Source organism: Tympanuchus pallidicinctus, unplaced genomic scaffold (assembly GCF_026119805.1).
Source record: "Tympanuchus pallidicinctus isolate F22 unplaced genomic scaffold, pur_lepc_1.0 scaffold8, whole genome shotgun sequence".
Classification (NCBI taxonomy): Eukaryota; Metazoa; Chordata; class Aves; order Galliformes; family Phasianidae; genus Tympanuchus; species Tympanuchus pallidicinctus.
Genome location: NW_026294802.1, coordinates 9,217,596 through 9,505,953, shown reverse-complemented (window position 1 = coordinate 9,505,953; position 288,358 = coordinate 9,217,596). Strand labels below are relative to the sequence as shown.

Below are 288,358 nucleotides of genomic sequence, written 5' to 3'. Positions count from 1 at the left end.
GGCCTGTCTGCATCATGCGGCATTGTTGTCATATTTTACTATTTACTATTACCACTGTAATCTACGGAATTCACATTTTGTAACAATAGAATAAAAGCAGAAGAAATTACATGATTTTAAAGAAGATCTGGGGGACTTGTTTTTCAGCTGTAGCCTCCAAGCTGTTGAGTGATTCTTTTATGACCTGTAACTATGGAAGCTGCTCAATCAAGTAGTATCATCTTGTTCCAAAATGACAAGCACATTTTGCAGTGGTAGTACATCTTTTCCTGGGCGTGTATGTAGATGTCTCCATGGAAAGAAAATATAATATACCCACCTGTCTGCAACCAGCACCGGTGCTTCTGCATCCCTGTCTGACACAGGGCAGCCTGTGCTCTCAGCTCAGCCTTCATAAACTCAGTTATGTTTCTGTTTTATAGAAGTACTGTAATTAGAAGATGCTGCATTTCCTGTGTTAACATATTCCCCTGCAGAGCTTGACATTAGAGTGAATGTAAATGGTTTCATGAAGTGCAAGATTAGGGCTGTTTAAATAATTGTTGTAATTGAAAATATGTGTATTATTATGTCTCAAGATGTTTTAGATTAGATTAATGAAGTTCACATCTGGAGGAGCAGACATTAACCCTTTATGTGATCCTGATCCCTTAACTAGGTAACAGAAATCTGAGGCTCAGATTTCCAGTTTAGCTCTCATAAGCCAAATTTTCTTAGCTAAGAAAAATATTTTTACTTACTCCATGATAGTTTTGCTATTATCATGTGTGGTCAAATGCAAATACAGCAAAAACTGTCAACTAGTTTGATATTTGAAAATCTGGCCAAATAGCTTCTGTTAAGACCTATAGACTATACAAGACATAACAGAGACTCATCTTGCCCTGAATTTAGTTAGCAAGCAGAATAAAAAGCATTTGAAGGGTAAAATGTCAATTTCTGAGACATACATGGTTGGACTTTCCCACACAGGCAGTGTGGAAATAGAATGTTCCTATTCCTTAAGACTTCTCTCACAAGTTCTTCTCTATTTTAGTCCCATGATCATGTTTTACCTATCTGCGGCATATAAAACTTAAAACGAGGCATAGAAGAAATGGATTCCCTCCAGAGAAACTGACTAATTGTTCAATACATTTTATAAACAAGGGTTAACTTCTAGCTCCTATTTTTGCAATTGTCTGGTAGGCATTATAAATAAGTTTCTGTAAATGGCACAAAAAAATGTTCTTTCCCATAGAGATACAGCTCTGGACAAGGGGTCCTACTGAGGACAGCTTTTTTCAGAAATAGCTGTGATCATCCCTGTTTGTACCAAATTGTGTACTCAGGACTTCCAAAATAACCCATGGAAATGCTTTCTGCAACTGCCAATCAGTTCGGAGAAAAAAATAAAAAGAAGCATAGTTGTTTTTTCTTTTTAGATCAAAGAAATGATCTACTAGTTCAGATATTTCATGTACATATGAACTAGTGATTAAAGAAAGGTGATTCTGGGACAGATTTTTCACTTCTGGTGAAATTCATGCTTTTCTCATTGCTCTGTAGAAAATTTTACTTTTGTCCACATTCCTAAAGCTTCAGTACTTTAACCTAAACTCACTTTCTCCCTCATCGGAGGAAAGAGTTGACTTAAGTCACTCACAGAGTCCAAAACACATTAGCATGTGCCTTGCAGCCGTGTTTTTAAAAACTCTGAACTTTTTTTTTTTTTTTTTTGACATGCAATTTGTGAGCGTACAGATGAGTGATAAACACTGACTTGCTTGCTCTGTGAGCAGTGCTAAGACACACAAGGAAAGGTAAACTACCAGACCTGACCACTTCCATTCTTGTCACTGACTTCTTTAAAACTTGAGCCCTGCCACTCCAGAAGTGCTGAGCCATCACTCAAGACCAGTGTATTTCCTCCTGGGACACATGAAGTATAGAAATTAGCCAAGATCAAAGTTGGAGCAATTCCTATTCCTCCTTTGTTCATTTTTGGAACGTAAACTCTGTCTACCAGTTACATTTAATATGTATGCGAACTGATGGTGACCTTGGTATGACACGTCCCTATAGACATAGCCTCTTTCATACTACTGAGTCACCTAGTTTCAAAGAGAATGCTTACTTCTCTATGTTTTCCATCCTTAAGGGTGTTCCACACTGAGCAGTATGCAGATATATGCATACACAAGCACCGCCTGGGACATTACAGTTTATAAAAATGCCTTGCAATGAGAATTTGGAGGAAGGAAAGCCTACCGTTCCTGTCAGTATTCAATAGTAAAGATTGAGCCACACCTCAGCTGAACATTTTCTAAAGGCTGAAATGGTTTATATAATTTTCCCTTCTTTGTTCATGATCCTGTTCCGTTTTTCCGTTTTGAGACAGAAACACTTCAAAGATCTTCTTCCAGCAGGCTTCCAATCTGACTAGATAACGTGCTAAGAAATACGATGGACGGTTGATTTTCTCATCCACACTCTGCTTCAATTTGTCGATATACATGGTTCTTGTCAAGTGTAAAGTCAACTTGCTCAGATAGCTGGAAATAAGACTGAATTTGCAAAACTCCTTTTCAAAAATTGATTAGTAATTGCAAATCTTCAGGGTGAGATATCTTGAAAGAGTTTGTTTCACATAAAGTGTTGAAAACCTCCTTCAAGAAAATAAAAGCCTTGAAATGTTCCCTTTCGCATTCAGGCACAGAGGTCTTCACACACTCTTATGACCTCTGAAAATCTCAATCCAAGTCACCTTTAGGCAACAGTTCAGACTGAGGTCAATAAACACAAGGAACTGAGAGCTGATGATCAGTGTGAAATAAGGATGACCTCCTCATGCCTGCCTAGCAGGCGGTTGGCTGTCTCTCAGAAAACACATCCCACATTTCAAACAGCTGCTTCCAGTAGAAAAGCCAAGAAGTTAATTGTTGTAGGGACTGTTTTTCTCCTCAGCATTGAGCTTTTCACAGAGGGTAGTTGAGAACTAAGTCAGTGGGAATCCTCATCTTACTGTCAACCTAGTTACTGCTAATGTGGCTGGGAAGGTACAGAGCAAGCTTCACTCACATACAAGTAACTAAGGATGTTTTAAGTTAGTGTTCATTGTCTGTCAACTTCCTTATCCTTTTTGGTATCACCCACTGAATCTCAAACAAAATATTTCCTCTGAATTTCCTTATCTGGTTCTTTTTCTTCTGTGGGAAAAGTGCATACTTTTGCTTTGTCCTAACTTTCACAAAGCCAAAGAAGAGGAGTCCTAAGCAGATTTAGAGATGTCATCAATCTGAGAAGACAGGTACTGACCTTCAGAGGCCATGGCATCTGGAGAGTGAATCCTGAGAGGTTTAAGGGCTCCTTGCTGTTGTCCTTGTATCACTCCCTGAGATGGTAGGACATGTTTCACAAAGGCCAATGCCCTGCTGAGCTACATGGGAGTCAGCTTTTGCCTCTTTAAGAGGCACTATCTTTCAGTCCCTGATGAGTTCTTGCAGTTCTATGTAACCCCTGCTTCAGGGATGATAACCACAAGTTAGAATAGCACCATTTAAAGGTTGCTGACCCCATCTCTTGCCCTGAAGGCAGCATCAGTTATACAGCCATTCATAGATTAATAGACTTAAGTGCACAGCAGCACTATCGTTGCTGTACAGCAGTGTGCTCACAGTTGATTTTATTTATGTATGTATGTATTGGGGGAAAGGATTAGTTTAAACCTACAAAAGTAGTACCTTCGAGGTGCATTGCTCCAGGTTGGCTCTGGGACTATGGGTGACCCCCTCTATGCAGAGATGCAAGGGTAAATTCTGTGTTGCTAGAGTGTATCCATATCCTGAGATTTCTGACTTGTTCATATGCATCAGTAGGAAACTGTGATGGCTCTGAGAAAGGTTGCTATTGCTTGCAGCGGAAAAAGGCTTTCTTCCCAAGCAGCTTGGAGACACTTTGGTCTTAACTCTGGACATAGACTAAAGTGTTCTGGTTTTGCTTCAGCCTGGATATGAAGAGTCTGTGTCTGATACCATGAAGACATCTCAAAATTAGTGTCTTGGAGCATTAAATATCAGAATAAGAGATGTCCTTCATTATGACAGTACAATTTTTTTATAAGTGTTCAGCAATAGCACAGTGGAATTTTAGCCTTGATTACAGCTTCCAGGCACTTCCATAATAGCAGTGGTGATTATGTTAACAATAATAACAATAATAATAATAATACAATGTACTGGATGAGTCTGCTCCGTGCTCCTTCAATTCTCCTTTCCTCAAGTCTGACAAAAAGGAACCTCAGACTGAATGGATCTTTAAATGTGACCACAGTGAAATAATACCAGACCTCCTTTGGTTGATTGATTTGTACAGTCTGCATCTAATAATTAATAATGGTAGAAGAAACATAATGAGATTATACTGTAATCTTTTTCATGAGGTAACTGAAGTCCTTCTGAAAGCTGGATCCACACGTAGCTCTGTCCTCACCTTCCCTGCTCACATTTATTTTTATTGAAAACAATGTCACAAAAAGGAACCATGGATTTTCTGAAGGGACTCTCATCAAGATACATGTTTCGAATGAAAAAAAGTTTATAAAATGGTTGTTTTATGAACAGTTTTTGACTGGATGAAGATCCAATTGAAAACTATAGAGAAATCTTCATAACCTATTCCCATATGGAAACTAGATGAAGACAAAGCTTTTGCTTCAAAACCTGCTTAGATTTTCAGATTTCATTATTGCTGTGGATTTCTCAAAGATTAACTTTTCTCTTTCAAACTGCATTAATAGCATTAGGCCTCAATTAATTAGATTCAAAATTTGGAAACAAAGAAAGTATTTTGTCTGTATAATGACTGAGAAGCCATGTAGTGAGATCTTTTCTTACCAGCCTTTTTAATGATTATTTCAGTCCAGATTTTTTTTTAAAGGAACCGCTGAAATCTAGGCTTTGAATTTTGTAAATGAGCCTGCTGCCCAACGCACTTCTCAGCAAGATAAGGGCAGAATGGCATTTGCAGAAATGCTTAGCTATCTCTCTAACAATCCTGCTTGGTTGTGGGCCCCTTGGTAACAGCTTGGCAAATCTGCAAAAGGAATGCGACTATATAGTTTGTGTGTGGATTGTTGAGTCATTATAGCCTCCAAATTGCACAGCAGATCATTAATCATAGGCCAAGATAGGCAATCACTGCAGAAACCTGATGAAAAGGCTCCAGAATAATGCCTGCTAAATCATGTTTAACATGCAGACCTTGCCTGTGCAGATATAGAAAGGGGGAGGTAAGGAAAAAAATCATTCCCCTTTTAGGAAAGAAAACTTCTACTTATCTTTGATTTGCATTCAGCCCTCCCTCAATAGTCCTTAAGCCTGTTATTTAATTCATTTTGGTGCCAGGTCCCATCACAAAGCAAAAACCCTAACCAGGACCTATGCAGTCTATGACCTCCAAACCCCCTGTCTTTTCTTGTCAGTTCTATGTCATTTGTGCAGTTGAACTCCACCAATTTGAAATGCTGACCTCTTCCATAGACAACCTTATTCTCCTTGAGTGAAAGAAAGGGCCAAGGCCTACAGACCACTCAAGCGAGAGATGGCAAGAAAAGAGAAAAGTGGTTGACTCGTAAATCAATTTCCACAGCCCACCCAAAACCCACATGGACAATAACAATGGTATTTTTTAAAAGTTGTGTTGTTGTGGTTTTCTTAATTGAGCTCATTCTCCTTAAAGAAAGTTTTGAGCTAAATAAAATTATTTGACCAGGATGAAAAATTAGACCAGATCCTACTCACAACCCACTTCAAATCAGGGTATACTTTTATCAGACCTCCGTTCCCACTTGTCATCCCAGCAGAAAAGGAGAACAGCTTCACCAATAGATCTTTGTCCACACTGGGAGAGGTGATAATAGCTAAAGAAAGAGAAATATCAAAAATCTCATATTTCACATCCTATGGGTCTCATTCTTCCCTTGTTACTTACTCAGGAAGACTTCCTGCTCCTCAGGTAGTCTCACTGGATTTAATGGTTGTGTCTTTACTGCTCTTAAAGAGCAGCTGTAGAAATAGGCTTGAATACATCATGACTATATACCCCCAACCCTACTAGTAGCTTTGAATTTTTCAGCTGTGGATCTGTCCATGATGTTTCTACTGGACTATTGCATCTCTGGATTTAGGACTAGTACATCCTTAAATGACATGACCATCATTTTCTACATTCCCAACAGGAAACAGCACTCCTCCCAAACCGAGCTTATGTCTCCATCCTTCTCTCCAAGGACCACAGTCCTTCAGAACACAGAAAGACATAGCTCTATTAGTATCTATTAGTGGTGGCAAGTCAAACCCTTGCACTGAATATAACAGATGAATCTTTCAAAATTTCCTATTGGCCAGGCTTATTTTATGTGCATCCACAGCTTAATGCTGCATACAACACGTCCATGGAAGAAGAAAATCTTTTGGAGGCTACTGAATTCAATAGCACTGCCTTTGGCTGTCATGGTCCTGAAGGACTGCCTGGAAGGTAGTATCACAATTTCCTCTTTCTCTTCTTTTTCCCCTCAGCCTTTGACATTGGCTCCTTCTGGACTGTTCATACCTTTTCCCCAGTTCTCTTTCTCAAAAGAAAATCATACTACAATGTGATCTAAAACTCCTTGTTACCTTACAAAGAACATAAAGTGCTATGTGTGGTTAAGGAGCTAGGAAAATTACTCCATCAGAAGAGAAGTCACTACAATGGCAGATTAACTCCTTCAGTGAACCTGGCCTATTGCACTGAATTTGCTTTAAATTACAAACGCTGATGGGATGCAGTTAAGGGGAGTTTTTCCTCATCCAGGAAAACAGATGCTTTGAAGGAATTATCCTGCAGAGTCTGCTCCACTGATGTGCCCCCATCAGTCTGCGCCTGTGTGCCCTGTGGCTTACCAGCTCCAAATCCTCAGGCAGAAGGAAGATTTGGAGCTGTTTATACCACTTGACCCTCCATACAGATGACTTTCCATCATCTGGGGCCAGCTGATGCTAAGAAGTAAATTAGATTCAGGGGCATGCCGTCTCACTTCTCAATGGTGTTTCAGCATGAGAGCCAGAGTCCATAGAGCAGGGCTCATCACACGCTGCTATGGCAGCTGGAGCTAAGGGGAGTGTCAAGCTCATTACCTTTAATTATACGCCCACCAATGGAGCTAGGTGTGCTGGAGATAGATTTATTGGTGGCCAGCACTTTTGTCTGGGAGTGAAGATCTATGTTAATCTTCAGACAAGACTCGATATTATGCAAAAGGAAGAATTCAACAGGAAACAGATGCATGTGGATAAAAATAATCAGTGCTTTCACAACTTGCACCTCTAAGTGCAGCAGCATCTGGAGCAGCTGAAAGAACAGTTCTTCCCAATCTCTTTTCTACAGTAAACCAAAGCCTATAGCAAGCAGTTTGTGTGTGTCACTCCATGTCAGTGAAATCTTTGTGAGTTACTAAAATACTCTGTAGTAATTTTGTTGGCTTTCTTAATCTTGCTTATCCCAATAAATTAGAGCTGATTTTATTCTAGATTGTATGAAATAATGCACCAAAACCTGTATTTGGCTATATTTACTAGTATTCCAACAAATACTCCCAAAAACTCATCTTTGCTATACTATTTGATTTGGAGTGTGGTGCAGCATTTTTCAACAGCCAGTGTGGTCTACTCGAAAAAAAAAGGATCACGCCTTCAAGGGAGGTGAAATGCAATAACGTAGGAGAGAACTTGCTCCATCAGGCTTCCTGGATAGATAATGTGCATCTTGAATCTGTCCATTAATAGGTAGGTCTTTTGGTAAAACAATCTCAAATGCATGATGACCAAATCAGAAGAAGGGGGTCTGTAGACTGTTTCCTGTTGACTGCTGTTCAAGTGAATACTGGACAGGTAAACTGGCAAAGTCAAGAATAACCCATTTGCCATTGAAAATGGGAACTTTGTTGCGTAGGATCCTGGAGAACATGAAGCTGCTTCTGAACTTCTGAGCTCATCAGTATTTATTAGTTATGGCTACCAACTTGGTGATGGTATCCAGTGTGCTGGAGGATAAGGGAGAGTTTGCAGAGCAGAGAGAGGGAAGGACCTAACAGAATGCATTGACACTGTAAAACTTGTCTTTCCTGTGTCCATTGATTCACATTTTACACATTGCTATTAGAAGTAGGTGGAAACTTTATATTGGCACATCACTGAGGGAGCCAATTTCAACTTCCTGTTTTCTTCAGCAAAGCGATTGCAAGGATAGGTGTGAATTGTCTCAATTGCAGCAGCAGGCAGCTAGAAGGCATGTATTTAATGGTGATGTTAATAAGGCAAATGCTCCCTCCGGGTCGTGTCTCACAGAAGTGGCTGTGCAGTCATGCAGGCCTTACTTCTTTTCATGCTGTGGTGGCATCTGGCACAGCTAGATCCTTGTTTGGGTTATTTAATTGCTTCTTTGCCTGCCTTATGCAAACTACATTTGTAGCTGGATCTGATATGGGCTTCTGGGCACTCGGACCCACTACTGTAGTACATTCAATAAATGCCCTGCTCCATCCTGTAGGCAGTATTTCACACAGTCACCCGGTGACTTTATTCAGTTCACTGGTCTCCAGTGTTATTGTCACCCTGCAGAATTTACCAATACAATTTCACCAAACAAAATTAGTCATTGCAATGTAGGTGTATGGAAGCTGTCCCAATTTGGAAGGATTCATTAAAATTCTCAGAATAGTCTCCTTGTCAGGACTCTTGCCTTCTGTCTGGGAAGTATTTCAACAAGTCTGTCCTACTGTTGTGTTAATTAAACATTGTTCTATTTATAAATGCTCTATTGGTCAGTAGCAGCTCCACACACAGAGAGTGAGAAGGAGCAGTGGTAACTAAAAGGGATGTGCCAAGAAAGACAGAATTTGGCTGAGCAGAGAGCCAAGGGACAAGTTCATCTGAGTAGAATGCCCCTTGTGGACCTGTCATTGTCCTCATCACCTGCCACTTCAGCCACGGTGGACTTCTGACAAGGAATTTGGAGGGGGGGAGGAGGGAAGGAGGTTCACTTGCTGCTTCTGTCCTTCTGTCTTGCAGCTATTTTATGTCTGTCTGTTCATACATCATAATCCCTTTGTGGCAATTACCATGCGGTGTTGTTAATGGCGAAAACATATCTTAGGAAGGGAACCAGTTAGGTGGAGGGATAAAGCCACGGGTGGGTTTTAAAGATGGGCAAGTGCAGCCTCCAGCCCTGTTCCGGGCTGTCAAACCTGGTTTTGGACGTGTCTGCCTACTGATGCCAATTCACTGTGCTCCTGATTTACTCCTCAGTATCCCTGCTCCGTGCTGGTGCCCATCCAGCAATGAGTGGCATGGCTGATAGGTGGGGAGCCTCCCTCTCTTTTCTGATTACTGTGACTTTCTATTCCTGCTTCTTGTGTTGCATCCTGTGATACTTCAGGTCCACTTCTTCCCTCTTTCTCCTACATCAGGAGCAATCACCAGCATTTTTAACCACCTTCTACAGGTTCACTGACCTCAGAGGCAGAAGTTGGCCATCATTCTCACCATCATACCCATAAAAGGTAGGCCCTAAATCTTTGGTGAAGTCCAAGGGAATTTGGATTCTGAAAGTGAGGACTGTGCTTTTGCCTTGGCTCGCAGGTCTCCATCATTCACCATACTGGTCAGGGTGGTGAAAATGCCTCAATGAAGACTTATGCAGCAGGGTATGTAACCTAGAAGCTCATTCAAGCTCATTCAACTCTGAAACTGCTGTGGCCCCAGACAGAACAGAAGGCAAAGAAGTGGAGGAGAACAAAGCAAAAATTTGGCAGAAGAAACAAGGCTGTGCTGGGCTCATCCGTGGGCATTTATGTCTGGAACTTTACCTGGATGCTCAGTTCCAACTTCAAACCGTTGAGCATGCAAAATCTGTGAGGATTACATGAAACTTTTGTGTTCATCTTGTGGCAACACTACCAGTGAGAGAGAGACATAAGAGAGGCAACTAGGATTATTTGGATTTTTTTGGTGGGCAGTACTGCCAGTCAGACAACTGTCCTTGCTCTACAGGGCCCTCTGCTGAGCAAAACTGCATGAGATGCATCACTGTTACTTAAATATGTCTCACAGCCTATTCTTGAGCCTCCTGAGTCAGCAGCTCCAGGCACAATTTGTGTGGCAAGGAGGAATGCGCACAGAAAGCGCTTGGAAACTTCAAGCAAGTTTTCGAAGAACTCTCTTCATCTGAACGACCGAAGGCATTATCAGTAAACAAGTGGCTTGTAGACCAACAGTTGGAAATTATCCCCTGTACGTTCTGAAACCTATTGCTCACTCAATGACTGCACAGTAATGGATGTAGCAAGAACTGTGAGCTCTGTGCCAACTCTTTGTTGGGATATCCTTGGCGATGCAAAAGAGAGGTGCTGAAGCATGTGTTTAGGTCTTACAAACACTTTGCTCCACTAGCCTCGTGCAAGACCCCAGCACAACAGGGCAGACACCTTGCCGTGCTGTCCCTGATATGATACAGGACATGGGACTTTGCTCTCCCATGCTGTCACTCGGGTGCCTTTCAGGAGCACCGCATTCACCTCTCAGAGTGCACACGTGAATTATTGTTTACTCAGTAACAAATCAAACAAATTCCATCTCCTATTCAAAGCAAATCGTAGCGATAAAAGAGTGCTGATTTCCAGTATTATTAACGCTGATGAATGTCTTCCCTCTGCTTGACTGTCTCTATTTCATGTACAGGTGGCTTTTCTTTTCTTTTTTTTTTAAGCCATTTAGAAATGTCATCGCCACTTAATTAGCAATGCATTGTTACCTGAAAGTAAAAGCAAGCCTATCTTAAGCCATATGGAAGGGGTTTAATCTGTGCTGTCACAGTATAATCCTGGTGAGATGGATTCCTTTTTCAGTCAAAACTGCATTTCACACTTTACCAATATAGGACTTTTCCTTTCCTGTTCAAGAGTAATAAAGCTCTGCTGTGCAACAAGCACAAACTGGAGCAGCTCACAGCTCCGATTGACAGCAAGAGGGAAGAGGGGGGAAAGCAGTGTGGCAGTGGGAAAGTGGGATGATCCCATCCTAAAAGGAAACTATGGGCTTTTGTAAAATTGGACCAAATGAGCTTGGGCTCTTCTTCAGGAGGCAGTCACGATCCCTATCACTAAGACCTGGCCTATACAAACAGGGCTGGCTATAAGAGTCTTTGCAGTCTTTGTTTTTCCTTCCCCAGAGCAACTGGGAATCCTACATAATGGAATAACAGAATCATATAGTCATTTTAATCGGAAGGGGACCCTTAAAGGTTATCTAGTCCAACATCCCAAGAGTTTAACTTCAATCTCCATCAAGAGATTATAAAAGCAGAAAGCAAGAAAGCAGTGTGTTGCTGCAAGATGAATGACAAGCAGAAAACCTGGGCAACTTGAATGTGGCAATCATTTGCAGGGCCCATGGGAAGATTGAAACACATGGCCTGATAGGTCACGTTTTCAAAGGAATTTTTCTCCCTAGTATCTTCCAGATAACACAGAGGACAACATAAAGATGTTTGCCTGGATGTTTTTGAGAAGTGAAGTTTTCTGGAAAAAAAGACTATTGTGACTGTCCCTTTCCTGGGGGTTAGGTGAAGATCACAAAGATTGAAAGTGCTCAGAATGACTCAAAAGGAAACATGAGTTGTCTTGCCTCCTGTATTGCCAGGGCATTGACATGCACTGGCTCTTTCCATAGAACCTTGCACAAGAACAGAGTCAGAGTTTCAATGATCTCCTCTCCCTGTCACCTTTTGCATGTTCTCCCAGCGTTACACACATGTGGGCACCTGTGAGGAACAGCTAATGGTCTCTGTCTCACGTTTCTAGTTCACAGGCTAAAACAGACTGAGCCAGGACCAAACTATATGCAGTACCTACACAGCTTCAACTCAAGACTATGTCTCATCACAAAAAGCAGCTTTCCCTTAGTCACCCCCTTCCTTGCATTTTTACCACTGTCTCCCTCTGTGACTAACATATCTACCAAGGTAGACGGAGAAGGAGATCTCAGGAAACTTTCCCCTTACCCACTCATTGTCTGTGTCAGCCCATGAAAGCACCAGTCCTCAGGGAGGTTCCTTATCCTCTTTCATCCTTTTGGGGCTACATCTGGCTGCAGAGCAGCTGAATGCTGAAGAGGAAACAAGCTCCATATCACCAGTTTGCTGTCCCAAGGTGTGCATGAGACAAAGGAGACAAAGATCCCATCACTATAGCCAGAGCTCCTTTGCCATGGGATATAGAATCACAGAATCATTACCATTGGAAAAAATCTTTAAGATCACCCAGTCCAACCTCTAGCCCATCCCCACCATGCCCACTAAGCACGTCCCTCAATGCCACATCCAGACAGTTCTGGAACACCTCCACGGATGGTGACTCCACCACCTCCCTGGGCAGCACCACTCTTTCAGAGAATAAATGTTTTCTAATATCCAACCTGAACTCCCCTGGCACAGCTTGAGGCCATTACCTCTCATCCTACCTCTTATAGGGCTGGAGACACTCCTTATTTTTAGGCATTCAATATTTTCCTGTAATGCTGTCTTTTTTTTTTTTTCAACACACATGTGACTTAATGCCCATAACTCACAATAGTATTATCTCCCACCCTCCACCCCCCAGCAAATGCTGCCTACAGAAGCTGTGGTGTACTGATCTGCTCCTCAGTATTGACATAGGCAGGTATGTGCAACGGGATAGCAAATGCAACAAGAGCGTAGAACAGATTCAAGTGGTGATCTGGGACTTTGCTCTCAGTAAGAATCACAGAATCATTTGAGTTGGAAGGAACCTTAAAAGCCACCTAGTCCAACTCCCCTGCAATGAACAGAGACACCCACAGCTAGATCAGGTGCTCAGAGTCCCTCCAGCCTGACCTTGAGTGTCTCTAGGGATGGGGTATCCACCACCTGTCTGGGTAACCTGTACCAGTGCCACACCATCCTGACGGTAAAAAACTTTTTCCATATAAATACAGGTGCAGAATTCTGTTGTAATGTAAATACTTGGAAAAATCCCTGTTTTGACCAGGAAAGCCCAAGCCTGTATGTCTACCTACAGACAGTGATGGCTTTCAATAGCTGGATGCACAGTCTCTCTGTTCCAGTGCCTCACCATCCTTACTGAGTATTGTATATTATATTGTATATCTCATTCTTTAGATTTTCTTTGTTGTTGTTGTTGTTGTTGTTTTAGGAAAATGCATTAAAAATGTACCCCAGACCCAATAATCATATGTACAATTCTTTTTCCCTAGTGCAATATCTACTGTCAAAGGCACAGAGCTATTGAAAGCTATCACTACCGGGCATCCACATGGCATGGAAACTTGGATGCCAGATTTTGGAGGGAACGGAATACAGAAGGTGTAGGAGCTGTGCTGTGTGGCTGTTTCACCAAACATCTCACTAGAACATTGCAGGAGAGTGCAGGGAAAGGCTGAAGGCAGCCAGAGACGGTGTGAGCGTGCATTACTGTCCTGCGAGAAAATGTCATTTTGGTGCCTGAAACAGAGAGAGAAATACGTAAAGACAGCATCCAGATGCAGGTTCTTTTCCCCTCTTTTTCTAGCCTAGGGACGAACTGCAGAGCTGTTTTTGCAGCCCGGCCTGTCCGCTTATCTCTCCGCGGCTGCCCCCCTCCCCTCCTTCCCTCTCCCTCCCGCAGCTCCGGAGGGTGGAGGTGCGATTCGCTATGCCACTTTTTTATTTCCAGCACGCTTGACAGGCTGGGCGAGGAAGGCGTTAATGTTTTCTGACAGGCCCCCTCTAATTGTTGGAGCTTTTCTTCTCTGCCTTTTCTGTGAAATTCTGACTTAGGCGAGCAGCATAACAAAATGCTCTGGCATTGAAATGTGCGCTTGCACTACACTGGGCCGGGGAAACAGCATTATTCATGAAGATTTTCAGCTGTTTTTGTCTTTTAACTAACCTTTGAGTTTGATCAGAGGCGAGCCGGGCTCCCTTTCTCAAAAGGCGGTCTTGGCAACCCGACAATGGAGCCAAACTGTTTTCCCTGTTCAAGAGATAACTATGCCGTTGAGTTGGTACATGGGGAAATTAATCTTCAGGCGCATACAAATGATAGATTTAACTCGGTCTGCAATCGCCTGCATGGGATTATTAACAGGATGGGGGTAAGGAGCAGTAAAAAAATCGGGCTGGGGTGGGCAACGTGAAATTAAAGGGGAAAAAAAAAATCCCAACCCCAACACCATCATCTCTTTCGAACGCATAAAGCCCGCGATTGATTCCTCACCACTTGCCTTTTGCAGCAGGAATTAGCCCCGCATTGTGCGGGCTGACACGCCAAAAGCGAGCCCGCTCGAGGAGCAAGAAGTTGCGGCTCGCTGGGACTGACCGGGGGGCTGGGGGAGGGCGATGGTGGGGGGGCGGTAAGACCCTGCGTGTCTCAAGTGACGGAGTTGCCTATGGCCGGAGAGATGCAGGTGCTCGCTCTCCTCGTGTGCCCCGGGACGGGGAAACGCGGGGCTGCGCGGTGGTGCGGGGCGGGAGCGGGCGGCACCTGCGGCGGGCGCACGCCACCCCCGAGCCTGCCGGGCTTCCCCCCCCCGCCGGCAGAAAGGCTGCGGCGTGACACGCGCGGGGGCAGCGCTGCCCGCTGCCTGCCCGCCGCGGCGGCCCCCCCCAGGAGAGAGCATTCAAAAGGCAGGAGCTGAGCGGCGGGAAAGAAGGGAGGGGGAGGGGGAAGGGGGGTAAAAATAAGTGAGAAAAAAAGAAAAAAAAAGGAATGGAAGGGGAGAAAAAAGGGGGGAAAAAAAGGAAAAAAGAAAAGAAAAAAAAAGGATAACAAAGTTTTGAAAAAGGCTCGCAGTGCTATGGCAGTGGGGTCTCTCCGGGATGCAGAGCCGTGGGGATGGGGATGGAGCTCCCCCAACTCCTACCTGGAAGTCTGGGGAGCGGGACTAAGGGCAAGCGGCCCGATTTGGGGAGGGGAGAAGCGTTTATTTGTTAACGGGCAGAATTTCTAGCGTGACGATAAATACATCCAGAGGTCAGTCAATGTATAACACGCGGCCCGGCTCCATCTGCAGCCCTCTCCTCGCTGCAGCCCCCCCTCAAACCCGCACCCCCCAGCCCCGAGCAGCTCCACAACTTCTCCTGCGCCCAAAGAAGTCCCTGATTTATGGAGTTTGCCGATGCTAAGTGAATACTGTCTGTCAGGCAGCGCTGAAAGGCGCTCCGCACTAATACAAGAAAAGGGCTTTGTGTTGCTAAGCGATTAGAGCAGATGTAATGAGATTTACCCCAATCCTGCTTTGCCCTTTCCCTATCTTCAGTAAAATTGTGTGTGTGTGTTTTCTTTCTTTCTTTCTTTCTTTCTTTCTTTCTTTCTTTCTTTCTTTCTTTCTTTCTTTCTTTCTTTCTTTCTTTCTTTCTTTCTTTCTTTCTTTCGGGAGGGGGGCCGAGGGGGGGAATTTCAGAGCCGGCCTTACGCATTGTAGTGAACAACGGCGTAACTTTGCCTTTAGTTTAATGAGTCTGGATATTTACTATTCAGAAGTGAGCAAAAAAGAACACCTGTCTACACAAGGAAGAGAAATTTCGCCTTTGTAACAGAATGAAACATTATCCTAATGTTATATTCATAGCTATAAATTACCCGCTCTGCTTTCTTTGCATACCTTATCTGCACGCCGGCAAAAGTGGGTAAATAAAAAGGGAGATGCCGCAAAGGATGGAGGTGTATAGTGGTTATTATTTTCATAACTAAACATCGACTCCTAAACAGGGAGTGCTGCATTGGAGCAATGAGGGGTAACCCCAAGCTCCCCCCAGGGAAATGGCACTGGTCACTTCGGGGTGTGTGGCTGCAGGGAGTGCACTTGGAAGGCAATGTGGAGAGGTCACAATACATTGGACATTGGAGCAGCCTGCCCACTGAAGCGGTGGAGTCACCATCCCTGGAGGTGTTTATGGAAAGGGTAGATGTGGTACTAAGGGATATAGTTTAGTGGGCAGCAGTGGTGGTAAGTGGAAGGTTGGACTGGATGATCTTAGAGGACTTTTCCAACCGTAATGACTCCGTCATTGAGATGTCCGCACATATCTGCACATCTACACGTGAGGGTGCACAAACACACAACCTGCCACAGAACCCGGGGTGCTCCACCAAAGTTTTTCCCTCTTCTTTTTAAAGCAACGCATCTTCACACAGTGAGGCTGGGCGGATAGCACTGCACACACACACACTCAAATACATACAAATACACACACACACATCGCAGCTCTCTTCGCTCTTTGTTGGCTTTTTTTTTTTTTTTTTTTTTTTTCTTTTTGGAAGATGCATTTTGCGCTTTGCTTTCCGCTCGGCTTGGTGCACGCCAACTGAATGTGCAATGTTGCTGGAGCCGGGCATGGAGCAGGAGGCGGATTCTGGTCACGTCCGTGCTCACTGACAACAAGCGGGCCAGCCAAAAAAAAGGGGGGGGGAGGGGGGGGAAGAAAAAGAGGAGGGGGATTGGGGGGGGGGGGGCAGGGGTCCAATTTCTTTTTGAATCTTGGTAATTGGGTACTTTTACACGCAGATCACGCTGTTTGGGCAGAATAACAAGTGTAGAAAGCCCGGTGTCTCAGAGCTGCCACCCATTCCTACTACGGTATTTATTTATTTTCTCCCCTTGCACCCCGCCTTCCTCCCCCCTCCCTCTACTCTATGTACGCAGCCAGGCCAGCACAGGGATGGGGCACAGCACCTGATTTTGGGGCTCCATCCCTTGAGGGACACGCAGAGGGTGACACAGCATCCATCACCTTTAGGGTTGGGATTGCACAGTAGGGCAAGAAAGTAATGGTGATACCGCTCCATCTTTGCATATTTATATAAAGGCATACACGATACATCTATCAGATACAAACACTTCATAGGTAGCTCAGCTCTGCCACAGGATCCTTCAACATTTCATTCTTACATTCACTGTTGTCAGTGGCAAAACACAAGTATGTGCAGCAGGCAGCCGAGCGTTTCAATTAAAAAAAGTTTTATTACGAAACTAGTTTGTATAAAACAGGGTTATACAGGGCCTGGTGAGCTTGTCATAGAGCAATACGAAAAAGGCAGTGCCAGCAGGGCCGGTTGTTTCCTTACTTGTAGTATTATCACTTGTTTTTGTTTTTGTTTTTCCCCCAAAAGGCAGCATACAAAAACAGACGGCCGCCCTTCTGCGTTTGGACAATAGCTGCATAAACGTCGTTCCCTCGGAACACAGTTTAATAACGTTATTAATACATTAACAAAGTTTCTATAAAGTAAGACACGTCGGTGCTAAAGTACAGCTGGAGGGAGTCCAAGGCCTCGACAAAAGCACGGACCGAGATGGCAGCGGGAAAGTAACGCCGACCGCATGTCTACACACTGAGAGGTAAAAGCATCGTGTATTAAAAAACGTATCAAGATATACACATTTTAAACCATTTGTACAAAACCTCTATAAATCTCTCTCTCTCTTATGTACAAAAATAGCTTAATATATCCCCAAACTGGTCAGGGAGGATACAAATAGATTTTCTTATAATAAAAAAATTCACCAAAATAATTAAAAAAAAAAATTGGAAGCATTTTATGATAAAAAAAAAAAAAGGGTCAGACGGAAGGAGACTCTGGAACGGGTTGGGAAGGAGGGGGGGGGTTCTTTGAGTACAGCATAGCTTCATCTCGACATCTCCACAAACACCGGGAAACGTGGTCCAGAAAGCGCGGAGCGGCCGCACGGAGTAGACAGGCAGCAGGGAAAGGGCTCCTCGGGGCCACCGCGGGGCACAGAAAGGGGTTCGGGACTCCGGACTGAGGGTGGCCGCCCCGCCCGCCCCGCGGGGACGCAGCCGCCCGCCGAGAGCCGTGCCCGCACCGCCCTCCGACGGCGGGGGAGAGGAAAACGCAACAGTTGGTGGTGGGCCGGCGGCGGGGTGCTCTGTGAGCGTGGCTGCGGGAGAGGCGCTTATCTCCCCTTTCGCGAGCGTCCTGAAACGACAAGAGAAGAGGAGGTCAAAGCCGCGCCGGGGAGAGAACCGACGGGGAAAGAGCAGTCGGGGAGCGCCGGAACCCCCTCCCCGGCCGTCCTCACGCACCCACCTACCGGGGCCGGCTCAGAACCAGCTGGTGAAGTCCAGCAGCTCCTGCTCCTCGGGGCTGAGCGGGTCGTAGGAACCCTCGTCGGAGGAGTAGGAGGAGACGGGGGAACCCGCCATGGAGTTCATGTCGTGGGAGTAACCGGGCGAGATGGTGGGAGACAGCACGCCGGCCTGGAAGGCGGCGCTGACGGCGTCGTGCTCGTCGAGCAGCTGCTGCAGGGCTCGAATGTACTCGACGGCGGAGCGCAGCGTCTCCACTTTGCTCATCTTCTTGTTGGCCGCGCCGTTGGGGACGTGCTCGCGAAGCGTGGCGAAGCCCAAGTTCACCAGCTTGACGCGGTTGCGCTCCCGCTCGTTGCGCCGCGCTACGGCGGCGGGCTGCTGCTGCGGGAGGCTGTAGCCGAAACCGCTGAAGTTGAGCCGCCTCTTGCAACGCATCAGCTCCGGCGAGGCCGAGCGCTGCCGCTTTGCGGCCCGCGCCGCGGAGGGCTTCCCGCCGGGAGACGGCCGCCCGCCCGCCGGGCTCAGTTGCGGGAGCGGCGGCGGCGGCGCCCCCGGGGGCGGCCCCGGCGGACCGGCGGCAGCGGCGGCGGCCACGGCGGCGGCGAAGAAGCAGGCGGGCTGCAGGAAGGGTGGCTGCCCGCTGGCCATCCCGGCGGGGCTGCCGCTGGCCATGGGCGCGGGGGCGTCGTGCGAGGCGGGGGCGCTCCCCGTTGCCCCCCGCCGGAGGTGCAAGAGAGAGAGAGGAGGGAAGGGGGAGAGAGAGAGAGAGGAGCGGCGGCTCCCGCTCGTCACGCGCGGAAGACGGAGAAGGGAGAGCGGCCGCGAAGGGCGGCGGGCGGGCGGGCAGCCGGGCGGCTCGGACCCCCCCCCTCCCTTCGCCCTCCGAGCGGCGGCGGCGGCGGCGGCGGGGAGGCTCGTGGCGCTCGCGTGTGCGCGGGCTGCTTTGCAAAGCCCCTTTTGCAAAACGGCGGCCGGGGATTGTGTCTCTTATAAGGGGCGGACGGGGCTCGCCCCCCCCCCCTCTCCCCTCTCCGGCACACACACGCCCGCGCTGCCCCCCGCCCTCCCCCCCCGCACACACGCACGCTCTGCACCTTGCGCCTTCCACGCTCCCCGGCTCCGCGGCCGCGGGGCGTCGCCGCCCTTCAGCACTTTAGGGGGGAGGAGGGTGCGGTGGGGGCAGGCAGGGGAACACGACAAGTACCCCCCCAACATCCACACCCCCCTATAGACCCCCAACCCCCCCCGCCCCCCGTTCCGCCGCCCCCGCCGCACGCGCGCTGCCCGCCGCGCGGCCCCGCCTCCCCCCGCCCCCCCGGGGTCCGCTCCCCCCGCCCCTCCCGGGTTTGTTGTTGCAAGTGCGTGCGCTCGGCGCGTGCCGCGCTCCCGGCCCTGAGCAAACACCCGCGCCGGGGCGCCGGGCCGGGCGGCGGCGGCGGCGGCGGAGGAGGAGGAGGAGGAGGAGGAGGAGGAGGGGGGAGCGGCCCGACGGGGCGGGTGGTGGCGCGCGTGGACAGCGCGGGGATGGGGGACGTGGGGTGCACGGGGGGCGCGGTTCTGAGGTGGGGGTGGCTGTGACTTAGGGCTCGCGTAGCTCCCGGGATGCTCGGTCCCAGTTGTCACTCACAATGCTGGGGTCCTTCGGGCACCGAGTGCCACAGGACGGCCGCAGCACGCAGAGAGTGATTGTGTTTCCTGGGGCACCATAAAGGCTCGGGGTGTTCACTGGGGCTAAACAAGTGGATGTGCGCAGTCAGTGCACCCATGACTGCCAAATCCCATTTCCCATTATTTGCCTGGATACTCTATCCTCCCTACACGTTGCTGCCTCCCCAAGCAGGTGATGGCATCATGAGAGCATGGGGATCCTGGGTGACACAGCCAGGGGAACACAGCCACATGGCCATGACCATTGGCACACGGCCAGGCTCAGCACTTCTCCTGCCCTCCTGGCTTGCACAAATCCATGTATCCATGCAAGACTGTCACACAGTTTTGAATATTGCTCCCCACCTTTTTGTGTCCTTCTCCACTCTGAAAACACAGAAATTAGTGCTACCTGTTGCTCTAAACAGCAGGGCTGTTGGCAGTAGCGTTAGCAAGGGTGGGATTACCTCCCTAGGAAGTTCCCAGCAAGTTGTGTCCACTGCTCACAGCAGCCTGAAGGTATGGTGGGAGTTGACCTGCACAGCGCAGTCTGCTCAGGTGTCCGTTGAAATGAGGGCAAAAAGCAGCTCTGCAGGCCCTGCAGACCTCACCCACAACAGCCTGGAGCTGCAAAGAGCCCCCCCTCTGCCACTGCAGCCCTGATTCTTGCTAAGTGCTTGGGTGTCAGCAACAGTGCAAAATGGCAGAACTGTACTGTGCACCCACTGGATGGTGTCTGAGCAAATTATCGTGGCACTCCTTAATGCAATTGTATGATGGAAATGATTAAGTGTGTCTGTGAGGTCTAACCTCTGGCAAATCTTTTATTTCTGGGTCCTCTTCACTGATCACTGATTTTTGTTCTGATTTTTAGCTTACTGTCCCATCAAACATAGAAAATTAATTGATCTTCTCTTACAGGACACATGCAGACAGGATACAGCACTTGTTTTTAGTCTCTGCATATTGAATTTGCATTCCATTCAACACTTTCTTGATGATTTGCCCAGAGAAGCTGTGGGTGCCCATCTCTGGAGGTGCTCAAGGCCAGGTTAGATGGGGCCCTGGGCAGCCTGAGTTGCTGGGTGACTGCCCTGCCCACAGCAGAGGTTTGGAAATGGGTGGGCTTTAAGATCCCTTCCAGCCCAACCATTTTATTACACTTTGATTTGGGACATCCTCTGTCTGACATCACTATGCTAGAAGCAGCATCAGGAGCTCCAGATGCAGTGCATCATCTACTCATGGTATGACATCATAGGAGTGAGAGAATGGGAACACATAAATGCTGATATTCACCTCCCAGTACTCTGGAATGGGGCAACAGAGATCAGGAAATTAATTACCAAAGGAATTGCTACCCTGTAAGCTGTAAATGTGCTTAGAGTAATTGTTCTGATGTTGCGTCAAGAACTGGCATGGAAACACCACAGCATGGAGGTTCCCGTTCTTTTCTCCAGAATGCAAAATGGGACAAGAGTTCCTGAGTCCAAAGTTCTTCAGTCTCAGGAGGCTCTGAAGGAGAGCTCTTAGGCAAAAGTTGTCAGTCCCTGAGGTCACCACATGTAACCGTGCATCAATCCTTTGCCTGTCTTTGCCCAGCTTTTCCAGCTCCCTGTCACCAGGCAGTGATGGAGACAGAGCCCTTCCTTCCCTGTACCATCCACACTGCAGTGGAACAAGCCCATCTTTCACATTGCCCCAGTAATGCCAATCTCAGCATCTCCCCACATTGCTTGCTCCACAGAGCAAAAAGTCCAAGGCTGTCAGATATACAGATAACAAATATTGCTGCAAGGCCCCTGCCGCCACCCACTTGTGTGCATGGTCCTGCACCTGCACTTCAAAATTCCTAATTCTAACATAATGATAAATAGCCCTCAACCTTTTCAATGGGCTTTTTTTTTTCCCCTTTCTTTTCCTTTTCTCTTTTTCTTTGTTTTCCTTCCTTCCTTCCTTCCTTCCTTCCTTCCTTCCTTCCTTCCTTCCTTCCTTCCTTCCTTCCTTCCTTCCTTCCTTCCTTCCTTCCTTCCTTCCTTCCTTCCTTCCCTTCTTTCTATTGTTCTTTCTATCTTTCTTTCCCCCATGATTTTTTTTTTTAAATCAGGTACTCATTATTTTATTGCAGCTTTTTCTGTGCCTGAATTACAATCACATTCATGAGCTCTTTTGAAGTCCTTTTATTATTATTATTATTATTATTATTATTATTATTATTATTAAAACTTTGGTATGCTTCCCCCCACCCCCCTTTTTAAAGGTCATTTATGTTATGATTAAATGTCACCTTGGAAAAGCAGAACGAAAGTTGTTAATATATATAGACTTCAAAGAATCGATACATTGGGGACTTCTGTAGGATTTGTTACACTCCATTTTGTTACAGTAGGCAGCTCCTCTGGATTTGGGCACATGTGTTTCTCTCCCTCCCCTTGCCACCCCCTCTTCCAGCTCCCCCCCAAGAGTGAAAATAAAGTAAAAGGTCTTTCATGGTAAACAAAACCAGCTTATTCTCCACATAGAACACATGAATAGCTGGAAAAAAACTTACAATAAATGGTGCATTTTTTTCTCTGCTGGGTATAGCATTCAAGATCAGTCCAGTATTCAAGAAGCAGTCCATTTTTTGCTCAGCAAGAGAGTTTAGAAAAGAAGCGTGGGGTCTATTCAAGGATCTTTTCCCCCTTCACAATTGCTGGGCTTTATGAAACCTATCTTCCATGCCTTGTCAGAGTATTTCTGGGGACCAATTAGTGCTTTGTTGCAAGGCTTCTTTGCTGAATCTTTGAGCAGCAAGAAAAAGCTCTCTTGAGTCTCCCCTTATTTTGACTATTTCAGTCATTACTCAGTGTAATAATTAATATGACAACTGGACGCTGAAGTTTGTATAGAAACACCTCGGCTGCAGGAGGGAGCGTGCAGTGGGTGGTAACAAGCTACGGATCAGCCCGAAGAGCCACACACACAAGGGGGAAAAAAGAGGGGGAGAGAGAATAATGAATGAAAAGAAAAGGGAAGAATAAAGATAAATAAATAGTTGGCGCAACCCGAAGAAGTATAATACAGACTTGGAAGGAAAAAAAAAAAGGCAATTAGGAGGCGGGGGGAGGAGAGGTGAACGGACCCCATGGAGGTGAACTTATTTTGAAACAGTTTCTGCGGGCACAAAATTTTTGAAGCTTTCCTACTTTCAGTGGGAAGGAAAACAACTTTTAGTGGTGAGTGTTCCTTTGGAGAAGTGGTAAGAAAGGAGCATCTGCCTTCACTTCTGCACATTGAATGGACTTACACGTCCCTTCTTGAGCATCCCTTTAAAGAAAGGACTCTGAACATTAAACCGTGTTGGTGAATAATTGCTGCCCTCCAACAAGAAAGTTGGGAGAGTTACTCGTGTTGTGCCCTCTCCATGAGGAATGAAGCCCGTGCCCCAGATGAAGAATTAAACCCGACGTTTGACCACGGACAGCGCCGAATTCCTCTCGAAAGGCGTCTTGGGACGAACACTCATTGCTTCGAAGACAGGCTGCCAATTAGGGCATAATAAATAATTAGAGGTTTTAAGCATATTAGATACAGCTCATGCTAATGAGCCACATCGGGTCTTGTGCTAACCTGTAGTGACAGTTTGCATATAGGGCTGAGAAAAAAATAAAGGGGGGTGGAGGGGAGGGGGGGTAAGGGAGAGAAAAGAAAAGAGAAAAGAAAAGAGAAGAAAAGAGAAGAGAAGAGAAGAGAAGAGAAGAGAAGAGAAGAGAAGAGAAGAGAAGAGAAGAGAAGAGAAGAGAAAAGAAAAGAAAAGAAAAGAAAAGAAAAGAAAAGAAAAGAAAAGAAAAGAAAAGAAAAGAAAAGAAAAGAAAAGAAAAGAAAAGAAAAGAAAAGAAAGAAAGGAAGGAACGAAGGAGGGAGGGAAGGAAGGAGGGAAGGAAGGGAGGAAGGAAGGGAGGAAGGGAGGAAGAGAGGGAGATGGGAGGGAGGGAGGGAGGAGGGAGGGAAGGAAGGAGGGAGGGAAGGAAGGAGGGAAGGAAGGGAGGGAAGGAAGGAGGGAGGGAAGGAAGGGAGGAAGGGAGGGAGGAAGGGAGGGAGGAAGGGAGGGAGGGAGGGAAGGGAGGGAGGGAGGGAGGGAGGGAGGGAGGGAAGGAGGGAGGGAGGGAGGGAGGGAGGAAGGAAGGAAGGAAGGAAGGAAGGAAGGAAGGAAGGAAGGAAGGAAGGAAGGAAGGAAGGAAGGAAGGAAGGAAGGAAGGAAGGAAGGGAGGGAGGAAGGGAGGGAGGGAGGGAGGGAAGGAGGGAGGGAGGCAGGAAGGAAGGAAGGAAGGAAGGAAGGAAGGAAGGAAGGAAGGAAGGAAGGAAGGAAGGAAGGAAGGAAGGAAGGAAGGAAGGAAGGAAGGAAGGAAGGAAGGAAGGAAGGAAGGAAGGAAGGAAGGAAGGAAGGAAGGAAGGAAGGAAGGAAGGAAGGAAGGAAGGAAGGAAGGAAGGAAGGAAGGAAGGAAGGAAGGAAGGAAGGAAGGAAGGAAGGAAAAAGAGGAAAAAAGCAGCAGTGGCCACAGCCTCCCCAGTCCCACACCGTTCCCGTCCCCGGTTCCCCCCAGCTGCTCTCGTCAATCCCGCCGGGCGCTAGCGCCCCTGCCTCGCAGCCCCTCGTCCGCCGGTGTCCCATTGTGCGGACACGCGTTCCGCGTCCATCACGGCCGCGCTGCCCCCGCCTGCCCACTTTTTGGATCGCAAAACTGGGGATGGAGGAAAGAGAGGAAAGAAAGGAAAGGGGGGTGAGTGGAGGGTGGATGTTTTCTGGAGCCTCCCCTCTGAGGCGGTAGGAGGGGGGGGTTCGGGCCGTAACTGCTGCTGTCTGAGAGGCGACACTCTCCTCGGGGATACGGGGCTACTGCGGCTTCCTGACCCCCGTCTTCCGCGTCCACTGCCATGGGGACACAGTGCCACCTCCCGGCCACCCACGAGAGGGGACCGGGATGCCGTCCGAAGCACTTAGCAGCGGGCTGCAGGGGTGGGAAGAGCCTGGCTCTGCAACGAGAGAGAAATGTGGCTGGAGATTTGGTGACCATGGTGTGGGAGGAAATTCGGTCTGGCTGATGTCTAAAGAACCACAGCCCCATGGGAACCTAGCTAAATGCACGTACAACATCTATAAACCATAGAATCATGGAATTATTAAGACTGGAAAAGACCTCCCAGATCAAGTCCAGCTGTCTGCCCATCCCCGCCATGCCCACTGCCCACGTCCCTCAGTGCCACATCCACACGGTTCTGGAACACCTCCAGGAATGGTGACTCCACACCTCCCTGGGCAGCCTGTGCCTGCAGCATCACTTTTTCAGAGAGGAAATGTTTCCTAATATCCAACCTCAACCTCCCTTGGTGCAACTTAAAGCCATTGCCTTACATCCTATCACTGTTACCTGGAAGAAGAGGCCAACCCTCACTTCCCCACAACCTCCTTTCAGGTAGTAGTAGAGAACAATAGGGTCTCCCCTGAGCCTCCTCTTCTCCAGACTGAACAACCCCAGTTCCCTCAGCTGCTCTCCATCACACTTATGCTCCGGACCCCTCACATCTCTGTTGCCCTTCTCTACATACAATCCAGGGCCTCAGTATTTTCTTATAGTGAGGGGCCCTCACTAAAGGACACCCCCTGCCTTAGTTGCGTGCATCCACATTGAATCTTCCTTTGGGATTTGTTCAGGAACTTCTAGGAATGTCTCTCTCTGCTTGATGCTCCCTCAGATTGAGCAGGACACCTGAACCAGGGATTCAGGTATCCACCCACAGGAAGGGACATCCCTGCCCAAACCACAGAACACTTGGGGGAAGTCACTGGGCTTGGGAAAGTCACTGCTCTCAAACACTGACTAAAGGCAGAGAGGGGAGAGAGTACTTTGAAAAGTAGCCAAAGTCCATGGTGCTTTAAACTTGTTTTGTGCTGGCCAGTGAAAGCAGCCAACTTTCTGTGCAAAGAGCCCTTTCAGTTGTGGCTGAGCAGCATGGCCATAAATAGATGTGCGTGTAGTGTGCTTGTGCCAGGAACAGGGGTATTTTGAAGGGATACATGGGGAATTTAGGTGGAGGCAATAAAATGGCAAATCCTGGCTAGCAGTGTCACTGTGGGGCAAAGGATCTGTGCTTGGTACACTGAATCAGGGCTTCAAAGGCAGCTCAAGTAATTTGGATTCTGAAACTGTCCAAGGTAACCAGGCCTGATGCAATCTTGTGTTCATACTGCAATGACATTGGCTTGATCTGTGGAGCAAATATCAGCCTGCATGCACACACAAACATACACCTTTGCTCCAGAACAAGAGAATTTGGGAATTCCTTCTGGCAAAAAGCTTTGCTTCCTGCAGTCCCAGTGCTTTGTGCTACCAGGCAGCTTGTGGAGGTTCTTACTGATTAAACAGAGAACTGATGGCAATGCACTGGTGAGGTTATTATGATTACTAGCAATAAATTAGGAACTTGCAATATAAATAGAAAAAAAAGAGAGAATGGTAAGAGTCAAAACCAGCAAATTGCAAAGATTTGGCATGCACAGTACTTTGCATACTCAGTGTTTCACTTTGCCTTGCAATTACTGTCAAGGTAGAGTGAGCAGAAGGTCTAAAACTCAAGAAAAGGGGAAGGATGGGAGAAAGGAAGAAAAGTAAATGGACATAAAATCCACAGAAAAGGAAAAAAAAAAAAAAAGGATGATCAAAGGTTTGTGAAAAGAGAAAGAAATAAAGAGAGAAAAAGGAAGGCAAAAATAAATGACAGAAGATGTGGTTTATGGCTGTGGATGGCACAGACATTTTGGCCAGCTGTAAGACACACATGTAAGTTTTTAGAAATCTAATTGAAAAGTATACCACATAGAGAATCATGGCCTGTGGGAAAAGCAAGGAGCAAATAAGATGAATAGATGGAAACTGTCCTGCCCTACATAGGGAATACTATAATCAATGCTATTGCCATCCTAATCTCACCGCCTTAAGGTGACCTCCAATGTCTCTAGGTTTGATGCTGCTGGCAATTAGGAAGGCTAACCTCCCTTTCTACTACTGGACCATCTCTCCTTGTCTGAAAAATGGATACATTCACACGCAAAGCAATGAGTTACTGCAGATCCACATCATACAGCAGATAATATAGATTGGGCATTAGGAAAAAGTGTGCTGTGATAAAGATGGCAAGGCACTGGAGTAGGTTTGCCGAAGAGGTAGTGGATGCCCCATCCCTGGGACACTCAAAATCAGGCTGGAAGGTCTCTGAGCACCCTGATCTAGCTGTGGGTGTCCCTGTTCATTGCAGAGGGCCTTCATTGAACTAGATGGCCTTTAATGGTCCTTCTCAACTCAAACAATTACTTGATTTTATGACTTCAGTGGGCTGGTTTCTGAGCCTTTGGTCATGGTGCTGAACATGGGTTTGGACTAGGATACCTGCAAATGGATCCCTACTGTGATGCTGATCAGATTTGATAGTTATTGGATTTCTTATTTACAAATAATTCACATCACATCTATGCAAAAATTCACCATTCTGAATTCACTCTAGTACATGCAGTAGGGATTACCTCATGCCTAAAGCAATCATGAAGAGCTGATTCTTCTGTTCTATAGAACAGGGTAATGGAGCTCTCTTCTACGTTCATCACAAAAATGTAGCAAGATTACCTGCCTTGTCATAGCTTGTCTTAGTGTGGACTCCATCTTTCCAAATAGCAAAATAGACCTTGACCAGTTGTTTAGATTTGTTCATTTATTCCACCTGTCATCTTGTATCAATCTATAATTTTCAATCAATTATCTCAAAGGGAAGAACCTGGAACACAGGCAGCTCCATACAAATGCACAGAAGAACTTCTTTCCTGTGAGGGTGCAAGAACATTGGAACAAGCTGCCCAGAGAGACAGACTCCTGTGGAGATATTGAAGATCCTTTTGGACATCTACCTGCTGTAGGGAACACATTTTATCAGAGAGTTGAGCTCAATGATCTCCAGAGGTCCTTTCCAATCCCTACAATTTTATGATTCTGTGATTCCCTTCGGTGACTCTTTCCAAACCAAATCTGGGCTGATTTATATCAACTCTTTGTGCTAAACCTTTTCCAAATTCCTTCTTACCCTTGAAGCTCTCCATGGCTGACATTTCATGCAAGGACACATACACCTTTGGTAATTCTTTTGCATCCTCCATTTTTTTTCCTTTATCTTCTTCACTTTTCCATGTCCAGACACATATTCCAGAGTAATATTTACATGGCTGACTCCTGTCTCATGCTTCTTTTATGTTTGGCCTCTGTTATCTCATTGCCTGGTGTAACGAGCTGTACCTCCTGCTCTCTGACCTCTTGGATGCCCTGCTAAAAGACAAACACTGCTGTGTGCCGTGCCCCATGTCTGGCATGCAATGAGAGACTCCTGGAGAACATCTGATCTCTGATCATGTGGAGTGATCCCTGATGGGCAGCCCACCTGATGCTGAACACACACAGCCATAGGAAGACTGAGCGAGAGACAGAGCACAGATGTGCAGGAATGAAAGTGGTGGCTGAATCAGGAGGAGGAGAGCTGCTAATTCAATGCATGTTGCTCATCTCCAGCGTACAGAGATAAAAACAATATGCTGGAGTGCTCTTATGGGGATCCGGGGGGCCTGGCTAGTCCATATGCCAGGACAGGGTGGGTGGGTAGGGGGTGTGGAATGAGAACGCCCCTTTGGCACAGCATCCAGGGGAGGGAGCTGGAGAAGAGAATGGGTTTGCCTTGCTTGCTCCACTTTAAATACCTTTGCACAGTGTTCTGGCCACTGTGGTAAGATCAGAAGGCTTTACTTGCAGTTTCTGTGTGAGCATTGTCTCCTCTTCACCATGGATGCACAGCACTGCAAGATGAATGGAGACTCCTTCCAGGTGAGCAGTGGGGCCCCTCTCTAATCCTAATCCTAACTGTAAACCTGACCCTAACTGCAACCCTAACCCTAAGTGTAACCCTAAGCCCATATGCTTGCAAATCTTGTTCTCTGCTCTCCAAGATGCCCACAGTGGGAGAAAATAAGGTGCATGTCTCATGCTTTGCAGTCTTTGGTTGCCACCGTTACCCTTTTTGGCAGCTGGTGGTGGTGTGCTCACAGACGTGCAGTGGGAATGAAAATGAAAACATTACCAAAGGGGAAAGGAAGGAGAAATGACAGAGAATGCACAGGGATCCTTGCCTATATGGCAAATAGAAGATGCAGCAGAAAAGATTGGCAGCTTAAACCTAAGTAATGAAAGCAAACTGTTAAAGTAAAGCAGCTGAAGTTATGTGCTCCTGTGGCAGAGCTATTTGTTAACTTTCTGCACTCTGACAACACTTTTGTAATCTTTGCTGACTTTGAAACCTTTGTTTTGGAAAATTCAGGAAAATACTGAAATTCATGACTTTTGGTTACAGGCACTGTAGTTACTGCAGGAGTAAGTGATGGTGAGGACAACGTAACTATTTATTAGGATTATTAGTTATTTTGTCCTGCACAATGCCTCTGATGGCAAAGAAAAACTTCAACAGATGTGCAAAAAAAGCTTCATTTTCCAAAAGTGTTCTTGGGGATAGAGGAGCCAAGGAAGCGTGGTTTTCTACTGCTTTGTGTGCTGAGGTTGAATTTCCCCACCAGATTTGCTAGCGGTTCACCATGTTACTTCTCCAGGTTGTTTAATTGGTTGGCCATGGCAAGGTCTGTGGGAGCTGAGCATCTAAATGCCATGAGAAAATGGATACTAAGTGGCTTGGAAACTAGTTCCATTTTCAGAAGTGACTGAGAAATCTTATTTTCTTTGAAATATTCTTTTCCTTTTTTTTTTTTCTCCACTATTTGGTACATCTACTGACTCTGCAACTTAAGACAGAGAGGTGAAAGTTTACTCTCTCTCAAACTGCAGGAAAAACTTTCTTTAACTTCAGCAGTTGTGGAATTTGCTCTGAAGAGCTTTACTTAACCAGCTCAGAAATAGATTAGAAGACTGGCAGGTCTGTGTTATTGTCCTCCAGTACAGCCACGTGTATTAGAAAGGTAACGTCAATGCCTGTGGCAAGTAGTTAATGAAAAACTTAGATTTGTACTGCACTCAGGCAAACTGTCCTTGAAACTACACATCACTGTTGTAAGAGATAGTGCCAGGTCCAGAAACGAATGCACCTATTTGTCAACTTGTTCTTATTTTACTTCCTGGGAAAAGAGACTTAGAGCTGATTCTTTTTTTTTTCCACACAACATCTATAGATCACATCTGAATATCATACAGGTAGTATTTCAGTGACAATGAAACAATTTTTTCAACTCTCAATCATCATCACAGAAGTAAAAGAATAGAATTGACCCAAAACTACAATTGGTCTCTGTATGAGGATAAAAGTCAAGAAATTAGTATAAGAACGGAGAATGGATAAACTGTAATCGACAGGAAAATATATGTATATGTAGTACAAAAAGTTCAGCAATAGATTTGAGTGCCTGTATTTATATGTTGGTTCCAGTGTATGTTGCCTGAACATATAGATAGATAGATAGATGATAAAATCTGGGTACCAGTTATGACATCAATCATTTTAATCTCTCTTCAGCTTGCACTGAAAGCCTCTACCTCTGTGGACAAACACAAACATGCACTAATTTTTGAACTAAGACCTCCCAGTGAACTACATTCAGATGCAGATGTGCAAGAAGTTGATAAGTGTCATCATGTTTGCAGAATTAGTGCTCAGTCCCTACTGCAATGTACCTTATTCTTAAGCACCAACATAAACTAATTTACAAGACTGGGAAAATGAGTGAAAACAGCCTTAAAGTGTCTATTCTCAGCAAATCCATGCTAGTCACCAATAAGAACATATCTGCCTTGGAAAGAAGTCTTCTTTGGAATGAAGGCAATCTTGGTGTAGAGAAATCTATTAATATCAAAATTACTCTGGAAATGAAACCAGGTCGAGAGATCTGTTGTTGTTTTTTGGCAGTGAATACTTACATTAGCAGCAGCTTAAAAGACAGCCCAGAAAATCAGCAATTATGTATTTTATAGAAGAAGATAATTCATTATAATGCTGCCTTAGGACATGTAGTCCCACCAAGAGCTTTATGGCTTCCAAGCAGCTGGATTTCATTATTAATGTCTACTGCAAATACTGCCTTTGCTATTTTTACGGACAATATAGGAACTGAAACCCTTTATACTCTGATTTATATGTTAAATTCAGCCATAGCTATAATGAGGACAGAACCTGACTGAAAATGTAGATCCTAATACAGAAAAATTGGAAGGATAGATACCTTGAGTTGGGTTTTGACCTAGTACTTGTTACATCACACCTCTGTGTGTTACAAATGTCTGGTGTGATCTTTGAAATGCCAGCCTAACATCATGCGTCCAAGGCCAGCAAAAGTTAAAAAACACAAGTAAGGTCTTCCTGTGAGTTCCAAAAGTTTGTGGTGGTTGTACTTCAAATTACACTGATATTAGAAAAGTTAAGCAACTCGGTGTTGCTCTGTTTTATCCTGAGCACTAATGAAACAGAAGCCGGGAGGTGTTTCACTGTAGCTGAAACCAAACTAGAGTAATATTTCCAGTGTCCTCTGAGCTCGATACTCTTGAGAAGTAAAGCAGGGCAGAAATGGAGTGAGGCTGTTTTCATTTTTTACTACCTTCCTCACACATGGGACTTAATTTGAAAGACTATATTGTGTGTCTCTACCATCATAAACAAGGGCAGCCCCAAAGCAGTTCTCTTTCCCCTGGAAGCAACAGTTGCTTAAATCCTATTTAAAAGATCTTTATGTTCTCCTTATGTTGCTAATGCAGTGCAAAAGAGCGGTGGAGAAAAGCAAAAGCAACTCCTGGGGTGAATTTAATGATTTTCTTTCTTGTTTCTTTCAGGAATCCATGTACATTGAAGAGTCCTCAAACAAAAATGGTGTGATTTCTTTGATTTTCTCTTTGAAAGAAGAAGTTGGGGCACTGGCTAAAGTTCTGCGCACATTTGAGGTAAATATTTTTCTTCAAGAGACCCAACCAGGTCTTTGTTTTTTTCCTGTTGCGGCAGCATTTTCTCTGCATGTTCTCAATTCTATTTGATTGCCACTGTGTCATTCTTTTTTTTTTCTGGAGTTGAAAACACTTGAAGTCCTGGAACAGGAGTAGCCTTTTTAAGCTAAAAGCTTGATTTCAGGATTTTCATTTAAAACCTTTAACTGGCATGAGGGTGAAAAAAAAAAAAAAGCTTTTTTTTTTCTGTGCTTAAGGAGGAAGTATTCCATTGCAACAGCTAAAATAAGAGGCAGAAGTGAACTGGGCAGTAACCTGAGATTGACATTTGAATAGGTACACGTATAGCGAAGAAAGGCAAATATAGCCTGAGTATGAGCCACGTGGAATGAAGCATTTCTATGTGGAGGAGTAACTATCCTCTGAGCTCCTGTTCACCTCAGTAATCTGACATAAGTGAACCCACCATCTCTCCCTATTGTTAGTTCCACAGAGAGAGTAGGAAGGTACCTCCGAAAAAGGATCAGAAAGGCAGTGTTTTGCAGTTCACTCCCAAGGAACATAGGATCTTGTACTGGCTTATTTGGAAAGCTTTAGGGGAAAAAAGAGCCATTTACCTTCCAGGACGTTGTGTGCCTGTTTATTCTTAAAGAAAAATTTCCCAGATGTCATGGATGCTGTTTAATAAGCGTGAAATCCTTGCAAATCAGAATGGTTATGTTGCAACACATGTAGTTATTTACTCTGTGCTCCCAAGCAAATACTCTGTGCTCGCAAGCAAATACTCTGTTACATTGGTTTTGCAACTTAAAGAAAAACAAACAACACAGTATCATCTGTTCATGTCTGAAGGCAGTTCTTTCTGTAGAACGCTGTAAACTGTGGCAAACATACTTTCCATTCATAAGCTGAAATGACAAAGAAATGAAATATTTGTGTTCTACTACTACAAATGAAAAAAAATATGAATTATAGACCATATTAAATATGAATTATAGACCATATTTGACTCATTAAGATGAATTGGAATTCATACTAATAAAGCAGACCTTGCCTAAAACTGTGAATTGACTACTGTTATTCAGTCCTGCAAAATGTCTGTATGTTAGCAGCATGTATGGTTTCTAATGAACTAAGGAGGTCTGATGATATTCTATCACTAAATGCATTACCATCTTCTAAGGAAATTATTATCATTTTTAAAGGAAAACTCTGGTATGGGAAGGAGATATGTAGCTGCTTCAAGGATGTAACATTTCTAGCCCCAAAGCAGGTACCTAAATGAGGCCAGCTAAATCATGGCTTTCAATCATGACTGATGGCAGCCAGAAAGACAGAAATTCAGGTAAAGATACCAGCACTTTTGAGTGGGTGGATTGATGATTCAACTGGATGATCTTAGTGATCTTTTTCAAGCTTAATGATTATGTGATTCTGTAATTTTTTGATTAGTATCCCAGTGAGGTCAAATCTTTCTCTGAGTATTTACAAGCCTCCCCCCAGTACCAAGATTTACAAAAGACCTGGCATAGGTGCTCTTATGCAAGCTTTGCACTCTGTTGGCAACTCGGTAGAAAAATTGATGGATCTCTCCTTGTGTAAGAGTGAAGGGCCTTTATGTCTGAAGCAACTTCTTCCATTCCTGCTTGATAAAAACAGATGTCAGTGGTAGGAGTTAGTGGTAGCAGTAGGTCCAGAACCACTGTTGGTGGGCTCTTCTGTAGACTGAGACCCCCCCCCCACACCTTGTCCCAAGAGATGGTTGTGGCCTAAGGAAATGTGTCAAGTTGGTCTGAGTGGTACAGGGAGGAGATGTGGGTGCGGCTCTTCTGCCTGTTGCTGCCTTGTGTAGCCATATGTAGTGGGTAAAAAAGAAAACAAAAATCCCACAGTATGGAGTCAGACTGTTCCCTAGAGCAGCAGCACTGCTGCAGCTGACAGCCTTTGCTGTGGTTTCATCTGGCAGGTAGCTGATCGCCACACAGTCTTTCACTCACTTTCCCCCACTTTCCAGTGGGATGGGGGAGAGATTAGGGGAAAAAAAAAAAAAAAAAAAAAAAAAAAAAAAGTAGAATTTGTGGGCTGAAATAAAACTATTTACTTAAATAGAGAAATGGAAAGGAATAATAGTTATGACTCTCTCTCTATATATGACTGTATATAACCAGGGCTGCACAAACAATTGCTCACCACCCACTGACTGATGTCTACCTAGCCCCCCAGCAAGTGGAAGAATGCCAGATTAACTCCCACCCCCTTCAAAACTCCTTCCACATGATGTCATATGGTATGGAATATCCCTTTTGCCATTTTCACTCAGGTGTCCTAATTTTGTTCTCTCCCAGCTCCTTGAGTCCTTTGCTGTGAATAGCCTTGGCTCTGTGCAACACTGCTTAGCAACAACTATAAACATTGGTGTGTTATCAGCATTGTTTTTCTTCTAGGACCAAAGTGTAGCATCATACCAGGCACTCTGAAGAAAGCAATTCCACTAGCTAAAATTAAGACACCCCTGCAGAGAGATGAACCTCTGCAGGCACTTGCATCAAGGTTGGCTGCACATGGTGAATTCTGAACCTCCTGGTCATTACCAAGGCTGTATCTGCCCAAGCTGTCAGGGTTTCTCTAGGAACTTTGATGCAGAAATGCAGGTGGAGATCAGCACTTTGCCCTTTCCTTCTGCCAGCTGGCTCTTGTGTGTCTGGCTCTGGTTTTGAGGATTTTGCCTCTTCTATAGCCAACCTATAAATCTATACTGAGCCTGGAAGGGAGGAGATGGTGGATTAAAAATCTGTAAATATGAGAGTGCTGAAAAAAAAATCTCTCAAGAGAAAAGCAAGGTTCAGATTGAGAAGTGAGGACATTAGAAGATACTTGAAGAAATGAGAGACCTAGCAGTGCCACCAGCAGCCAGGCTGCTTTTCTGTGAAGTAGATTTCCATGTGGACAAGGGCAGATTCTTTCTCCGTGGTTTAAGAGCTGGAGCAAAAATTTCTGTTATGTTGCAAGGACTGTTATGTCATTCTTGCATCCCTGCCTAGGATGCAGAAGCATTTGCTCACATCCAAGCTCACATCCTGCATGTACTCCACTTTCACACTGGGTTGACACTTGACCAGGTATTAGCTTCTATTCTAAGCTGGCCTTTAGTGGAGCAGGAGCCTGAAGGGAGCTGCTCTGTTCTCAGCCTGGCCCTGCCTGTAGGTAACAGAAGACCCAGAAACGTCACATCAAGCACCATGGTTGCTCCCTAGTCTACATGGGGAGCAAAACTCCAAAAGAAGCACCCAATGAAAAGTTCTCAGATCCAAACCCAGCTCAGATGAACTGGGTAAGCCTTTGCTGGGCAGGGTGGACTGAAGGTAGGGACACCACCTATGCAGGCAGGTGAAGGCACAAGGCCAGTCACTACAGAATGCTCGTGTCACAGAATTACATCCTGTAACTGTGACACCAAATTTAAGGAATTTTAGTGTGTCCTGCAAAATTGTTGATTAGTGTTCATCCTACTCAAACATCTTTCAAAATTGCTCATGCAGCTGACAGAGTGCCACTTGCTCTTACATCTACTTTTGGCTCAGAGACCAAAACTCTTTTTTTTGTTAAGGTCTTAGTTGCACAGAAGATGGCTGTGGTAACAACTGTTGCTTTACATGTGTATCTTAAGTTTTTTTCCGAGGAATCTCCTCTACATGCTCTTATCAGCTCCTTATGTCTACTAACTTTACGTTCAAAACCTTCTTTATTATATCCACTTTTCTTCATATTTGCTTGTCTCATATTCTCTCTAATATATTTCAGTGTTAGGTCAGTGCACAACCTCCAAAAAAAAAAAAAAAAAAGCAAAAAAAAAAAAACAAACAAAAAACGCAGATGCAGTAGCACCTCAATCAGGTCCAGCAATAATCAAATTATTAATCCGCTTTCTTTTCATGCTACCTTCTCTGTGTGCATATTGGCATGTGGCAAAGATTTGCTTTTTGGTTAAATAATCAAACTCAATTTTTTTTTACTTGAAAAGCTTCTTTACACATAGTCTTTATCCATCTCACTGTGGATGCAGCTTCCCTGCGAGCTCTGCTTGGAAAATCTTCTGTCTTCATTGTAGGCTTGGGAGTAGTGTACAGACAGCATAAGCCCATCATCAGAATCACTACATGAATTTTAATAGGACATTTAGTATACTATGACAGTGCCGAATAAACTGATTGTCTGGCTTATGGTGTTAGAAAACACAATAGCTAAGAAGCCAAAACTTGTATAAACATCTCAGTCTAAAATAGAACATCCCATATAAGCAAAATATCATCCTTAAAATCAGGAAGACAGAGTAGTCATTGTGGAGTGCTGTTTCTTTTTTTGATTCACTGGACAAAAAAAAAAAAAAAAATATAGAATGTAAATTCAGGCTACAAAAATCTCCCAGATTTCTTATTAGTGAAAAAGCAAAGCAGAGAATATGGAGTTCAATCCAATGTTACACTTGATGGGAATGTTTATCTTATATCTATAGTGATAAATGCCTATTGAAATCGAGATCACTTTTTAAAACAACAGTAAAGTGTCTTTTGAAAGGGGAAAAAAAAAAAAAAGGAGAAAAAAAACCTCAACCTGGTATTACCAAACTTGAATATATCAATAAAAAATATCAGAACTAAACTTTTCATTATATTAATAAAGGAATTTCTATGAATTTCTACATACATTTATTCCTCTGAGGTTCTCTGATGGAATTACAAGTAATAGTAAACATTTCAGCAATAAAATGTGTCAAATGTTGTGTTGCAAAATATTACATATTTTTTCAACCCGCCCTTAGGTGGGAGCCTCCAATCTTCTCCTCACCATTTCAAAACCAGAGCAAGAGTTCAGTACAGGGTCCAGCTTTCAGCTGTGTTACTCCTAGTGAGTAGGACTCTAGCTCATAACCCCATTGATTTGCACCAAGCTCTCAGTGTAAATTACTACTCATTGGAGGAATGGCTGGGAGTGACAGGCTGCACTAAACAAGACCCTGAGCTTTCAGAGCCAGCAAAGATGACTCTGCTTTTTTTTTCTTTTTTGTAGCTTACTTTATTCATCAGAAAGTCCAAAGTGACTGTTATCTCTTCATCCATTGGGTAGGCATTGGCTCATGGTGTTTGCTAAACCAGGAGAGGTAGGCATTCATTTTGGCCAGGGCATGTATTGGAGATGCCTGCATTGATAGCTGATCACACAGGCCTGCCTCTCCACTGCAGCACATATCTGGATATCTACAACATATTTTCCATGCATGAATTCAGTGTTCTTGTTCTCAAGATTGTTCTACCTCTTTCTAGGGCATGCGGAGCAGGGTTTCTTGATCAAGTGATTCAACAGGACATTTTATATAGGAGAATGCTCTTTTTCTAATTATTTGTGGTGCCATATGCTCTCATGTCTACTTTTTTTATTTTTATTTTTTATTTTGTAGCTATATTGCATTGAACTTCATAGCACTTCATGCTAAACTTCCATGCTGGAGAAGAAGTGCTGAGTGATGCAAATGAAGGGACAGGTGCTGATGGGGTCCCTTCTGGATCCCTTTGTATCCCAAAGCCTGTTCATGTAGTGAAGACCATGGCAGATGTGAGGGAGAAAATGCAAAAGCTCTGTCTTTAGCTGAGAAACTAATCCTTGGACCGTAAAGTTGAGCACAAGTTCCCCAGTCTTCACTTTAGGAAGCTGTGGCTGAAACCATCTTTGCAACTTCATAACTTCCTTGATCCATGAAAATTAGGCATAGTACTAGTACATACATTCTACTAGTTCTATTAGTGAGCACCCTGATCTGGCTGTCCGAAGTGGAGTTGGACTTGCTGACCTTTAAATGTTCCTTCCAACTCAAACAATCATATGAGTCTATGATCCTTCTGAAAGACTCTTCCTTCAGGAAGCCCTGGACGTGATAAGGACTAAAAGAACTCATCACTTTTGTTGTTGCTGTTCTTGTATAAGGAATACAAACAAATCCTTATCCTGGAAGATTTCATTCAAGTTCTCACTGAATGTTCATTAATAGTGCTGTAGAGTTATTGCTGGTCTTCATCTAGTAACAAAGTGGGATCTCCTGATGAAGCCAAACTTTTTTAAGTCAATACTCATGCACACAAGCTGGAGATTGATTTCACAATGCTACTTTTCCATGTTCAGGAGCAGTTAGAAATACAGAAACTGAAGGAGATACAAATACTACAAGAAGCATTAGTTTGTGGCATTTCCAGAAATTACCCATCTCCACTCAAAGCTTCTCAGACTAGCTATGAGAACACAATTTTTACAATATCCGTTCCACTAAACTAGTTGAAGAAGGGACCAATTTCTGTTGCCAGTGACCTCTGCAAGATTGCTGATGTAGAGTAACATCAAACTGGCTGGATCCCAATAGTGTGGGGCTGTTGCAGCAAGGGAGACACTCTGTTAAGATGGTACAGCTGGCATAATCTGGGGAAGAGGACAGAATTGCTCCATGGCATCTGAAAGGAAGCCAAGGAGGATTTCCAGCTGTGTGGAAAGATAGGCAGGGAGACAGGCAGTCTTTCTGTCTCCTCTACTGCCTTTGTGGTGAATTGAAATCCATATTGATAAACCCTGTCATTCAAAAATCATGACTTCAACAAAATAGGCTTTGTTTCAACTTGGTTTTTGGCCTCTCAGAGCATCTCTTGAGATTTCTTTCTCTAATGGGAAGTGATAGAGATACAGTGAATTTGAATACTCAATGGAAGTTGAAATACGTTACCCTCAGGAGTGGGTAACAGCAAGAAATTTTGAGAGACTTCTGAAGATAACTTCAGAGAGCTTCGCAACACCATACTCTCATGATCTTGCTTAAATATTACAACTAAATGCTTCCCTTAGTCCTCAAGGCAGAATCTATTCTGCTATTCACACTTGCACTGCTTTGAATCAAATGCAAAGTGAGCTACTACCCTTCAATTACCAGCACAGAAGTACTCCAGCAGGCATGTGGCTGTATCATGGATCACGATGAGGAACTCAACCTTTATGCTGGCCATAAACTTGAGGAGAAGTAGAGGAACATCAACATGCTGCAAGTTCTTCAGAAGTGTATTGGCAATAATGGGTGAAATTCAGCAAACGAATGCCAAATCTCGAGCTTTGTGTTCAAGTGATTTCTACCAGCTTTAAAACAGTAAGGGCAGGAGAAACAAGTATTAACAGTTTGGGTGTAAATCTAACATCAAACATATGACAGATCAGATCTTCCAAAATTCAGGAGTCCATTTCCAACAACAAAAATTAACTCAGAAATCTTGAAACTTCATAAAAAAATAGATGTTTTGCCCTATCCCTGGAGGCGCTAAGGCCAGGTTGGATGGGGCCCTGGGCAGCCTGATTTGGTACGTGGCAGCCCTGCCTATGGCACAAGTTTGGAACTGGATAGGCTTTGCAGTTGGGCTTTGAGGTCTCTTCCAACCTTAGCCATTCTTTCATTCTATGATCTAGAATTTGTATTAGTTGTCTCTTGACAAGATTTCAAGCTCTACTAAAAACATAGAGATTGAAAATTGCTCAAAATAAAACAAAAAGCGTCCCATCGACCTTTCTCAGGTTGCCATTTTGCAGAGGTTTAAACCACTGTGAAAAACTTCATGACACTGCAAAATTCAACAATACCAAGTATACAATTTAGAATGATGTGAAACTATGAACATTAGACACTAGATGGAGTACTTGGACTAGAATGAAATTGAGATATTTAAACAACTCTGGTAATGGAACTGCTGTAAGTATTTTGAAATCGGGGTTTTATTACAAATGCACAGCATATGACAGCCTGCTTCTATGAGAGAGATCAGGGATGTATGCTGCTGAATTCCTGCTTTGAAAACAGTCACCAGAAGGGTTCTCCCTTCAGCTGCTCTGCCGCTGCCTGGAAGCCTTCATACAAGGAATTAATGTGTTGGTTTTGCATATTACTGAGCTGAATGTGCCCCGTGAATGGCTTCAGATCCTGCAGAAAGGCAGTTGTGCTCATCCTATGTGTAAGGAAAGAGGTTACTCTCTCCATAAGATCCTTCTGTCCTCTAGTTCCCTTCCCTTCCCTTCCCTTCCCTTCCCTTCCCTTCCCTTCTCTTCCCTTCCCTTCCCTTCCCTTCCCTTCCCTTCCCTTCCCTTCCCTTCCCTTCCCTTCCCTTCCCTTCCCTTCCCTTCCCTTCCCTTCCCTTCCCTTCCCTTCCCTTCCCTTCCCTTCCCTTCCCTTCCCTTCCCTTCCCTTCCCTTCCCTTCCTTCCCTTCCCTTCCCTTCCCTTCCCTTCCCTTCCCTTCCCTTCCCTTCCCTTCCCTTCCCTTCCCTTCCCTTCCCTTCCCTTCCCTTCCCTTCCCTTCCCTTCCCTTCCTTTCCCTTCCCTTCCCTTCCCTTCCCTTCTTTGGAAGCCACTGATACTTCCCCTGACTTGTGCCCGCCCCATGGCTTGTTTCTTCATTCCCAACCTCAGCACATTCTCTCCATTTTGCAGGCACTACTGGTTGTGTAGTTGCTTGCTGAGCCCAGTTGGAGAACTGGTACAGCTCAATTCAGTGGGACGTGGAGACAGGACAAGGGGAAACGGATATAGGCTGCAGCATAGGAAGTTCCGCACGAATGTGTGCAAGAACTTCTTTATGGTGAGGGTGATGGAGCACTGGAACAGGCTGCCCAGGGAGGTTTTGGAGTCTCCTTCTCTGGAGATATTCCAGACCTGCCTGGATGCCTACCTGTGCAACCTGGTTTAGGGAACCTGCTTTGGCAGGGGGGTTGGTCTTGGTGATCTCTAGAGGTGCCTTCCAATCTCTACAATTCTGTGAATTACCTTGCCAAAAATAAAACATACAGTTTGAGGTAACCTGTGGAATATCTCACACAACCACGCTACCCCTGGGAGAAGGATGCTGAGTGGGGAAAAGAAGTAGGTAGTAACAGCTGCTGAAGAGAGACTCATATTATCACAACCTCTGCAAGAAGTTGGACCCATTTCCCTTGTGATACTACGCAGATACAGGGTATAATGCCCTGATGCACCAAGTGATGCAAAGTGAATGTAAAGCAGCACCTCAGTGTGTTTGGCCCACTCTTTGCACAGAGATGTGTTTTACGCTCTCTCCACCCCTGTGAGTGGCTATGCCGAAGGGGTGCCAGCCCCGTGTTACTGCACTGATCTCCATGGTGTGGTCGTGGTGAAAGGGCCCTGTGCCTGCTCTCTGTCAAAAGCTTTCCAGCTTGGAGTTATTTGAATTTCCATCTCCCGGCCAATCTGCCGCCCAGTGCCTCACTGCACAGAGGGGACAATGTGCAGTCTGTTTATGAAATGGGGCTTTGGAGGCCTAAAACAAATTGTCCTCAGGGCCCAGCACAGTGACAGCCATTCTCTGCCCGCAGACAGCCCCATGAGGACACTATCTCTCTAGAGCGGCAGTTGGTGGTGAATGAGCTTTTGACCTTTTCAACTTATTGTATTGGTATCTAGCCAAACAATTTAAGTTCATCTGTAGCGTGTGACACTTAGAAAACAGAGGAATGACATGCATGCTGTTTCCTACAAAGTAATAAACTGCCTTTTGTGGTGGAGTGAATGAGGCCTTTGCTGCTGATGGCCAGATGCCCCCCTGCACTGTGCAAGCACTGAGAGCAGCAAAGAAAACCTTAAAGTGCTTGAGAAGCTCAAGCTAGAGGGAGGTAGAGAAAAAAAATCTTTGCTCTTTCTTCCCTGTAGGTCACAAATAGATCCTTGCAGCATTTCTTCATGGATGAAATCCTGACCCCACTGCAGGGGGTTGATACTGATACTAGTGAGGCCATCATTTCACCCCATGTAGTCTGAGATCTACTTGAGCCTGAAAGCAGCGAAACAGCAATGTCAGTGTGGCTGCTGAGCACCGTGCGTCAGCTCCTCTGACTCCTCTGGGTTTACTCTTCAGGCCAAAATTTTCTCACAGGGTTAATTAGCGCTCTTCCTTGCAAGAGACAGAAACTGACCCAGACATGGTTGTGGCTGTCGTGGGAGCCAGAAGGAAGGTCAGCACTGATTAAAATCTGTTAAAAAGGTTTTTTAAAATATTTTTCTGAAAAATATGATCTTAGCTACTGATTGCTTTACTTTTATTATACTTTACTTGTCATGGTGACAGCAGAGGTTAGATGCCAAGTAGTCATAGTTGTTACAGCTATGGTTGCAAACAGTCCCTTTCTTCAGAGCTAGGAGGTGCTGCTGTTTGTAAGTGAAGGTCTTTGTCGAGACAGATTTTGACTTCCTGCGCTAAAGCAAATATTTTGTTTTTGTTGTGAGAGTATCAGATGCTGGAGCAGTTTGCTTGGAGAGGCTGTAAATTTTCTATCATCTGTGAAGATACTCAAAAACTAACTGAAAACAGTCCTGAGCAACCAGCTTTTGTGAAGTCTACTTGAGCAAATGCTTGGACTAGATTATTTCCATAGTTCCCATGCATTCTCATTGACTGCAATTCTTTGTTTTCGTGATTCTATGATCTTACAACAACCATGTTTTCATTTACTCAACCCTGGGCTACCTTTCTGGTGTAGATCCATATTTCCTATTGGATCTCTGCCCAAAATCTGCTCACAGACCTGGAAGCTGTGGAGGTGGCTTTGCAGACAACTCTGTTGGCTGGGCAGAAGCTTAGCTCACAGGACAACCCAATCCTCGCATTTATGACCGCCTTTAAAAACGTACATAAATACAACATTCACCTTCTGTTAAGAGGGACAAAATCTTTTCTTTTCCATGTTGATCCTGGGAACAACTTCTTGTTTACACAGGTGAGATTCCAATATATGCTTGCAGTACTAGAGTTACCATTTACAGTACAAATCCTATTTGCAACTTGGATTGCTTTTTTCTAAGGTTTATGTGGTAATGGTTTTTATACTGCTGCTCTGCACAAGGGTGAATCCTATATCCTTCTCAGTTTCCCTTTTCATTCCCTTTTCATTCCCTCCATTTTTAAAGCCTTCAGTCCAATGGCAATCAGAGTCAAGTCTCTGCTTTTGAGCTATTAGTACTACATGGCATAGGTAGTTCACTGATGCCTAGTCGTTCTGTTGTATTCCTTCCTTCAGACACTATGTGACCAAATTCTTTCTTTCTCGTAGGAAAAAGGCATAAATCTGACTCACATTGAATCTCGACCTTCTCGTCTCAATAAAGATGAGTATGAATTCTTCATTAACTTGGAAGGCAATAATGTCCCAGCGTTGGATAAGATCATCAGGTCCTTAAGAAATGATATTGGAGTAACAGTGCATGAGCTTTCACGGACAAAAAAGAAGGACACTGGTAAGGATTCGCTGGCAAAGGCAATATTGACATAGGAATATTCATGTCACACACTTAAATTACTTCCTTTTCCTCCAGCAGAAGTGTTAACCTTGGACCTGATGATTGTGTCTCCCTCTTTCTGTCTATTTTGTCTGTATTGTAAGCTTCTTCATACAGATTTTTTCAATATAGATTACCATGCTCTATTTTTGGCCAAGTTTTTTACTAGGTCTTGTAGGAACTGGTACTCTGTCTTCACTGGTTTTGTTGACGTCACATGCAGTCTCTTAAAGACAGCCTAATTGCAGTATTCATTAGTTTTGCTCATTTTCTGACTCTTTACAAATTCTTTATTCAATAGATGCTTCCTACAAAGTCCAGCAGCCTTTCAGATTATCCTTATTTAGAAAGGATCACTGGCAAATGGCAACATAACAAAACAAGAAGTGACAGCAAAGCACAGACTTCCACCTTGCTTTCCCCCTTGCTGAACATCTTTGGGATCTATGAATCACCCTGATATAAACCTTGTGATGTTGTGGAGGTGATAAGAGCCCAATTACATGCAAAACCTAGCATGAAATGGTAGCATACTCAGGGGGCTAGTGCACTCCTTTAAACACTGGGATTTACTTTTCAACATCAGCCTCATGAGCTCTGAAGCCCCTTCCACTATGTGGCTATTGCACCTCTGGGCAGACATGAGAGGAGGAGAGGAGAAGTTCCCAACAGTGGCAATCCCTCCTTCCCCTGCTCTCTTTCACCCAGGTATGTGTGTGTCAAACACTGTTTGCCTCTCCATTATTTGTGCTTGGGGACCCCCTCACTCCTGGTATTGAAATTAGGGAGGCTGTGCCACCCACTTCAGTGGGATCAGGAATAACTTTTCACTACTGGAAGAAGTCCTGGGAATGTCAGAAGTAATTCTGCGTTTGGAGGAAATAAGGAAAGATTTTCTGAGCTCTCACACTCCTAATTTTTTACTGGAATTGAGACTGCCTTGAACAGTTGTGGTGGCTGCCCCACATTCAGTTCACATTCACATAAATGCCTCTTCAGATAACAGATGTGGTTTTAATAGGATTTCAGACTTTAAATATTTTAGGTCTGGATCTTCCTCTTCCTTTCTAGGAACAGCATGAAAGGACATTAATACCTTCATGAGATCAGTCCTGGTAATCCCTTTACCATCTCCTTTGTGTCCTCCCCATGACATTACATTTGAAGATGAAAACAAAGTTGGCAGATATTCTTTGGAGTCAGTTCTCTCCATTCGTGAGATGGAGGGATAAAGGGTTGATTAGATGATTTATGGTCTGTCAAATAAAAGATGTTCTCTCTTCAGGACGTTTTTTATTTCCAGAAGAAAGATGCAGGACCTAACAGGTTTATACCATTACTTTTGTTTTTCTAATTGTTATTACGAAGGTGTTAAAATTATATGTAAACCTAGGCCAGAGTCAGATAGAGATGCAGCTCTAAATACCAGACAGGAAGTGTTTGTGACTGAAATTCTGACCTCACAGAAGTCAAAACGCCCATGGTCTGCTGGTCTGCTGTGGGATTAGATTTCTCTGCATGTTAATGTGTTGATCAAAGCATTTTTTGAGCTAGATTATTCTAGTGTGTGAGTGCTGCAGAAAGGAAATTGATCCCCTTCCTTCTGGGAGAATAACTTGTGTTTATTCTTTAGTTCTAATAACTGAGAAATAGTATAAACTGGGAGCAAATTACTGCAAAGGAAAGAGAGGAAGACTGATATTTCTTCTTGCCTTTTCCCTTTTTCTTTTCTTCTTCAAATTTCAACTTCTCTCATGAGTAGTGAGGATCCAGTGAAACTGAAAGCCACATTAGAAAGGTCAAAGAAGCAGTGCTTAGGGGTTGAACTGTGGGTGGCAAATTCTCTGCTGAGGCAGCTACAAGGGCAGACTGAAATGGAGTAACTGGGCTGTAGGAAGAGTGGTAAAATGTAGTCCTTTATTTCTGATGGCACTAACAATTAATAGGCCTTGGGGTGCCTTTTAGGTCAGACTGCCTTTCAAAAGTATGCATCCTCCTGGCAAATCTGGTCACAACCTGCAGATGTGCTTTTGTGAAATTTTATTCCCAGAGCACAGAATGAGAGTGATACACCTCCAGGGAGCAAAATCTCAAGCATATGGCTCATGGGGATATTGTCACACACTTTTCAGTTGAGAGGTAAAGCTGGCAATTTCTCCTAAGGCCCAATCCACAGTCCGTGAGATTGATTCACCATTGCTTACAGTTGCTCTCAGCCCTTTCTTTGTAAGGATTCACATTGCTCATGCTCATGATTTGAGCAGAAAAGCCCCTCTTTCACTCAGTTTCCCATAGGAAGCACATAGTGCCACTCTTAGGGCAGTGTTTTATGGAAAGTTGGAAAAAAATTACTGTCCTCTTTTCAATAGCTGAGCATTAAATACATGCATGTTTTATTAAACACATGCTCTATTGGACAAAGTATAAATGAAAGACAGTGTTTTTATTTTGATCTGTGATTATTATTATCTTTTTTTATCTGGACACTGTAAGTGTTTTTAGGGTCCTTACTCTCATAAAGGCAAAAGGCAGCTTTAGTTTCCCCTTTAACACCAACAAGTAACAAATACTGGGTTTGGATCAACAGTGTAATGTCATCTGAGAGCAAAATGACCAGCAAAATGCCATGAATGCAACAATAGTTTTCAAGCTCCAGATGAGATGGGAGAGCAGTCACTGGGCCAAACGGCCTTTGTAGAGATGGAAAAATTTGTTGTGAACAGCATTTCTCTTAATGGCTCTTTTTGGAAACAAGATGGGTATCTGCAGACCTCTTAGACCCTATGAATAAAAAGAATTAAATATTATTCTGTTGCTGCATTATGGAAATGCATACAATTTACTGCATTTCTGAGACAGTCTGGAGGCTGATGTTCTGTAGGAGCCTTTTTTGCTGAACCCTGAGGCTGGCCAAAGCATTTGGGGCTGTTTAAAAAAGGGCTAAACCTGGGCCTTGAACTGCTATAAATTGCACAGACCTGTCTTTGACCCTCTTCACAATGATCCAAATGGAAGAGTTCTGCAGAAGTCCTTGCTGTTCCTGCTTTGCTGCCCCTCATACAAATGGCTTATTAGCATTCTGCTAAGCATTTGACCCCATGGTAATTTGGTCACCACTTGGGTGTCCAGCACCATCCCATAAATGCCGCTGTTTCACTTACAGACAAATCAATATTTATTACTGATCAGCCCACGTTTGCTCCTTGGACCTTCACAGAGAGCCAGTGTTGCAACAGCTTGCTCTGGGTATTTGTTAATGGCTGTGCAGACAGACAGTGAGTCTGGCAACGGGGCTGGAGGAGGCTGTCGCAAACAGAATATGGGGCAGATTCATCAGGGGATAATTTGATTTGATAGTTGCTGGAGGGGCTGGGGATAGCATCCCAGCACACCACTGCCATGCAGAGGCCCTTCTGCACCCTGGAGCCTGTTGCTGGGGCTGTATGGATTAGGTGCTGTGGCTGCACCAGGGCTGTGTTCAGCACCTTTGATTACTGTTGCCACAAGTGCTTGAGAGGGTTCAGAACTTAACATCAGTTTATGCTGGTGCAAATAACCCAGAGCATCAACAGGATTCCTCTTCTAGAGCCTATTGGTTGAGCTTTCAACCAGAGCAGCTCACCTTGAGCAACTGTCAGTATATGGTGGGTGTGAGGGGAGTACAGAGAATAGGTCTGGTACCTACAGTGACTGTGCACGTAAAAGATAAGATGCTGCTCCTGCACAGGGGAAAAGTAAGCTACCTATCTACATGTCAGAGACTGTAATTGCATCAGCTTTGCACATCAGTCTGCCATACAATTTATCACAATCTCTGCACCATGTACTCAGGGAAAGCTGTGAATAAAATGTATTTAATGAATGCAAGTCATTATTATACACATTTTATCACTTCTTGAAGTTGGAATGATTCAAACCATGCTCACCTTAACCTTTCTGAAACAAGGCAGCAAATCCCTACAGATTTCCACTGCAGACCTCAGCCCCATTGGTCTTTCCACACAATCTGGTATCTTTCTGTTCATGGTGTGCCGCTGACAATGGTGATTCCTCGCTTAAATATTGACAAATCCTTTCCTGTAGGGCTGCCAGGCAGGTTTTTTTTTTTAACCTTTTTCTTTTTCTTTTTCTTTTTCCATTTCCTAATCCCAAAGCAATTGTCAGGATTGTGATAGCGGGGTTCAGCTCCCCTAACAGTGGGCAGCCAGAAGTATAAAACACTGTGGCAGTCTCCCACCCACACCATGCAAAAGGCAGTGGCAGAGCTGGGGGATAAATGCCATGCCCTGCTGGGTGTATAAAAAAAAAGGGGCAGGATGGCTGGGCAGACTCACCCCTAATACGGTAAAAGACAGTAGTGACTCCTCTCTAGGATTCAGTATAACTCCTGTTAGTCATCTCCTCCAGCTGGTTTAACTTAAGGGGCACCAAACAACGAGGTGAAAGCATTTCTGGGGAAACAAACCAGCGAGCAGTAAACCCAGCAGTGGCTCAGAGCAGATCTTCTGGGACTGCTGCTGCCATCTAGTGTCTCGTTCAGGCCTGTCTATTAGAAGAGTGCGCAGCTTGAAATGGGACTCGGCAGAAATGCTGGTTGGAGTCATGCTGCCCAGAGACAGAAGCTGCATGGACAGAGTCAAGATGGTTGTGGGACACCAGCTCAGAGGGTGTGAGAGATCTGCATGCAGCCAAGCCGTGGCCATCCAAAAAGTGACTTGTGTTGCTCTGGCCGCTCTGCGCTGGTGTCTCTCAGAAACCCAGCACCACAAAAGCAAGGCTGAATAGTCCTGGAGGCTGCGTAATCCTCTTATTCCTTTGGTGGTCTATCAGGAGCCAGGATGATCCCTGTCAGCAAGGCACTGCGGGAGCTCACATAGCAGCTGCCAACAAAATCCTCAGAGGCTCTGCCCCTACAGACAGAAAAAGCCTTCCCCCCCTCCCCAATGGGGGGCTTTTCCTGTGATCAGGTTAATTTGGCACAAAACCTGAAATCAGATGGGGAGGTGTGGCTGAGTGGCAGTGCTCCTAGCTGAGTGAAGCCACAGAGGGCAATGTTCTCGAGACTCTGTCTGAACAAGTGACCCTGTTCATACAAGAAAGTTGCAAAATACACAGCCAACATTTTACTGATAGAGCAGCAGCTGAGAGATCTTGAGCTTGGAATAGTAGACTTTGAAGTGATATTATCCTCAGTATCTGTCAATTTGACTTGTATGTGGAATGGAGAGCATATGGGACACGAGTACAGGGCCTGAGAATGGGGTGCATCATTACATGGACCTGTTGTCACTGATCCTCAAAAAAAGCAGAGTTGAACTGGAAGCAGTGCCCAGAAAAATGAGGAGAGGGAACAGGGATAGGCATATCACACATAATGAAATGACAGAGCTCAATGCATCAGAATGTATTAGAGATAAATTCGTACATGGATTGAAAGAACAGATACTTGTATTTGTGAAAAAAAGTTCCTCTGATGATTAAATTCAAGCATGTCTGTAGCCTCTGACTCAGGAAGGCCCTCCGTGGCCCACTGCTGAATACGGTGAGTTGCTGGGGAAGTACCAGAGTATGTTAAACCTGCCCTGATACTGCTCCCCTGAGCAGGTTTTACTTCCTTGAAAAAGACAGAGGTGGAAGTGCTAACAAAGGATACCATGGAAAAAAAGGTGCTATTTCAGTGGAAAAGGAAAAGGAAGGTATGGGAAAAGACAGATGGCTAGTGTCAAAATTCCTACCATGTAAGAATGGAGCAGCTGGAGGGAACTCTAAGCAAGTGGAAGCTGAAGCTACCACTAGTAGCTTCTAGTGGTACCTAGAGGAGTTACATAAGGATGCTCTGCCCAGTGTGCTGATGAGGCAAGGGAAAGGAACAGGGCCATAATCTCTGCACTGCTTTCATCAAACTTCCCCAACTCAGCACTGCAGTGGGGAGAGGAGGGGGCAGGCCCAGAAATGACTGACAAGGGTACCCGCATCTTAGTGTGCAGCCAAACCCTCCTAGAAGAGGTGGATGAGGGATCACAGCCTAGCACAGCCAGTGTGCATATGTGCCAGGACTCTTTCTGCAGAGGTGAACATAGCCATGGCTCCAAAGGTTTGATCTATTCTACGAGTCTTGCAGTGAGTCCCTCCTTGTAGCTCAATTGCTCTGAAGATATTTGCTTTCCACTTTCCCCTGTCTGAGCACACCACATCTGGAAAGTCCCATTGTTCTTCCTTGCTTTCCACCTTATGACCTTCTGTAAATGGAAGGCCACAGGGGCATTGCATGCCATGTAGTCAGTGTGGTCCCATTTCATATCCTGGCTGCACTGCAGGAAGCGTATATAGAATGTGAGTTACAAGGCAATGAAGAACCAGGCCCAGAATTTTAATTAAATGAATACATTATTGTATAATGAGTGCAGTAATACAATGCTAGTTTGAGGTATCAGAGTGCCATTTATCATTTTATTTTGGCATCCAAGCCTAAGTGAGGCCACCAAGTAAGTCTTAGAAAGAGATTTTCAGAAGGCATTCCTTTGAAACAGTTGATTTGAGCTACTGTGAAAGCAAGGGCAGTCTGGAAAAATTCCTATGTTTTGGTAAGCCAAGAAACCAGAATAATAAACAGAAAATCATAAACATCACAAGCTAGCTCTGTGCCAAGGGCTGGACTTTCCTGATGCTCTGTATTTTTCCCACAGTGCAGAACAACCACAAATTCAACACGATCTGCAGGGTTTTCTGTTGCCTTCTACTGCAGGAAAAGGAAGTGTGAAGACATTAGATCCTTACATGTGTTTCTTTATATTTATGTTTAAGAGATGGATAGACAAGAAGGAGGCCCAAAACCAACCAACAAAGAAGCCTAACAGCCTCTGTTTCTGTTCTGCTTCGCAGTGCCATGGTTCCCAAGAAGTATTCAGGAGCTGGACAGATTTGCCAATCAGATCCTAAGTTATGGAGCGGAGCTGGATGCTGACCATCCTGTGAGAAAAAGAACTTAGTTGTTGTGTTTTTTTTGTCCACATGTTTCTAGTTATTTGGATAGACGTTTCTCTCATTTGCATTTGCTCTGCTTTAAGACAAATACAGTAGACTAAGTTTCAAGGTTTAAAACAAGAGAGGCGCCATATTTCTAGAGCTAGAATCTGTTCATTCCCTGCTATGAAGTAGAGCAACCCTGAAGTTGCTTTAATTTAAGCATATACCAGCAGACCTGAAGAGTCACAGACTTCGTCAAGCTGAAGGCCACGACAGGCACACCTCTGGTTTTCCCATATGGCTCTGATACGCTGACTTGAGACTCAGTTTATGAATCACTAACAACAAAATCTTCAAAAGCAGTGTATAACAGCCTGGAGTTAGGAAGAGTGTTTTTACATTTTATACGACACACAATTGAGCTCAGAGCATTGTGATGTAGTTGTTAAATCTGTCACGATTCTTGTTTCATGAGACACAAAAAAAGAAAAGGTTCCTTTTTCAAAAGGTCATGGTTAAAGTGGTAAAGTTAGATAGTTTTACTCACTGGCTTAGCTGAACATTTTTTCAGCTTTTCCGAATAGAAGAATACTTGCTGCTTTTACTTCTTCTCCAAGCAAACAACTTATTTTCATTTGTCAATACAAACCGAGTCCTATGCAGTGCAAAAGAAATTGCTGCTATTAGTTTAATTGAGATAGGATGATTATAAATAAATTACATGCAGCGCAACAAAAATTGCTGCTATTAGTTTAATTGAGATGAGGTGATTAGTCATTCACTACCTATTGCTTAATTCGAGAGGTGTTATGTATCATATACAATGATTCATGATACTTGGTGCAGTCATATGAAAGGCAGAATGAAAGGAGATACATTGAGCCAATGGCCCCCTCATGTGTCATGTGGGAATAGACCAAGACTGTATTCAAAGAAAGAAACAAAAACATAGATGTTGAAAGGAATGAACAGCTTTGCTTCCTAGAATTATTTAGAGAGTACTTAATTCAGGTTGTGTTAAGAAAGAAGACAATTTCTAGGTAAATAGACATAGCAACATACAGAATACAGAAAGAGAGAAATTAAAAAAGCCTTTGATATTTTAGTACTTAAGTATGAGATTTTACCACAAATACATCTATACCATGTTAATCTGAGACAGTGTTTTTTATGCCACTGTTGGCCTTTATTTGACTGGTGCTCTTCAATCGATGCTCCACCTCGGCGGCATCCTGTACCTGGTTGTGTTTCATGGCCCCTCACTCCTTTCACGCCATGCATCTCTGAGGGAGGCATTCATGAACTCCGGCAGTGCCCATGAATTTACTGCTATTTGCCTCGTAGATATTTCTTCTATCTGAGAAGGACATCACTTTAGGTGATGAAAACACTCCTAGCCCTGAGGAACTTACATCCCATAAGTGTCACACTAGGATAGGAGAATGGTTATCCCAGTAGAAGATTTAGAAATTGTATTTAACTCTGATCAGACAGATGATTAGCTGCAAAGGTCAAACTGCTAACCACAAAGTCTAATAGACATTCTCTATAGTAATTAAATCCTGTACTTTTGGGGCTCCCTAGAAGCTCACTGCTCCTCAGACCAGCCATGCTCTCAGCAGAAGAAAAGCTCTTCACCACCTGCATTTACCCATCATTGCTGTTTCTCTTTAGGGATTCAAAGATCCTGTGTATCGGGCCCGGAGGAAGGAGTTTGCAGACATTGCTTACAACTACAGACAGTGAGTGCTCAATGTGCAGGCAGAAAGCAAACCCATGTCTCCTGCCTTCTATGGGGTTCTGTCCCTGCTGTGAGCCCTGTTTTCTTTCACGAGAGTCTTGCCTCTGCTGGCTTTTCTTTTTCGTATGTTTAAATCTTCCTGTCCATGCATTTATCCTCAAATTGCAGAAAAACATAAGTAAATTGTTGCAGGCACATGTTCAGCTGAGAACATTGCCTATCCTCTTTCCCCACAGCATCCCTTATCTCTGGCTTTGTTGTCTAATTGAACAGCAGACTTAGTTGCTACTACAAAGACCTGAGCATTGAATAAAGCTGTTTCTGGTATTCTCCTCATTAAACCAGGGCTGGGGGAGGAGAGCCTATCATTTACATTAAAGCAGGAGCTGCATACACTATTAAAATAATGAATAACTTATGGTTCTGATGCTAATCCAGCGCCTGATACTCTACTTTTATCTTGTCTGACCCAGCTGCAATCAGCAGCTTGGGCTCTAATTTCCCAAGAAAAGTGAATGAATAGAGATGATAAATTCAGTTAGAACAGGCTTGCTTGATTGCTTCCAGTGATCAAATCTGGAGGAGATAGAATTCTGTTCCCAGAGCCACTCACACATTTACATCAGTACTATTTGGTCTGATTCTTGCTGAGACTGGTAAAAAATTGTGATTGCGAATGATAAGGTAACATATGTTGTACATTTAGAGCGCTACTTCAGATAGAACTGTGATGAAAAGATAATTCCTGAGCCAAAAAGCTTATAATGCAATCATAAAATGAGAGAAATAATTGGCCTAATTGATGTATAGTGAAAAAAAGCCAGGTGGAAAAAGTCAGAAGTCCAATTTATGGCTAGAAAAATTGAATAAGGTTTTGTGGCCAAATTTAGATGGATTTAGTTTCCATTTGTAAGTATCCCATAGAAGATTTCTTTCTTTCTCAGTTAGCAGATAGCAAATTCTGGTCTCTAGTTTGCAGGCTTTCATCATATCCTATACAGAAATAAAATGAAAATGAGTTCGTATTTTACCCTCTGCCTCCTCTGCTATATTCAACCCGAAACCTGCTTAGGGAGATGAAACCGTTATATTCCAAGATGTAGCTAATTACTAGTTAGTCTGTTATCCAAATTCTCAGACACTTTGGAGCCTCTGCAGGCTAGAACAGATTTCCATAAAAGCACCTTTTATGTGCAATTCTTGGACTTTTAAATAAGATCTTTCAGCTATAGGACACTGTGAAAAACCTACATTTGGGGTTCTGGGTCTTGAAGAAAGATGTCGGTTTTTTGTGGCTTTGGATGCTGAGTCATGAAGGCCCAAATAGATAGTGTACTTGATCTGGCTGCTTCACCTGGCAGATGTCTTTCAAGGTCTGCAGCAGGACAGTAGAGGCCAAGGGGGTGTCCCCTGCATGGAGGGACAGGAGCATAGAGAAGCAGGCAGGAGGAGAGGAACAACCAAAGCTATGAGGCACTGTGGAAAGTATCTGAAAAGGCAAAGATGCTTAGCTTCTAATGTCAGTTACAAAGGTGAGGTGAGTTTTTGGTCAGTTTTCTCCTACTTTTATTTCCCTTATCACTTTAATCTTCTTATGTGCACACTCTTCTGTGATTATTTTGTTTTCTTTTGTCCTGCTGTTTTTTGTTGCATTTGCTGCTCTCTACCCATGTTCTTTTGCCTTCTTTCTTGGAACTTTTACCATTCATTTTCATTGAATTCCTCATCTCCCTGACTTGTTTCTGCTTTTCTCAGCCTGCCTTCTTCCTTCTGTCTTCCTTTGCTTCTGTCCCTGTGGATCCCTGCAAATTTTAAATTGAAATTTGAAAGATTTTTAAGCCGTATCTTCCCCCTGTTGCCCAGGAAGGTGTCTGAGAATTACTTAGAAGTTCTATAGAAACAAAAATCCCCCAGCAAGATTCATAATCCAACCTGATGTTTAAGGCTCCACAGATCAAGGAGGGCTGATACAGAGGTGCAGAAAATGAGTGCTCCAGCGCAGCTGCCCTGAGGCTCAAGAGAAAAATGAGAGAGTGGGATGGTGGCGTGTCGTCAAGAGTTAACAATGTGTCTCTGGGGCTTGGAAAGCTCCAGCATTACTCCAGCAGTGATGTTAACCCTATTAAGTTACTTAAAACCCTTTGATTTTTCAAAGCTGTTGGATTCACCTATGGCCCTATCATTATTGCTAAGAATTGACTATTCGCAGGAGGCCAAAACACATTGCTTGTGATTGTCTTAATACCTGCTATCTTCAACATGAGCTAAGTACATGGAGGCCTGAGGGTGGGATTTGACTCAAAATTATGTGTTACAATAAAAAAGTCAAACTACTTGAAGTCTGCACCTGTTGTAGCACAAAGCCCACCCCAGAGTTTCTTTGACCCTCACAAAGCAGAATTTTCTGGAGCTGATCATATCCCTCTTTCAACAAAGAGGGTTTGATTCCTAGTTGTGTGGACTAGAGCAAGAAATTCAACAGCTGTTCCATGCCTGGTAATGGAAAGACACTGAAATCATCAACCAGTTCATATTTTTAAAAGAATATTTCAGTAAGACAAATAAGCACTAATTTATTAGCATCACCGTAGTGCAAGAAATGTACTAAAGGCCTTTTTCTCACAGAATCACAGAATGGCCTGCACTGAAAAGGACCTCAAAGATCACCTAGTTTCAATCCCCCTGCTACGTGCAGGGTTGTCAACCACCAGACCAGGCTGCCCAGAGCCACATCCAGCCTGGCCTTGAATGCCTCCAGGGATGGGGCATCCACAGCCTCCATGGGCAACCTGTTCCAGTGCATCACCACCCTCTGAGCAAAAAACTTCCTCCTAATATCTAACCTAAGTTTCCTCTTTTTTAGTTTAAAACCATTTCCTCTTGTCCTATCACTATCCACCTTCATAAACATCAATTCCCTCTCCTGTTTATATGCTTCCTTCAAGTACTGGAAGGCCACAATGAGGTCTTCCCAGAGCCTTCTTGTCACTTAGCTAAACAAGATCTGCATTCTCATCTGAGTTCAGTGAGTTCTTCCCAGGCATTGCCTAGGAACAAGTGAAGCTTGCTTGGCACCTGCATGTCAGAGCAAAGGTGTCTTCCTTCCTGCAACTGTAGTCCTGGTCAGCCCATGGAAAGTTCCTGGGTGGGATGCTGGTGGAACTGGACAATTTCTCTGCCTCTCCCATTGAGTGCATCATTTTTTTTTCTTTTTTTCTTTTTTTTTTTTTTTTCAGTGGTCAACCTATTCCTCGAGTTACCTACACAGAAGAAGAAAAGAAAACTTGGGGCACTGTCTTCAGAGAGCTGAAGAATCTCTATCCAACTCATGCTTGTTATGAACACAACCATGTCTTCCCACTTCTGGAGAAGTACTGTGGCTACCGGGAGGATAACATTCCCCAGCTTGAAGATGTTTCAAAGTTTTTGCAGAGTATGTTTGAATCGTTAAAACAAAAACAGACAAATGAAAACACCTCATTAAAAAAAAAAAAAAAAAAAAAAAGAAGAAGAAAAAAAGAAGGAAGAAACAAAATGAAACAAACCTGCCAAACACAAATGTTTGTGCGGGTGATGCTTTCACAGAGACTTTCTGTTAGCACTTGGTCACATCATTTAGACTGTCTCATATCACTCTCTAAATGTTTCAGAAGTACAGTGTTTCGCATGCTCAGATGTTATGATGGTTGTACACATGGGCAGAAAATTCCCTGCTCTTTTGCAGTTAAATTCTGTTTAACATAGTTAGAGAGAAGAAAACAATTAAAAATGTTCTTTTACTGCAAGGTGTCCAGGTAAGGATAGATCAAGCATCCTAGCTGCTTTTGAAATGCCATTTTTTTGTCCCTTCAGCCTGCACTGGATTTCGCCTGCGTCCTGTTGCGGGCTTGCTCTCCTCTCGGGATTTCTTGGCTGGACTGGCATTCCGAGTATTTCACTCTACGCAATATATTCGCCATGCATCCAAACCTATGTACACACCAGAGCCGTAAGTATTTTGGCATAGAAAGTAAGTAAAATTGTAGGATGAGGACAAATGATAACAAATGCTTGACTTCAGAGCACTCCTGGGAACAGATCTAACAGAGAACAGCCAAGTGACCACTCTTGTGAAAACACTGAAGGTTTCTAGTCTTTTTAGTAAGTTGTATCCACTTCTGAAAGTTCTTCTGGGATTTATCAGACAGTTTTGCTAACTGAAGACATGCTAACATGGTGGCTGAAAGGTGAGAAAGCAGTGTACAAAAACATTTGGCTTACCTATTAACACCCAAAGCAGTAGTGTGAAATCTAATGCAGAAGTGGTTCAACATGGTGCAAGCAAGCTTTTGGTAGAAAGATAAATGAAGCCCATATCAGTGACTCCTTTTCTTTTAAAGTTTTATATTTTTTCTTTCTGTCACCATCCATTGTTCATTTCTACTTACTGTGTTCAAGTAAGTTCTCTTCTTCCTCTGCTTCATATTACTGCAGCTCTTCTGACCCTTCTTCTCTGTTTCTTTGCTCTCTACTTCTTCCCACAACCTCCCTTTCCTCCCCATTTTTCCGTTCCTTATTCTTCTAATTTTCCTCCCTGCTTCTCCTCACCCTATTGCCATCCTGCACAAAGCCACACTGAAATGTTTTGTTCTCATCTCTTCACAAAATGTCTAGGCAAACTCGGGCAAATGGTACACTGGAAAGCCTCACTGCCAACCCCTGTTGTTGTGCAGTTCTTATAAGTCTTGTGTTTTGTCTCTGGGAGGGTGCAATGAATTACATATTTCACATCTTAGTTGGTATCTTTCCCTCTGAGACCCTGGCCTCTGACATTCTCAATTCAATTCTTGTCTAGTTGGTCTGGTGGAGCCCAGTTTTCCTGGGCATGCATCTCCTTGAATGCCTTTTCTGTAAACACCTTGCACAGACCTTGGCCTCCTGGGAGTATTTCACTCCTTTTCACTTCTTCTCTCATCAAACCGCTTCTCTGTCTTTGAGGAATCTAGTAGTGTGTAGGTAAGTTCTTCCCCAAACATGCCAGCCACTTGTTCAAATCATGATGAAAACGGTTCCACTTGAGGAACTGAGCCATCTTTCAGTTGAGGGCTCTAGGCCTGAACAGTGACTGGGGCTGAGCTTCTGGGCTGCCTGTAGTACGAGCTTCATCTGAAGGTATTTCCTGCCCGTGAGACAGAATAGTGCATGTTCCCTTTGGTGAGGTGATTTCTTCCTTGGTTTTCCTGAGCTGAAGAATTGGACAGTTGGAAGCATTATTTCCTTCCACGAAAAAAAACAAATAACATCCTTCCTTTGACTGATGTATGATAAAACCACTGAAAAGAAACAGAAGTGCAAACCATCTCAATGCAGGAAAAATTTACTCCAAGATTCCTGAGCATTATTTGCTCATAGGAGTGCATTTCCTAAATTACATTTACCTACATGTCATATTTTCCTGCAGTGATATTTGCCATGAGCTACTAGGACATGTGCCTCTTTTTGCTGATCCCAGTTTTGCTCAGTTTTCCCAGGTAAGTTACTTACTATTTATACTATTTTTAAAACTGAACACATCACAGACTAAGTAATTAATAGGACACAAGAGCCATGAGGAATAGGATAGGATGGGCTGGCACGGTATGGCACGGCATGGCATGGGATGACATGGTGCATGATGGGATGACATGGAATGGGATGAAATAAGATGGGATGAGGGAGAATTCACCTTCAAGATTATTGTTAAAGTATGGATGAAGTCAGCTGAGTCTCCCTTTCAAAATAACAAATAGTGTTAATTATTTTCCTTGCCTTTTGGTCATTTGAATGTGAAGATTTCATTCATAATTGATAGGTACAGAAATTACAAATGTCCACAGGTAGTAGGTTCTAAAGAGTTGTGAAGAATCAAGCCAGAAGAGAGAGAACATTGCTATGTTCCTGGCTGAAACTGTATGAAAGTACAGCTGATGCCATGTAGGCTACGAATTATGACTTACTGAAATCTAGACACAAATCACATAGATGATCTTAAGTGCCCACACCCCAAATGTCTGTCTTGTGTGGTTTGCTTTTTACAGGCAAGACTTTTGGGAAAAATTCACGTAAAAACTTCTCTGTAGATGCTGATACTTCTGGGAAAAGTTGAATGGATCATTAATCATATGAGTTATCAATTCATTCTGTAGTCCAAACACTAGAGAAAGTGAAGATTTTTTTTTTTTTAAAGCCATGAAGGAAGCTATTGCAGAGATGTAAAGTGAGGAATTATCTTGCTTGTGAGTGTGGAAAAAGTCTGGAGAAAAGTTTTCTCTTTGGTAATGTTAACATGACTGGAAAAGAAGCCAAACCTCAGGGAAAAAGTAAACTTTTGGCTGCATCTTACCATAAAACAAGAAAAAACAGAAAGGCATAGACAGAAAGATAGAAAGAAGAAAAAAGAAATGCAAGGAAAGGAAGACAAAGAGAAAGACAGGAAGGACAGAAAGCATAGAGAATGGAAGGTCAAAAGGACAGAAAGATGGAGGCAAGGAACAACAACCTTGATGTAACATCTCACTCATAGAACAGAAGTTGATTTGATGTAGTTAATTTGATGTAGTTCAATTTTACTCTCAGGAAAGGCCTTTGCCAGAATTTCCTTCAAGATAAGTCCTACTGCCCTTCAGCTTACTAGAATTTACCATGGCAGTAGTTGTTCCAATGCTTTTGGTGTGTGGAAGCCTGAGAGGTGGATGATTAATTCTTGATGTCCAATTCACCCTGGAGTAAACTGAGAAAGATATCTGGTTATTATGCAGTTTTACATGGTTGTCTTCTGAATTCAGATATTGCATTCTTCCTAGGAAAGTTTCCATTAGCTCCCAAGGTATAAGCTAGCTTTTTCAAATCATGCCCTAATTTTTGGAAAAAAAAAGAAACAACAAAAAAAAAAACCCCAACCAAACAAACACACCTCTCTTTCAAGGCTGCAAGAAAGCTCTTATAGTAAGGACTCACTGAAGAAGAGATAAATATTAGAGGTGTATGGATGTGATTGATTTATCTCTCTTTGACTATCATTCTCTTTGGTGTGCATTATAGGCTTGATGAAAATTTTGTTTGACCTCAGTGGGTTTTGAAGCAGACTTAAAGAGTTGTGCCTCATAAATGACACTTAGATGGGACTCTTTTGTTCATTTCTGGAGAGATTTCTGCTTTAAAATTGATGCTGCATGATATGAACAAATCCTGTAAACATTTGTGTGTGGTAGTATGAGATGGTAACATTTAAAATGGGAAAAATTACATAAGACAAGACAGGAAGAATGTTTGCAATAAATGACTTGAAGAATAATGGTTTATTGTTGCAGGAAATTGGCCTGGCATCTCTGGGAGCTCCAGATGATTTCATCGAGAAACTTGCTACGGTAATTTAATAAATGAGAGCTCAGTTCTCCAAGGCACCCTGTGTTGTTTTAATTCTGCTGCCACTGAGGTCACTGATAGAACTCCCATAGAGTTGAATGAGAACTGAGTGAAGTCCATGATTGGAAAACCTCACCCTGAAACACTAAAGGTTTTAGTTGCACTTTAGTTGCACTAAAGGAAAATAATTTTGGCACCTCTTATTCCAAGTGACAGTTTTGATTAAAAACAGAGGGTTGGTCAAGTCTTTCATCATTACAAACATTGGGCAAGAAGAGATTGAGTGTTACTACACGCCCCTGGGAAAATTTGGTAGAGAGCTTCAGTAAAACTCTTCTATCTGCCGGGGTCTCTTTTCTTCTACCCTGCCAAGCAGATAATGTCCTCTGCAGTCAGTGATCCATCTGAATCATGCGCTGGGAGAACTGTGACCCCACATCAGGATATGAATATGAGATTAGTGTCACCAGTGCCAAATCATCTGGGCAGAGTGCTGCATTATCTTTGCTGTTTTTGATAGATGAAGGAGGTTTTATTTGAGCAAGAGTGAGTGTCCCTTCAAATATATAGTGACAGAGCAAAAAGTTGAGTGGAGCCATGCAGTAGGATCTACTATTGCTATAACAGCTCATTTCTTCTGTGATGCTGTAGCCAGACACCCTCTGAGTAAAACAGGAAACATATTTCTATCATCAAAGGTTCAAACTTCAGCTGGGTTGGCCAGCCAAAATGAAATTTTATTGCTATGTTTTCATTGTCTCTGCTCTGCTGACAACTGTAAGCACAGTAAAGCACAACACTGTTTGTCAGGGAACTGAATTTGCAGACACACTGAATCTAGCGTGGCCCTCTCAGAAGAATTTCAATCTGTGAAAACATTTCCTGTATTTATACATTTGTTGTTTGACATACGGCAACATTTCAAATAGAAATGCAAATTCTAAACGCATTCAAATTAATGATGTGTACCTGTCATTTCTGGTCAAGAATCATATCCTGTATAATTTTCTTGCTAGGTTTATTGGTTTACTGTGGAGTTTGGACTATGTAAGGAAGGTGATTCACTAAAGGCATATGGTGCTGGGCTGCTGTCTTCATTTGGGGAGCTGCAGGTATGTTCTTTAAAACAATATTTCAATCATGATATATGGTTCATGCCTGGGTTTTTAAAATTACTCGAATATATCTTCTGGCTGTCTTTAGATCCTTATTTTGCTTCATACTTCATAGTACATAATGTTATATTTTGTTGAAGTGTTCTATATAATAACGTGTCAGTGTATTTACATGGAAATGCCTCATAGTTGCTTCTTCCCTATTAAGTTACCATATGATTGGTATTCCACAGCAGCAGGTTTTTCCTCTGTAAAACCGGGGGGGGGGGGGGGGTATTTAGGAGCTGTATCTTTCTTTCATAAAAAATTAAAGCATTATTTAACTGAAACAGATTTCTTACCCTTTTGCTTATAGTACTGTTTATCAAGTAAGCCTGAGATTCGGCCTCTCGTTCTGGAGAACACTTCTGTGCAGAATTACACTGTTACTGAGTTCCAGCCTGTCTATTTTGTTGCTGAAAGTTTTAATGATGCTAAGGAAAAGCTAAGGTAAGCTAATCATTCCGTATATAACTCAATTCTTTATCCAGGGCAAATACAACAGATCTCATTGTTGTAACAGGTATTGGTATGACGGAAATGTTTTGAGAAAAAGTTGTGCAATGCTCTAGGAGTCTAAGCAGTTGTTACACTCAAAATCTTCTCACAGGTAGAAAAGCCATAGGTATATGAAGTCAAGAACTTCATGGTTGCTCTAATTAAGAGCTTCACCTGTTTAACCAAAATACATTTAAAAAACAAAAAACAAAAAACTAAAAACAAGAACCCAGATTAGCAGTCCAATTGAAATAATAATAACACCAGGGGTCAAAGCTAGCAAATTAAGGCAAAACAAGTTTATTTAACAATAATATAGTTAAACTTTGTTATTACATTTTTTTTTCTTGTGTCTTTTCCCTTTTCTTTTCAACTTATGTTCACTCTTACACTTTCTTTTGTGTCTTAAAGTCAACAGTTTTAGTCAGGGGGTAGGGGGTGGAGCTCTCAAGTTATCAGCAGCTCCTGAGGTTCTCAGAGCAAGATTGTGATGCTAATATACAGTATTTCTTCCTCTCTTTCCTGAGGAGGATAAATATGTTTACATTTCCTTTCTTCCTCCTTAGCCCAAGGTCTGTTCAGGGTCTTTTCTAATATGCTTTACATCTTTTTTGTTTTGTTTACATCTTTTTTCTCATCTCAAATTGTATCTGTGAGTTTTTTGTTTGTCTGTTTTTTGTTTTCCCTCAGTTCCTAGGTTACTATGAACACCTAATCAGTGGGAACTTCTGATAGCCTAGGGACCACAGCATCATCTACCTTACCACATGCTACCCTAGCCTGTTCCATTCCCATCCCATCCCATCCCATCCCATCCCATCCTAACTCTTCCCATTCTATCCCATCTTATCCTCATGCCCTTAGGCCTCATTTATCAGCCCTCTAATAGATCTTTATATTACATCATACTTTAGGGTCTGACTTAATTCACCTTGTACAGCATAACTACTTGATATTCCTGCCTATACAAAAGTTATTAACACTAAGCATTATAAAGCAGAATTTTTCAGAATTGAGCAAAACTGTGATAAATTGGGTAGTAGATACATGGTCATTAGACAACTGATATTACAACTAAATGAAACTAGCAGCAAGCCTAATAACACCAATCCTGAGGCCTCTGTTGTTAGCTTAATACAGAGCCTCCAGCTTGTTGCGAACAGTGTGTTTACAAGCCTACAGGGCTACTTAATAAATCTTTGAGTCATCTGTGACTCAAATACAAATTCAGTTCCAGCACAAGACTTTGAAACAAAAGTCCAGTTTCAGTTCTGGTTCTTGAAACAGAACTGGCTCAGACTGCACTTAGGGTTCAGCTTGGGTTCCACCTCACAGAACTATTTCTATTTTTCTGTAATAACATTATCAACAAAAACATTCCTTCTGGACATTAGCCAAGCATCTGGGGATTAATCTTGTTCACGCTCAATAAATCTTTCACAGCAGATGCTATACAGGGACTTGTCCCAGATCTGCCGTCTCTATTTTTCTTTCTCTCTTCCACTTTCTCCCATTTGCAGATTAACACATACCAAGACATTCACCTGCCCCAGGCTCCCTGGTGCTATGTCTTCCTTGCTACTTCCCCTACTGTTTCCTCAGTCATCATTAACCTGTAGCCTCTACTCCTGCCTTTTTCTGTGGAGCAATACTTGAAAAAGATAATTTTCTTCTCTGGATTATGCTATTAACATCCTGCATACAGTTTCTATCTTCACTGTGTGAAGATAGATTCTCCAGGTGAGGAAAAGTCTTACTCTAAAGAGAAAAAGATGTTGCCTTACTCTATAGAAAACTCCTTACTTTATAGGTTTTATTGCTTCTTTCACTTGTTTCAAAAATAGAATTGGAAAACTGGTTAAATAGAGGTGAAGATGTTGTTTCAGTGCCTGTGTTGGTGGGTTACAGGTGTGTGTGTGTAATAGAACACCTCTCTGAAAAATTATGAGGTTGACCTGAAATATCTCACCTAGAGGTATTCATCTTCTAAAATGGATCTTACTTGCAGCAGATATTTAAGAAGACCATCTTCTAAATAGAACCTTCTCAGTTAGTAAAGCTGAACTGACAATACTAAATTCTTTCATTGTAGTCAGTGTAATCGTTTTCTATTGTCACACCTTGTAGCCTGCTCACACTGAACTCTATTGGAAACAATGGCCTTCTCGGATAATAATTAGGGCTAAACTGAGGAGCAATGTAGAAGTGGCATCCAACATATTTCACTGTTCTGGGAACATGGGATTAACCATGCTGAGTCACAGCCTATACAGTGAGGCTTCAAAATCAACTCTTGTTTGCTTTCTTTCCTCCTTCAGCAATAACTTCAGTAATCTGAAGCAGATATATAAACCAGTATCCTGCTGGGTCCTGCAAAGAGCCTGGAACAATAGCTCTGACCATCTTTTCCCACTCAGCTCTCCCTTCTACAATTCTGTGGTAATGCAAATTAGTGTTATCCCAAGATACTTAAATCTTAATGTTTCTGCCATGGAATTAACTATTTTGCAGCAGAGAAGGCTGAGAATAAGGGTGGCAAAGGCTTCACTTCACTGACTCTTATTTTTCAGTGACCTGGGAACCACTACCAACCATGCCAGAAGTTTGCCTGTTCCCTGATATTGCAGGAGGCATAATATGATAATATTTGACTTTGCTTTCCAGAAATTGTAGACGCGGATCAGGATTTTGCATTACTGAAAGGAAAATGAGATCTTGCTGTTTGGCAAATACTGATAGCTATGTAGCTGTCCTGTGTCAGAAGTGTAGAATAATTAGATTTGTCTGGAAAAACTAGAGGTGGTAAGGACAAATAAAGATTCAAGTGTGTTACAGAACACCATCATCTCACTCAGCAGGAATTTCAGTTCCTTCCTCCCATCATCAGCAAATGTACATGCCAACTGAGAAGAGTTGCTGAAAAATGGAACTTTTCACATTTGCATGTGTTTTTGTATTTTTGCCTCAGGAAATTTGCCCAAACAATCCCTCGTCCTTTCTCTGTTCGGTACAATCCCTACACCCAGAGGATCGAAGTCTTGGACAACGCAAAGCAACTGAAGAACTTAGCTGACACTATCAACAGTAAGGAACTATGGCTCTGTTAGCCTGAATACCTCTAAGCTCAAATCAGAAATAATAACCACAAAACAGATTTTGTCCTTGCCTTTTATGCTCTGAGCTTGACCATGATCAAGCATCAGATATCTTTTATTGCACAAAAATTCCTTTCTAATTATAGACAAGCTTCAAAATAGCATTTCTAGTTGACCATAGTTAGTTACATCTGAAATATCCATTTTAACTGGAGGTGCTAGGAAAACTCAGAGGCCCTGTAATGGTTTCTGATCTGTGTCGCCAGGTGTTTTTATTGAAGAAGAGCATATTCCTTTTTTGTTTCTAGTTTTCTCACGATATATTTTTTTCCTAACATTGGCTACCCTGCCAAGAATCAGCATTCCTGATCCTACAAGCCAACCTTGTATGACTAATGAAAGTGAAGGGCTGTCTCTGAAAACTGTTGTTTTTTTCTTTTTTTTTCCTCAGGGAATGAATATAACTATAAATATAAATATATACTGTATATAATATATTATATACTGTTATATAAGTATATGTTATATAGAGTATACATTATATACTGTTATATAATATATATAAAAGTTAGAAATGAGCTAGCTGTAGGACTAATTAGTCTGATTATTTTCTTTACAGGTGAGATGGGGATCCTCTGCAATGCCCTCCAGAAGATCAAATGAAGATTTTCTGTAACTCTTGCAAATCACTGGCTACATAGAAGAAGTCGTGCAAAAATGCCAGTCTTCACTTAGCTTCAGTTTATTATCTTACTGTGTACTGCATGCCTATATCATATATCTCAATTATCATTATTATTATTATTATTATTTTGGCCTTCAGACACTAATCCATTTTTTTCTCATTAAAGCCTAACAATAATCTTAGTACTGGGAATCTAGGGAAACTCTCCACATATATCGTAACAAAATTATCAGAAGGGAGAGATCTCCACCATGCAGTGCTACGGCCTGTTACAAACATGGGGTTGTGTTACCACACTTGGTCCAGTGACAGAATAATAATGACCAACACAGAGTAATCCGTCTTTTATTCTTTTTTCCTCTCAGACATTCTCCCATCACTTCCTCACATTTGTGCATGTTTCCATGAAATGCTGAACTCTATATGCTTCAGAAGTCTGCATACTGCCTGGCCCTGTAAACCATGACTTCGCTTGGTGAAACTGTACCTCTTTTTTTACACATGAACGCCTCTGTCCTGAAATAATACTTTTTTTTTTTTCTTCAGAATTTGATGTTGCCATTGATTAAAAGCACAGATGCTAGTGGAAAAGACAGCAAGTATGCTGCAGCTTCAATAACAGAAATTTATCACAAAAATATGCAAAATATGCAAAAATACACTGTATTTGCACAAGCACTAATCCCAAAATGGTTTCTTCAGACCAAGAACATGGTGTGCTGTGTTGTGTCAATGGTTTGCAGAGTGGAGTTTGTCAGAAAGGCACTGACATTGCCTATCTAAAACATGGAGTCCATGCCTCAGTACTGTACTCACAAAGAAGTCTTTTCAGCGAAGAATTACCTAAAGACACATCTGTGTGGCTTTTTGTAGTTGGATGTTAGATCACTAAGCCATTACTATAGGCAAGCAAGACAAAATGTAAAGATTTTAGCGGTGCATCAATGTATTATTAGCTCAGATTCAGAGCTGTAACAACTCTGCTATAATATTCTGTAACATGGATTCAGAATTGATTCAGCATGCTTAAAAAGAGGATAGTTCTTTTGATACTCACTGTGGAAGGCTGAGGTATGAAGGCGACGTTCTTCATCCTCTGAGGGTGAGTGCTTTAATCAGACCTGCAGCAAGGTTTCTCCTAACGTTTTGGATTCATAATCAGGTGGATATCAGTACTCATCCTCAATGTCGGTATCTTCCTCCACCAGGAGGAGAAGTGATGCTTACAAAACAGATGAAAATATTGGAGCCTTCCAACTCCTAACTTCTTGTATCTGTGTCTAGAATCCCAACCAAAACCAGCATTTTAAGTACTGGAAGGGACCTCTGGAGATCATCTAAGTCCAACGCCCTGCTAAAGCATATTCCATACAGTTGGTTCCATAGGAAAGCATCCAGGCAGGTTTTTAATATCTCCAGAGAAGGAGACTCCAAAACCTCTCTGGGCAGCTTTTTCCAGTACATATAACTGAAAAGAAATTCTTTGTCATGCTTATATGGACCTTCCTATGTTCCAGTTTGTGCCCATTGCCCCTTGTTCTGTTATTGGCACTGCTGAAAATATCCTGCCACATTCACTTGATATTTATTGGCACTGATTTCCCCTTGGTCAGTCCATGCTGACTGCTTCTAATAAACTTCTATTTGCTTAGAGATCCAGAATAAACTGCTCCATTACTTTCTGGGGGATGCAGGTGAGGATGACTGGCCTGTAGTGTCCTGAGTTCATCTTCTTATCCTTTTTGGAGACTGGAGTTATATTGACTTTCCACCATTTTTCAGGCACCTCTCTTCCATGATCTTTCATGATAGAAATAGGTTTTGCAATCAAATGCTGTCAGCTCTGTCAGCTCCCTCAACACTTGATGATGCATCCCATAAGGGCCCATGGATCTGTGTGTGTCATTTGCCTAAAAGATCTCTGATCAGATCCTCCTCAACCAAAAGGAAGTCTTCCTCTCCCCAGACTATCTTCAGAACCTGGAATTCCTCAGAGGAATTCCTAACAGTAAAGACTGAAGCAAAAAAGATGTTCAATAACTCCACCTACTTAGTGCCCTTTGTTTTCAAAGCACCCACCTCATTCAGCAGAAGGCCTACATTTTCACTAGCCTCCCTTTTTTCATCTGCCATTCTTAAAGAAATCTTTTTTGTTGCCATTGACCTCCCTCACCAGATTTAATTCCAAGTAGGACTTAGTCTTCCTTGCGTCATTCTTGCATGCCTGAAAATGTTCCTATATTCTTTTTTCCACAAGCTCTTAGACAATCCATGTCTCCTGCCATCTTTGCCTGATTTCTTGCTCTTAAGGATGGATTGATTTGAGCTATGGGAGACAGAGGTTAGCTCTGTCCAAGTCTGAATGCTTTCAAACTCACACATGCTATCTTTCAAGACAGCTCCTAAATCATTAAGCTTTTTAGATTTTCCTTCTTTCCCCTGCTTGTACTTTAATCTTCCTCTTTTGTTAAAGCACTTTTTTTCCCTGCCTGGAGTATAGATTGTCAAGCAGCAAATGGAAGTGGGGGTATTTCCAGCTTAATCCAATGGATGAGTCACAGAGAGATAAGAATTTTGCTGTTCAGAAAACTATTTCTGTACTTTATCAGTAACTTTCACTCAAGGTAGCGAAATGCTCTCTTGGACCAGTCAACATTGCATAATCCCTCTCCATAGCTCTTTAATTGAAAGAGTGAGATCAACATTTGTAAATTGAACATTTGGAACTGAGTGGAGCAAACCAATCCAGAATATTTCCAGCTTGAAAGTATATTGCATTATGATACTAAGATGATTAAAGAGTTATATTTCAGTTAGAAGATCCAAACATGGACGGGACTTTGAAAGTCCTTAAGTCCCATACCTACTATTGTGCTACTCTTGTATTTTTAGTTTGAAAATCAATGGAGCTTCCATGTAAGCATCATCCTCTCGGAAGACAGAAAGTACAACTGTTTCCATTATATTTACAGTGAGTAATAACACTGAATAAAAGATATAATCTGGAATCTTTTCTGTAGAATTATACTTATGCAAAATTGTATCATTTTGGTGCTTTGAGGTAAGACTTTTTAGCTCTATATATTTTTTTTTCTTTTTTTTCTCATGACAATATCTGTTTAGTTCTTTCAGTCTTGGTTGGCATGTATTTTCAGGGTCAAAGTAACCTACATTTTAATATCTTAATAAAATGGAATCCCTAATGTAACTCTTTTTCAGAAAAAGACAATTTCATGTGAGGGATGAAATCTTTCAGACTAACCCTCAGACTGCTTTCCAAACTCCTCTGCTTTTGATCTCTGTTATGTGTGACAGCAGTAATAAATCTACAGTGATACTGAGAACCCAGGAGTCGTGGTTATCTTTTATGTGCTAGAATAGTTTAAGGACACTGATGCCATAATTGTGGTTCTGTGTCCTTTAACGCAAGTGCAAATGAACAATAACTTCAACCAAATCTGCTCACCAAGACTTAGAGATGAGAAGAAGTTAAGTGCTCAATATTTTAGAAGTAGTAAAACTATACTGAAAATAGATTTTCCTTGCAGAAAAATATTGGCTTTAATGTGACTTAAATAGTACAAAATAAATTGCATTTGAAAGTGTATTCTTACTGAAACACTTTTTAATTCCACGCATTTTGTTTTACTTGGAAATTGTAGCTTTTCCACACATGTTGATCAGAATTAAATATCCAGGTAAGAAGGAAAGACCATTTGATGTGAGCTCTAATGGAAAAAAAAAAAAAAAAGGCTATCTTGAGGTGTTGAGTATCACTCATTCTAACAAGACTATGGAACTTTATGGGAAACTGAGATAAAAAAAGAAAATTCTCTTGATGTATGTAATCATCTAGAAATACGCAGTAACACACTGATTACTTTACCTTTGCATACTCTGTATCTCTTTGTATGCTTCTCTAATTAACCTATCCCTAGACCACCTTGTAAGTGGAGGCACTTGCTTCTATCTCAACATGCCCATCTTCAAGCCTTGCTTCAAGTGACCAAAGAAGTCCTCCCATGAGGTCCTCTGCCTTTTCAGTGACTTTAACCAAGATCACTGATAGTGGTGGAAGAAGGAGTGATCAACACATGTTGCACATGGGCATGTGGTCTCCTCTGGGCTTCTTAAGATGCTGGCAGACAGTACCATTTCAGTAGAACTGCTTTATTCCTCAAAGGATGTCAAAATTCTTGGAAGAGTGCACAAGAGTGCATTCTTTTAAAGCCTGTATCTCTACTCCTTCATACTAAGCTGACAATTGGCAAAGAAGACTTTTAATGTTAAAATTTAGCCATTTAAATTAATCTAAGTAAAATAAATATTAGCTCTACATCTCTTTATATGGATAGCACTGAGTTCATACATGGTGGAGAAATTCACAGTGGGAAAAGATGAAAAATGGGCAGGTTATCTGTGGTGATCAGTCATGGCTTCCACCCAGGATCTGCACAAAAGAGTAACACACTATTTCTTGAGTAGGAAAAACCAAGTTTCTATAAGAAGTAGCTGTCTGTTCCTATAGGAAGTGATAACACACTGTGCTTCTTTCCTCACATAGAACTGTAGCCTCCAGCCTAAAACCTGTAATTCTATACTCCTAGAAGTCCTAAAAAGTGCTGAAAACAAAATTCTAGGAGTGGGATGTGATGTGTAGAAATCAAACTCTATAACCACAGAGTAGTCAAAATGCAGGTATGTCTAATCAGCACTGTGTACATGCCAGATGCAAAGGGGGTATTCCCACCTAGCTTGCATACCGGAGGGCAAGAAAAATATATACTTTAAAAAACAAGCTGCTTACGTATGCATTAGATGTTCAAGAAAATTATCACTCAAAAAAAATTACTCATTATTACAATGAGTACCCAGAATGATTGACATCCCCCCCTACCCCAAGTCTCAGTTCTTTTACACATGCTATCTCTCGGTTTTTGTTTGATGGTCTTTTTGATGAAGGTCTGGGTCAGGTTGGAGGACACTTGGCTGGCTCTGGTTTGTCATCTCATCAGCTACAACTCTGTTCACCAATCCACTGCTTCTTTGTTAATCTGTGGTTTACCATCCTACTCTTCTGTCTCTCATTCCAGAGATGGGAAAGCTAGCAATGTTATTTAGAAAAACAGGCACTAATTGTCTAGGTCTGTAGAAAAGCATCTGTTACTGGCAGTGAGAAACCAGCTTAGCAAGCTCAAATCTGTATCTGTCGATTCAGCACCTCACGAAGGTGAACTTTTAACATAACTTACTTTCCTTAATTCAGATGTCCTACCAAAGCAGACTTAATGTGTGGCATTATGTGTGGCATAGTTATGACATAATGTGTGGTTCCTTTCAGGGCCTGCCCCAAACATGATTCTAGGTGGCTCTAAAGTGTTCTAGCTGGGAAAGGACATGCTACCACCTAGAGAGTTATGCCACTCTGTATTGGATCTTCCACGGCTGCAAAGCTGCACTGCAAGCTTTTGTCTGTGCTGATTTAACGGGTAGCTCACGACTCCAGTCTGGCTAAATTGAGAAATCTCAATCTGTATGCAAGAACATTCTGCTTTGTGTTGTACAAGCATGTAGAGATGGGAATCTATCTGACGCAAGATTGTAGAGACACTCATAAGAGTCTGCTGCTTCTCTCTCCTAGTATTTATGACCAGTGCCTTCAACATGCATCTCAGGCCCTCAAGATTTAATCTACAGTGCAAGGACTCAAAAGAGAATAGGCTGGAGTATGATATCTCATGTCATCTATTATTTGAGACATGCCTGTGACTAGGATGTGAAGATGTATGCATCCATTCAACTTGGAGAAGCCTAGCATGGGTTCAGGCAGTCAGACTCATCTTGGCTTATTCATCTGCACCCAGCCTTGCCATCACTGCTATGGGAACATGACAGTGGAGAGAACATGAGAGTGGGAGGAGGCTCTCCTCCCCAGAGCCTACTCCCTGCCCCTATCTCCTCTGTTCAATCCATTTTACAGGCAGAGTTAAGGCTGGTGCCTTCTTGGGCTTTATACGGGCCGCTATGTCCCTTGAGACATGACTTTGGACAGGGATGGGGTGTTCAGTGCCGGGAGCCCTGGGCAGACTACGGAGAGAATACCCGAGCCCAGCGACCGGTCGGATTCAGCACCTCGGACAGCGACTAGCCCGGCTCTGCCCGCGGGCCGGGCGCTGCCGCGGGGACGGAGCTTCGCAGTCCGCTGCTTACCCTTCTGCTGAGCCCGGACTGTACTACGTAAGGATAAACCAATGTGCTTCAGGGGCAATGAGATTTACCTTCAACAGCTGAGGCAGTAGAGAACTTTCCAGTGCTGTTTTGGGCCATTTGAGAAATGCAGAGTGGTTATGATATCTGCGGGGTAAAAATCTAGTTGCAGCATGTCTATACGCTCTGTCCAAAGATAAATTAATCACTAGGGTGTGAGATCCAGCCAGGATCAGATAAGGGAAACATCAGAAATGGCTGCATCTGCAAAAGAAGGACAGAACTTGGAATCCAAAAGACAGAGGCTTTTGGATTCCACGATGACTTTCATAGGGGTTCAGTATGGTGTAACTTGGGATGGGAATACACAGGTGCTCAGACCCAGAAACATATTTACAGACTTCAAGGGATGTCATGCTATGCAGGAGCAGAACTGAAATCCCCTTGTGCTTGTCCTACCAGCAGTAAGAAGGAAGTTACCTTGGGTTTTTAAAGAGTTTATATTACTGCAAGAAAAATCCTAACAGAAATAAGTTACAACACAGAAGCTGCCTAGAGGCTGCACTCAGTCTTCACAGGGGTAGAGCAGAACAGGTCAGAGATTGTAAACAGGAAAAGCTCGAAGGTAGGCAGTGACCTTTTACTGGCTCAGATCTCTCTGCCTGTCCCACAGTTGCATCAGTTTCAAGGAGACATCACTTGGATTTGGCTAGGAAGTGAGAGAAGAGACTATTGATTCTCTGGGAGGATGATAGTCCAAACTGAAAGATGTAAATGGTACTCAAGCTAATTGCCTATCCACAAAGGAGCCCATTTCTAGGGGGAATGGCTTGCAGGCACCTTCAAACAGAGTGGGTGGGCCCCACTTTGAAGTTACCCAGAAGAGGGGGGTTACCTTGGGTTCTTGCGCATAACCTACGTAGGTGGTTTCCCTTGATGTGTCTGTCATGGTCAACATAAGTGACCCTATATCTAACCCACCATCCACACAGACCCACTGTATCTCCAGTTCCATCAGAATTCCTGGCCATTACTTTGGGAGAAGCACTCACATCCTCAGTCCAATTTCCATTGGACATCTCACAGCTGTAATCCACTCCCTTGGCTCCCAATGAAGATTTTTTTCTGAGTGACCTCAGGCCAAACGCAAGAGTCCAGTGAGGAGAAGATGTGTAGTGCAGAGTCCCTAAACAGGCGAGGTAGTCTTGACTCCAGCAAGACGGATGACAGAGCCACTCTCATACTGAACTTCACCCTCTGCACTGTAAAGAAGACTGAGCTCTCTAAGGCAGCTAGAGTCTTTGAGGTACAGACTGCACTTTTCACCTGTTGTTCCCTACCTCCACAGACCCACTTCTACTGTTTCTATTGCCTTCACCTCTCCCATTCTGCATCTCCATCTCTCTCGCCTTCTTTTCTCTCTGCCTGCCTGTGCTCTCCACCTGCTTTGCTCCTTCCTTCTTGCTCCTGTTGTGCTACAGATGCTCAGAGAGCATGAATGATTTTTCTAGGTAAAGAAGGAAAATTTTCTGAATGGAAGAAGCAATTAGATAGTTATTTAGAAGAATCACAGTTCTACACAAGAGCATATACCGGTCTGTTTCTTCTTTCTATCAGTTGTGGTGGTCAACTATGACAGAAAAACAGGGCAACATTTGAAGTACTTAAATGTAGGGATGTTAGGAGCCAATGATTTTTTTTTTTTTTTTTTCCATATTTGGCAGGAAAGACAGAAAATACAAGAGCTGTAAATCACAGAGGCATTATGTATTCTAAGAGCATGAACTATCCTTACAAAGTGCTCACTCTTGTCTGAGAAAATGAATAACCCAAAATTAAAGCATTGTATTTGTTACTTATTTCTAATTATTTGCAGTTATTTAATGATTATGGTGCAATTACACATCAATAGATCTGCTTCCATTCTGCTGGCTCTTGAGAGTTCCACTCATTTGTTATTTCTGCACAGATGAAATACTGCAATCAACAATATCTCATCTTTCATCTCCGTCTCCTTCTACCTAATTCTACAGTGTTTACTCTAGCTCTGCCTGAATCTTCCTTCTAAGCTGGGCATTAGTACACTTCATTGCTTAACATGTACTTCTTGCTAAGATCTTTTTTCATCACCTTTTAAAGACATTGCAGAACTGTCTCTAGACTTGGCTTTTCATATTTTTGGAAAAGCTTCATCATATTAACATCTAGCTCTTGCAGATGTTTGAAACTGAGATCCATCACTTTGAAACCAGGAGAATCAAAAAGCTCAAGAACTCTGCTGATCATCTTGATATTTTTGTTGAATGTGAAGTTCACAGAGCTGATATTAGTCACCTTATCACATCCTTAAAGAGAGTAACAGAGGATGTGAAAACTGGCAATGAAGACAAAAGTAAGAACCATATGCATATGCTAATGCTGTTTTATTTGTATTTGGGGTAGTTTTTTTTTTGTTGGCAGTTCTTTTTCTGAGGCTGTTAATTACCTTTAGCTCAATGATAATAACTTCATTAGACTGGAAAGCAGGTGAGCATGCACTTTTTTTTTAAACATGTGTGACTCATTTCGCTGGGATCATTCTGGCTGTTGTGAAAACGAGGGCATTTTGGCATTGTCAAATGCTGAATTTGACAATGGAACAGAGGTGAGAACAGTGTTCCAAAAAGAGGGAAATGAAAAGGAAAGAGTGGCAAAATAAGAAGCTCAGGAGAAACTGGAAGCACTTCAATGACAGGAAAACTGTGGACTGAGAAATGAGAGCTTGGAATAGAACTGACTGCAGACACTTGCTGGGAATGCAGTAATGTGGCAGAGAGTCTGAATGTTTCTTTTGCTTGTAGTGTATGGTGTTGATTTTGCTAAAAATGAGCTGTAGATGTCTGTTTATTGTGCCCAGGCTGCTGCCATTTGGCTCCAGAAGGACTCTCTTGAGTTAGATTGCAATTCCACTGAAAAGAGCTAAATGCTACCTGCTGGAAAAAGCTTCCAGAGCGTAAGAGGAAGAGAGGATCAGCAGAAAGCCTTGAGGTAGTGGTCTCACTGGTAGAAGCAGGTGATGAGCTTCTTGTAAAATGCTGCAAGTGGCTACTCTGCTAACAGCCAGTTGAATTACCATAGCAAGATGGAAAAGTGTATCTGTCAGCGATAAACTGCTCTTTGTCCTGTTTACAGGCAGATAAGGAATGAATGAGTACAGGAAACTATTAGAAATTGGGAATGTCAGAAATGCCCCTACTAGATGAGAGAGATAGATTGACTCATGGTTCCCTGAATATGAAATTGCTTTCAGGCTTCCAATACTTGCCAACACCAGGCAGCAATCCTCAGGGACCTTTTAGCTAATCCAGTTCTGTTTGGACACCTTTGGGTGTTTCATGATATTCACCTTCAGGCTAGTGATAAGAGACAGTCCAAGCTGTCTTCAGGGACTGCAGGGGTTTCAAAAGGATATTGCTGTCATCAGGGCAAGTGGAGAGCCAAGTTGGCTTTGGAACTGAAGGAGTGTCTCTTTAGGATTTCCTTGGTAGCTGAGAGATTTGTGCTCAGAAGAAATTCTTCATTTTAGATTTGCTGGAACTAGGATCTGTGCTTAGCATAGTCTGTTAAAAGACTGAGAAAAAAAAAAAAAGAGTTGATGTAAGACATCTGTCGGACTTGTATTTCTTCCTTCTTATTGCAGCATTGCCTATTATTGCATGAAAGAACTGAAATTTCCTAAATTAATGTGCTTTTCTAGCTTTACACTTCAGTGCTTGGGTGTAATTTAATAGGGCTAAAGCTGAGTTTGTCATTCAGTACATAGATACCTGATCTCCTCTTATCAAGTATCAGATTCAGGTGACTCCTAAAGGTCCTTTTCTCAGCTACAGTGACAGAGTGTGGCTTCAGCATCAGTCTGATCTCAGAAAGCAACATTAACTTTGTATTTCTTCTGTGGTTTTAAACTTAGTTAATTATAAATGCTGGGATTTAAATTAAAATTAGTACTGTATAAATATTCTTTTAATCACCTGAGAAGTTCCTCACTTCAAGGGAAGGAAACTGTTGGAAATTCAGCTAATGCTTTATTTATTTTCCTGGCGGAAAAAGAAAAAAGAAAAAAAAGAAATAAAGAAAAAAAGAGATAGAAAGAAAAAAAAAAGTAATATTCTTGGCCTGTTTTGTTTTGAGAAATTAAATTGCTGATCTCACTTTTAACAGTATGAAAATTTAAGAATACTGTTTAGACAAGATCAAAATATTTTTGAAATCCAAAATGTAGAACAAAATTTGTTGTACTGTTCCAAAAAGAACATCCCATTTGATGTAAGATGAAATATTTTTTACTTTAAAGATTTGTAATCATCCACATAACTTCTGCTTTTTATGTCTTTCTTATGTTACTTGATCCTATTTAATTTAATTCTTACTTCTTTCTCTACAGTGCCCTGGTTCCCCAGAAAAATTCAAGATCTAGACAAATGTCACCATCTGATCACCACGTATGAACCCAGTTTTGACCATGGTCACCCTGTAAGTTTGATGTCACAGTTTGTTTTCCAAAAGGGAACGTTCTTTAGGGAATATTTTCGTTTGTTTGTTTGTTATTTGTTTGTTTGTTTGTTGGGGAGAATTTCAGTAATAAGAGAACACTCTGGAAAAAAAGCAAAGAAGAGACAGAAAAAGGCTGATATTCAGTGAAGTTAGGGATTGCAGAATGAATAAATTAACAAGAGAAGCTTATCGGCCTTGATTCACCAAAGTAAACATGATTGTCATCATTTCAATTTTAGTCTTTAGCTTGTGTTTTCATTTCATTGTTTAATTAAAATAAAAATCTCTATTTTATTATTTTACCCCTATTTTCTTTGAAGTATACCCACTTTCTACCATTTGGTCCACCTAGACTTCAGGCTTCTCAGTCTTCCACATTTTGTATTTCCCATGATTTTATTTTTCAAACACTTAATGTCTGCATTTCTAAATTTGTATATGCCATAAATCTCAGTCAAGTGCAGATGTACAGTGGACAATAATGAAGAAGCAAAGAGCTAGTTGCTAAGAAATACCATATTGTCAGATTCCACAGAGAGAAGTATGATGCCTGAACTTGAATACATTGTTTAGACAACAAATAAATCAGATACACGGCAGCACAGATTCATGGACATAATACTGGAACTAATGTTTAAATGTGATTGAAGAATCTCAAAATATCTAGTGATTTCAACTGAAATAATCAGGTAAAATTTAAATTGGAAGCGAGTTTCAAAGACTATAATTCTTATTCACATTCATCTTTTCCCAAGGTTTCTGGAGCCAGAGTTTTGACAGTATTTACTGATAATTTTCTGTCAGCAAAATATTGTTACAATGATTGTTATGGACTTTCCTTTGGATTCAGGCATTAGGTATTCATTATGAGTGTGCCACAAACAGGGTTTTACTTGTAACAGATTTGTGTATGTACTCAGACCTGTAACATCTGCATGGTGCCAGGCTCTGCTTCGCGTGGTTCAGTGCTTGAGGTTAGAGGGGTGAGAGTGGGAGCTGTGATGGCTGAAGGCAGATTCCAGAATTTGCTTTTTTTTTTTAATCCTAGTTTTGTGGTGGTTTATTTTTCTTCTCACAAGATAAGGACTCTATAGGATTTCTTGCTGTTTTAAAACTTTCAAAGTGTTTTTTACAATGGTGATTTCCATTTTGTTCTGGGGACTTTCTCACCATACCAAAATCTGTGGAGGAATGGTTCAGGCTCTCAGCATGCCCCTTGGTAGCCCTGTTCAGCAGGAAGGTGGGATAACTGAAAACTAGGCAGATTCAATGATGATTTTTCATGAAAGAAATAGGAGAAGGAATTCTGTAGACACCTCCCTGCTGCTTACTTTGCCACGTGAGCAGGAACAGGAGCTTATCAGAACTTCAATTTAAGCATCTCTTTTGAAAAGGACAAAGGAAAATGTAGGAGTAGGACTTGATGATCCTTATAAGCCCCTTCCAACTTGGAATGCTCTGTGACTCTTTGATTCTAATATCTAGAAAATATAGATTAGGAGGAGAAAAAATGCAGTGCAGACTCCTACTGATGCTAATTCTAAGACAAAGTACTGGGGGAAAAAAAAGGTTTCCAGATACAGCATAGTGAGATATGAATTCTGAACAGATGAATAAGTGAGCTATGAATTCTGTACAGATGAATAAGGGAATCTGAAGGGCCATTTCCTGACTGTACATCTCTGTGTGGAAAAAAATATAAAAATAATTCAGGTCTATATTCTATTTCTGATAGTGATTTATTAAACTAAAAATCTCTAGGAGATCTTCAGATAAACCTCCACCAGGATATCAGCATGGAGTTGGATTCAAGTTGATCCACGTGCATCCCATCCAACTCAGGATATTCTATGACTCTCTCTTTCATTCTTCCTTGCATCTTTCTGATAGAAACATTCCAAGTGTTTGCCTATGTTTTTCCTGAGCTGACTCTGAGGTGTTTTTTTCTCATGAGATTAACAAATACATATTGGGAAGTATTTGAATAAGACTAAGTTCCTCTTCAATTTGCTAAATAGAAGGTGTGAGTACTGAGTAGAGTGAAAGAAAGCATTAGCAGTGTAGAGTTACTGAAGTACTGAGTGGAAATAAATTGACGCTGCAGAATGCAGTGCAATGTAGAAATGCCTAAACTTGAAGCAAGTTAGTTCAAGCACTGGAAACCATTTTCTGTTGCACGAAGGAGCACAAATCAGCCTCTCTTTACTATGCTGTTGAGCATGGTTCAATGTGGGCATGCTAGTGGAAAGTATCAAAACATGATAATGTATACAGCTGGCTCAGAAATTTTGTGTACACATTTACTACCGAATAGGTACACTGATTAGGAACTGTTGTGCTTCCTTGGGGAGATCCCTGCTGCAGGGACGAAGATGAAAGGTCCTAACACCAAGAAGAACCTGGTCCAATGGCTTTACGATGTGTTTTACATGGGCACATTACACCTACTGATAAGCAAAGGTGGCTTTTGGGATCCTGTTCTTCCCTTAGATTTATGCACACAATACTCATTAACTGTAGTATTACTGCTATTATTGCTACACTGAAAATTATGTGAATGAACCTAAGGGAGAAAATTGGCTTGTAGAAGGCAAAATGGTTCCAGAAAGTTCTGAATATTTGAGAATAATAAATATTTGTACAGTGATGCTGATCAACAGTGCTTTATGAGTTATATTAGTAACATTGCACCAGATTTCAAATATTATTCCTGTTATGGATGATGTAAAATTCAAGGGAACTTGATTCCACAAGTTTTTTTTCTTATTAAGAGCTGGAAAACTCTGCTTGAAGCTAGACTTCTAGTAAATACTGAGGAGGAAAAAATGAAAATGTCCATATTTAATATGTAAACTGCCCTTTTGAAACAACACCTCTGAATGTGTCTTTATTATAACATGGCAATAAATGAGCATGAGGAGATTCAGCTGAATGCACTTTTTTAAATGTATTAAGTGGTTGTTCCAATGATTTCTAGACAGTGAAGACTCCTTCTTTTCTCATTGTTCAGGTGCATTGTGCTTTCTCTGGTAAGACGATATCAGACTTGGTACTGTTATGTTCATCACTCTCCAGTGCAGCAGCTTTTGTGCTTAGCAAAGAAGTGCAATGACTCGGAGATTCAATTCCTTTCCAGCAGAAGAGATAAGCCACCTCTAATTCAATTATATTTTAGCATGATTTTCATTGAAATTTGACTGTAAGTTTAATTGTCTGTGAGGTAGCATTTACGAACAACTCCAAAACATTTGCATCAAGACATGTTACTTTCTTCTCTGCCACAAAGCCCAGGGTTTGAGCAGAATGTCATGGATGTAACTAAGAGCAGATTTTGGCTTGCCTTGTTCAAAAGGATCACGATTCATTGCCTTAGAGACAACAACTTAAAAGAAACCTAGTTGTTTTGAATGCTTCTGCCAGAGAATTTATTCATGCTCTGAAACATCTCTTCATGTAAAGTGTTTTTTTTTGTTTGTTTGTTTGTTTGTTTTTTTTAATTATGTTCTAACTCAGGGATACACTGACCTGGAGTACAGGAAGAGGAGGGCATACTTTGCTGACCTTGCCTATAATTACAGAGTGTAAGTATAAGGCTGCTGAAAAGACGCTTCTCTTTCACTGTGTACTTTCAGACATCGTCATGCGGAGGAAACACCAGAGACTAAATATTTTGTCAATGTATCTATGAGGCTATTTAATAGAAAACAGAATCTAGAAACAGAACGTTTACCTTCATACAAAATAAACATTTCTCACAACACAGCAAATACATACTAAGATAAAGTCATGAGGTTGAATTTACATCTCACTGAGTGTCTTATCAGAGGTAATTCCTCCATATGGGTCTTTCTATCTTTTTCAAGAAACTATGAGGAACAATGTTTATGAAATTCCTTGGCAAGATTTTAGAATGTATTTTTGACAAAGAAAAGAAAATTTACTATTTTTATTATTTATTTGTCAAAAGTCTATGCCCACGCAGATTAAAATTCCCAACTAAATTTTTCCTAATTGGAACAATGCTATCAAGACTACAGTCTTTTCTAATAGGAAGACAGAAAAGCCTAAAAAAATCTTGTGTCTCATGTGTATGAATTAAAGTGTTACTGTCTTTCTGCATAAAACTTCATTAGAATCACATTGCTGTCTGGAGGAGATAACTATGTGGTTAGAACAGGTTGTGGAAGTCCAAGAAATGGTAAAATTTCCCAAGTTAGAATTCTATCTGACAATAGTTTTCTCAGTGCCACTATATGCTATAGATAGTCCATCATGAAACATCACAAAAGCATATAATAAAATGACTCAGAGCTATTGGAGTGTGGAAGACAAGACTGTCTATATGAGAAATCATTGTGTGCCTGGGCATCTCTGTGCTGATGAGTTTGGTGATGATATTGTGATGATCATGTCCTCCAGAGACAGATCATGCAGACACACAGTATATGATGGTTGCTAGATTGCAATCAGCAGAGGAAAAGTTAAGTTGGAATGCCTCTTTCTTCTTCTGTCAAGCAGAACACGACTCTCTTTCTTAACACATCCCTCTGTTTTCTCCCCAGATTTAACAGTGGAGAAAATTCACATAAGAATCTACCTAGACAAATAAGTGATTAATTATATCCTATTTGCTATTTCTACATTAATTACAGCAAACATTCATTGTGCAGGCAAAGAAAGAAATTCTTGAAGTTGAATTTGAATCTTGCTTTAGAAGCATGCATTACTTCCTCTCTTCTTTACAGTGGGGACCCTTTGCCTTACATCGAATACACAGAGCAGGAGACTGCAACTTGGTGAGTTTGTCACATACACTCTGACTCCTGCACCATTCCACAACAGTACTAGGAAGGAGTGGCAGTGTGAGGCAGTAATTTGAAACCATCTTTAGCCACTTCAGATCTTACTCTATAGTGAAGTATTTTCTTTTGGCCATTTGTTTTACAGAAAGCCATTCTCAGAGCTAAAACTGACTATTCACTTTCTAGAGCAAAATGCATTTTCCTGATCATTTCCCTGCTAGACCATTACATCAAGATATCAGAAGCCACAAACCACCTGGAGCCTATAGTAGAATATCTAAAACGTGGGAAAGGTGTCACATGCACAAAATAATCTTTGTTCAATTTGCTGTTTAAATGGAAAGATAGCCCAAAGGTGGGGAAAAAGAAGAATGCTGGGGAACTGAAAAAGTGGAAGTTTAAGTCATTTGCTCAAATTATATAGGAATTTTATATCCATGTCAGGTATTAAATACATATATTAAATGTCTCATTCCAGGACCTCAACCAAAGGGCCTTTCCATCTTTCTTCAGTAATTATTTTATTTTAAATAAGATCTACCATGCCACAGAAAGCTAGAATCACATAGAATAGAGAACTTGAATCCAACTCAGCCAGGCAGTCATATTATTATTAAGCTCTAATAGGTTTTCATAAAATCTTTCAATTGTCATGTTGGCCAGTGTCATGTATGTTCATAACTGCTACCACTAGCACCACTAGCCAGCAATCTTGGCATGGTATATTGTGTGTGAAACTCATATTTAAGAAAATTTAATTTTGTATTCTTTCCTTTTTTTTTTTTTTTTTTTTTTTTTTTTTTCCCCCAAACTCTGTCATTCCAGTTCTCCACCTGGAATTAGTCCCAGTGTGGTAACAGAATTGACCTTTACAGCAGTATCTGCCTATTTCCTCAAAAAGCAAGCCCCAACAATCTAGGTTGTCTTGTCTTGTGAAACCGTTTCCAAAATTAGACCTCCCAATGGTTATCACAGCTCCCCAGAGCTGTGACCTGACATCAGGTAACAAGGGAACAACAAAATGTAATTGAGAACAGTGCAATCAAACGGGAAATTTGTAGCACAGACTGAATTCTTCTGAAGAGAATTTTCTCTGAAGAGTTGCTGAATGCCTTCAGTTTGTAGCAACATGGTTATAAAAATGAAAACTAATCAAGTGCAGAAATATGACTTTCAGGGAAAAAAAATAAAAAAGGGTGAAGATGAGCTGTTTCTGTTTTTAAGCGGCACGCTGTGAAAGGCCCTGAAACTGAGTAATCACATAAGGCTTCTTGTGGGCAAATATATGAAGGTATGACAAGAAAAAGGGAAAATCTAGGACAAAATTACGGGGGTATACCTGTGACATCATCATAAAAAAAACTGAATAGTACCACTTTTTATCCAAATCAATAAGGAAATATATGTAAAACGTCTTTCTCTTCCCATCTCTGTACCAGACCTTCAGGTATCAGCATAATGGCCCTTTGTGGAGACAAGTGATGCAGAAAACAATGTGATTATTTTAGAAATAAAAAGGATGGAGTACCGTAATTTTTTAATTCTACGTCAGTTTTCTGAAAGATGATCCATGATTGAGGGTCCTTTACAATCAAACTAGCACCTCCATGTGATGAGGCATCACATCTACTTGAGATGCTATTCTAGGGCAAGCTAAACTGCCCTCTGGAGATGTCTGCTACTCTCTTTCGACTTTTGAGGGAACTTAGATGATTTCCTCCGTGGACTTAGAGGGAATGGATGCTTGACTTAGGACAATTCATCACTGCTTTCTCAGTCTCTCTGTGTTTCTGTGGTAGTCAATGTTTGGACAAACACTAGAGTGATATTTTGATAAAAGGGACCATATGTGCAGCAGTGTAAACAGTTCTGCTCTCTCTAAACTCCAGTCCAGCATGGAACTGTGTGCTAGTTCAGATCCTATGCAACCCCACTGAAGTCAGAAGTTGTCTGGGGGGAATAAGCTATGGCAACTTTTGAACTCTAGTTATTCTCATTTTTTCTTCCACGGAAATGGCCCAGTCTCCTGCAGCTTTTGCAATAGTGATAGCAGCCACTGTTTCCCTCTGTTCTTTTATTTTTATTCCTCCTAAGTTTTGAGATTTGTGTTGTATTTTTTTGTTTGTTTGTTTGTTTTGTTTTGTTTCATTTTCTCCTTCCCTCTTCATTCTGATTCATTACTCTCATACTGTGTAAGATATCCATATAAATGGACAGGGACATTACAGAGACTGGCTATCGCCTCCATAGCAACAGTAGCATCACACACACACAAAAACAGCAATACAAAAACAACAAATGAACATTTTCCATAGCCAGTATTTCCAAGAATGATCTCAATTTTCATAAAACAAGATTTGTAGAAATTGATAACACCCTAGGGCTATGTCTGAGCAAAAATAATCATTTCTATAAGTTTTTGTTTGTTTGTTTGTTTGTTTGTTTGTTTTTGCCACTACTGTTTTAATACTACTGGTTGTTTTTTTTTTTTACTGTTTTTTTACTACTTGATAGTTTTGTACTACTTTTTAGATTGCCACCTATGCTTGAGGGTTATGCTTTAGGTATTTAATCAATGAGGTGGGACACTCTACACAGCTCTTGCTTTCCAGGAGAGAAGTCTACAGGAAGCTGAGAAGCCTCTACCCTACTCATGCCTGCACACAATACCTGGATGCTTTCCAACAGCTGGAGAAACACTGTGGCTACCAAGAAGACAACATACCTCAACTTCAGGATGTGTCCAGATTTTTAAAAGGCCAGTCATTTTGAACCACGACTTGTTCTATGGTTTCCTGGATATTTGGTGGTAGCTGGAAAGCTGCATGGAGGAGAAGGATGTAGGGTGTAAAGTAACTGCCAGCTGAACATGAGCCAGCAGTGTATGCAGGGGGCCAAAAAAGCCAATGGCATTCTGGCTCGTGTCAGAAATAGTGTAGTCAACAGGGTGAGGGAGATGATCATCCCTCCGTACTCAGCACTGGTGAGGACACACCTTAAGTATTATGTTCATTTTGGGTCCCTCGTGGCAAGAAAAACATGGAGGCCCTGAACTATGTCCAGAGAAAGGAAAAGAGGAAAAGGAACTGTATAGAGTCTGGAGCACAAGGATATGAGGAGCAGCTGAGGTTGTTCAGTCTAGAGAAGAGGAGGCTCAGGGGAGACCTTATTACTCTCTACAAAGACTTGAAAGAAGCTTGTGGCGAGGTGGGAATCAGGCTCTTCTTCCGGGTAACAACGATGGAACAAGAGGGAATAGCCTTAAGTTGCATCAGAGGAGGTTCCGGTTGGATATCAGGTACAGTTTCTTCTCATAAAGTGTGGTGCTGCACTGGCACAGGCAGCCCAGGGAGGTGGTAGAGTCACTGAATCTGGAGGTTTCCAAGAAAAGTGTGAATGTGGCATATTAGGGACACAGTTAGCAGGCATGGTGCTGATGGGTTGATGGTTGGACTTGATGATCTTAGAAGAGAGCCTGCAGTACTATTATTAAGCCAGAGGATGAATACATTCTCTTGTCCATTGAGATGTGTCACTCAGCTGATTCACCATTGCTATCAAAAATGAACTAAAGAAAGGTTGTCTTTGAAACCTCCTTGTTCATCCTCAGTGACAAGCAGATGTGCCAGAGAGTGTAGGACAGCTGCTCACTATGTCAAAACAGATAAATAAAAACATTGCCTTAACTTTACATAAATTCCATTTAATCTAGTACTCAAGGAATAAAGCGACCTGTTCCATGCATCAGTAGATGAAGATAGTAAACTTAGTTAAGCTTTCTGTGCCTGAATATGTTTCCAAGACACTGCCAATTTTAGTAAAGTTAAATTACTTAATGATAAATACATTATTGCACTTTTAGTGTAAGAGAGTGGAGGACTGGCTTATATATATGAATTGCGTCTCTCATGAACATGCCGGCACCATCACAACCAGCCGTAGGAATTTTCATGTGTATTATGTATTCTCTTCTGTATTTTCTCACTTATTTTTTCTCTATTCAGCTATCTGTTTCTTCCCTAGGCTTACAGATATTTTTCTCATGAAGTAGTTTATCTCATCTTGTTTGATTTGCACAGTAGTTGACAGCAGAGAGCTACAGAAATCACGGATATTCAATACTCTGTAACTGAATCAGCTGACTACAAAGTGAGAGAGTTTAGGACAACATAATATCCTGTCATGCACTATTTCTCTTGCTCATGTTGTTGACAGGATTTGATTGCATGGAGTCTGGACCTGTTCAGTTATTTTGCAGGCTCTCATTCTAAAATTTCTCCATGCTTTGCAAAACAACAACAACAAAACAACAACAACAACAACAACAATAAAAACAGTAAAAATGGTCAATCTAATAATTCTTCTAGTAAAATTTGAGATAATATTCAAAGGGAGTATAAGCTTAACTACTTCAAAAAGAGCATGGTTAGTGTAAGCTAACTGTCCAAATTATTTAACTGACTGAGAATGAGAACCGGAATGTCAGAATCATTTTATTCCATCCTGGCATGGGTGTTGAAGGAAAATTGAAAGAATGGCTCTCTGGAGTGCTGGTCCTACTTTCCTTAAAATGTAGATAAAATCTACTGTTCAGCCTTAAGACGTTATGAATTATTAAGCAGAGACAGAACAGAGTTGGTGGAATGTATTATGTTTACAGATAGACACTTAAAAGTCAGTAAGATATTTTGGATGCTTGGAGACTTTGAATTGATATTCTTTATTTTTAATGACTAGTATGATTGTTTCACTATGCAGAAAATTTTTAGGATTGCATTAAAATTGACATTACTGCAAGTTTTCTTTGCAAAAAATTCTGTCTGAGTCAGAAGCATCTGTAATACTTTCAAAAGCTATGTTAAAGACAACCTTGTACCAGTCATCCACTGGGTGAAGGATATGATTTATAAGGAATTATTCTTATTTATTATTAATTTGGTTGGCTTTTACCAACATTTTTTGGCAATGCCAGAATTTTTGCTCCTGCAACTCATGAATCAACAGCTTAAGCTCTTTCCTGTGCTATGGATGTGCAGTGTTCCACCAAACAAACCTCAGCTAATCCCTAGGCCATTAGGTCTCACAAAGTTCCTTGGCATACTATGGAGGAATTTCACTCACTAAACCCTGTATAAAGATGCATCGTTCTGTTCATCCTGTCACTGGTTAGCTCTGGTTGAGCTCTGAACTCTTCCAGTTTGGACACAAATCCCAGCACATATCTTTACTGAACAGTGCCTGTAATGACTGGACCATTCTTTAGAATATGTGATGATAAATAAGCCTTTGTCTAATAAACTATGGAGATGCAGAGAGAGGGAGGAATATCCTGGATAGAAAATTATCATGTTATAGCCAGCCTAGAAAACCAGATGAAATTCCATCTTGTCTTTTACACAGCAGTGTCTGTGAACACTGCCAAGCAATTCCTTTTGAATTTAATACAAGTAGAACTACAAGATCTGCCTAGTGTTATCTACTCTGTTAATGAGGTTGGTTTATACACAAATGGACCCTACATCATGAGTATTTCAAGATTACTTAAAGTGAATTTAAAGGATTAACCAGGTGACAGATTAACACAATGTTTTTTTTCTAACGGATTAATTAGACAAACCTAGATACTTCTTTCTTTCTAGGAAAGATGTTTGGATTTAGACATTCATTGTCATCTGCAGCTGGAAGAAATTATAGCCAGTGAACTGGCTCAGGCAAGCTCACACTACAATGTGCAGTACTGTATGCACAAATTTTTCTAGGCCAAGATTTAAGTCTTATGGATCACTTTAGGTCAACTGCTCAAGATCTTCTCTTCATCTGTTTTTGACTTCAGAGACCTTTGGGCAGCAAGTCCAATCAGTCAAGCCTCCAGTTCTCTACTGATTGCTGGTTTTATTGTGTACTGATGAAATGAAAGTTCAGATTTTGCAGATAATACCTTCAGCAGATAACTTTTTCCTATGGCTTTGGTAGGCAACTTGCCAAGCTTGTTCCATCAACAGACTGTATGATTCACTGGCCTATTTTTAAAAACAAATCCCAGGGAACACAAGCTTTAATTTTCATTTCCTTTCAGCTCCTCCAACATGGATTCTAAAACAATATGATTTTCCCTAGACCTTCTCATAGTCTTCCAAAATTGATTTACTTCAAAGCTTAGTACTGGTCTGATATATTTTTCAGATGGTTCAGACTCAGAATTTAGCCCCAAAATTACCAGATCTCAGCTTTTCATGTTCTTCCTGATTAGCCCAGTATGGCATCTGCAATAAGGGAGTCCCCTTGTTGTTTCAGCTCCTGGTCAGCCCGTATGGTGACACAGCTGATACTCTGTTTATTTCCCATAACACCCTGCTTTCCTAATGGAGAAGAGAAGAGAACAGGAAGATTTTTGCAACTACATTCAGTTCCCTGGTTAATTCTGATACCTTTGGTCAGCTTATAGATAGACATAATCTCCATAGATTTTTTTTCTGTTGTTCAGCTTTTTTGCCTTTTTGTACTCATTACTTTGAATTTCGGCAAGCAATAGAAGATGAGCACGGTAAACTCTACTGTCAGGTAGAAGCATTCTTTCTGTTCATGCTTTTTTGTCTTGAATAGTTTCACATCCTTTGTCACTTCTATTTCTTCCAGTAAGGCTTGTTTTCTCTCTTTGTCTTTGTCTTTGTCTTTGTCTTTGTCTTTGTCTTTGTCTTTCTCTTTGTCTTTCTCTTTCTCTTTCTCTTTCTCTTTCTCTTTCTCTTTTTCTCTTTTTCTCTCTTTTTCTCTGTCTCTCTTTGTCTCTCTTTTTTTCTCTTTCTTTCTTCTTCTCTTCCTTTTTTTTTTTTTCCTTTTTTCTTTTTTTTTTTTTTTTAAATGAGAAAAACACTAACAGGCAGAAAGAGCCAGACAAGAAATGCTGGAAGAAAGATTAAAAAACAAAACAAATCTTGTAAACAGTTTAGTTTCTGGGTGGGATTTTTTTGTTTGTTCATTTACATTAAAAAATTATGTTCTGGGCTTCATGACACAATAGGATATGGATAGGAAAGGGAGAAAAAAACAATTTCTGATTTTTTAATACAGTTTTATGCTTTACAGCAAATGAAATGTCATTTATGGAAGCTGAGAATGCAACACAGATTGTGAATATAGAACTTCAAAAAGATTGCCATTGGCTCTTTTTAAAAGCAGTGTTTTTCAGTTTTCTTAGCTTTGTAGACCACCAACCATGTTTCCCATGGAAATGAAGATTATGTGTTCTGTTAACCATAGAACTGATTGTTTTGCTAGCTGTTCTCACAGACCTTCCATAGTAATACAGATTGCCCAGAGATAACACTGATTAGCACAAGGTAAAAACCAAGTGCAAGTGTTACATTCTTCTAACCTTTCCTGCAGATACATGCAAAACAAAATGTATATGGTCACATCACTAGGAAGGTATTTAGCTAGTTCTAGGCAACCGTGATGGTGAAAAAATCAGAAGGAAAAATAGCTGAGAATAGCTAATGAAAACTCTGACATTAAATGGCTAAGGGCCAAATTTCAACACCCTCATCTCTAGCAAGGACCTACTTGTTCCTTCTCCCGAGTGTTCACATTCCAGTGAAGTTCAGACTGAAAGCTAAAACTGACAGCGAGGCTTTCCAGTGCTGATCTAAATAATACATTTGACACTCTGACAAACTGAAATGAAGTTGGGCAGCATGTGGGGCGTTCTGAACTAGATGCACTGAGAAACAGAATTGCCGAGAGTGGGTCATGTTCACAGTTCACATACTTCTGTCTTCAACAGCATGAGGTACCAGAGATTTTAGAGTGGGGAATAAGAAATTCTGCAGGAAAGAGAGGCTTACACAGCAATCAAGCCTCCAGGTAGAGCAAGGTGCTGTTAGGCAAGTGCATGGTTGGGAGTTGTCCCTTAACAAATTCCTGTTTATCATCTTTTACACATGCAAATGAGAGAGAATCCAAGGATGAGGAAATTAACTAGGGATTGAAAATGCAGGCTCTATCTCCTGCTTGATCATAGGGACCATGTGTGATCTAAGACACATCACAGACATATGGGACATAGAAGATAAATGTGTGCAAATGTGTTAGAAATTTAAGCTGGAGTGAGCAGGATTTCTGTGCCTCATATCATTATTGTATGACTAAACGTAGGATGAGCAGTCTGGTAGTTTTATGTTACAGTAGTTGGACCCATAAAAGCATTGGAACATTTAGATATTGAAAAGTCAGTATGTTCCTACAATCCTTAGGTGGAGGAAGATAGTGCAGCAGAGTATTAAGGCCTGCTGAAACTTCTTATCCGAAGTGAGTGTGTCATGCAATTAACTGTGGAATTCTGTCTCACTTTCCCTTGCAGAAACAACAGGTTTCCAGCTGATACCAGCAGCAGGACTGTTGTCTGCTCGTGACTTCCTTGCCAGCCTCGCATTTCGTGTCTTTCAGTGCACACAGTATATAAGGCATTTCTCTTCACCTACACATTCACCAGAACCGTAAGTATGATAACCTGGCACAATTCCATCCATCTGAATGGAAATGATTCCCTTGGGAATAATTCTGGAGCTCTATCCAGTAGTCCACAGAATTAAATAGTTTGAGAAAGTGGTAGCTGAAGATTTAGAAGGGGAAGTCAAGCATGCAAGGGTGTGGGTCTCTTTCTCTTTTGCAAAGTTGTCTGAAAAAGGAAAAGACTGGAGAATATCTGGTTTAATCTTTTCATCCTGCCTTCTTTTGCCATCTGCTGAGGTTTGATTCCCTGCTGTGAAATTCTCCCAGTAACTGCTGGCCAGACAACAGCAATTACATTTCATGAGAAATTACAAGTTCACAGACGTTTTTGTTGTACGCTGGGACAAAACAGGGTCTTTTCAAAGATGTTGTGACATAGGGCACTATTGCCCATGCCATCTCAAGTGAGACAATAGCCAGTGTAGCGGGAGGCAGCTGGCACCCCGGAGTAGAAGGCGGTGCTTTGCCATATTCTCTGCAAAGCCAGACCAGGTATGGAAGCGCCTACTGCGGATTAATTAAAACAGTTAAAATTCTTGCACTAGCTCCCTATGGCAGTCTTAGATCACACATGGTCCCAATGATCAAGCAGAGAATAGAGCCTGCATTTTCAATCCCTAGCTTGTTTCCTCATCCTTGGATTCTCTCTCATTTGCTGTACAGCATGGGTTGTCCCTTAACAAATGTCCCTTAACAAATCTTTTACACACATGTGTGCAAAAGATGATAAACAGGAATTTGTTAAGGGACAACTCCCAACCTTGCTCTTGCCTAAGAGTACCTTGTTCTACTTGGAGGCTTGGTTGCTGTGTAAGCCTCTCCTGCAGTAAAGTCTTCACAAGATTCAGTCTTCACACAGAGCAGGAAAACAACAACAATAACAACAACAACCAATCTTCCCTTTATTAAATGTGAAGGTCACTTGTTTTCCAGAGATTGCTGCCATGAACTGCTGGGTCATGTTCCCATGCTAGCCAACAAGGAGTTTGCCCAGTTCTCCCAGGTAAGAAGCTTGTTCTGCTGGCTGTTTAACCAACTGCTCTGCAAGGCAGGCCAGACATGCCTTTGAGGCATGCAGCTTACCCTGCTTGAAATGCTATTTAAAAATTTGGTTGTGTCTGACTCAACCTCCAGCAGTAGTGGGCTAGCAGTGCTGTAGGAGATACATACTCCAAGGGAGTGGTAGCACCACTTGTAAAAGGAAGGACAAGCAATGTTGTGGGATTTCTCTGTGGGAGGGCTGTGTCAGCCTACAGCAGGATGCTAGTTGAGCCCTTGTGGTGCTGCTTGTTTGAGCTGTGTGGGCTGCACTATTCCCCTGGCTTCCTGTCTCACGCCAAATAAACCCAGCCACCAAAGCCATTGAGCCCCTAGGCTGACTCTGTCTCCAAATGTACATTTTTATCTCACATGATACTTTAATTTTGTCCATCACCATGTCATTCATTTGAGATGTTTTTCTTTTTACAACTCAGTAGATTCTCACAGCATTGCTCATGCTGGTGAAGAGGCTCCAAAAAGCAAACAGAGCTTCTTTGTACAATAAGAATCTATTTAGAATGAGCAGTCAATGTCAGACTCAAGTGAACTCAATGACCTAGTATAATTAAAGGCCTCAGAATCATAGCAGGGGGAAGAAGATAATTCATATTCTAGGCTTATCTGTTAGCGGCCACTGTGAAAACTGGCAGTAAGTGCAGAAGGTTAAATTATGCATGTCCCTGTATGAATATCTGAAAAAGAAGGCCAGTTCACCTTACAGATCATGGTCTTCAATTGTATCAGTGTGGATACATGCCAATTTCCATTTTGGTCTAAGTATTGTTTATTACCAGATTCAGTGTAATGGTTCTTAAAATATCCTAAGGTCTGTAGTTCTTTCAGGAAGAGCTCTTCAATTCAGTTCAATGCTAGAACTGAAGACACCATAAAAATAAGACAGCACTTACAAAACTTTCAGCTTTACCCTTTCCCCGCCTATAATATTGATTATGCAACATGGGATAACATTAAACAAATTTTCACATTTTTCATTTCACATTTTCACAAAGCATCTTCACAGATGGCGTTCACCCCATGAATCTATTTATTTATTTTTATTACATTCAATATAAAAAGATGAATGAAGGATAATAAACAGTTTGGTTTATTTGATGTGTTATACATTTCCCAAGAGAGACAAAAGGAGACACCTACAGATTTTTATCATGGAAATAGTAATTAAAAGGCAGCATAGTTGTGACTAAACAGCATTGCACCTGCATGGATCTGACACATTCGTAAGGGCTTTCAAAAAGAGAATGAGAGACAGAAAGGTAATGGCAGAGATAAAATTCACCTTGCAGTCCTCACATATCATGCCTTCCTATAAATCTGTGCCTTGGGATACAGCATTAAGCTGAGAGACAGTTAACTTTACACAGAGAACTCTGAGGATTAAACACTCATCTAATGTCGCTCCCAGTGGTATGTAGCTGGGGGCCAGGGAGAGGTAGGCATCCTGGATCCATGGAAGGTCATTTTGGGTGACAAAAACAATGGATAGTTCACTCTATTCATGCTAGAAACTATGTGGTCCTCCCCCTTCCCCTCTTTCTCTCCCTTGGGCTGAATAATCACGCTAGTGTAACACTGCCTGCTTGCCTACTTGCTTTAGGATATTGGACTGGCTTCTCTTGGATCATCTGAAGCAGAGATTGAGAAACTGTCCACAGTAAGTACAGGCAGCAGTTTAATATCACAGGCGAAACCAAAAGGCTTGCTGCATATCCCTCACTATTCAGGAAAGACTCTTCTCTAATGTCACAGTTTAAGCATGCAAAAATGAGAGCATCAGCAGAACTGTCTTTTCTCCACACCAACAGGTTAGGGAGGTGCTGGAACAGAAGCTGGAGCTCCTCTGGAGGAGCCCAGAAGCATGTGATTCCACTTTGAGGAAATGCTTACGCTTCTTGCTGCTGTAAGAATGTACTCCTGAATCTCAGTCTCTACAGTTCCAGTCATAGGAGGGTCCCAATTCATTTTACAGATTCACCTTGTAGATTGGATACTCAATATGATTCCTGCAATTTCTCCTAAACATAGAGGCTCAGGGCACCATCAGAATTCAGGGCACCCGATATTCATTACTCTCACAAAATTTGTGAGCAATCTGAAAGCAGATATTGACACTTGGTCCTGAATCACTAGTCTTTAAACATCTGTGAAAACAACTTATGCAACCCCTAGCTGCCATCTTAACTTGGTCCGAAAGTGGGCTGGAGGACAGACGATTTTTTTCTGATATGGCAGATATTTCCCATTCTTGATTATATTATCAGTTTTATCCTCACCCACCAGGATGAGAATCTGCAGGAAATGGGGTAGACGAGAGGAGATGGCCACACCTGAAATTCCTCAACCAGTGCACAGGTCCACTCCTGCCGAAGTGGAATGAGGCACGGTTTGAATGAGATTATGACTCACCTAAAATCTATTTGTAGGCAGATGTATGTTACTCCTTTCTTAGACTGGAGAGGATGTAATAAGATTAAGATTCATCTTTTGATTAGACCTAAGAATGATGTGTGCCAGGAAGATATTTTGTGGCATTTCCCAGGTCTTGGTGAGATTGGGTGAAGGCCAGTGTCTTACACAGCATTCCTCTGCAAGTGTCCCTCTCTGGCTCTGGAAAGGATATGGTTATGTTAGCAGATATGTCGTAGATCTAAAATTTTTACAATATCATTTGGGGTTTTGGGAGATAGAATGATAGGACTTTTTTGAAAAAGCTTCCTGCTGTTAAGGATTTGTGAGAATACTACTTATTAAGGGCCATTCAGATATCCTGAATAGTAAACATACTCTGGATTAGTCTCTCAAACTTCAAATTTTTTAAAAGTTAGACATCTAGCCTAGACTTATTTTTTAAGTTTCTTCACCAGAAAATGAACCTGAAAGAGAAACCAGAAAGAGAAGAATGTTTAATGTATTTCCTATCCTGACAGAGATGTCTACCATAAATTCTTGTTTCCCTCTGGAAGTCCCCATCACACTCCATTGATTGTAGTAATGCAAATAGCCTCAGTGTTAAAACAATATCTCAGCTTTCTAAAAGTTTATTAGAAGCCACAAAGCTATATTTTTTGAATGTCTTATATTTTCTATGTTTCACACAACATCTACCTAGTATCTCAGGGGTCAGGCTGTGTCCAGAATTGTTCCTTCAACATCCATTTCCTCATACAGCAAAATAAGGGAAGGGATGACAGGTTGGCAGAACCACAAGTAGTTTTTATCACACCACTGTCCAGCATGTAAAATAAGTATGATCCTAATCATACTTTATTGTAAGAAAATCCCAGAGAGATGCACCTTTATTTTCTATTGCAGTGAGATAAATTTAAAATTGGTATTATCTTATTGGGTACATTGCTGCTAAAGAATAAGTCATTCTTCAGTTCTTTTTAATGATATCATACAGATCTAAGAGAAGGAAAACTGCCCTGTCAAGGACTTTTCTGATTGTCTTGAACTCTCTGTGGGTGTTTAGCCATCCTTCTGGGTACTATCACAGTTTGTTAGTTTTCACTGACTATAATCCAACTCAATTTTATTTATTAAAATCTATTTAAGAATAGCTATCAGGTTTTGTCCTTTTTAAGGAGTGAGAATAGGAAGGATGCCTGCTGAGACTACGATTTTCAGAAATTGTTCTCATTATCAGCTTTATTGGTTTACTGTGGAGTTTGGACTCTGCAAGCAAAATGGATCCATCAAAGCTTACGGGGCAGGACTGCTTTCATCTTATGGGGAACTTACGGTATGTGTCATCTATGTGGTATCAAAAGATTTCTACAATATAGTTTTCTAAACTCACTGGTAAAAGCAAGGTATTTCCTCACATAAGACAATATTCTTTAAGATACTGATTTTTCTTTTGTGAAGAAATTCATTCTTCCTCACAAGAAGCTGAGGAGTAGAGGACAAACTACTGTCAGATTGTACAAGTTTTCAACCCTGAGAGATGAAATATGATGAAACTATACAACCTACAAAATGTCAGATTTGCTTCTTATTATTTCTGTCCAGTAGTGATGCAACTGATTTGAACGTAAAACTCCTGTACTTTTCTTGACTATACACTAGAGGGCAATATTATGCCTATTATGAACTCAGCTGCACACTTGACCTTCATGCACGTATAAATCTGAAAGGCATTGACTGATGTGACCAAACAAAGTGACAAAAAAACTGTAAATAAGAAAAAACTGCAAATAGAAAGTGTTTTAGAAGTGTTACATTCATAAAAGTATTTCAGAACTACTTCTATCTTAAATTTTACGCAGACTAAACTTCGTGTACGCAGGCTGGATACAGCTCTTCCTCAAGGAAAGAGAGACTGTATACCTACACAGAAAGCTTATTGGTTTCATCTCCTTTAGACAAACAGTTGGTAGTGGAGATATTCTCTTCTCCTCAGTTTCGCAGTACACTGAAGCAGATGATCTAAGTGCAAAAATTCTGGTGTCAGTAGTTCTCAAGTAGTTCTCAGGGCCTCAAGTTATGAAGATAGTGGGTGATTTTTGGCATTAGCAAGGACAAGAAGGGTTTTCAAAAGGGAAGAAGGGGGACAAAGTACTCTTTTAAGACTCTTTATAAACTAGAAATGAAAGTTTTCATGGGAGATACATAAAAGCAGACTATAGATAAATAAATTATAGTTTTAAATCAAATACAATTGTTAAACAGGATGATAAATGCCTCCAGTACTTACGTAGCTTTTGTGGTAATATGCACCATAAAACCTATATGCACAATATTACCTTCCTTTCTGTTTTCTTTTGATACAGTTGACCATAAAAGTCATGCCAGAAACACCTGTCTTTGGTGTCTGGAATTGCATGTACCAGAGTTGTACTTTTCTTCCTCACCAGATACCAGCCAAAGTACCCTTCTCTTCACTAGACCCCAACCAACAAACTGTTCTTTTTTGTATTTAAGTAGTAGGCAAGCACTGCGTGTTCACAAAACTGCTCCATGTAACACAAAAGTATAACAGCATCTCAGATTCCCTAACTGTAAGGCCAACTACAGAAGTGGTAACCATCCTTGATTAATAGGTGCTTGTTGTCATTACTTTGATTATCAGTACTTGAATGGTAACGTCATTGGAAAAGCTTTTGATATAATTGGGCTCATTTGGGTCTTCATCCATCTTACTTCTGAAATTACCTATATATGTGATGGCATTTGTGCTTAATAGGTAATGAAGAAGTATTCACTCAGAACCCCTTTCCTGCTTACTTTTTACATAATAACCAAAAAGTATGAAAATTGGTAAGCAATTGATAAGTAACGATGTTATGCTGACCCCATGTGAGCTCTGGAGATTTGTTTCTATGTAACTTTTTGGGACAGCAGATTAGTGGTTTCTGTGCGCTTCACTTGAGCATCTGAAACTTTTGGTACACTAATTATATCTATGGCCTTAAGCACTGAAGCTTCCTTTTAGGGCAAACTGATTCATTTCATGGATTATTATTCGGAACAATATCGAATACATTCTTTTTCACCTAAACAGGAGAAGTATGTGTAATGCAATGCCTATTTCAGTAGAAATGCCTTTTTTTTTCCTTTTTTTTTTTTTTTTCCTTTTTTTTCTTTTTAAGAAATACAGTGCTGGCCAGACTGTTTTGAGTTTTATTAGAAAAGATGAAGTAAAAAATGTTCCCTGCACACAGACCAGAAAGTAGTGAAGCTCATGGTGGCATTCAGTTTCTTAAAGAGCTCATTTTGCACCTTTAGGATAGCTCTTGAAAAATCTCTAGATAAGTTTCACTCTTGCCTGGGAGAAAGCCATTGTCCATCCTGATAGTAATTTGCTATCCTTCTCAATACCACCCACTGATACTCTCAGTATAAATGATATGCCACAGGCTTACCATTGGAATCCCCAGACTCAGTATCATCTTGAAGCCCAGCATAAGTGGAACGGGTAGACTCTCTGCTACTTGTATGACCAGGGAGGCATACTGCTCTAATCTGGGTGAAGAAGAGATTTTTTCAGCAGTGAAGGCTCCTGGACCACTTAAAGCAGGGTGGTTTGGTCTCTGAGGACACAATAAAGACATGAGTTATTAAGGCCAAATTGTTGGCTGCAAGAAGTTAACAACTAACCAGCTGGAAAGGGCGAGTACTGTTGCATCTAGCTAATTTTATGTGAGAATTCAGCATCAGCAAGGCGTCTACAAACATCTCTGAACTGCAGGCTGGATTGACTCTTTGTGTGAGTATGACTGCAACCCAAGGAATCGTGTCCTGACTATGAATTCTTCAAAATGTTTTCCTTTTCTCTGTAACACCCACTCTTACCAGTAGGAAGTCTATTTCAAGCATTTTCTATGTATGAGCTGATGTTGCCCAAACAATAACTTGGAGAAAGGCAGGTGATGAAAGGTAGAGGTGAAATGACACCTGCCTGGTACTTGTTCTTGAATACATGTTATCTAACAAATCATTTAATGACAGCAGCTAGGTATCAGAAAGAACAGGAAAATCATACCCAAGTCTAAACTGAACAGTTGTAATGGGTCTGACTGCTGGCCAAACTTGCCTCTTCTGAACTGTAAGAATTCCTCCCCAATAGCTCTCAGTATTGCACTGTTTATTTCACTATACTCTGTCAGCTGTTCTGCATTATCCAAAATGCTTCTCCTGTTAACACTCAGCTGGACTCTGTCCTACATACTGTAAAATCTTATGGCTCATACCACACTTCTGGCAGCACTCAGTGCTACATATCCTTTTCTTGCAGCACAACAAGTACTTAACTTGTAGAGGCCTTTCAGGCCATCCGGTTTCAAGCAGAACATCCACTAAAATCAATGGGATTTCAGCTCTGCTTCAATTCTGACAGCATAGCGGGACCCCTGTGAGGTTTTGAGTTTCTAAAATCTTTTCCCATTAGTCCCCTGGGTTTCTAAGATTATAAGAACAGCCTTATGTTTGTGTATATCATCCATCTTAGACTGTATGAGTGCTCTCCAAGGTTTATTCTTCAATTACACGCTGCAAATGAAGAACAGGAAAAGTGCCATCTTTTAGTGTTTTATATTCTTGATCTTTTTTTTTTTTTTTAAAGTGTATAAGAATTTCTGCACCAGTTCTGCAGCAAATTGGCCTACTGGTTGAGGCAGGCCTCCAATGGTGGAGAGTTCAGGCTCAGTTCAGTGCAATATGCAAAAATGTGCTTAAGGGGACTGTCTGAATAGTCTTGAAAAGCATCACCCAGTCTTACCAGCTCTTTACAAGTACCATGGGAGCTGGCATTTGCATTATGAAATAGTGAAAGGAGCCTTCTGAAGACTGGAGAAGCATAGAAGAAGACAAGCAGGCAACCAGCAAAAATGGATTGCTACAAAAAGACTGTCCCTAATCAGATGGGAGCCCTCTGTTCAGGCTGAAGATGTGAAGAAAGTTCTTGCTTTTGACCAGAGTTGACTTTTTTTTGGCAATATCAGGAACAGTTCACTCAAGTGCACACTGCACTCACTATCCTGCTCCCTGGAGGCTAATCCAGATTCAGACACATCTGTGGTGTAGTCCAAATGACACTGGAACTGAGCTGGTTTTAAGCTTGCCTTGGGTTCAGAAGAACCTGAGCAGAACTTTTAGAATAAACTCTGTGCTCCAAATACACAGACGGAGAGCAGTGTACATTTATGTCTTGAGTGTTGGGAAAACTTGAAGAGTGCTTAACTGGCATGGGAGCTGTGCTGAAAATGCCAAGAGCATCCCACTTATTCTTCAGTGCAGTAGGAAATGTGGACTTTGTAACATGGTCTGAGGAACTCAAAACAGTGCTGTGCAGTACCATGATTCTTCTGTGATATTGGTTTAAAACATGATACTGAGACAATTTATTTTTGTTAGAGACTAATATTCTGGGGCATCTGGGGCATAGCATAGAGTTCCTCCTTCCTGTTTGAGAATGTGGCTATGGTACCAAATCATTACAATGCTGTAATAGGGGAAATATCTCTCTCTTTCATTCTGTTCAAATAGAACAAACCAGAACTTTTTATTGTTATTAACTGCTATTTACGAGAAACAGCTTTCTCATTTCTTGGTGAAAGAACAGGAATTGATACTACCTTTAACTATTGCACAATGAGTATTTCACAGCTCAGTAGGCAGTAATTCTTGCTGTGTACAATCATCTATTCTAACCTTTGTTATTTCTGTTATAAGTATGCTTTATCAAACGAGCCAGAGTACAAGTCCTTTGATCCAGAAGTGACTGCAGTTCACCCCTATCAGGATCAAGCCTTCCAGCCTGTCTATTTCATAGCAGAAAATTTTGAAGATGCCAAGGCCAAACTGCAGTAAGTAATTTCATTGAAGGGGACACGCTAGCTTAAATCCTAATCATAAATACAGCTACCACTGCTGTAATAACTGTGCTAGGCTATCTTATTGCTTGTTTCTGCACAGTGGTCTTCTTAGAGTGAAGATATATATGACAATGTTTAACTGAGAAAAGCTTCATAGGAAATCATAGCTATGTATTCCTATGCCCTTAACTATCCTTCATCTTACAGTGCCTCATCTTAGCCGCTTCTGAAGGATGCCTCAGTATTATTCCAGACAAATGGGAAATTTTGAAGAACTGACTTACCCAAGGTCACATGGAAAATTTATAGTAGGATCAGGAATTAACATGGATCAGTGGGGGGCTTAAAAACAAGATTGCCCTTCTCTTCTGATTATATCTGCACAAGAATGCAGACACAGCATTCACAGGCAATCTAATTTCTACCAAGTAGCTGACTGCAACCTAAATAATATTATTTCACATTAGCTTAAGGTGTTTCTAAATGCAATTCTGTGACTGTGTTATGTAATAAGGGCTTTTGTTTTTTGCCTTTTTTGTTTTTTTTTAGGAAGCAGAGTTTAAATTCTGGGCCTCCATCTCCAACAGTTAGAACAACAAGACCAATTCTGGCTGGAGGCAGGAGGCTGGTTGTGGAGCTACTGGGAAGCATGCAGGAGTTGAAATAAGGAATTTATTAGGGGAGGATATCTCGGGCCAGACTTCTTCCCAGCTCCCCCCACCTCCTGCCCTGAAGCGTTGTCTGCTGGGGTTATAGCAATAACAAATTAGGCTCCTCATCTTAAATCTGAGGGTTCAGATTTAGTTATTGTCTTGGCACTGTAAAAACCCAGCTGAGAACTCACTGGCAGAAGAGAGACTTTCAAGAGCTTTTGACTCAGGCAGACCTGAAAAGAACTTAAAAGGACAAAGAATACACCATAGTCAGACTTAAAGCTTTTTCATATGTTTTTTCAAGATAGTTGCTCAGCCAAAGCTCAAAATAACAGAAGACTCAAGAATCTGTCAGAACGGAAAACATAAGGCAACATCAGTACAGGGGGTTCCTATCAGCCTGTACTTAATGGAAACATTGTCAAAAATGGCAAGCAATCGTGGGTGTAGTTGGGTTTTGTATTTTTTTTTTCTTTCCATGCAGATGGCAAAATAGCCCAGGATGCCTAGTATGGATAGATTTTTAAGATTTTAAGCAGTAAGAGCTACTTCAGGTTATTTCTTGGAAGTGAAGGCAACAGACATGCTGTGTTTCTGCATTCCTGTAGCTTGTGGTTGTAATAACTCTGAGCTGTGTTAACATAGAGCTGTAAGAGCGCAGAAGGATCTGAGCCAGCCACACTGAAAAAGCAGGCAATGCAGATCTTTTGGGCTGCAAAACACTTCAGCTGCAGGGAGAATATACTGCACCAGAAAACTCTAAGGAGTGACAGTAAGGAAGATGTCACAGCAACCACAGTCAGCCTTAGAAATCTATGCCTACATACTGATAAACTAGGTCCTGCATGTAGTGAAATAGTTTTTGAACTAGCAAATCTGTCTTCTTTCCTCACAGAAACTATGCAATGAAGATCAAGAAGCCTTTTTCTCTGTGCTACGACCCATTCACCAGCAGTATAGAGGTTCTGGATACACCACAGAAAGTCAAGAGGGAAGTCAGTCGACTGAAAGAGGACCTGAAAAACCTCTGCCTGTCCCTTGAAAACCTCTCCTAAAACTGCAGCAGTACTTCTCGCCTGGCACTGATACATATGTAGGCAGTTCCAGCATTTGAAAATTTAGTGAAGTTGTAGCTGCATGCTAAAATCTTCATCCCACAAACAGCTCTGTCAAGCAAATCTTTTCACTGTAATTCAGGCTGCTGACTTAGCCACATTAATGAGTTCCTATTGAATATGCTTCAGTGGCAAACAACACCAAATTACTCCAATTTCTGGTAGGTGATATGAACTGCAGCTGTTGGTTGTGTATTTATCTCTTATTTTAAACGTAACTTTTTAATTCACCTTTTGAAGTTATTTGCCACGTTCTGAAGTTATCTACCGTGAAGTAGCACAGTAACTCTTCAGTCACGAAGTCTCGCTTAAATGACATGATCACAATCTTTTGGGCTGGCTACCTGGCTGCAGTCCTTGCAGCTAACTCATTTCTGCTAGTAATTACGATCAGCTATTGTGCTAATAAACTATGAATGGTTCTCTTACAATGTACAAATACAAGAGTTTATAAGACAGACCTTTTATTTCTTCTTGGCATTTATTTTTTCAGCAGTCATCTTACTTAGTTCAAATGTGGCTAAATAATTTTCTGTCATATTTAACATCACAAAATATGTGTCCATTGACTAAAAAAAGATAGAAAAGATAGAAACTATGAGGACTGTGATACTCTCTCTGGCTCTATAACATACTTGTTTGATTTGAAAAAGAAATTAAGATTCCAGGGAATAAAAAGATGGATGTGGAGAAAAACCTTCAAAGAAGCCTACAAGAAAAAATGTCTCACTAATTTTTCATGGGATTCAAACAGTCCTGGACACCTTAAAACATCTTTGTGGGGTTTTCTTTGTTGTTGTTGTTTTTTGTTTGTTTGTTTGTTTTTGGCATTACGATGATTGCAGTAATAATCAAAATTTCAAAGGTGCTAAACATCAATACATTCTAAGATCAAATACCAGAAGCAATATAGCTTTTATATGGATACAACTTCAGGTATGTGCTGCAACTCATCTTGCCTCCCACTCTGATCTCTTTCTCAGATGTGCCTGAAATTTATTTACACTCTGTGGGTCACATTTCACAGAAACAATCCTTTAATTGTCCTTTCATTTCCATCTTCCACTGTTCACAAATAGCAACTAATTTAGGAAAAGAAGAGTAGGCTCATGCCTGGGAAGATTCCCTCTTTGCTTAGCACTAATGTCGAAACAGGTTACAGGTGATGGCATAAACAGGAGCTATATGGATCTCATGACTGAACCTGGGTGACAGTATTCCATAGACATCAATGTAGATTTATCCTGTGCAGCTAAGAAACTTTGCTTGTATTTTCAAAAGTGTATTTAAATTAAGGGAGATAGCAAACTTACAGTTTGCTCATTGCTATCCACTAACTGACAGCATACATGACCTGAACTCTGATGTAAATGTGAGGTGGTTTGGCTCTTGGAAAAGGAGTCATCAACTCTGCCTTAACTGGTCACCATGGAATAAAAGCATGTACACAGAAAGTTACAGCAGAGCAATTCACATGCTGTTATTTCATACAGAGCTTATCTCACCGTAATTTGTCAATGTGCCAGGCTCTACAGAAACTCTCTTGTTGGGACTGGGTTAATGGGATTTTGTCACTTAAATCTTCATGTCCATAAGCACTTAAGAAAATTCTTTCATGGACACTTGCAGAGAATTCAAGATCTGTGAGGATGCTGCAGTGGCTCCATTTTCTTAAAATGTGGCGATACCTAACAAATTTGGAAATGTCTTGGCAAAATGGCTATGGTCTCCTTCGTCTAAACAGCAGGAACATTTCAAGTTCTTTCTTTTTCACTGAAGCCCAGGATTTTTCTATTCTACTTCAGAAAAATATTTTTGTATTGTAAAGCCTATTTTGCTAGAGATTCAGACAGGGACTGCTGAAGTGGTTTCCTTTACTTTTGGTATATTTCTGCTGTGATGTATGATGATCTCTCAACATTCTTTTATGGATTTAATTCTACTTATCTTGCTTTTACACACTTACAAATACTGTTTTTCTTTAGAGCAATGTTTGGTTACATATTGTAATAATTTATCTGTGTATTTGCTGCCAAATGGTACATAGGCAAAAATGCTTGATAGCTGACAACAGATTGTTTTTAGAAATATTATTTTCATCAACCAGTTACATTACATTTCAAATTGAAACGTGCACCACCTTTGCGTGTTTTCTTTTTTCTTTCTTTTTAAGTGGAAGATAATGCCAGAGCAAAAGAGCTAACAAAATATTTTCTATAGATGGATTCTGTAGACCATAGGGTCTTTTTCATGTATTCCCTCTGAAACGGTTGAATGTGGATTTTATACTTGAGTTTGGCTATTGTTCAGAACAGACCTATATTTGGAAGAAATGAGAGACCTGACGGATTTGTTTTGCCCAAGGCCTCACACTTTCCTTGGAGGAACTCCAGGCCCGCCCACACATCCTTGCCTTTTTCCAGTTCCTGTAGCAATGAGAGAAAAAGAAACCATTTGGAGCCAGATTCTCCAATCATTACACATGCTGAGTAGTACCTGATCTCTCAAATAATCCCAGCAACGGTACTGAGCCTATTAAAGTGCTGTATGCAGAAAGTCAGAGCAGGATTATCAAAATCTCTATGGGTGTACTTGCTTTTTTATTCTCTTAGTGATAGTCAGTCTGAATACATGGCTAGGGTAGGCTCCAGCACAGCTTAACAAAGTTTCAAAAGTAATGAATTTCACTACTTAAAATATTAAGAAACAAAAATATTTTTTCCAAAGGAGGCATCTTTCTTTCCTTACTAGGGCACACCTTACCCCTGGATAACCATACTTGATGCTTTTCTATAATTCGGTTCAAATTCTTCTCTTCTTATTCAGTGTAGTGACAAAACAAAAGCCTTCAGGGTTATATCCTTATGAGATATGCTGGTCAGGTTGCTCTTCCAACAGCCTTTTTTTCATTTTCTCAAAGAAGCCAAGAAGTACCTCATACTCTTGTCAGTCTAAGATGGAGGTGATGTGAGAGGTACTGACGAGGCTTCCCAATGAAAATAATGGCAGAGGAAAAAGCACCAACCAGTAAAAATATGTCTTTTTGTCAGTTTGCATTTCAGCAGTTTAACATTAGTCTTGCACAAGAAGGCTCCAAAGCCAAGTAAAACACATCCTGTGACTTGAAACTGAACTGATGAACTCCCCATGGGTCCTTTGCTTATCCCGATAAACTTATTTTTCCTAGATGGAGTGCATTTAGAACAAAATAGTGTATGTTATTAAATCTGTATTGTGTTGTTGAGTTATACATGGGAGAGTTAGTAAATTCAGTTTGTGGGTTTGTTCAGTTTTTTTGCCTAATCAAGTCTGACCTCTACCAATTTTGGTCCACTCTCAAGCCTCCAGCTGTTTCCCTGCTTCCCTGCAGATTTTCTAGGGATGCCAAGGGTACCACTGTGTAAGGAGAATACACAGTTATGCAATTTGGGGAATTTGGCAGGACAGGAAGAGGAAATTTAGGCAGGCCTCCCACCCACTCCCATGAGAAACAGTATTGTATTACAAGGCAGAACTGTCATCTTCCAAAAGACCTTCTCAATCATTTCCCTCTGGCTCCCTTAACATTTCAACTTTTCTACTACCTGATGAACATAAAACCATACTTAACCAATTAAGGAAATCACAGAATCAATCAAACTAACATACAGAAATCCTTCTCAGAAAGGAACCACTATATTTCACTCACTCTGCTGACTCATGAAGGAGGATTAAAATAAACAAACAAATAATTTTTAAAAAAGCAAAATTCCTCAGAAATGATAGTGTAATCCTGAAGAAACTTAAAATATGGTATTTTTCATTGTATAGCTACTCACATGAAGATTGTCTTACAGCAGTCACTGAAATGCCACAACTTACCCAGCAAATTGTGGCCATCAGTTAATCACAGACAGAAGTGTTCCATGACTGTTGGAGACAGAAAATAAAACTACTAAGAAAAAACCCCTTGTAGCCTTGCCTTACTGAAAAAACAGAAGGTTCTCTGGCATCTGCTTCAGTAGATATTCTACTGCATGGAAAAATTCCAACTGGCAAAGAAATAGAGGTTTGGGTATAGACATATATCTCTTGTAATGTCACCCCACCACTAAACAGAAGTTGATATGTGGGCTTTTAGATTTGCTTAGAGGACATTACTTTGCAGCATTCCCCAGCTGGTGCATGGTCAGAACATGGTAGAAAGGTTACTGTCTGTATTATATTATATATACATTAACTTTGGGAAATATTAGTGGCTAAGTCCCAAAGTGAAAGCAAATCTCTGGCAACCTCTCCCACCACAAGAATTCCTCAGGGGAAAGAAAGCCGAACTAGAAGATGAGTGTGGCTGACAACTGGGAGAGCAAAAGAACAGTAAATGGAAAGGACTGATGGATAAACCTAAAAATATGTTTATTTTGCAAGTGTTGTTTCATATATTGGAGGAAAAAAAACACCATTTAAAAGGGAGCCTTAGCATAAAGGAATAATGTTTGTATCTGCAAGAGTGTAGATAAGTTAAGGTCACCTAAGAATTTTCAACTGTGCTTGATGAGTGTTAGCCTTATCTAACATATTTGTTTTCAAGATGTGGTATAAAGGTCAGAAAATAGAAAAGAGGTCTTCGGTTTTTGGAAAAGAGGGTTTTACATGTTATGTGAGAAAGTAGAAACTGCCCAGGAAGTAATGTTGCCTTACAAGATTCAAGAACCCTAAATTTTGAATGAAGGCTACCTTAGGAAGGGAAAGAAAACATTGCAGTAGTGCCTCCTCTGCAGAAGACTGTAAATTCGTTATTGCTATAGTTTTATGCTAGGTACTGCTTTTCACCCTGCTTAACTATTTTGTCAGGACTTTTCTATCCTCCTTTATTCGAAATGCCGATTGCTAATCCCTTTGGCTTGTGCTTAAAAACGGGAAAAATTTTGTCACTGAACTTGATAAACTTTACTATTACTTTCTCAAAGTTTTGGATGATCCTTGAGCAAAAAAAATAGGCCCTCTTAAACTTAAACTTGGCCCTTGCTGAAGAAAATTGACTTAGCAAAATTTGGCTAAAAGATGTGATATTTATCATCTGATGTATGCAAAACAGATTTCTGCTACTATTCACAATTAGTATTGTTTATCTTCAAGGCATATCTTTCACAAAATTATTCAGGGCAGATTTGAACATAAACTACTAACTATAAAACATAGCACATAATGCCTGTCAGGTAAAGTAGATTGAAAAAAAAACCTGTAGTCTGGAAGGGCAAAAACAGAATTGGACAGTTTGAAATAATTTTCTAACAATTACAAGACCTACTTCTGCTATTACTGAAGCCCTGGATATGTTTTGACTTTGGTAAAGCCAGTTTGACTGATCCCAGTCATAAATTCTGAATCAATAGCAAAATTCCTATTGAATAGACTAATCATTAAAATGTGGAAATAAAAATAAAGGATCGATTTACAGTCATATTTCTGTGCTGCATTTATTACTCTCATATTTACTGACAGAGGGGGAAAAAACCAAGCAATTATCATTACTATTGAAATATTCCTTGAAGTGGTAGACTGGCACATTTAAATTTTCTGGCATAAACAGACAATTAAAGTAAGTCACAGAAGAAAAATATCTATTAACTTGTTAATTAACAAATACTGTATTTCAAGAATATCTCACAAGATAAAACAGACAATCATCATTATGTTTTGTGCAAGTGTTAGAACATTTTCAATAGAACTCATTAAAAAAAAAAAAAAAAGAAAAAAAAAAGACTGTTTTTAAGTATTTCCTGAATGAATCCCAAAACTGATGGGTTAGAAATGGAATGTGTGTTGGATGATGATATGAATTTTGTACAGTGTTTAAGTCTTGTACTTCAGACATTCCAGTTTTGTTCTTACTCTTGTATTAGTTCACATTTCTTGGTTTAAATCTAAGTAAACAAAATGATTTCACTCAAATCTCTAGTCTCTAGTGTCCTACAAAGGCAGGCTTTGCAACCAAATCCAAATTTTAGCTCCATATATGAAATACTGTGTTAGCTGTAGGGAGCTTGAGATGGAAGAAGTTTCCTAAATAAAACTTGTCCATTGTAACTTTTTTTCCAATTACCAGTCTTCATCCCTGGACAAGAAGCAAATCAACACAACCAGCATGGGCTTGATTTTAGACAGCTTAGTACCCATATTGGTACTAAGTTCATACACAGTTTGGTAATAATTTCACTCCATCACTGATGTAATAATAAGTTTATGGTGATATAGCTTGCTTGGGATGTGGGCAAATCATCCAAGCACATTTTCTTGTTATGTCATTACTTTCTGCAATGTTATTTTCCTTGCCTTAATGGAGTTCAAGAAAAACTTAAACAACAATAACAAAATCAAAGCAATGAACTGAACAGCAAAAAAAGAAGAAACAGCAGAAGAAAACTGACTTTCCTACTGCCTTGACATCTCTATTTGTACAGGAATCAGACTGAAAACATAAAGCAAAAAGACAGTTAAGTCTTTACACATAAAATTTCACAGTTCTTCATTCTTTACTACTTAAATCATGAAGATAGGCTGTAAGAAAATCTTTGTTTTCTTCAAGTTGTTCTTCACATTCCACTAATTTACTAAAGCCTCCAGGTGTTGGTCAAGAGATGAAGAAACTAAGAGCTATTAAAAGGACTGCTGGGCTCAGTATGGCTCCCTCTGATAGTTTAAATCCATATCACAAGATAAAACAAAACTACTACTCCACCATTTTCAGTAGAGCTACCTTAGGCTATTGCCAAACTGACTATCATAGCCTGAATAAATTGCATAACTTAAGAAATAAAAAGCAGGGAGACTCTTTTTTTTTTTTTTTTTTTTTTTTTTTTTTTTTTTTTTTTTTTTTTTTTTTTAATGTAAGTCCAGTTTAGAATCATAGAATTATTAAATTTGGAAAAGACCACAAAGTCCAACCACTGACTTTCACCACCATGCCCATTAAATCAGGTCCCATTCTTCCCCACTTGTAAAAGTGATAAAGAATGTAGTCCCATAGGTAGAACTAATAAAAACCAACAAGAACTGTTCTTCTCTGAATTCTTCTTTCATCATCACAGAATATATTGCAAGAAATTTATCTTCAGACATAAGCAGGTTCAGCCTTTGTCACATTACCAGACTTCCATCCTTAGTAAAGAAGTTTTTATTTTCAATGTGCATGAATATCCTTCACTAGAAAGATCTCAGTAAGTGAAATTAATACATATCTAAGAGTAAATTCTTTGGTACATTATTCATTTCTCCATGGCCAAGTCACAGTATTCTTCTGTGCCAAGTCACAGTATTGGTCTGTCCTGTTGCACTTCAACCTGGCTTAGATTCCCAATGGAATAAAGGAGCAAAGGGTCAACAGGTGAGCATAAACAGGAGAGAGTCCTGAATTTCTGATAGACCTGTGCAACAATTTTAGCGTGCTTGAGGCAGATCAAAGGATGAGGGATCTAGTCATGGCGCTGAACCAGAAGCTGCTGAACAGAATCACAATGAGGTTGGAAAGCACCGCAGGAGATTCTCTAGTCCATCATCTCAAAAAGAGCAGAGTCAACTAGAACATTAGGACAAGAGGGAATAGTCTCAAGTTGGTCCAGGGAGGGTTCAGGTTGGATATTTTTGGAGAATTTTATTCTCAGAAATAGCAGGTAGGCATTGGAATGGCTTGCCCACGAGTGTGGTAAAGTCATAGTCCCTGGAGGTGTTTAAGAAAAGGATAGATGCAGTAGTTAGGGATGTGATTTAGTGGGTGATATTGGTGGTAGGTGAATGGTCAGACTGAATGATCTTAGAGGTCTTTTCCAACCTTAATGATTCTATTATTCTATGTTGCTCAATAAATGGCCAGTTAGGTTTTGAATATCTTCAAGGGCAGAGCATCTAGCAACCTCTCTGAGCAGCTTGATATTGTGTTCGAACACACTTACAGTAACAAACACTTTTATCTTTCTTCTATTTCATTTTGTGCCCACTGCCTCATGCCCTTTCAGAAGGTGGTAATGAAAAAATGTCTGACTATCTTCTCTACCTTTCACATCAGATATTTCTACACGTTGGTAAGATCCAGATGATTCAGGATTGCCTTTTCCGGGATGAACAGTCACAACTCTCCCAATATCTTCCTGTGTGTACAAAACTTTCATTTCTAAACCATTTCAACAGATCTGTTCCGCTCTGTCACTGTCCTTCTACTAACACTCCAAATGTGGTTTCCTGATGTTGATTCCACCTCTTACATGTTCCTTTTTTTAATGTTTTAGATTTGTCTGAAGATCCTTATTTTATCAATGCAGGACACTTCCTTCCATTATGGGTACATGTCTAGATGGACAATTCTCGGGCTTGGAAAAAAAGTCCACTTAAACTACCTTATGAAAATTTAGAGGATGAGAGAGAAGAAACAGAAGGAAATCAGAATAATTGTTATTAGCAACATGTTTAGTAACTGAACATTGAGGTGCTCTTCCAATTCCTAATCAGTGGAACTGAAATGAAAGAGAGCTGCTATAATCTCAGTACCTGGTGATAAAACCACTAAGGATTTGGGACTGCAATGTGATACACTGCCAAATGACTTGCTGTATGAGCTAGTGCTTCGAAGACAATCAAGCTGCAGGCAGCCCTGATGGTTGCAGTTGAGAGCAGGCAGAGGATTTGCTATATAGACTAGTATACTAGTATATGGTATACTAGTATCACAGGATAACTATTTCATTTCTACTTGCCCTCTCTATATCCCAGAGGACAAATAGATTGTCATATCACATTGAGGGGTATCCTCCACCTGTCATGGCACTTCAGAGCTCCAGTAAATTTCCATAATCTGACTTTTGTTAGCTTTTGGGATCCTGAAATGGCTCAGTTTCAAGCACTTAGTCTGTAATGTCCCAGCCACCTTAAGCAGCGCCGTACTACATAGGGCCCGAGAGTGTAGCAGCTCTGTGTTGTTTACATTTTGTCCACGAGGTGGTAGCGCAGCATTAACATTAGTGTAAAGATGGTGGCTAGATCAACTTTGGACCAGTTAGGTATCTGACAGACTCCCACTACTGGACAAACGTTGATATTGTTCTTCCTTCTGTTAACTTTTTAACTTTCTATTTTTTAAATAACAGCTTGACATATTAGACCAAAGACATATATAATGATACTTGTACAAATACAAAAGAAGAGCTACAGAGATCTATTCCAAGAACGAAAGGGAGAAATGGAAAGAATGAAGGATTAAATAATGTAACACATCTTTGAGATTTTGCCTTGTTCCCAAAACTGAAGAGGCAAGGCATTATCAAATGCTATTCAAGGATGATGAAGTCATTTAGGATGCAGTTGCCCCTAAAATAAAAGTTGAGTGCTTCTCAGACAGGAGAACAATGTATGGTAGAACTTGTCCTTTCCAGACCCAGCAGAACCTATATCTAGCAGCTTGTGGGACAATATCTTGGTCATCTCTTCAGCAAAACTTTTAGGCTCTTTTCTAAATCTACATTGCATTGTAGTTTTGCCTTGGCAACAACATTACTGGCTTCCTACAGTCTCATTTGCAACTTCCCTTCACTTTCCACTGCTCAGTTGCCTATTGTACCTTGCAGCATAGCTGTGAATGATCAAGAAACAAACACAACATTCTTCTTTCCCTCACACATAATGTGCTTGGTTTTTTTTTGTTGTTGTTGTTTTTGTTTGCTTTGTTTTGTTTTGTTTTTGTTTCTGTTTTTTTGTTTTGTTTTGTTTTTGTTTTTAAAGACAAATTTCAGAGGTCTACAACACAGACTCATGAACAGTTGTGCTGCCACAAACAAGAAGGTATTATGCTTGCAGTAGAACATCAGGAGTGGAAAAGAACATATTAAGCTAGAGATTAGCCCATGACCACTCTGTATCATGGATCAGTAACTGTAGTTTCCCATGGGGAGTGAGCTTTCTTTAAAGGATTTTTTTTTAATTTTTCAGTCTATGATACAAAACTGGGCAAAATGGCCTTAAAAATAGGTACTACACATTGATATTGTGTGCATTGCTACTTAGAAAGTTACTTGATGGCAGAATATATGGTTATTCTTTTTACTATTCTTACAATGTAGACAAGATAAATAACACCTTATGAAGTTTCATAAAATAAAAGTCTGTGAGTGATTTTTAGCAGTCAGGTTTTCATTCAATAAAAAATCAAGGCATTCACGATGACACAAGTTGACTGCTTTTCCTCAGTGAATTGCCATTAATATCGAGATATGTAAATTAAACAAGTAGTGATTTTCAACCAGAGATAAAAAGGTGGGGCAAAAGCTTTAACTCCTAATTAGTACGGGCTCTATCTTCATTTCACATCATAGTGCTGATGAACTAAAATACTCAACAGACTCCTTAGTTTGATGTCTCCGCTCAGTACTCTATCAGAAATAGTGGCTCTATCCTCAAACCCAGGTTGCTAGGCTTCTTATGTAGGAAGGATAGAGTGTATTAGTGTCAAAGGGATCAAAATACTATTTTCAAGTATTATCTGGTACCAGAGCCTTCTACTGGGACAAAATTCTTGTTTGAGTCTTTTTACCAGTAATTCCAGGTGGTCTCCCAGCAAAGCACTGGAAAGCCATTCTTAATGTCATAGGGATTGCCCACAATCCTTACAATCAAGACTAAGTGTTGCACAAAACTACACAGGCTCTTAGTTCCCAAGAGCATTGCTACATACTATAATTCTTGTCTTTCTGACTATAATTCTTCATCTATTACTGTAACTGTAATAGGAGGTCTTTATTTATGTCAGTGTATCCTTATAGTCTGCTGATAAAGTATGATAAAGTATTCCAAGGAATGGACACAGCTCTCTCCAAGAAACTGAACTGTTGTTCAAGTCTAGTGAAACTATCCAAGTGAGTGAAAATACTTATATTGATGGAAATGATTTTGCCAAAATGTTCATGCCACAGTTGGAGATCTCACACTCCTGACAGACAGAGCCTGGCAGAATTTGGAGCGTAGATGGGGCCTAGATCAAATGAACAATTTGGAGTTAGAAACATATAGCAATGATCCTTTAAAAATGCTTTTATTTACAGAAACATTCAACTGAAATAAAGTCTCTTAACAGGAGGTCTTGATTACTTTTCCATTTCCAAACCACACATCATAATGGGGATGGAATGTGGTTACCATAAATTGTTGGTTTACAAATCATCACTGACTTGTTAGCAACAGCTAGGATGTTAGAGTTAGAGCAACAGTTTGGATGCGATAAAATAGCAAAAGCCCATTTTTCATGGCATTGTTGGAATGAATATAAATGAATTCTTCCCAGAGATTCATTGTGGTGGTTGTGGTAAATAGCAAACTGCATATTTCCTGCTCATGTTGAAATCAATAGGACTTTTATTATTGGCATTAGGAGAAGCAGGATTTGACCTTAATACAAAAGGGAAGAGGAAAAGAGAAAAAGATGAGGAATAAATAAAAGAATGAGCCTGAGAATTCTAAAATGACTAGTGATTCAGATGCCTGTCTGGATTTACTTCAAAAGAGGAGTTTAAAATGCAGAAAGTACCAACAACCTGAAACTGGGGCCCCTTTTCATGTGGATTTTCTTCCAAAGTTTCCTTTGAATTCTCTGTTTGTGAATTTCAAAACTGAGGAATAACCAATACTAGTCACTGCTGAAAATGCAGATATTCAAATTTTCCTTTTTCTTGGAAATGCTTCTCCCTCTCTAATGGAACTGAAGAGTTCTCTTATTGAGTTTTGGATGAAACCTACAAAAATCAGCAAAGGGTTCTTTCAGGAAAGACAGCACAAACTTTCTTCTGTACTTGTGTTTGAGTCATTACAGATCACTGTCAAAGACTTAACCTAACTCCAGTAAAATACACATCTGCTAACAGACAGAATTACCAACCCTTGTCTCCGATGTATAGGTAAATCCTTATAAGAGAACTTCTGGATTACAGATGGAGGAAACAAAGAACTCTGGTCCAAAAGACATCATTACATTTGCATGGCTACCAGATTACTCAAACTTATGGACTACTCAAAACCCACAAGTACTCTGTGGAGTGCTTTTGTTTGGAGACAAACCAAACAAAAGGACAATGTATGCAAGCTCACTACATGGAAAAATACACCACAAGCTCATTTCCTTTATCAAGTAGTTTCAAAGCATTTACCAAGGTCACAATTTTGAAATACAATTGTTGAAATATTTATAAAATTGAGTTAAATTTGGCCCACTACATTCAACACCAAAACTTCCACTGACCTATACAGACCAGACCAGACCATTAGGTAAGTAAATTTAATATCAGTAGGAGTTGGATGATCTTTATTAGCTGAATATTTAATACTTGTCTACTTAAATTTTAACACAAGAAGCACACAAGCTCCATTCCTAAACCACAGATGCTCTTAAAAATAGTGAATGTAGAAACAAAATAAAAATACAAAGAGTAAATGCAAAGAATAGCTCTTCTGTCCCAATTTACAAGTCCATTTCACTAGTATTTATATATCCTTCAATATCCACAAAGCAAGTCTTCTGAAATAAAAGCCTATATCCAAGGACTCTGACTCTTAAAATTACCAAATTACATTTTGTAATCCCTCAGACTGGCACACACCTACTGAAAATGACTATTCGGAGTACCTTCTCCTGAAAGTTCTGGTAAAAATTCAGATAATTTGGATAAACAGTGCTTCAAACCAGATCCTGAAGCAATGCAAAGCAGGAAACTAAAATCGCAGTATAAGTTAAATGAATTCTAATGAATGCAGAGAGAAATGATTTTTTTTAATATAAAAGGCTAATGCATTCCATTTTTTCCTGTCTGATACTAATTTTTTGTTGTTGTTGTTGTTCTTGTTCTCTATACAAAGTTCTTTTTAGCTGCAAGACAGCTTTTTTAATAGCATGTTTTCCCAGCCAGATGAGGAAGGTCTGTGAAGGAAAGTTGTGTCTAATAAACGTCATTTTTCCTTAACAGAATCAGACATTGTTGAGCTCTAACACGTAAGAGTTGATGATCCAACTGAGATTATCACAGGAAATCCAAGAGAAATTTAATCCAGTCCCTTGAACTTTCAATGAGATTTCTTAACTGTGAAGTACACAAGGAATCATAGTGAATATGGTCATATTTGGCTAGAGACTCCATGTCCTACAGAAGTATTCTCTTCTCTGGACAGTGGTTCTTTCCTCTCAGAGAGATGTTGTTTTCTGATGTCACTTGAAAAAGACAGTAATATATTTTGTGTTCTAGCAGATCCTAGCCCATCATCCATAAAGGTAAAATGTTGCTGGTGGTTCTCAAGGGATGAACTTAGCTTTGTCAACACTGTTTGGTTTTTGCTGGAGAAACTTATCCCCAAAAGTTTAGCTTTTGCCTGGAAAAACGTATCCCAAAACTAATCTGGACTGCACAAGGTTTCTACTGCAGAAGTATTAATTGCCCACTTCATTAGTCTATTAAATTTGTTTCTCATTCCTTCAGAGTGGAACGCTGATACTAGTCCTGAAAATTACATGTGTTTCACAATAAAAAGACCTACCTTCCTCATTGATTCACTGCTCTGCACAAGATTTCAGAAACAGCATTTCATATCCATAGAATCATATAATCATGGAATATCCTGAGTTGGAAGGGACCCACAGACCTATCTGAAAATTAAGTCATAAGTCTGAGAGCTCCTTGAACTCTGGCAGCTCAGTGCACGCTCACAGCCCTGGGTGTTCTGTTCTGTGCCTAACACCCTCCAAATATCTCCAGGGACACGGCATCCACCACAATGCTGGGTAGTCTGTTGCAGTGCCTCACCACCCTCACTGTAAAATATTTTTTTCTTATATGTAACTTAAATCTACCCTCTCTGAGCTTGAAACCTTTTCCCCTTGTTCTGTCACCACAGACTATGCTAGAGAGTCCGTCCCCTTCTCTCCTGTAGCTCCCCTTTTGATACTGAAAGGCCACTCTCAGGTCACCCTGCAGCCTTCTCTTCTCCAGGCTGAACAACCCCAGCTCTCCCAGCCTGTTCTCATAGGAAAGGTGTTCCATTCCATGAATCATTGTAGTGGCCTTTCTCTGGACGTGCTCTAACAGATCTATGTGTCTCCTGTACTGAGGACTCCACATCTAGATGCAGCATTCCAGGTAAGACCTCACCAGCACGAAGTAGAGGGGCAGGATCACCTCCCTCGCTCTGCTGGCCACGGTTCTTTTGATGCAGCCCAAGATATGGTTGGCTTTCTGAACTGTGAGGGCACATTGCTGGCTCATGTCCAGCTTCCCATTCACCAGTACCTCCAGGTCTTTTTCAGCAGGGCTGTGCTCAATCCTTTCATCCCCCAGTTTGTATTGGTAATGGAGGTAGCTTCAACCCAGGCGCAAGACTTTGCACTTGGATTTGTTGAACCTCATGAGGCTCATCTAGGCTCACTGCTCAAGCCTGTCTAGATCCTTCTGGGTGGCATCTCATCCCTCTGGTGTGTTGACCGCACCCTATAGGTTTATTAGATCATACAGCATTACAGGCTATGAATAAAAGTGCTGGTATTAGAGGAATTTCAAAATGTTTCAGCATTTCTCTACATGACAGAATGGTTGTATAATTTAGACTTACCTTACCTAACCTTGCTTGAGCACCAGTAGCTGTCTCACTGTGCCAGCAAGGAGCTTAGTAGAAGCTAATTTGCCCAACTTAGGAAGGTTTTGCAGCCTCTGTTGCTTTTCTGCTGCCATGACCAAAACCCTTCTCCTGCTGGCACTCATTTGCAGCTTGAGGTCAAGTGTGCCATGAAGTCAGCAGAATCAAAGCTCACACTGCAGCTGTTCTAATATGTGCCATAGAATACCAGTTAATAAAGTACTCTCCTGACCTTTGTAATTTCTGATTAAGAGCAGAACTCAGAAAAAATCCAACTTGGGTCTCCAAGAATTATGGACCAGAATATTTAAAGACTGTTCAGAGTTTTACGTTTTACATCATAAGCTCGTTTGCCTTTGCATGTACTAAGATTCAGGCAGAATACAATCATTTTCACTCTCTATATGCTTAGGGGCTGTTTACATAATTTTGTACTTTCCATTTGCTTACTTGCCACTAACTGAGTTTAAATTACAACATTCCTTCAAGGTTACTATTTTTTTTTTCTTCATAATAACTTTCACATCCCCACCTGCTCTTTTAACTACTGCTTTTTCCTTGACCTTAATCCTTAATTAGGGAGTTTTCATGTTGCAGCATCCTTGGATTTTAGAGAAATGTGTAAGTGCTTCTCTAATCATAGAATCAGAGAATTGCTTAGGTTGGAAAAGACCTTAAAGATCATTGAGTCCAACTACAGCCTTAAACATACTACACTAACTCTAACAACCCTCCGCTAAATCATGCCTCTGAGCACCACATGCAAACAGTTTATAAACACATCCAGGGATGGTGACCCCCTGGGGAGCCTATTCCAGTGCTTAACAACTTTCAGTAAAGAAGTTCTTTCTGATTCCCAGTTTAAACTTACCCTGGCACAACTTAATCCTCATCCTGTCACCTGTGACTAATGAGAAGAAACCAACCCTGCTCTCACTGTAAGTACCTTTCAGATATTGGAAGAGAGCAATAAGGTCTCTCCACAGCCTCCTTTCACCTAGACTAAACATCTCCAGTTCCTTCAATCACTCCCCTTAGGGAAAATACTACAAGCCCTTCACAAGCCTTGACTATAGTTAAAGTATAGTTAAGTATACCCCATACTCACGTGCATCAAGACCTCACTTTTGGGATATGCCCAGAGAGGCACTGAGTGGCCCTGACAGCCAGAAGAATCCTGAGAATGGCCACGAAGCTGAAGTTTCTGTAGAAACTCCTGCAGAGATCAGAAGATTCCTCAAACTGAGTACATCTCAAATCCCACTTGGTGGATAGAATAGCATCTGGTTCAGGCATCTGGTAGCCTTTGGCTATGTGCTTCCTAAAGAGCGTATAGTATTGCATATGCTTAAAAAGCACAAAGGCTGTTGGCATGTGGTTTATAAACAGTGCACAAGCTAGAATGTGGTATTCAGAAAAATGCTGTGTTTCTAATCAATGTGGACATTGTTATTACTAATATCTAAATTATAACATCCCTCATACCCTCACCTTCCCAAATGAGTCCAAACTATCTACCCTTGCAGGGAAAACAAAGTAAACCTAATTTGGAGTTTCTTGGTCAAGACAGTTTTGAGTCATGACATTTAATTAAACTAAACATTAGGAAATTATCCAAAAAATGAGGTCACCCCACTTTTTAAAATGTCTCCGCATCTCACAAATGCTTTCCCTAATATCAGGCAAGTTTTCTTGGGGAAAAAAAAAAAAAAAACGTAGCCTGACATGGAAATTTGCCTGTGTAACTTCAGGTGGATTAATTTCATACTTGAAAAAGTCAGGGTAGGATTCAAAATCAGAAGGATCTTGCAGTAAATTAAAGCATGGAAGAAAGAAGCACATCTCCATCTTGTATTTTCTCTCAGCCAGAGCTAACAATAACTTTGCCTCTGCTACTGAACAGCTGAGCCAAAACAACAAGAAAGACAAAAGCCAAAGACAAACCAAAAAGACAAGAAGCAGAGACAGAAAAAAGACTGTGAGAAAAAAATTTTACCTCACATACAAATATTGCTCTGAAAGCTCAAAGATAAGAACAACTGGCTCTGTAAAAGTCAGTGTCAACTCTGGGATATGACAGAAGCAGCAGAGATGGCAAAGCACCTAACTTGACCTGCTGACAAGAAAATCTAATCAAAACAAGGGAAAACAAGGACAGTTTGTCACTTTGAAATAAAAAAAAAAGGCACTATTAACATTGACAGTATACAAAACAATAAAATACTAAGATGTTGGATCAGGCCCATATCAAAGTAACTCAGCCTACAATTACATGAGAATCAAGAAATGTCAAAACACAATAATAAAGATATTGTGGAGTTCTTTGTCTTTTGTGGAGCTAGCCCCACACCACCAAATAAGGGAAAAAGTTAAATACGAGTTCAGCATGATGATTACAGGAAGTGAGCCATAATGGATGGGAATGGGCAGAAGTGGGAAGGGGATGAGAAAAGGGGCAGAAATTAGCAGCAATGAATAGTGAGTGGAAAAAAAAACAACAGTCTGTCCTGTGCTAGACAGATTCCTGAGAAAGATCTGCAACAGACAATCATGTCATGCAGAGACTTCCATATCTAGGTTTATGGAGAAAGATGATGTCTTTTTTCAGTCCAGTTAATACCTCAGAAAAAAACCAAACATGCCTTCAGACATATGGATCAAGCTTCAGTTCTGAAATGGAAAAAGGAATTTCATATGCCCTGAAGATTTTTGGTTTTTTTTTCCCAGCAATAGAGTATGGAATAAAAACCATATAATCTCTTCATACAAAACTAGTTTTGTCTGTATTCTTAGCCCATCGTAGTTACATTAGTACTGCCATTAGGAATTCCCAGAAGAGAAGGTCGGATATAAATTGATCCAAATACACTCGGTGAAGTGAATGCATATAAGATTTCAGTAGTTGATAAAACACTTGAGAATCTGGTCAGCAGAATGCTGCATCCTAATTGCTTAACAGGGAATGCTCCCAAATGTACTCATCATTTATCTACCTTCGCTCCTACTGAGGTAAGCGCAAGCTTTAACCTTTCACTTTTGTGGGAGCAGGATGAAGTCAGACTCACATGCTTTGAAAATCTTACTTACTTTAAAGTAAAAGTTATCTAACTTATGGATGTAGTTGTCCCATCATTCAAGAATCAAACAATAGGATCCATGCCTGATTTAACCCTTTTTGTTGTCACTGTTAGGCACAAACATTATTTCTAACATTTCTTCATCATAATTTGGACCATGTATCAAATGAAAAGAAATGGACAACAGGAAAACTACGCAGGGTAAAGATATTGCTAATTACACAATGGCAAATCAAAAGGCAAGAGACCCCAACCAGATAAAATCAGGTCTCATGTTCTTGGACTGTACATCTTTACAGAAGGGACAGAAACCTTTTGTTCCCGAGAAGCTAATGCTTTTTCTTCTTCTAAACACTTCCTCTAATCTCAGATCATAAACAGTCCTGAACTGCCTACATTTTATCCTGGATCTAGTACTGTAGTCAATGGGAATTTTGAAAATGCAAGCACTGTTGGGCTGGAGTCTTGGTTTATAAGATCTAAACCCAAGCCTATGACTTTTCTATGCCTGAAAAGTGCCCACAATTTTATGGGTAACCTATAAAAACTACTGAAGAAATTGTGGTTGTCTTACATTGTTTAGATTGTTTGCTTTTCACTCCCCAACCTTGTAATATGAATGGAGCTATTACAATGATCTATTATAGTTGGGGCCAGTCTTGCTATAGAAAACTGTACAAACTGAGAACCAAAATGTAGCCACAGCTCCAAACAGCTTGGGGATAAGATGAATTCCTTGTCTATCCTGCATCCTAAATGCATCCAAATTATTCTAGTATCCATATATCTACGTGGACCACTTAACTTCCTCTTGAACTCTCCTTAGTGTTTTAAATTGCTTTTCAGCAACATATGAAAATCTCTGCCTCATGCAAAATTTACATTCCAGAGCTTTCCATCACAGATTTCTCTCAGCAGTAAGGTGCCACTGGAAAGATCATAGACGGAACTGAGCTGCTTGTCTTCTGCACAGATACTCAGAGTTGTGACTATGGAGAAGAAATCCAATCAGCTCTGGGCCAGAACTTCAGCAGTCCCTTATTTAGTGATCAGCATGAGGAAGGGTTAGCTGAATAAGAAGGTAACATGATTGCTGCTGCTGGCCTGAGGATAGATGTCAACATTCCCTCTCCTTTTCATAGAAATATACCTGGCTTTATGAAGAATAGGTTAGCAAATATTTTAATACAAATAGTAACTTCAGCAGAGCTGCCAAGTCAGGCTCCAAAGAGACTGACTTGTTTACAGTCTGGATCAGTGCCTTAAAACCTGACATGCTTATTCAACAGAAAATTAACCCCAAAACGGGTATCATCATTACTCAGGGAGAAGCTCCAGAAAGATAATATCCTAACTCTCTCCAGCTGAACTCAGGACATTGTCCATTTTATCACATTAAGTGTCCTTCTAGTCCTTCAGAATAAACAAGCAAATAAAGAAGTGAGGTATATCACATGTGATAGCTTGGGTCACAAAGATTGCAGAGACATTTGGATGTTGCCCAACCCCCTGCCTTCACTTGAATTACTACTGGAATCTAACTTCTTGTATTGTTTTAAGAGACTAAATTGTTCTCTCTATGTACTTTGGTCATCTCAACTCAGATGTTATCTTTTCCTTTCCCACTCCAGTTTTTGGCTACAAAAATTATACACAAAGAAGAATGCTGAGAAGAGCCTTTTTTTCTGCAGCTGCAGAACGTGTATGTGTATGACTACGGTACTGTTCTTTTCCAAGCGACTTTGATAAAGACTGTCATTTAGCAGATATTTGCTTAAGAAATTACCAGTGAATCTCATTAATATGGATGTTGATATAGATTTGATCTTGGAATCAACATTGGTAATATACTGGTGTAGGTAAAAAGCAACAGAAGAAACTGTTTCCAAAGTCACTGTAAACATTTGGTGGCAGAGGCAAACTTCCTAGGGAATGGTCACTGATCTGGAAAAGTCAGTCTGCAGAGGTGTCATAATCTTGAACTATCAAATTTCTTGGAAGATGGAGGGAAATGTTAATCCTGGAATTGTTATGCAAAGGTCTGTAATATTGGATTTTCCAATAAAGACCTCAGTCAGCCTTCGTTGCATAATTCAGTTGATTTTGAGTAATCCCATGGGTGAAAGAGAGAGAGAGATGATGTGGGTTAGGTAAGAGCTAGGGCTTGCCTACATGGCTTACTGTCAGAGCCCATGCATTGCCCTGTATTCTTGATGGAAATCAGACACAAGCACTTGTGTGGCAGCTTCTTGGTCTAAACAAAATACAGTTTTTTTCATGTCCATTACATGGCAAATCAATCTTCACTTCTTTGGAACAGTCTGATCTTAGATGTCCTTACTGACTGAATGCTAAAATAACTGGATTTGAATTTCATGAGAATATTCATGAATCATGAAACATACTAAAAATTGAAAGAAGGATGTCTATCCAAATGATCTCCCTAACTGAGGCCGTTCATGAGCTGATGATATCAAGATGATGAAGTTGTGACCTAGAAAAGAAGTCAAAGTAGATATTCAGAGGAATTGCAACACACTTGATGACCATCCTGGAAGCATACGAACTCACTGCCTTGCTCAATTTTTCTATCAATGGACATGTTGTCAAATGAACAAGCTTTCTAGGGCTACAGCAGTATGCTATTTCTTTTAGAGATAGAGTCAGTCTCAGTCAAAGTGCAAGCTATTGTTAAGAATGCAAAAGTGAAACAGTCTGTAATTTTCAACTCACTGGAAGGTTGTGGATGCGGTACATAATCCGGCAAATTTTTGGAAAAACCTAAAAACGTGTACCTGCTTCCACTGAAAATACTTTACAGTATATCTGCTTCAGTGAATGTTTCATAGAATACAATTAATACTGAAAGATTATCCACAGTACCCTATAAAACTTTTAAAATAATTTTATCCCTTTTGTAGAATCCTGTATCTGTTTAAAAACAAAAGCAGAAAAAAAGAGCAAAACTTCCTCCTTGTCTGTATTTTCAGAGTACTACCTAGAACAGCTTATTAGAGCCAACTCTACTGAATTCTTTACAACTGTCCCACAAGGGTGGTTCTCAGAGTGAAAAAGAGAAAAATGCTGGCAGTTTACGTAATACCTTTTTCACTTATACAATCTGAAAGGCTCTCTAGGAAGTTTAACTATATACAAGTCTCTGGTGACAAGAATCAAGCTGGAGAGATTTCTCTACAAGCTCAGCCTTGTTTGTCTGTGTGTCCTCTTGTACACCCTTGTCCTATCTCTCTCTCTTTGCTTTTGAGAAAGCAAAGGAAAACCACATTCCCTTGAAAAACAGCAGACTGAATACAGTATTTGTATGATTAAAAAGAACAGCAACAAAACCAACTATTTTACAAGAGCTCCTTCTGGGTCTGTTCTGGTGGAAGTAACATGACCTAATAAACACACTTGCCTACTAAAAAGCCTGGTCAGCTCCAAGTAGTACAGTAAAATGTTCCCTAGTTAATTCTTACTCTATTCTCTGCCTTTTCTGTAAGTAGTCCATGTCCCCATAACCTTTTCTATCTAAACTCACAAAGGGGCCAATTGTGCCCTTGCTCCCCCTTTCATCATACAGTTTGGAACTGCACACCATTAAGTGCCTAATCCATATCCCTCTTGCCAATCAGAACATTAATGACTCTGCACACATTAATGACCCCATGCTATTTTCCCTCCTCACGTCTGGTACAAAATGTTAAGCATCCTTGTGACCTTTAAACATTCTGCACAGCTCTCCATCTCCTCTATACACGATCCAGACTGATCTTCACCTCCTATAAAAAATCCTATGCATGCACCTGGCTTGATTACATCAGCACATATGCACACAGCTGAGCTAACACATTTCAAAGAAACTACTGCAGAAGCTAAAGGAAATGAATACCTCTCCTTCTGTTGGCAGTCCAACAGATGCTCTGCTGTGGTGTCAACCTGGCATGCAATTAGATTTATCTGTGCATCTAATTTCACTGTTACCTGAATTTCATAATTTGGGATCTAGAAGAGTAATGCTGACAAGATTCTGAAGTTAGCCTCTAAAATGAAACTATTTCAGCTCCTTGTTCCTGAAACATCAGCTCCCATAGAAAATGACAAAACAAAATTTCTTCTTTTTTACTAGCCACATATTCTAGGAATAATGTGTGAATAAAGCAAGCACTGAATGAGAGATCCAAGACAGATACCAGTCACTATAATCTACTAGACTATTTATTTAGATGTAGACAATGCAACAGTTGCAGTTCTCAAGTCTCTGCTAGGGGCACTATTTTTAGTGGTGTTTTTACTGTGTAAAGATAGATGGCAGCTATTTCTTTCATTTAGTAAATAAACATTCGGGAAACATTAGAAAGAGACCTAGGAGTCTTTTAAGTCTGCATGTGTGCCAGAATATATTTGACCTGTGACCTTGGATTTGACTGTAGAACATAGGAGGTCCTTTTTTCTTCAAGGGTGGAGGGCTTCTGGGTAGGAGGAACATTGTACACAACTTCTAATTGCTGCTGAACAAGCTGAATCAGTGAATAAAAGTGTGGGTTCATCACAGCCACCAATTACTTGAAGAAGAGCAGCAGCATAGGAAAACAAGTGCTATTAGGAATGAAAAGTCTGCTCCAGATTCTCGTTCTAAACTTGACACCAGAGTACCAGGAAAGTCTCTGTGGGAGAGTTCGGAAGACTTCATTTCATGTCTGGTAGAGCAAACAGCAGTTGTAAAATCTCAAGAGATGTGGGCCACCCAGAGTGTGTCAGTTTATCAACTGGACAGCTGTGGTGTGTCTACAAATGCCAAACCATAAGCATATTGGCAGGGGAAGCAGGAATTGTGGCCAGCACGCAGAGAAGTGGCTCCTGAGTTTCTGAATTGCCTGCCTCTCAGAGTACACTTACAATCCAGGCCAGGCTGCCAGCTCCAGCAAGGCTACAATGCAGCGGGCCAGTGACATAAACACATCTCACACCTGGCTTCACAGCCTTTGGAAAAATTCCTTTAATACAGAGAACGGAAATTTGGGAATAGAGTAGCACTCCAATCACTACTTTGCCTTGGGTAGGTAGCAAGATAAAAACACTGTAACTGGACAGATCCTTATATTCTTACTGCTCCTCATCTGGAGAAACAACCCTTTGGGAGCCATAAGCAGAGTAACACGGGGAGCCTGAGGTAGAAAAGAAACCACTGCAGAACTTCATTAAATACTCTCTGGGTTCATGGAAGTGTGAGCATAGCAGTAAAGCTACTTTGCACACACAGTGGTCTTACCACAAAGCAGAGCCATGTGTCTTAAATGAAAAAGCGCAAGTTGTTGCTGATGGCTGAATTTTCTACCCATGGGAAAAAAAAAAGATGGAAACCAAACCACATGAATCACAACAGAAAGGCAAAGAATCATGCCTCAAAGAAGAAGTTGGGCTACAGAGACAAGATAGCCAGCGTTAAAAACAAATACCCAACAGAAGCAGACAGGCAGTAGATAACTACCAAATGAAGAATTATCTGAAATATATGCAAAGTTTTATGTTGGCCATAGGAGTCCTTCACATACTGTTTAAGCTGTGATATTTGATATTACTGGTGTTTATAATTGTAATAATAGCAGCATAAATATGCCAGTAAGCTTTGAGAGAACAAACTCTATTTCCAGTGGATTTCTTCCTAGTACCAACGGCTCCACCTAATCCATCCTTAGGACCTTAACTAGGGCTCATTTTGACTGGATTTTAAGTCCCCATCACTGGGGTGCGGAGGCTTGCCAAGGTTTTTTAATATCCTCTAACACAGTGAAGAGTTAGGTAACTGTATAGTAGAATAAGAGCTGTTGTTCTCTACCAGTTCTCTACCATCCTCAGGGCTGGCTTAGCTGGCAGGTAGATATTAGTTTCCTTTTGGTTTCCTTTATTTTTGTTGGAAAGTGATTCACAGAATAGTCTGAGGAATACAGTTGTTTTACAGCTTACAGTTGTTCTGTGGTTAATGAAGAGAGGAGAGTCTCTTCAGAGATCAAGAAAAAAATCAGTCTTCTACTCCCAAGTTACATGGATATTTATCTCCTGCAAATATAGGGAAACAGTCTCAGAGCATTACCCAAACCAGGACCCAAGGAGCATTACACAAACAAGGATCAGTGAGAATTGGTAGCAATCACCCAAAAGTTCCAAATTCAGGCTTGTGGTAATGATCATGTCTGTGATGTGCCAAACAACATAGACCAACTTCACAGAATTATAGAATCACAGAGTGGTTTGGATTGGAAGGGACCTGTAAAGACAACCCCTTCACAAGGGGCAGGGACACCATTCAATTTAAACAGTTTTCTCATAATAAGACTTATAATCATATGGCCCACATCTCTGCAGTTGTATAGGCATTCTGCAATTACAGATCCAAGAGATAGGGTTTGGGGCTCATTAGGAAGGAGATGGTAGTTTGGGCTGGGAGGGAACACGAAGGTGTATGCTAGGCACAGAATGGGGAAACCTCCACTGCAGTTCTACTTTTCTGTATAATCATGCCTGTAAGTTTTTGTGCTTCTCTTAAGATACGTGCTCTATTGCCCAAGCCACTTCAGTAAGTAACTGAGAGAGGAAAGGGATACAGGATGAGATGTCACCACATGTGACTATTTCCACAGTTGTCAAGTGAAACTCTGACACTATTATCAGAACATTTTTTAGTTTGCTGGTCACTGAGTCAAGTGGTTGTAAAGAAGATTTGGATCACCTTAATCACCTGGTCCTGCTAATCAGCTGGTGACTCCTTTCTGCCCTTCAAAACCAATGGAAGTGGGACTATCTGACATAGGCTAGCTTGACTCATCTTACTCCCTCTTTCTTTTGATGTTATCACAGGAAAGGATAAAAAACTGGAAGGAAAACAAATACAAAAACTACTTACTTGTTTGACTTTTTACCCATAAACATCACTCCTATTGAAATCTTCTGGCCAACGAGATCAGAGTTTGCAAGAAAGTAAACAGTTTCTCATTTGAAACTTCTATGGTAATATTCAAGCCTTGCAACAAAAGCCTTATTAGTTACAGCTTACAGCTACAACTTTTATTATGACAGGAGAAGAGGGAAAGGGTAGATAATGAGTCATTGATGAGATGCAGCCACAAAGAAGATGACAGCTATGAATCTAGCACGTTTCACAAAAGACAGGGAAGTATTCATACCATTGCTAAAGGCTTTGGCAATCCTTCTTTATGAACACAATACAGTTTTGACCACCCATCTACAACAAAGACATATTAAAATTAAGCAGGTAGAGAAAATAATCACTTAGCCTACCTCATAAGAGAAGACCTATAAAAGCAACTTTTTTCAAACTAGCAAAACTTTTAAAAGGCTGCCAGATGACCCAGTGGTTGTGTAAGTTCAGCAGACATAGGAAAAGATGTAAAACTAGAAACAAAGAAAAAATTCAAAAACCCAAAGACAAGAACCTTGTTAATGGTTTTAGGCTGTCTTGGACTGAATTTAAACTGGAAATTATATTTCAAACTTTTGAAAGAATTAGTGGAGCTTTGGAGCTACCCTTCCTGCTTCCTCTACTCTCTGCCTATTGTGGTCTCCTCTAGCTGATATTGCTACTTCTTCCCTAGCAAATTTGATCTAAAAGGACAAACTGGTTATCTGACTGAATGGAATGGTGCTTCTAGCTTCCACGGTCCCCAGGAAATTACACTCATGAGTAGTACCTTTCCTTCTGTGCAGCAGGAGAGAGCACTATCATGTTATAGTATAGCTGAATGGATCCCATCCCATTCCATACCATTCCATTCTGCAACATGGTATTTGGTTTGACAAAGCAAAACATTACCGTTTTCTAGTAAACCCTGGCAGAAGAACCATTTCAGAATCGCAGAATGGATAAGTTTGGAAGGGATCACTAAAAGTCTAGTCCAGACTCCTTGCTCAAGCAGGAACATCTAGAGCAGAATGTCCAGGACAGTGTCCAGGTGGCTTTTGAAGATCTTCAAGGAGGGAAACTTAGCAGTTTCTCTCAGCAGCCTGTGCCAGTGCTCTATCTCCTGTACAGTAAAGAGGTACTTCCTGATGTTCAGATGGGACCTCTTGTTCATGTACACAGTCTCCTGTTCTAGCACTGGTCACCGCTGAAAAGAGTCTAGTTCCATATTCTTTGTATCCTCCATTCATGTATCTGTACACACTGCTGAAATTTCCTTTGAGCCTCCTCTACTCCAGGTTGAACAGTCCTGGCACTCAGTCTCTTTTAACAAGTGAAGTGCTCCAGTTACTTAAACATCCTTGTGGCCCTATGCTGGACTCTTGTCAGAGTATCTAGGTCTCTCTTTTATTGGGAATTCCAGCATTGGACATTGACATCCAGGTGCAGTACAACCAATGTTGAATTGAACAGGAGCATCATCTCTCTTGATCTGCTGACAATTCAACCAAGATCACTGTTAGCCTTCTTAGTGACAATGGCACATTTTTGACTCATGTTCATCTTGGTGTCTACCAAGATACTCAGGCCCTCTTCTCCTCTTCTTTCCAGCTAGGTGGCCTCCAGCATATACCGATGCCTGGAGTTATTCCTCCCAAAGTATAAGACTTTGCACTTCTTCTTGTAGAACTTAATAAGATTCTTGTCAGTCCACATCTCCAGCCCCCCCAGATCCTTTGGATGGCAATGCAGCCATCTGGTGAGTCAGCCATGTCCTCCAGTTTGTCACCCATGACTGCGATGCACTCTACCCCATCATCCAGATCATTAATGAAGATTTTAAACAAGACTGTACTCAAATTCTGCATAAGCACTGAAGACAGGCTGGATGCTTTAAGATTATGCACAATTCAGTACAAAATATGTTTCTTACCAGCTGTCCCATACAAAGAATTTATATACATAATTCATTCATTCTGTACACTGCTTTCATCCCTACCATATATTACAAAATATAATATAAGCAAGCATCAGCAGCAGCTCCATTGCTTTCAATACATCTACTTTCTACTCCTCTATGAACCAACAACAAAATCTGGATTAATCTTTAATTATTTGCAGTAGCAAATCCTTATCATCAGTCTGACTTCTAGTATAAACTCATATAAACATAGACTAGCATGAGAATATTGAAATGCATTTTATTTATCTGCATGGAAACTGTCACATTTAAATATTTCTTCAGTACAGTCCTAAATATCTCATAACTGAATGCCTGAGTTTAGCTTTCTCTTTGAACTTTATCTTGCCTTTATGGAAATGTACTGTCTATGACTTTATTCTTATTATTTTTTTAAGTTTATTTGCTTGATCAGATTTTCATCTAGCCTATGTTAGAGATGTCTGGGACTTGTTAGGTTCTCGTGTGTTGAAAACAAAGACACTCTATCTGCAAATATATGTAAATATAAGAACAAATACCGGAAATATTATTCAGTCATTAACCTGGTCCTAAATACAGGGAAGTCAGAAGTAGTTTTTACCCACCCATTTTGGAATTAAACTTCTTTAAATTAGACCTTCTCCTTGAAATTAGCCTGAGGCATGAAGTTCAGCATGTGTAAAAGATTAGTTTTTAAGGCTTCATTCGGACCAAGCACTACCTAAGGGGCAAAGAGTGATGCTGAAACCAAAGAAAAACTATATCAAATACCAAATATACAAGATCTTCCATAACACTATATAATTCTTACTTTGTATTCTAGATTAGGAACTTTCAAAGAAAAAGAAAAAAAGGAGATCTCAACTGTTCTGAATAAGTTAATAGTATGAAATAAATAATCAAGCAATAGTTTTTACATTTGAAGAATGGTAATGATTCTGTTCTGGATTCGAATTTTAAATGATTTAAATGCAAGGAAGCAAAGGAAAAGCTATGTGGAACTGCATTTATAGTGTCTGGAGGCTTGTGTGTAAGTACTAGTCTTATTAGAAACCTGCATAAATTGAACATATGCAAATGTTCTCTCTCAAGGGCCTACAATGGCAAGAGCTGACTCAAACACCAATGAGAAGCTCATAAAAATAATATATATATAAAAATATATATACACACGCATATATAAAAAAACACATATATATATGATATTAGTTGGTCTTCTTTAGACCTTAAATAATGTAATTTGTGCTTCAAATGGATTTTAACGCGTAGCCCTGGTCAGCATAAATGGTTAAGAATGAAAAGCAATCCTGTGATTGTCTGCATCTTCTAGAAAAGAAAGGAAATGTAAGGAAATTTCCTCCAGATTGACAAGAATTGGGAATTGGCACAGACATATCTGTTATTGTAACATCCCTTAAGCACAGAATACTTGAGCAGGAATATCAGTTTTTAACAGACTCTCAGGAAAACAGGTTTAACCTTTCTGAGCTCGTTTATGCTTTAGCCCTAACCATTTGTTACACATCCCGTGAATCAAAGCCCACGAGCTTTTACTGTTACTGTAAAAAAAGGATCCAGTTTTTCAATGGAAGTGTATAAAATTCCATGGTTTAGTTCCTACTGACAACATGCAATCATAATAATCTACTTTAATGGGAATATACTTAGCCTGTATAATAACACTGACAGCTTTGGACTTGTGGGAATGGTGCTCTAATGAAATGAACATGAAACTCTCAGTTTTGCCTTGTGCTATCACAGTCAGCAGGGAGAGAGCAACTCAGACTCAGGGGAACCCCACACTTGAAAATGTCAACAGTCATAACCAGTTCTGCCCCAAGGCAGGGATTAGCAAACACAGAGCTTTCAAAAATGTTGTTTTTTTTTTTCCCCCTCCATCTATAGAGGTGAACTGTTCTATGAAATTTAAGAAAAAATTTAGGATGTGTTCCATAACTGTGGTGAAATGCTTATTGTCTATAACCTGATGACATAGGGAAAAAAAAGTGTCTATAGTCCACTGGGTGCTGAAGAAGCGAGTGCAGGAATTCAAGAATTTCACTCATGATGCTGTGGTACTGTTCAAAAAAATATGCAAAAGAAGACATATGGTGATATAGTGTTATTTATTGTATATTTCGCCAACTGCAAGGGCCTGAGAAGCAAGCCAGATACATGGGATAGTTCTTCTCTAATCTGTGTATTCAATGTGTTTTCTCCCTTGAAATCTCTACAATTTCTACAGGGGGGTTACATTTTCACTTTCTCTTCTGCTCCCATAACCAAATATCTTTGTGCCAGATATTATCGCTGGCCACAAAAGGATCATAAGACCTTTCGTAAAGTTCATATTGTGAATGCATACCATCCTTAATAGACAAATAAGAAATGAGGAGAAAAAAACCCACACCCAATTCTATTAATGAGACTGAGACTGGAGAAACTCAATTCCAAATAGCCACAATCACTATAAACCTTATTTTGCATTAGATTCTAAAATTAATGCAAATAGTTAGTGCTAGTCTGAGACAGTCTGCTCTACTACGCAAAGAAATGCCTGCTGGGAAACCGGTATAAATTCGGCTAACGTACTGAAATAAATGCCTGCTTACCTATTTTGACATAAAGGAGGTGGGAATCTAGAGGGGCTCTAGAAAATAGGCTGACGTATCTGGTGGAAGAAGCCCTACTAGCAGGCAAGCCTAAGGAGTTGGTGGAATGCATGTGAAATTATTGTCAATGTATGGATTTATTACAAAACCCCACAGTATGTGTCTTCTGCCCAATAGGAGTACCATTCTACACCTTATGACCTCATGCTACACAGCCAAAGTACTTTGAGGGCCAGTAGTGTTCTCTTTCAACATACTTGAAGCGTGTCCAGCCATTGTTGCTTTGAATACCTTTCTGTAATGTGTGGAGCTTTAAAGTCATCATGTAGGAAACAGCTGCGGTACAAAAAGGGAATGAGTTTCCACTGGAAAAAAAGAAGTGCTATTATTGAAAATAGTCATTACTTCACCACTCAGCATGCAAACACATTAAATACAGGAAGGTGCTTCTCTCACATCTAGTGCTGCTAGACATACCAACATATTTACAGACTTCCCTGGACTTCGTCTTTGTTGCTTTCATTTCAGTTTAAAAATTAACTTGGACCTTCCATGGAAGAAATAAGCAGCTCCATATGTTTATTTCTGGAATATCTCTGAGTACGCATAACACTGATAACAGCAAGATTGATACTACTGTGATCTGCAATAAAGAAAATATGAAGGTCAGAATAGTTTTCTAAGGAGGAGATCATTCTGATGGTGGCAATCATATTGTCTGTGGAGGACAAGAACTCAGGACAGCCTTCATAAACTCATCTGTGTGAGTAATCAGAAAAAAAAATACTAAATAATAGAAGGGCATACCTTGCAGATTTTCTGAATCATCTCAAAGGATTATTGTTCCTATACAATTACAATCACTCTATCCTGAAAAAGAGATGTTGTTTCCAGTCCTCTTTGATAAGGAAACTTACCTCAGAACTTTATGGTTATTGTAAACTGATATGAAGAGCAAGCCAAAAATTGTGAGAAGTGTCAAATCCAATTTTTCTTCAAGAGGCACTAGCACACGAGTAAGGAATCCTTATGGTTTTATTTTCAATTATTTTCTTTTGGTCATGTTACTTATGTTTTTTCCATGGCTATATGCTGTCCTGTCTCTAAGTCGAGAAATAAATAATGCTTACACACATGAATGTTGAGGAGGAGAAGAAAAACTTATGAAATCAAGTCTTCAGATTAGAACTGGATCCCCTTCTAAAAGATATCATGGCAATCAAAAAGAAGAAATACATTAAACAAAGGAATTCCAAGAGAGTGTTTTATGGCGAGTGTTATGCAGGAAGAGCTTGAAATAAAGGGTGAAAGATATGAATCCAGTATAATTCAGTACAAGGGAGAGTCAAAGTCAGTTGCCTCTCTGACAGAGAAGATTCCATCTCTATTGGAGTTAAAGCATACTCTAAGCCTTGACTTCTGCTGAAGTTGAGGCAGTATCAGGGAGACAGGATACTGCCTCTGGTGTGAGGCAACTGCTCTGGGCTCCCAGATCCTACCAAGGTCCCAGTCCAGGGAGATAGGCAGTTGTACTTTCCACAGTGAGAGAATCATGTCATACTGGACAGCACCAGCTCCTCTTCTGGACTTTTGAGTTGATTTTGCTGTAAAGGAAAGTAAAATATTGCCTCCTAGGTAACTCAGTCTCACATTAGTGTCTTAAGAAACATAAGAATGGTCATTCAGGCTCAAAGGCTCTGCCTAGCCCAGACAAGAGTGTATAGCTGATGCCTAGTTCACAGTTAAGCCCAGGGAAAGCACACAGTAGAAATCCCCCAGATTGTCCTCAAGGTCCTTTTGAGGTCAAGATTTGTCTCAAGCCATTCCAGTCAGCATAGTCTCTTAAAAATTACAGGCCACTGGAAGAGGCAGAAGTGTGTAATTTCCTTTGTACAGAAGATCTTAACAGATCATAAGAACAACTCTGGGTACTGCAAAATGAATTTTCCACAAATAACAATGATAAGCTTGCACTAAAAGAAAACAAAGTAAACAAGCCAAAACAACAACAAAAAACAACTGAAAGCCATGCTGACCTTGCACAACCTTTTCAAATATCAATATATCAAATTAAATGAGCCGCTGTTGCTCTTTTCTGCTCCTCTGTCATTAAAATCTGAGAATTTTGCATATTTGTCCACCTTCTCAACATGAAATGTGTAGAAGGGCTAAAACTAAGGAATATATTTTATGTGGAGTCAAAAAATAGCTTTCATTTCATTACATATATGTAGGATGTTCTAGGATATTTCTAGGATGTTCCAAAAGTAATGCCTCCTATTTATCTCCATGGAAACTACGAAGACAAAGAGCACAATAATGCTATTCCATAGAGCAAATTCTCAGCTACAAAACACTATTTTTCAACATAGCCTGGTTGGTCTCCATAAATGCTCAGCAAGCACTGATGAATCTCAGTTTTTTCCCACGTAGAGAAATTAAATGACACCTTTGTTTCATATGTACACTGTTCTGTCAGACTGGCCTCTGCTGCTATCTGTTGCATGGTAACAAAACGTAATTTTTTGGAATATTGATGGGAAGGTTCAACCTCTGCTGCCATACCACCAACATCTGCCTCTGATGTCATGGGCCAGCGTAATAATATAAAAGGCATTACTTTCAGGGAAGCACCCATGTGATAGTAACTCATTTCAGTCTTTCTTGCAACTTAGTATCATTTCTAAGTAAAGAGCAAAGACTATACTAGGAGAAGCAGAATTCACTTTAATCCATACTGGGAAAATGCCTATTTGTTCTGCTAGACAAGCTGGCATGAACTCGGAAGGGCAATACATGAGGTAAATCTAAGAAAATGGTTATTTATTCTCATTCAACCTCAGTACAAATTTCCCAACAAAGCCAAAGTTTTGGAATGTTTGACCAGATAGATCTCTGTGAACCTTATTACCAAGGTTGAAGTTACCATGAATTACTGTTGCAGTCATTAGTGGAAGTTCTTAGAGACATTAAGTCATCTACTGGCTGACTGTCTGGAGTAGCAGATTTACATTATCCAAGTTTCAAAAAACTGTAATATCAGCAGCTAAAGACAGAATATCACTGTATAAAGGCTACCAAATCAAATCAAAGAATTCTGTGTCTCAAACTCCAAACTCTGAGACCAGTGATGGTACATTAACATCTATTAAAAACAAAACAAAAACAAATGAAAAAAGAAAAAAAAACACACAAAAGAAAACCCAACCAAAACATCGATTTGCTAAGCTGGGTAACACTTCCATTAATTTTTGCCAGGTTAAAAGTCACAGTGATACCAAATGGTATGATACAACTTAAATCACATTTTAGAAGATAGTTCAACATCTTTGTGATTGCAGGCAGATTGCCAAGGAGAGTATTGGAGTAGGAGCCTTATAGCATTTGAAACATCCATAGATAGTTCACATTTATATCAGAGAAAAATGGCAGTATAAGAAAGAATAAGAATGGTATGGGTAAAATTTCAGCCACCAGACATCAGAACTTCAACTCTGAATAAATGTTTTCAGTAAAATCTCCCCCAAGGTTTTCTGAAACTTCAAGACATGTGATTATGACAATACATCTTAATGGGAAAGAAGTTTACATAAACGTTTGAGGTTTGGGGCCAGATTCATTTGAAAGTAACCGATACAGCATTGGAACAATTGGTTACTTTTCTTCCAGATCCACTAAATTTCAGGCAGTAGTTGGAGAAGGTCAGGTCTAGCCCATGTTTCCACCTTCACACTGTAAATTCTAACTGTACCAAAGAAAACAGAACTGCTCTTCAGGAAGGCATCTTAACAGAGCCTTTCAATAAATAATTACAAAGGTTTCCTAGTGACTTTCCTCTTCATTTCCTTAGAATACCTGATTTAACTTTGTCTTTAGCCTCTTATAATCTGCAGCTTTACTCTTTCATAGTTCCCTGGCATTCCAGCTATCAGGTGAATTTTTCTAGACACATGCAGCCATTGCTTCAGTATGTTTTGTTCTTCATCTGTGTTGGACATGAAATTTTACAGTTTGGTGTTAAGCATTATGGAGAGGCTGGAAAGGAAGGTTGTTCTCTTTGTGCTTGGCCCTGAGGCTTGGCAGCAACACTGCAAAATGACTTTATCCCCAAACCAGATGTTCAAGTTGTTTTAATAATATCTTATGTTTCCTTCACAAAGTAAAACAAAAACTCACTGTATCAGAATGTTCCAGTATTGTAACAATGTGATTTTTGCTGTTCGCATTTTGCCCACCAGATGGTAGCACTGAAATGAAATCAGATTTCTAATCAAAATACTTACCAATCTCCCACAGGTTGGACAAAATCGCTCCTTTGCAGTTTTTGTATGAGCTAACTTCAAGCAATTCCCTTGATCACCTCTGTTGTACCAGTTACTGTATTATCTGACAGCAAACATAATCCAAATACAAGTGATCTAGATTTCCCATTCAAGGCTTACTAGCGTTGTTTTCACAAAGTTTTGACCCTAAACCAGGCAAAACTTGGTCATTTCAGCTGAATTTCCTTTTGAGGTTTTGGATTTCTTCCAAAGCTATGTTCACACTCTAACTGTAAAATGTTCATAAACGCCTTCTTTGTGAACCTGCTGAGTTTACTCGTATCACACAGTCAGAACTGAGGTGAAGGGAAAGCATGTAGAAAGGATGAATGACCCAAGCCTGTAGGCCCTCTACATCTACAACTTCAATTAACTTCACTCAGAGAGCCACGCATGAAGCATGTTTAAATCATTTTACACCTTTGGCAGGAAGGATAGCGTCACTGAACAAGGACTCAGAGTTCAATTCCTGTCTCCAATGCAGACTTCCCCTGTAGTTTTGGCAACGCCATTCAGGAGTACAAATCCAGGTCACATGGAAATGAAGCTTTCACTGACACAAGGATGGGATTTCATCTTCATCTGGTTCCACTGCAGCTCTTGATATTCTACATGAATTCATTTTACTGCATCCTTTTTTGTCATACTCATTTAGACTGTAAACTCTTTGAGTCAGGCTCTGTGTAGTATCTAGGACTGACAGAAGCTTATCTCAAGTGAGGCTTCTAGGTGTTCTTGTCATGCATGTGACAGACAATAATAAACAAGAAGCATGTGCATTTGACCCGAATAGAAACAGATAAAGAACACAGGTCTAGAGGATTTTGTTTGACAAAAATCACATCAGTGTTCCATCATTAAACATTTGAATGTCCTATAAAAGTTCAAAATCTTCCTGTACATTCTACCTGCTAACAGAGAAGAGCAACACTTTTGGCCTAGCAGAATGCTATATTCATTGATGAATTAAATTCCTGGGTGGTTTTTCTTGTTGGTTTTTGTTTGTTTGTTTGTTTTGTTTTGCTAAATGTTTTATTTCAGTTGACTTGTAACATCTAGGTACAAAAGGACAAAGCGCATGAGCCAGTAAATTAGAAAAATGTAAATACATTAATATAAGTTTATGGAGCATCTCTTGGCTTCAATGTCAGTAGGTGAAAAAAACCTGAAAACTGTGTAATTTCATGTCTACTTGTACCTAACCTCCAGGTCTCTCTGTGACATCATCTGCCAATTCACTGGTTTAGCTTTTGCATGTTTTCCAACCTGTTTCTAAACTAGCTATTCTGCACATAGCACCACAATTCACTAAACGTATTTTCATGAGCATAGGAAGTAGAGAAGACACTAAGCAAGTGACACTGCCTGCTGTCATAAACAATATTCTGCTTAAGAGTGAATACAGACAGGATCCCAAGTTTTGCCATCTGTACAAACAAAACAGAATTACTTTACAGTATGAAAGACAATGGTTTCAGCACATCCAGATACAATTTCATCATCAGTTTAGTTCTCTCTTATTCCACCCAAGATTTCTACTGGCACATCTAATTCCACAGACCCCCATTCTGCTGCTCCATGCATCCTGCATTCAGATTTGGAATTGTTCTTCTAGTAGCTTTTATTATTATTATTGTCTACAGGAACCTCGCTTTAAGCTACTGCATGCTCTCTTGTAAAGAGAAGAAGCAATTCACTCTTTGGCTGCATCCATGCTACTAAACTAAATATGCTAAGGAAAGTTCTTCGGCCCAGAAGAGATCTGGCACAGAGCAGGCTACCTCAAACCCATTCACATCCCTTACCTGCTAAACTGCAGTGAGTGCATCAAACTGCCCTTGGCATGAGCAAGCCATTCTCAGGAACTGTCAAGGAGAGTGCTTTCTGATCTGGGTTAGAATGTTGCCAGCATCTACCCTAACAATTCAGTAAAGAAAAGTGATCTTCAGCTCTCAGAAACAGCTGAATTCATTCTAGTTTCAATGTATGCTTGACTCTGTCCTGTTAGAACAGAACAAAGGATAGTGGCTCATTTGCATGCTTACATCAGCCTGTCTTTTACCCCAAAACATTCCTTCTTTCAATTATTTGTTGTATTTCACTGAGCTGCTGATTCTTTTCCCATCCCCATATGTTTTTCTGTGTTCCCTGACATTTCCTCTGCTATCTTTTTTCTTCCCTTCACACCTACTCAAAGCTATTATTTCCGGATCAACTTTGACAAAATTTTCTCAAATCATAACTTTTCTTTCCCATGCTATGTCTCCCTACTTTAAATTCTCCTCTCCTACATATTTTTCCTCATTCCTCACAACTACAAAAAGCTTGTTTGATTTTCTCTTACTCATCTGAGATGGTTTTCTTCCTTTAGCCTTTAATCTTGATAGTATATTGTTTAAAGTCTAGAATAATTCCTGGACTACTTCATCTTACAGTTACTTGTTACCTTCTCTTGGCATACTTTTCCTGCACACATTCTTTAAAATTCAGGATACTGCAAAAAACATTGTTTCACAACCAGAGCTCCATTACATTGTCTGGTGTGTCTACGCCCCTTGACTCTTATCTCAAACTTACCTCTAGCCATTCTAAAATGGTGATGAACTCACAGGTTACTCACAGCCAAGGGAAGCCAAAGACTATTTCCATCAGTGTCAGTGCATTTTAAAATCATGCACAATGGTTGTTTGCAGTAGTTACCTGCCAATAGGCAGGTTGGAAGGTCTGGGAAACATTGGAATTTGTGGCAATGCTTTTGTAACAGCTTGGCATGTTCACAGCCTGACACTGACCTTCAAGAAGCTCCAGAAGCAATTTGTTTGTCCTTCGCTGGGTTTGGGTCTGTTGTCAGATGTTTCAGTCAGTGTGACCTCACTATTAAACATATACTCCTCATCAGTATTCATTCTGCAGATTACGTCAGTTTATTGCCTTCCTTACATCCCAGTTATTCATGTGGCTGCCTTTTTAATAAACTAAGGTCTAGAGTCAGTTAAATACTTACACCTGTGCTGTCATCAGTAAGAAAGGGAGGAGCAATGCAGAAGGACCTGAGGTACCTCTGGCACTGGCAGTTTATCTGCAACAGCCTGGAGTTCAGTACAGACTGGAGATCAGAAGTGGATAAGCCCTCTGGTTTTTGTTTTGTAGCCACAAATCCAGACACAAAGCTAGCTGTTTCTGAAATCATTCAGGCATATTTGTACCATTTCTGTGGTTGCATTATAGGATTTGAGGGAAATATGTAGGATGTTTAGCTCTCCAGACTGTTCTGGACAATGGCAAGATTATTAGAAGTATTTCAGGCATTGGTCAACAGCACCTTGCAGAGATAATGAACAAAATGGATGCTCACAGGCAGTCCCAGGAGGTTCCATATTAACTGGGCATGTATAGGAAAACTGGATAAGGTGGTGGTCCTTCCTGATATTAAAATGTACAACGCTGGTGGGAAAATAAACAGCAGAATAAACATTTTTACAAAATGTATTGCTATTACTATTTCATATGTGGCTTGAACTATACTTTGTCAAATTTCAACTGAAACTTTTGTTTTTGAGTTTATTCTTTCCCTCCAAACATAATTTTATTCAGAGAAAAGTGTTTGTTATTCTACAGCTTTCAAAGCATTCTCTACTGTAAGCAAGTTTGTTGCTGTTTTCTGTTATTCTAACACTTCCATAATTGAGAATGTTTTGGAAATCACAAATGAAAAAGAGAAAAAAAACAAAAACAAAAACATAGAAAAGGAACTCTGGGAGCAAGTAATGTAAAGGCTAGTGCCTAGGGATTATATCCAGTGGCAAGAGAAAGTAGGAAGAAAAAAAGGGGGAATAGAAGACCAAAATACTTGGTTATTTAAAAAACAAACAAAAACAAACAAACAAACAAAACAAAAAACCAAAAAACCACCAAAAAAAAACCACCAAAAAAAAACCACCAAAAAAAAACACCAAAAAAAAACCACCAAAAAAAAACCACCAAAAAAAAACACCAAAAAAACCCAAAAAAAACCCAAAAAAACCCCAAAAAAAACCCAAAAAAACAAAAAACAAAAAACAAAAAACAAAAAACAAAAAACAAAAAACAAAAACAAAAACAAAAAAACCCCAAAAAACAAAAAAACAAAAACACCAAAACCAAAACTAAAAGGCAGATGTTAAAAACCAAAGACTTTTCAGTCAGCTCTAGATTAAACATTTTGAGTTGAACTTTCACTTCATTGGTTGTTTAGCAGTTTCAGGGCAAATCAACACAGACAAGTCTTAGTACACTTCCCAAATATTCCTTTGTGGGCCACAGAGCTCATTATTATTATTTCTATTATTATTATTATTTCATATCATTTCAGGCCATCTCTTCATTTTTAGAGCACCTCACAGATTTAATTTGATCTTCTTTGTTCTTTAGGCTGTTTGAATTTTCTTTTTTTTCCATGGTTGTTGAAACTTTGTGATAGAAATTTGGAGATCTGGCAAAAATACATTCTACAATAATGTCTCCTTTATGTGGGGGTATTTTTAGCCTATTTATGTATCTTTTAAAAAATTATTTTAAAGAACATTGACAAGTATACCCAGTTTTCATTTCTGGCTGAATTCTCTAAAGAAAAGTATTTTCAACTAGACTGTTAACATAATTTAAACACTAAAGTCCCTGGTGTCTGGAGAGTCTTGGTTAGATGGTCACTTTCAGAGAGATCTGGTCAACAACTCTATGTCCAGGCGAAGGCTGGTCATGAGTGGTGACCCCCAGGGGCCTTGGGACCAATGTTCTTCAATATCATTATCAATGTCATAGACATCGAGTGTACCCTCAGCAAGTTTGTTGTTGACACCAAGCTAAGTGGAGCAGGTTAGATGTTATAATCAAAGTCTTTACTCAGAGGGTGGTGAGGCCCTGGCACAGGTTACCCAGAGAAACTGTGGGTGCCCCACCACTGGAGGTGCTCCGGGCCATGAAGGATGGGGCTCTGGGCAGCCAGAGCTGGTGGCAGGCAGCCCTGCCAATGGCAGGGTGCTGGAAATTGATGGGTTTTAATGTCCCTTCTAATCTAAGACATTCTAAGATTCTTTGATTATTCTATAAATTCTTCATAATTCTTGTAATGTAACAGAATTGTATAAGCAATATAAAAAAAAAAAATCAGCTTCTGTTGTAACTAATGCTTAATGGACTGCAATACACTGGACACTAATTTTTGTCGGTCAGCTATTACATTCACTTTTTTGCACTTGTTCTACATCATAATTGAAATCTTTGCCAAAGAATGTTTCTGAGGAACATAAGAATCTAGACACTGTGCAATCCCAGGATCAAGTGAAGTGTCTTCCTTATCAGAGCCTAAGATCTTACAGTTTGCTAGCTGTTCTCAAGGATGTTTCCTTGACAAGGATGGGGGTGGAGCAACTAGAAACTCTATATCCTGCTTTCTGCACTCTTTCACTCACCATCTTCCAACTGCAAAATCATGCAGTTCTTGAATGGTTATTAACTTCCCAAGAAGAGCATACCCCAGTACCCAATATATAGGACAGCATTTCTTTATGCCTGCAAGACAGACTTTCCTCAAGCTCAGTGTTACTCTTTTGGCAAGGGTATGGAGTTGCTGAGTCCCATCCTGCTGTTTTCTTTGCTCATGACTAGAAACCGTTCTTGGCTCCCTACCCAGTCAGCCAGCCACTTATTCTCTCAACAGTAATAATCACATCCAAATTTGATTTGCTGTTGAACAACATCTCACTTCTTTCAGAAAGAAGAAAAATGAAAACATATATAGGAAGACCTTTATTCTTATTCACAGCAATAGGATGCAGGATTACAATAGGTCATAAGAGCATGTGGTGCAAAAAGTGAATATCTGTTGAGAATCTCTGCTGTTTAGATCAGAACCTAGAAACTGAATCTTCTCCTTGCAAGGCTGAATATTTCTGCTGGCAGTGACTATTTGTTTCAATTCACACAAAAATTTTACTTTGTGATTACCACTAGAACTTATTTATTTTGGGTTCAAGCACTGATCTCCCCCCTCCTTCCTCCTGCAAAGTAAAGATTTCAAAAAAGCAACTATTTCTACAATTGTAATGCAGACTACTACTTAGATCATCATTTCACATTACTTCTCTCATTTTAGGAGTTCCTAATCCTTTCTATCTATGCTCAACCATTTTTCTACCAAACTGAAAAATACTCCACAATAAAGTGGATGAGAGAATTAGGGTTACTTTTCACTGTAGAAATTTCTAACCAATAAATTGACTATTTTGCTAGTAAGATCAAGCACTGGGAAACCACCAACATTTCGTATGATATTCCTCTCTAATTTACTTGCCTAAGCATCTGCTGTCAAAAATCAAAACAGAAAACAAGAGAATGCCCCCACATGAACAATTCAAGTCACCTCTACTCCAAAAGAATGTTACAACAATACAAAAAAAAAAAAAAAACAAACAACAAAACAAGAATGATGATCAACATGGAGAAGCTTGGGTTTGAGAGCAAGTTAACCTAGAAAACTCTTTGAAAAAAGATACAAGTGAGAGATAAAAGCACAGAACCTCTGTGACTTACAGAAATAAGTCATCCTTGTCACTTGTTAGGTGTCAAACTACAGTGCTAACTAGCCATTGAAGTACAGAGTATTTGAATAATGTGCAATTAAAACGTGAAACACATGGCATTTGAAAAGAATTGCATGAGTGAATTCATGAGTTGCTATGACAGATACAGAAAAAGCAAATAAATCAAATCCCATTAAATACAAATATAGTGTCTAGATCTGCAAGTTTCTACATTGGAGTGATACCAGTAGAAGTATTTGTCTGTATGCTACCTTTTTATATTCTCTCCGTAAGTATATGTCGTCTGCCACTGTCAGAGGCAAAAGACTTGGAAAAAATAACTTTTGTCTAACTCAGTACAGGAATATTTACAAAATACTGTCCAGTTTAAAGTCACAGAATGGCCTGTGTTGGAAAGGACCTTAAGAATCATCTAGCAGTGTCGCCATCCACTAGATCAGGTTGCCCAGGGCCTCATCCAATGTGGACTTGAACATCCCCAGGGATGGAGCATCCACAGCTTTTCTGAGCAGCTTGTTCCTCACCACCCTCCCAGTAAAGGATTTCTTCACAACATCTATCTAAATTTCCCCTGTTCTAGCTTGAAACCATTTCTTCTTGTCCTATCACTATCAGATCATGTAAGAAGTTGGTCTCTCTCCTGCTTATAAGCTTCCTTTAAGTAGGGAAGGCCACTATCAGGTCTTCCGAAAGCCTTCTGTTCCCCATGCTGAACAAGCCCACCTGATCATCTTATTTTACCTTATCAACTCCCAAAGAGACCAGTATACTTAATTTCCTAGAACGTAGGTGGAATTTTCACTGTTTTACTAAAAAAATCTCAGAATCCATAGGTAACAAATCAAGATAAATCAAAACATTTCTAAGATAAGACAATTCTCCCATTGCTGACTGAAGTCTGAAATCTGTATTACTGTAGCAAACAGTAATTTAGACATATAACCTTTTTAGCATTTATCTGAAAAACAATTCAGCCTTTTCTCAAAATTTATTGTCCCATTTAAGACACTATTTTCAGCATTATAGTTGTTATTGATACTACTACCTTGCTAATAATGGCAAATTACTATATAAATCTTTCCGAATCCGTCATGACCTGAAATTACTTTTCTCTCTCACGTCTGCAAGGAGAAAACTAATTCTTCCATTTTTATTTAAAAGTAGAAGTTATATTCTAAATTTTCTTATTTTGTAGGAACAGAATCACTACAATTCTTTACTGGAACTTCCAATTCAGATTTCGTTTAATACTAGAGATTCTCACAAGCAGAAAGAATTAAAGTTCAGTGTTATACATCAGATTACAGCATATTATATACTTTAAAGAACAAAAGGCTGTGTCAATATTAAAAATACTAATTGATAATACAGAAATTAGTGATATGAACATAATTATTCGTTAAAACATAATAGTCCAGTTTGAAGGGACCTACAGATATCATGAAGTCCAACTGAATGACCACTTCAGGGCTAACCAAAAGATGAAGGATATTGTCCAAATATCCCTGGAATAATGACATGCATGGGGCATCAACCAACCCTTTAGAATACCTGTTTCAGCATTTGATTATTCTCACAGTAAAGGAAATTTTGCTAATGTCTACACTTAATCTCCCCTGGTGCAGCCTTGAGCCATTCTCACATATCTGACCACCAGCTACCAGTGAGAAGAGCCTGGCACCTCCCTCTCCACTTCTCCTCCTCAGGAAGTTGTAGAGAACAATGACAACACCTCTCAGCACGCTCTTCTCCAGATTGAATGACTAGGGTATCCTCAGCCTCTCCTCACAGAACCTGTCTTCCAGCCTTCCTCTTCATGCATTCAAGTGACCTAAGGTCATTTTTATATTATGGAGACCTGAACTGCACAAAATATTCAAGGTGAGGCTGCACCATTGCTAAACATAGTGTAGTACAGAATGACCTCTTATGGCAGGATGGCTATGAGTTTAATGTATCCCAAAATGCTGTTTGCCCTCTCGGCTGACAGGGATCACTGTTGGTTCACATTGTGCCTTGTGTCAAGAAGCAACCCTAGATACCTTTCTGCAGGGCTGCTTTCCAGTCACTCATCTCCCAGTCTGCACCTGAATCTCATCAACGTGGACTTGTGGCCAGCCAATCTGTATTTGTTTCCAGATCTAACATATTTTGAAAAATATCTGAAAATAAATTTTGAGGCAAAACTGAGTCCAAGAGGTGGCAAATGCCACAGAACACTGGGAACTAATTTTTTGTTTGTTTGTTTTGGTTTCTGTTTTTAAAAGCAGCATTGTGCCTATTAGAAAGGGATGCGACATATCAGAGGAACCGCTAACAACTTAGCATTCAGTCACAGGAATACTTAAGATTACATGACACTAGTAGACCTCTGCTAGTCAGCACCAGTAATACTGGGGCAACAACACATAGATTAGATACTGAAAGAGTCCAACTGTTGTTGCTTAGAAGCTTGGATAGGATTCAAAACTGAAAAGTGAGCATCTCAGCTGTTACTGTGGAGGAAACATTATTATATGACCTATTTGAGGGGCTGCTGAAAGATTGTTTCATTTAATGAAAGGCAATATTCTTGCATCGTATTAAGCACTGTAATGTAACAGAAAAGAGTGCTGGTATTTCTTGGCATTAGACAGAGGATATGGGCTGGGTCACTGGATTTAGTAGCTAAACTATGTCCCCTTATCCTCCAGATGTTTTTGAATTTTGGAAAATTCAGATTAACAATGTCAAAAAACTCAACAAGTACCACAGATGATTCAATCAATTATCAAAGCACAAGTCAATATTTACAGGAAAGAGGGAAAAAATTCCCTCATTCCCCACATTCACAAGCAAATTGGATTGGGTGCCTTTTGGATCTCTATTAAAAAAGATCACCTTCAGTCCCCTATTGTTTATCATCACAGTGACACCATGTTCTCTAAAGCTCAAGAGGTTCCTAAACAACTCTAAAAGCAGAAGCACCAAGCATTCATACTTAATATTTCTATGGCTTCCATTCCTAATGGCTACATTTAATTTTTTTTTTTTTTTTTTTTTTTATTTATTTATTTTTTTTTTAATGTTTATACTCAAGAAACAAATATCCAGTGTCTCCTGATATCCTCTCTTTGAGTGAATCAACCATCATGAGTGCTTATAAAAAAGGCACGGTTCAGATTATCAGTCTATTCTCCTAGCATAAGTCTCACTGCTTCCCTTGAAATATTCTCAGACACATTACCTTAATTACTGAACATTTTTGCAGTAAGTTTTCTGCTCTATTTGTTATTCTTGATGTATAATTCTTTTGGCTAACCACAGTTAACCATCTTCATTTCAAGGAACCCATTAGATTCTGGCACTGAAACTTTTGTTCTTCCTCCCCTAAGTCTCTAACATCATCTTTGTACAGTGATATGTATGATATATTTTGCAATAATGCTTCATGTGAATACATTTGTTAAAGTCTCCAGAATATACTCTCATAACCAAACTATTTCTGCTAACCCATGCAAATATTCAAAAATGGTTGGCTGAATAAAAAACTAGAAATTTATGAAGTGTTGAACATGATCAGTTATTAACTCATCTGGAATCCAACGTGCCTGTGTGGGCGGGGGAGTTTATAATACGTATTTGTAAATAGTTGCTTGGTGAAATGGGACATGAAACAATTTAAAGCTTTAAACAAAGCTTCTTCAATTAAGAAAATCTATTTAATTGAGGCTAATTAAGAATCAAATTTAGACAAAAGTTAGTAAGGTCTTCTTATTTCAACCTCATGTCTGTTACTCAGTATTCCGTTTCCTAGAAATATATCAATGCTGAAACTCAGAAAACATACTCAGATCCTTGCAATGAAGAAAACTGCATGTTATGAGGCTTAAGGAGCAGAAAATATGATTTAAAGTTCTATTAGCATCTCTCAAACAGGGACATGTTGACACTGCCTAGTGACATCCTCCTGATCTCAGCATGTTCCATTATGCTTCCAACAACTTTGCAAAAACTGTGCTTAGGCAAGGATCTTCCTGAAAAGAGCCCTCATAGACCACTTCATATTTCCTCTCCTAATCATGGATATTCTAATCATGCCCATTTCAAGCCAGGATTTCAAAATGAAGCATTTTTTTTCAGTTTCATGGACAATTTCTGAGGTTAAAAAAAGGCAGTTTGTATAGTAGCCCCTATCATATAGATTCCTGTGGTAAATGGTCTGTTTTTACCTCAAGGGATTTACAAACATATTCATGAAGCCACCCATAAACAAAACCAATAACCAGTAGTTGTATTTTTCAGTCTGGGTGTAGATCTGTTGCAGTTAAATCTGTGTTGAAAGGATATGCCCTTCGACTGCCTTCTTTCAGAAGGTCAGTCTCTGATCCACATAAACTTGTATGAACTTGGGCTCTTTGTTAAACTGAGAAAAATTGGAACGCCTCACGTCTCTCTTCCTGTAATCACAGCAGCATTCTCTATTGTTCCTTAGCAATAAGCTCAGTGGAATACTTACAATAAATCAGGGAAAAGGTTTACTCAGAAATAGTGATATGATCGAATTCCTGGGTGGCCTTTTTCTTGTGAAGTCTTTCCACTTACCCAATTACCACACTTATGTTCTATCAAATTCATTTATCACAATACACAGATAATAGTACGCTACCTAAATAGCCATTCTTACAGATCCCCATTGGATATTTGCTTTCATTCAATTTAAGGATTTATTTCCCTGGCACACATTAAACAGATTTTTGTAACACAATAATTTATGTTCCAAATAAGCACATCACCAATCATTATTTCCAGTCAAAGATTTTGAAAAGTCATATGTATCACTGAAATCCTGCACTGAAACCTGTGCAACCCCCCTTCCTTCCCCCCCTCCAAAAAAACCCAAACAACAACATATAAAACCTGCTCAGCAGTTTCTGTGCCCTCAAAGAAGTGTTCAGTACTAAGGTAGTTGGCCAGTACGACAAGAGAAGTTAGAGGCTTTCAAGATCGGATTGAATTTTGAAAGAACAAACTCACCTAGGTTCCGAAGCTCCTTCTTCTTCTTTGAATTATTCCATAATTGTATGCATCAAGAAATGAGAAACCCCTAACTCATTAGTTATAAGGTTAGAAAAACACAAAACAGGGCTATTCTCTTACAGGACTCCTCAATGGCTTTATGTTCCCAGCATCCCTAGGGGCTGCTAGCCTTTATTGCAATCAGCTGTGGCAATTATCAACCTGAGTGTCTTTTAAGAATGTGCCAAGTAAAATGCTATTCAGAGATGCATCCCTTTTACACAACAAGCATGCAGTGTTCTTCCTCTAATTACTGACCCATTATTATGATCATCTGAGCAGTAAATGAGGTAACCGTTACTTCCTACAGACCTTTTGACTCTTGGTTTTAGAGTAGAAATATGTCAGAAAATAAAGATTAAACAAGATCTGAAGCAACATATAAAAAAACTTGAGAGCATATGCACAATGCTCGTGGCTTATGAAAACTCATATATCACGGATACTAGTGTAAATCCTGGCTCTGCTGATACCAGTGGGTATCAGCAATGAGAAAGTCAAGAGAAAATAATTTTTCAATGAGAAAGTCTTGGCCAGAGAATTTTATCTTTCTAATTTTAACACACCTTAAAAAAAGTTCAGAGATGTGGATTTTAAGCAGGCGTTAACTGTTTGCAAGATTCAGGCCTAAGATCTAAATCACACATTCACTTCTGGACAAAGTAATAAACTGGGCCAGAATCTAAAGCAAGATCCAGATCCCCTTCTGCAAATTCTTAGACTCATAAATATCTGACCATATGTGAGCAGTTACACTGAATGTACTATATACGTGACTAGCTTATAACTTTTGTACCCCTTTGTAGAAATTTGACCTCAAATATGCAACTCATTTAAGACAAATGAGTTGCATGCTCATAAACAAAGCTGCATTCTGAATCATTTAAAGAACTGGAGTCTTATGCACTGAAATGTAGTTATTAATTTAAGAAGAGTCATTCAGATTTTGAAGAATGAAAGAAAGACTTTATTTTCCTATATATCTGATTAATGTCTAAAACAGTAAGTTTTCAACATGAAAAAAAATGGTGCAATTACCAATTGTTTAGTATTGATTTTAAATACTATGATTTATATTTTTAAATGCAGTTTTATCTATGCAGAGGCAGCATTTTCCACATGAATTCACTTCTTCCATGTCACCCAAGTAAATCTGCATTAATTTTTAATTTAATATATGGAATTTAAATGATAGGCAAAACATTCAAAAATAAAATTCCCATAACAGCATATCAAAGTATTGTCCCAGAAAAAATACATATATTTAGTAAAGAAGAACTTCTAGGCCTTAGTTTCCCAGCAAGTGCCAGGAATAATTCACTCATCCACAGAATGTTAAAAGAAGGGAGAAATGTTATTTCTAAATATTATTTTCCTACAAAAGACCTGAGTTTATCCTGCTTTATCAGTCCGTGCTCTTCTATTTCAGACATTCTTGAAATATGAAATATACTCTGAATTTAATTTTTTTAAAGGCCTCTTTTTAAAAGCTGTGATGATAAGTCCTGATCATTCAGTTCTACCTTCTAGGTCGTATTTTCACAGTAGATTTTGGTCTATCCCAGCTCTGCCCTCGTGAGACACTGCCTGGATTACTGCGTCCTGGTGTGGAGTTCTCATTACAGGAGAGACATGAACCTGTCGGAGCATGTCCAGGGGAGGGCTACAAGAATGAACCAGAGGATTGAATGCCTCCCTTACCAGGACAGGCTGAGAGAGATGGAACTGTTCAGAGCCTGGAGAAGTCTCCAGGAATCTCTGAGAGAGGCATTTCAGTATTCAAAAGGGGGCTATAAGAAAGAAGGGGACAGACTCTTTAGCAGGGTCTGTTGTGACAGGACAAGGGGAAATGGCTTTAAACTAAAGAGGGTAGATTTGGCCTGGCTATAAGGAAGAGGTTTTTATAATATAGGTGGTGAAGCACTGGAAAAGATTACTCAGAGAGGAGGTGGAAGCCCTGTTCTCAGAGACCTTCATGATCAGGCTGATTAAGGCTCTGAGCACCCTGATCTAGATGTAGATGTCCCTGTTCATTGCAGGAGAATCGAACTAGGTGGACCTCTGAGTATTGCTTCCAAATCAAGCCATTCTATGGTTCTGTGGTTATTTATTTAAGGCATACATTTTACAAAAGCCCATTTCCTACCCTCTCGTTCTATCATCCAAACTCGTCCTTCGGAAAACTTCAACATTTGGGAGTATCTGCCGAAGACCTGGCTGTTCTTTCAACAGAAAAAAAATAAAGATTATCCTAATTTCTGCATTTCTGGAAGAAAATGTCCATGCTCAAAAATAACATCACTGTATCTGGAACTTTCAACAGTCTCCCCTGGTAGATATAACTTTTAAATACATGCTCTGATGGAATGGGAATGGATAGTTCATCTTCTTAAAATAAAATTCTTATTAAAAATACTGTTTTCTTATTCTGAAGATACAGTTACTTTTAGGCATCACTAATGTCTTTTGCTGAGATGAGAAAGAGGCAAGGACCAGTGCACACCTGAATAGCACTAGGAAGGTGGAAGGTTGCTGAAAGTCTTACTGAAGGATAATGTAATTTTGCAAGGATTCAGGCAACTCTGGATGTAGAAAAGTGAAAGGTAAACGAAATTCCAAACTCTCTTTTCCACTCACTTGTGGAATGGTGCAGTAATTTCATTTTTGTCCTGCCTATTCACAGGGACAAGCAACGACAATGTGGCCATTCCCATTTGTCTGCAAGGCTACATTACACCTGAGCATGGTACAGTTCTGACTTAGCTCTGTACACCACATACAGATTAGAATCCTGTGACATTTAGTCTACAGTGTTTTTCCTGAAACAAATTTAAAGCCATGTCTCTTATTTTTTTTTCAGAAGACTGTATAATTGTCTGTTAGCAGCTCACGAAGAGCTGTGTGTTCTTTGACACAACAGGTTACTACTATCACCATTCTTCCAATTTCCAACCTCATGCTCAGACAAATGTGTTTCTCTTTTATTTTACATAATTATTACAATCTTTTTGAGATATATTAGAGATTTTTACATTATTTGTAATGTCTTCTATTTTCGCCCCTTACACAAATGAATTGTGAGTTAAGACAGTTGGATAACAGCGCAGGTATTTTGTCACCATAGTATATTGTTCCCTCTCTAAAATCACTCCTTTAAAAAGCATCAGTCTCAGGGATTTACCCTTTTGTTGCATTCAAACTGCTAAAACAGTGTTCCCAAAACAGTGCTTGCATTAGGGTATTGTCTGAAGTGTCCTGTCTGAATTCATGATGCAGGTCTTTACAACACCTTAAGTGAAGGCACGCTTAGACCAAGTTTTCAGTGATAGGTAGTATAATAGATTCTGTCAAGTCTTTCCTATGCAATTAACAATGCCTTTTTTTCGTCATATATCTGCACCTCACCATTGCTATAACCTCTGACTCTGTCTTATATTAAAAATATTTCATCTAACTCAGAAACGTCAAGATACTTTAATCATATAGCAACTCTCTCCAATGGACCAGGCAAATTAGACATCAAGGTTCATGCTCATGCTTTATGAGGAAGGTAGGTGTACCTGTAAGCCTTGAGGGCAACACATGAAACTTACTTTGACAAGCTCCACATGAAAGCATTCTTGAATCCTTCTTTCGTAGTTTGTGACAACAAGCAGGTCTTGACACTTCATCTCCTCTCCAAGCAAAGTTGATACCAAGGAATGGGGTCAACAATGCTGTAATTTGGGCGTACTACCAGATCACAGATAAGTTATGTTAGCATCATTGACACGGCTGGCTATTAAAAAAGTGGGCCTTTACTTAACAGCAGGAAAATCTGTCCTTATAGCTCTTCATTCTGCCTTACCTACTTCTCCCCTATAGTTTCATGACACTGATGTAGATAACAAACATTACCCAAGATTAACTCTTTCTTCATTCTAACATGTAAAGTCAACAACTACACACTACATTTAAGACACCATTGTTATCTGCCATGCTGTCTAGCAGTTCCCTATCTCATCTGTGTCTGAATCAGCTTCTCCTTGCAGGAAACCGAAAGGCGTGGGCCAGGAGCAGCTGGTTTTAGGGATTTTCGTCACTCATCTCAGAATTCTCTGGAAATAGCAAGGATCTTAAAAATGAGGATTGCTGAGCCCTCAGCTAGCTGCCTTGGAATGGCACAAAATAAGAAGAAACCTCTGTAGCTCTAACTCTTGCATACACTCTAACATGAAAACTAAAGCTAAAATAAAATGAAACACACACACAAACAAACAAAACCAACAAAAAACAATTAAGTAATCTTTTAACCTTTAAGCCAGGTTTTCATATTCTCTCCTTTGCTCAGCAGGTTCTGCTCTCACCAGTAACACCTCTCAGACATTCCATCCAATGTCAGACATGACCTTCAAGGAGGTCCACCAGTATCTGGAGAATGTAGAGAAGTGTCCATAGAGAGTCTAAGAACAAGGATATTTCACAGCAATGCCTGCCATCGCTATTTCAGAAGACTGGAAGAAATCACATGTTCTCAACTTCTGCTCTGCTCAAGAGCTTCTCTCACAACTCTACATGCTTGCTTTCTCTAAGTATTCATTCAGTACTTCATTGGGCACCCTTGATATTTCTTGTTTGGTTCACTGAGATTTTGGTCTTGAATCCAAGAAATCTAATTTCTCACATTCACTCGTTTCTGTCTCTGTAATTAACCTACCAGTCCTTGCTTCCAAAGTGATAATACTGTTTTTCCATGTGCTTTTTTTTTCTCTAATCATAAATTTAGTAATCTTTGCCTCTCCGCAATTCTCTCACCCCAATATTTGATATTTCTGTGCAACCCTGTTGCCACCATGTCCCTAATTTCTTCCGCTTTGCCCACAGATGTGCCCACCTTCACTGTCTCCTGCAATCCTTCTCCACCATCACAAGAGCATAGGAAGCAATCCTCTGGGTTCTTTCTTCCTCCTATGGCTGCTGAAAATCAACTCCAGATGTTTTCAGAGAGACCAGATAAACAGTGAAGCAAAAAAAACACAGGCATATTTTTTCTCAGACTAAACAGAAAAAGGGAGTAAAGAGAGATATTCTGGCATGCTGTAATCTTCCTATTTCTTTCTTGTTTATAAGAGGTGCAAAGAACTTTGCCTACTTCATCCAGTAGCCCTTACTGAGTGTTCTTTCAGGAAGGTGATGACTTAGAAGGACTTTGTCCCAAGTATGATTGGTATTCTAGAAAGAACTTGAAAATTTTGTATTATTGACCAAAAGTGAGTGCATTTATTTTAGTCAAAATACCATCACATATTAAGACATTTCAGAAGTTGTAAAATCTGTTACTGTATGTTTTACCTCCAAACCATATTTTAATTTACAAGCATTTTATCTAGAGACTTATTCTACAGATGAACCAAAACTGATTTTTAGAGACATATTTCAGGAATACTTCAAAGAAAGAACTGAGCTCCTTTGTGTTTCAAAAGTTTCTTCTTTCAAAAAAGGAGAAACCAGTGCCTCTCAATTTTTCCTTCAAGCTGAAAAATAATATGATATAATCTTATAAAGTTCTATTTGTTTAAAAATCTTACTACATATTGAAATTGTCATGGTTGAAATTTCAAAGCAGAGTTTTATAGTTAGAGGCTTGATCAACATTCGCGATAGACTGAAACTTTGAAAAGTCAAGAAGACAGATTAAACGCAGACCATTACCTCAACAGTAGCCAATCAAACTGACAAAACATGGGTGATAAAGCCCTTCTTTTAAATCATGCAGGTCCCTGTGGCTTGACCTTACTACGTATTTTTGCACTAATGCTGATGCCTGCAACATGCCACAGACACTAAATCTTGTAGATAAATTACATTCAACGTCATGTCAAGGGGGGATGCACACAAAGAGATGTGAGAACATGAACTTAAGTGGCTTGTGATACAGTGAACTTACCTGGATTCTAGCCTCAGGGTTTATTTGCTTGTAAGTTTTTTTTATCTATATTTTCCAAGAAAAAAAAAAAAGAAATTAAACAACAAAACTTTCAGGTACAAAGGCTTACAAAAATAAAACTAAAGAAAAAAAAGATTGTATAATTGTATGGTAGCACAAGTGAAATGTGCTTTTAAAGAATGAAGGCATTGTCACACTCACTTATAGATGCCTTGGGTAATAAAGGCTTAAATTCTCCCTCATTTGAAACTGGCACATTCCATGAAAGTTTCTGTTCTTAGATTATCTCTTTCACATTCAAAACTACAGGGTGGAAAACTCTGTGCATCATTCTCCTTCACCTTTAATGACAAGAAGGGAAGGATACACATGAGGAGGACTGGCTAGGGATCAGCTAGAAATCTAACAACAGCTCAAGATGCCCAGCAACACCTAGATGGAGCTGAGCTGAGAATCAGCATTCACCTTCTCTCTATGAAAGGAAAACAAGACTTTGCTCCCTTTTGGGAAAAATACTTTGCTATATCTGTGTACACAGGAGCAGATCCAAAGCCACTGAAATCAATACAAATATTTGCATGGACTTCAGGGAACCCTGAATCAGAACTATAGCCTTTTAATCTAGCTTGCACGTGGAGATGGGGCAGAGTCAAGCTCCTTGCATTCATTCTGGTTCTTTGTCCTCCTTTTCACCTCAGTATGTGATGAGTCTCTTTACTGCCAGCAACATGCAGAGGGCACCATCTCAGTAGTAAAAGCAGTCAGGGAAACACAAGAGTGTCTAGAATAGTGAGAAAGTTATTCCCCTGTGGTGCTGAGTAAGGATTGTGCTTAGTGGTTCCCATCTGACCTTTACAAAACTATTTATAACTGTCCTTGCAGAAAAATACAAAACATATTAATGAATGCTATACAGCAAACAGCTGAGTCACAATGTCCCAATCTCATTCTCCAGCACTTGAGCTCAGCATCTAGAGTGTGCCAGAAACAATAATGCATTTTTATAAAAGAGAGCGCTCATATCTTTTACACAGATGATATTTGCCTGCTGTTGGCTGCTGGAGTCATAGCCTTCATCTCAATTAAGAGCAGTCACAAATATTCCCATAAACTCAGTAGTTGTCCAACGCTGTGGTGTGAGCAGACAGATGTGTGACACACAAGTCAGAACAGAGCTGGCAGGTGAGCCAAGGAAGTTTTGGCTGTCCCATAAAAATGAAGACTTCTACAGTGCCATTTAAAATTCCTTGGAAATCAACTGCACTGCAGTGACAAAAAAACTACTTTTTAAGACTTCCAAGCCAGAAGGAAAAGATCTTCTGAGATGACGGTGAACAGATGGACATTGCAATCTTGAGTGCTCAAGTCTATTTTCTAAATAAGAGTTAAATCCTAACGATTGTGCAATGAAGAAATATTGCTGAAAACCTGACTCCAAATCAAACAGACCTGTTCTCATCTCTCTGTAAATTCTGACAGCCTTGCCTAGCTAACTGACTTCAGTTGTTACCAGTCTCAGCTCATTGCTCTATGTTGCCACTTGGGTTTCCTCCCATTTTATGACGTGATCCCCTTTAAAACACTGCTTTCAAACAGAGTTGTTAAGCAATAACTTTTTTTTTTTTTTTTAATTATCTCTTAAATGAGCAATGTTTGGCTTAATATTAATCATTTGTCATATGTTTGTTCAGGAAGAAGGGACACAGAAGCTTAGAGAGTAAGCTTTATGATTAAAAGTATTTCCCATCAAGTGGCTTAATAACTGTTGGTACTGTAGGACAGCATGTAAGATACTAATGACACAGGAACATCCTGTAGACTGCATTTGCCTTATTCCTGTCCAAAGAACAATTTCCTATGCACCCCATAATACCTTTTAGCACATTATTCTTTAGATTCCACCCTCAGAATTCCAGGGGTGACACTGTTCCAGTAAGATTAGCATCAGCACTGACAACAGATCAGATTACTTGGAAAAGATCAAAAATATGTCCAGATCAATGCAGGAGTGAGTACAAGAATATGGGAACAGGAGCAATGACTGGAGATAAATGTCACAAAGATGTGATATGCAGAAGCAGATGGGAAACAGAGAGGACACTAATTTCCTATAGAATAAAAAGACAAAACAGAAAGAATAAACGTGTAGATGGTGGCAACAAATGCCCTTTCTTGTACTTTCAGAAACATTGTATTCTGAATGCTATATTTGTAGGACTGCTGGTTGGAGCAAAAGTTCTCATGATAACTTAGAAAGACATAGGACAGAGATCTCAATCCAAGAACAGAAACCTGTCGTCATGAAAGACAAGGTTAAGTCCTTGGGCCCACACCTCATCCACAGACTGTAAACTGTAGAAGTAGGGTCCAAGGTACCTATATATCTTTAAGTGTATCTGTGACATAGGCCGTGAGACAGAGGCCCTGATGCAATAAGCAGAAGTAAATAAAAGTGTCCTATAGAAGACTATTTGATGCACTTAAAGGACTGGAGCTCAGAACTTCAAGTTATATCAACATTTCTCTTCTTTTTAACTATGATGAATTTGCCCATTTTCCCTTTCCAAGGTGAAATTATATAAAGTTTGCTTCTTTCAAATTGCTCTTGTGAAGTCTAACTGTTAGCCAATACACAGTTACTTTAAGATACTGTCTGCAGTCTTTTATGATTAAAAGTATTTTCTTAACCTTTTTTCCATATTGTTGCCCTCCCACATTGTTAAATAATAGAATGGCAGAACATAGAATTTACTCCATAAATGTTTTCTTGATGTGTTTTCTTACTACATTTAAGATCCACTCTTCATTTTTGTGACCACCAGCTACCAGCATTCTGAACTCCTATTCATTAATGGAGTACTTTTGGAAAGCTACCTTGCAGAGCCATGAAATTGCAGAATGGTTAAGGATTGGAAGGTACTGCTGGTAGTATCTGGTCCAATGCCTGTTCAAGCACCCACAGCAGGGTGGCTTTTGAAGATTCCCAAGGAGGGATACTTCACAAATTCTTTTGGCACCCTGTGCCAGTATTCCATCACCTGCATAGTCAGATGGAACCTCTCATGCTCCATTTTGTGCTGTAGTCTATTGTGCTGATACTGGGTACCAGGAAAGAGCCTGGCTCCGTCCTCTCTGCTTCCTCCTTGCAGTTATTTGTACACAGAGATGAGATCCCCTTGAACTTCTTCTTCTCCAGGATGCACAGTTCCAGCTTGCTCAGCCTCTCTTCAGAGAGGAGATGCTCCCATCCCTGCCTCATCTTTGTGGCCCTTCACTGGTCCTTTAAGTATATGCATATCTCTCCTGTACTTGAGAGGCCCAGAATTGAACATACTACTCCAGATGATGCCTCATTTTCTTTTGATTTCTTTTGCACTCACTCTATTAGCACTCCCTCCCACAAGAAATGTTGTGGTGGTCACAACCACCTGTAGAGAAATACAGTTTATCCTGAAAATGATTATCAAACTGATATATAAGAGCAGTTTTTGATTCCTACTGTTCATAGGCCCCATCTGGAGTACTGCATCCAGGCCTGGGGCCCCCAGCACAAGAAAGATGCAGAGCTTTTGGAACAGGTCCAGAGGAGGGCCACTAAAATGATCAGAGGTCTGGAGCATCTCCCCTATGAAGAAAGGTTGAAGGAACTGGGCTTGTTTAGCTTGGAGAAGAGAAGGCTCTAGGGAGACCTCATTGTGGCATTCCAATATTTGAAGGGAAAGTATAAACAGGAAGGGAAACAACTGTTTACAAGGGTGGATAGTGATAGGACAAGGGGAAATGGTTTTAAACTGAGACAGGAGAGGTTTAGGTTAGATATTAGGAGGAAGTTTTTCACACAGAGGGTGGTGACGCACTGGAACAGGCTGCCCAAGGAGGCTGTGGATGCCCCATCCCTGGAGGCATTCAAGGCCAAGCTGGATGTGGCTCTGGGCAGCCTGGTCTAGAGTTGGTGACCCTGCACATAGCAGGGGGGTTGAAACTAGATGATCTTTTAGGTCCTTTTCAACCCAGGCCATTCTGTGATTCTATGATTCCGTGATTCCATAATTCCATGACTGTATCCCCTGCAAAGATCAACCACAAGTAGAATCTTATACCCTCAACTTTCCCATTAGTTAATCTAAATAAAGAAAAACAAGACAAAGCAATCCCTACCTTCCAATATAGTGTTTAAAACAATAGATTTATGCCTAAATCAGATTCTCAAAAAAGCCTAACAGAGATCTGCTAGATAATTCTACTACTTCCTCATAAGTATTTGAAGAAAGAGTGCTGTAGATGCTTGGCAACCACAAATGTCATTCAACACTTATGTGTTCACTGTGTAAACAACAGCAGTAGTTGAGCACTGGAATGGGTTGGGCAACCCATGACATCCCTGTCAACAGAGGATTTTAGGAAGTCAAAAAATAGTTGTCCCAAAAATTGTCTAGCCCTGGGTTAGAAGAAATGGCCTGGGTGGATGCTTATGGCTGTTTTTCAGCATAATTTCTAGATTTTTTTTAACTGAAATAATAGATTGATGGGTTTTTTTGCAAACTTTGGGTTTGTGCTGGATGTAACTGTGTTTACAATGTCACTTGCTGCACCAAACACATTGAAATGTGAGGAAACAGGACTGAAATTCCTGTACCCTGAGAATGCAGTTTCCTGCTATCACATGCTTTAGGTCGTACAATTATTTTATTTTTTCATAAACCTGTTGAAAATCAGCATTGAAACAGATGGTTTCCCTCCTTATCCACTTCCTTCCACAACCCATTTAGACACAAACAGTACAGAGAAGGGCAGCACAGCTTTCTAATAACTCCATGCAGTATGCAAGGCTTCCAAGAATTAAGCTGCCCTCAATAGTATCGAAAGGCCGGTTCTCTGAGTTCAGAGATGAAGGATGTGTGATAGATTGGTCCAAAATGTGACCGCAGACAATCTTGTTTACCTGTAGTGGATTATTTGGGTTGTAGGTGAGTTTACAGATCTATCTCAGATTTGCAGATGTTGGAGAGCAGTGCACTGCAACTACAGCTGTGCTTGCACACTCAGCTCACAGGGAGGAGTAGTTTGATGGGAAATGTTGCCAAAGCTGTGGCTTGATTTACTGGTCGTATAGCTCCCTATCTGTTTATTTACTGATTTATGTATTTATTATTTAGTTGTTTACTTAGATGATACACACTGCAGTACAATGCAGTAGAACAATCATGCAAAAGAAGATAGAAAATAAAGGGTTTGCAAGGTTGTAAGTGCTGTTTAAATCTTTCCCAGGAAGCTTTGGTACTTCAACCCAGTGCTAAAGAAATTTCTAAGTCCATAAATTAACAAAGACTGTTAGCATTTCTGGAGCAATCTAGGACAGTCAATGAATGCAATAGAGAATAATTTTGCTATTAGAGAATCCTGTATGTTCTTATGCAAGGTTATGATTCCCCACACAATCTAACAAGACTTTTCCATAAGACAGTATTTTAAAAACAAGTATTGGGCTCATGCTAGCTTTATCAAAACAGGAATAATAAGGAGCTTTTTTTCTTTTTTTTTTTTTTAAGAATATATGTGTAAACCAATTTTTCATCTGATGTACATCATTTTGAATCAACTGAATCAACAAAAAAATCAATATTTATTTGCCTCCCCAAAAACTGAATTCATGGAAGCTGAATTATTTTAAGGAAGATTAATGTGTGGATTTGGAACTGATATAAAATTTAAAAGTCTAGATGTAATCAAATAAAGACTTGTTTATTTGTTTATTTATTTTTTATCCCAGAAGATGTGTTTCAGTGTGTTAAGCCTAGTTACAGTATCCTACAATGCAACATATATATATATCACAACCTCCTTCTGTCATACCTTTCTTCAATCCATAAATTAACTACTTGAAAATGATGCTCCCTTGATACTTCAGGGCCTCTGACTCTTGAGAATATTACTTCCCCAATAGGAGAAATAAAATAAAAAGTAGAAAGAGTGATGCTCAGGTGAATTCACTGGGGCTATGGAGGAGAACTCTATGCCAAAACCAGGCCTTACACCAAAACACATGGGACTAATCCATCCTAACAATCCAGGAGTTGCCAAAGGAAGGAGAAGATGAAGATGAGGCACTGGCAGTGGGTCAGAGAACTATTTTGGAAGCAGGAATAGCAGAATGGTAGATGAAAGAAAATATAAAAGCAGTGGGAGTAAAGTATTGGGTCACTGAGGGGAAAAAATGGTCTGAAGAAGAAAGACACAGAAAAAAACATCTGCAAGCAGCACTAGTGATGGGGGAGAAAAGAAGCAGGAGATACACACCCAGGTGCACCATTGCCAAGCAGCCTGAAACGAAAACCAGCATCATTTGTGTGGGATTTTTTTTTCTCTCTCGCTCTTTAGATCAAAAGGAGAGCAGCAATGCAATCTGCTCTCTGTGCACAGTGCTTTCAGCCAAAGGAAGAAGAGTGCACACACTGGAACATCTGTTCCAAGAAGCCACTTGAAAAATAATCTTATAATAGCATAGGGAAAACATCTGTGCAGCATGCAGCAGACCACCAGTAGTGCAGCAGTGGAGGAGTAGAAGGGGGAAGGAAGACAGGAGGGAGTAAGAGAGACAAAGTAGAACAGGATTAGGTCAGGGGCAAGTACCCCAGTGAGGGGCACGACCCACATGTGAAGAAACTGCTCATTTGGTGTCTTTTCTCTTCTAATCCTCAGCAAGAGGCAGACAGATTTCTCACCCACTGAGCTGTGTTTATTGGCAGATATTACTCAACATGTGCAGCTTTGAAAAATCCTAAACTACAATCAATGTGTTTAAGAGGCTGCACGAAAAGCTCCCTGCCCTTGGCCTCTACTTTATCTCCCACCCCTTGTTCCTCAGCTTGCTTTATCTCTACTGATGCTAGGGTGGAATAAATGTGCTGGAAAAACACTCACTTCTAGTTCAATGGGGAGAACTAATGTAGATAAAGTACCTTTACCCTGTGAGTAAATTTGACCTTTTGTATCTTTAATAAGACAGCCATTTGTTTTCACCTTCAGTCTCAAAATGAATACTTAAACTCAGATTAAAACACCCCAGTAATCAAAGAAACATGCACACACGTATGCTGTGTAGTATATTCTTGGCAGTTCTCTAAACAAGAAAAGTCTTCCTAAATATCTATGTTCTTGAAGATGAGAAAAAGAAAGAGCAGTTCTTAAACATAAAGCCTACATATAGACATTCAAGTGATGTGACTAAGTACACAGAAATGAGCAGTGATGTGCCAGGAGCTGAAGTGTCTGTGTATGTGTAGGTGTAGTCGTATGTTACAACCAAGATACAACAGAGAAGCCAGTCTCCCCATCCCCCACACAATCAGATTTCACTGTGAGAAAAGCAATAGAGGAATATGAAGGTTTGAGTATTTTGGAAATTATTTACTATGCTAAACTGACTAGATACAATGACATCTCAAAGCTGGGCAGAAAACTATATATCAGGACATAGGAAGGGTCAGGTGTACCAATCCATAAAGACGGGCATAGATAGGGAATAAGGAAATTAGACTGCTACAGAGGAAGAGATCCCTGAGCAAAACATGCAGTTACAAATAGTAAAGGCTCTTCCTTATACTAGTCTTGTCTTAATGTTGCTTATGGCCCACTTCTTCTATTCCATGCTTATAAATGCAGTTAGAGAAAAGACAAATACAGAAAAGACATGCTGGGAAGTTAGGAAGTCGAGCTGAGTGAGAGAGGAAGAGGCAGCTTCTTCCAAACACCAGATCAATAGATGACTTAGTAAGCAGACAAAGTGTGAGAAATAAGAAAACACCCATGATCAAGACTTTTGACTGCTTGATTTACGAGGAATCAAGTTTCTTATCACAACTCCATTGTTATGTTTTTGGTGTAGGTCTTTCTCATTTATAGAAAGGATCTAAGAGCTTTGTTTCAGAAGAAATTCAGGATTGTTTTTTTTTAAGTATCAAAAATTTACAGTGGAAGAAACATTTGTTTTTGACAGTTATATTGAGTCTCAAATCAGTTTCACCAGCGTAGTTTAAACATGCCAGTATAAACTAATGCAGATATCATGGTAAAAGGAACACCTCAGAAGAAAGCTGTCCAGGCTTGATTACATTGGCCTAAAATCACAAAAGCAAGTATGACTTACTACAGAGCTCTGGGCTTTTGTCGAAAGCACTCCTGTCTTATTTTGTTGGGCTATTGATCCTGTGGACCAAAGTCATTTCAGATAAGGGATGTGGGATGAGGAGTCAGAGGAAATGAAACTGAAAATATAGGTGGGGGTACATAATAAAGGTGTTGTAGGTAAAGATGAATTGGAGCATGGCAAGTGACAGGAAATCAATGAAATGCTAATGTGTGAGAGGAAATGAATACGACTTCAGCAGAAATGTTTTTGGACAGATGTGAGGCAAAGAATAAAGGTGCTATAGGGCAAGATAGAACAAGCTTAAAGTAACTGAAGGAAAAACATCTGGCAAGGGAGTCCTAATTACCTGCAAGAGGAAACAAGCACTTTTTATGCTAAAAAGACTGTGATCAAAATGTGGTTCCAGAACAGGATACTTCAAATCGTGATGGAGATTTCTTCTTTTCAGAGTAGTCTTGAGAGAGATTACTCGTTTATTAAAAATCTTGCATTCTTGAAATTTTCATCTCTTATGTTGAAGGTGAACCCATTTCCATTCTGCTTTCATAGCTCCTGTATAATGTGCAATGATACCATGTTGTATATACCATCTTGTTATAATCAGTTTTCTAAGTCATTTAATTCAAAACTGAGAAAAGAAAAACATAAAACAGTACAACCATGAGTAGCATATAGCTTTATTCCAAAGGCAGAAGCATATTTCCCTGGTAGTACAATCAACTTTGCTTGCTCAACACAACCTTCTTCAAAATTCATCAATACTTTCTCCCCACAAGTAGAGCAAGTGAACTGCCTACTACCTAAACAAAAGGTTTGATGAGTGTTGTGGTGTTAGATAACCAGTATCTTTGCATAAACTGTGGGCCTTGTGTAATTCTATTGCTTTCTGTTCCCCAACCTGACAAAATCTGCTTTTTATTCCCAGGAGTAAAGGGAAGAACAACTAAAATAATATATCACTTTTATGGTGGTATTATTTCTTGTTTTATTTCATTTTGTTTTGCTTACAAATTCCCCTTCTTGTCTCTTGAAATTGAGCAAGAGGACAGAAGTTGAGCAAAACTTGGTTACTATTAGCTTACTATTACCATAGATTAAATTGCTTCTCAAAAATAAAATACTGTTGTTTAATAACAAGAAAAAAACGTGTTGTAAATCTATCAAATTTCCATTCCAATGTTGAAATGCTAAGGTAAATGGACCTTGAAAAGTATGCAATTCTGAATGTGGCATACTAAAGGACAATTTTGAGTTAATTTTGAATCAGTTAATTTATTGACCAATTTCCTGAAACTTCTCAGACTATTCAGGTTTTCCTCACTGATTAAAGAGATGGAAATCTTCACAATTATACTACCTTGGATTGTAAAACAGTGGACTGAATTGGTTTTAAACAGACACTTACAGTCCTCCATTATGATCACAAAAGACTGGAACTACCTTAGGAGTTCCTGGAAACACTTTAAATAATCTCCTGGGTGTCATGAGAGACTACAAAGTAAGAGGGGGATAAAGACAGAAAAAGCAAAGCACTGAATTTCATTGGGTGGCAACTTACCTTTCTAAGTCCTTGCACTACAGTTTCATTGGACCTGAGGAAGGTGAGTGACAGCTTGCAAGGCTGTGACCATATCCTGCAACAATCAACCAATTATACAATTAACCAATGATCTTGCATTCTTGTAGAGAAGTCTAGGATTAGTAAGATCTTTGGCACACACAAGAGAGAATATTGAGCCCAGAGGACTGAATATTAGTGTCTTTCTGCTAAGAATCTCAAATGCAAAAGGCAATTCTGAGTAGTTGAGGAGTCAGCTTTAGACATATGGGTGTGAATGTCATGAGTCTTGTTCCCCACTCAAGGATTGAGCTTAAGGAGGGGTCAGAAGATCAGAAGGATCAGAAGCTAAATAGCAGTGATGGAAATCTCACTGCAGTAAAGACTTTCTGCTGTCTTCAGTAAGGTTAGTAGCCTAGGAGTTCAGTTTAATGGCCTAGGAATCTCTTTTTTATGGTTAGAAGAGTGAAAAGAGAAGTAACTGCTCGTTCTGGCAAAAGAAGTTTTTCTGATGCCTTGAAATGTGTATGTGTAGCAGAGTGGTACACTAGGAGCATTCTGGGCTCATAACCCAGAGGCTGATAGATTGAAAACATTGTCTGCTAGGCTCCTGTTTGATGGTTGGAGTAGGTGATCTTAATGGTCTTTTCCAACCTTAATGATTCTATGATTCCAAGAATAATTTCAAGTGGGTAAAACAGCATAGAGACCAGTCTTTCAAAGATACTAGGTCTTTGTGCAACTTTGGAGTGCACTTTTTACTTCAGTGGGTCAATACCAAACGCTTTCTGCTGTTCCTGATGAGGAACAGAAGTCCAGAGAAAGATGGTTAAATCCTAAATCTTTTTCCTGTGCAATAATTTGCTATAGATGCAATCTGCAGAACCACTAATTTGAAGTTAAAAACAAAGAAAGAAGGGATACTAATTTAGAAAATACTGTATTGAATTTCTTGAGCTCCCAGGCATGCATTCTGTTGCATCACAGTAAAGCTGGTAAGATATTAATGAGACACAAGAGACATTCTGAGTATGAAGTCATTGAATTTTGAATTATCCCACTAGTACCTGAAGATGTCCTTACAGATTTCCATGTAAGATCGAGAAACTGCTCTCAAAATCTCCTGTAGAGAAGAACTTTAAAGTAGCAGAATCTCCAAAGTGGATAATTGTTTCTGACAATAAGGGCAGACATCCTCAACACATGTGATGAAAGGCACAAGTCTGAAGATCTCGTCACAAAGAAAGCTATGTGCAAGACAGAGAACTGAAAGGCCATTGGAAGACACATGGCTTAACTCAAACTGAAAATCTCCTTTTTTTCCCTTTTTGCCAAGAGGGAAGGTCTTGGCAACAAAAAAAGGCCAGGCAAACAAAGAAAATTGCTAAGTAACTAATGAACAAACTAACAAGCAAAATGACAGAAAAATGATTGCAAGGCCAAAAACATTGCAGCCTGTGATGAGAGCAGAGCTACATCTGAAGCCAAAGGCAGTAGAAGCAAACCAAGGAGGAAGAAGTTCACACCATTCTTCATGATCTCAGTGCAGAGTACAAATAGAAATAGAAAATATATATGTTGTTGAGTACTCTATAGGAAAAAGTACCTTGGACTGAGAGTGCAAGGCGCTTCAGCATGCTGCAGTCGATACACATGTGAGTATACACTGGAAGTAGGACAGTCGTATACTTTTTACTGTAATAGGAAAATACTGAGATCTCAGTGCAAGTGAAAAACAGAATGCAACCTTAAATATGGCCTCACTGTGGCTCCTCCATAATAACTAGTTCCCTGCTGTGTTCCCTATACAGCAGGTCTGTTACTGACATCTGGTACTAATTTAGGGTTCATCTGCTCTACAAAAACAAACATATTGTGGGGCCTCGTTACAGCATGCTTGTCCCTCAACTTGGTTATACCACGTTCCATCTTGTAAAGTAGATGTGACATAACTGTTTGTATTTTGGCCCTGAACCATGCTACAGATGTTGTAATGCTGAAGAGCCTGAAGTAGCTTAAACTGCAATTCTGGGAATAGGAAGCAGCAGTAATTCCTGCCCCTCAAAGACACAGGCATTAATCCCTCTCCACTACTCCCTGAGATTACTCCCATCTTGTTAAATACATTGGTCAGCATGAATTTAACATGAGGTAGCTTAATTCTGGTCATGTTTTAAGCTATGGTTATTTGAGATCAGGTCAGAAAGTTTTATGGGAAGTTATTTTGACCCTGCTCATAAACACTTTTGTCATTTATATGTGTAAGGCTATACATAAACTCTCAGGCAAGTGAGACACAGCAATGGAAGTCTTTATTTATTTATTTTCACTCAGACAGATGTACATATTCATTTTGATTTAAACAAGGAAAAAAAAAGTTTGGAGGTCAAACGAGGGGCTGTATTAAAGGGCAAAATTTCATACAAAATACCTGAGGAGCACCCCCTGGTTTAGCAAAGGATTTATCCCAAATACCTTATTGAGTACCAGAAAATTAATTAAGATTTCATTCTAGGATATTTAAGTCAGTACATCCCCACTTACTGCTCCAGGGACTACATGCTGACAAAGCTGCTCCAGTTCCAGCTATTGCAGAAACTTCTCACGCTCTGCATGCTGTTCATTCTCATGTGGCATTCTCTTTCACTTTTTTGCTCCAGCTACTGTTTCTCTTGCCAATAAAGATTAGCATAACCTTCAAGAAATTCTGGCAGAAGGTCACGGTCATTTCAGGGAGAAGTAAACAGAGTGAGAAAAGCGTAGAATGAGATTACTAGAAAAGTGCAAGAACTCTTTGCCCACTATGTATAGATCATGCTGTCAAATAAAAAAATATTGATATTTAACTCAGTCAAAACTTACATAAACTCTGCTAGACATCTGAGAAGTTGCATGGGTCTGGAATTCAGGGCTGCACTGGACCTTAAAATTATTCACAATATTCAGTCTCTTACTGAACACACATTGTTTCTCCATTACCTGGGGGGTAAGCAGCTAAAAAAATGCTTAGAAAATATTTGGAATGTTTCTGTTTTTCATTTTAAAATCAATACATATTTCTTCTTATTCTCCATAGGGTCTTTGCTGACTCATGAGTACATACAATTTTTATTTTTCCTTTAAGAAAGAAGAAATTGATCGTATCAGTCCAGGACATTTTCCAAAAAACCTGAAGGGAGTGAGGTTTCCATTTACTAGGGCCAAAATACAGTTGTTTGGCTTAAAATTGTTTTTATTATTTTTATTTTGGATTTTGGAAAAACAAGCACCCAAGTCTCCACAAAAAAAGCACAAGTACATGTGTTCTCTCTATTACACTGGAAGAAAATGTAGTAACTGAAAAGGACAAAATGAGCAGGCCTGCTTCTTCTAAGTAAGCCTTTCAGAAATGGAAAAACCAAGCAGGCAAAAAACAAGTGTAATGCAGGGACTCTGACCCCGCAAGAATGTACATTTTTTCCAAAAGAACCAAATGGTCTAATAAAGGATATTACCTTCCCTATAAATCTTGCCTCACAGAAAACAAAGGAAGAAAGATTTCAAAAATCTTCCACAACAAGGAGCAGAACCAGGCTTTAGGGCAGCCAGGACATCAAATGAGGGCAGACCAAATACTGAATTTGAGGTATCCCTCTTTGGATCTTCTATGAACAATCACATATCACACAATCACAGCATGCATCACTGATTTTCACACACTCTACCAGAGATGACAATTCTGACAATTCTTGATGCAGGATGGGACTGACTTTAATTATGAATAAAAGCTTGTTTATGCAGATACTGAATGTCCATTATAAACTGAAGAGCTAGCAGAAAAGTTTCCATTTGAATTTGCAGAATATTGTTTATAAGCTTTACTGCATATGTGTGGTTTTGCTATAGCAACACAGTTAAACAGTCATCATTTTCTATGACCAACACCAAATCTAGTACTATCTGTGCTTGTGAACAGAAATGATTTAATCTATATGGGGTGCAGATTGGAAGCCAAAATGGAAGAAAAATCCATGATATTAAGGTTTATATATTGTATACATATTGAATTTTGCAATGGATCTTCTAGTTCTGTATCACAGAAGATTGTCCTGTAATCCAATGAGAAGTAATGATTGATATCTTATGAGACAATACAAAGATCAATCTGTTGTCACTGCCAATTTTAACAGTTTCTAAAGTCTACTGTTCCAGATGTGTGAGTCAAATAACTACCTGATACTGAATAAGACATCAGGAAAGAACTGTCTGTGAGAAATATTCATTAGTTTGAGGGAGAAGAATTTGTAGACATGGTGCATAGTTCAATCCAGTACTGAGAAGTGCTGCCAGAACTATCTTCAGCTTGTGCTTGAGATGTATTTCACATTACAACACAGTTAGCAGGATGATTTCTCCCATCAAACAGGAAACACTAAAGGCACTGAAGTTAAGGATATTTATTTACCGAAGTTGATTTTCTAACAATATTCATGAACAAGGGAGCTGAGAAAAGCTGATCAAAGCTAAGCCAGCTTCAGAAATGTTAGCTGTTTTTCAAGTTAGATTAATAAGCGGACAGAAGATACTGGAGTTCAATAGCTGAGGCAGTACGTGTTTGTACAAAACAGAAAAATAACCTCTAACGAACAAATAGAGCGCATGATTTTATGTCCTTCATCTCAGCATAATAATACCAGTCTTCTGGTTGACAGATAAAGTAGTCAGGAAGACTTAATCTACTCAAACGACACGAAAGGAGAGAATCGTGTTGAAAGAGTAAGACATAACTATCTAAACATATAAGCCAACTAAAAGCATCATTTTTTATGACAAACCTAAAAGTAAAGTGGTATGCTGAGAAGCGCCATGGATACTATTGTTTGAAGCCCGGATATTCAAAAACAGTAGTTGGAAGCAGTTGTACAGGAGAAGACAAATTACGTGATTAGTAACAGATAAACCTGATGGGGTAGGTCCTATGGGGAAGATTGCATTTCACTTCTAATGTGTTCTGTAAATGCTACAGAGGAAAACCATTTTGGACAGTGATGACATTTACATCCAATATCCTACTTGTTATTAGAAACTCATGGGCAACTGAGTGGATTCCCCAGCATTTATGATTAACATACTAATTCGTTAAATTAATAGAATTAAGGTAGGTAGTCTCGATAACACACAACCACTCTTCACAAAAATACAGGACAGTGTTTCTCAAAAGTATGTCTACTAAAAGCAGAAAGGAAACTGTGTTACCATAAGTGTCTTTCATCCTGCAGATCATTTTCTCAATCCACATAGATAATAATAAAACTTCAGAAATCTCTGAAAGTAATGACTTTTTACTTAAAACAGAAATTTCTTCATGGGATATCAAGTAACTCAGTAATGTCCATTATCGATTACTCACCATAATGGGCCTCATTATGATAGATAAGGAACAGCTAATGGCTTTTATAAAAATTGAAAAAATGCCTAATGAAATGAGGTTTGATTTATTAAGTGCAAACTGAATATGCCACCAACCTGAAATATCTTGAAAATCTTTTCCAATTATCGAAAGTTAGAGGAATGGCTAAGATTATAGTTGGGAACATGTATTTAACAGAAGAGACATAAAATTACTGGGAATTTTTCAGGAATATCTTGCTGGATGCCCAAAAAGCCAAGATTCTCATATTCAAAAAATGACACTTGAGCCAAGAATTTGTCTTTCTAGGTAGAAGCAATGACAGAAACGGTGTATTTGCACCTACGTACATACACAAGCATAAAGAACACATGTGCACATGCATATATGGAGAGAGAATTAAAAACCCATGAAATAAGAATGATAATAAAATACAAATGGAAATAAGTAGGTAATGAAGTCAACAGGTCGAACAAATGCATTGTAAAACAAACAAAAAAAATGGTAAGACATTTAAAAAACATTTTAGAAGAAAGAAACTCAGTAAATGAATTACAGATCAATAGCTAGATTCGGACAGCGAGATGATAAAGGAAAAGAAGTGTTCTACAGGTATTTCAGTGGCATTTGGAATGAATCAAGTTGTGGATCTACTTAAAGTAGTTATTGATAGAAAATTTGCCATATATAACAAGGGAGGATGTAAGGCACTCTGTGAGAAAGCACTTACACATCCACAGGCTTAGGTATCTTATGTTTGAGAGTATTAAACTGAATAAATCTCTAAATTAACAGCATATTTTTCAGGAAGACATTGAACTGTTTGACCTCCTGAGATCCCCTTCACCTTGAATTTTCCTATGGTCCTATAATTTTTTATTTCTCAACAGAGGCTTTAGTATCCTTGCACATAACTCAATCAGACTCAAATATCTTGCTCAGCAATTTGCCCTGTCAAAATCCATCCCTCAACCTGTATAACTGCCCTTTTTTGTCTTAAGTCACCAAAAAAAGCTACACACAATTGTGCCATGTCAATACAATGCTCTAAGGCTTTTGTCAAAAGACCATTCCCCTTCATAAGCACAACAGGACACAAACTTTAGCACCTGATGTTGTTGTAGGGATGGGCTATAGGCCACAGATAACTGTGTTGTATCTTTACAAGAAATCAAGAACCAACAGACTTACTTTCCTTGATACCTCACACTGATGAAGATTTCCTACTGGAAGCTATTTCTCTCTCCTTGATGCCTTATTGTCTCACTGAAGCAGGTAGGAAGCAGTCTCAGAAGTCTTACCCCAAGGCCTTGCTGCACCACTCAAGGCTTGAGAGTGCCGAGGATGGAAAAAGACAAAGAAACAGCAGACCCCACAGAAGTTCTTGGGCTACCTAAACACTTGCGCAGAGACTTGAGAGCAGGAAGCTCCAGGGAAATGCCTCCTGTGGCACTCTTCCATTTGAAACAGGTCAGCCAGAAGCAGGAATCACCAGTGGAGTAAAGTTGGTTAAACTGTGACAAAGATCTTCATTTCCTTGACATGAATGGTGTTTATATTCAGTCCTCAGAAACACTTCTTAGACGTCCATATTGGCTCAGGAGAGCAAGACATGTCAGCAGACTTCACACAGCAGGGCATCTGATGGAGCTTCTCCAGCATAAATGTATAATAATTGCTATATTGTATTTTCTTTTCCTTTTTTTTTTTTTTTGTTTTTCTCATTTATTCAGCCTCTAATTGGCCATGCTACTTTAATAAGAAATTTCTGAATGGCGGGCGTATTGGATCCACCACTTTTGTTGAGGTTTAATCATAGAATCATAGAACCATAGAATGATAAAATTGTTGAAGTTTGAAGGGATCTTTAAACATCATCTTGTCCAACTCCCCTGTAATGAACTGGGATGCCTACAGCTAGAGGTGTTCAGAGCCCAGTCCGACCTTGAATGTCTCCAGGGACAAGGCATCCACCACCTCTCTAAGCAACCTGTTCCAGTGCTTCACTTAACTCAGCAGACAGATCAGCACGACACAGCCATTCATTCAATCCTCCACTCTCCCAGTAGGACTGAGGAGAGAATCAGGGAGAAAAAAGTAGAACTTGTAGTTTGGCATAACTATTTATTACAACATAAAGAGAGAGAGAATGGCAGTGATAATATACGTAAGTATATATATGTATAAAACAAGTGATGCACAACACAGTTGCTCATTTCCCATCTACCAACGCCCTGCGAGTCCCTGAGAGGCATAAGCTTCCTTCTGACTCCTCTTCTCAGTTTTTTAGTTTTTGCATGATGTCATGTGGTATGGAATATTCCTTTGGCCAATTTAGATGATTTGTTCTGGTTTTGTCCCCCTCACAGCTTCTTGTGCACCCCTTGCCTTCTCATTGTCAGCAGCGTACAAGGAGCTGAAACATCCTTGGCTCTGTGCAGCACTGCTCAATGACTAAAACAATGACTGTGCTATCAGAATTATTTTTCTCCTGAAGCCAAAACATAGCATCATACCAGGCATTATGAAAAAAATATCATCCTTGTCCCAGTTGAAACCAGAACAGCTTCCTTTCCTGTCTCATATGCTATTCACTCCTCCACCCCAAAATCTCCCTTCCTATTCATATCCTGACTAGTTTTGGGTCATGTTGGCCCTCTCAGGGAATAAGAATTTGTTGTTGTTTGAACACTTTTGCCGAACCATTTCTGCTGAGCTGCAGGTGTTCCTCCCACTCAGATTTTTGGCTATTGTTTAAAGATTCATGCCTGGGCCATGGGCTGTTGAATAGTGGTCCGTCTCTGACTTTGCTGGGGAATAGGCATGCAGAGATCTTGGCTGCTGAATTCATTATGAGTGGGAGGTAGTGCCGAAACTGAAGAGTACCAGCTGTGAGGACCCTTAATGCTGGGTATGCAAGTCATGGAGTGTTAATTTTCCCATCATTAGTTTGGAAGCATGTAGCAGCTCTAGGAGTAGGTGTTTGAGCCAAAAGCATAAGCACAGGACAGGTTAATCATTTTACTGAAGAGAAGAAAAAAAGGGGACAAGACAGAAACCCTTGTTTCAATGACAGCAGAAGGTTTCTTTTTGAGGGCACCTTTCCACTCCACAGGAACTAATCAGATCACTCTGTCCACCTATCTTTTACAGTCTCACTCAAAGTCATGAGAAGCCACTTCCTTGCCTTTATACTTCTCCTGCCATATCCTAATAAAAAGGCAAACTATGCTCCACTAACCATCTAACCATCTCGATTGCTTCCCTGGTAAGCACCACTTGATGTTCTGCAGCTTGTCTACTCCTTTTTTTTTTTTTCCTCAGTTGATATTCAGGCCTCAGCCTGTAACGTTTTCTGAGAGCTGCTAAGACAGTAGTCACAGTCACACACTAGTTTACATGAATCATAAATGGCTACGCTCACTGCTGTTTGTCAGAATCCCTGAGGATGCTTGCTCAAAAGGAATAGTGGCTAGAGTGAATCCAGGGAGAGAGCAGCTGAGGAGAGAGGAGAGCTAAAGAGAGAGAGATGTGCTGCGCAAATACTGTCCATTCATTCTGTCATTTGTCTCAGCAGAAAAGACCCATATCTCACTCAGTTGGCTCCTGGACATGTAGTTCAGCCATGTCAGTCAGCAGTGAAGACACAAATAGTGTCCCAATGTAAGTACCATTCTGAAAGCTCTGCCTACTCACACCTGCTATGAAGAGTTATGCAGCTGCCAAATAAACCCTCACCCAGTCCTCACAGAGGTTGCATAGGGCATAGCAAGTATGTTATCAATAGGGTGATGGATATGTTTTGTGTGCTCTGCCAAACATAAACACAGTCCACTTCAAAGTAAACGGGTTAAGAATGTGAACCACACATGGGCTGTATGGTTATCTGCTTACAGACTCGGGATCCAACAGTGCAGGGGGTATGCTGTGTTTCCATTGCTGCACAGATACCCAAATGCCAGGAATTTTCCTTTCCCTACTCTGGAAGGAAGTCCTGGCATCCCTTTCTGGTGATGAAAGTTGAAGCACTCACTTGCGTCAGGTTTCGCTTCTTTATATCCAGACTTTTTTTCCCTGTTGGTCATCCCATGTCTGAGTATGATGCAGTCATAGCTTTCTGTCTCCAATGTCCATAATCTTTGAACACAAGGCAAATTAATCAGGGAAGCAAAGACTCCCCGAAAATCATGTCTATCTGCTTTCTCAGGAAAAAAAAAAAAAAAAAAATCCCAAAAGTTTGAAGTCAATTAGTTTTGGCTCTTGGATTAGCTGGTGAACTTGGAGGATTAGGCACACCATCCCCTTACACTTCTCCCAATTAATATTCAGCAAACTACCAGACATTGATTCAGAAAAGGTTTCAAGCAGCAAACACCAAAGCATCACTTTCAAATGAACAAGAATCAAAGTAAAGTTGTTATGTATGCCAAGGTTTTGTGAGTCATATGGGGAGAAATGCAGTGACTACCAACATCTTCATGAAAGAGACAGCATGGCGTTTAGTAGGGTCTCACTGAAAGGTCCACAGTCCAGAAGGCAACAGTTCTGTGACAGTTTCCTTTCAGACTGCTGAGTTACATGCTTTTGTTCCGGGGAACCAGGCTAATCTTGTTTAAAGTGAGAGCTTGTATGTGCGAATAGCACATAGGTTTACGTAACTTGGGTGCCTGGCACCAACTAGTTTGGTCTGCTGATCTACTCGTGTAGCAATGTATGCTTGATACCTTCCAATCTAGTAGCTCCTTGATTTGCTACAGTGTCCATAGTTGTAAACCAGGACCTCAGTTTTGTCTAGTTTTCATCGTTAGCAAAATATTAAGTGCTGAAAATGCCTATTGTGAAAAACCACTCTTTTTCTTATTCAATATAATAAGATTGTGAAACAATAGTTCTGAAAAATATGGGTTGCCCTGTTCATTTAAAGCAGTTGACGCAGAAACTCAAAGGTGATCATTTGAATGGAGTTAAAAAAAAAAATCTCCCTGTTATTTGTCAGATACAGTGAAGCAATGTTCTTGTCGTAAAAATCCAAATTGCCTTTTATTAGGGTGTGCAAAACCCAATGTTGTCTAATCCACACTTTAAAATAGTCAAAACATCAGGCTTTCGTTCTCCTATGTATTAATATGTTTGCCTCATGAGTATAGCTAAGAAAAGTGTTTAGCTTTCAAAAACACATTTAAAAGCATCATTGTACTACACAAACAAGAGTCTACTAGAAAGAGAGGAAATATCTTCAATTTTGACACAACTTTGAAGTATTTGACTTTGTGACTCTAATAGTCTTGCTATATTTTTTACTGTAATTTCCCGAAATAGACTACTTGAGGTAGTCTATTGGTTCTCAGCTGAGTCACAACTTTTGGAATCACAACACAGTCCTCTACAACCTGAGCTAATACAATAAATGGCAGAACTTCTCACTTGAAATTAACAAATGTCAAGAGACTCAGCCTGTTAAGGATTTCCATAAATACTTAACAGACAGAGTAGGAACGCTGAGACTAGAACCTCCAAGACATTTGTTCTTGTGTTTCCAGGCTCTTCTGCCCTAGTCTCCAGAGTTTTCCCTGTCTAACATGCCTCCATGCTGTCCCTATGCCACTGTTCTCTCTCCTCTGCCAGGATTCTGACATGTTTAACCTCCTCTGCTCACTGTGAACATCCTTCCTCCTCTCTTCCTTACCTATGATATTTCAGGAACTAAAATAAGCATATGAAGAGTAGAAGGGCTGTGGACCTACAGCAGTTAGAGGAGGAAAATGGTGAGATACCTAAACTGGTACTACCTGGCCCAGAATAAACAGAATGCAGCACGGTCCTACATAGAGGCAAGAATAGCCATATTTGCACTGTGAAATGTATTTATGGATATTGATTTCAAGCTAGCATGGAAGCCACTAAAATTTTGGATAGTATAAACACTGTAAATCATGCTGTGTTTTGGAAACAACTGCACAGAGAATTTGTTTGAGTAATTTTCTCAAAGTGACTGAAAATGATTCAAGGAGTTTTAATGGTCCATTTGTTCACTGAGCAGACATGGCATGCTTAAGGCATAGGGAATATTCATAAAGGGTGTGTGAAAATATGCTAACAAAACTATGCTGCGGGTGAGCAAATCAAGACTACACAGAGAAATGCAAGCTGGCCAAAGCTGGACAAATTTTCAAAGTAATAATTTTCAAGGCCCATATCTAAAACTGGGCCTTAAACATATCTACAATCCCTTTAGCATGTAAGTCTCTCCTCCAAAGTATGGACTTGTGATCATTATCATGGTAGCAAGCATAAGACAAGCATGTGTAAATTATATTCTGAGAAAATGAAACTTAAACAACTTCAGTCCCAGTCAGACAACGAAATTCCAACCCAAACAGTTAACATTTAGCAAAGGTAGAAGTGCTTTAATAAACAATCCTGTAATGAAAAATGTTGGAACACCACATACACCACTAACACACCATCTTAAAGTGCCTCTAATTGCAATGTCTATGGCACATAAATAAGTGATGACAGTTTCTCTGACTTCTCTTTGCAAAACGCAAAGAATTTCCTTTTCATGTCTTGAATCACAGTGCAGAATTTTACCATTCTAAATGCATCCCACTATTTTTCACATCTGGGGTATAAATTAAATAAGAGAACAACTGACTCCAAAAGAATACATAGCGTTTGCAGATTGTGTGGCAGAAAATAGTAATAAAGATGAAAGCAAGGTGAAAGTGGAGTTGGACTGCAAAAAAAGTCACTGTATGCCCAAGGGACAACAGAGCAGGTGAAAATATGGGGTAAAATTGGAAAATAATTTAGGCTGATATTTCTTCCTGTACAGCTCTAGAATGCATCTTTGGCCCTTATTTTTTTATTGACTGAGCAACTTATTTGTGCAGGAGAGTCAAAGTTACACAGCAGTTTTCCCTTGGGATGTGCTAACTTGAAGATGGATGTAATGATTTTCTTAAATAGAGGGAGCAGAAGAGATGAGAGTTCCATTGATGTTAATTTTCCCTAGAGTATTGTCTTTGTGAACATACAATTTAATTACAAAGTAAAATTAGATTATTGCAGAATTAATCAGTTCATAAATAAGAAAGACTTTTCATGGTTCCCATCAAGCCTTACAACTCAGAAAATTTAAAGAAATAGAACTTAAATCCTGCAGTTATATATAAGGCATAAGTAAAATGAACTTTCAATGTGATTTTAAGAAATGGAACCAACTGATGCTCATAAATACCAGTGTGAGAAGCTTCACAACCAAAGTACACTGCAGCAAAAACATCTGAGTACGGAAAGCTTGAGTCTTTAAAACCATACATTAGAAGGTGGGATAATCTCTGAAAGCTAGTTTGAAGCCTGAAATAATACTAGAACGAATTGTTAACCTGAGATCTGATTTCATACTTTCCCTTTAGTGTCATATAGACAGGAGTTATCTTGAATATAGTGAAGCTTAGATTGTCTGCATCATATAAATTTACATTTAAAGTTAAGAAAGTGAGTAATCTCATTCAAATTAATGTATGTTCCTAGGATCAAAGGTATAAATAACAGATATATCTGGTGTAGAAGACAGACTAGTAATTACAAGGAAAATGTACCTCAATTTCACGTCAAAGATCAAGAGGGATTTTAAAATCAATCAATAAATAACCAGTCTTGAAAGCAGAAGTCCATTTCTTAATTCTAGATGTCTAAAACAGGTATTTTCTGTTTGAAGTACCAGGTTGACTATAATTCATATGTTTTAAAGAACATTTACATGCAAAACGTAGTCAATAGTTTTTTTTTGGATGTCACGTGCATCTGCTATTGTCAGTGAATTACTATTCCAGCTGAGAATTTTGTTGTAATAGTCTGGTATGTATTTAAATGCTTTGAATTCAGAAAATATGGTAATACGTATCTGTGGATCTCTACCAAAATAGAGACAGAATATAGCAAAAGAGCAGCAGGTTTGACACTTGCTGGTACTTGGTTCTTCAGTCGTAGATGAGGTCCAAGAACTCCAAAAGGGTACTGTTATATTTCAAATCTAAAAAAGTATAAAATTTACCTAAAAGTGCCATTTGAAATGAAAATTTACCTTGACGTGCCATTTGAAATGTTCTGCTAAATGTACTGCTATAATTATAGTACTGTGGTATTTTACTGAATTATGGAGCCAGTGTATTCCACACACTCATAGTATTCTCTCTTTCAAATACAAAAAAGAAAAAAAAAAAAAAAAAAAGAAAGACCATACTTCCAAGTTTTTGAGGTATAGTTCATTTCTTAAGAATTTGACAAGATGTTCTGTAAAGTTTTGCTGGTGCTGCACTTTAGCAGCAGCAGAAGAAAAAAAAAAAAAAAAAAGGAAGATTTTTCAACAGTTTAGTGGAAAATCAATTACAAATTATGTGAGGTACCTCCAGAATTTTCCACAGAAATGGGAAAACATCCATTCATTTTCTGTAAAACAAAATGGCAGAGTTCCCTGCAAATTTCTTCCAATTTTTCACCTCGATTTTTAACTGGACTCAATGATATTCTTGTTATATTTGGGCTTAAGACATCTTTTTACAAGACAGTTTTGTTTGTTTTTCATGTGATGTTTTCTCACTTAGATGGCAATTTTACTTAAGTAATTCCCATGAAATCTAACAAATCTAGTCTTTTGAAATCAGGTTAAACTTTGCAGTGAATACCACATGGAGATTGTGGGTATATAGACAACACAGCTTGTTTGAATATTTGTTCAAACAAGAGAAAAAAGACAGACTCCATGCAGGGTTGAGTATTTTGGGGGTTTGGTTTGGTTTTTATCACAGTATGATGGAGACCAGTAACACTGAAAATGGCAGATGAGAACACTATTTTTCAAATTGCCAGCAAATAGGAAAATATCTAGAAACACAGAATAAATTTATGTTCCTTGTCTGCCTAAAGAAACTGTATCCATTTGGATAATCTATCTATTAAAATTCATAGCCCCTTTTAAAATAAATAAAAGTCTTTTTTTAACAGTAATTGGAATCCATACAATGCAAACTAAAAATGATCTGCAAATGCAAACCGATTCCTCATATTTATAGCCCTGGTCTTGAAGAAACTGAGCTCTGGCTCCATCAGCCTAGAATTACCTCTGCATGCACTGAAGTGGCAATATTTTGAACAGGAAAATTTTAATATGGGAAGGAATTACAGCACCCACTCACAAGTTATAAGAATGTATACTAGCTATATTCTTGGTACAGACTATATGTATACCTTGTGTGGATGTGTTTTAGAGATACGTCTACAATACGGATAGTGATATAGTGACTATATCTTCATTCTTGTAAGCTGATCAGTATCACAATCAAAAAAAAAAACCAAAACAACAAAACAAAACAGGAACCTACTTCAAGATGAGGAAAAAGAAAGCTGATCTTGGAATGAAGTTTCAAAGAAATCAAAAAGGCAAATTAAGTATTTTCCGATTAAGTTTATGTTTTTAACTTCTAGGAAAAAAAAAAAGGCATTGTTGAAAGCACTATTCCTTTCGCACTTAAATATTGCAGATCATCTTGAGTGCAGTCACTCAGCATGCACAGAACTGACATCATTGACATTCATAATAGACAGGTCCTCCTTGACCAACCTCATCTCCTATGACCAGGTGACCCACCTGTTAGATGAGGCATGTTGACATAGTCTACCTCAACTTCAGGAAAGCCTTTGACTCTCTTTCCCACAGTACTCTCTTAGAGAAGTGGCAGCCCTTGCCTTGAGCAGGTGCAGTCTTTGCTGTGTGAAGAACTGACTGTAGGGCCAAATGATGAATGGAGTTAAATCCAGCTGGAGTCTGACCACAAGTGGTGTTATCCAGGGACGGAGATTGGGGCCTGTCCTGTTTAACATATTTATGGATCATTTGGATGTGGGAATTGAGCATACTCTCAGTAAGTCTGCAGATGATACCAAGTTGGCAGGAAATGTCAGTCTACCTGTGGATAGAAAGGTCCTATAGAGGGATCTGGTCAGGTTGGATGGCTGGGCTGAGGCCACAGGGGAAGTTCAGACTGGATATTAGGAAGAATTTCTTATCAGAAAGAGTTGTGACGCACTGAAACAGGCTGCCCAGGGAGGTGGTGAAGTCACTGTTCACGGAGGTGTTTAAGGAACAAGCAGATGTAATACTTACAGATATAGTTTAGTGGGCATTATTAGTGGTAGATGTATGATTGGACTAGATGATCTTAGAGGTCTTTTCTAACTTTATGAATCTATGCAAGCATTTAAAATACAAACAAATTAGCGTCCCTTCTTTCCCTCTCTCTGTTGCATGTCATGTGATTTCAATCCTTCTATGTGACAGACAAGAAATAAAGAAAACTCAGCCTAATCCAAATGCCAAATTTGAAAATGAAATTCTTGTAATAAAAGAACATTATCTTCCAATGTTACCTGAAGAAAGGAATTGTCCTAATACTTTAGAAAATTGATTGATTCTCAAAATCATAGAAAAATAAGTCTGTTTACTAGGGCATTAACACATTCTAATCTTCACGGATGGTTGTCCACTCTTACAGTTCAAAGCTTTTGAGAACTGAAGAGAATATGAACTGTCAAACTGAGTTCATTTCCTCTTGTAGCAAAAGTCAGAGGCATCCTCTGGCTTTGTTTATATTTATCACACTCCTTCCAGGCTTCGAGAAGTTGAGTATGCCCAGAAGAATATTCCCCTTTCATGTTGCTAATATGAGAACTTCATCATCTTATACTAACATTCATTTTATTATAGAATCTCAGAATAACGGAGTCATACGGATTGGAAGTCCAATTCCCTGATAATGCACATTCCCTAGAATAAGTTGCAAAGGAAAACATCCAGGAAGATCCAGAGAAGGAGATATCCACAATCAGTCTGGGCAGCTTGTTCCAGTACTCTGACACCCTCAAAGTAAAAAAAAAATTTCTAATGTTCATATAGAACATTCTGTGTTCCAGTCTGTACCCGTTACTCCTTTTCACATCGATAGGCATTACTGAAAAGGGCCCTGCCCCATCCACTTGCCAGTCAGAGTGTAGATATTTATGTGTTGACAGGATCTCCTCTCATTCTTCTCTTCCGCAAGAATGAACAATCCCAGGGCTCTCAACTTTTCTTCATAAGGAACATGCTTCAGGCCATTCATTATCTCTGTGGCTCACTGCTGGAATCTCTCTAGAAGTTCCCTGTCTTTCTTAACTGAGGAGCCCAGGACTGGACACGATGTGGCTTCAGCAGGGAAGAGGAGAGGGGGAAGATCACCTTTCTCAATCTGCTGTCCATTCTCTTTGTGATGCACCCCAGGATGCCATTGATCTTCTGGACCTCAGGGGCACCCTGGTGGCTCATGACCAACCTGTTGCCCACCAGGACAACACCAGGTCTTTCTCCACAGAGCTCCTTTCCAGTAAGTCAACCATTCACTAGTAGCTATGCATGCAGTTATTCCTCTCCAGGTGTAGGGCTCTGCAGTTGCCCTGGTTGAATCTCATCAGGTTCCTCAATGCCTCACTTTCCAGCCTATCTAGATCTCACTGAATGGCAACATGATCTTTTCTCAGCTTTGTATCATCAGCAAATTTGCTGAAGATGCATTCGACCCTTTCATCCAGGTCATTGAGGAAGATGGACCCAGTACTGATCCCTGGAGAACACTGATAGTTACAGGCCTTCAACTAGACTCTGTGCTACGCAACCCTCTGAGCTCTTCCATTCTTCTCAATCTACCTCACTGTTCACTCATCTTTTCTACACTTCCTAGCCTTACCTACAATGATGTTATGGGAGACACTGTAATAAGTCTTGCTGAAGTCAAAATAGACACCATCCACTGCACACCCCTCATCTACCCAGTCAGTCATGGTATTATAAAAGGCTATGAGATTGGTCTAGTATGATTTTTCCTCCATGAATCCATGTTGACAGCTCCTAATACCACTCTTTTCTTCCACAATAACCTCTTTTTCTTCCACTGCTATGGCCTACTAAAAATTAATTTTATCCAAAATGCTTGCTTCTATGACCTATGTACAATTAGGGTTCACAGACAGGAGTGTTCAGAAACAGATCAATTCCAGCCTTGGATGGAGGTCTCAAACGGCAAAGATGAAAAAAAAGACTGGACATGAAGGTCTGCAATGAAGCCCAAACCAAATGTTATACCTGGGGTCTGTGTCAAAGCAAGCAGATGGGCATTAGCCATAGAAGGTAAAATGAATTCAAAGGGAAAAGAGAGGAAAAAGGAAAAGTCTTCGTTTATATATTCTAGGTGTAAGATAACATCTGAAAATTGATAGAAAGATCTGGAAGAGATAGAAATTAAAGTCAATCGTTAAGTATGTTTTCAAGTATCTAGTGGAGTGTTACCTTAATACTCTGGCACTATTTTTCAAATAAAATAATTATTTTCATTTGAGAAGTTTTTGAGAATATTTTAATTATTATCATTGTCCTCCAAACTTAAACTACTACAAACCAGTTTTCTCCGCCAGCTCCTTTCTATTGATGTCTCATGCACGGCCATTTTTAAGACCTGGAAAATAAGTTCATGTGGCTTTCATGAAAAAATGTTTTGGTTCTCTGCTAGGCAACAATATATATAGTTTCTCTTAATGTTTTTCCTTAATCACTGTAACTGGCAAATCTCCTATGTCCTACTATTGAAACTGTGTCATTAATCTGGAAAAGGTCAACCACAAAGCAAAAATTTAAATTGAGTTAAGCACAGTTCAAACATTCTATAAAAACTGGGAGGCATATTCAGAATGTTGAAGGGCTATTTAACTTCTGTTTTATCTCTCCTCTTTACAAAATCTTCGTGGATTCATTTCCCAGAGTGCCTTTTTTACAGTTTCTGTGTTTAATGCACCTCTAATTAAGTCCTAAATCTTGAAATGTCACTTTTTTTTTTTTTTTGTACAGAACCCTTTATTCTATTCTCTCTCTATCCAGAAGGAAGCTGACAGTGCAGGTCTTTGAGATGATCTCTGCAAATATGACTACAGGAGTGAATCTCTGTCCATGCTCTCTTTGGAACAATGACAGGTCTAATAAGTGCATAGCCATCTGTCTTAGTTATCATCTACTTAAACCAGTAAAAGCTAAAAGAGAGAAGAGAAAGCAATTCATAAAGCAAAGTATCATATGCAAATCTAGATTATGAAGCAGGCAACAACGATCTATGTGAGGAACCCGCATGGAAAGACTGGAGAGCCTGATTAAATTACTTCAGGTCATTTCTATCGTCTGTTTTCCAACAGAGACCCTTGGTCTGTCCTGGAATATACAATGTCACCTTTTCATTGGAAAGGTTGCATATAGAGCTCTTTGTGTTCATAATCTACCAGAACTCTTTAATCAAATAAGTGTCTTATTTCTCAGAGCGAATCTTCCAGACTCCAAATCACCCTTGTCAATTGAGATTTATGGCCCTGACAGACTCCTTGAGTCCCTGAACTTTCCCCATTCCCCAGTAACCTTAGGATCACCAGAAAAACCAGAAAAATGATCATATTTGCTTGATTATCCACAGTTCATAAAATACTGTTTGCTCTCTGCTTTAAAAGACAGATGATTCTAGCACATCCCCAGATTACACAGTAAGTACAATACCCATCATTTTTATGCTGATACAGTATCAATGTTCACATAATAGAGAAATCAAGCTTAACAGTATTGTTTTGAAAAATCTAATAGGCAGAAACACCTCCAAGTACTGCAGACCACTACCTACATTTTCTTTTACATCTTCACAGGACTAAATTCTTTCAGCTAGTTGCCAGGCTCAAGCTGAATATAGTTTTGTTCAGGACTAGATAATAAAATCAGAAATGGTTTTCCAGATAAATGCCTCCCAAATTCCTTCCAAGTGTTATGCTATTTGACACTTGTTTCACCAAGCATCTCTTTTCTCTTCTCCTGTTCTTGTAAATCTCAGACTTGTTAGCTGGAGACCATAATTTTACTACACCAGAAAAGGCCCAATCCTCACTGCCATATCCCCATCTATTCTTATATAACTCAATATTGTTTTGACAGCAAATCTGACAATTAAAAAACAATTCAAAAATCTTGTAAACAATTTATCTGTTTATAACCTGCATAACAAAAAAAAAAAAAAAAAAAAAAAAAAGATGGAGAGAGTAAGAATACTATATGAATCCCTTAATAATCTGTAAAATATTGCAATTCCAAAGCAAACATTATTTCCCTTCCATTATCTTCCAAGCAGCATTATAAAACATTTTCTGCCACTCAGCAGATTTCTATTCCTAGATACAAGAACTGCTATCCTGATATAATGTGTTACAACATTAAATTAGCTTTCTCCATAAAATATTTAATTAATCCACAAAAGTAGAATAAAAGATAATGGGCAACACCATTAAACTCATGAACATATCTTATAGCAAATCAGAGTAAATAACCACATCCTAAAACAGAGACGAATATATGTATGTGCATGTTATTTCAATAAGAATTTCATTGGATTATTCATTCATTTCCAAAAAAACAGATTATCTTCACTGTTGCTGAGATGAACATGTTTCAATTCTCACTGAAACTTCTGAAAGGTCCGTGTAGAAAAAGAAATTATTATTGTGGTTGTATCAGTACAGCATCAAAATATTGCAAATATAACAATTAAAGAAGAATAAATACATTTTATATGTAAACAACTCTCCCAGTATGCTAGCCACTGGAAAAAAAATATGGTTCTGCACAGATATACTGGCACTTTTTTTGCTTAATTTCACAGAATCACAGAATCATACAATTGCAGGGGTTGGAAGGGACCTTGCAAGATTATCAAGTCCCCTGCTGAAGTAGGTACCCTACAATAGATTGTAGTTAGGCATCCAGATGGGTCTTGCATATCTCTGTAGAAGGAGACTCCACAACATGTCTGGACAGCCAGTGCACTGTAACATTTACCATGATGATGTTCTTCCACACATTTTTACAGAATTTCCTATGTTCAAGTTTTAGGCCATTACTCCTTGTCATATTCCCTCCACTGAGAAGAACCTAGGCTCACCCATTTGACCTTCTGCCTCTCTTTAGATACTTACAAACATTAATCAGATCCCCCCTTGATCTTCTTTTCCCCAGGCTGAAAAGACCCAGGTTACTCAGCAACAACCTCATATGGAAGGTGTTCCAGGTCATTTATCATCTTTGCGGCTCTTCTCTGAACTCCTTCTAGTAAATGCCTGTGTTTTTTTGGATTGAGGAGACCAGAACTGGACACAGTATTCTAAATGTGCCCTCAGCAGGGCAGAGTAGAGGAGGAGGACTACCTCTTTCAACCTACCGTCCACAATCTTTTTAATGCACCCCTGAATACCGTTGGCCTTCTTGGCCACAATGGCATACTGGTGGCTCATGACCAACCAGCTGTCTACATGAACACCCAGGTCCTTCTCCATTAACAATTTCTCCAGCAGATAATCCCATAACCTGTACCAATATATGCAGTTATTCCTCAGCAGGTGCAAGACTTTACATTTGCTCTCATCAAACCTCATCAGATTCCTCCCTGCCCAACTCTTCAGTCAATTTACTCATAGAAAAATAATAAATGTGATAAAAGTTCAAATGCCCTATGCAATGTCATTTTCATAAATCAGGCTGGATTTGCCCTGAAATTAAAAGAAATAACTTCAGAAGGGCAATGAAAAATAATTTACATATATATCAACAGTGAAAAATCTACTTAATTTCTAAGATCTACCCTAGAAGCAGTAGTTGGATATTATTTGGTTTCTCCATGTAAACCTAGATATTTCTCTTAAATCCAGTAAGATCTATGAATTTCTTTTAAATACTTGTACAAGGTACAAGAAAATCTTGAGGAAAAAATAAAATCCCTGTGAGCTAAAACTTAATAGATTGCAGTTGGTTGCTCCAAACTGTTTGTGGTTAAAAGCATTTTAAAAGCACGGTGTTATTACATTATGAGTAAGTCAGGCTTTCTTTCTTTCTCTCTCTCTTTTTTTTTTTTTTCCCTCTGCAGAGTAATTTTTACCAGGAATTGTCACCTTGAGAAAATCTTACATTAACCCAAATGCCAGATGTTAATTTCCCTAACCCATTTTTGTGTGACTGTCTTCCCTGAAGTATCATGGAAGCCATAAGCCCAGTTTCAGGGGTACTGAGCACCCAGAGCTCCAGTTAAAGCATTAGTGGCTGTGGATGCTGGACAACCTTTAAAAACAAGTTATAAGGCAATGCTGCTGACATAGAGAAAGTAGTTCTGGAAGCTCCTAGCATGGAGAACACCCATTGACTCATCTGGTATTTCCATACATGAAAGCTTGGAAAACTATTTCTGTTCTCAAATCTTAGGAGAAGCTGAGACTTCATTTTGGATTTTCTTAGTTTCCATTTCACTTAACCACTTTAAAAAAAGTTAAAACTACCCTCTCTGTATGCATGCATTTATTTACTTGTGTTTGTGTGCAGATTGATACGCAAACATACATGCACACATAGACAAATCCTTCTGTATTTTATATTGAGGTAGCAAATACGAACCTTTGTTGGTCTTCAGCATTTTGCTAGTTAGAGTTTACAGAAAGTGAAATGAAATGCATATAAATATGATTAATATTCCAGCCCATACCTGGAGTAGAGAAGAGAAGACCCATGTGCTGTAGAATCAGCAAACCAACCATTGCCAATGCCATTTTGGGTGATCTTCCAATTTCAAGAATGTGAGCATATGTACCTTGTAGTAGGATATCACTTTATTTTTGGTAAATTCAGTCTTGTGAACTTTGATTCTCCTCAGCAAACAATAAGGATGTAAGAGCTTTGTGATTAATATAGCTTGTAACAATGTTATTGGGAAGCCATCTGGTCAGATTAGGATTGCCAGAGCTTCGGATGCATTCTGCCAGCTACCAAACAGGATGAAAGGTGGAAGAAGCAGGCTCCGTAACATATGGTTCTCTATGATGGCTTTATATTTGCTTGGAATTCCCTCAAAATAAACAAAACTTTCTTTGCATTATCAGAAAAGTACTAGGAAAAGATGAACGAGCTAAGCATTGGGAACTTAGACTACGTGGGAGAAACTGGGCTCTGAAAAGGCAACAAATGATTGACACAGTATGCCAGATGCCTCCTACCATAATTCACAACTCTGAATTTCAAGAGAAAAAAAAAAAAGTATTGTTCTTTTTTCTCTTTGCAGATGTTCTGAAAAGCGAGTACTAAAACTAATAACAAAGAAATAATGGTTTTATACTTGTTTATTTTAATGGGAAAAAAAAAAAACACAACATAAAACAGCTGCAAATATGAACCTTCCTTCCGTACTCTTTGGTGAAATAAAACAGTGTTGAGCTGGGACCCAAATCAATGCAAAAGGTATTTATCTTGCAAATATAACCCTGACACTGTGTTCTGAGTAACCTCTTTTAGCCTATGGCTGGAGTAAGGATAAGTCCACCAGATCTTTTGAGAACAGGCCTGACAATAACAGCTCCTAAAAGCTCTTGCCTCAGACTGCATGAAAATAGTGATTTACACTTTTATGAGAAGATAAGAAACCAAGTAATTTTACCAACATTAGTTACATTTCCAAAAATAAGCCAGTGTCTGAAATTATGTCAAAAGATTTTGGACCCTGAAAGTTGCTTCAGTGAAGTTTTCAGTCAAAGAGCAGATAAGCTGTCCAAGATCTTTTCTGGTCTCTGTCTCCAAAACACTTCCTCTTATACTTCTTCTCTTTACAGCTATATGAATGTTGTATGAATATGAATGTATATATATATATATATGTTATATAGTTAATATGGTGGTAAAACAAAATTATCATGTTCCTGTCCCCTTGCCTCTGTAATGTAAAACAAATCATGGAAACAAAGCTACAAAAAAGGTGTCTGATAGCCATATCAGTTCAAGCGAGGGTGAGTTTTTTATTCTGCTTCATATGCAAGTAAGCAGGGAAAAAGCTACAGGAAAAGGTAGCAAAATAAAATTTCTAGAAGTTCATCTCCATCTACAGCCAGATCAGTTCTGAATTAGTGAATGAATGCTTTCTCCTTAATGCCTCGTAAAGGGAAGATGTCAAGACAGGAATACACAGCCAGAAGTCTGGGAAGGGAAAGGCTGCCCATTTCAGTGACAGCCTTCATGTAGGTTCAATTATAACGGCCACCAAATCACTCCTAGGAAGGAAAGAGCCTATGCCATAGTGATGGAGTGAACCATATGTTTGAAACTACCACTTCCTTTCTGTATAAGGACACAGGTAATAACCAAGGCCGCTTCAAGATCTTCTGCTGCTTCTCCAGCCTTCCTGTCCTGTTCCTCTGAGTCATTTTCTTCCACTGATATCTCTACTTCTCTGGTTCTTATGAAACTGTGTTCCTTTCAGTTAGAAGATCCTGAATCTTTCTTCTCTAGTAACAAGCACGTGGATTTGGTACGTATTCTGTTCGGCAGTCAGTCTATCCTGTACAATTGGAGTGACAAAAAAAGGATATTTTAACCAAAGTTTTAATACTTCAAATGTTTGTACATATATGAAAGAGCATTCTGCTGCTCAATTTGACTTCCAGTAGCAACGTTCAGGTTTGTGAGCAATCATTAGGAGGCAGGACTTCAACACAGGTTTTATGTCAACATTCATTTGTAGCCATGAACTTATTTTGCTCTGTGATGTAATGTCAACTCAGGCAACAGAGGGCTACACTTTTAATATGAGAACATATTTATAGCTCTTTATAGGTAGACTCAGGCAAACTTTTGTCAACATGAACATAGCCTGTAGCATTAAAAGTTCAAACATAGCATAGAGCAACTATGGAATCAGCCAAGAAAAATCAAGTCAAACAAGAAGAGAATTTCTAGTTTACAAAACAAAACAAAACAAAACAAAACAAAACAAAACAACAACAAAAAAAAACCTATAACCCTATAAAACCTACCTTTTTTTTTTTTTTTTTTTTTTTTCATTAAAACCAGGCATTTTCATATGAATAAAAAAGAAAGAAGAAAAAGTACAAAGAGATACTTGTTCATTTGTTCACCTTTGACATTCAGAAGGATAAACAGTCCACAAGTTGGATGTGGTATTGACATAAGAGGCATCATTCTAATTAATATGGAACATAGAACTTTTATTGGACAGCAAGAGCAATGAGTACAGAATAGCGACTTTCTGTTTTGAATATTTGGAAGATAGGCTCACACTATGACCCGCTTCCAGTTTCCAGTGGTATTAGGGGTGATGCCAGTATAAATCTAGTTGTCACAAAAGAACAAGTTATAGTATATATTAAACCACACACACACACACACACAAAAACAACAAAAAAACCCCTTTCAAATAACATTAAGAGTATGACTTAAGCCCTCAACAGCTAGAAAATTCAGATTTAGGGCTGCAACTCTGTCCTCAAGTCAGTTCATTTTGTCTAGGTATTATAGCAGATATGAAGAGAACTCCATGAAATATGATGGTTTTGGTTTACAAGCATTAGCACAACATTTAGCATTTGTGCTAGATAAAGTGTGCCAGTTTAGCTAGATGACAAAACTTTCTCATAGAAAAGAATGTTACATGAGCAAAAAGTCAAATCCCTGAATTGAATGTTAACAATGGAATGCATGTTTCCCTTTACTTGATTAACACTGTAAATCGTGTTCCTGGACATCAGATAGTTAACTTCTGAAAATATTTGCTGGAAAACATGAGAGTAGTGGGCTAACCTAGGATTGCATCCAGGTTTGAACTGAGTAAGCAGATGATCACAGTGACTGTTATTTGAATATTCTAAAGATAACAGCCAAAACACAAATGCAGCAAAGTGGGTAGACAAATAGCAATGATTCTCTAATGAAAAATATATTATCGTCTGATCAAAGTGATGAGATTCAACAAAAATGATATTTAAAAAGTAACAACAGGTTGAGAGATGAGAATAAGAAATGACTAAAAGCAGAAGAATATCCTCAGAAATTGAAGGAAATATTTTTTTCTGATATCCAAGAATGGGATGAGTTGCATCAGTCTGAGTTGATGCTGTGAAGAAAGAGAAGTAGAGCAACATATGTACATGTTTTATTTATCCATATTTATGTCTTACACTTGCTGAAGTGAAGAGTGATTGCTTTCTGCAGCACTCAAACTTCATTATGTTTGCTGTCATGAGTTGTAAACATTCAGGATTTCCATTTAAATTTGATCAACCTCTGAATCATTCTAGCAAATATTATGAGTAGTTCCACCATCCCAGCAAATGTCAGCCTTCCATGAAGGAAAAACTCTGTAATTTACCATCTTCTGCAGATAGAATTGAAGAGGTGGCTCAAGATTTTTCTGACTCATTATACAAGCAGAAATGCCTATCTCTGAAAAGATGAACCAAGGATGCTTACAACATTTATATTTTGAAAAGTGCACGTCTGGGAGTAAAAGTTTGACAGTGGAGTCCAAATACTCTGAGGAATTAGTGGATGGAAAGCATGCAGTGAGAAAATGTGCTAGAAATGGCTGAGCTAGAAATAGTTGCTGAATCTGACTGAGATGTGGGGAAATTAAAGAATATACATTTATTAACATGGACCCATAACACAGCAATTTGGTTAGGGTCTATCTGAGAAAAACACAACTGGAGCTTTGGGGAAAAAACACTGTGTTTTCTCACCTGCAAATCTCAAAGACTGACAGAATTTCAGAGGTCAGAAAGCACCTCTGATGACTGCCTTGCCCAAGGAACCTTCGCAGGGCAGGTTTAGATCATCTTGCTCAGACTCATGTCCAGTCAGGTTTTGAATATCTCTAAGGATGAATAGTCTACAGCTTCTTGGGCAACCTTTTGCTGCTTGATTACTCTCATTAATAAAATATAAATATATATATTTATGCTTAATCAGAATTTTCTGAATTTCAGCTCATGCCCATTGCCTTTTTCACAGGATACCAACAAGAAAGTTCTAACTTCATCTGTTTTACTCCCTACATTCAAGTATTTTTATAGTTTGATAAGATCCACCTCTTTTTTTAGGGTTAAGAACTTCTAGCCCTCTCATTTCACTTCATATATCATGTGGTCTGGTCCCTAAATCACCTTTGCTGGACTTGATCCTCTATGCCCACATCCATGTAAACTTTTTTCTTGATGCTTAAACATTGTGTTATTACATGACTGATATAGGATAGGCAGATATACAAGATCAGCTACAAAGATGGGACAGTTTCTATGATTTTGAATATATAATAATAATATAAATAACTATAATTATAATAATGTGTCCAAATATTCGTATTGAATTCACTCTGTCTGCTTTGAGCAGAAAACTTACATGCTCTAACTGCTGCTCTCCTGATGCATGGTTACTTGTCAAGCTAATGTGCTCAGCTTGAACATGCCAAATGCAATTTGTGTAAAGTGGTATTTTGAGGCAATCAGTATGACAAATATTATTGAAAAGCAGATCTCAGTTTAATTCTCTATAGAGTCATTCTTGCATTCAATAACTTTAATTTAAATGTACCACATTCAGTCTCTCACTTCCCTACTAATATCAAACTATTCAGATAAAAAGTTTAAGCTTCAATGAATAACATCCCAGAAGAAAATGGAAATGAATTATCTTACTGCAGCATATTCTGAAACATTAAAAAGCACAGTTCTTCAACTCAGGACAATGTTCACAACTATGACCTGAATCTCTATTAAACCCAGAATTCATTACAAGCCCTAAATACAGCTGATGTTCTTTGAAAGGGTTGCAAATATTCTGAACAAGCCATGATTCAATTTTCAGCACAGTTGCACCAAGTTTATTTGTGTTTGAATAAAAAGAACCAAAATGCAAATTTTTGCATAGTTTCAAAACAAAATTGAGGGGTCAGGAGGGAGAGAAATGTGGGCTGTCTTGAGATTAACTTTACAGTTTTGAAGCAACCAAAACTCACGTTAAGCTTAACTTGATGACTGTATAGAATCAAAGGAATCAAAACAAAACAAACCAAAAAATGTTTGGAATGGCATCAAATGTTATTACAGCATTTATATCTGTTGGGGTAGCTAGGTGCTCTCTGGCATTTAGTAATGACTTTTACATGTGGTTCTCACCAGTGGTGGCTGTTACTGGAGTAGTGAGTGTAATTCTGAGGCTTGCTATTAAATTAAAAAAAAAAAAAAAAAAAAAGTTATTAAAACAAATTATAGGATTCAGGAAGAAAAATAAAAATGAATCATGATTTGGAAAAGTAGTCTTAGATTGATAATTTATCTAAGATAAGTTCATCTGTCTAAGAGAAACCATTTAGGTGACCTGATAGTAGTTTTTGTCATTAAATTACAAGGTTTTCAATAGTTTCTTTGTTTGTTTGTTTGTTTTGTTTTGTTTTGTTTTGTTTTAATTTAAAAGAGAAAAAGAAAAAAGAAAAAACTAAGCTAGAAATTAAAGTTGAAAAATTGTTAATATTAAGGTGCGTACTTTGAATTATCAAAATCTTTAACAAATAACGTACAAATGTTACAGAGAAATTATTCACCACTTTAATACATTAAATGAAAAAGTAATGTCTTAACACACTTTTCCTAAATCCATCAAAAGTGGGTTAACATTAGGATTAATAAGATAAGACTGAGAATAATAACATTATGATAACTTCAGTCACAACGCAGAGAACATTATGGGAAGAAGTCCCATAAATAGAAGTTTAGTAGACACAGAGATGAGAAAGTAAGTTGAAAATTTCTGATTTTACAAAATTTCTAATGATTTTTGATTCCACTGTGGTCTAAATTCCATCAAAGTTGGTAAGATTTTTCCTGCTGGCTAGAAAAGACGGAATAAGAAGTAAGACTTCTGAAATACCTTACCCTTATTGTCGCAAAAACTGACACTTTACAAGGAGTTAGCTGTTCTTCATATTATTTTAGTAACAAGTTACTTAAGCAAAACAAACAAGTAAATGCTGATAATAATTCTCACATGAGGCACTTCTGCTTTGAGAGCAAAGTAATGGTATATACAACCACATTTAAAGCCTTAGAAAATAATCGTTACAACAATATATCTTGCAAACCTATTCTTTTCTTCCTGAAGTATTACAGAATCGTATTGTTTATCAACTATCATAAACAGAAGTGGAATAAGAAATTCCTACTCTATTAACCCATTCAGTGCAATCAACCTCAAGTGTAGCTCAACAGAATGTTCCAGTGTCTCACTCATATAAAATTACTGAGAATTTGAGGTAGTTAGCCAAATTAACAAAACTAATCATTTTACAAGAATATGCAAGATATTTACAACTGGAATTTGCTTTTAGTGAAAAACATTCAAGAATTTTACTCTTGCTGTCCCAGAACACAGCAGTAGTAACTCAGAAACAGATCCTCAGCTAATATAAAAGCTGTACTCTGAATCAACAGAACGTGAAAATATTCAATCAAAATGAAGCCAGAATATAAAAGCTTTTAGACCAGGGCTGTTGGTGGCCCATTTTAGACTCATCTCCTTTTGATTAAGATGTATTTTCCTGTGTATCTTGCAATGGGGTTAAGCTACCAGAAGTTAATCTGGGACAACAATTCAAGTTTTGCAGTCAATTGAACAAAAGGTTCTCTCAAATTACTGGGAGTTCTGCTCAGTTGAAGGCCCCAGAATTTGGCCCAGTAATAGAAGGCCCTACTCCAATTAAGTTATTCATTTTTAGCCCTAAGCATTCCTCTTCCTCAGTGGAGTATGCCAAGAAAACTCAAAAACTGTGCACCACAGAAGTAATATTAAATTTTAACAATGCTTTGCTCTGACACAGGGAGGACTCTCAAAGCTATTTAGAAACAATGGCATGATCTGCATCTGGAGCCAGGGAATTAACAGTATATGATACTTACAGATGTGCTGGTCATTGTTCATCTATCTTCTATGCCTTTAATGCTTAAGTTTTTCTTACATCTCTTGTTCCTATGCACAGGACTTAACCTGATGCACTTAAATTGCACTAAAGCTACTGCTAGTTACATGCCTAAAGTTGTAAATGTCCAGTCAGGTAGTCAGCTGCTTATTTCTTAAATGTTACCCACTTGTAATTAATGCATTTCTACTTTTTATATTTAAAACATCATTTAATTGAACTGTATATTGAAATTACCGCTTTGCTTAAATGTTTAAAGTTTGCCTAATTTTGGTCATCTATATAGGCCACTGAATCAGTGATAGGTAACAACAAACAAAGCATGAATATGTTATTATACATAGAAGTTAAATTTGGCTAGGAAGAGAGGAGAGGAGAGGAGAGGAGAGGAGAGGAGAGGAGAGGAGAGGAGAGGAGAGGAGAGGAGAGGAGAGGAGAGGAGAGGAGAGGAGAGGAGAGGAGAGGAGAGGAGAGGAGAGGAGAGGAGAGGAGAGGAGAGGAGAGGAAGAAAAAAGAGCTTACAAAGCAATGAGTGTTTTGAAAAGATTATTTCTTCAGAAGTTTTGGATTTTTCTCTAATGCATTTTTCTACTTGTCTGAATCCTTCAAAGATATGTAGGATTATCAAAGAATGCTTTCCAAACTTTAAAATCAGGAAAATGTACTGGTCCTGATTAGGAATAGTCTAATTCACACCTGAGATTTGCATCTTATAGAAATTGTAGCATGGATGATGGTCATTCAGGAGCGAACTTAAAGACAATTCTTACTTCTAAGTATGTGGCTTTGAATAAACATGTTTTTAAAACAGCAAAGTATACAACTGGCAACATTCACCAACTGATACTGTTTTGATACCCACAGGAGACAAGAAACTTACCACTGCAAGGCAAAGACCACAGCAGTGGTTGCTCTCACTGGTTGTTTCTGTTTTCACTACCTTTTATTCCCAGTGGCATCATACATGTTCCAGTCCATTCCAGTCTCTCTCTGCCCAAATTTCCTTGCCTAACCAGCCCCTGAGTATACCAGGTTAGCTGTCACAGTCTTTTTGTTGGCTTCATCTCATATAATGTATATATTATTACATGACTGCTCATCTGCAAAGAATTATTCTTTTTTTGTTCAACAGAGATAAAAATTTCTAGTGTGATTAATCTGTCCAAATACAGATTACTGAAACAGGTTTCAGTCTAAATGTCCTTACAACAAATACTTCATTACTGATTAAAGGAAGCCTAGATGATCATATCTGTTGTCAGTGTGCACATTACACACATCTCAGGTTCAGTAACTCATCTATCATTTTGAAATTATATTTGTAAATCAGGTGTTTGTAATTAAACAAGGAAAATACAGGTAGATGGCAAAACACACATGACTATTTCTAATACTTTACAAGAAGCAGATAAACACCATTAGTGGCAAAATCAAAAAATGTTGCTCACTAGTCGTGTCTTATCAACTGATCTCTGTGTTAATGGACTGCTGATTGAGTTCAAAGACTATATATTGTAAAAAGATTGATGAGAAGGGTACAACTAATAGGTAATTATTCAATTAAGATAATTTCAGCTTCTGATTGTATGAGCTACTGTAACCTGTCCCTGTTGTGAATAAGCATTCTTGCTCCCCATTCCTGTGCTAGCATTCACTTAGCTACATAATCAGCAAACTAATTGAAACAAAAAGTTAGTAGCCTTCATTTGGGTTGCTATTCTAAGATTCAAAAAGCATGAATATACCCACAATTGTGTGAGTAGATGAGGTCACCACTTTTGGAAGAAGCATGTATTTAGATCGTCTTCAAGTGATTGTGAAAGAACAACTGTAGCTACATGAAGAAAACTACTTCTCATTAGCTTCTGCACTGCCACAGCACGTAGCCACTCAATCTCATCCCCCTGCTAGTGCCTGAGAGGTCACCTCACAACTCGGAAAGTACAAAATGAGCCCTGAAGAGGCAAAAATGTTGGTGTTAAGAGTAAACAGAATCAGATCAGGAGAAAGCTTCCTTTTTAAATTGGGAAGAAGTTAAGAAAAGCTGCATCCAGTATAACTCAGTGCTCTCAAATTTTCATTCAAAATAGGAAAAAAAACAGTCCAATCAAACCAGTCCAAAAAAAACCATATAATATAAAGAACATCTTTTGATATATTCACCAAAACACAAAAGTTCAAGTCATCTCAGTAAAAAAAAATAAAAATGGAACTATTTGGAATAAAATTTGCTCCAAGAAATCTTATCTGAGATTGAGATAGATTCATACCCTTGAAAATTCACTTAAACAATAAAAAGTTTAACTACTGAAAACAAGATAATATGAGATGCATCTGAAAACTTTAATACGAGGTGGCATTTCCAGTCCCAATTAATAATAACTGTGGTGTAGAACCTTCTGCATGAAAAATTCTGCTGTTGAAGTGAAAACACTGTTTTGCAGTATATGCTGCCACTTTTAAATGTCATTCCTACATGTGCTACATGAGCATATACATATACTAATACTGAGGTCTATGCAATAATAGTAATGATGATGATAGTAATAATAATAATAATAATTTATCATATAATGTTTACCCGAGCAAAGATAAGTGGAATATAGAATAAATGATACCCACAAATAGCCCTGTGGTCTAAGCATATAGAATTATCATAATGCAAGTGCTTATGAACAAGTATACTCCAAAAACAACTTCAAACTTTAGCCTTCAAGTCTACAAAATAAGAATTATTATTTATTTATAGGACTATATTGTTTATGGAGTCTAGTAAGGCACAGTATGGATATATTGAAAACATAGCCCCTGCCTTCAAGAGCTTACAGGATTAAGTCTGACCTATTTAACATAAAAATGTTGATCCAGATATTCACAGGGGTTTGCTTGAAGTGATATTCTGATTGCACAAAACCATGTATCACTTCAAGATCTTCTAGATAATATACTGGTAAAAGGAAATTTAACACACATACCCCCCTGAGCCTTGTGAGGGCCCAAGGGCTAATCAAAACCACTACAGGACTTTTAGCAACTAAACAGAATTAATCAAATCATCCCTGCTGTTTTCTGTTAATGTTTGGACAATCTTGCTTTTCTACAGTTTCTGTGACAGTCTGAGTAGAGGACAGAGAGCCAGAAACTCCTTGAGTTTTAATCCTGGCTCTGACGCTGATTCTCTCTGCGGCTTTGGGCAAGGAGTCATTGTTCTATAGTAAAATGCTTTTATTGGCAAGATGATGAACTACTGTAGATGATCTAATAAAATTTTTCCATCTTTAATTTCTATGATTCTGTAATACTAACAACCTAAGTTTCAAACACCTATTTGAAGAGAGGAGATAAGCACCTACTCAGATTTCTGGCTTGTTAAAAAGTTTTTAAGTTACAGGTTACAGGACTTCACAAGACTGAAGCTATGATGCATAATTAGTATGCTGTTTAGGATCCTGTTAACTGACGTCTTATGGGAGCTGCATTACACCAAGACAGATTTAATAGTCTTCTTTCCCCTCTACTAATCATTACACTAGCATTAGTTCATAGGAAAATCTGCCTACAGTGATTTGGGAACCCTTCTGTTATGTTTAGGTGTTCTCCAGAATGTTTCAGAAGAGGAAAGAAACTTCCAAACCAGCCAGTGGAGGATATTTTTTCTTCTGGAAAAGGTAAATGAAGAGGTTAAGCTCAACAGGGCAAAGTTCCTAGAGCGATGCTTATGCCAATGCATACAATGACACAGTCATTGTATGAATGCCTGCATTCCCCAGCTGTTATAACCAGCTCAATTACACCCACCAGTTGCTGACTGAAGATAGACTCTTATGAGTGACTCTGACTTGACCTGGAGAATGGACTGAAGAATAACAGCTCCAAGTTTAGCCTAAAAAAAGTTAAAGCCACTTTGAAATCTGTTTTTTTCACAGATATGCATGCCATTAGCTAGAATGGAGAGTCAAGCTGTTTTTGCTGATATTTAAGTGGCTTCTCAAGGTTGCAGCTTGACAGAGAATCAGTTTTAAAGAGTTGATTACACACAAATGCTGTGTTTTTTTCTTTGCTTTGTCTTCTTTTATAATTTGTTGTTTCTGGAACTACTCAACTGGAATTACTCTTTTCCATTTAAATCTTCTTTAAGGATTAACTGCAGTCTACTTATTTGTTCCACAGAGGTTTTTTGAAAATTTACGGACAGTTCCCTCTTCCAACCTCTGCTCGGATTCTCTTCCATTTTATTTTCCTTGTTGTAAATGTCTCTCCATGCAATTGCATCTCTTTGACTACTTGTGATTACATCCTCAATTCTTTGCCAATCTGGAATCATCATTCTGCCAGATAACTCACAGTTTTCTCTTTCTCACTGCTTTCATAATATCATCTCTTATTCAGTGGTGCTTTATTCTTCAGTTTGTGGCCCTCCTCTCTTCAATATTTTCCTAAATGTTCAGGACATCAGAATTTCCACATCTCACCCCCATCCTCATGGAAAGGAACTTTCTTTAGTAACATTTTTAAGTGGGTTTTCCTGCTTTAAGTGTATGTAATTTAAGTGTATTCTTAAGTGGACCTTTCTTAAGATCTCCATGGTAAGGAATATTATTATTTTCAGATTTTACTATATAAACATGAGAGTAATAACAATATGCATCTGAAAAATGTTATTAAACTTTCTGCGTCTAAAGAGATGGATGATATGGTAAAATGAATTGCACTGCACATATAATTAACTTATTCTGCTGTCCGTTGAACACCTCAGTAGTAAATGCTGTCTGCTGCTGTGGACACCATTCTGCCCTATTAATGTATGTGCAAAACCAGGTAAAGATGGGACTGCTTTAGATAGTCTGTAATAAGATTTGCTTATCAGTTATATGACATTCAAAGTATCATATGAAGGGAGAGAGCAGTGAAGAGTAATAGAAGTATGTTTCGGTGAAGGACCATTACAAGCAGCTTTCTCACTTTCCAGCCACAGTTAAAACTAACTTTCCCAAACCAGATCACACACACAAACAATTACTGTGGAACTAGTTGCTAATAACTTATGTCCATGTTTGGAAGGGATAATTTTCTCACTGTTTTACCAGTTTTTATTGTTGTTCACTCAACTAACTTCACTTACTCTTTGATAAAGAACACTACCTTGGTCCTTGGCTCCATTGCCTACACATCATCCAAAAGTATATAAAGTGGAAGGAAGAGAAATTGTTCCTTTAGAGCAGCAATCTTTTTGCAGGGCAGACAAGTAGGTAGACTTTCTGTATTCTCCACATGGAAAATAAGAGCAATCAGTACAGTCAATGTGGCATTAGCCACTATGAAGCTTGGTACCATTGTGGGAGGATGGGGTAACCTACAAGATGAAATGATGTAAGACAGCAGTCCCTCAAACCAACTACAGACAACTCAGAAATAAATGTGATTCCTGGCTCTCTCAAGGATGCAGTGTATTCTGAAGTTCTCAGCTGTGTGCCAAGAGCCATAAAATTACTCTTTGCAATCATGTGACTATCTCAACATGAAAATACTAACAATGTTGACAAATTACTGTTATAAATTGAAATTTTGCCAAAACTAATTTTCACACCAAAAGGGATTTATCTGCCATGCTATTTTAACAGTGTTGTATGACTTGTGTCAATAGACTCTTGCTGTCTTAAATGACTATAACAATATGACATTATAATGAAAAATATGTGTGATTACTGGTATTTACTGCAAATATTGGTGGAGTTGTGAGGTTAAGCAATAAGGCCAACTACAGAGGAATGGCAGGTTAACCAGTTACCGCATTTTGTTAGAAATGAACGCATAAACCTCCAGACATACCACAGTTAAAAGCTATTTCAGTCAGTGGAAAACAACTAAAAAACAAAATGTCTGGAAAGGATGCCCCTCCCCCCAGAAAATTCTGCTTTTGAAAGTCACAAGAAAGTTATTATCCAAGCTAGGTCACTGACAAGAGATGTTGTTAATGATCCCATTGAAATTATTAACGCATATAAGAATTACTTTGCAAACTACAATATTATATCCTGAGAGAATATTGAATCATGCTAGTTATTTGGATGAAGATCAAAAAAACTCAGGATGAAAAGATCAGACTCTGAGAAAGTTTAGAGTGCTATATGACTAATAAAAATTAAATGCCAGACTATTTGCATTTAAATCCACAAAAGAGTGTTGACTGGATCCTACCACATGGTTTAGGATTACAGGCTATCTAAGTACACCTTGGTGCACACAAAATCTTGACATTAATACAACACAAGAGTAAGTCTACTGCTGTAGTTATACACTAATATGGCAAAGGAATATTACAAGTTATGCATGACTGAAATCTTTCTTCAGTTCACAAAAAAGAACTTTCTGTAACATTTTGATATTAGAGAAATATTACAGCACTTTGCACACAAGAATTTTTATATATCTGTGTTTACTTTCCAAGTAGTTCAAAGATAAATAATCTAGGTTTCCCATCTGATTCCCATGTGATATTAAAATATTATATGCCTACAGAATTTGCATGGCGTCTTACAATGAACGGTAAGATTTGCAGCCAGGTATTCTTTAAAAATCCCAAGTAAACTGTAGAAGATCTATTCCCATTTAAGATATCATCAAGACAGGAGACAAGAATTTTTGCTATAAAATAGAAATGTAGTAAGTGTAAAAGATAAAGAAGTTTGAAACAATTCTGCCAGAAGTGTTTTGGGATACTGAAATCTACTGAGGAAAAGAATACTGAACTAAAAATATGGGCTTTTTCTATGCTTTTAGTTCATGGCTCATGTCCATTGAAAACTCCTATGTGCTTCATGACTCTGAAATGAATAATTATGAAGCTGCTTTGTGCTCCGTCTGCCATTCATAGTACCTGGTTGCAAAAGGCATAGCTAGATAGTCTGTCAATTCCTCTTCCCAACTGAGTTTCTAGAACATTGACATCCAGAAGTGATGAGCATTCCGCTCACACGTTCTGATAATTTAACGCAGCTAAGATTCAGTTTCAGATTTTAAACAGATTTTTTATACTTATGACAACTGTAACTAATTGCAATTTTAGGGTTGATTGTTTCAAGTGGAGTAGGTAAGCAGAGGATAATTCTGACAGATGACATAATTAGATGATTTAGGCATGGCAGCACAAAGTTTTGAATTGAAGTTAAGTATGTGCGGTGTGAAAGCAATCTACAGAAATCTGATGCTCTCCAATCTGAGAATTCACTTGTGAAGTTAATGTATGGGATGCAGCTCATGAACAGCCTAGAATCAAGTTTCTTAGTGGCTGTTGTAGTTGCTAAGCTAAGAGGAAAAAAGCTGGCTGTCAGCTTTTCTTCTTGATTAGCTGTTCTAGAAGCTGGGGGTCTACCCTATCGTAAGAATACAAGTTTTCTTTACAGCTACTATTTTCAATGTTACATTTCATTTTTCTAGATTGGAAAATCAATGAATAAATATAGGCTAACAGGCTGCATGTGTGAAGATGAGAGAAGAAGAAGGAAGAGATTACAGGTATTCTACATGCTAAAAATACTTAAGGCAGCTTTTGACCTTGTAGATACAGAGGTAATGACAGCTATACTACACATTTTTGCAAACTGCTTTTTACTTTGCCATGCAAACTCAACTGAGCCTCTGCAGAAGCACTGGTACATTCTACTACCTCTTTGTGAATACAGAGGTATTTTCCCTACACCATGTTTTTTTGTTATTCCTTTGCTTTTCATTTAGACCTTACATCATACTTTCTGGAATCCTAACAAACTTAATCCACTACTCTGGAACCTTCCTCTTTTGTTCAAATGAACTTTTATTAGTACTAATGGTCTTGTTACCTGTTCATGTATCTTTCAAATTTAACCCTGGTTCTGATCTAGATTAGGTGGGTGGTCATAGAAACATGTTCTCCATCATATAGCATCCAAAGAACAGTTCAATTCCCTTTATCATGTTAGTGAATGTCTATTAAATACCTGTTGTCACAGGTACTACAGGACACCAAACACTACCACAACTGGGATCCTTCCCAATAGAAACTTCACAGAATGGCTAGACCCTACAGATTTGTCTCATCTCTCACTCCTCAAGTGTCCCCTCAGGAAAAAAGGAGATACTTTGGCATGAGAAAGTGTGAGAACTTTGTATTGCTGTTGTCTGTCACAAACATGTTTAAGCATTGAGTTGACTATTCCTGTGTGGAATACAAAAGAAAATTGTAAATTTAGTTATTTAATTCCATTTATCAAACATTTGAGAACAATAGCAAAATATGTTTTATTATTGACTACTTTTATCAAAGAGCCAGTGGGAATAAAGTGCTGTTCAAAGACAGAGAGCCCTTCACAAGGAAAAAGTATTTCCAAACAGTGAAATATATACAGTGAAACATATAGTTAAATGTACTCTTGAGGAGAGATACTGCTTAATCACATACTTACTGTCTCTGCTGAAATGAGTGCTGAGATAATACTGCAAAAGCCTCTAAATCTCACATTAAAAAAAGAGTAACATTTCAATGCTAAAGGTATTTCTCTCCTTCATTTTACACTCACTATCCATTCTTAAATTATAATGAATAATCATAGATAATTACCATATTTCTATAATGACAGAGAACCTGCACACACTAAAACATAGGCAATTTGATATTTATGAAATGTTTCTTTATTTATGAAGCATCTGTCTAGAAGTTTAATTCTCCCCACTCCAGCTTTTAATTACAATTGTAACGCAGATGAATAATGAAGAAGATTCCTATCTAGGCTATTAAAATTTGAAAAACGAAAACCCTTTGATGAATCTAAACCAACGCCTCATCCAGCTACTGTATGATGTTGTCAGTATTTTCGTTTATTTTTCTGTTTCCTATTTCGGTCAGAGAGGTTAAAATAGGAAAGCCATAATCTGGAAAAGAAACAAAATGGAAGAGGAACAGGGGAATGGGTGTGTGAAACGTTAGTGAGGTTAAACAGCAAAAGGTTCAGATTACAGTGCATAAAGAGGCCAGAGAAATATTAAAAAAATATGAAGTTTATAATATTGGACAGAGAATTAAAAAACCTAGAGCAGCAGCATAAGAATAGATAGATGACAGCTGGAGTGGATAAGATGAAGAGAGAGAAAGAATAGGAAGGTCCTGATCTTGTTCCCACGGAAGTCAACAGCAAAACTCTCATTGACTTCAGTGGAAATTGGAGAGGCCCACAGTGAATGAAAATTCATCACCATGAGGAAGGGAGAGGGAGGAGAACTGGAATTAATAGAAGAATAAACAGGGTAGGGAGAATAAAAATTGAGAACAGTTATTGAGGCCTGAGGTGACAGTCAGAACAGCATGCATAGCCAAGACCACGAGGGAGCCAAAAGCCCTCCACACATCACAGGAATGAGGACCCGGCTGAGACCAACATTCTAGAGCTTTTACATTGACAAAAGCCCTCTCAATTTTGTACACCGGAGATGCCAGAATTTGGATCTTCACACCATCATTGATTTTTTAAATTTCTTACTCATCTATTTATTTACAAAATGTCAGGTCCTGTCACCTTGGCTTCACAATAATTTAAAGCAGAAAACACTGGGACAGCTGGTCAGGTTAGCTGCTGTTGACTGTAGTGAGTAGAGTGCAAGGCAGCAGTGGAAGACTTTTAGGCATTACATCTAGTACTGTGGCTATGGTTGAGGTTGCTCAGCATTTCTGACCTGATGACTCTGGTCCCACTCTGTCATTAAAAATGTTACTATATTTCAACTACTCAGGTGTTTCTTACTATGAATCTTGTCATAACATTCTTTCTTTAGCCCCCCCCTCCCCCCCCTTTTTACTTTTTTCTTTTTTTCCTTTTCTTTTTCCCTTTTTTCAAAAAAAAAAAGAAAGTTTGGCCCAAGTGTATCCCCAAATCCTCAGAAATCAAGAGGCAGATAAAACTAGACATCATTCCTGGGGTCTGTTTCTACTTTCAGATTATGACTTTCCTTATCTTTGCCTTAGGACACCAGTTAATCTCCTATCCCCAAGCCTCATCATTTCCTCGTGAGTTAGCAAAAATTTGTTAAACTCACCAAATAAGTATGTGTATCCATTCCCCCCTAGTGGAAGATAAAAGCCTTCTGCTACTACAAATTACTTCATTAGCTCAAGTGCTAAACAGCTGTTAGATATTTCAAGAACCTAGCCCCATTGATGATCCATGTGAGGATCCACAGAATTTCACAAGATTAAGACCTCAGTGGTTTTTTTTAGTCTAATTTTTGTTCCTGTATTGTTGCTGAAATTAAAATTGGTTTACGTAGTTCTGACATGCCTCTCTTGTGCATTGGTATATGGAAACAATTCAAGTCTGTAATGATACAGTTCCTCATGTGAAGCCAGACCTTACTTAGTTCGTGGTGCTTAAAGCCCCAAGGATGTGTAGAAGGTAAAGGGATGTCCTCAAGTTTAGAGCAGTTAAAGTCTCCCTATCTGATTTCTACCTTGGCTGCTTCTGCAGCATTTCAGTAGTGTTGAGAAAATGACATCATCTGAAATTTTCTGAAATGGACGTGGTTTCGTTTTTGTTGTTGTTTTTGTTTGTTTCTTCATTGTTTTTGGGGGGGCTTTTTTTTGTTTGTTTGTTTTGTTTTCTTCTCTTGCCCATTGTGAAATCACATAGCAAGTGTGAGCTGAGCTCTTAATGCTGCAACTGAGGACACTGGGACCAAAAATATCCCAAGATGAGCTCTTCAATTAGGCTGTAAAACTGCCAACTGATCTATGTCAGACTGGCCACCCATGTTCTTTGGCTATTTTAGCTGTCACTAAAATAAAATCATTAGTAATTGTAAAGTGTCATGGACAGGTTGAAAAGACTAAAATATCTACAGTAGTTCTTCACATGGAATTAAATCAGCAGCTACTTCTAATTCAGAGATTCTGTAATACTTATTTCATTTTCCCCAATCCACACCTAGTTTCCACAACCTCCCAGTGTAACAAGTATCTAAAATTCTGCTGCTGTATAGTCAGAAGCAACCCTGTCTATCCAGTGGAAACCTAGGGGCAGTCAACCAAAGAGGGTTGGAACTAGGTAATCTTTCAGGCCCTTTGCAACTCAAGGCATTCTATAATTCTATGGTAATTCCCAGAGAAGCATGTCACTGTTAATAGAGTTTAATTCAATATGCAATCATTCCTAAGACTGATTTGAATGGAGAAATTCCTATCTATACCCATTAGAAAGCTTACTCCACTGACTTCTGCTAGAACCTAATTGCCCAAGAGAGTGATGCCTCCTGTTAGCTAATAGTCCATTCAGTACAGCATTTCTCAGAGAAGTAGGAGATACAGATGAAATTTTCCTGTTCTTCTGAAGTGGGTCATTCTTCAAACATTCACATCACAGGTTTACAAGGCATACTAGAAAGGGAGTACACAGGTACTGTTTCCAACAGAAACTATGCTACAACATGGAATGATGATGAGTACAAACTTTCTGAACAGGTGGTCTTCAGGCTGGATTAGAAAGTCCTCACCTCCGCTATAGGTTCTTCATATTTTTAAATGATTGCTTATGAGAAAAAAAAAAAAAAAAAAGTAGATATTGCCTATCTTAGGCAGCAGCTGCTCATTAATTTCCTACATCATTCTAAACTACACATTCCTTAAGTGCCTGTAAGAAATTGTGTCTCACCTTTTACTCCTTCTTGCCTGATAAAGTGAAACTTGAGTGCATTTTTGCAGTGTGATGACTGTGAAGTCCAAATTGGATTCCACCATCAGAGACGAAATTAGCTAAACCTGAATTTCTGAAATGTCAATGGAATGCTGAAGTAGTAAACTAATGAATCCTTAACACAACCGAAACAGTACACTGAACTCCTTTGTTGTCTCCTCTAGTCAAATTTGGAAAGTAAGAATGTAGCATACTGCACCAAGAATGACAGACGGACGCCTAAATTGCAAAGGTATGCTTTCCTGTACCACTGATTAAGATTCTTAAATTTTCCAAGATGAAAAGACTTTTATCTTCAATAATCCTCTATGGGCAATCCTGGAGACCTACTGAATTTGACAGTTAATGTTTAGAATCTTCTGAAATATCTTTAAATTCCGAACAGATGCAGGGTCTGATCACATAATTCCAAGTTTCTGGAATCCAGTGTGAGGTCATATATTTTTTTTGCACTTATTCACTGATACTAATGTAGGAGCCCAGCAGAAATTTTTCTGTCCACAACAAAAGTTTCATGTTACAGATCAGATTTGGATGGCACATCATAAATAATGCATAGGGTCCTACATTGAAAAATGAGACTGTGAAGAACTGAAAAAAGACCAATTTTCAGTGAACACAATTCGTCATAGCTTTTAATGAGGCTGAAGTTCTGTAAGAAAAGTAGAACTTGGCTGTAGAATTAAAAGTGCTATGTAATTGAAACTTGTGTCATACCATAATTGAAACTTGTATCATACCCCATGTAGGTACAGTGTGCAAATTTTTCTTGAAACAGAATCCTCGTTGTTGGCAGCTCCTATTTTCTTAATAGTCTTCTGCATTATTTTTAGCCAGTTTAAATAAAGAAAGTAAAATTTTCAAAATTTATATAAGGTTAAAATGCAGATAAAGGACAATTCTATATATCTACTGACTGAAAAACGGACAACAGTCTACTGCCTGCCAGTCTTTAGAAGTTGGCTTCAATTTATTTTCTTCCAGTGATTCAAAAACACATAGAGATGACCTATTTATTACAATTAGCATATCTATTACAGGGTATTGTACTGCATAGATAATCTTATCCATTTTACAGAGCTGTTGTGAGGTCTAATCAATATATTGGTCTGGTCTTGCTTTCCTTCTGCATTTTTAAGAGTAATTTGTAAACAAGTAGTGTGAAGACCACATGCTCCTGCCTAACACATACAACAGATTTTGAAATCTTCCCCTAAAACTATATTAAGAAGTAAACCTTAGCACTGAATATATGTGATTTTAGCTAAAACCTCAGTACAGTACTTTTATTGCCTTTACTTATGGCAATAAATCTGTCACTCCCTAGGCTGCCATTTTCAAATCAAGTGTCAATCATTTCCAATAGTCTTTATTAACTCTTCTTTTTTGCTGAAAGATCAAAGATAAAAGCTGAGCCTATGGCATACTATCAGATAGGAAATATTAATTGACTAAAGTATCTGAACATTTGGAGTAAATTTGAAAACAGAACGATCTGTTATATAAACTAATCTAATAGATTCCACACTTTGTATAGCCAGCCGCTGTCAAGTTACAGATTATGAAACCAAGTAATAAATCTTAATTTAAAAAATGTTTCTCCATTTGAAAAGCTTGAGAATTTATTTATCCTTTCTTGTTTTAATGTAAACTTGATTGAAGTTGGCAGAGCTCTCTGACCTGTAGGGGGTCTAGTATTCACTCAGATCCCTATGGGAGGCTGTAGATGAAGTCTCATAGAGGTCAATTGCAAAGCAAGTCATGTGATACATGCCTCTTCTTTGCATCACTTACTCTCATGCACACAACATGTAAATTGCTGGGACTGGTTTCTAAGATGGGTACTCTCAGGTGCTGAAATTCAGAATAGGGATCACACTCACCTTTTATGAAACTAGTAAAAAAAATAAAGAAAAAAAACTTTCCCACAGCTAAGTTTTAAATAGTTCAGGACACAGTTCATCCTGGGTTGCAATCCCTGTTATAGAGGAACAAGCACTCTTCTCGACAGTTAGCATTTAAATGGACTCCAAATACACAGCTTTCTGATATGGCTACAAGTACTAGACACCAGTACATTTCTTAAAATATGCCAGAAATCACTCTGATCACAGCAGCTGATTCAGCACATTTAACCTACCTCTTCTTGCATGGAAGTGTCCTTCCCTCCTCTCAGTAACAAAGAAGTGAAGCCCCTTTCTGCTTTCTGGGTATGGCTTGCCCATGCAACTTTAAATTTAAAAGACTGTGTTAACTTTTCTTTCCAAATTAATTTGTATGTGCATGTGTGTGAATATAACAAGGACAAGAGTTAAGGAATTTTTACATATATACATATATTTATATATATTTACAGAACAGAAAGAGACAGCTTGGTTAGGTAGGATTCCTTCGTTTTCTAAGCATAGGAGGACATTAATCTGTCATTTATAGCACTCCCATTTAAAATTTAACAACAATTGTTGATTTATAACACTCCTATTTAAAATGTAACAATTGTTGTGTTCAGAATGTTTGAGTGACAACAGATTCACCAACAGGTACAGAAAACATCCTCAAGTAATTAACCAGCATAAAACCCTCAAAAAAACCCCCACAAAACTGTAAGCATTAATCCATGAGACATTGCAGATTCACTGGGGTTTTAGATTGCTTTAGCTTAGCTCAAGCTAAAATATGGTGTGATAGAGGCCAACAATTAGATTAGAGAAAGGAGTGAACTGTGCTAATACACTGTGAAAAAAAAAAATGAAGGTTTTTAACACATTATTTCTTCCTCATCTTTATAAGAAGAACAGTACATTACTTCTCAGGGGGCTCTGTTATTTTCAGGCATCCCATCTGAAGAAAGATATAATAATTATTATAAAAAAAGGAAGCAGACTTTTTCTAATGAGATATATCAGATTAAATATGGATAGCTGGAAAAATTCTACAGAACTTAATAGCTTTCAATAAAAGAACTATATTGTCAATTCCATTAATTTTTCCTTAAGTTATTTATTCCTCTGAAGCCATCATAATCAAAGTCTGTTTAAACTATTCCAGTATTATATGAATTCATTAATCACTCAGTCTGCTCAATTCACTGTCCAAGATATAGAGAATTCAGTGTACAATTGTTTTTCTCATAGGGAAGCACCTCCTCTCAGAGTAACATCACAGACAGTCAGTTTGATCGTGTTAGTGATCAGCAGATTCAGAGTTATATGATAGAATCGCAGATCATAGAAACATAGAATGGCTTGTGTTAGAAGGGACCTCAAGGATCATCAAGTTCCAACACCCCACCACAAGCAAAGTTGCCAACAGCTAGGTAAAATAGTAAATAAGATTGCCCAGGGCCCCATTCTGCCTGGCCTTAAGCACCTCCAGGGTTAGGCCATATTTATCAGCCCTCTGTATTTCACAACTAGGTATGATTTTCTGTGTTTGTAGGTTGCAAGATTTAGACAAATTCCATGGTTTTGTTTCTGTTTTTTTTTTTCTTCCAAAAGCTTGCATATTCTTAAATATTCTAACTAGCAAGAAAAAATTGCCAGTGGAAAACTACTCAGAGACATATGCTCTCCTCTCAATTTATTCAACAATTTCCCATTAGCATTTACATGGAGGGGAGAATAGAATGCAGAATGCAATAAAAATGTGTTTCACTAACTAAATAAATTCCTTTATATATTGTGGCAAGACAAATAAATAAACCCAAAGATTTACAAACAGTCACCTTGGCTGACATTTCACAGAGTTGGAGCCTTTAGCAATATTTTTTACTTAACTCCATCCTTGCAAAGCTTGATCTCTTTTCCCAAAACCTCATTTCTCAACTCTCCCCTGCTCTCCTCTTTCAGGCCCACTTCCCAGTTTCTCTCTTTCTTTTTCCTTCCAAGGTGTGATTGCTCTCTTTGCTCCCCAAAGTCTCCTTCCTTATTGTTTTGCTCTGCTTTAATGAGTCCAAGCCTTCGTTCTACTCCAGAAATTGCATTTACCCTTTTTGTTCCCAAGCACATCTGTCTCCTCCAAGCTTTCCCTTCTGTTCTGACCTTCCTGTACTTTAAGATATTTTTTGCCAAGTTTATTTCCCCTTTGTCTTTCTTTTTACTTTTCTGATGCTTTTTCTTCTCTCAGTGAACTAAAAATGTTACTCTTTTTTTTTTTTTTTTTTTTTTTTCTTGAGCAATGACAAGTTAAAATTTGAGAACTCACATTTGCGAGCACAATAAAATAGCAGCCCTTGTGGTAGTATTTTCACCCTAGTATGAGCAGGAAAGGAGACTGAAAAACTGAGCCAATCCAGACACCACTGAAAACAATAGAAACTTTCAAGACTTATCAAGTGGCATCTTGTCCTTAGCCAGAAATTCATACAGAAATGCATTTTGCCATTTGATTTTAAGCTTCCAATTTCTAATTCAGTTGTAAAACTTTATACTCAAATGCAGTGATGGATATAACAATACCTGTTTAAAATATTCAGATTTGATAACTTGATGTCATCTGTATGTTAATTCTTGCAACTCTCCTATAGACTTGTTATTTTTTTCATGATTTCCATTGAATATGACAGAAAAAACATATATTTTTCTGCCTCTAAAATGAGCAATATTCTTACTTTGTCCTTCACTGATGGATATTACTTTAAAAAGTACGTTAAAACTTAATATTTTGTGCAAAAATAACGTTACAGGCTATTTGCAGATTAGTTTACATTTTACTTTGCTGCTAAGAATGAATTTGTATCAGATGAGAGGGGGTTCTTCCTTTTTCCCAGAAATGCTAATAAACACTTTGCTAATTCATTCACTGAGGCAGGATCAGAACATAGGCCAACACAATAGATATTTCTTATTTAAATTCATTACTTTCCTAGTGCTCTATGCTACATTCCTTAGCCAAGCAAAACTCCTACAGACTTCCTGTATCAGGTCCATCATTATGATTTAGTCAATTGACAGAACCAGAGTGGTACCATCTATTACGACTGGCAAATAACATTTGAATTCATCTCCCCGTTATTCACAGGATGACTCATCCTGTGTCGTACACACTTCATTTTTGATTTATGTAAGATGTACATTTTAACATCTTTTTTGAGAGTTGCAATTATTTAATCTATTTTTGTCATTCTATTCACTTGCTTTTTCAAGTCATTTTGCATTAATAATCAGTCTCCATTCTTCTTCATTATTTAGTATTATTTGGTATAATGAAGTGTGTGCCAACTAAGACTTTTGGATGAGTCTTCTGTATGAGTGACACATTTACTGCTGAAAGTTAAAACATATAAAACTTCAGATACTGAAAAAGGAAGATATTTGTAAAAGTACTGTTTAGTTTTGAACGTTATGATTGTGACTTGAGCCAACTCAATAATAACAGTATGCTTTTCCCAACTATTTGTATCTATACAAGAAATGAATATGTTGTCCCCAACAAGTCAATACTGAGAAATGAATCATCGAGGTTGGAAAGGACCTCAGGAGATTGTCTGTCAATCATCTAATAATAACAGCTGCTCTCCTCTCATCTATCACCTTCTTGCTCTGAATGGGGTAAACTAAAGCAGGTTTTATAGAAATGCATCCAGTCAGATTATGAATATCCTCAAGGATGAGTTATTTACAATCTTTCTGAGCCACATCCTCCAGTCTTTGAACAACATTGCTGCAAAAAAGCTTTTTTCTTACATTTAATCAAAATTCCCATGTTCTCATTTATACTCATTGAGTTTTATCCTTTTACAGGATACCACTGATAAGTCTGGCTTCATTTTGTTTACTCCCTCCCTTCAGGTATCTGTACACTTTGCTGCCACAGGTTAAATGTTAAGAAGGCTAAGCAAATAACTGAGTATCATGTTAGCAGACTTTCACTTCTCATCCAGAAAGTGTATAGTTGGAAGGAGTAACTACTTAGATCTGTGATACTCATTATAACAATGTAGGCCATTACTGGAGATTGCCATTTGGCATCAAAAGTACAGTTCTCTCATACACTCTAAAATATCTATAACAAGGTGTCAAATCCCCAAATGAAAAGAATATCATTACTTTTTGACACAAGCCTGTACAAATTAGCTAACTAAAAGAGGCTGGATAATCTCCCATCATTTGGCTAATACATATATCTCAAAGGCACATGTACCATGAACAGAGCCAACATTTTTTTCTAAGATATTAACAGCAAAGTCTTCAGCACAACTGATTTGCACTTCATGCATATTTATCCCTTGTCATCGTTTCCCAAACCTCTAAATCTGTTCATTTTGTTTCATGGCTGTTTCCACAATTGTAGTTCACAAACCATCAGTCACTCTGGTGACACGAGGGAAACTGATGATGATTCTCACACACTTTAAGGATATGTATATAAATGTATGTATATATATATACATACACATATACACATATTTTTTCCTCTTTTGGTTCAAGTAATCCAGAACAATGTCCCGCTATCAAGAGCAGGGGCCTGGTGCTGTAACAAATTATGATACAACATGCTATCTTCTTTGTCTGCCTGTTCACTCTTAGCCAGAAAGAAAGAGAAAACACTGTGAAATATTTCACCTACAAAGAAGACAACTTCAACTGAGACACATTTTTACTCGTGCTACAGACTAAGATCCATTTACATCTGTCACAGCTGAGCTGATGGATGATAGCATGTTAATACACTGTAACCTAATCTGAAATCAAGGATGACAGAATGGCATTAACAATACTGGACCTTCAGCTCTACAGAAGATAGCGGGCTTATGCTGCTGTTCTATTTTTGTGTCACCAGGGATACTATGTGTGGGAGGAGGCATCACCCAAGATCTCTAATGAGCTAAAAGTTTGTAACTAAACTAATAGCTTGGATTGCCTTCTCCAGAACAGATGAGTAAGATTGAGGAGTAGTAACATTCATACAGTATACATATAGTATTCTTATAAATGTACAGTGGCTATTTATTGACTGAGGAAAAGACACTTAAAAACACTATTTTCCTCCCAGTTCCTTTTCCTCCAGATATTCAGTGGAAGACTTTAAATTAAGCTGTAGTACCTCCATGACCTTTCTAGATAATACACTATGTAAAGAGATCCCGATAATGAAGAATAATCAATATATGTACATCATCAAGACATTGATAGCACAACGTAAGTTGAAACACATCATGCTATATTGAAGTGTCTTAAGGTGAAAATTTTTTACATGTTTTAAGGTCACTGAACCAATTTGATTAATTTTGAATATTCCTTTACTAGTTCATGGTAGTACAAATGTATTAAGACTCTTAAGTTCTGTTTGGCTAAAATTTCACACAGTGGTAGGTTAAACCTCTTTGTTGATCCCAGGATTAGCCTTAGCTTTTAAAGCTCATACAAAGAAAAGTTCTATAGTCCTTTCATCTGAAATCTTATTTTCTTTAGGATTATAAGATAATGCATCTGGAACAACATTCATCCAGGTTTGTGGTTTATCTGAAAGTCAGTCCAAATTCCAGTAATCGCAAATGACATCTGGCTAAACATGCACTTGGGTCAAGTTTAGACCTCAGCCACTAGAAAAGGCTGTGGTTAAATAGCATGCTAAACTTGACACCTCACAAACAGAGGAATACATATTCAGTACACATCAACACAAAAAGTTAAACACTCCTTTATTTTTCTCATGGCTCAACATTTTCTTTCAACAGCTTTCAAGATTTGTTGCCAAAAACTTTTGTGGTGTTTATATAGTGTTTTCTGTAACAACTTATGCTAAAAATATGCAAACATATACCTGATGCTCCCTACCATTCTTTAAATCATAAATTGATATTTCAGAGCTGTAACCAGTGGATCCAAAAGGCAAAAATTTTATTGTGTAAACTCAACAGGAAAATAATTTAAGAAAAGGAAAAACCAAATTAAAGAACTAGTTTGACTGTAGAGGACATATCAGAAAATCTGTAAGTTCAAAATCAACTTAAATTCAGGTTAGTTTTGTCAAACTGTAATTAAACTTGGAAGTTACAGGTTTTTATTAGCTGTTTCAGATGTCAGTTTTTAGTGAAAGGTGATAGCGTTGTTTATTCTCATTCCCCTTTTTCTTGTGATGATGGCCTTGTCTTGCTCAGCATTATTTTTTGGTTCTGAACAAAAAGGCCAACCATCACCCCATAGTTTCTCTTGGGTCTAGGTTCACTCTTGCTTACATTTTTAAAACTTCACAAGAAGTGAATTCTTAAAAGTTACTCTTCTTGAATCACCCAAAGTGTTAAATCTCTTGTGGACTTACTGCACCTTACATCACTGTAGAATTGAATATCAAAAGACACTTAAAGAGAATCAACTCCAGTCTTGAAAACTATTTAATGATATTTGTTTACTGACTGTAGTAACATTCTACTGAGTGAAGATTTGTAGATAATAGACTTTCATTAAATACATATACTGCTATATGAAGTACCATTCATATCTGTTGAGTATTTTTCATGCTAGTTTTAATTAAGATGTTAGCAAGTCATTGAAGGCACACTGTATTTTTTTAAAGCAGTACGATATTTGCTGTCCTTCTTCCTAGGCTACTTACGCTAAAGATTCCACACCTCGGTATTTTCGCTGTTGCTTTTTAAATGGTCATACCATGTAAATCTATCTCCTGCTGGGCTTTGGGTTTTTGAGTATTAACATTAGCTCTGAATACTTTTGCGTGCAAAAGATATCACCCGTGGTATTCAATGACTGGAGATCCTTCATAGCAAAAGATATTGTGTAATTAGAAACATCCATCTCAAATATTCCAGCTTGTTGCAGTTAGCAAAGAGATAGCAATGAAAGGGAAAATTTATGTTAAAGGAGACAAGAAGATAGACAACCCATGAAAATACCCACAAATGAAAGAAAATAAGAGCACATTACATAGCAGAATTATAGTAGCATAATACTTGCTGCACTGCAAAATGAAGTGAAGGAGAAAGCAGAAAACATGGCAAGAAAGTAAAAAGGTGCAATAAGCCCACTTATTAGGAATGGGAAGAGTAGAAGAGAAGAGGTGGACAAGAATTTGATTTAGGGTTTGAGTTTGATTTTTGGTAATATCTGATAAAGCTTGACCTTGGATAATTCTTAAACTATTTCTACTCTTTTGTCTCTAAAAATATACTGTTCTTTTGAAAGTACATGTTTTATGTTGCTTGTATACTCTTTAATTACTCCCTCTCCTGCTTTTAAGGTGACATTTTATGTTATTATATTTACAGCTCTTTCCTATTCCTTCTTCACAATCATCTTTTTAACTGACTCCTATTCCTTTGGCTCCAGACTGAAAGTAACATCTCCACTGTTGATAGCTTGCCATGGTTTTATAATTACCCCCAGCTGTTTGTAAAGCAGGCTTTCTATCTTAGTAGACCTTTAACTTGCTTGTTCATTTTTCTATTGGTCAAATGTAGATAAAGTCTATAATGCCAAATAACTGTACATCGACTCATTTGCAAGATTACCTTTGCATACTATTTTCAGAACATTTCCTTACTTTCTTATAGAGACATTTCATATTTAGCATTTTTTATTAACAATTTCTTAAAAGCTTTTCTAGAAGCTGGGCCAGTACCTATTTATAATAGTTATCAGTATGCTAATTGGTAATGCTGCAAATAAGTTTCCGTAAGTAACAAGGACTACCTAGGTAGTGTTACTGAGAGTCAGATTGTGTTTGAGTTTCTTATGTTGCTGGGTGCAAAAGAAGCTGATTTCTGAATGAATCACTTCTAGAAAATTATTTAATAGTTGTTGGAATGAGAAAAAAAAATCCAGTCTACCATAGGAGATGAATGTACATAGATAGGATAGAATGTTTTCAATTTAAATGATAAAGAAGTATATATCTTCAGAGAGATACATTTTCCCCCTTAAAATATTAGTAGCTTACTCAGAGTTAAATACCAGCAATCCAACATTAAGGCTATAAACACAAGCCTTAAGCTTGTGCTTTAGCTCAAATTCTCTATCTTTCCTTGTCAGTATGATTAAAGGCTCAGGTTTAATGTAACTGATGTCTAAGGAACTTTAATTTTCCTTTGATAAACTGAAAAAGAAATCATTTCTTTTATGTTAATCCAAAGGGCACAATGTTACAATGGTCTCCTTGTGATGCACTTAAACTTGTGAAAATCTGTTCTTATCTTTAGAGCCCTGTCGTAGCAGCTACTACAATACCCAGACAGATATAAGGGTACATGCAGTGGATTAGTCTGCAGCAATTAGCTATCAACACTTGGTAGTTGTTGCTATGGTGGGAAGAGAGTCATATATAATTTCCCATAATGATGACAGTAAAATAATAATTGCTTCAGAGTAAAACCCAGTGGAGCAGGGAACATCTGGAAGTAAGTAGGAGAACCTGAGGCCCTGCACATTAAGTATATCTGGATAACTGGCTTGGGGAGTGTGTGTGAGGGGGTGGAGGTGATGTTATTTGGTTTCTGTATTCTACTAAATTTACAACCTTTTTGTCACTGTTCTTTCATGATTACCTGGGCAGATACGCGTGTAGCTTTAAACCTTTGTGTAGAGCAAAACAATTTGCAGGGAATATGAAATCTGTAACAGAATGAGGTCTATAGATTTAAAGTCTATAGTAGAAATTAAAAATTTAGTATTGCCTTCATCATTCTAATCCAGTGTTATAATTCAGGACCTTCTTTCTACCCTTTCTGCCTCTTTTCTAGAAAGAATGCCTGAGATATTTCCTGTGGCTATGACATGACACGTGTAACATTCATATATATTTTAAATTGTTTCCCTTATATTTTGTGCCTTGCTTCATTTAAGAAGAAATTTAACATGACAGACGTTCAGCTCAAAGGAATTCATCTTGTCTGTTTCGTCACATCTGGAATTAGATGCCTCACTCCTATCTCTCTTTTCCATTTTCATTCAAATTGGATGGAAGAAACAACCCTAGCAGATTCAGCTCATCAGCTATATTGCTGGTAAAAATCTATTTGGAAAACAGATCCCTCCACATGAAAATGTGTGTGTTAATTAGCCCCTTTTGTGTCAGTCTGCTTCTGAGCCAAGTCTGAAGAGTCATTTGAGGGCACTGAATGTCTGTTCTGAAGAAAGGCTTACATGATCGAGAGTGTCATGACCACTTGAGAAACTTTCTTAAAGGATGAGAACTTTTCTGTTGGCAACATGTTATCAGGAACATCTAGTACAGCACCATCAAGGATTTTTCTGTTTATTTTAAAAATATGCAGACACTACAACTCCTTTTGGTTGTAGTGGTACAGAGAATTGAGGGCAGAAGGAAAAATATGCAGACGAAGATTGATTTAATGAATAAAGTACATTTCATATTGAATAAGTGTCTGGATTTAAGTGCCACAAGTTTATCTGTCAACTCCGACTCCAACTGTAACTCTTCTAAGCACAGATGAAAGCAAAGAAATATAGCTATGTCTTGTAAATTTCATCTTCCATTAAGAAGGCTAGCCATGGACAACTGAGGGGCACTGGTCAACTTATAATTTGCAAAAAGAATAAAATTCAAGGGCATCTGCATGATATGTGACCATATTTACTAAATGTGTTTAGGATTTAAAAGCCTTGCTTTTTTTGCTTATTCAGTTGTAGCCAATGAAGCGTAATGTAACGCAAACCACCCTCACTTCATTGGCTCATATAGGGCCCCAGTTCTCTGGGTGGAACTGGAGTGAGCAAGAAAAAGCTAACCAGTTTCCTAACTAAACCAGCAAGTTTCTTCATTCACGGCCCCCACGTGAGTCCATAAACTCAATCTATCTTTCCCACTCTCTTCTCAAAGAGATACAAGGGTTATTTTTTCATAACCACCCCAAACTGCATTTTTGAGAAGACACTACTTCCTTCCATTCTCAACTATTTCAGAGGCTGCCAGAGGCTGCCCCTCTTCCCAGAAGTCACTCACAAAGTCAACAAGCAGTTTACCCTCTAACTGTTTTGATGTTGGCCTGCCTTCCAGCAATTCTCAATTGGCACATCATCTCCTGCAGACTATAATCGGCTTGGCACATGTTGAAACAGCCATGCCAGGGCTATGGCCAGAAGGAGTCAAATGCTGTGTTGCAGTTAGTTTGTCTTGTTACAGTTTCACCAGCACATTCAAAACCAAGTTCTCTGACTGGCCACATTATCTAGCACTTTAAATCTCCTTTATGAAGAACTTAGAGCATTGCACGTCAAGCAATGTCAAGAAGTGAAACCCCAGAGAGCTCTCTTCCAGAATTCTTTACACAGAATTCTTTACACAGCTCAGGTAGTGTGTACTCCAGTCACATAGCCCTGTATTCCAAAGCATCAAATCAGAAGGCACAGCCTGCCCTAATACAATCATGGATCAGACAGTCTAACCTCCATGCCTCCCTTCAAAAACCCTTCTAAACAGAACAAATTCATAAAGCAGGCATTTTTATTTGTATACAAGATGTTCACATCTGGGAGAAGATCATGATCGTGTCCATGGGGATAAGAAAGAGGAAGTGGACTTCAGCATTCCCTGTGAGGAGAAATGTAATGAGGCAGACACCTAAGCCTCCAGTCCTTTCTCCTATTGCAAATAATGACAGTGGAATCTCTCTCCTATCTATATGTCCACAATCTCCTTCCTACTAAGCCAAAACAGCAGTCTTAGCAGGCAAGATCACACCATTCAGCAAAAGTAAGAAGAGCGTGCTGTTTGTTAAAGTGACTAAAAACACAGCAGCACTCCTCCAATAAACCCACCTCTGTTTACTTCAGTTCTATGTATTCAACACTGTGAAGTCAAGGCAAGTGATTCTATCCACCTAACCTAAAAAGAGTGCAGAGAAGGCGTCCAAAACATCCTCAACACTGATCAGTAAAGTGATTGCAAGTTACTTCCCAAAGAATGACTGTCAGACATTGAGAAGGATCTCATCACAACCCTGTTTGTTTTCAATCTTTTACTTTTTGGTAAGGCAGAATGTCCTTTTTGCAGTAGTATAGAGAAACTGTAATAATGGACATTTTTTAATGAATACACAGTGGAGAAGACAATAAATCAGTACAACAGAGAAGGCTAGTGGCACTCACTTTGTTCATTGTTGTTCCACATGCACATGTTGCTCTTAGAGAACATTTTTTTCTTGCAAGCTTTGAAAATCCTTGTTACTACCCAACTGATATTTAAATTTTCTGCTTTTTCCTAATCCACCTTCAAAAACCCACTAACACTTGGAAAACATCCAAACAAAGCAGCCCATTAAGGGTAGTGCTTCTGTAAAAATGTCAACTCCTAACCTGACTGCAATTAATATGGATAGCCTTTTCATATAGATTTTGGTTGCATTTGTTATAAATATCTTCTGTCTTTTGTGTTCTTCTCTTTCAGTTTTAAAACAGAGCAAAAAAGATCTGTCATTGATGTTTCACTACTTTTAACGTTTTTTTTGTCTTCGTGTAAGGCAAATACAATCTGCTTAAATTGAAAAGTAGAAATTACTTTTACACTTAAGAACAAAATCCAGGTTTGCTGTTCATGAAAAAAAAAACCTATTATTTTTATCTAATGCCTAATATACGTTGATATAGATGGTAAATTTCCTTTATTATGCAAGAGCATTATCTATGAAGACTGAAGTCTTCACTGGGTTGGAATTAACATTGACAGTTCATATTTTCCCTATATTAATTTTGTAGTCTTTAATGATCTTTATAGCACTCTCCAGAAATCCACTTGCTCCATATGCAATGCCTCTGTGCTTTAAGAAAACCAGAGAAAAACTCAATGGATACATGGCAGTCATTCCATGTAGCTAAATTCTTGTAGTCTCATTAATATTACCAAGTATGCTCATGATGCATGCCCAGAATTGAGTAAATGCTGTTACAGCAAAAGATCCTGGTGCAGCAAAGAAAAAGAGACTTCAATGGAACATGTACTGATGATAGGGAAACAGTGAACATATACGCATAAGGATGTTAGGTTGCTTTGTTTCTGGGCAGCAGGTTCACCTCCCTCCTTGAAGCATTCTACTTCCTCCCTTACACCTCTCCTGTCATGCAATTATGGAAAAATCAATGGCAGTGATAAAGGGATGTACTGAGAAAGCTCCCTAATGAAAGGCAATATGAGGAGCCATAGAGTGTTTCTGATATAAAGCAAAGGAAACTATCCTTACAAGAGGTACCTACCTACAAGAGACTGTACCCCAAGGATATGGTGTAAAAATGAATGGTTGAAAATCATTGAATATTCATTGGAGTCTTGTACAAATACTCTCCCTGAGCTGCCCTTGTCAGGGAGATTCGCCAAAGCATTTAAGAGGATAGAATCATAGAATTTTTTGAGTTGGAAGAGACCTTTAAGGGCTATCCAGTTCAACTCCCTGCAATGAACAGGGACACCCACAGCTAGATTAGGTACTCAGAGTCCTTCCAGCCTGACCTTGAGTGTCTCCAGGGATGGAGCAACCACCACTTTTCTGGGCAACCTGTACAGGTGCCTCACCACCCTGATTGTAAAACAGCTTTTTTCCTTTGTCCAGTCTAAATTTCCCATCTTTTAGTTTAAAACCATTTCCAAAACATTTCCTACATAACTCTAGGACTCACAAATAACTTTCTTGCTTTCTGTGAGAGTGAAGGGCCACCATGTCTTTTCACATAGGAAGGGTAAGTTGTGGAAAAAGTCATTTCCTCCAGCCTACTGAAATGACTAAAAATATTTGACAGCTCCTACTGTAACACAGAAGTTACATAAAATACATAAATGTATAATATTTCACCACCTCACAAGGTTTTGATTTCTTCCCTGAAGTTATAACCTAAAGATCGGTGTTTATTTAACATTTTTGAACAAGTCAGAACATGTCCATCTAAGACTAGTAAAATGTACTCAGTGTTGGCAACGAGGCACAGAATGGCAAGTTTCTCCTGCAAAAACCTTTGAAATATAAGAACATAAAAATATTGTTTTTGCACATGTTAATATAGGTCACTTAATTTTATGGTTTATCAAAGATCAGTCGTGTATTGCTATGCTTGAATCTGTGTGTGGTTTGTTTCCTTTTTCTCTTCTGATACTTTTGGTATTAGCTCAATTTCAGAGTTCCTACAAATTTACTGTAAAGGATCTGTTTGACAATGAGAGAAGGAGTTGCCAGCCATGCCAATTATAGTGATTTTGTGGTGTGGAACTGTATGCCACTGGGAACTGAAGGCCCATGACTGAAAAAAGAAAATGCTTTTCTAGGCATCTCTCTTTCACAGTTCTCATTCAACTCAAGATACGCCTTCCTAGCATGTTATCTAAAGAAAAATATTAGGTTAGCATTAGGACTTTTTGAGTAGACGATATTAAACAGGGACACAGAATAAATTCTTTTTTTTTTTTTTTTTCTTTTGCCTAGGAAAGTAACATCTGGAACAAATAGAGTCTTTAACTGATTATCATTAACACAATTGTGTTGTGTTCTCAAAGAGCTATTAAAAAGTGTTAACATGGTTACATCATGAACTTCAGCTGGTTCTTATAACACATGAATCAACCAAAACCAGAAATGTTCACATAATGCAAGTTTAAGATACTGTGTTTTGAAACATGATTTTGAGAACATTTTCATTAAATTGAGGATTACTTGCCAGTTCCTGCAGTCAGTTTGAGAAAAGATGTCACTACTCATACCACACTGGACAGTTTTTAAGCATACATTTAAATATATTTACAGGTCTGCAAGTAGTAAAGCCGCCGATCAGTTTGGATGAATAGACAAAAGCGAAATGATTCTGTCTTGCATATTATTCAAACACTGTCTTTTAAACAAATATCACACATAATTAGAATTAAATTCAGGCTAAATTAATTTTGAAATAAGTTAATAAATAATTTTAAACACTGTGTGTCTTGAAGGGTCTGTAACAATATTAAAAATGTCTCCCCATCAAGTCCCCAGTGGAAAGCGACCGCCTTTTTTTTTTACTATGCACGGCATGACGCATGACTACAAAGCAGGAAGGAAAGAAAAACATAGACATCTGTAGCTGCAGAGATAGAATCAAGAACCTAGGAACTGTCATTAACATCTGTTACAAATCTCTTTTGACACCAGTGCCTCCCTGTACACCTTTATGGAGAATAACTGCATCAGCTAAAAAACATTTCTTTCAGCAGGCAGACATTCTTGACAGAGCTTCCCAAGTAAATCATGGTCACACCTCAATTACTTCATCATATATACTAATATAGACAAGGTCATGCAACTAGTACCTCCAGAAAACTGCGCAACATGAAAATACGAGAGACTCTTTCCCAGACAGTGTTTAGCCATTGAGGTTTCTGTGACTCCATTTGAGCACTGAGAAGCAGACCTAAAGCTTCCTAGTTCAGGTGTGCATTTGTCCACATCCTGAATCTTGAGTTAAGGCTTGAATATGTACACTTTGCTGTGGTTTCCAAAGAAAGACAGTGTGCAAGTTGCTCACCCTGTGAAGTATAAACATAGCCTCTGTAAGAGCATTACTCAACAGCACTGGCCACAATAACACAGGCTGTGCAGCCATGGAGAAGCAACAATAATTTTGTGGCAGGAAGAGAGAAACATGAGGAAAAGAAGTGCTCAAAGCCCAAGAAATGACATTTTTGCTATTCAGATAGGTGTTTTACAAGACTGGAAAGTGGTCTGGGCAATGCCAAACATGTAGCTGCTCATGTAGCCATGATTCCATACTGTATTAATCTGTAATTACATGACCACATAGAATTTTTCCCTAAGAAATTCTCCCTTATTCAGGGAAAAAATTAAGTGTACATTGGGGGCTTATTAAAGGGTTCAGGTGCAACAGTAGATCTTTTTTTTCTTTTTTTTTCTTGTATGACGTGCTTGATATTTCAACTGTGAAGTCTTTTTTTCCTACCTTGAGGGGAGGGGCAAAAGAAGCAAACAAATCTTGTTCCACATGTATGAGCTAGGAATTGAATGGGATTTCTTACTGACATTCTAATATGAATAGAATCAAATAGAGCAATCACAATGGATGCTGCTCCAAAAGTTTGCTTCCTATATTTCCACGGAAACTATAAAATAGAGCACAATAACAATATTTGATAGAGCAAGTTCTCATCTACAAGATACCATTTTTCTACATTGTCATCACCATTAGCTGTGCATTTTCACCAACAATGAACAAAAGCCTGCATACCACATTTGGAAAAATCTGCACCAGTGGAAGCGACCCATTTCACAAAATCAGCACATTCGAAGACAGTAGGTTTCAATTTTGCTGTTGGACCCATGGTTTATTGATTAGTATATGCAGTTTTAGAGCTGTAATACTATACAAAAATATTACAAGTTTACATGACACAAAGCTTCAAATGAAACTCACTGTACTTTTTAAAATTTGCTGAAGTTTTGACGGGTTTTGTTTTGATTTTGTACCTGTAGTCTTTATGCCAACTTACATAACAACTGCTGACATCTCTGTAATGTTATAAAGAATTACATGCCATATCGTCTTCTAAAACCTACACAAATCAAATCAGCCCTGAATTCTGCTATGCCTTGTTCAGCAGAAACAGGATTTTATGTTCAGAGCTGATAGGGCTCAGACTTGCATTTCTGTATGAGTCAATAGCATGTATATTTGGTATTAATGAGTATAGAAACATTCCCTACCACTTCACATGTAAAGAGAAGCTCAGATAATATTTAAGGATTCATAAATTTAGAACTGAGAGATTGTCAGCAATGTTTATCACCACCAATGGACGAAACTTGACATTGTCATTTTGACATTGTCAAAAAGTCTACTTATGGCATCGGAGGTTGCTTTATTGGTCTTGATAAAAATCTGAGTCATTCGCCATGTGACAGAGCAACAAAATAAACACCACAAACATTGCAAAATATATGTAGACAGCTGTGTGTGTAATTCTTATTTAGTCAAGAAACACAAGGATAGAAAAATAAATATATAAGTAAAAACTTACAAAATTAAAGAGCAAGAAAAGATTTTTGTTCCACTGATACAATTTGCCACACACATCACTACATTTTTCAAATATTAAAGTTTTTTGAACCACTGATTGAAGCCTCTCAAAATTGCACCAGTATTCAGATCTATCCTATAATGATAATGTCATTACCCATAAAGATTCTAAACAGCAACATTTCTCTATAAAAGCAGTAATAATATTTGATCTATAAAATGCCCTATGTAAAAAAATAGTCATGCAAGAAAAATAATGATTTCACAAATTGAAGATGTGGTAGCTATAAAATGAAAACACAGAAAAATGAAAGCTCCATTTAAATGGATAGCAAAATTTGAAGTAAATTTGTATTCCGTCTTTCAGTCATTTGGAAAAATACTAAAATTCCAAACAATTAAGTCAGTTGGCTTATGAGTCTTGTTTATCTCCACCATCTAAATTTCTGTCCCATGACACTTCTTACAGAGCTTGCTCCTTTTTCATGACAATAAAACCTGCTTTCTTACTTTTTTGTGTGGTTTTGGATGTGACAAAACATTTTAGATTTGTGGGGGTTTTTTTTATTTTTTTTATTTTTTAAAGATCTAACAAATATTCTACATAACACTGAAGGAAAGTAAACAGTTATGGAAAGTTAGTTTCAAATAAATCTTAGCAATCCTAAATGGTAACTACCAATTAGTATCTAAAGAAACCAACCAATGTACCTTTTCCTCTTTCCCACTAGAAAGCAATCCTGGCAGTAGCCTCTCTGCCAGCTGTTTCTTTTCCTTCTTCATACTCTTTTTTCTCCCCTGTGCAGGAGCATGGCTTAACCCATGTGCAGGTTTAGGGACTGAAAACAAAGTTTAGAGCCAATGAATCTGTTCTTGGAATCAGAATACTATTCTATAAATCAGACATGGACTAAGGTTTACTAATTAAACTGCTCCCTATGCATGACAAGTAACACAACTGTTATCTTACTAACTTTATATATTTTATCATATAGTCATCAGATAAAGAATAGTAATTCCAGGGGAAAAAAAAAAAAAAGGGTTGCAAATAAGGTCCTTGACACGAACACTTGTGGATAGTGTAAAGGGAAAAAGAAGAAAATAAGTAAAAGGAAGCATCTGTTGGGGCTTCATCCAGCTATGCTTAACACTTTTGGAAGATGACAGAGACATAATATGAGCAGGGCTACACAGTAACTTGTCATTTCCTATAAATATAGAGAGGTGTTGCTCCGGCCACCATAGTGTTTTCCAAAAAATACATAGCCTGGCTCGTTCTGTTTTCCGTCTATAATCCTTAAAGTACATTGCAAAGTATTTCAGAATTGTTGTTCATATTTTACAGATAGGAAAATATGGAAGTGATTGCAGTAATGGCTCAAGTGGACTGTAACACCAGGGTAAAAAATGATAATACGCAGCACAATTCAGCACAGATATATTTAAGACCTATTAGAAATGAAAGACACATTTTCATTTGTTTCAATGCACTCAAATGCAGGATGCATCAAAATCTGAAACCACAGTTTTGTAAAAAGTCTTAATGGCCTAAACTACCATCAGTGTTTAGAAAGCATATGCTATTAAAAAAAAAAATAAAATAAAAATCTGGTGAAAATAAAAGGTGAAAAATACATCACACTTACTAAACAGTTATTCTTCAGAACCATAGAATTCATGAGTGGGTGAGTTAAGATAGATTTGCACTTACTATTCTTCTAAATAATACTTCTTAGGACAACAGTTGCAGAAATGGTTTCTATACCCTAGGGATATATAGATGGAGGCTGGATATTAAATGACATTGGTTATCTTTTTATCACAGCGGAGCACACATCAATAAGAATCAATGTAGCTTTTATTTGTGTAAATTTTGTTATTTTGTGGGTTGTTTCTGTACAGTCATTGGAATTCTGGTGATTTTACTAGCTCAATAGCTAAATAAATGATTCGGTAGTTTCTTAATGAAAGCAAACCTGATCAAAATCTTGAAGTTATAGTTAACTGAAGATTATAGTTAACTGAAGATTATTTATGGATTTCTGTTAATTTTTCATAAGCCCTTAATGTTTTGATAAAAATAAACTTGCTCATTGTAGCTAATAGGTCAAATTAGAAGCAACGTATCAGTATCTTCTGTTTGAAGAAAGAAATCTAATAAAAAGGTCAGTAAGGGGGCTCAGCCTTTGAAGATGCAGAACATACTGGCTTCTGTCCAAGAAACAATGCAGAAATGTTATGAGATAAGCCACTTAGGTGTAGTAAATCACGAGTGTGAAGAGAAATGAACCCAGAAGAAAGAGTCCTAAGCAGTGTCGTATAAGACTGAATTAGTAGTAAATTAAATAAACTAAAAATAGAGTAAGGGGCTGTTTCTTTTTCCTTAAAGACATCTTATTTCATCTCTAAGTGTTTGCTTACAAGAAAGTTATAGAGCAGGGATAAGTATTCTTTATTCTTACTCATGCAAGAGTTCTTCAGGTCAATGTGAAATAAATATTTTTGCCATGTTTTCTGTCTGATTTGCATGGAAAAATATACAACGAATCTATGACAGGATGCACAATATTCAGTTTGTTCTCTTTTACAGTCCTTTCTAAGGCAGCAAAAATAGAAAAACAAATCATAGCATGGGCATTAGAATTCACATGCATAATATGTGGAAAAGGAAGAACACTATAAACCACGTACATAATTCCGAAAGTAATGCCTCCTATTTATTCTCATAGAAACTGCAACAAAGAGAACAGTAATTTGATAGAGAAAATTCTCTGCTACAAAACACCTTTTTTGAATGTAGACACAACCATTGGCCATGCGCTTCTGCCAGCGATGAAGAAGAGCCTGCATATCATGCTCACAAACATCTGCGCCAGCAGAAATGACTCACTGCCACCACTGTTGAAATGCACAACCCACCGCCTCCCTGTGCTCACTTTCACTGTTTGGTGCCTCTCTGCTGCCATCTGTTGCAGGGCAGCAAAGTACAATTTTGGCAGGAAGGTTCAGCTTCTATTGCCATGCCACCAACATCCAGCCTCTCATGTTGTGGGCTAACAAAAGAGGAGGCACTACTTTCAGAACAGTCTTCATATATCTGGTAGATTATTGTTCAAAAATACATGAGATGCATCTTTGAGATCATTCAGGAAAAACAAATATCTCTACAATTCATCTACTTGTGGAAGTAAAAGTTTAGAAAATGAGAGAAATACCTAAGGTCATACATGTATCTCTGGGAGACACAGACATTTAAGTGGCAGTGGAAGTCAAACATACATATTTCCCAGGCTACTGCAATTCCCATTTGTTTTGCCTTCTTTCCCTGTATGCAGGCATTGCACTATGCAGTAATATTTTTCAATTTTCTTTCTTTGTTAATTCTGACTTTTTGTTTCTTTTAGAAATAAAAAAAAAAAAAAAGCAATTTCTTGGAGCAAAGATGATCTATTCAGATGATCTTAACATTGGGAAAGGGAGAACAAGACTACAGACGGCTGAAACCGGGGATTTCCAGTTTAATGGAAAATTCTGGTATTCTGATTATTCAGAATCAGAATAAACTATTTCAAAATTTCCCACAAAACAGAAATTGAAAAAATACCCTAAAAACTATGCTTTCAAAAAATGTTGAAACACATTATTATTTTTTTTGACATTTTAGTTTTGTTAGTTTTACACTACTTTTCATATTGTATAGTTTTTGTTTTGCCAGAAATAACTGCACGTTATCTGTTGTCACTTAATTAAGTAAGTAATTTCCATAATAGATGTTATTGTGGTGGGTTTTTTGTTTGTTTTTTAAATCTACTTAAGTATTTAAATTGCGAAAACAGTACATATAAAAATTGATGTGTATTTCATTTGCATAGGAAAGTAAGATCAGTATTTGGCTTTGTACTATTTTTAGCAGAAACTTTCTAAATCTCCGTGGAAAAAAATATAATATATTATATTGAAGGATATTCCAAATGTAGACACTCTAATTTCTGTGATAAACTAAATTTATAGAATTACTCAGTACATTCATTTAACGAACCCATGGGTTAATTTTGACTGTTATTAATACCAGTTGTTTCTATCGCTTCTACCCATAAAAGAAGCTCTGAACTGAGGTCCTCACACACCCATTCTCTTGAAACATGTTTTTCTTGATCTGTGAACATAAAAGGTTTCAATTTCCTTGATTCTCATTTAATCGGGAAACTTGCACTTTCCCTGTTTTGCCCTAAAGAGAAACTGCTTTTCATGGCACTGCTCTTCTCTTTTGTCTTTCTTCAATACTACCATTGTAATGACAGCTCAAATGTAACATCATTATTCTCCCCATCAAATTTGTACCTTGTTTTTCATGTAGTGATGATACTACTTAGGTCACCATGGGAAAAAGTGGGGTAGCTCGTTTTTTTGTTAGTCCAGTTTTTAAAAAAACAGTTGGCAAGGATTTTTCTACCTGTCTTACTTTGAATTTCAATGCAACATTTCTTATTCACACAATATTTACCTTCACCTGTTTATCCAAAGTTTCCTAGAAAAGAAAGCTAAACTTCTCCAATAGCAAACAAGTAAATAATTCATGTGAGACTGTAAGAACTAAGCAGTCATTTCTGTCTTTCAGGAAATAATGCTACATTGTAAATAACATTTTATCTTATCCAAAAGCAAGCAAGATGATTAATGAAGTAAATAAAAAGAGAATTCTCCAAACCAAAAGACCTTGAGCTGGATGCTAATAAGAAAATAAGGAAAATATACATTCAGATTATGATAGAATGAAAATGTTGATTCTCCACTTTAAAACCTTTTCAGAAAAGGATCACAAAAATAGTAAGTGACAGAAGATATAGTATCTCTGTTTATGAAGAAGCCAAAGGTAATACTCAGGTCAAAGTCTGCATTTACAAGAATCCTAGATCAGCATGCCAAAATAAGGCCTTATGGTGGGGTTCAGTTACCTAAACACTGTTGCTGAAGGCCATTTGAGATGCCCTAAGCTATCCGAGAAATCTATCTAGGGTCAGCAGATATGACACAGAGAGGAATTACATATCTTTCAGTAGTGGAAGCTGGAAGACATGCAGGATATCCTACAGCCCTAAAAATGATACTGGATGCCCAGATTTAGGGAAACAAATACTGCCTTTAATGCCTAGCTTTATGATTGTCTCCTCAAAAAATGAAAAGGAGAGGAGAGGGGAGGGGAAGGGAAGGGGAAGGAATTGAGGGGAAGGGAGAAAAATACAATACAATTTCCATTAGCGCAACAAAATGAATTCAGAAACCAGTCAATACAATCAGTAGGCTAAATAGGCTAAGGAGGCCTACTGAAGGGCTGAGGGAAGACTGATAAGACAGTGTTCTTCTAGAGGTTCTTCTGCCTTTTGGGGGGAACAGGGAACATATTACCACAACATTCAGTACCATTCAATCAGCTTGTATCTCACTGCATTTGTATATGTTCTGTGCAGAATTGCTGTTTTTAAGACAATGGTATCTATTCTGATTCTACCTTGATTCCAGAAGAATTATTATCCTAATATAGGAAAAGAAACAGCAGTTCTATGTAATAAGTAACTCAATATAGGTACCAGTGAACTAGTACAGGAGAAGGCAAGAGAACAGTATACACTTTGCCTTTCAGGCACTGAAAAAAAAGCCAAAGATATTCAGACTATTGTCTTTTATAGAGTTAGAGAAATTCTGCTGAGTCCAATGGATTTTTTTTTTTTTCTGAGTATTTTTATGACTACCATACATTATGGAGTTGACAAGTGCATTTTATTCAAAGTTGTAGATATAACTGCAACTAGTCATTAAGAAGTAAATCATACAGCAATTTATTCTAAATGGTTTATTACCTAATAGCTTTTTACCAGGAAGAAAAAAAAAAATCTCTAGTAATTAGCAGACTGCTATACTGAGTAGAATAAATGATCAGAAGAGAAGCTGTGTTTTAGGAGAGTAGTGATTCCCAGATAAATATGTCCTAAGGAATGTTTTATTTCCTAGGAAAAAAAAAATATGGAATGGGTTGTAAGAAATGTATTGCGCTGTTTAACAGTAAGTCTAAAAATTATTACCAAAAATCTGTCATTGTTTTCTTGTCCTTTCACAAAATCACTTGAAAGTGACAATTAGACAGAAATGGAGTGCTTCCGAAAGTCAAATTATATTGCTGGAATGAAGGTACAGAGTTCAGAATGGCTCCATCGCAAGAAGATGGATCAGTACTATGGAGAGAAACCACAATTCTTTGACTACCATGAAAGACAAAAGTTCCACCTTCTGCTGTGTGTTGCTGTCATGACCAGTGGAGGCCTGGTAAAAAGTCAAGAAAGCCACCATGAGGAGTAAAATGAAGGTTTGAACCTTGGCAGTGGGGATGTGAGAAATGTACTGATTCCTTTTAATATTTAGGAAGATAAAGGAAGAAGTGCATGCATCCATCTATAGTACTACTCTTCTCACCTCCTCCTATTAGGATGGTGAAATAAGTGATATATGTGCTGCAAGTTGGGGTATCCCTTGGAATATCCTCAAGGCATATTTAGAACCATGCCACTGCTCAATGAACTTTGAATCACAGTGGAATTAATAAAATATACCAGGATTACAAAATAATGTGCCTTCAGTATAAATGCATATTGGTACACTTGAAATTCTGATTGGTATTGCCTCAACTAAACAAACTTACCTGTGATTCTGCCATTATGCAAAATTAGAGGAAGCCCCTTCCAAGGAGTTAGTTTATCTAACTCTAACCAGCTTAACATTACACAGAGCAGACTATCAGCCATTTATAGAAGATACTAATAACCAACTACATCCTTTCTGCCTGGCTAGTATGATAAGGTTCAAAGTGGATCTGAAAACTGAGGACCTGAAACAATATGACCTCAATTATTATTTTTAATAATACAGTACATCTACCTGTTATGGTTTGTGACATGTATTTGTTTGCAGTCTTGATTAATGCTCTACTTTTAAATGCCATCTTCCAAAATCAAAGGCTAACAAGTACAAACTGTATCCATAAAACAGCATCTCGATTTTATTCTCAATAGCTAAGTATTGAAATGCAAGCATACATTATAAATAGAAAAACAGCTGGCTTGGAGCACACTGCAAGCCACTAACACAGTTGAGGGATTTGAATGACATCATAACCCGTGAGAGCATGCTGCTGGCCAGCTGGTGTTATTTATAATATACTCATAATTGAGGAAAAATAAAAAGGCAAAAGTTAGGTATTGCAGAACTAACAAATTCTCTCCTCCCCAGTGTCACTTAAATTATTAAGAGTAATTATGAAAATTGCTTCTAAAAAGGAGAAAATCGCCTTACAATTACAAGAGAGCATTTAAAATAAAAGTAAGAGAAGCCCTTCAAACTAGGCTACTTGAGTTACTACATTCATAGTACTGTAAATTCTAGGAAATTGTATGACTTCTGTGTGGTTGCTAAAGGATCACAGGGCTGTTTTGCCCTATTTGCCCTATTTGCACAAGCAGTGCTCAACAACTCTTTTACTTTATGCAAATGACAAACTGTTATTTTAGGGTTAATAGCACAGAGAGTCAGTGGTTTTATTTGTTAGTCAGCATGTAAGCGTGCCAAGTTTAGTAACGTAAAGATGCACTTAAAACAAAGTAAACTGTCTGCCCGTCTCTCTAGGTTAAAATAAATGAAATAAAATACCTGTGTCTCTGCATGAATGAAATGTGCACAGTCGTACACAGTAATATAAAGGTATACAGACGATGCCTTTACCTATGGAGGCTTTTGTCTATTTGAAAAGCAGACACATACACACAAAAATGCAAATGTACACATAGCCACCCGAAAGTTAACCAGAATACATTCTCTTATTTTCCGTGGCAGCATAAGCTTTTTTGTCTGCTAACCCCTCAGTCACTAATTCACATTCTTTTAAAGGGGAAAAAATATGCTTCTGTGCTCTAGTTTTAAAATGCAAAGGTATGATGTTATTTGTCACCATGCCCAAAAAAGTCCTTACTCGGTAACTTTGCCAGAAGAGGGAGAGAGAGAGAAGGCAAATGCTCCCCCAGCTGTTTCCTGTCTACAGTGTCTGTGTAATGTAGATAAATGTGAGGATTTTCTCTAAATCCCTCTTCTGTTTGCTAAATCTCACTGTCACTGCTAAAATCAGAGCAGATAGAGCCTGCGCAATGGAATAAAGTCCTCAATATTGAAATGTGACATTGCTCTCAACATCTCACATCTCTCTGGATTTCTTTTTTCTCATCATTACTGCTAACAAATTCATTTCCAGACTTTGCACTTTTAAGAAGCAATGGAAAAAATCAACAGTCTTTCAACACAATTAGTTAAGTGCTGCTTTTGTGATTTCTTGAAGGTAAATCTTTATTACTATTTCAAATAATTTTTTAGCTTTATTTTACTGTGTGTTGTCTGCTTCTGCTTTGAAGAGTATGTGCACTTTTCAGTAGCATTATTTTAGTATTGAGAATTATTTCTAAATTGCTGAACATGCAATTTTATGTGATCTGGAAAATGGTTGTATGTAATAGTTGCAATTACATAGATAAGTATAAGGGTAAACTATTGCAGATACATGTCTTAAATGTCACTTCTGTTCAGAGAACTTCACAATATTTCAGTTATGTCATTATTAAATAGTCCAACTACATCATTGTCTATATTGTTAATTAATGCTTCTGTACAAGAACTTTTAGCAGTTTTCTGCAGGTGCAGATTTTTATAGGAAAATGGACATTGTACACATGTTAAGTTTCTGTAGTTTGTTAAACACAGAGATAAAATCTTCATGCTTTCACACAGAAACTTTTAAGGGATGTTGTCACTGCAGCAATTTTCTGGCAGCACTGTTGCATTTGCTTGTTTTTTTGCTTTCATATGTTAAAAGTAAATGTGAAGTTCTGTTTGTTTTTTACATTAGAACCCAGCTGCAACTCTTGCTGACCTTGCATATTTGTCTAGCTCAAGCAATTGTATATAAAGAAAATGGAAATTCTCCTACATGTTCTTCTCCAAGTTTTTTTTCTTGTAGGGAGGGCTGATTCATGAAAGTTTGCATATGAAGTTTCATGTTATGACTCTAGAATTTCTAGTCATTAATATAAGCTGTCATTAGGTAAATTTGGGTTCAGTATGTGCACTGACCTCTGTTTCTGTCAATTGGCTCTTGTTCAACTTTTCATTATCAACAAATTTATATCCTTCAAGAACTTATTCTCTTTAGTGGCTTGAAGCACACTTATGCAGTTGACAGAATTCTCTTGTTTTAATTGTTTAGGGCCTAATTATTTTTTTTAGAGAGACTTACTCCCTTCCTTAATGTGATTCAGAAGAGCAAGTCTGTAAATGCAATGGATAAAACCATTCTCCTAATGTACAAATGGGCATCCTTTCCAGTCTACTTGAAAGGTGAAGAAGTATTTTTTTTTTTTAACTGTTGAGCAAAGCATTAAGAGACATAAAAGTAATGTGCTAGTTCTTCAGCTGATGCATCCTGCCAAGCTTCCTGGGAATCAATGGAGCATATTGATTTAGGTTAAGATGTAGCCCTGATTTTTTTAAAACAAAATTAGCAGTATTTAAACCTTGATCCATCCTGAAGTACATATGCTTTACATATAATAAATGCTAGGGAATACTGTTATTAAATGCTAATTGTAAACTTTTACTATGACTTGGTAATTAGATCCAAAAATTATGTAGCAAAATGTGTATAACTTTTTTTTTCCTATAGCATATACTATCCATAAGAATTTTTTCTCACATCAAGATATTTATAATTATTATGAATGTCAGTATGCTATTAAAATGACCAAGCATGGGAAGAACTCCTATGCACAAACTATGCCAACTAATAGCTTGTTAGAAGAAGTGGATTTACATAGAAAACTAAGATGTAAAAGAGATGTAGAGTGCTCATATATGACATTCTTCTGTGGTGCCACTCTTCTGGACTATTAAAAGAGGAATGCAGCAAAAGCTGGTTATTTTACTGAAAAAAAAAAAAAAAAAAAAAAAAAGAGGAAATTCCAGCTGTGAAAATATGGTCAGTCATTCTATGCAACCAAAAGAAGTGTTTAACCAGGCTCATCCTGAACCTGTATTCAATTTCCAAATGTAATTAGATGCTTCAATAAACCCCACCCACATGCCAATGCATTTTCTTTTAAAGTCTCAACTTTCTAGTGAAACTGGGGACACTGTAAGAACTCTGCCTGTTTGCAAAGGACCTGAAGCAATTTTGGATTATAACTTTGTATTTTCTTAAGACTATTCTCCTTAGAAATAATGGGAACTGTGATTTAACTATGAACATATTGAATCAACTAATGTTGTATTTAATTAAATTGATGAAGTATAGCTAAAGTCTTAAACTATATTTTGGAATTAGTTTTGACACAACAGCATTTAAACAAAAAAGTAATTGACTCCCAGAAACATGTTGATCTTTTCTCTCTCCCAAAGTTTTTACTTGGTTGCAAGTACTTGACTGCTTTTAAATTTGGAGATAAAGTGTAGAAATTCTCTGTGGTTTATACTGTGCAGCCTTTTTGGCCTCCAGTAAAGGAAAAACAGTAGATAATCTGTTTTGTTGTAGTCTAGTGCTGATATTTATCTTAAAATGTAACCCAGCTGAAAAGTCATGCAAAATACAAAATTGTTAAATGTCTAAGATTTATATTTATTTCTGGCCCAAATATTACACAAGAACAAACTGTTAAATACATAATGTTCTTGTATTTATAATGCCTTTCTCCTGTCTCAGCCTGTGTGCTGAACAGTTTTCTGATTTACCTCCTCAGAACTAGGAACCATCTTAAACCACAGGTGCATAACATTAATCTTTAAAATTAAAAAATATGGCAAGGGAAAAAAGAAGTTCATGTTTTTAAGATATGGAATAATTACAGGAAAGAATGCCATGTGTTATCATTCATTTATAATTGACCTTCCTCCATCTGCCACTGTAGTCAGCAGATGTCCATGCATTAAAACTTGTTGGTTTTTCCATGGCAAAGTTGGCTAAAGACTGTTGTGAATGGGAAAATAATTATTCTTTCTTTTCATGAGATAACCTGGGATTTAGATTTGCTTGTTATTTTCGCAGTGGAAATATTATCAGGAAAAACAGAGGGGTACATTCTGACTTATTTATAGACTTTTTTCTTACTCAGCTTTGACTTAAGCTGAAATAGGGGACTCATCCAGCAAGATGCTAAGATCTCTTGCCAAGAAGAAAAGAATACTTACAAATTATTGACTTAAATGAGAGAAGGCTCAATACCCCACTGGATCAACTCTCATATGACCAGACAATAGACAGTTTCGTCAGTTTTTCAGAAGTCCAGTGAAAAAATAAGAGAAACAAGTCCCTAAAAGAAACTTCAGGAAATACTACTTTTTTACTCCAGTTGCTAATGTAAGGAAGTTTTAAGCCAAGGTTAACTGTACATAAAAGAAAGATTCATAACCTCTTACCTGACTGCAATACTAAAATTAACCTTGCAATAGAATGAAATTAAATGCAGATTTACACCCTTTGAAGATAGCATTTTTGTCAAATGATCTAAATCAGGTCAGAAAATGCATTAAGCACATTCTTCACTGTTCTGAAACCAAATAGAAATAGATTTTCCTAAGACTCAAAAAAATTCTATGTTGAGTAAGATCTTCTGTTGCTACTAAGTGATACTAAGGGAAGTAGACAAAATGCAATTGGGCAAATTGACACCCACTGAGGATCAACCATACTTTAACCTTACGTCTGGGAAAAAAAGACTTCGCATCCAAGTGTGATGAAACATTCATCACCTGTATTTATGCCTCATAGCCAAACCTGAACTAAGTAGATAGAGAAAGCATACCTGCTTCTGTATTTGTATCAAATACAAAAAAATCCTTCGCTATTTCTCCTCTTAATTTCTTGAATGTTTCCAAATGTTAACCTGCTTGTAACAGAAGACTGGAAGAGTCACTGAATGTAGTCCCCTATGGTAGAAGGTCCCATACAATCTCTTTAGTAACTTCAGCAAGTTCTATCTTAAAGCACCTTTTTATGTTGTCTTAATGTTTTCATTCGTAAAGTGTCTGGACAGCCACAGAGCTCTAATAATTTATTTTTTTCCTCTTGGGCAAAATTTCCTTTCATCTAGTTAACAGCTATTTATTCTTATGACAGCACTGTTGTTTTAAAGTTTAAATAGCTCTTATATACCATTTCCACATGACCCAGCGCATTGACAGACAGCTATTTTCCCTATTAGCCTACCTGGACGCAAACAGAACAACATAAGGCTGTCCGATTTTCCTTACCCTAACTATTCCAGGCTTCCTGAGTTTCTTCATCTTTCTGTAGTACTATTCCATATCCTTCTCTAACAAGAGCAACTATTAATCATAATTCCTGCAAGGCTTTCTAACTACATGTGAATGTAAACCAAGAATACGTACTAGATTAAGTCATCAGTTTACCAAATGTTAAGTCTAGAATATGTAGATTGCAGCCTATCCTGATACTGCATATATTGTCTAACAAATTACAGTACATATGCGCTATCAGTTTATACAGGTGCAGGATTCTTTTTTTTTTAAGACTCTGTTGGGAAACTGACACAGTACTTTTTCCTTCCTTGGCAGGTGAAGATGCACACTGTGTCCTACATTCATTTCTTCTACCTTGCCCTGTGTTTGCTTACCTTAACCAGTTCTGCTGCTGCTGGCCCAGAAACACTGTGTGGTGCTGAGCTGGTTGATGCTCTTCAGTTTGTATGTGGAGACAGAGGCTTCTACTTCAGTAAGTCAATCCTTACATTCAACCGTTAAGTTTTTCTATGTCATCCATTTGAGTTTGCAACTGCTTTAAGCAAGCATAGGAATTATCCGACCAGGCTGCCAGGTACCACTAGTATCTTGGATCTCAGAGATGCCCAAGCCTTCAATGACCATTAAATCTCAGTTAAGAATAGATATGTTCCTATATTCAGCTCTCTGAGATTTTGATGAATTTTACTTTTCAGGCATATTATTGTTTTTATAACTACTTACCAGCTGCTGCTATCATACCTGCTATGTTATTACTTCTCCTGACCTGCCACTAAAAATAAGGAAATGAAAGGACACACTGGACCCAAGATATTCACAGAGCATAACTGCACGTACCTATTATCTCAGACTATTCGTAAACAGTTTAAGTACACATTATATCATATTAAAAACACACAAATCTTCAACATCTGGTTTGAAAAAAAGGAAAAGCTGGAAGGCAGCAAGCAGAAAGGTACTGTATCCAAGTATCCACATGCTACATAAGTTAAGTACAGGTGAAGGAAAATACTTTCATGGTGAGATAATAAAGAATATTTCCAGTACAGATAATAGATAAAATTAAGTGTGTAACAGAGTGGATATATTAGTACTCAAGAAACTTTTTGGAGCAAGTTGGAAAATAAACATCACAATACCTTTTCTTTGCTGTACTTTAGTTTGTGCGAAGCTCTTAGCACCTCCTTACAAGTGGCATCAAGATCAAGAATACACAACATGTAAATAATAGAAGTCTACTTCCAATTTTCAGCTCTTGCTACTCAAATGCTATAAGGATAAGGAAACTTTTAGCAAGGAGTATGTTCATTCTGAACTCATTCATGAATATATTATAAATTCAAAACGGACATAAAATTGTGCTTGTAGAGCCTCTGAAATTAGTGCTTACTTCTAACAAAATAATTTCCCAGACTATTCTTGTCTGAAGTTACCTGTCTTTCAGGGCCTCAGTTCCCTTTCCAAACAAGGATATAACTAATAGAAGGAAATATGCAGTGGTTAGGATATAAAGACAAGAATCTAACTGAAGGTTGTTTTAATTTTCCTACATATTTTTTATATTCTTTGCAAAGTCTACAATTTTTTTAGAAAATTTTTCAATCCTTGTTTTATCCCAATAATTCCTGCCTTCCAAGATTTCACGTTCGTTTTTCTGATCAGTTTCCCCCTACACCATTCCTATTCATTTCTACACATGGATTTATTGATTTCAAAATTTATTTCCTTGCTTGGAATAAAAATAGAACTGGGGAAATCCAAACTCTTGGACCTTGACTTTACAGAAAATCTGGATTTCCTCTACATACAAATTGCTGACATTTTCATTTTCTTCTTCAGACATTCGTTAAAGTTTACCCTTTGAACCTGAAAGCCTCAGTTTCATATATGCACAGTAATTCATTAAAGCACTCAGAAAGAAATTTTCATTTTTCTACCAGTTCTTTATTTGTTCACCTAGACAGCACAATCTATTACAATCATCAGCAGATAAGTTACTCTTAATGGACTATTTGAGTAGCATACATATGCTTTCTCTTTGTGATTTGAAGGAATTCAAAGGAAAACTTTCTTATTCTCCTCTTTTTTCTACATCAGAAAAAAATCAGACAATTTACTTTATTGTTAGAACAGCATAGCTTTTATTTCTTTTTTTTTAACTGTGTGTGGATTTTGGGCATTTTTCCAGTCATTTGGCAAAATGCTGCTTGTTCAGAGAACTATCACACTTGCTTCCTGAAAGAGTGGCTGCTACTGCCAAATAATCAGACAACATTTCTGTGCAATTATTGTGTTGCTCAAGGTAAAAATATATGTCAAATGCTAACTATCAGCAAAAAAAAAGAAAAAAAAATTGTCTTTGCTTTCAATCTCAGTTGTTCTAAAATTACACAACCTGTTTCCAATCTCTAAAGTCCCTGAGCTAGATGATCCTTTCTTTAAAATAACAGGACGGCTTTCAGAAGTTTTTCAAAGGAGTTCATAACCCTTGCAATCTTGACTTTCGTCTGGCATCAGTAAGAGGCTTCCTCTCTAGTTTTCTTTCTTGTGCGCTTACATTCTAAGTTTTGACTTGAAATTAGTATAACTGGTGACACATTAAGTTCTACTTTATCTTTGTGAAAGACTATGAAAGATTTTACATGGCCAATGTGTTTTAGCAAAGTCTTACACTGTTGTAATTAAGAAATCGCAACAAGAAATTTATAAAGTTAATACCTGGCCCTTGGGTGCCAAATCATTTATGTCCCATGCCTGACTCTACTATTAATTCATGAGGAAGCCATTTAATCTGTTTTAGTGTTCTTCCTCTTATTTATTAAAGTATAATAAAAATTATAGTAAGTTCTTTGGTAAAACAGCTTCAGAACCTCATATCAACTGTACTTCAGAATGCAATATATTGTTGGAAGTTTAAACGTTGTTCAGTAACAGTATGTTTAAGAAGACTACATTGTTTGCAGAAGTAAAAATGCAGTGAACTTTTTTTTTTACAGTGAAGAGGACGTCAATTTAAATTGTATTTTAAGCCCTCTATTCTCATCTTCTTGTATCTTTACATAACGTATAATCATGGATTATGTTTGTCTTTAAATTGCTCACAAAGTAGCTCTGAGGGAAGGTGGGAAGGTTTTCTTCACTAGAGACTTGAAATGTACCTTTTAGCTGAGGTGGATCTCCTGGTTCAGATTCAAGGCCAAAGCTTCTGACTATTTCTTGGAAATTGTAGGTGGAAATAAAGATAGAATTAATTGTGATACTTTAGGTAGACTACCCCATAACCATATAACGACATCTACTACTAGGACTGGAATAAAGTTTTGTTCTTTGTATACTCTGCTCATGAAAACTAATTTCATAGCTATAAAATGAAATTCATTACAGCTTCTGAAGAGATGATTGAGCTGCTTACCACACATGAAGACAAGTATTGACTTCAAGAGGAAGTCAAAACATGTTTCTAAAACTTGTGTTCTTCAAGAGGTGGATTAACAGGGAGTATTTTTAAAGTTATTTAGGGGAAAACAAGCATTTACTTCTTAAACTAGTCAAAAAAATAAAACAAAATATCCTTTTTTTTCATGTTAGTTGAATTTGATTGAATTTGATGGACAAACATTCATTCTAACTCGTTTTGTTTTCTAAGGTAAAAAACAAAAATACACACACACAAAAAAAAACAGCAAGCGCACTTTGCTCTAAAATACTATATTCTCTTTTCATCTAGTTTCTTCTCTTTTGAAAATATTTATTTTCCTTTCCCATTACATGGATAGTAGTTTGGCTAACAGTATATGCAAATGCCAATAAAGAAGTAGTTTGCCTATTTCTTTGGATACTTTTGATTGTTCCAACCTCTAAAGCCCAGGTTCAATGACAACAGTAATTTAGCACAGAGATGTAGCACAGAGTATCAACTTCAGGAATAAAAATGAGTCTTCTGAATCTAAAAGCATCATTTGCACAGAAAAGGAGGAACTGAATTTAGAAACTTGACAGTACATAGTTTGTCTCATATGAGAATGGAGGGAATGGAGAATGACCTAGCACAGGCTTCTGTGTTATAAGTGTGAATCTTTAACTACTCCATATCTGTAGGAACTATGAGTCACTAGCTCCTCTGTGTATCTCTGATTGAAAGAAACTGTAATGTTACCAGGAATGGTGTGCTGAAAAGCTGTGGTGGACATAGATCTCACAGTGTCAGTGACAGACTAACACAAAAAAATATTAGTTGTCTTGGCTATGTCCACTCAGCAAGATCTGAGAGTGTTTTTAATTTAAGCTCCTTGGTTTGGCTACATGCCCCATCCATGTCCACATCCTGCATCCATGGAATATTTCAGTCTCTTCCTCCCTCTTACCCTCCTTACATCTTACAGGGGAGTTGTAGCCTAGAAAGGAGCTAAGGTGCAATTCAGCCAATCCCAGAGTGTCAGTGCTCAGGGAACCAGAACTATAGATGCAGTTACTGACACATTTTTGTAAAACAAAAAATAGCTGGGGCTTCTAGAGTGATATCACTGTACAGTCAAATAACTGATTGATGTTTGGAGTATGCTATGTTGCCCAGTGTAAAAAATCACTGTGTAAATTCTCTGAAAAAAAAAGTCTGTCTTTAAGATTATTTTGTTCTTATTTACCTTATTAAGAATGACTAGAAGGTACTCAAAAAAGCTAGCCTTAGTTTAGTGAGGTTAATATTCTTAAGCTACCTCTTTAATAACAGAAATGGAGATTCATCTTTCTCTATCCGTAGATGAGAGAACGAGTCTGGGAGGATTTAGCTTTTAGCATAGACTAAAGTTAGACTGTATGTAAAAGTCTCCTTTACAACTAGTTCTTCTTCTGTCCCCAAGAATTCCATTTCCTTTCAGTCCTTTCGCCATGAGGGACTGCAGTAGTAATTATAATTTTGAGTAGAGCAGAAGCAAGACATTGATCAAAAGTTCATGCTGAAACATCTCTGAGATAAGTCCGGATTACTAAAGCCAAATAAGTATAGTTTCTTCAGAAGTTTAATTTACATATGTCCTTATTAGGTGTTAGACATGGGAGATGCTAGTGCATTTTATGTTTGCCTTTATCTATGCACTAGACAAAGTTTCAAATTTGATCTCAAATCACAGAAAGCTGTTATTTGAAATTTAATTCCTCAACTGCAGTTAGCTATATGTATATTTAATACAATGTTTAGTCTCATGTTGGATAAAATCACTCAAAGAAGCACTCGGCAAGACCAGCATTTATTCTTGGCATAGATGCCCCTCTTACTTTTCCACTGAATCTTAAATACCAAGAAAAAACCCTTCACTGACTTCAGTTCTGGCATATATATTATGCCAAAACTTTGCATGTGGACATCTTCATTTGTCTGGTACTAATAATGAATTAATATTTGATCAACAGCAGGAACTGTTGCAAAGCAAACTATTCACTTTACCAGAAACACAGCCTCTTGATTAAAACTCTTCCATTAACTGAGCATCTAGGGTAATCTATACCAAGTACTCATTCAAAGAAGGAAGTTCATACAGCCATTTCTCTAAAGCTTATTTGGCATTTTAGTTCTTACACATCTGTTCAAAACTCTCTCACACCCACTGAAAATCAAGTAGACTTAAAGCTATTTTCATTTCAGAGCTTTTCTGAAAAAGAATGCCTCTAAAATTATTTATAAAATTATACTCAAATGCAACATTTGTCTATGATACAAGTTTAACTGATCAAAAATACGACCGCAAATGAAAGGGGTACCAACAGTTAATTCATTTTTCATTCTAAAAATTAGTACCAAAAAAGGAGCACACACAGCTGAGTATTTTACATTCAATTTATCCCTGTAATATTTGCAGGATCTTCCATGTCAAAAAGAAGAAAAGGCCTTCAATTCATACTTTTGTGTGTGTGTGTGTGGTACTTTTAATCCAAAGTTACTATTCAAGATACAGCACAAGTAGTGGGTTTAATTGTTAAGTGACAAGCACATTTCATGTTTGGATTAGTAAATGAAGTTCTGAAAACAAAATCTTTAACAGAGATACAGTCTTCTAACGGCAGGAACATATGCTGCTCAGTGTGTAATTCCAACCAATAGAAAACTTTACATTGTCACTGTATGCAAAAGTTGCCTATTTCAACTAAAATACTCTACATTCGACATGTACATGTGTATTCTAACTGTATCCAATACAGTCAAATCTAATGTGTTTTTCTTGCTCTTCAAAGACAGAGTGTAACCTGTTCACTTACCTCATACCAAATCCTTTGTTAATAAAAACTAGAACAGCTGTATATCAAAGAAATAATATCAAGTTATGCCTTATAGGGCCCATCTTTCTCTTTTCTGATTCTTCAGGTAATTTGTCTGTTTACCATCTTATTTTTGAAATTCAGCTATGATCTCATTTTGTCATCTATGAAATGTAACTGCTACAGAGTAAGAGAATGACTGCTGAAGAAGATCCTTTCACTTTCTTATGTTCCCATGTAAGTGTAGGAGTAGAGAAAGCATGCTGTTAAAGCACTTTCTGTAGAAAACTATGGCCTACTCCCAAATCTGAAAGTGTATGTTGTTTTATATATATATTTTTTAAAAAAATATATATATGTATATATATATATATAATAATTTGTTTATAGTGTTGGCACAGTTTCTTGATAAGCACAAGGCTTTGAGTAAGCAGCAAAAAGAATGGGTTGGCTCAGACCATTCTGATTCAGTCCAGCTCTGTGAACAAAATGGCTTTCTTTCAGAAAACGAATATTCTAACAATACTTCACAACTATTTCTTATTTTTTATTATCTCCAAGCTGATACTGTCAGCCACTATAAACAGCAGCTTCTAAGGAAAGTAGATACTGCTGAAAATTGTTTTGACTTCAACAGAATGTTCATTAACAGCCATTTATTACTAGGCAATGGACAAAATATTAAGTTCCACACACAAACTCTTTGCTTCACGCCTTAGTATTTTAAAGAATATTTTCAAATGGTAGGAAAAATATAAGCGTTGTGGGGAAAATGGTAATGAGAAGAAATTGTAATCTGAAAAGATGACCACATTCCTAACTAGCTCTGATGGTTTTATGGTACTGTATAAAAGGCACCTGAACTACAGTAGAGATATTTCTTTAAATATACTGAAGTTTTCTTTTAACTCAGAGACATCAAAAGGACTGGATGAAAGCTTCTACTATTACAATGAATTTTTAATAGCTTTTTTTTCCTGTAACTCCTTATTGATTACTTCAGGTTACATGAAAGCTAATAAGGACAATTATTTTAAGTTAACATAGCAAATTTAAAATGAATATACTTCATACCTTGAAATTGCTGTAGTCAAGTAAGATGTAATAATTTGTTTCTACAAGCCCTGAATTCCTGAATTACTAGTCAACAGGTCTTCCATGAAAAAACTTTCCTACGTATTTCAAGTTTTATGTTTCTTTCCATTAAAGTTTCCAGCCTTTCACAGACATATTTAGTTTGGCAGGAAGAATCTGGTGACTCACAGACTGAAGAGATTTGAGAGCAAGCTACTGAAAATGTATCTAATTTCTTCTTGTGTAATTTGGGAGCAAGCTACTGATAGTATGTCTAATTTTCCTAGTTTAATCAGATGTATTATTGGCAAATACATATTCTGAATAAAAGCCATGTTTATTTCTGAAATATATAGCTAATATTAAACCTCAAAACACCATTAATCCTTGCTTTTAGAACACTTATGTTTTTTCCTAATTGTTTCTGGCATCATATGCTAAATCAATGGCACCGAATGAAAACATATACAGTCCTAAAATCATTTGCATTATGCTCGTATTTACATTTTCAAATTCAGAAATATAAGCTTTTTCTTGCTGATTTTTTTTTCTCTTCTTTTTAAGGGAGAATAGAGGTGTAGGAATAATTGGTGATGTTATTCCTCTGTGATTCATATGGAGAATAGATGTACTAGAAGGGCTCTCATATTTATTTATATTGATTCTATTGCTGCTTATGCCTCTTTTCAGACAAAAGTCTCTTTCAAATTAAGTTCTTTCTAGACAATCTATGACAAATGTATCATTTTTATTTATCCATATACAGACTGAACTTTTCTGAAAGATTAAGATTTAAAAAAGCTTGATCCAATACACAAGGAGATTTTTCACATTCACTCCATCTACTCTCAGTTTCTTAAATGAGATGTTGTAGTTAGGAGATTACCGAGCTCATTTTACAATCTGTGAAAGGAGTCAGAAGCTTTCAGATCTCTCTGTAAGTTGTGGATATGCCATAGCACAAACCTTTCCTTCTTCTCTAAATTAAGTAAAGAAGCTATGGCAACTGCAGGCTTAAGTTAGTTAAGTTAGTTGAATAAAGATTCTCTATTAAGTCCTAAATTAAGGTGCTCTCAGAAGGACCACACAGAGATGTGTCGAGCTTGGGCTGCTCCTTGTCCTTTCTCTGCCTCAAGGTTTCCCATAATAGATAGGTTTAATACATTCTTCAAAGGACAGGTGTCAGGCTACTCCTTAGGAAGCACTCTGGGTACTCTACAAGACGTAAATAAGAGTGGTGTTGATAATGAAAATATGGTATTAATACATTTCTATTAAAAAATAAAATCTTAAAGTAGTATTTTATCTGCATTCTATTAGAATAATATATATATATTGTATATATATATATATAATTTTATTGCTGCAGTTACCAAGGTCTAATAAAAAAGCATTTTCCCATCTTTATTGGGTAAGTGCCAAAACTATTATCCTTTATGCTCCGGCCATTAACTTTTATTCTGTAGCCTTTATCTTAGCTGCGTGTATAGTAGTCTGCTAAGAAACATTCAAGTAGGAATTTGTATTCAATTCAATCCATTATTTACTGTGAAACTCAAAAAGAATAGCTTCTTCTGTCTCTGTTATTTATCCATATCAAACATTGTTGCTAACTTAAGTGCTGATGATCACTCATGTAGGAATTGGATTTTTCTTACTGTGAACTATGTTCTGGAAAATAAGTACAACTGTAGCTAACCTAGTAAGATTCAGGTAAAGCTTGAAATCTCTAGCTGAAAGACACGCATCTTGCATGTGTTTTGAGACTAGATGATCTTAAAGGTCTTTCCTATCTTAATGATTCTATGATTTTATTCTATGAAAAATAAGTAATATTCCTTCATATTTTATTCCCTGCATAATAAGACAAGGTGCACTTATCCATGCAACAAAAAATGAAGCCATTTTTTATACTGCTATTCACAACGATTCATTCCTAGTCCTATGACTGTGCATGGCCCGGCAGTTTTCTAAGACAAAGAGACAATAACAATATTTGAAACCTAGAGTGATATTTAAACACAGAAATCATACCTCATTAAAGAAGCAATTTCTCCATTGAAATGTATGAAGTACCAGAATTGAGGATGATACCAGAATGATGCTCAAGTAAGGTTTGAGATACTCAGTGATAAATCAGACAGTTTGAAGATTTAATTCATAACTACTCATGATGTTTTAAGATCATATATAAAAGCAAATACACAACTGAAATAAATAAGAATCCTTCCTGAAGTACTTAGCCATTCACTGACTTGAATCAACAGCCCAATGCCCCTCTACCTTCCTCACTTCAGTTTCTCCCTTCACTCAAGATGATACAGAAACTCTATAGGACCACTCCAAAGATAATTGCATTCTGTGACCTTTAGAGTGATGACTTCACTGGAAACATAAAATTTCTGAAGCAGCTAGGAGAGTAAGAATTAGTAGGTCATTTGGATTGTGACAGACTGTTAATATGAAATATTTTAAAGCAATCAGAGAACCATAAAAACAAAACAAACAAAAACCAGAGAAGTTATGCGTTGTACTATTCCCAGTTAGTTGACTTTGGGGAAAATAGAAATGAGGGCTGTGCTTGTTTATATAGTGTTCTCTGATTTCACAATTATATATTGATTTCCACATTTAAAAGTCATGCAGGGTGATCTTGTGTAAGGTACTTGCATGATCTTGTATGATATACTCAAACACTCATAAAATTCTGTCTCTATTTAAGGAATTTAATACATTAGATCACAGAATCACAGAATCACAGAAACATCAAGGTTGGAAAAGACCTACTAGATCATCCAGTCCAACCATCCACCTATCACCAATAGTTCTCACTAAACCATATGCCTGAAATAATAACATAATAATAATATATAATATAGCTATAATATAGCTATCCCAAGATACAATTATTTCAAAAAGTGGAGTAGTCTAACTAATGTGTTCATTCAAAAAATAACAGGAAGATATTTTTGTTTTGCAAAGAATGGAACAAAATTCTATAACAGCACCTCTAATGGCTTTATGTGAACTGCTATAATTTTTGCTACATAATCATTTAGTTTTTGAAAGCAGTAGGACAACTATTTCCTGTTATCACTAAGAAGATTTACAAAATGAGCAAAAATTATAAGTGGTGATATTCTTACTGTCTGGTGCTCTTTTCAAACATAAATTCGTATTCTAATATTAAACAGGTGAACCTCAGATCTGTGAAATTACCTAAATTTTTGGAATGAATCAGACATTAAGCCCCTATCAAGAATCAAATAACCGAGTTATCTTTATGAAACAGGTGAGAGGGCCGTGGCTTTAATTTTTGTAAAGATATAATAACAAAAAAAGCATGTTTCTGCAGTTTCACATTGCAGAAGAAAAAGAGAAACACTGTCAAGGAATAGCTGTTATGTAGTATAATAGGGAACGAAGATATATGTTACCAGAGAGGGGAAAAATAATAAAATAATAATCAGGTATTTTTTCTAAAATTCTGATCCTCAAAATACAAGAAAAAAAAAAAAAAAAAAAAAAAGCTTAAGAAACAAATGAACAGCTTTTTTCTTTCATTTTGCTTTGTTTTGTTTTAGTATGTGACACTAAATAATCCAGGATAGCCTTGTTCAGGAGTTCCTTCACTTTACAATCCACTATTAGGAATCAATGGACTCAAGATTATCTGCTAACTTCAATTGGCTTTGGCTCAGTGCAATGAGGATAGTGTGAGTTAATTTGAGGAGTTATCCATATTCACCTAAGAAAACAATGATCGATTTTCCTAGACCTTTTTACTATAAGCATAACTGGACCACAGATATTTTCCCTTGACTGGATTCCCACAGGTTTCTAACCAATCATCTGTTTTTCCTAAGAGCTAACAGCTGAAATTTTGATATTTTTCCCCTTTTATCATAAACATAGTAAATATTATTTATCTTATGCAATCCATAGATACTTCTCGTGCCTGGTAAGAAAAGGGAAAATACACATTGGGAAATCATTTTAACATCTGGCAATAGCACTGCAAATCAATCTGAGAGCTTTGTAGTGTAATTTTAAAGTTCATCTACCACTTGTACATGACGTAAACTATTAAGAATACCAATTTATTCAGATGTTTGTTGAAATGTCTGAACTGTCCTAGGTTTTGTGGCATCCAAATGCCTACATCTGGAAGACTGAGACAAAATTTTAGAAGCGTTGATCTATTTTTAAAATAGTTTATACCCTGTTTTCAAAATAGGGTATAAGTCTCTTAAAAGTCAGTGAGACTTAGGAAGACTCCTAAAGGCATATATGGCAGATATACAAATTTTAATAGGCACTGAAGTGGCAGATAGATACTCAAGAGATTTTCAGAAGCGAGCATGCATCCAAATTTCCACTGAAATAAATGATAGATGGTCCTAGACAATTATTTAATACCCTTCTAGGCAAATACCTTTGGTTTTAGTCACTTTAGTGATTCTGGAAACAGGAGTCAGGTTCCTTCCCTGCTTGTCTTAGTTCAGTTTTGGAACTTACTGAATGCTGGTGAAAGAGCTACCATTATCAACAGCCCTTTAAAATAAGAGTTGGAATAATGACTTAGCTTCCTCTCTGACGTGAAACATACTAATACGCTTAATATGAAATCTTCTTATTTCTAGCATAAGTATGTGAGACATCAAATGAAAGCTAATAATTTCCCAAGTGAGCTAAAAATAATGAAGGCTGAATTTGGATAAGTATTCAAAAGAAGCATTCTGGAACAGATAGTGGTTAATAAGGACTATAAATTCTATATTTCTACTAACCTTATTTGCAAGATGCCAAGGCCTGAATGTGGATCACAAACATTATTATAGGATGAAGACTGAACATGAGAAAAGTAATAATCATTGCAGGAAGTTTGAGACAATTCGTATTTTATTGTTTGGTTTGTCATAAACTGAAAACTGTAATTTAAAATCTCTAAAAATTCTTAGAAGTGATGTTCACATGAGATCTTGTTTTGAAATTCTAAGCACTTATCATTTTCTAATGAAATGAGAGCATCTGATAGCTAAATTTATCACAGTAATGTTAAATGAACTGTATTATAAGGAGTAAGACAATCCACAGGGTTTATTTTAAGTATTAGTTTGTGTAACCACAAATAATGTAGGAGTGTATGAATTGAATGTATTTTTAAATATGTACGGTTGCTAAAACAGAAGAGCTTAATGAAAAAAAAAATAGTGACTGAAACTGTGGTTCTTTAAATCCCTTAAAATCAGGAGATGTTAACCATAATTTTGTCATTTTACATGGTCATGGGTCAACCAGTTTTACACTATGTTACAGGTTTTTTTTTTGATAAAAATTGTGTTCATAGTTACACAGGGATGCATGCTTCATTGATGAAAGAATAAACCAGTCAAATATTTACTTTTTTTCTCATTATCTAATGGGTGGTCTCGTGTCCTATTGATTTCAAAGATCCAAATGCTACAGACAAAAAAATTAATATTTTTCTCATAAACTCTTCTTGAGTGCTCATCACAGAAGTATTTGTTTGTTATGCTCAGACAAATGCATTGCACCATACAACTTCTCAGAAGATTACTTGTTTCTATGAGCATTTACAAGGTTTTTTGACCTACTAATTGTATTCCCAAATGGAGCTGACAAAGATTAATTTGGTAAAGTAATTTTAAAATTTCTGCTCGTGCTCTGTATATTCAAAACAGAATACAAATATCTTGGAAATTAACCTACAGATACAGTTAAGCAGCATTGTTCCTTTTTACAGGGCAAATATGCCCCATTCTACTTGAACTAACAAAGCACTTTTGACAAGACACTTAGAATCAAAAGCAACCTAATCTTCCTCTTCTTTTCTTCAAAACTAAGCATCATTACCCTCTTCTGTTGCCATTACAGCAACAGAAATTACCTCATTCCTGTGAGCTGCACAAATTCCAGAGCAGCTGCTGTGCATCAGCAAAGCACTGACCAGGAATAATTTTCATTGCCAAGTGGCTGGTGATAAACAGAATTCTGTGCAGAATCATCTAAAATTGTAACTGATTGAAATCTATTGGTCCAGAGATCTCATTTTAGATGAATATATTTAAAACAAAACAGAATATAAAACCTTTGCAGCTATATAAAAGCTGAAGCAAATTAGTACAGAAAAGCCCTATGGTTGTTTGCAAAAATTCGTAGTGTGCTGTGGTTATGGAAACACCTCTCGGAGTTACAAGCTAAGCCTTTAGCTGGAATAAGTAACTTCCTGTCTCCAGTAACAACAACATAAATTAGGCTTATCCATTCATGGCTAATATTCTGAAACTACCAACAGGATGGCAATTCATTCAAATAATTTTACAGTGTGAATGTCAGCAGAGACCACCATTGCAGTACTCATATATGAATAAAATGTTTTTCACATATCAACCTGGGCTGCCAATGGACAGTAAACTGGTTTAAAAAATCCACATTATGTGACAATTTGTTTTTTCTTCCTGCTTCCCCCACAAATTATCACCAGTACTGTAAGAAACACTAGGAAAACTGTTCATTCTGAACCACCTAAACAGGTACATACAACAAAACAGTTTTGTTTGTTAAGTCCATAGCTGCCTTTGGCTGGACATTTTCAAACAAAGGAGATGAGAGTGCATCATTTCTCTATTGCCAATTTTGCTGATTTCTTATAGTCTCAAAATACATATAGATGGCTAGGAAAACTTTGATGTAATTCTGTACAACAGCAGACTGTCTTTTTACTGACACAACTACAATCACAGAAAAGTTCTGGATGAAATAAACAGTTGAAATCTGAAAGTCCTGTACAGTCAGTACAGGAGTCAGTACAGAGAATCCACCTTTTCTTTGAACCACTTTTACCTCTTCAGTTTCCATTATATAAGCATGCTATGTTGAAAGCAGAGTCATAATGTTCTTTTAAATTACTGCTTTGAAATAATTTTAGACACATTTAAACTACTGCAATTTAGTTGCTGGCCACTTGATTTCAGTTCAGCCAGTGAGAAAGCATGCGATTCAATGACCCTGAGTTCACTGAGATTACTGGAAAACCAAAACAAGGGTTTGGAAGTCCACTGCTTTAACACATAAAGAAATACATTAAATACTTCAAAAGATATAAAATTCTTAGAACTGTTGGACAGGCTTCTGTGTGTGAACTTTCCTGTCCAAGCAACATTGCTAAATACTGTGACTCCAATCAGAAGATTGACATTATGTTGTTGTGTAATTCATAACCTCATAACTCAGTGTCACTTTTAAAAATACTTTATATGTGCATTCAACAGCTTAAAATTTCAGCTGTCAGATATTAAATAATGGACAGATCAGGAGGTTTATTTTGAAATATGAGTTCTTTATATTTTTTAGAAGGGAGAAAGAATGTAAAGGTTGTTTAGCCAGTGTTAACACTAGAAGCCTAGAGTCAAACAATAATCAGGAATCACCAACTGGAAGGAAAGCTAATCTCATTTTGATGGACAAGAGTAAACTTGAATTTTTACAACACAATTGGGACAAAATGCACCTAAATGCACATAGTAACAAACACCATTGAGATCCTACAGAGCTCAGTAAATGGTATGAGTAAATAGCCAAATTAACACCACATAGGTTAGGCCCAACAACAACAAGCAATGGAGAACAGATGCTCAGAATGTAATCTTCATCTCCTTTTTTTCAAAAGTAAGAACCTTTCCAAAGCATCATCTTCTGCCATTGCACAAATCAACTCATTCCTGAGAGCTGCACAAAGTCCAAAGCTGCTGCTGTGCATCAGAAAAGCACTGACCAGAAATAGCTTTCATTGCCAAGTGCCTGGTAATAAGCAGAATTCAGTGCTGCCAGGTATTTGTAAAGGAAGTGAAGTTCTTTGCTTCAAATGACATACGGCAGGGGCTATCTGCTGTTACCCATAACCCAACCTTTTAGAGTATCAGTATAGCACTTCAGAGGCACTGTGCTGGTCTGATAGAATCTGTGAGATCACAGACATCTCTGAAGATGTTATGTAGCCATTGATGATGCACTGAGGAGACCACTAACAATGTCTTTCTCTGTTATACACAAAAATACAAAATAACATAAAATAAAGGCTTACTAAACCCATTATGCTGCATATTATTCAGTGTGATTTGAGGTTCTCCTTTCACAAGATAAGGAATGATGTTCCCCTTAGAAAACCATCATCTGGAATAGACTGAATTATAGATTCTTTGGTATGAACAAAAGCAACTGTGTATCCACAGTAGCAAATAAAGTAATAAATACCATCATGTCTTTCAACACTTAGCAATAACTACTATTTAAAGAGCTTAAGATTTCTGGGCATATCTTATTTTCAGTATCAAACCCATATTCACTTGATTTCTTTGAATGCTACCTAAGATGATCTTGTTGCTATCCAGTTTCTCGTATGTACAGTGAATTTATTTATCATTTTTGCACCCATAAAAAGAAGCAGTGAGATGTTTAAATGTATGGGTCCAGTAGTACACAATTATGGTTAACACCTTTTTTCTTAGTAATCCATGAATGGATTTCTGAACACTAGAAGTAGGTGTAAACTCTTACCTTTTATATTTTAAAGAACAGATCAAACACCCATTAAACAGACAGCAGCTGGAAGGGCTATGGCTATTTCTAGATCTATCTTAAATAACCTTGACCAAATCATTTTATCTGTATTTGTCTTACTCACCATGTGTGAAAATGAGGCAATGATGTTTATTCACCTTTTAAACGTTTTTAAAACCCACTGATTAAGGTCACCATTCAGATCCATCCAAACACTATTTTTTAGAAGCTTACCCGTATGTAAACTCAACTATTGGAAAAGTTAAAATTTTAAGCAAAATTACACACTGCAGTAAAGGTAATAAATTGCAAGTAACAGTTTCTCAGACTTAAAAGAACAGTTCAGTAAATACAGAAAAAATGCATTTTTTTTTCATAGGGATAAAAATTGGCTACAGCTGGAAGTTAATATTACTGCAAGGAATCCCTGAAACCTTTTTTAAGCAACACTTTAACAGTTATATAAAACTTAACAGCAAGTAGATCACCCAAGCAGGCCCCACAACCTAGTGCAAGTATATGGCACAGGGTTCAGAGGTTACATGAGACCAGCTTTCCTAGCCAAACAAGTAAAACCATAACACTTCCAGGCACTGAAACACTTTTCCTTGGACTTCAGCAGAAGCAGATGTGGGGCTGACTACATACTGAACAAAAAGCATAGATAGAAGAAAATGTCAGGAAAAAACATAAGCTCAGTTTGCAATTTATCCGTAATCATCCTTTCACATGAACACTGGCTTTCTAGTACTACCCTCTTCATCTGAAGATCAGTGCAAATCTTCAAATAATTGGGAGCTTACTTCTTCATGTGTGCTTGAGATTGCTCTGCTAAGCAAACTGATGCAATATTTCAATTTTCATTTTACTTTGGGGTGTAAGTTCTGAGTCATCATCGTTTATTTTTCTCCAAGCCTTCAGCTTGTGTTTTCTGTTTTTCTTCCTGGATGTGTCATAACAACTGAATTGTACCACCCCAGTAAAATGGTAAAGCCCAGCAGACATCTGCCAGTGACAAAATACTGTGCTCTCACTCTAATTCCCCACACATTCCACTCTTCACACAACTTTTCTCGCATCCTCTCAGTAATGTGGTAGAGCCTAGTAAGCAATTTCTTTTCATTCTCCACAACATTCTGCCAACACTAACACAGAGATGAAGCAATAAATCAAGAGTTGCCTCAGAGAAGAACCTACTAGCCTTGCATGTTCTTTTTCTAGCCCAGTTTTTGTCAATATTCCCAACAGGTTAACCTCCCTGAAGTCAGTGACTTCCCTGTAGGTAGGCTATCTGTTAGTTTTGGGTCAACACTGTGTTAATTAACTTTGGAGGTATTTTTTTTTTCAGAATTGCAAAGTAATTTTGATTTGGGAAAATCATTTGAGAGACGTTTTACTCTTTTCAATTTAAAAGAAACAGTTCAAAAGTTTCCGACATTTGTGAACACAAGATTGAAGGGAAAATAAATCCCTTATTCTGAGTTTTGAAATCTCCATTTTTCATTTATAAGAGTTGCTACTGTGGTACATTTGTTTTAAAAATAAATACAATCATCACATATCAGAATTGCATGCAGGAGAAATGGAGGTGAAAATGAGTAGTTACAGGAAAGCATTAAAAGCAAGGCATGAAAAGTCTCATCTCAAAAGAGGTAAACATGATGGATCAGATGAAAACGTAAGTTAAGATAGAGGGGACTTTAAAAGTTACTATTAAAGTTCTGTATTTGGCAGCTACCTTACCTGAACTAGGACTTTGATTCCTTTGAGGGTGAATCATGTTTGAACCAGATTTCAAGGACAGTTCTCCTCTCACAAACGCACAGCACTTGCAATTGCATCCAATTTTTCTTACGAGATCAGGGTTGGACAACGATTGCACCGTGTGTTAGCAAATGCATGTGGGTGGATAGCTATATAAGAATCAGTCCTGCAGCCCTGGTTGGTGCAGACTGTGAAGCAGGCTGCAAAGGATCTCTTCAGAAGTACTCACACCAGTCTACCTAACCACAAAGTAGCCACATCTTGCTTAACTTACATGTCAGCAAAGACCAAGAGCAAATGTTAAGAGAAACCTTCCTTCAACAACCAGGTGGGGAAAAGCCAGTACTGGAAGTTACAGCAGCAGTAAAAAAATGGCAGCAGACATTCTAAGAAACAGAAGAGTTGCCAGATAACGACTTCTTAAGATTATCACGTGGCAGGTATAAAAGCAAAAACTGTGGCAGACTAACTCTTTGGAAAATTGATCTGATAGATACTTACACTAGATTGATAACTATTTACACCTATATTTATTGACACAGTTCAGAACTTTGGAAGCCTGAAATTTTCACTTCATGGAAACAGAAGAGTCGCACAGTAAGGCAGCCATATAGTTAAGAGAAGAAGGTGTTAATTTTTCATAGGGGCATTCTTCTACTCTTATTGTCAGAAATTATTCAGTTGTTTTGTCTGCACCTTTCTTTCATCCTCTAAAAGAAGAAAAACAAAAACCTATTGAAGACCTACAATGCAAAACACCTGGAACTCTGTCATTTAGATTTGGTTAAATTATAACAAATTTAAGGCAGAGATTAATATTAGAAAGTGTCAGGCAATCTAAAATTTAGGTGTTGCTGCCTGCACCAGCTATTAGTGTCACTGTCAATATTATGTGCCAAACAGTCTTAATTTATGTGTGTGACTAACAGACTTTTCATTTTGCTGCTCAGTTGTTTATAGTGTTGCAGGATATTTAGTTTGCTTTTGTAAAAGTATTTAATTTTCAAACACTTACATATGCTGCGTGCAATAAGGCAGTATGAATTGTTCTTTAGGGATTGGGCTGCCCCTCACTGATTCAAGCTTGAGCTTTACCAGATGCCATATCCAGAAGAGCTAATCCTCATTTTTCCTACTTCTACATTCACTAAGTATGATTTTTACATAATTGTACCAGAGCACTGAGACAATAATGAACGAATGGTCCATGTAGAACTCTGGAAATATTTCAGCAATGTTTGTGAGGCAGTGAATCAAAATGTGTCTGAGCAAGATATGGGACATGGTGCAACAATGCTTAGATTCTTTGGAACATAAGGAAAGAGCAAGTATTCTATCAGAGATATTTTATCATTCATTTTTTCATTCATTCAGCCAGTATGGTGTCTAATGTGAAAATTTACAATGTGAAATAATAAATTAAGAACATCTGTTCTATTAGGAAACAAATGTATTACTCAATAATTACTACCAGTTTCAACACTGAAATGTTAACAGTATGTACGATTTTTTAAAGACTTCACTTCTTAGTAGTTTTACAGGGTACTGGTCTGAAACACTGTAGGTACTTGCCAGATGTGGTACAATGGTAAAGTAACGCTATTAACAGAGAGCGTGTTTATCCTTAAATCACCCCTCTCCTGTTCTCTCAACCAAGGAGAAATGATTTCTGAATTTCCTAATGATCTCACAAGATAAACATTGAAAGTTATTAGATCTAGAAATAATTATATTAAAAAGAGCATTATATTTTTTAATTCTAGTGCTAAGAACATAAATCTTTCCTAAGTCCTACTTATCAGTACAATGACGTCACCCTGGAGTAGGGAATAGGATAATCTTCCTTGTTGCTGCATTACTGAAGAATGGCAAGGAGCTCTGATAAATGTCCCACTCACTGTATGTTTCCTTACACCCAGTCCTCGCTTTTACACTGGACAGAACAAACTGTAGATTTTAAAAGCGTATATTGTTTCCAGTATTTCTTCTATCTTCTCTCTCTGCAGTACTGCAACATGTTCCAAGCATTTTTCAGCGCTTCCACTCTGCTCTTTGCCTTCACTCCACCAGCTGTCACTCCAGTGACATTTCCAAAGCATGAAGCTAACAAAGAGCAGGGTAGAGCTTAACTGCTTAAGCTGTGGAGATCAGTAGCGGTATTTTAAAATATCAACAGAACTCTGTGTATTGGGAACAATTTCTGATATCATTACTTGAATAGACAGCAGTGTTTATTTACCACACAAGCAGTTGCAAAGAACGTATTTCGGTTGCTTTAGAAACTCTTAAAAGTTTACTGAACTATAATACACAGGCATTTGAATACTCTCTACCATAATGCTTAATTTAAATTAGAAATTAAGAAAGCCTAGCCTGATTAATACTAAGAAATTTCTGCACAGACAATTAAGAAGCTATTAATAATGTGGAAAGGAGGCCGAAGTACAGAGTATAGGAGAGATACTAGAGAAGAGTTACTTCCTGATTTGCACTTATTCTCTCTAATTGTCAAATTGCAGGATCTATATTTACAGGTCATGACCTGAAATTTGACTCTAAAATGGAGTTATCACATGGGGGTGCCTTCCTATAACAATTAAACTTTCTTTTCACTTCTTGTTTTTTAACTGAGCCTCTGCAGTCCAAGATCCAAATACTGACAGGAAACCTATTGCAATGTGCAGGGAGGGCAGTGTTTCCTTCAGTCTGTAAAATACGAGTCCTACTACTGTGTCAGAGCACACAGAAGCAATGATTAGGTGTGGGTGCCGGCCACCAAAGTGCTCAGGGCTCCCTAGAGTAACAGGCTCACAATGCTGCATATACTGCTACTAGCAACCAGCACTCCTGCAAGGTGCCTTGGCTGGAAGGAGCAATGAGTGTGATAGATCCTGGCTATCAACACCGAAGTAGTAAAGGGATTGTTTCAGTTTTTCAGTAGATCTTCGCATCGGGAAGAATTTCTAAAATGCATTTAAAAGACAGAAAGCCTCTGTATTAGGGTAAATTTTAGCTCTTCCATGTTGATAACACAAGTCTTCTGGAGGTCTGATCAGTTTGCTCTATAGTAGAAGTAATATTCTGGATATTTCAGTGCCCAGATCTATCAGCTAGAGACACTTAAAGGGAGCTTATAAGCAGGAAGGAAATCAACTTTTTACAAAAGTAGGTACAGATAGGACAAGGGGGAAAAATTTTAAACTAAAACAGAGAAAAGTTGGATTAGATGTCAGGAAGTATTTCACTCAGAAGGCAGTGAGGTGGTACAAGCTGCCCAGACAAGATGTGGGTGCCCCATCCTTGGAGGCACTCAAGGCCAGGTTGGATGGGACCCTGGGCAGCCTGAGCTGCTGGGTGGCAGCTCTGCCCACAGCAGGAGGTTGGAAATGGGTGGCCTTTAAGATCCCTTCCAACTCAAGGCATTCTGTGATTTGATGATACCTCTTCATTACAACAATTACTTCTCTCTATCTTTTATTAAATAGAAATAATTTCTACCGATGTCACCACAGAGGGCAATTCATATAATCATAGAAGCATGGAATGGCCTGGGTTGAAAAGGACCACAATGATCATCTAGTTTCAACAACCCTGCTATTGTCAACCACCAGACCAGGCTGCTCAGACTCACATCCAGCCTGGCCTTGAATGCCTCCAGGGATGGGGCATCCACAACCTCCTTGGGCAACCTGCTCCAGTGTGTCACCACCCTCTGAGTGAAAAATTTCCTCCTAATACCTAATATCTAATCTAAACCTCCCCTGTCTCAGTTTAAAACCATTCCCCCTTGTCCTATCACTATCCACCCTAGTAAACAGCCATTCCCCCTCCTGTTTATATGCTACCTTCAAGGATTGAAAGGCCACAGTGAGGTCTTCCTGGAGCCTTCTCTTCTCTAAGCTAAACAAACCCAGTTCCCTCAAGCTTTCTTCATAGGAGAGGTTCTCCAGCTGGTACCTGGGGTATTTTCTGCAGATGTTGCATAGCTGCTAGTCATGCACACAGAGAAATAAAGAGAAGCAAATAGTCTCAAACGAGTCAATACTATGCAGCTACTTCCCTCGTCTTTGGTTTGTGATTTGCATCATCAAGATCAAGAAAAAAGCAGCAAAGATGATGTTTATGTTGATTGTTTTCCATCATCTCTAATTCTAAATGAGATATATGTTAAATGTATCTGGTCCACAAAATATTGCTCTTAAGTTCTATAGAGAAAACTTTATGCAGTAGTCTATTTTTATGGTTTTAATCTTTAGAGTGATTACAGTTGACTGAATAACAGTTTTCTGATACTAGATGGAAAGTAAAAACAATTATAAAGTTTAAATTGATAACAACTTATTTAATGACATGCTGTCTAACTGCTAGAGGCATAAACAAAGGATACCTAGGATGCCGGAATGAATTTAGGAAATTCATTAGAAAAGTTATTAAGTGACATTACAAAGAAGACAAGAAGTATTGTATGAGAAGCATATGCAAATGACAGATGAGGATAGATTGCAAATAATTAAGCAAAATCACAAGAGATGTAGTTTAGACAGTAATTTAGAAACTGAGAAGAGAAAACAGACTCATTTTAGGCAAGCTGATTTAATTTCACTTCCTATTATGACTGCATTCTGGATGCTAACCTGAAACTTTTCTGAATTTCACAAAGGAGGAGATTGAGGTCTGCAGAATTAGTGTCATCTTGGCTAAGGCCCTTCAGCTGGAAACCTCACAGGATCAGCCACACTCACTAAACTTGCTGAACTTCTCCAGCCAGGCTGCACAGCCTCCTTGGTTTATTTCGGCACCTCCTTTTTTGGCTAGCAAAAAGCAGTTCAGAGGAATGCGAAATGAAAAACAAGGGGAAAAAATTAATCCAACTTTCCCAAACCACAGAAAACTTTCATTTGGTATACGTTTTGACCAAAGTTTCAGTGAGAGCAACGGTCAGATTTTATCCAAAAATTACTCTGAATGGAAGGAACTCTGAGCAGTTTTGATGCACAACAACTGAGAGAGAAGCACTATGCTGACAGAATCTGTATCCACACTCTTGAGTGTATAAATGCTAAAAGTGCAGATGATTGCATGTATAATCACAAAATTGAATTTGATTATTCTATTTTATTATGAAATTTGAGCGTCTAAGGATAAAGTTACTTTGAATATGTTATAAAAAATACTTTCTAACTCTACAGATGTGATGGTTGAACATGACTTAATATCTCCTGGACGTTAGCCCTTTCCTTTAATTGTATGAAATTATACAGAAGAAGCAAATGAATACATTACAAGGAGTACATTTTTTGTTGTGGAACTATTGTTTTTTAGCTATTCAATTTGTTTAAGTATATCAATATCAGATTTGATTGTAGGATTATCTACAATGCACTACATAAGAGCAGTTATATGAAAAAATTAGTGACCTTATTAAGGGAAATTTTGGGTATCTACAGGTATGCCCAAAGACTACTTTCCTATCTACAGGTTGACTCTTAATTTCAAGTTTGAATACTAGATTATTAATTTCAAATGCAACTAATAACTTGCAACTGTGGAATAGGTAAGACTCACAACAAAAATATTTGAAAAGACTTGAATACTTCTGTCTATGTCCAAGAAATATCTTCAGACACAATTCAGAATCTACACTGTCAGAGAATCAAAAACTTTAAAAAAAAATCCTTCAGGTTTTGAGATTTACTATTGTTTCAAGGAACTATAGGTGTTGAAGGCATGAGAATTAAAAATGGTTGTGATTTATAATGACCAATATAGAGACTTAAGGAATTCTTTAAAAATATACTTCAAAAGAATTACGTGTTTGTTTTTATTTTTTATTATTTTCTGTGATACCACCATATGAGTCCTTCAGTAGCCAAGCATGCTTAAGATCAGTTGGTGGGGTTTATTTTCATTTTTCCAGAATTTCTTTTTCCTTTTTTTTTTTTCCTTTTTTTTTTTTTCCATAAACACCATAGCTCCTGAGCAGAAATATGTCCAGCCTGATGTAGAGGATCTCATGATGTACAAAGTCACTGGCCATGTTGGGAAGAATGATCTTGTAGACACAGCTTACTAAGTTTACACATTAGTCTACCGAAATGATAAATTAAGTAGTTTGCAACATACTCATCCGTAGTTGCATACATACTCATCCGACTTCTTTTCTCACGAAATTGATTCCTCTGCTTAAATGCTTGTGGATGCACAAAGTTGTGGCCCAAAAGAAGTCAGTGAGCTTTTAAAAGTGGCATGTGGAATTTAGAAGCTAGATCAGTTCCAGAAGGAATTAGGGTCAAAATTTGAGTCTTTTTGGATTAAAACTTCAGCATCACCACAGCCTTTTTATACTGGTAATATTCCTATTTAACCCTGAGAACAAGGAGGGAAACAAAAGCGCAGTATGACGGCCAAATAAGGGAAGACATGAAGAAACATCTTTAACTGATGCTGAGATTTCAATCTTTAATCAAGTTTAAACTTGTTGGAAAGGAAATGGTAAAAGAATTCTTGTTACTTAGAAAAAAACTTCTCTTTAAATGGAAATAAACTTTTAAAAACTTTCAACTTTCCTGAAAAGGCCATAGAAACTTTGCAAATGAGAACTTCAAAACATTTTCTTAGAAAACTACAATGTCTTTTGGAAATTGTGACTGGAAATGGCATTGTCAGTCTTGTATAAGTAGGATTACTGCATATTTGCTTCATATGTATCTTTATTGCCTATAAACACTGCCATCTTCAGTGGTCCCACAGAAAACATGGTTTTAGTGTATTTCTCCCTGAACTATTTGAGCGTTACTTTGATTACATGTACTCTGCAAGTCTTCTGTGATAAAAAGATGGGATGGGTAGTCAAGGCGAGTAAGAGTCGTTTCACTTATTGCTCAGGTTCTTGTCCCTGTCACTGGAACGTATCTTCCCACCTCCTCTTGCAGTATTAAATCACTAAGGAATAGAGATACTACTGGTAGAGAACCAGTGCAAGTGAAAGGCAAGTCAAGCATAGCACTATATTTAGCTAGATTTAACGAGATTTTATGTCCAGATGCAATGTCCCTTTCTCACTCCGGTGACTTCATCCTCACTCCCTAATTGCTATGTAATTAGCTGGAAAGTTTCACTTTTTCTTTTATCTTGTTAGACAAACTTAGCAGGAGTGTCATGACCTCAAAGGAATCTTTGCTTTCAAGATTAGAACAGGTATATGGTTAAGATATTGACCAAATGTGCTTATGTTGATGTCAGTTCAATTCCTATCACTGTCACAGCCTTCTGTTCTGCAAATAATTGATAGCTGGATCACACAAATATTCAAACTAAGTAGCATCTTCCTCTGCAAAGAGCTCACTTAATTTCAGATAAAGTACTGTTTAACATCAGTGAAGATAAAAGAAACTGACTTTAAATTTTTCTGTCTAAATTCCCCTTCAGAATGCGGTGGTTAATCTGTGTAGGTCATCAAAACTTTTCTAAGTCAACCTCAACAAAGAAAACACCAACAGCCCCAAACTAGCAGACAATAAAAAATATTTTTTTCTGGAAAATATTTAACATTTAAAATATTGTTGGTAAGAAAGATACATGCTGGACTTCAATTGAAAGCATTAATATATTTTACTGTTGCTTAATTTTTAAAAATAGTGTGTTTCTGACTTCTAGAAAAAATCTTAAATAGTTGAGAGTCTAAACAAAATTACTGCACAGGTGCAAGGCTGAATTTTGTTCATTTCTTATTCTCAATTACTGCATAGAACAGTATACAAGGTTGGATGCTTGCTGACAAAGCCTTTAGCAACATCTTGCTAATCAGAGCCTATAGCTCTGTAACACATTGCGTAATAGAGAAACAGCACTGAAGTCAACTGTGTTAGACAAATACATATCTAGTGTGAGAAGTGAGTCTTGCCCTTGCTGATATCTTCTTTCTCCCTCCTACTCTTCCTCATACCCTGTACTGTCATATTTGTTTCTAATGAGGGAAGGAAACTTGCTGGCATCGTTCTCTATAATAGATTGAATGACAGTGGCCTGCTTTTAATTGCTTACACCCTGTAAGGACTGCTGCCAGTTGGTAGCATGTAACTATAGTTGCATACGTGGATAGTGTGAAAGATATGAGATACGAGATGTTTAGTCTCATTGTTATGCAACAGCCACTTAAACTTTCTGCCTCTAATTAGGTAATACAGACTTAAGAGTTCCCTGATTGTCATTTGTCATTTGCTTTCACTTCTCAGAATACCTCTGAAAAAGAGTATCTTGATAAAATCCCGATTACACTGCAAGACATTGTATTACTTGTTGTGCAATCAGAGGCATTAATTCTGAGAAGCAGTTGGTCTGCTTCATGTTGTACAAAAGAATTCTTTTGTTCTTACCTCCTTCAACGAATCACATTACATCCACTGCCTGCACATCTTTCCAGATGCCATGAAGATACTGTTTACTCACTAAACTGCAAGATTGGAAGGCAAATCAAATGATTGTTCATTATCAGCCTGATGCTGAGCCCACTGAGAGCAATGGAAGTTTTAAAATTGATTTTAATAGATTTTGGATTAGGTTCCATATAAGTATCTTCAAGCAACTGATTCATAATAGAGGATAACATAGAAGATTTCCCAATGACATCAGTGATCTTAGGATTTCACCCAATTTTGTTTTTTGCATTTTTATTCATTTGGAAATTCCAAATAAATCAGAGTTTATGGGCTAATATATGTATATGGCTATGGGATAAGAAGGGTAGGGAAGGTCATAACATGATTTGTTGTTCTTTTACTAGGCACAAGGGTAAGCAGTTGTTAATTACTGTGAGAGCATATACAGGAAAAGGAACGAATGTATACTCATTACAGATGGATGACTGTATTACCATTGTACTCCTGGCTGCATAATAGTGGGAAATATCCAGATGTAACAATGACCTTCTGGTTTCTAATTATCTTGTCCTAAACCTTGATAAACCTGCTCCTACTTGCAAGAGTGAATTTCTGTCCGGCAAAGCATTTCCCTTGCCAGAGTACATATATATTTGGCAGCATCTTGCACTTTCCAGCTCTGGAATCTGATGTAAGCTTGTAAATTGTGCTTGGTTGGCAACATTTTCACCCTCTAGAGCACTGAATTGGTGTAAAATAATACATTATGCTGTTTCCCACTCTTTCTCCTCTTTTTTTTTTTTTTCCTCAAAAGAATTCTAAATTCTAAAATTTCTGCTTTGTATTCCAGCGCAATTTTCACAAAACTGTAGGTCTTTCTCTTTACACATTGCATCTGGCTTAGCAACTACTGTGTGAAGCATAATGGCTCTATGGCTCTATCACATGCTTAGTATCCTTAATGACCTCTGAAGCAGCAGTTCCATAAGGAGAACAGAATATAGTTAGTAAGTATATGTGAGTGAAAATCGCTACAACTGCTGTTCTTGGGAAATAAGATTAGAGGAGGATATATATACATACAATTTAAAATACACTGAAGAACAAAAGTGCTCCTGAAAGCATATTTCCAGAGGAGGGGAGAAAACATTCTTCAACGCTGTGGCAGAGTACCTGATAAACATAGACAGATAAATTAAATTATCATAACTTTTAGGATAAATCTACATTTGTTGGCTAATCAACTTCACTGAAGTGAAAGAGTTCTTTTATTTTGCACTTGAAATGTTTATGAGTTCTCCTTTTTTTTTTTTTTTTTTTTTTTTTTTTCCCCTAATGTGAGCTTCTAAATGTTGATTACTCAGGGAAAAATCTCCAAGAAGTCAAAGTCTAATAGATTTCTCTTATAGAACAGTGTTAACTGATTCTAATCAACTAGTATTTTAAATGGCAAAGTTGTTAACAACAAGCAAAGACCTTCTTGCCTTAGACTGAGTAATTAATACAATCTGGTATTCTACAAAGCAGTAACTCTCATGCAATATCTCAATATTAACAAATGCACATGCTTTCATAAAGTTTCTCTTGTGCATACTGATAAAGCTTATCCTCTATTCTCATGCATATTAAATTAGACTTCAGAGCTAGATCATCCATTCATTGAGCATTTATAAATGCTAATATATGCTCATTTTGATGAACACAAACAAAAATCAGCCTAAGCATAATTATTTTTTGGCACTGACAAAACATTGGAGGAAAGTGGAAGCTAAATATTAAATACTGTAGCTTCAAAATGCATGCAAATTATTTACATGAAAATCAGAATGCCTACTTTGCAAAATTTAAATCACAAGGTACTTCTGCTAAGGAACTTCAGGAAAGGTCACAACATTTTTTTTTTTTGCTTGTTTATTCATTTGTGTATGTGTTTTGTTAGTTCATAGAAGTATCAGAATACAGGCATTTCCTGCTGATTGAACACTGACTCATAATTTTCCAAATTCTGATTATAAATTTCAGAGTACTCTCAGCAAGTATTACTGATATAATACTAAACCATTTGTCTGACATCTTCAGATGAAAAGAAATATCAACAATCTCATACTCTGTATGTGCATTTATTTATAATACATAAACACGGAACATAAGCCAAGAGGCATAGAGATGCATAACTAAATATTAGACTGGGTGGTATGCTTTTTAGAACAAATATGGGTCATCATATTTAATCACGGAAAATAGAAATAAATTGCTTTGTAGTCCACTTGCAGTGCATGCTTTGTGATTTAGGACAAATCACCTGCAGTGCAAATCATGTTACTTTACTTCAATTATCTAGACATTGCATGCGTACCCTGAGAGTAGATCAGGTAGCTTTCTGTAGTCAAAGAAAGAACACCGGCTCTCTCAGAGAACAGTTTATTTTGAATAATGTGCCCCAAACAGACCAAGGTACTCTTCAGATGCACCTCCCTGTTGACTATCTCAAATTTGACCGCTAATTTTCTGATAAAGGAGCTAATTAAGATGAATCTCAGATTTATCTGCTTTGCCACCAAAAGGCAGAGAGCAAATAGAACTCGAGTACTTCAACAATGAACTCCCAGCCAGGACCTAGCGCAAAGGACATTCTTGTTCTGTTACTACATCGCAGTATAGCAGTATAGACTCTTATCCTTGTTTTTCAAGCTCAGAAAGTTCTCTGTGGCTGAACTACTACTCCATGGTATGCCTACACACATCCAGATAAACACTGGTAAATGAGAAAAAGAATTTTGCATTCCACCACTTCAAAGAATCTCTCAAAAAACAAAAATGGAAAGAAAAACAAATCCAAAAAAACCTCCAAACTGATCTTTCAAATCGACCTTTCAAAATTGTACAGAACATGTTATCATGACATTTTATAAGAAACGTTTTGAGTTTTTCAGGTCAAAAATACAACAGTCACAATATCACAGTCTACTAATATGTCAACAGCATTTTATGTTACTAACGCTGCAGTTACAGCTGAAAGTTGACTATTAATAAGTGAGGACCATAGTTCACTGCTTTTCAGAGTTACATTTTTTTCTAAATTACAGTCTAAAAATCACTCCTGTGTTCTACTGTAGGGCCTGAAAAGACACTGAAAGGTACTACAAATAAGAAGTCGCAGAAAACTTCAAGGACACATTACCCCAGTTCTTTCTAAAGTCCTCAAAAACTGATTTTTTTCTGGTTTTTTTCTGGGCTATTTTTCATGTAATTTCCTCCCCTTAATATTAAAACAGTGGATTTGATTCTCTAAAGAATGTCTAGTTAGTCTGACAATTGAAACTTTTACAATCCACCTACACCAGTGATTCTAACATTGAAATTGTCAGTAGAGCAGAAGCATCAATGAAATATTTGGGGGTTGGGAAACAAACAAATCAAACATAAACAAGACCTACTGAATTACTGCAGTGGCTTTGTGCTGTTTCAAGGGAAGTGCTGTTAGTACAGAAGCCAGCTGTTTAACTATTGGAATTCTGCAACTTGGCCTGCTTTCAGTGAACTTCAGAATAGTGTGACTAAACTTTGTCTCTTCTTGTAGCACATGGAAAGAAACATTCACATATTTGGTACAGTAGATTAAATGAAAGCCAAAAATTCTATTAACTTTGACCTACACAATATGAAACCTCTTTTGAGCCTGAAACTGACAAATAAAAAAAAAGGAAAGAAACCTCCAAGGAAATCAGTGTACATCAGCAAAAAATAATGCCTAGGACTGTCACATGTCCACAGGCAGCACTTTGAAGGTTGAGTAAATATAAGGAACTTTTTTGATGACAGCTGGAGGGTAGCACTGAAATAATGTCAGAAATATGAGAAAAAATGTTATGGGTGCCCAGTATACTCACGCAGCAGGATCAGTCCATATTTTGAGACAATATCATAAAAACTTAAGGAACAGAATACTGATATAAAATGTGCAGAACTCCCAACCATTTATTTACTCATATGGATTTTAGTTTGCAGTTAAGTTCTCAGTTAAATCAGCCATTATGCAAAACAGCACTCGGGCACGTGCTCAATGTTGAAGTGCTTTACTACAACTTGCTTGAACATTGGTTTAGATCTAAATGCATCTGATAATGATTATCTAATTCTGCAGTCCTTTCAGAAGAATCACAGAATTATAGAATCATAAAGGTTGGAAAAGACCTTGAAGTTCATCTAGTAACTCACTCCCATGCCCACTAACCACATCCTGCAATGCAATATCCACATGGTTCTTGAGCACCTCCAGGGACAGTAACTCCACAACAGCCTCCTCCACATCAGCACTCTTTCAGAGAAGAAACTTTTCTTGATACCCAATCTGAAGCTTTACTGATGCAATTCAAGGCCATTGCCTCCTGTTCTATCACTATTACTTGGGAGAACAGGCCAATCCCCACCTCACCATAACCTCATTTCAGATTGTTATACAGAGCCACAAGGTCTCCCCTAAGCCTCTTCTGCATACTAACCAACTCCAGTTCCCTCAGCCACTCTCCCTGAGACTTGTGCTCCAGATCCTTAACAGCTCCATTGCCCTTCTCTGGACACACTCCAGGGCTTCAGTGTCTTTCTCATTGTGAAGGGCCCAAAACTGAACACAGTACTTGAGATTCAGCTTCACCAGTGCCAAGTACAAGGGACAATCAGCTCCTGTCCTACTGAATATAGCATGGGCCAAGTACTGATAAGACCCACAGAAGTGATCACAACTTCTTGCAGTTCTTTGTCTCATCTCTATCTATAGTAATATTATGTATTGCAGTACTTTAGAAGACAATAGCAATTTCAAATTTGTTAATTTTTAATTAATGTAAGCATTAGGTATTGCTCAAAAGTAGAGCCTAGAATTACAATATGAAAAATAATCAATTTTTCCTATTCTTATCTATTATTTTGCCTAATATTCTGAACAAAACATCACAGATTTTACAATCAAAATAATACTGATATATTGTCAGAATGCTATATATCCTATTGCAATAGAAGTTAATTGAGGAAAGAATGCATTGAATTATATAATTGAGCTAAATTTGAAATGTCAAAACTTAAGCTATGTTGTATGCTCAATCTGGACAAACTGAAAAGAATTATGGATTGATAAAAAGGACAAAGGACTTTAAAAAAAAATCACCTCCATTAACCAGTTCATCTTTGGCTTTTTTACTAATTTTTTTTTATTTTATTATTGTTTAACATTAGCAATGTTAAACAATAATAGATTTTGCACATTTCTGAGAACATTTACTTGATTATTTCCTTTATAGCATTTTTGTGTAGAAATGGATCCCATAAAAATGCCACTATTAGCCATTAGTCATTATTGGAAGAAAATTCTGATCAAAATATTCCACTAAGGAAAACTACCCTAGTAAATGCTCTACCAAGTAAATAATTGGCTTCAGCAAAGAAAAAGGACACTTGTTTTGCTAAACAACTTTACAAGTTCAAGATATTTGTAGTCTTGCTTCTCATAGCACGAAGATTTCAGGTATCAGCTTCTGTACATAACTTTTGGAAGTTCCTGGCAGAGATCTTTCATCTTATTGGCCTTACATTTTGTCACTGTGATATAACAACATCTGTCTAGTATGAATGTCAAGAAGATCTCATGTGTACACTTCTTAGAAGAGCTAAACATAATTAATCCTAAAATTTCTTATTGGCTTGACAGATTTTTTTAATGTATGACCTATTTTCTACATAGAAAGCTCATGATAAGCCAGCTGAAACCTACAAATGAGCAGTCCCTCCTTATTTCTACTATTATCGGTAGCATGACAATGGTACAATACAATGTACAATACAATACAATACAATGGCAATGGGTACAGTAGCCAACCTATGTACTTTGCGAGCTCCTATGAAATACTATTCAAAGGAAAAATCCCAAATGAATTTTTTTAGAGTGTCTTTGCTTATGAGACATTGATAGACTGAGAAAAGAATGTTTAACTAATCAAAAATTTGTACCTGCTGTTCAACTGGATCTATTAAGAGAAGGAACCAAATTTCACAGAATCACAGAATTTGCCTTCCTATGTTTTAAATTGGAGCAGGACAAAATATGAGAGCACTCTGGGTATTCAACACAGTAATGACACCCCAGATGCTATCATGACAGCTAAATTTTAAGAGTATTAGGCTTAGAGAATCCAATTAATAGGCTTCAGGAAAAAAAATAATCCAGTGAACAGCTTGTAACTTATAACTCAGTGAGTGAAAATAGTCTGGAAAAAAAAATCCAACAACAAATCTTTATCTTCCTATTCATAATACTTTTCAGTGATACACAGAAAACAATGCACACTCACAAATCAAAATATTACTGTAGCATACTCCTGGCATGCTATTCTGTTTAGTCTTATGAAACAAATAATTTGTAGCAGACAATGTACAGTATAGAGGCCCTCAGTGAATTGCAATCTACCAAGTAAGCATGTTTTTCTTTTTGTTTAATTTATAGTCCCTGGAAAAAAAAGACATTTAAAAACCTATTGTCTGGGTTTACAAAGCTCATGAGGATAGTTAGTTCTTAGCTGATTGTACTGCTGGCTAAAATGTTAGACATACTTTACCACTAGAGGTCTTTTCATTTACGGATGTACTGAGGCCGCATGGGTTCTTCATCAGTGGACATATGTTTTAATCACAGGGATCTGCAAAATGCAGTGTTGTCTTCAAATTGACAACTGCAGACCAGATATGTGGAGATTAACCTAGAATTTCTGTGTAGGAGGTAAGAATTCTCAGTGAGAAATGGAATTTTCATCTTTGTTGATATACCCTTTCCCTTTATTTAGCTTCAGTAATTTCTAAAAGCTGAATTCCCTGCCAAACTCTGAATAACAGAGTTTTGGTCTCAGTGATAAAACTGAAAAGGAAAAATATAAAAAAAAAAATTTTGAGCTGACTGAATTGAGTTACTTCATTTTTTTTGGCTCCTTCTTTCCTTTTTTTTTTTCCATATTTTGGGTTTTTATCCAATGTGGATTGTCTCTACATGGAAAAATTTAATGCTGAAAATGTCAAAACAAAACATTTAATCTTTTCAAAATTTTACTGTCTGAAACCAAATTCTAACAGAATTTAAAAATAGACATAGTAAGACAGCAATTATTTTGTTTCTTCTGTGAATTTACTGTTCATTCATTTCTAGAGTCATAGAAGGGCAACTACGTATCCAACTGGGCTTTATACATAGAAGCCCTGGAAAAATAGGTCTGTAATCTTTTCATAATATGTCAGTGAAAACTCTAGGTAGTAAAGAAATCAGAAATCCTTGACAGTGCAAGAATTCTGTGAGTCAAAGTGTAACTCTTTACTGGAGCTGAGTGGAAAAGGTAGTAAAATGTATTTTCTACAGATGCCCAGCATAAACACTAAACACAGGAAGGACCATGTTATGTTAGTCCAGTTTTCCATCCTGTGCAAAGCTATACAATATAAACCATTCTGTCTTTACCTGTTCCATCAACCACAATCCTATTTTTGCTGCATTTCATTAGTTACTGTGTTAGCTTATTTCCTCCTGCAAGTTTTTGAACTTGCAGATCTTCCAGCCTGTGTAGTTTTATACAGTTTTCTCCCGTTTGAACATATTCTAACTTCATACAGTGGCTTAATTTCATTTTTCTCACTTGAGAATACTTGAAAATACTGCACAGGTATGATCTTTAATCGTCAGCTACCTCAATCAATACAATGATCAGCTTTTGTCTAAAAGCTAAAGGATAATTTTATTTTGCAAGTCCTCTAAATGCCAGAATGTGGCTTTCTTCTTCTCCATTTTCAATGCCAAGGTAGTTCAAGAAAATCATTTGATAATAATTTTCTGAGAAGATATATGCTTGATAAATGCTTAAATGCAACCACTCATAGACAGAGGTCAAAGCTGGCCATTTCCAGAAGTATCCTTGAAAGCTGTTATCTAAGAACAGCCATAGATGCTGCATCTACTACTGTTGTGCTAATTAAGGTAAACATAATGCAACTTAATATGATTGCTGCTGAGATCTTTGCATTTTCTTTCTAACATGAAAACTTTCCACTTGTGTTTTGAATAGGTAAGCCTACAGGGTATGGATCCAGCAGTAGACGCTTACACCACAAGGGAATAGTGGATGAATGCTGCTTCCAGAGTTGTGACCTGAGGAGGCTGGAGATGTACTGTGCTCCAATAAAGCCACCTAAATCTGCACGCTCTGTACGTGCTCAGCGCCACACTGATATGCCAAAAGCACAAAAGGTAGGCCAGGCCAAAAGACAAAAAGTTCTATTTTAGGAAAAGAAATTTATGTCAAGGCTGATTACTTAGCAAAAAAACTGATGCGTTCTGCCTACTAGAGACACTGAGATTTAGTGGGTTTGGGGAAAATAGCCTCCATGGTAGAAAATAAGGAGAAGATTCATCTCTTAGAATGCTGAATAAAAACCTGCAATTGCTAAGCTAGTAGTTGTGAGGCTTTATCCTGCTTCTGGGTATTAACTGAGATGTACTTACGTCATCTGATCATAAATAGCACCTAAAACCTCTCTCAAAAGAGAAATCAAACAGAGTTTTTAAATACTCATTTATCCAGAAAATACTCACTCATCCGTTTTTGTAAGGAAGAAGCAGACTGAGTGACTGAGAGCTCTTCTAGTATTCTTTTTATTGTGTAAATGAACAAATCATTTTCTTCTTTCATTATTGTTTCGGCTTTTTAGGTTTTTTTATTTACCAGAAGTAAATTAAATTGATAATTTAACTCCAGTCACTATATACTTCATTTTAACTGGTTAATGTTTAATATGTGTATTCTCCAAGAACTGTAAATATTCATTGATATTATCTGTATAGTTACAGAATTCAGAGCATTCAAACATCTGCCTATGTTATGTAGATACTGTACATATATGTTGTTAAATCTCTTTTATCCTCAACAGAGCCTATAGTTCAGCTAGGCTGCCATTAAGCTCTCTTCCAACTATCTCTCCTATTTGAGTTCTGAACATCTGTTTTACATGTTATCTGTCATCTTCTGTAAACCTACAATAATATATTTTATTGCCGTTGACCTTTTCTCTCCTATATATATGTTGTTCCCTTTCCTACAGTTTTCTGAATACTTTTTCATATAGGAATTAAACTGCATGAAATCCTAAGACATCATATAAAGCTAGGAAACCAGTCTTATGTACTAATTTTCTTAACATTATCTTCATTAAATAACAACTGTAAATGTTCTAACATCACTTCTCTTCCATAAAATAACCAAAGAAAGAGAATCCTTTCCATCTCTTCCTTAAGGATTTTCAACCTTTTAAAGTAATGGCTGTATGATTCTTCCTGAGAAACATCACCTTAGTCATGAACATCTCAGAAGATCCACACAAATGTGTGTAGAACATATGCAGAACACAACTATGGACAGAAAAACCCTGTAGTTTATTCATATCAAGGCACACATACTTCTAAGGCTTGTGGAGAAAGAAGAAAACAAGCTTGGCCTGTAATCTCTGCACTTCTTTCCATAGTTATTGCTAGGGTGATGGGTAAAATGTTCTATAACACCATGTGCATGAAGACAAGATACCTGCTAGCTCTTCGATAGATCTCCATGCCACTTTCCTTAGAGGGCCAAGGAATGTCCTTCTTTAACAGATATATTTTTCCCTGTGGGAATACATGCAGGAAGACACTTTCACAAACTGGAAGAGCCAGAGTGAAGGCCTTTGTACATTAGATGAGAAGGAGGTGTTCGAGAAAGAATAGTGTGCATCAGGGCCTTGCTCCCATTCCTCAGAGAAGAGATGAGATATCAAACTTCAAGTTTTTCAGAAGCTTTTAGGACAGTGCTTTTAGATATTGCTTCTAGGCTGCCCAGAGTGGAGTCAGGGGTTGGACTCAATGATCCTTATAGGTCCCTTCCAATCTAAGATATTCTAATTTAAGAGGAAAAAAAATAGAGTGAGTGTGTAGTAACTGAGATGAACTAGCTGCAGCAGACAGCATTCAAGAAAAGGAGAATAAACAAGAGGTGCAAAGGACAGTAAAAAAACAATGAAAAACAGTAAAAAATAAGGCAGGGAATTAAAGAGTCTCGTAAGATGAAATATACTGAAGAACTGAACGAACTATGAAGTACAGAGTTTCGAGAAAATGGGAAAGAAAATAAAATTAGAGAAAAATTTCCTATTAAAGAAAAGAAAACTGATGAAGTAAATGTATAGGAGAAGGAGGAAAGAGATGATCTGAAGCAAAAAGTTCATAAATGCTTCTTGATGGGAAATCGGCAATAAAATATTAGAAATCTTATAGGAAAAACAAGCTGAATTTCTCCTTCATCTCTGTTAATGTATAAAATTAGATTGAGGAAACAAAAATATAGGAGTAGGAGAAACTATAATTCTAACTTATGCTAGATAAGAGGAACATATAGTTAAAAGAAATAGAATGCAATAAGAAAAAAATTATACATCAGAAAGCTCTAATATATATTTCCGTGTTATTATTTACTCTTTCTTTTTGCAATAGTACATGCTTCCATTAAAGAAAGACAATGCTATGTGCATATCTTTTCTTTGGATAGGTTCACTATCACAGAAAGATATCGGGTTGGTCAAGCAGAACTTGCCTTTCATGAACTCATGCAGGCTGGGCCTGATTGCCAGGCTGTCCTGCACATGTTGTGTAATCCTGCTCATAAACAGGGGCAGACAGAGGATGATTGATGTGGCCTGGGAAACCCAAAACGTCTGTGCTGGTAGAAGGCTAGCATCAAGAACCAGTTTTATCCAAGTACAGAGACTGTATGTGTAGAGTTTTCTGGGTGTGTGTTTTTTTTTGTGTAGTAAAAAAAACAAGATTTTTTTCTTCAGGATTGTTATTTGTTCCATTCTAAGACCTTTATTCATAATCAAATATAAAAGTTTTCCAAAAGCTAAGCAATAAAAACTTTGATAACATATAAAGTGATATTTTACATACAGCATACTTCACAGATCTAAAAAAATGAAAGAGGAAAAAGGCAGTTAGAAGTGCTTCTTTATTGCCATAAATTCTATATGCAATGGAGCACATACTCAACCTTAATTCTAAGTTAGATACCAAGCTGTCAATATCTCTGTAATTGTTTTTCCACAGCCAGCCTGTAAAAAAATTATCTTAAACTGGGGCAGCCAATGAAAGTACCAGACATGGATATTTGCTTGCGCAAAGAAATAAAGTGTACATCAGAGCACAATGCTACAGCTGCTGGCTAACCACTCCAAAGTTTATTGTGAACCAAATGGGCTAACGCAGAGTATGGATTTCAACACTATCGACCTTAATGAAGTTGTGATCTATAGAAACATGTCGTTTCTGTAGTGCCCAGCAGTCAAGCGTCCTTCTCAGACATCTATTCGAAGGATATCAAACTCTCATTAGAGCGTATGTGTCCTGCTTTAAAGAAGTATCACCCCAAATCCCTGAAATATTTTATATTCTTTGAGCAATAGCCTACAGAGGTCACCAAACCTATCTGGGCCAGCAACTGTCTGTAATGAAAAAATGTTTGTAATATGAGAGGTATTTTGAGACGTTGAATGTTTTTTCTCCAGTGCTGCACAACTGATCCAAGCGAGAGTATGTGAAAGTCCATAAAGAAGTGGCAGCTTTGTTTTCAAATGCTTAAAAGTTGACGGAAAAGAAAGTAACTTTCTAGTATGTTTGACAAATGAACAATGGTTGATCAATGAGAAAATGTAGAAATAGTTTTTTCAGTAGCCATCATATGTAGATGTAACAATCAGCAAAATTTATACAAGACCAACATGTCTAAAATTTAGCAAGCTATTTACTTTATGTGTGTTGGTTCTCTTCCCCTGAATAGAATCTACAGAGATAATTTACCTTCAAAGTTGAATTGAAATAGAATAGGATCTATAATCTTTACTCAATTAATGTTTTCTAAAGTATGTTTCCATGACCATTCAGATTCCTCAGTGTAGCAGCTGCTCACCAGAAACACAGAAATGCCATAATAAAATGAGAACTAACAGTAACACAATTGATTTTCTCCAGTAAGTTACTTAAGCAAAACTAAGTGATTAAACTTACATTTCAATTTAATGTTTAGACTGAAAAAAAAAGATGTTTGGGCCAATTGTTCTTCTGGACAGTTTAGCTATGAGAAACAGAATTATTTTACATCCCCCTGCAATACTAAGGCCAATACTATACAGACTGCTTTCCTGTCTTTAATTTATTTAATTTGATATATATTACTTTTTTATTTATCATATGTCTGTCATATATCCATTTATCATATATGCAATACTAATGTTCTTTATTTTTATATATCTCACTAGTAGACTGAATGAAAAAAAAAAAAAAAAGTTTTGAAAAAGGAAGATGTCCCTGAACTTTTAACAAAGAGAATGAGTGTGAAACCAAAGCACATTACAGATCTTTTTTTCCCCTAACATGAGAATAACTACTGACCTTGTTTTTAGATTAGAATCTCATTTAAATGAGAAAATACATTAACTAGTAAGGTGGGAATAAGAAACAGGGAGAAAAACTTTGAAAAACGACTGTTCTTGGTTCAAGCAAAGGAGACTGAACTGTTTCCACAATAATTATGTATATACTCAAGGGAAGACTGCAACTTTTTTGAATGAAACAGTGCCATAAAATCAATGTCCAAAGCTGACACAAAGGCTACAAGATGCCTTGAGAATTATAACATGAATTTTGCATTGATAAGGCTGATTATAAAATTCACTAGCCAAAGAACAGGAAAAAAAAAGTAATTTAGTGCCATGCCCTTGCATCCTAAGCAAGGCTGAAGAGATGTACAATTTGGTATAATTTAACTCATTCTCAGAATTCTATTCCTTATTCTTCTTTAGGATTTATATGTGGAAAATACACAAATGTATTAATAGCAAAGTAGTAGTAGGAAGTGGGTTCTCTCAAAAGATCAAATACTAGCCAACATCCTTTCAGATTATATCTCATCTTCAAAATTTAAATAAATACTAAGTGGGACTGAGAAACAGTGAAAATATGATGGTTTTACTCTAAGAAAATCTCATTGAGAAAACAGAAAGCATATTGCATGATTTCTCATTAGTCTTTCTAAGATTGGCTTAATCTTTTGTAATTGGCTCTTTATCAACTCTCAGATATATTTACAGACCAAAATATGCTTAATGGCATTAATCCTAATTTCTACCACATCCATACTACATTACCAAAGCCAGCAAGGGACCTTTTATGTGTAAGAGATAGAAGGACTTGGCCTCTTCACTTCAGAAAATGTTCTCCCATTGCTTACTTTCCAGTCTTGTTATTTTGTTACCAACCACACTGCCCACAAAACTAAAAAACTTTCAAATAGACCTTAGAGAATCCGTAGCTAAGATATCATGTGTGTTACTACAAACATTAGACTTTCCATTTATTACCAATAAAGCAAGAGATCTTTTAATGCCAATATGAGTTTTGGAAGTCCATCCTAATAGCATAAGAATGCTGTTGCATGCTTCCCAGTACATTTCATCTTAGCTAAATGACCTTTACTGTCACTGAGGTTGTTGTTATCCGTGACTCTCCAAACATCCATGCTTAAGGTGGTAGGCTTAAAGTTTGAACTTCTCTGTTCACAAAGTGACTTATGCAAAGTTGACATTTTGTAACTGGCATCTTAAAATGCTTATTACATTTGTCTATATCTAAATATCAGCTAAAAAGATCAGACAAACAAACATCACATACACACAAAAAAATCATTTTTAGTTACTTAATTTCAAAGTCTATAGAAATAAGGCAAGGTTTTCTATACTAGAGTAAAGATGTGTCTGAGATCCTGATTCAGGCATTCATATTTTGTTTTAAATAGTCTCAACATTGCATACTTGGAAAAAAATGTGTTATATGTGTCAAAGGACTTCCTGGCATGCACGTTAATCTATTTATGGATCAAAATGCTGATTCCAGATGAGAAACTGTTCTACAAGTTACCTGCCATCTTTCCTCAATTTCAAAGCTAGCCTGTACATTGTGACAGCTCTTTCTCCATATACATGCAAGTATTAACAGCTATTACTGAAAGCTTGCTTTATTTCAGTGATTAAGCAATTTTGAAGTCAGACAACAACATTAGTTGAAAAAAAATTATTACTGAGGTGAAAATGGCTGTTGTTTCATAATAAGGCTCTTACTTTTCTTATAGATGATGAGCATGCAGCCTTTAAGAATATTTGACTTTCTTTTTTTTTTTTTTTCCAAATAGAATGCAGTGTATAATTTGTTTCTTATATACTAGTAAGCTTTCCTCAAAAAAGAGATTCTAGATGAAGCAGTAACAAGGCTATTTTGTTTTGTTGCCATGAGGGAAAAACAAGACAGATGAGTCAATGAATTCCTCTCTTCTTGGTGCATTGTTACAATACAAGCACTTCATAGAAGTGCTTATCATAGAACCTAGGTTGGAAAAGACCTTAAAGGTCATCAAGCACAACCATCAACCTGACCTACTGAGGCCTATCTTCATGTCTTTCAGTGCTGTGTCCACACACCCCTTATATACCTCTAAGGACCAGATTCTAACACTTCCCTAGACAGGTTGTTCCAATGCCTAACCAGCCTTTCCATGAAGCAGTTCTTCTTGATATCTAACTTAAACCTCCCCCATCTCAAATTCTGGTCATTTCCTCTATCACTTGAAAAAAAAAAAAAGACCAGCATTCTCCTCACTGCAACCTCCTTTTAGGTAGCTGTAGAGAGCTATGAATGCTCCTTTCAGCCACCTTTTCTCCAGACTAAATAGCCCCAGGTCCCTTGGCCACTCCTCATAACTCTTGTTTTCTAGTCCCTTAACCAGCTTAACTGCTTTTCTGTATGCACACTCAAACAACTCAAAATCCTTCTCATACTGAGGGGCCCCAAAGTGAATACAGTATTTGAGATGTAGTCATGTAAAAAGAGGTAATCACTTCACTAGTCCTACTTGCCACAAGATTTCTGATTCAGGCCAGGATACCATTGGCTTTCTTGGCCACTTGGACTTGGCTGGCTCCTGATCTCACTGCTAACCAGCTTTTCAGGTTCTTTTCTGCTGGACACACTTCAAGCCACTCCAGCTACATACTGCTGCATGGAGTTGTTACAACCCAAGTGCATCAGCCAGCATTCAGCCTCATTGAATGTCACACAACTGGACACAGCCCGTCTATCAGCCCATCCAGGTACCCCTGCAGAGCTTCCAGCCGTTGTGCAGATCAACACTCCCACTCAACTTGGTCACATCTGCAAGCTTACTGAGAATGCACTTGATCTCTTGATTCAGATCATAGATAGTAGCATTAAACAAAATACTTGTAGCATGAAGTAGGATCCTTAGCTCATGTGAAGTGCTACAATGATAGTTTAACTGAAGATCATGAAAAATCCAGAATGAGTACTTTAGGGTGAAAACTAAAGTGCAAGTGAGAGGAAACTAGAGAAACAAAAGGTAGAAAAGCTGGAGAGAAACAAACAGCAATAGGATAATAAAAGCAGAATTCTGTTGAAGTTTTTGTTTCTGTCCTCAATCCATTCTAAGAAAATTATTTTATAGCTCTATCAGTAAAATTCGATGAAGATAAGCCCACATTCCGTTGAATTGATAGAACTAGATGATTAATCTCTTCTTCATTCAGCATCGTACTTTAGGCTAAGAAAATCTATAAAGGAAGATTCCTAACAAAGAAATATCTTTGTAATGAATACTCCACTGATAACAAATTTCTTTTGTCAGCGATGATAATTTTAAGTTTAGTTCAATGTTATTGCTTGGTTGTATAATTAATTTTACACTTGTTGGTTTCGTTGGATTTGATATTTTTATATATTCTAAATGACATAATTCAACATGTATCCATCAGAACCTAATCCAAAACCAATGGCAATCAATAAACTGTATATGAGCTAAAGTTTTGTAATCTTTCATCACTTTCTGATTTTATGTTTTAATAGATCCAAGAAGCAAAGTAAAAAGTCATATATGAAATAGTACTTTATATAGGAAATTGTTTAAAAATATCTATACTGTAATGCACCAAATTAGCACATATTTTCCTTCTGTCCATCAGAAAAGCAGATGTTTTCATTACTTTTTAAGTTTCAGATAATGTTACATTTCTTTTTCTAGGGCTAAAATAGAAGTCAGTGCAGTGGCACATCTCCATACATATGCCTCACTTTTCTCAGTGAAATTTCATATTTTGTGGTTTTCTTATGACAGCAGACATAATTCCTCTTCACAAAGAATTTCACTTCTGATGACGTCTATAAAAATAGAAAGTCACTTGTCAATTCTGCCTCTATTCCAATAGAGAATGGGAAGTTTGGAGGCCAGCTATTATTTATCATCATGGTAAAGGAAGAAATCAAACAAACAAACAAAAAATGTATATAGCAACTTCTAGTGCTTCCAGAAACTAGCCTATATACGGAAAGACGGTGAACTGAGGGCATTTATTCATTCCAAAGTCCTCTTGATTTGTTTGTCACATTGCTCTGATTATGAGAATACAAATGATTTGGCTGCTGCTGCTGCAGTAAACCCACATATATTTTAAAATATATGCTAAAGGCCTTATCCAACAAAAACTTTACCTACGCATCCAATATGCAGCTCATGCAACATGTAGGTAACAGAATTCCACCTGGTAATTTTGAAAACCTCTGCTCACTGGGTACCAAAGCCCAGAAGGCTCCACAAACCCTACAGTCACAACTTTAAAGTTCCCTTGGCCCCTCTGCATCCTGCTTTTGCAAATGCCCTTGTTCTGAAAGAAAGAAAACTTATGATACCTAACTGTGTTGTCTAAGGCCACCTACGTTCTTGTGTATAGAGGTTTCCTCTGCCAAAATGCTCCAAAATAACAGCTTCCACTTGGTTGACTTTCTCCAAATATCATTAATATGCAAAATGCAGTTATGTTGCAACTATTTAGGTCAACAGTGACAGCAATCAAGATGTTTATACCTAGAAGAAGAGGAAAATGACAGTACAAATTTTAGGTAGTCAAGTTCTCAGCAATCTAGCAGAAGAGCTCTAATAATTCTAGCATTTAGGATAACTTTTTTCTTACTAATCTGTGTGGTCATATAGAACATAAAATTCTTTCTAGAATGACTTTTTTTTTTTTTTTTTTTTTTTTTACATCTTCAGGAACTGCATTTGAAGAATACAAGTAGAGGGAACACAGGAAACAGAAACTACAGAATGTAAGATCATGCCATCCAAAAGAACGAAGAATGAATGTGCCATCTGCAGGATACTTTGCTGTAAATAAATTATTTGTTAAACATTGGAAGACTAAAACAACTATGGTTTAATAAGCTTGATGCAATCTCAACCAATGGGCATTCTCCCGGTGAACAATGCAACTAAACATTCCAATATTAAGTCTTTTAGAAAACAGAACATTTTAACCAACTCAGAGCGAAAAAAAAATCTGTGGTTGATATATAACTGTGTGTTAACCTCTTTTAGATGTCCTGCACAAAATCTCTTAAAGTCCTGTGCCCCTCAAAAGCCTACAAATTTATGGGCCTTTGATGGATCCAATTGCACTAAATTAACCTATGAACACTGGCTGCTGGAGTCATTCATCAGCCTTGTCTAAGTGGTGTTTTTTTTATTTGCACTTCTATACAAGCAACAGGCTGTTTGTTCTACAGCGTCTGATAACATTGTTTGTCTACCCCTTCATATTTGCACAGTCCGACATTCCCAGCAACAGCAGCAGTAAGGTAACATATACAGTTTTGAACATCCATTAATTCCATCTGTGACATTTTGACAGAACATGGGTTACACATACAATTGTTTTAAGACAGCTTTATTTTTCCTTCTTCTTGCAAAGATGCAGTTTACTGCAACTTGTGAGACAAAAGATTTTTAAAAGCAGTTACAGCATACATAGGCTCTCAAAGCGTTAATGATTCTTCCAGGTAATTATTTGCAACAGTATAGGTAACTTTTTTCTTCCTCCATATAATGCAGTATGTAAAATTTAGCATATCAATAATACGCATATATCAAACAATATGTAAAAATCTCTGTTTTATAGTACAACGGTGCTATTTTATAGTTTGTTATATGAAAGGGTCTGGCCAAAACAGTAATAGGTAAAAGCAAATATGGAAACATGAAGTTCAAATAATAAAATGATGCTGTGAATATTTGGTTTAAATTACTAAAATGGTCATGGATTCCAAGATGGAAAAAACTTCCATCTTCACAAAAGAAATTCAGATATTTTGCTTTTTTTTTCTTTTAGCTGATTGAATGATGGTCTTTTCCCCCGGTTACATGAAACAGATTTATAGATGACAAGGTGCAGGAAAGACAATTAATAAAAGAGTTCTCAAATAATTTTAAAAGGTAGCACATCGAGGCCTAAATCTTTCTGAAATATCAGAATTCTGTTCAAATATTTTTGAAGGTTAATCAGGTCCTCTACCATTTCATCACTTCCCAAAATCTGATGTGACTGAAATGGCTGTTAGTCAGCCCACTGCATCTCTCCGTAAATCAGAAAATCTAAGCTAATCATCAAATTACGGTATAGAAAGTCTTCAAGAAAAGATAAAAACCATAATGGCCTTCAAACTGTTACTTTGAAAGCTTTGTAGGAGACTTTTAATATATTTCCAGATAATATCTGACATATAAGCTTGATATGCAGTGCATTGATTCTAACATTAACAACACTTTCTTCTGCCCCATTTTTGTAAATCTATTCAGTGCTAGATTAATCATGCAGTAAAGGTGGATAGATAGCCAACAATGTCCTAGAATGAACAATAAATTAACGTGAGAGAAGGAAAGAGAATGCTGGGGAGAAGGCACTGCTTGATCCTTTGCAGAACTGCAGCATGGTTCCATGTGACTTCTTCCACCTCACTACCCTGCATGCAGCAAGGAAAGAGATATCCCTTGGTCAGACTCAAAGTGGGCATCAGGAATATGGTGTGAGGGGAGCAATTAGAAAGATGTTAGATCTGATTTGTAAAGGCAATATTTGTCTCTAAAGGCTCAAAGCTGTCTCATCTTCTACCGCATCTATGGGGGTGGACTGAATTGATTAAAATACAGAAGAATCTCTGTTGATTATATATTGCACAGTTCATCACGAGTTTCTTGTGAACCAGACAGGAAATGTAGGTCTTAAAAGTGTAACAAATTAATCCCCATTTTCCTTCTCCTTAGGAAATTTGAGTTTCGTATTTCTTTCAAGAAAAGGGCAATATTTTCTTGTGTAATTCTTTAAATCATTTCCCTTCTAGGAAAAGCATGCTTTTGTGCATACAAAGTTACCATCACAATGTAAAAACAGAACAGTGGCTGAATATTTTACTCAGCCACAGCTGTCACTGACTGTGATAGGTATGTCAAAAAATGAAGGTACAAAGGAGTAGATGGGGAAGCTAACCTAAATTAGGTACATACATATTTACAACCAATTCCATACAAAGTTGCAGCAAATCTGTTATCAGTCATGTTCTTAATAGGCTTTTTTTTTTGTTGTTGTTGTTGTTGTTTTGTGTGTGGGGGGGGGGAGGGATGCAGAGGGAAGTGGTTTTAATTTAAATAGTTCCTATGAATTCTTAAATGCATTCTAAGAATGAGACATTATTTATAATGCGAAATATTTCTTATAGACAGTGATATTTAACATTAGAATTTGACAACTGTCTAAACAAATCCCAGTAATTCTTGAAAGAATATCTTTAATAATGAATAGTTTCTAACTTCAAAGGTAACACTTGACATTACTAGAGAAAAAACAGTATCACAAAATGGAGACTAGATCTACCACTATAGAGGTGAGAAATACATAGATGGGGTATGTATACTTGCACAAAAATTCTCCAGTCATAAGGCAGTGAGCACATGATATGCCAGTCAGTGAGAAAGAAAAAGGACTGCATTAGCTTAATAATCTCAATTAATCCGCTACTTAAAGAAGCTGAAGTATAAGCCAAAACATCTCCCTCCCAAATGTACAAAGTAGTCTGACTTGAAAAATTTCTTAATTAGAGATTTTCAACAGCACTCTAGATATTTAGAAACAGTTGTTCTACTAGATATGATCTATTCTCATAAATCACTTAAGTGATAAAAAAAAAATTGCACTCTCCATCCTTCCATGTCATGCAATACACATGACAGAAGTCACAGATTTTTACATTCTAGAATTGACATAAAACTCTAATTACTATACAGAATGTCACTAAAGTGCAAATGTAAAAAAGTTAATTAAGCCTCATTATTCTCAGTTGTTCAAAAGTTATTCACATCTAAACCCTCTGAAGTTAATATATCTCTTTCAAAGTAGAAAAATGTGAGTCACAAAAACAATAATCATTAAGACTTTGAATGGAAAATGAATAAATATTCTGCTCTAAATGTACTTACATATACACACTCATATCTGTATGGAATACTGGTATGAGACTTATTGAAACCCATTTAACATAGACAAGAAAATTAAAGCTTTCTTTGCAGAACTGAATTCCATTCATAACTAGCAGCCAATTCCACCTGCTCCAGAAAATAGGTGTTGAGTTAGGATCAATGCTAAGCAGTGACTGATGAAGACTCTAGGTCAAGCACTCTGTCCTCCTGGCTCTCCATTTTAATAAGCAAGTATATGATAAGACAAGATCAGAAAAATACATGTATATTTGCTTTTCCTTTTACTGATTTGGCCAACAATGCCAAAGTGGTGCTATTGTTTTGTTTAAGAAAGTACTTGACTAAAATATAAAAGAAAGCATAAATATTTTTTTAATGTATGAAAATGACACTTATATAGGTATGGTTATTGAAATAGGAATACAACTAGCCATAACTTTTCAACTTTTTTTCACTCCAAAATGAAATCCTAAATCCAAAAAGAAATCCTAAATCCATGGAGATGGAGCATGAGAAAAGATTTAAAAAGATATAAACATTCATAGACCTGAATTCTGAATCTTTTCTCAAATCTGAAACACATATGAAGAAAAGCATTTAAAGTCAAAGAACAATGAAAATGACTGAAAATCTGTTCAGATTACTGAAAAAATTCTGTACTATACCAAAGATTTTTAAGACACGGTCCAGACTGAAATCAGTGTTGAGTTTGGCTTAAAGTCAGTGGCATTACATAATTGAGATTCTTATTGAACACAAGCTTTTGTTTGTATCTGATTACTTTCTCTTGTACCTGATCGCTTTCCATGGTATGCCCCAGAGGAGTCACTATTTTTTAAAGCAGGACAAAAAATGAACTTAATCTTATCAAGGAATGAAGAAACAATATATTCCTAAATGAAACTGTTGCTATTTTTAATTCTCACCAGTTTCAAATTGTGAAAAAAGTTGAAATATATGGCTAATAGTCTGTGAATTTTTTTAAAAAGTTTATGTGGTCACTATGAGCATCCTAATATGCAAAATTACACATTTCATTGTTTTGTTTTGTTTTTTAAATGATGGTAAATTAAGCCCAAGTAGAGATTCTTGGAACCTGTAGGCTAGATAGAATACTGATTTTCTGATAAAGGTAAAAGTCAATATATTTAAAATGTTCTATTTTTAGTTTGAAAAGGAATAGTAATAATTTATTTGGGGACTCAACACTGGTCCCTCTTTTAAGGATACTGTTCAGTAAAAACAAGTCTTCCAAATACCATTCTTATATTCAAAAACAACATTCATTCCTCCCTCCTCCTTCCCCAGTAAATCTAGTTAAAACATCATCGGAACGTAATTTTTATTATTTGTCTGTTACTTTGGGGGATTGTTTTGCCTTGCTTCACTTTGTTTCTATTTGGGGAGTAGGGGAAAGGAGGAGGAGATGAGGCCTTCGAGTGACTGAAATTTTTCCTCTTGGGTACAATCCACAAAAATAATTTGCCTTGACGAGATTACTCATTATCCAATTCATGCATGGAAATAACATTAAGTAAAGCAGTCATTAACACAAAGTTTTTACTCATTCTAATCCTACATTATACATTTTGCTTGTCACAGCATTGTAATATTCTACTGGACTTAAACTGTCCAAACGCACAGTATCTGATATAAATCTTCTTTGATTTTTTACATGAAGGGTGTTTTAAGAATATCTGAAACTTGATTACATATAGTACAGTGAAGAGATACCAGTCTAGCAGAGACCAAAACAAGAAGGACCTCCCTGATGCTTATCTTACATTAGGAAATTTTATCTTAGTTACATAAAGGGTGTGTGTACTTGTATGTGCATATGTATATATACATATATATATTATATATGTATATATATGTTGTTAGAATGTGTGTATGTGTACATGTGTGGGCATGTATATTATGCTTTTATTCTTTTTCCTCTCAAGTAAAATTTGAATTTGTTACTTTTTACGTATTATTTCACATGGATTATTTTCAATAATCCAATTGGAAGAATAGTGTATAATATGGGTGTCACAAGCTAGATCCAACATCTGTTTTTCACACCTCAAGAAATCACTTCATTTTGATATCATGAGACTCTTCTCTGCTGTCATCAAGCAAATCTATTTATCTGTTTAAGTATGGGTGTAAAATACAAACTCTGAATACCTTATTTTGGAAATATCAACTTAAGAATTCTATTTCGTCCTTCTCTGGATGACTTCTGTTAGATGAGATTTTTTTTTAACTGCATGTGTCCTTTCAAATTAAGAATAATGTGTAATACAGGGAAGAATTAAGATTTCTGTCATTTAATAATATCTCCTCTATTATTCATCAATTAGATGCTCTTTACAAGTAGAATATATGTTTTTCTATGTTACCCTTAGTGATTTCAGAAGTGGAAAAGACTTAGTACTATAAATTCATATATACAAAAATTTTTATAACTTTTTTGATATCTCTGTATTCTTCAGTGACTCCTTATTTTGCCACCCTTGCTCACAAAACTCAAAAAATCATCAATGTTATACTTCTGCTGCTAAAAATCTTTCCAACTAATGTTATAAATATCCATTTACAATATTTACATTCACACTTGATAGAAGTTTTTAAAATCAGCATAAACGTGGTTGAAAGATTTTCTTCTTCATATTGTAAAGGTGTGAACCATTTTTAATTGAAATCAAAGACATTCCACCTTACGGTATTTTACATTTGTTAATACCATCTCATTGCTTGGTAAGCAACAGCAAAATAAATGCAGAACAAACAGGACTGTCCTCTATCTTGGTGATAAAATCACATTTCATGTACTCTTGTGTTAAAGAAAAAGTTTAACCAGATAACTATAAATACAACTGATTATGTGAAATTTATATTTTATAGTGAAATATCTAACTTTGTACATTTTGAAATCAAATGAATATTCCATTATTTCTGGTTTACTGCCATTAACCTCATCAGTGGTACGAAAAATTCACTTCTGCAGTGATTAGAGGCAAAGAAGACCAATAAAATGCTGCCAATGAAAGAGACAGAACGGCCTTTTTTCATCCATGGAGATGTATTCTATCTTAAATGTATCTTTTTTTAAAGTTTAGATTAGGATTTAAAATTGACTTGATATGAATACTATATAAGTATGATACTCTTCACTATTTCCACTTAGAAACAAGTTTGAATATAATAAAGCACATGCAAGCTACACTGCATGATACAGTAGATAAATCTTACCTTTTGAGTTATAACCATTTCTAAGGAATTATTTCAACTGAATTCTATAGAAATCCAGTGCAAGATGAAAAAATAAAGCATTGTTAAAAGTGTATAATCATAATAGTTGCCTGATCAAACTGTCTCATCAAATTACTGTCTCCACTGAAAGCATAATGATACTGATAACGTTCTAAACAGCTTTAGCTCTAGTATGATACTTCATGTTGCTTTTGTCAAAATGTGATAGTCCTGTTTTACAGTTTCTTAATTCTTGGATTCTATGGGTTGAATAACAAATGTTTATCAATCCTCTGAATTTTTGGAAACAAACTAGAAGAAGCAGCACCATCTGCTGCTTATCATCAGATAACACATGGGCTTCCTCTCCCACCAAATTATCTGCACAAGACACCCAGAAGTGCTAACTGAAGCAACCAACAGCACTTATTTTTCAGAGATCACCCTTTTAAATAGAAACATTAACTATCTTCTATCCCTTTGCTTTTGGACTTCCACTGGTATCCTGTCTAAAACTGCGGTTTCAATGATGCAGGCATGAATGTGGATACATGAATTTCTGATTTCACTACTGAATAACTCTACTATTAACATTTCAAGTCATTAAAATGAAACAGTGACAACTGTTAAGTGTTCATTAACTAAAAGCAATTTAAACTCTCTATTAAAGTTCTAACTGGATTTATTCTTTCTTTTTTTAATTTTCTTGTGCTTACTCATAATACAATGTCACTACTTGATGACAAATAATATTTCATACTGTGTATGTAACATCATTGTGTTGCAGAATCCCCCAAATACCTCAACAATGTCTTTGTTGCGCTATTCTCCCCATTTAGCACTTAAAAGCTTTTCTAGTAATGACCAAGAAATCAAAAGACAGAGCTCCTAGTATGTATAAACTTAAAAAAAAAAAATCAAGAATTTTTGCTAGTTTGCAGTTCATGTAATGTCATCTTGACCATTCTCTTCCCCTGTCTCTACAAGCTGTCTACAACTCAAAACTTTGTTCCATAAGTAATAGTGTATTCATGCTTTTAAAGGCTTTTATATGCTTTTATGGTAGGTAAAGGCTGGAAGAGGTAGTTGACTGATTTTTCACTTTTATCTACTTTGATTTCAGTAAAGGGCTTTGTCACTCTGTATACATAAAGGCTAATGCACCCTTTGGTTTGTAGAATGTACTGAAATGTTTGCAGCCCTCTTGGTATCAGGTCCAAAATGTGAAGCATTACTGTTAAGAGGGTATCTTTCTAATGTATTTGTATGTATAGCTTACACCTCTGTGAGGTCTAATAAAGGATTATGGTTAATAAAAAATGTGTTGAAAATTCCTCATCCACAAAGATTTTGCAGTAGTTTGCATTCTTCTCTTTCTCTTCCCTCTCACTTAGATTTTGATTCTCAGAATATACCAAAACCAGAACACAATATGAGTAAGCCTCATTACAGAGATAAAACTGACATAGAAAGTTAGCTGCTTGCTCAAAGCGGCAGTAGAACGAGTTATGAAATCTACAGATAAAATAAACAGCCAGTGAATGACAGGAATAAACTGGTATCTGAATTTCAGTGTATAACCTCTCACCTCACCAAGCTTCTTTATATATGAGAACTATCCGTAACATATTTGTACATATCCCATCTGGTCACAAGAAGTTGGATATCTCTACTTGATTTCAGTACTCCATAACACTGTTTTTCTCTATTGACTGTGGGCAATGCTTTACATACTGAGACTCTGCCAGTAGGCTCATAGTTCTGGGAGGCTTGTGGGTAGCCTAACCACTATGAGCGTAAATAGACACAACAAAAGACTCTGACTGAGGAAGTTCCTGAATTATAAATCAACTGAGAGTAAGAAAGTTTCGCTTCATATTGCCTTCTTCTAGTTTTTTTCCCTGGACATTCATTTTGGCTACAGTGCAAAACAGTTTCCTGGACTCATTTCCCTATCTCATCTTCACTCAAACTTCTCATATTCTTATGTATTAATCCTGCTGACATAGTTGCCACTCGAATTTAAGTGCACACTCTCTAAGTGCACAACCCCTACAATATTATCATTCACACAGAATTCTTTATTTTATATTTAAATATTAACAGACAATCATTTTTAAACCCACACTACCTTATCACAGTACTTTAATTGAAAATTTTGATTTTCAATTTATTTAATTGAAAATTAAATAAATTAAATGAAAAATTTATAGAGATTTCAGTTTGAAAAATATTCGTTACTGTCTAATGACAAGATGCAGTTAACAGAGACCACAACAAGGGTTGGATTGGCAACACAGCCGTAAAACATTTCTAAAATACATTTGTCTGTAGACTTAATCACAGTTTTAAAAAAAGTTAATCATATGTATCACACACATCACCATAAGTTTCCAGTCATGTATCAACACAATCAAAATAAAAAAACTTGCCAGGGATAAAGAAAAAAATCTAAGAAATGAGTAATAGTTCACAAATATTAAAATGTTAATGGCCAGCTCCTCTCTCCAATTGTGTTTTTCCTCAGATGAAGATAGTTTAATTTACAGAAGTCCTGATCAAAGACTGATTGCAAATAAACCAAGCCTTCATATTGGCTTACAGCAAAATCATCTTATTTATCGCCCCAACGTGGAACTGGCTTTGGGTCACAGATAAAGAGAAAATCAGTCTACAAATCAGCTGCTTCTTGGTGGCCAAAGGAATTCTGTAAGCTTGGAAAGAATTAGGAATATCAGTAGCAGCTATTAAAATATGTCATAGAAGAAATTCTTACCACATAAGTGCAAAGTGGTATTCTGCGTGAATTTAAACTGATTTCCCCCCGGTCCCCACTCCACAGAAAGCTATAGTGATATGTGGCTTTTTCCTTCATTTTTTTTACAGTGTTTTCTTACTGGCATCTTTTGGTTAAAAATATCTTTATTTGCACATTTCCTTCACCGTGTCTTAAGAATCTATATTTTACTTATTCTATCTCTGTTAAATTATTTTTAGATCAAGTTGATTAGTGATGATTCTAACCCAAACCCATATCTCAGTGAAAAGGAGTTAACTCAGAGAAGTCGGTTTTACCAACTGAGAAAGTGATGGAGATATTAACATTTACAACAGCTTGCACATGCTGCACTATGTACAAGCCACATACAGATTTTTTGCTGGCTTTCTGAAGTCATTTATCACTTCTATATTTTGACAACCAAAACATACAGAAGAAATTCAACAGAAATGGAAGAGATGTGTTAGTCAAACTAAGATAAAACATAGATGAAAGCAGGATTTCCAGTTTACTGCTGGGTTGTTTTTTTTGTTGTTGGTTTTTTGCAGCTTTTTTTTTTTTTTTTGGGGGGGGGGGGGGGGGGGGGGAGAGGATGGGGACAGGAGTGTTTGTTCTTAACCTTTAATACAACAAGCATTTCAATTAAAATGCACTGTCTTTCAACTAGCCACCAAGCCCTCCAGGACTCTAATTCTCAACATCTGCATTATCCCCTATGTAATATTTTCACTCTTTTCTTTTTTCTTTCCTTCTGTAGCATTTATCATGTGTTCTTCTTAAATAGTGACCCACTTCAAAAGGAAAAGCAGCAAGTGCAGAAAATGCCTTGCCAGTCTCTCCTAGAACAACAACAAAAAAAAACTAGTTAAGCCTACTGATCTGGGCTCCGTGATGAGAAAGTTTTCAGCACCTTCAGGCTGAAAACTGAATCAAACTAGATTTCCCATCTTCAGTATATATGGTGATGATCTCATAACTTGGAAAAAAGTAGAATACTAGCATTTTCAGGCTGCTGATATTCCATTATTTAGTATGCACCAAGCCGGTCAATAAGGTCAATACGTTTGAAGACTTAAATACTGTATAGGATGGTTTCCAGATCCCTGTGTAGCTTACGGGTGAGAAGTATATTTTAATTCTTGAGACAGAACAGCTCTGGACATACAATACACACAGTTTTTCTTCACTTACAGATATTTTAGACTAAAAGAATTTAGAGCAGGGAAATTCAGTTATTACCTCCTTTAGCAGGCCACAAAGGAAGTTGCTGATATTTTATCAGTTTTTGTCTAGGTGTTGGTATTTCAGATACCTATTTTCTTTAGTTCTTGCAAATAATTTGTTTCCTTTACCTTCATTATTTGTATTCTAGTTCTCACTGCAGACATACAGGGCTATTACCTGAATTTGCAAAGAGATTTTATGGAAGCTACTTTGGACTGCAAAATTCCTATTATAGTCTGTATTCACACTGTGCAACAGCTATACTTTCCTTATCTAACATTCTTCAAATCCTTGCTTTTCATTCAGAAATATTCAATACTTTATATTATTGCCTTTTTTTTGCAGATTTTCATCTGTATATCATTGCTAGTACTACCCAGCTTCAAATATTTTTTAGTACACATAACACATTCTTAGCTCTTAAAACCAAGTCAGTCAGTAAATTTCTTGGTAGTCTAACATGCTGAGCATCATCTTTCACAGCTTTCTCAAGTATACGTGACTTAATGTTTCCTGTTATTCTTGTTTTGTCTAAATAAATTTTAGGGGTTTGTTTTTGTTTTAGCATAACTTTTTAGCTTAGCTCAAATACTGACTGTTCTCCAACATGCCAGCCAGCACACTGATAGCTTCAGTTAACTCAGGAACAGTTTCTCTTACCCCTAATTTCACTTTCTGCTCTTTTTATTTTAGTGTCAATACTGTGTGTAATCAGAAAAACGAGATAGTGCAATAATAGCTGAACTAGGAATATATTAATCCTGTCATTCCCCAATGACTCTAGTAAGTCAAGATATATCAAGATATTGTTGTTTTCAATTACTCCCCTTTAAATCAATTTTTAAATAAAATCTATATTACTATAATGATGCCCTCATAAGTATTTGACTGTGTAATGCATTGTAAGTCCATTAAGATATATATTCACATATATACATAACATGAATATGTATATTCATTCATCAACTCATGATGTAAAGAGGGTTGGAGCACCTCTCTTATGAAGACAAGCTGCAGGAGCTGGGCTTCTTCAGCCTAGAGAAGAGAAGGATTCACGGAGACCTTGCTTGTTGCAACCTTCCAGTATTTATAAGGAGGGAAATTAACTTTACAAAAGGGTAGATAGTGATAGGACTAAAGGGAATGGTTTTAAGCTCAAGGAAGGAAGGTTTAGGTTGGATATCAGAGGGAGGTACTTCACACAGATAGTGATGAGGCACTGTCACAGGCTGCCCAGAGAGGCTGTGGATGCTTCATCCCTGGAAGCATTCAAGATGAGGTTGGAGGGGGACCTGGGCAACCTGGTCTAGTATCTGATCCAGAGGGTGGTGGCCCTGCCTGTGGTGGGGGGGGGTTGGAACTCTATGATCCCTGGTGTCTCTTTCAACCTAAATCATTCTATGATTCTGCGATTCTATGATATGCCCTTTGTTACTTCAACTGAAAGCTATGCAATGTATTTTATTGTGATTTCTCTCCGTAGCTACTCTTTTTTTACTTCCTTCACTAATATTTTTCAACAATATTTAATAATGCATTCAGCCCTCACTTTAATTAATGATTTCAAATTACTGTATGCCTTTCAAAGAAATAATAAACTGAATGGTTCCTATATTTCACGTATTTTCTAATTCTTTGCCTTGCAAGTATTCAGACTCCTTGATTATTTTTTTTTTGCTAGTTGCCATTTTTCTGTTGTCCCACTTCTTTTCCCTGTTCCTGTACTACATCTTGCTTTCTACTCCCTTATCCAGTGCAAAAAACATCACTCCCACATATTTTCTGATTTTTTGAAACAGAATTCATGTTTGCGCATGTTTATTTGTACAAAAATATTAGTGCCAAACATTCTTTCCCCATCCCTCATGCTCTAGTAATTGTACATCCAGGGAACCCCTCAAGAGAGCATTTTTCATGCTATCTGGTTTCTCTGTGAGACAGTAAGTCTAGGCCATGAGGAAGAACCTTTGTCCTTCTCTTTGCAGTGTCCACCACTCTTTCAGGCTTCCAAGCACCACAAAAACAGAAATTTGTTTAAGTTCAAAATTTCCAACTTGCTCATTATGACTATCACACCCTCAATGGAAAATGAATGTTTTCATTTTGTGATGGACAAAATAAATTCCCTAATATCATACGGCCTACTGGTGTCAGATTGTCCCTGGTAACCTGATTAACATATCAGGGTAATTCATGCCACCACAGTGTTTTCTCCAGCATCTTATGACTTCTTTCTGACTTGTTATATTAGTTTCTTAAATTCTCTCAAGCACCCAAAAGGGTGGCAGTCAAGAGAATCTTAAGAATTAATTTTGATTCAGATACATCTAGCATTAGTGTTGCTTAGCAGTTCTTCCAGATAACTCTTAACTTCACTACCGAAAAAAAAAAATAGTATTAGCAAAGCAAGAAGGTAGACTGTTATGCTTCTGCTTTGTTCACAAACATTTTCTCCACAGCCAAAGAAAATGAGAGAATTTTGTGATGCATACTATAGCTTCCTTTCCTTTCTGCATAATGCAAGTAGCCAGCAGGTTCCATCCTACTGTCCTTCATTACGAGACTTTTTCCTGTTTTCTATACAATGAGTCACAAAAACAACAATATAAGTACCTTCTCTTTAAAGGC

General features: G+C 38.2%; 4 protein-coding genes and 2 long non-coding RNA genes across 7 annotated transcripts; 3 read left to right on the top strand and 3 right to left on the bottom strand.

Moving 5' to 3' along the window:
* Positions 1–17,180: 17,180 nt before the first annotated feature.
* On the bottom strand, positions 17,181–18,819 carry ASCL1 (achaete-scute family bHLH transcription factor 1). Of its 2 annotated transcripts, none has more exons than XM_052668176.1 (2): positions 18,146–18,819; positions 17,181–18,034 (listed from the first exon to the last, which is right to left on the bottom strand). In XM_052668176.1, exon 1 carries the CDS (start codon positions 18,817–18,819, stop codon positions 18,160–18,162), a length of 660 nt encoding a protein of 219 aa, XP_052524136.1. In that variant the 3' UTR covers positions 17,181–18,034; positions 18,146–18,159. The 2 variants fall into 2 exon arrangements, with proteins under 2 accessions (XP_052524136.1, XP_052524135.1); XM_052668175.1 differs by having other exon boundaries at positions 18,150–18,819.
* A 9,732-nt stretch (positions 18,820–28,551) lies between these two features.
* Positions 28,552–68,288, top strand: PAH (phenylalanine hydroxylase). The gene is made up of 13 exons (XM_052667996.1): positions 28,552–28,694; positions 31,692–31,799; positions 42,934–43,117; positions 50,042–50,130; positions 51,800–51,867; positions 55,103–55,299; positions 55,719–55,854; positions 57,307–57,376; positions 59,195–59,251; positions 60,266–60,361; positions 60,720–60,853; positions 63,870–63,985; positions 64,616–68,288. The coding sequence occupies exons 1-13, from the start codon at positions 28,653–28,655 to the stop codon at positions 64,657–64,659; spliced, it is 1,341 nt and encodes a 446-aa protein (XP_052523956.1). The 5' UTR covers positions 28,552–28,652; the 3' UTR covers positions 64,660–68,288.
* Positions 68,289–70,735: 2,447 nt separating this feature from the next.
* LOC128073251 (tyrosine 3-monooxygenase-like) lies at positions 70,736–102,007 on the top strand. Its single transcript, XM_052667916.1, has 12 exons — positions 70,736–70,918; positions 73,097–73,280; positions 75,312–75,400; positions 78,935–79,002; positions 80,167–80,217; positions 82,836–82,981; positions 88,580–88,715; positions 89,665–89,734; positions 91,388–91,444; positions 93,437–93,532; positions 97,963–98,096; positions 99,654–102,007. The coding sequence occupies exons 1-12, from the start codon at positions 70,736–70,738 to the stop codon at positions 99,811–99,813; spliced, it is 1,374 nt and encodes a 457-aa protein (XP_052523876.1). The 3' UTR covers positions 99,814–102,007.
* A 46,579-nt stretch (positions 102,008–148,586) lies between these two features.
* On the bottom strand, positions 148,587–150,986 carry LOC128073564 (uncharacterized). The gene is made up of 3 exons (XR_008202759.1): positions 150,945–150,986; positions 149,892–149,974; positions 148,587–149,428 (listed from the first exon to the last, which is right to left on the bottom strand). It is a non-coding gene; the product is annotated as an uncharacterized LOC128073564 (long non-coding RNA).
* Positions 150,987–159,546: 8,560 nt separating this feature from the next.
* On the bottom strand, positions 159,547–249,742 carry LOC128073538 (uncharacterized). Its single transcript, XR_008202755.1, has 3 exons — positions 249,615–249,742; positions 160,652–160,727; positions 159,547–159,721 (listed from the first exon to the last, which is right to left on the bottom strand). It is a non-coding gene; the product is annotated as an uncharacterized LOC128073538 (long non-coding RNA).
* Positions 227,714–283,047, top strand: IGF1 (insulin like growth factor 1). Its single transcript, XM_052668584.1, has 4 exons — positions 227,714–227,997; positions 232,278–232,434; positions 266,110–266,291; positions 275,233–283,047. Exons 1-4 carry the CDS (start codon positions 227,935–227,937, stop codon positions 275,290–275,292), a joined length of 462 nt encoding a protein of 153 aa, XP_052524544.1. The 5' UTR covers positions 227,714–227,934; the 3' UTR covers positions 275,293–283,047.
* The last annotated feature ends 5,311 nt before the right edge of the window (positions 283,048–288,358 follow it).

Excerpts from the sequence above, each read along its gene's own strand:
- IGF1 (XM_052668584.1), top strand. The coding sequence starts at position 227,935 with ATGGAAAAAATCAACAGTCTTTCAACACAATTAGTTAAGTGCTGCTTT. Across the intron at positions 227,998-232,277 it reads GCTTTTGTGATTTCTTGAAG|GTGAAGATGCACACTGTGTC; the intron begins GTAAATCTTTAT and ends CTTCCTTGGCAG. Across the intron at positions 232,435-266,109 it reads AGACAGAGGCTTCTACTTCA|GTAAGCCTACAGGGTATGGA; the intron begins GTAAGTCAATCC and ends TGTTTTGAATAG.
- LOC128073251 (XM_052667916.1), top strand. The coding sequence starts at position 70,736 with ATGGGGTGTTCAGTGCCGGGAGCCCTGGGCAGACTACGGAGAGAATAC. Across the intron at positions 82,982-88,579 it reads TGTGTCCAGATTTTTAAAAG|AAACAACAGGTTTCCAGCTG; the intron begins GCCAGTCATTTT and ends TTTCCCTTGCAG. Across the intron at positions 98,097-99,653 it reads GATGCCAAGGCCAAACTGCA|AAACTATGCAATGAAGATCA; the intron begins GTAAGTAATTTC and ends CTTTCCTCACAG.
- PAH (XM_052667996.1), top strand. The coding sequence starts at position 28,653 with ATGGATGCACAGCACTGCAAGATGAATGGAGACTCCTTCCAG. Across the intron at positions 51,868-55,102 it reads ATTGCTTACAACTACAGACA|TGGTCAACCTATTCCTCGAG; the intron begins GTGAGTGCTCAA and ends TTTTTTTTTCAG. Across the intron at positions 57,377-59,194 it reads GTTTTGCTCAGTTTTCCCAG|GAAATTGGCCTGGCATCTCT; the intron begins GTAAGTTACTTA and ends TTATTGTTGCAG.
- ASCL1 (XM_052668176.1), bottom strand. The coding sequence starts at position 18,819 with ATGGCCAGCGGCAGCCCCGCCGGGATGGCCAGCGGGCAGCCACCCTTC.